At 39.3% G+C, this 273,495-nt stretch overlaps 6 protein-coding genes across 13 annotated transcripts; 2 read left to right on the forward strand and 4 right to left on the reverse strand.

Annotated features, from left to right (window-relative positions):
* Positions 1-10,371: 10,371 nt before the first annotated feature.
* Positions 10,372-13,823, reverse strand: rps25 (ribosomal protein S25). Its single transcript, XM_041800542.1, has 5 exons — positions 13,730-13,823; positions 13,109-13,198; positions 12,802-12,985; positions 10,514-10,612; positions 10,372-10,438 (listed from the first exon to the last, which is right to left on the reverse strand). The coding sequence occupies exons 1-4, from the start codon at positions 13,730-13,732 to the stop codon at positions 10,518-10,520; spliced, it is 372 nt and encodes a 123-aa protein (XP_041656476.1). The 5' UTR covers positions 13,733-13,823; the 3' UTR covers positions 10,372-10,438; positions 10,514-10,517.
* Positions 13,824-14,021: 198 nt separating this feature from the next.
* Positions 14,022-25,949, forward strand: trappc4 (trafficking protein particle complex subunit 4). The gene is made up of 5 exons (XM_041800530.1): positions 14,022-14,229; positions 16,164-16,338; positions 25,157-25,260; positions 25,458-25,584; positions 25,703-25,949. Exons 1-5 carry the CDS (start codon positions 14,055-14,057, stop codon positions 25,779-25,781), a joined length of 660 nt encoding a protein of 219 aa, XP_041656464.1. The 5' UTR covers positions 14,022-14,054; the 3' UTR covers positions 25,782-25,949.
* slc37a4a (solute carrier family 37 member 4a) lies at positions 25,842-39,464 on the reverse strand. The gene is made up of 9 exons (XM_041800501.1): positions 39,217-39,464; positions 38,885-39,117; positions 35,255-35,498; positions 31,807-31,965; positions 31,630-31,715; positions 29,177-29,290; positions 28,944-29,082; positions 28,534-28,713; positions 25,842-26,651 (listed from the first exon to the last, which is right to left on the reverse strand). Exons 1-8 carry the CDS (start codon positions 39,362-39,364, stop codon positions 28,547-28,549), a joined length of 1,290 nt encoding a protein of 429 aa, XP_041656435.1. The 5' UTR covers positions 39,365-39,464; the 3' UTR covers positions 25,842-26,651; positions 28,534-28,546.
* Positions 39,465-39,540: 76 nt separating this feature from the next.
* On the forward strand, positions 39,541-58,161 carry cfap45 (cilia and flagella associated protein 45). Of its 3 annotated transcripts, none has more exons than XM_041800498.1 (14): positions 39,541-39,666; positions 39,781-39,850; positions 45,759-45,906; positions 46,026-46,130; positions 51,751-51,857; positions 52,081-52,225; positions 52,309-52,500; positions 52,597-52,757; positions 52,883-53,012; positions 53,603-53,749; positions 53,929-54,042; positions 56,884-57,077; positions 57,198-57,422; positions 57,986-58,161. In XM_041800498.1, the coding sequence occupies exons 4-14, from the start codon at positions 46,029-46,031 to the stop codon at positions 58,050-58,052; spliced, it is 1,584 nt and encodes a 527-aa protein (XP_041656432.1). In that variant the 5' UTR covers positions 39,541-39,666; positions 39,781-39,850; positions 45,759-45,906; positions 46,026-46,028; the 3' UTR covers positions 58,053-58,161. The 3 variants fall into 3 exon arrangements, with proteins under 3 accessions (XP_041656432.1, XP_041656433.1, XP_041656434.1); XM_041800499.1 differs by having other exon boundaries at positions 52,309-52,479; positions 52,579-52,757; XM_041800500.1 differs by lacking the exons at positions 39,541-39,666; positions 39,781-39,850; positions 45,759-45,906 and having other exon boundaries at positions 46,055-46,191.
* LOC121518202 (clathrin heavy chain 1-like) lies at positions 58,137-165,123 on the reverse strand. 4 transcript variants are annotated; one of them, XM_041800462.1, is made up of 34 exons: positions 164,714-165,123; positions 141,909-142,116; positions 141,493-141,495; positions 126,870-127,138; positions 115,053-115,214; positions 114,782-114,895; positions 114,482-114,655; positions 108,600-108,797; positions 108,065-108,265; positions 102,645-102,797; positions 102,336-102,458; positions 101,898-102,035; positions 99,433-99,597; positions 99,083-99,263; positions 98,805-98,968; positions 98,556-98,681; positions 93,185-93,327; positions 89,710-89,944; positions 89,416-89,538; positions 89,130-89,275; positions 88,739-88,922; positions 88,399-88,591; positions 88,090-88,247; positions 81,938-82,102; positions 81,700-81,807; positions 81,427-81,594; positions 80,814-80,963; positions 80,566-80,697; positions 77,086-77,196; positions 76,706-76,876; positions 75,220-75,441; positions 73,369-73,389; positions 61,498-61,573; positions 58,137-59,732 (listed from the first exon to the last, which is right to left on the reverse strand). In XM_041800462.1, exons 1-34 carry the CDS (start codon positions 164,753-164,755, stop codon positions 59,605-59,607), a joined length of 5,055 nt encoding a protein of 1,684 aa, XP_041656396.1. In that variant the 5' UTR covers positions 164,756-165,123; the 3' UTR covers positions 58,137-59,604. The 4 variants fall into 4 exon arrangements, with proteins under 4 accessions (XP_041656396.1, XP_041656404.1, XP_041656412.1 ...); XM_041800470.1 differs by lacking the exon at positions 141,493-141,495 and having other exon boundaries at positions 164,714-165,122; XM_041800478.1 differs by lacking the exon at positions 73,369-73,389 and having other exon boundaries at positions 164,714-165,122.
* Positions 165,124-166,677: 1,554 nt separating this feature from the next.
* LOC121518278 (vasodilator-stimulated phosphoprotein-like) lies at positions 166,678-242,794 on the reverse strand. 3 transcript variants are annotated; one of them, XM_041800508.1, is made up of 14 exons: positions 242,336-242,794; positions 193,621-193,792; positions 185,321-185,501; positions 183,739-183,805; positions 180,194-180,300; positions 178,733-178,971; positions 177,627-177,754; positions 175,850-175,901; positions 172,533-172,560; positions 172,388-172,427; positions 172,098-172,154; positions 167,336-167,405; positions 167,088-167,145; positions 166,678-166,998 (listed from the first exon to the last, which is right to left on the reverse strand). In XM_041800508.1, exons 1-14 carry the CDS (start codon positions 242,338-242,340, stop codon positions 166,964-166,966), a joined length of 1,239 nt encoding a protein of 412 aa, XP_041656442.1. In that variant the 5' UTR covers positions 242,341-242,794; the 3' UTR covers positions 166,678-166,963. The 3 variants fall into 3 exon arrangements, with proteins under 3 accessions (XP_041656442.1, XP_041656436.1, XP_041656452.1); XM_041800502.1 differs by having other exon boundaries at positions 177,627-177,757; positions 242,336-242,793; XM_041800518.1 differs by lacking the exon at positions 242,336-242,794 and adding an exon at positions 198,966-199,085 and having other exon boundaries at positions 177,627-177,757.
* Between the last annotated feature and the right edge of the window lie 30,701 nt (positions 242,795-273,495).

Here is a 273,495-nt window from a genome sequence, read left to right on the forward strand (position 1 = left end):
TTCTGACTGCTGGTTTGTGAGTTTAGTTTTTATTAGTTCTGACTGCTGGTTTGTTAGTTTAGTTTAGTTTTTATTGGTTCTGACTGCTAGTTGGTGAGTTTAGTTTTTACTAGTTCTGACTGCTGTTTTGTGAGTTAAATTTTTATTAGTTCTGACTGATGGTTTGTGAGTTTAGTTCAGTTTTTATTGGTTCTGACTGCTGGTTTGTGAGTTTAGTTTAGTTTTTATTGGTTCTGACTGCTGGTTTGTGAGTTTAGTTTTTATTGGTTCTGACTGCTGGTTTGTGAGTTTAGTTTTTATTGGTTCTGACTGCTGGTTTGTGAGTTTAGTTTAGTTTTTTTTAGTTCTGACTGCTGGTTTGTGAGTTTAGTTTTTATTAGTTCTGACTGCTGGTTTGTTAGTTTAGTTTAGTTTTTATTGGTTCCGACTGCTGGTTTTTTGAGTTTAGTTTTTATTAGTTCTGACTGCTGGTTTGTGAGTTTAGTTTTTATTAGTTCTGACTGCTGGTTTGTTAGATTAGCTTAGTTTTTATTAGTTCTGACTGCTGGTTTGTGAGTTTGGTTTTTATTGGTTCTGACTGCTAGTTTGTGAGTTTAGTTTTTATTAGTTCTGACTGCTAGTTTGTGAGTTAAATTTTTATTAGTTCTGACTGCTGGTTTGTCAGGTTAGTTTTTATTGGTTCCGACTGCTGGTTTTTTGAGTTTAGTTTTTATTAGTTCTGACTGCTGGTTTGTGAGTTTAGTTTTTATTGGTTCTGACTGCTGGTTTGTGAGTTTAGTCTTTATTGGTTCTGACTGCTGGTTTGTGAGTTTAGTTTTTATTAGTTCTGACTGATGGTTTGTGAGTTTATATTTTATTGGTTCTGACCGCTGGTTTGTTAGTTTAGTTTAGTTTTTATTAGTTCTGACTGTTGGTTTGTGAGTTTAGTTTTTATTGGTTCTGACTGCTGGTTTGTGAGTTTAGTTTTTATTAGTTCTGATTGCTGGTTTGTGAGTTTAGTTTAGTTTTTATTAGTTCTGACTGCTGGTTTGTGAGTTTAATTTAGTTTTTATTAGTTCTGACTGCTGGTTTGTGAGTTTAGTTTTTATTAGTTCTGACTGCTGGTTTGTTAGTTTAGTTTAGTTTTTATTAGTTCTGACTGCTGGTTTGTGAGTTTAGTTTTTATTGGTTCTGACTGCTGGTTTGTGAGTTTAGTTTTTATTGGTTCTGACTGCTGGTTTGTGAGTTTAGTTTAGTTTTTATTAGTTCTGACTGCTGGTTTGTGAGTTTAGTTTTTATTAGTTCTGACTGCTGGTTTGTGAGTTTAGTTTAGTTTTTATTGGTTCTGACTGCTGGTTTGTGAGTTTAGTTTAGATTTTTTTAGTTCTGACTGCTGGTTTGTGAGTTTAGTTTTTATTAGTTCTGATTGCTGGTTTGTGAGTTTAGTTTTTATTAGTTCTGACTGCTGGTTTGTGAGTTTAGTTTTGTGTTTAGTTTAGTTTTGTTAGTTTTTATTGGTTCTGACTGCTGGTTTGTGAGTTTAGTTTTTATTAGTTCTGACTGCTGGTTTGTTAGTTTAGTTTAGTTTTTATTAGTTCTGACTGCTGGTTTGTTAGTTTAGTTTAGTTTTTATTAGTTCTGACTGCTGGTTTGTTAGTTTAGTTTAGTTTTTATTACTTCTGACTGCTGGTTTGTGAGTTTAGTTTAGTTTTTATTGGTTCTGACTGCTGGTTTGTGAGTATAGTTTTTATTGGTTCTGACTGCTGGTTTGTTAGTTTAGTTTTTATTGTTTGTGACTGCTGGTTTGTGAGTTTGGTTTTTAATAGTTCTGACTGCTGGTTTGTTAGTTTAGTTTAGTTTTTATTACTTCTGACTGCTGGTTTGTGAGTTTAGTTTTCAATAGTTCTGACTGCTGGTTTGTTAGTTTAGTTTAGTTTTTACTGGTTCTGACTGCTGGTTTGTTAGTTTAGTTTAGTTTTTACTGGTTCTGACTGCTGGTTTGTTAGTTTAGTTTAGTTTTTATTGGTTTTGACTGCTGGTTTGTGAGTTTAGTCCTTTATTAGTTCTGACTGCTGGTTTGTGAGTTTAGTTTTTAATAGTTCTGACTGCTGGTTTGTTAGTTTAGTTTTTATTGGTTCTGACTGCTGGTTTGTGAGATTAGTTTAGTTTTTATTAGTTTTGACTGCTGGTCTGTTAGTTTAGTTTAGTTTTTATTAGTTCTGACTGCTGGTTTGTGAGTTTAGTTTAGTTTTTATTAGTTTTGACTGCTGGTTTGTGAGTTTAGTTTAGTTTTTATTGGTTCTGACTGCTGGTTTATTAGTTTAGTTTAGTTTTTATTAATATTGACTGCTGGTTTGTTAGTTTAGTTTAGTTTTTATTGGTTCTGACTGCTGGTTTGTGAGTTTAGTTTTTATAGTTCTGACTGCTGGTTTGTGAGTTTAGTTTTTATTGGGTCTGACTGCTGGTTTGTTAGTTTAGTTTAGTTTTTACTGGTTCTGACTGCTGGTTTGTGAGTTTAGTTTTTACTGGTTCTGACTGCTGGTTTGTGAGTTTAGTTTTCAATAGTTCTGACTGCTGGTTTGTGAGTTTAGTTTAGTTTTTACTGGTTCTGACTGCTGGTTTGTTAGTTTAGTTTAGTTTTTACTGGTTCTGACTGCTGGTTTGTGAGTTTAGTTTAGTTTTTATTGGTTTTGACTGCTGGTTTGTGAGTTTAGTCCTTTATTAGTTCTGACTGCTGGTTTGTGAGTTTAGTTTTTAATAGTTCTGACTGCTGGTTTGTGAGTTTAGTTTTTATTGGTTCTGACTGCTGGTTTGTGAGTTAAGTGTTTATTAGTTCTTACTGGTGGTTTGTGAGTTTAGGTTATATTTTATTGGTTCTGTGTGCTGGTTTGTGAGTGTAGTTTTGTTTTTTTTGGTTCTGACTGCTAGTTGGTTTGAGTTTAGTTTTTATTGGTTCTGACTGCTGGTTTTTGAGTTTAGTTTTTATTAGTCCTGACTGATGGTTTGTGAGTTTATATTTTATTGGTTCTGACCGCTCGTTTGTTAGTTTAGTTTAGTTTTTATTGGTTCTGACTGCTGGTTTGTTAGTTTAGTCTTTATTGGTTCTGACTGCTGGTTTGTGAGTTTAGTTTAGTTTTTTTTAGTTCTGACTGCTGGTTTGTGAGTTTAATCTTTATTAGTTCTGACTGCTGGTTTGTGAGTTTAGTTTAGTTTTTATTGGTTCTGACTGCTGGTTTGTGAGTTTAGTTTTTATTAGTTCTGACTGCTGGTTTGTGAGTTTAGTTTTTATTAGTTCTGACTGCTGGTTTGTTAGTTTAGTTTAGTTTTTATTAGTTCTGACTGCTGGTTTGTGAGTTTAGTTTTTATTGGTTCTGACTGCTAGTTTGTGAGTTTAGTTTTTATTAGTTCTGACTGCTAGTTTGTTAGTTAAATTTTTATTAGTTCTGACTGCTGGTTTGTCAGTTTAGTTTTTATTAGTTCTGACTGCTGGTTTGTGAGTTTAGTTTTTATTAGTTCTGACTGCTGGTTTGTTAGTTTAGTTTAGTTTTTATTGGTTCTGACTGCTAGTTGGTGAGTTTAGTTTTTAATAGTTCTGACTGCTGGTTTGTGAGTTAAATTTTTATTAGTTCTGACTGCTGGTTTGTGAGTTTAGATTTTATTTGTTCTGACCGCTGGTTTGTTAGTTTACTTTAGTTTTTATTAGTTCTGACTGCTGGTTTGTGAGTTTAGATTAGTTTTTATTAGTTTTGACTGATGGTTTGTGAGTTTAGTTTAGTTTTTATTAGTTCTGACTGCTGGTTTGTTAGTTTAGTTTAGTTTTTATTAGTTCTGACTGCTGGTTTGTGAGTTTAGTTTTTATTAGTTCTGATTGCTGGTTTGTGAGTTTAGTTTAGTTTTTATTAGTTCTGACTGCTGGTTTGTTAGTTTAGTTTAGTTTTTATTAGTTCTGACTGCTGGTTTGTTAGTTTAGTTTAGTTTTTATTGGTTCCGACTGCTGGTTTGTGAGTTTAGTTTAGTTTTTATTAGTTCTGACTGCTGGTTTGTGAGTTTATTTGTTACTAGTTCTGACTGCTGGTTTGTGAGTTTAGTTTTTATTAGTTCTGACTGCTGGTTTGTGAGTTTAGTTTTTATTAGTTCTGACTGCTGGTTTGTGAGTTTAGTTTAGTTTTTATTAGTTCTGACTGCTGGTTTGTGAGTTTAGTTTTTATTAGTTCTGATTGCTGGTTTGTGAGTTTAGTTTAGTTTTTATTAGTTCTGACTGCTGGTTTGTTAGTTTAGTTTAGTTTTTATTAGTTCTGACTGCTGGTTTGTGAGTTTAGTTTTTATTGGTTCTGACTGCTGGTTTGTGAGTTTAGTTTTTATTGGTTCTGATTGCTGGTTTGTGAGATTAGTTTTGTGTTTAGTTTAGTTTTGTTAGTCTTTATTAGTTCTGACTGCTGGTTTGTGATTTACTCATTATTGGGTATAATTAGGTAAAATTGGATTCATTTCAGTTTTAATTAGTTGAGAAGCTACACTTTCCATGTCAGGTGGTATAACCAACATAAATCAAGCAAAAGTTGATTTTACAATAAAGTAATTCATGTTATTTAAAACGTGTCCACTTTCTAATAAGAATGTGAGCAACAACACATGTCTGATATTTTCCTGTTGAATTTAAAATCAGTTCTAAATGTCAGGTGGCAAAACTCCAGATGAATGAAGCCTGATACAGTTGCAAGAAAGAGTATGTGAACCCTTTGAGATTTCTTGGATTTCTGCATAAATTGGTCATAAATGTGTTCTGATCTTTATCTAATTCACAACAATAGACAAACACAGTCTGCTTAAACTAATACTGCACAAAAAATGATATGTTTCCATGTTTTTACTGAACAAAACATGTAAACATTCACAGTGCAGGGTGGAAAAAGTATGTCAACCACTAGGCTAATGACTGGTTGACCCTCCTTTGGCAGCAATAACCTCAACCAAACATTTCCTGTAGTTGCAGATCAGACCTGCACAACGGTCAGGAGGAATTTTGGACCATTCCTCTTTACAAAGTTTTTGAGGTCAGCAATATTCTTGGGATGTCTGGTGTGAATCGCTCTCTTGAGGTCATGCCCCAGCATCTCAACTGGGTTGAGGTCAGGACTCTGACTGGGCCACTCCAGAAGGCGTATTTTCTTCTGTTGAAGCCATTCTGTTGTTGATTTACTTCTATGCTTTGGGTCGTTGTCCTGTTGCATCACCCATCCTCTATGAGCTTCAGTTGGTGGACAGATGACCATTAAGTTTTCCTGTAAAATGTCTTGATAAAATTGGGAATTCATTTTTCCGTCGATGACAGCAATCCGTCCAGGCCCTGAGGCAGCAAAGCAGCCCCAAACCATGATGGCCCCTCCACCATATTTCACAGTTGGGATGAGGTTTTGATGTTGGTGTGCTGTGCCTTTTTTCCCACACAGTGTTGTGTGTTCCTTCCAAACAACTCAATTTTGGTTTCATCCATGGACAGAATATTTTGCCAGTAGTGCTGTGGAACATCCAGGTGCTCTTGTGTAAACTTCAAACATGCAGCAATGTTTTTTTTGGACAGCAGTGGATTCCTCCGTGGTGTCCTCCCATGAACTCCATTCTTGTTTAATGTTTTACTTATTGTTGGCATGTGCCAGAGATTTCTGTAAGTCTTTAGCTGACACTCTAGGATTCTTCTTCACCTCACTGAGCATTCTGCGCTGTGCTCCTGCAGCCATCTTTACAGGACGACCACGCCTAGGGAGAGTAGCAACAGTGCTGAACCTTCTCCATTTGTAGACAGTCCGTCTTACCATGGACACATGAACATCAAGGCTTTTAGAGATACTTTTGTAACCTTTTCCAGCTTCAGGCAAGTCAACAATTCTTGATTGTAGGTGAGAGCTCTTTTGTGCCAGGCAGGGTTCACATCAGGCAATGCTTCTTGAGAACAGCAAACTCAAAACTGGTTGTGTTTTTTTAGAGGGCATTGCAGCTTTAACCAACACATCCAATCTCATCACATTGATTGGACTCCAGGTTGGCTGACTCCTGGCTCCAATTAGCTCTTGGAGAAGTCATTAGCCTAGGGGTTCACATACTTTACCACCCTGCACTATGAATGTTTAAATGGTTTGATCAATAAAAACATGAAAACATATCATTTTTGCATGGTATTAGTTTAAGCAGACTGTGTTTGTCTATTGTTGTGACTTTGATGAAGATCAGAACACATTTGATGACCAATTTATGCAGAAATCCAAGAAATCTCAAAGGGTTCACATACTTTTTCTTGCGACTGTACGTCATTGACGCACCTACAGTCTTTAACATGGACTGCATCCTCTAACTTAGTTTACCTCAAGATTACAATAAAGTGTACGGTTCAAGGTTCAAGGTTCTTTATTAGTACCCAAAGGGTAAATCTGTTGTGCAGACAGGAGTATAGTGTCCAAGAGATAAAAAAAAAACAAGAGCACAATACAAGACACAATCCACAAAATACATTAAAAGCTGACGTTAAAAAGCTAAAACAAACATTGAAGGTTAAAACCAAGTCATTATAAAGTGCTCTAGATGACATCTATTCTAACATAATACTCTAGAAGTGCCAAAGTGCTTTTGAAGGCTCTCTAAAATAATATCAGGTCCTTTCTAGTTAAAGTGCATCATCTTGTGCTTATTTGGTTAAGTAGTGTAATAGCTGCAGGTACAAAAGTGTTCCTGTAGCGTTTTGTTCTCCCTTTAGGAGCAACAAAGCGCTAACATGAGCGAAGAAGTTGGAACTCTGAACTTCAAGGGTGAGAGCAGTCATAGAGAACAGAGCTGGCTTTACGCTGCAGCTGTGAGGAATACAGATCATATAGGTTGAGTTGTTGTTCACCTATCAGCTAGCTTGCCCACTTTATGATCTGGTTAAGAGCATTTTTGTTTTTAAAAGACAAGTTACCAAACCATGAAACAAGAGAAAAGGACAGGACAGATTCAATAAAAGCTTGATAGAATAAAATCAACAAAGTTTTTGTCAATGTTAAAATGAACAAGTTTCCTCAGACAAAAAGACGCTGGTGTGCTTTTTTGCAGACTGCCTCAGTTTCTCTCAAAGGTCAGTTTAGAGTAAATAACTGTTCCAGGATATTTGTAACTTTCCACACCTTCAACTGCCTGGTTTTTATCATAGTAGGCTGGTGATTTGGGGCATAGGCTCTAAAATCTACGATCATTTCTTTTGTCTTAGAGATATTAAGTTCTAAGAAAGATTTGTTGCACTGGGCAACAAACTCATCCACAATGGGAACGTGGCTGGACTCGTCGTACAACAAACTCACAATAACAGAGTCGTCGTATGCTATTGCTTTTGACATTTTCTTTGTAAGTCAAGACTCTTGGAATTAAGACTCTTGGAAAAACTGCAACAAAAACATTTTTCTTGTTTTCTGCAGGGTTCCGTCTCTGCAGCAAGCTGCCCATGTGCATCAACACAGTGGAAGGGGCCTCTTCCACCACAGCCTCAGACCTCAGCTAAGAAGTTCAAGACTGAAGACAAGGGTATCAGTCCTGAGTCTTCTCTGGGCGCTACATCAATAAACTCTGGCCCTCCCCATAGCAGAAAGAGACCCTTCAGCTCTAAGCCTGAAACTCAGAGCTAGAAACTAAAGCCTGACCTTGTAACTGAGACTCTCTCTATCTTATAAAAACATAACGCCGACTCAGTTTAAGTTTTGCTTGATTTGAGCCATACACATGCTTACACAAGAAGTGTTTTTTCACAGGTTGCTCCAACCTGTACGTCCCAGACCGTCCCTGATGACAAGCTGTGTGACCTGCCCTCCAACCTCTCCACACCTACAGTACCTTCAAAGCTCAAAATAACACTCAAGCTTCTGAGGGAAAGCGAAGAACTGCCCATACATTCTCTAATACTAATTTCTCCTCCCTTTCTTTTCTAACTAGCTCCATATACTGACATCCTGGTGCAGTTTTCATTGTGAGATTCATTGAAAAAGGAGCTGTATGGCTGTTATATCTTTCAGCCACTAGAGGGCAGTGAAGCCTTTCTGCTGACCTTCAACCCAAACTGCAGCAAGGGGCAAACACTGACTAACACTTGCTGACAGGAAACCTGATGCAGATTAGAGTTAAGGGAGCTTCTGTGCTCCCAGTTTTTGTTGTATTTTAGTGTAAAAAAATAGTAGTTTTACACCTTAAAGGGATACTTCAACATTTTGGCAAATTTGCCCATTGCCATAATTCCCATAGTCTTACTAATAGGTTAATTTCCTTTAGTTGTCGGTGCAAGCTATTTTTAGATTGGTGGGGTTGAGATAGGAGCTGCTCTGCCAACTCTATGGAGTCTTATGGTATCCCAGCTTTCCCTCATCAAACTCATCAAATACACAATCCAACAACTCCAAACGCTCTCGTGGACAAGTTGTGACCTGCACATTCACCACGCTATGAAATAATCATGGAACATTTTGAGACGGAGTTGTCATAAAGCTAAATGCAAAGCCTGAGCTACCAAGTAACTACGGCACTGCCACAGGGGTGCACTGTGTCGCTCTGCCCAGGGGTTTACTGGTGAATGTGCAGGTCACAACTTGTCCACGAGAGCGTTTTGGGAACTGTGAACTGTGCTTTACTCCTAGCATTGTGTAAGTATAGTGGGTCAGTCCCTCGCCTGCAGTCTAACTGGACTAATGAGTAGTGTTATTTTTAATTTTAGTCTCAGTCTTAGTCTTTAGATGAAATGTCTTTTGAGTTTTTTAGTTTTAGACTAGTTTTAGTCAACGAAAATTTAAAAACATTTTAGTCTTTCCTTTTAGTCCAAGCATTTATTCTCTTGCCTAAATCTGGTACCAAATCTTGGTAGTGTGATCTCTGGGAAGTTCTTCGCTTTCCCTCAGAAGCCTGGGATCCCCTGAGAGGCAGAATAGATACAGATGCTTTTTTTTAGACAGATTTACCCACAGTGGAAAAATATCATGGAATTTGAATGCCAGACGAAAAGTACATTACATTTTACATCTCGTAGGTGAGGGTAGGAACGTAGATCGACCGGTAAATCGAGAGCTTCACCTTTCAACTCAGCTCTTTCTTCACCACGACAGACCGATGCAGAGACGGCATCACTGCTGACGCCGCACCGATCCACCTGTCAATCTCCCGCTCCATTCTTCCTTTCTTACAATTTCCAATAAGGTTGGACCCAAAACTCTAGTCCCATTGTAACTCTGACTTAGTGTTTGGTTGTACACATCACTTTTTAAACCTAGACTGCATCGGACTCAGTCCTGAGCTGACCCTCACACACCAAACAACGTCACATGACTGTGTCTGTTCTGATACAACTCCTTAAGTTTTGCTTGTACAGAAGTGTCATTTAAAATACTCAGAATAATTCAGCGGCCTCCATCATCACCGTCATCCATGTTTGTATTCCCAGAGTCCAGTTCACGCCCCTAGAGCCAGCACAGCACTGTAAAGCAACATTCCCACCAAGCAGTCTGGTTCAGTTCAAATAAAAAAAATTAAAATAAATACCACTAGTTATTTCTTAAGTACATATCAGGCCTTTTGTTGATCATTTCTGAGTAGTGGATTATTGCTAACTAAACTGGGTTAGTTGCAGCGTCCCCCTTTGCCACATTTATTAGAATATTTATTGTGACAATACAGATCACTGGTTTGAATAATCCTGCCTCCATTCCTACAGTGAAGTTAAGCTCGATGTCGTTTTATTCAAAAGAACCATATCAAAAACGTAAATAAGTGTAATATAAACTCTGCTATGCACGAGTGTTAGCTCTGCCACAGTAAAAAACTCTTGGGTTCAGAGCATAAACAATTTGATATGAGAGGTTATCATGACTGTAGCCACTTTTGCATGTGGCGTGGTCTTGGACCCTCTAATGGATTAGGAATCTCTCCACCACAGTTTAGGGGCCCCGACAAAGCTAGAAACAGCCCTGCCTCCTATTCCAAAGGGAACATTCTTATTTGCAGCAGGTGAGCATTAATTGAATTGCCAGCATGTTTCTTTCATGCTGAATGAATTTCTCAGAATCATCTAATTTGAAGTGCACCTAGATGTGCTCCTGAACCTTCTGTGACTCTCAGACACTAGAAATATGCTGATAGTTACACAGTTAGCTTCTAGATGAGGAAACTAACCCTGGTAGCACTGTACATCCCTGTGCTGCTCTCTCTAAATTGTTCAGTCTTCTTCCTCTAATCCCTCTAAAACTGTAGCACAAGCTTAAGTGTGATGCCTACAATATTAAATATTTAGTATTACACACCCAACGATATTTACGTGTCAATAGCTCTGACTACACAAATAACCAAAACAGACAAACTTATATCTGACAATCAACAGAAGATGCAGAGAGGTTTTGTCTTTTCAGTTTTTATTCACTTTCCCATACAAACAGCTTTTCAAGAGAGCAAACTGGAGAACCTGCAAGACAAAAGCAAAAGGTCAGGGGAAAACTCCCAATGATGATGAATGTCTGTGTGAAGCATCCTGCTGTACCTGATTATGCTTTCTCTGCCGCCGTCTCCTCATCGCCTCCCTTGGTGTTGCGTGTGTAAATCAGCTGTGCTCTGTGTTTGGACACCAGTTTGATCATGCCTGAGAGAAAGAACAGTTAAATTCTTACCAGTCATTAAAGCTGGTTCAGTTTAAGTGTCTTAATGACAGAGCTAACATTCAACTGTGCTATTTGATGCTTATTTTATCAGGAGAGGATCACATGTCTAACCCAGAAAATGTGTGTACTTCCTGTACAGCGCCGAGAAGTTCAAGACAATGATCTGCTGTGATCTATCAACATATGCTGGCACTGTTACTATACGACAAATTACAGAATCTCACTATTTGTGGCGACAATTTAATTTTTAAATATTACCTACTAAGAGTAATGGTTACGGTCAGCTGTCCTGGATTTTACCAAACTCTTTAAAAACAAAGAACTGAACAGAGAAAAACTAATACCACAGCAAAAAACACAGGCATGGCACGTTAAACCTTTCTACAAAGTTAAGTTTACTTTTCCATCACCAGCTCATCCAGTCCAGGCAGTGCTGAGCTGCACTGATTATGGTCTAGCACAGTGGTTTTCAGCCTGTGACCCCCAAAATAAAGGCGGTAGAGACCGAGGAGTCCCACTGTACCTGAAGGTGGCTGAACACAGCCATGAACATTCTGGAATAGTCATGTGGAGACAAAGCCGCCCGTGAGGGGGGAAAAATGGGAGAGCTTTCTGGGGCCCAGCCAAACTGGGGGCCACCAAATTGATGGTCCATTGTAAAGTTAAGCTGTGGTATTTTATATTTTACCTAATTAATAACCACTCTTACTAAAATGACAGTTTTAATTCATTTGAGTAGTAAGTAGCCCTCTTAAAATGTAAATCCTTTAGTTAAAAACAGAATTACAATGTTAAAAATAGCTAAAATGGGTAAATAATGGCAAAAATTGTGGGTAATATGGTAAAATTGGATTTTAAAAATAACAGAAATAGGTTAGAAATGCTAAAAATTAGATAAAAGTGGCAAAAATAGGTGGAAATTTGGCGATAGGGGATGAAACTGACAAACTGGCAAAAAAATCAAAATGTGGCTTAAAAAGTGGTAAAAGGGGTTAATAGTGGCAATAATGTGTCAGCGCCAACAATAGGCTAGATTTGGTTTAAGAGTGGCAAAAAACTTTTTAAAACTGGAGGGCAAGAGCGATGAAAACAGGTTAAATTTGGGTAAAATTGTTAAGTGGCAATAGTGTAATTCAAACATGTTCTTAGTTTTTTTTAAGGCATCTGGAGACCCCCTCTCAGTGTCACGTGACCCCAACGGGGTACTGACCCCAGCGTTGAGAACCCCTGGTCTAGTGTACTAGTACATGCTTCTTTAAACTCAGACTATTTAAAGGGAGTCTATGGGCCCTTCCCCATCCATTCCCTCCATCCTGGGGAATATTCGGCCAGACTATGAGACAGTGACATTCTCTGTTGGACCAGGAGTCCCTGTATTACCCAACTATCTGCAACAGAGGTCATTATAATAAAACTGTTTTCCCAACTATTCTGGTGAACAGAACTTAAAACAGGAGACCAGTAAGTGTGTTCCTTTTTTCAACTGTCTGAAGATCTCCAGATTCCTTTGATATGACCCTCCATGTATGGACTGACTTGTGAAATCACTCTACAATGGGAATTGTTTAAAAATCAATAAAAATGTCTAACAAAAAGTTAAGGGCTCACAGTGGGCTCCCTTAAGTAACCACCTATACCTGATGGTACAGGGTGATATGATTTACACTGCCAACCCAAACAGACCAGAGGATTAGCTGTACTATGCCTTACTACCAATTAGGAAGTGTCAGGCTATACTGTCTCTGTCCCAGCCCTGGCATGAGCTCTCGTCACTACACCCCTAGTCAGTATTAATCCTTATACATTTGTGTTTTTGGGTTACTTTGAGGGATATATATTGTAAAACCAAAAGTGCAACAGTATTTAGGCCATACTGCATCACATTTACCTTACATTTTGTAAAGAGCCACACCAGGACAAGGCTAAGCCAGCCTAATTTTGGAAATAAACAACTAGCACTGAACAAAACATTCTCTTAAAATGTGAAGTTATGACTTCATTGTGATCAGCATTGATTAAAAAAAATAAGGGTGCCCATCAAGTTGGGCAAAAATCATGCAGCCCTGTTTACTAGACCACAGTTATCGCATACATTTGAACATACATCTGATTCAAATGTAACATAATTGATAAGTGTTGATCTTAATGTTAAATCTATACAGGCATTCACCTTTGGCCAGCAATTCTTGGAGGGCATTTCTTGCCAGGGAACCACGGATCTTCAGCCTCTCTGACACAACAGCAGGGGTGATGAGTTTGTAGTTGGGAACTTCTTTGTACAACTTGTCATAGGTGGCCTTGTCGAAGAGCACCAGGTTGTTGAGCTTATCCCTCACTTTTCCCTTGGACCACTTCTGCTCAAAGTCACAGACACATGTTAGGGCAAGTCTCGAACCACCGGACATTTTCTCATTCACAGCATTATCTATGAAATACCGATTCATAAAGATGATTAAATCACAATTTGATCTTTCTACCTTCTTCTTGGCTTTGCCTCCGGACTTATTGACTGGGTCCTTGTCCTTCTTGGACTTCCCAGTGTCCTTCTTCTTGTCTTGTTTAGGAGGCTGTAAATACACAAGTCACAGCTTTACACTCATATCAAGGCTGATGGATGAATATAACACTAGATCTCAAATCAAAAGACAGTTAGCAGGGTGCTTCAGGATAAAACCATAGCCGTCGGAGAGTCAGCAGCCTAAGATGAAATCAACGGGCCGGTATGGGATGGCCTTCCCAGTGAGAACAGCGTCTCTTATTCCAGTCATTACAAAGTGGACACTGAGATAACTTAAGTCTAAGTGACACAGGTAAATATTATAGGTAATATAAATATGTGCGGAATGAGGAAAAACACTTTTGTTACAGTCACTGTCAACATTACAATGCGGCACAAACGCATGGTCACATTAGCAGCTAAGCTAGGCTAGCCCGCAAACCCCTGACTGGTCAAAGTGGTTCATTGTCGCATTTTTAATCGCAGCGTGAGAAACATATGCCTCTACAACTCAGGAACTAAAGAAACGAGTTTTTAATAAGACTGCATACATTTGGTAACTACTAAAAGTTCCACAAAAAGGTTCAGTGACTACGCTCACCATGTTTCCTCGTCAAGATGTCCGAGCTGAAAGGAAGTTAGTCCGTGCAAGAGCGCCTTAGACAACCCGTACACCCGGAAATAGAAAAGGGGCTCAAGGGAAATTGAGTTTTTTTCAGCCTTTTAACGTTTAGACGGATAAGATATAAGATATTTTTCATTGACCAAATTGCCTCAAGACGCGGGGAACTATTAAATATAATTATTAAAATAAATAATAAATAAATAATTTAAAGGTCTAAGCATGACTTTTGTCTTGTGGTCGCTGTCGCGTCACGCTCACAGGTCACGTGACACTAGTGTCAGCTGAGCAAGGCGTTGCAAAAATGGTGATCTTCAGTGTGTATGTGGTCAACAAGGCTGGGGGCTTGATTTACCAATATGACAACTATATTCCGAGAGCCGAGGCCGAGAAAACATTTAGCTATCCTTTAGATTTAGTGCTCAAGCATCACGATGAAAAGGTGGTTGTTTCGTTTGGACAGCGAGACGGAATAAGAGGTAACGTCTGTGAGCTTGTTGTTAGCTTTTTCAGCTAATTTAGCTCTTAACATTGCCCTGGACTTAAACATAGTCGGACAGGATTAACCTCTGTAAGGTGGACACTTCATGCATGCATGTTATTTCTCTGTACAGACTCGTCAGCATGCTAGACAAGTGGTGGTCCATTAAAACGGCCTTTGTCTGAGGTAGAAGAATACTCAGACACCACCTAACAGTGACTTTACAAAGCTTCAGGGTTTAACACATGCAGGACTTGTTCAATAATTTATAGTAAAATAGCTGTTTGACCCAGACTCCAGGCCAAAAGGAGGCGGTAATGCACCGACCAGTTGTTTGTCTCCCGCCATGAAAAAGGTTCTAGAATAGTCAGTGGTGGGTGATACTGTAAATATCGCTCTGATACCAAATAATGCAGAGCCAGTATCGCTAATATCGATACACGATACTTATAACAGTAGCAGTATATGCTGTTCTTATCTAATTTAATATGCAGCTCATTTTGATCTGTTTTGTAGGCCACACCACAGGTGTCAAACCCAGGGCCCGGGGGCCAAATCTGGCCCGTGGTACAGTTGAATCCGGCCCCAAAGATCATACCATCCTTCTATTATAACTGGCCCAGCAGTCTGAGGTCTGCAGATTTCCTCCAGTATAAACGTGTAAACTAAACCTTTATGATTTCAAATATCGTTGTTAAATTATAAAAGAGGAAAAAGTCAAGAGTAAAAGAAGTTAGATAAAAAGTCAGGAAGGTGGGAAAAGAAATTAATGTTTTCATTTCATGTTTTCAATTTTGCATCTCATAATTCTTACTTAACTTTATGATTTTTACTTTTTTCATGTTTTGACCTTCAAGATTCACAATTCCGAATTCTAAGTCATATTTTTACCTTTTAAACTTGTGATTTTGACTTTCTATCTCATTAATTTGCCTTTTAAAAACATTAGTTTGCCTTTAAATTTCATGCTTTGACCTTTTGAACTAATAAGTTTGACTTTATCTCAGGCTTTGAGCATTTAAACTTATCATTTTTACTTTTTTTTCATCTCTGAATGATTTATTATCAGTGGTTTTTTAAATATTTATTTCATATTTTACTGATGGTGAAAATGACAGTTTATGTTCAAATGTTGACCTTGTTAGGCTCTTAGGTAATAGTCTGTCCCTCAGGATTTTTCAATGGAGCAAATCTGGCCCTGGACTCAATATGAGTTTGACACCCCTGGGCTACACTGATCCCTGTGTTTAAGCAGTTTTAGTAAGTGAATTATTCTGCGTTCTATTTAAGTTAAGTTTTGAACAAATGCTAAAATAATCTAAATTTTAAGAAAAGAGATTCAAATTAAATACAAAGATCTACTCACTAGTGATGACAAGGAATAGATTTATAAAGTTGGCTCACCAAATAAATTCAAATAACTTTCATTTGAGTCATATACAGATGGTTTGTCCCTCCTGGTATTTGTGAGTAACAGGTCTACCTGTGGTAGGATGGAAAATGCAAGAAGTGCAGATTAAACATGGGTCTAACATGATCTTCCTGGCTTTTATTATTATTGGTCTTTTTATTTGAGATGAAAATTTGTTAGAAGCCAGAAATGCCTACTTGCCTTTGCCTTTTGGTGGAAAGAGATACCACAAAGCTGCAGTTTATCTCTGCCATTCTTTCTGATTTGATGCAGAGATTAAGGGTCTGCATTACTGTGTCTGTTTGTGTATGTGCCAGTGAGTCTCTACAGTAGCAGCCCAGAGGCACAACAGGCAGGGTTTTTGTCAAACTACTCATTAAATATCAATACTTTTTAAAAGTGCTCTACACCAAATAAGTACTCTGTACACCATGCTGACCTTTTGGCTGTGCATCTTTTCTCTGCACAAATTCCCTTTACTCTGAACTGACAATGTTAACTTTCTTTTCTTTTCCCTCCAGTGGGTCATGCAGTGCTGTCCATCAACGGGGTTGACGTGGTTGGCAAAAACACGGCAGAAGGAAAAGACATCCTTGAATACTTAAAGGATCCCTCTAATTATCCAGTGTCGATTCGTTTTGGACGAGCACGTCTCAGCTCCAATGAGAAGCTGATGCTTGCATCTATGTTCCACTCGTAAGTAAAGATGTTGAGCCAGGTACAAGACACACCCAAATAGATAAATTCACTCTGCAGCACTGCCACCAACATAAATGGAGTAGACTTCGGCGTTACAGCTTAAAGTTGGCTTAGAACTTAGCTGAAGCCATCCACTGCATTCACAGCGGAAAGTCCATGGCTGTTTCATTTGACTTTGATTTAGCTGAAGCTAAAATTTAACACCATCCAGACCCTGATTACTGCAGAAATGAAATCTATCACACTTAAAATGTACCGCATGAAGGTTTTTCAGAAGCAGTATCAAACAAGCGCCACTTTACTAGGTACACACAATTCAAGCGGAAGGCCTGAATTCACTAAGAAAGTGATAAATAGCTTTATGCCATGCGATATCTCCTCTGATTAGAGCTACCCCTTGTCCAAATAGAGCTTACCCAAATAAAGCCTGGCCATGTCAAACTTGCTGCATGGTACTAAGCTTATTTGTTTATTTGTTAAACTTGTTAAAAGGATCCCCATTAGTTGCTACAGTGTAGCAACTAGTCTTCCTGGGGTCCATCAAACTCAACATTACAAGCTGTGTTCTGAGTTGTGGCTTTACAATGGCTGAAGAGTGCCATCATTTTTAGTAAATATTACCTGAGAATATACTCCATCTACAGTTTATGAAAGTGTTCATGGAAACTTTAGGAATAATATTTGTAATATAATTCAGAGTGAGCTGTGCAGTTACAGTAACATATAGTATCACATCACCTCCTCAGTTTTTACCTTTTTGTTTAATTTAAGCAGATCATTCCCACAGTAGTGATCTGAAAATTTTGGTTTGAAACAGGTAGTTTTACACCAAAACAATAAAACATTAATAATAAGACTACTGTCTTTGGTATTATTATGGTAAATGGACTTGAGCTTGTATAGTGCTTTTCTAGCCGTCTGACTTTTGCCCATCAGTATGTGCCCATCCCATTTTTACACATAGACATTTAGGGTGAATCCCATCTCTAGCCCTTAGCCCTACACCTTGGTTTTGTGCAGTCATGCCAGGTGAAGTGGTGTCCCAATTCTCGTTTGAATCCAGGGGTAGGGCTAAGGGCCAAGGGCTATATAGCCCTTAAAAGATTTTCCAGGGGAGCGCCGGTAGTCGAGTGGCTAAGGCGCATGCCATATACGCAGGCAACCCAGGTTCGAACCCGGCCCGTGGCACTATTTCCTGCATGTCTCTCCCCGCTCTCTCCCCTGTTTCCGACTCTATCCTATCAAATAAAGGCAAAAAGGCCAAAAATAAATCTTTAAAAAAAAAAAAAGATTTTCCAGGAACACACTTGAAACCGAGGGGTATGATGAATTTCCCCTACATGCACTGCGTTCACTTGTGAAGTGGCTCAACAGACTATGAAGGAGGCACATAAATGAAAAAATATTTTCGGCATAATGATTATAGAAAACACAACAGTTGTATTTTCTCATATATTCAATCTTTAGCCACTGAGGATTTAAGTTTATTGTGTTTTTGGTATCTACACATGTAAACAAGGGTTTTTAATAGTATAAATAAGTGGAGAAGATCAACGCAGTATGAACGAGATGGTCGAAGCTTTATAGTCACCTCTGATGGCGCAGCTGTTTATCGGCAATGTGTGATGATGAACTGCAATCAAGTGATGTCCCGTTTCTTAAGGGAATTTTTCCAACCCTACCCCTCACCACTTTGTTTCAAGTGGCAAGGAGAAGGGGCAGATGAAGGGGAAGGGGTAGAAATGGGATTCACCCTTACACTCCATTGATGAAGCAGGTGGAGCAAATTGGAGTTAAGTGTCTTGCCCAAGGACACATATACAGTCATGGACAAAAGTATTGGCACCCCTGGAATTTTTCCAGAAAATACACCATTTCTCCCAGAATTTGTTGCAATTACAGATGTTTTTGGTATAAACATGTTTATTGTGCATTGGAACAACACAAAAAATCAGAAGAAAAAGACAAAATTGACATAATTTTACACAAAACTCAAAAAATGGGCCAGACAAAATTATTGGCACCCTCAACTTAATATTTGGTTTCACACCCTTGGGAATAAATAACTGGAACCAATCGCTTCCTATAACCATCAACAAGTTTCTTACTCCTCTCAACTGAAATTTTGGACCACTCTTCTTCTGCAAACTGCTCCAGGTCTCTCAGATTTGAAGGGTGCTTCTTGCAACAGCAGTTCTGAGATCTGTCCATAGGTGTTCAATGGGATTTAGATCTGGACTCATTGCTGGCCACTTCAGAACTCTCCAGCTTTGTCTCCAACCATTTTTTGGTGCTTTTTGAGGTATGTTTGGGGTCATTGTCCTGCTGGAACACCCATGACCTCTGACACAGACCCAGCTTTCTGACACTAGGCCCTACATTGCGGCCCAAAATCTCTTGATAGTCTCCAGATTTCATGATTCTTTCCAAACAGTCAAGGCACCCAGTGCCAGAAGCAGCAAAACAACCCAAAACATCCTTGAAGCTCCACCATGTTTGACTGTAGGCCTCATTCTGTTTTCTGTAAACAGTAGAATGATGTGCTTTTCCAAAAAGCTCTACCTTAGTCTCAGCTGTCCTCAAAATGTTCTCCCAGAAGGATTGAGGCTTACTCAGGTACATTTTTGTAAACTCCAGTCTGGCTTTTTTATGTCTCTTTGTCAGCAGTAGGGTTCTCCTCGGTCTCCTGCCATAGCGCTTCATCTCATTCAGATGACCATATGGTCCCAGCTGACACCTTTGCACCCGGAGTCTGCAGGACAGCCTGAATTTGTGTGGAAGTTGACTGAGGATGTTTATCCACCGATAACAGGAAATTATTACGTCATACTTAACAGTCTGATATCATGACGATGAGTCCCGATAATATATATATTTACGTCAGCACAGCAGTGCTGGTGTTTGTTTTCTTTCTCAGGAGACTACACATTCCGAAACAGCAGTTGGCGCCGCAGTACACGACCCGCTGTTAAAGCACTGGCGAAGAAGAGGAAGCAGCAGCCCCTGTGCTAAAATGCTAACAACACGGTGTCGTTATTCAGTATTTACGGGGAGGATAACACGACCGTGTGTGTAGAATTTCCCCTGCAGAGGTTGCAAAGAGTACAAAGAAGTACTCAATGGATCTTATAAGTCACTTACAGTCATCATCCTAACAACGTTAAAACAAAGCGGCAGCAGCCACTAGCCTGAGCTTTAGGTGTCAGGACCGAGTCAGCGGAGCTCTGGTCCTAGGCAGGCATTGAAAACTGCAGAAAGTTTGCCAGAGCCAAAAGGTGCAACATTATAACAAAATCAGTCTGACAGTCTCCTGATCCATCGCTACTTTCATAGACGTATCCCTGCCTGCTCTGTTTGACGTGGTTTCATTCAGTTAGACCACGGTAGACTTTATATTCTTAACCTATTTCTGATATGACTTATGTCAGTGCATATTTTTAATCTTTATGTAAAACATCAGCTTGCTTTAATTCTGGCTTAAGAGAAAAAAAAAACCCAGACCCCCAAATATCTCCATTTGTTAAGCATAACAGCCTGTTATCTTTTGGTTGTATGGGGGAAAACCGTCTGTCAGTTGTTTGCTGTACTTGGTACACAAATGTTGAACTAAAAAAAGTTACCTATAATAACAGTTATAAAGTCAGTCTTTGTTTTTTAAAAAAACACGAGTGATATTAGTTAAAATTAGTTATAAATATCTTTGCTCACTACATATTAACCCCTTCTTACCCCCAGATGTGCATAAAAACATCAAATAAACTTATTTTGTTAAATCAACAATTGAAAAAAATTGAATTGGTTATTATCGGTTATCAGGAGTAGGAAATTAACGGTTATCGGTATCGGTTCAAAAAAATAGTTATCGTGCATCACTAAGTTTTTCTCTTCTGTCCACGTCCAGGGAGATTAGCCACAGCTCCATGGGTTATAAACTTCCTGATTATATTACACACAGTGGACAAAGGAATTTCAGGATCTCTGGAGATGGTTTTGAAACCATTGAGATTGTTCATATTTTTCTACAGTTTTGCTTCTTAAGTCCTCAGACAGTTCTGGGCTCTTCTTTCTCTTCTCCATGCTTGGTGTGACACACACAGACACACAACACAAAGGCTGAGTCAACTTTTAGACACTCTAACTGGCTTCAGGTGTGATTTCTAGATTTCCAGCATCTGTTACTGCCACAGGTGAGTTTGAATGAGCATCACATGGTGGAAATAAAATGATTTACCCACAGTTTTAAAAGGGGGACAATCATTTTGTCTGGCCCATTTTTTGAGTTTTGTGTAAAATTATGTCAATTTTGTCCTTTTTCTTCAGATTTTTTGTGTTGCTCCAAAGCACAAAAAGGAAATAAACGTGTATACCAAGAACATTTGTAATTTCAACAATTACCGGGAGAAATGGTGTATTTTCTGGAAAAATTCCAGGGGTGTCAATACTTTCGTCTATGACTGTACATGTGACGGCAGAAGTTGGGGATCAAACCCTCAGCCTTCAGATTTTGGGACAACCGACTCAACCTACTGATCCCCAGTCGCCCTGTTATTGTGTATTTTACATTTTGAATCAATTTGATAAAATCAAATTTCATCTACACCAATAGAAAATTTTTCTGTGTGTATTTTTCATGACTTCAAGGCTGTCTGACTTAATTGTGGATCAGTAGGTCGAGTCGGTTGACCAGCAGTCAGAAGGTTCGACCGCGAGCTCCTGTAGTCTCATGTTGATGTGTCTGTGGCCAAGACACTCAACCTCAGTTTGCGCCCACTGCTTCACCAGTGTCATAAATGTCCATGGATGCGTATGAATGGGATTAGCTAGTACTGATGGCCAATTCTCCATAGCAACCTCTGCCATCAGTGAAATGCTGTGAGTGTGTAGGTGTGACCTTTACTTAGATCTCCCTTAGTCACTACCGGAGTAGCAACTACTCTTCCTGGGGTCCACAAAGGAAAAAACTAAAAATTCCTGTAGATTTACAGTAATAAAATTCCAAACAGGAGAAACATACATGTTAAAATCATAATTAAAACATGAATTATTATGATAATACAGTTACAGTTACAATAGACAACAATCCATCCAAGATAAACCTGCTGGAAATCAAAAACACTTAAGTCTCATTGGCTGAAGTGTTGTCAGAATACATTTGAATGTGACCTTTCCTCTTACAACAGTGACTTCACACTGACACAGTCATATTGAAAAGAGCATTCTAGTATTGTGTTCAGATTTTCAGAATCTGATTCAGACTGGAGAGAGTCTTTGTCATTAGATGTTGTTTTAACCTCTTTTAAACTCATGTTTACAAGTTTACCCTGTGATGTCTGATGAAAGACTATTCCACACTTTCATACCTCTAAACATGCTGGTGGTTTATGTTGAGTGAAAGACGAAGCTTGCATTGTCATCATGACAGTACATTTGGTGTTTTATACAGTAAAATATTTCTGTATAAAGAAAGCAGGTTATTAATCCTCTCTTTCACCAGGGACCAGCCTAATGTTAAGTTCATTGTGCTGATGTTAGTTCTTCTGTCACACTGTAGTGCCAGATGACTAGAAAAGCACTATACAAGCCCAAGTCCATCTAAATTAGCAGATTTGAGTTTCTCTGTGTGAACTTTGCAAATTATGTATTAACAAACACTTTTCCATTACACGGCAGCCCAGCGCAGCAGGAGTTTTGCTTTTCCACCACAACTGAGCTACCTATCTGAGGGCGCGTCTAGAGCTGATGATGCAGTGTTCTGAGCCCTCCTCGATCTCTCTACACTGTCTGATCTGAATGACTTTACATCGTTTTACAGCAAAATCAAACTAGACTGACAGCGCTGCAAGCTGCTCTTTTTATTTTCTCTCTCCCTGTCTCTATATCAGCGACAATAATTCAGGCTTATCACCAAAGGAGAGAATTTTCCTGCTTTTAAGTTAAAGAACAGTCTCCTTATTATTGATTTGTGGGTCTCTAATGAACAGAAAATGAACACAGTCATATTTTTGGATTGGGCAGTTATTTACTAGCGCCAGTTAATGAATTAAAGACAGACTCCGTCATGGGCGAAATGTTATGAACATCTGCATTTTATGTTTTAAAAGTCTAGAATTCATTTGTCTGTAAGTAGGGGAAAGAGTCAAACTTTTGTTATTAGTAGGTGGAGAAAAATGTGTAATCCTGGATCTGCGCCTGGTCCTTCCTGATCTCACTCATCAGTGTGAGAAGACGTGCACAACTATCCAACCGTAGTGTGAGCACAGAAATCTCAAGTTTTGGTCTTGTGTCATAAATATTTAAGTCACAGAGTGAATGCTGACATTAGAACACTGCTGTTATGGACAGCTGGAGCAGAGGCAGGGGTAAAACATATCTCCCCCTCTCCCCTTGGGGTGAAAATTGATCATGGAGGGATTATCCCCCCATCAAATCGGACCCCGCGAAGCACTTTGACATCAGCATGGCGTGCTTGAAGGTGGGGCTGGCCTGCTTTGAGCGTGGCTCAGCGCGGCTCGGCGCACCCAAACTGGTGATGGAAATGCAAATCAGCACGGCTGGGTTTGGCTTGGCGCAGCAAAAAGCTGTGGTGGAAAAGCCCCATTACATTTAGGATGGCAAAATGAGCCCGTTTTTTTACCACTTAAAAGAATCATTTATGCAGGGTCTCTCTCCCAGCATGCAGCAGTCAGATTTTTTATTTTAACTGCTATACCATTATATATTAATCATCACTTCTTATGATTTAAATTTTTCATGTGGAAGAAGCTTCAAATGATACTCTAAATGCTCTTTTGTGTGAATTCACACACAGCAGAAAGCCTGTGTGTATAGAGAAAGTTGAAAACCAGCCTCATGATAGCAGATACACTTTACTGCCAAAAGTATTAGCTCACCTGCCTTGTCTCGTATATGAACTTCAGGGATATCCCATTCTTAATCCAGAGGGTTTAATACACACGTGGACAAAATTGTTGGTACCCCTCTGTTAATGAAAGAAAAACCCACAAAGGTCACACAAATAACTTGAATCTGACAAAAGTGATAATAAATAAAAATTCAATTAAAATTAACCAATGAAAAATCAGACATTGCTTTTGAACTGTGGTTCAACAGAATTATTTTAAAAAACAAACTCATGAAACAGGCCTGGACAAAAATGATGGTACCCTTAACTTAATATCTTGTTGCACAACCTTTTGAGGCAATCACTGCAATCAAAAGATTTCTGTAACTTTCAGTGAGTCTTCTGCACCTCTCAGCAGGTATTCTGGCCCACTCCTCATGAGCAAACTGCTCATGAGGAGTGACTGACTGACCATTCTTCCAGAAGCACATTTGTGAGGTCACACACTGATGTTGGACCAGAAGGCCTGGCTCTCAGTCTCCGCTCTAATTCATCCCAAAGGTGTTCTGTCATTTTTTGTTCAAAATTCGAACATTCATTCGAACCTGAGAGTAAAAGTTCATACCTGAACTGAAATGAGATGTTTGAAATCAAAATACACCCTCTACCAATGTATCATGCAGTCTAAAGTAGTTTGCCATTTGACCCAGCAGAGGGTGCCCTCAGAGAAACTTGTCCGTTTTATGCCCTCTTGACTTCCATTAAGATTCTGTTTGCTGTTTGCTATGCTATTTTACAATGGAAGGCCTTTGCAACCGTAGCAACGAATGGACAATTATGACACCAAAACATCTTAGAAGCGCTGTGAGGAAGTATTTCAAACATCACATTGTCATATTCTAAATTCGCTTGAAGTTGTTTTTTATAAAAGGTGACAGCCCTAGTTCCCACAAAGTTGGGAGCATGGAATTGTCCAGAATCTCTTGGTATGCTGAAGCATTCAGAGTTCCTTTGACTGGAACTAAGGGGCCAAGCCCAGCTCCTGAAAAACAACCCCACACCCATAATCCTCCCTCCACCAAACTTTACACTTGGCACAATGCAGTCAGACAAGTACTGTTCTCCTGGCAACTGCCAAACCCAGACTGGTCCATCAGATTGCCAGATGGAGAAGTGGCGTCTCCACTGCTCTAAAGTCCACGCTGGAATTCACTGAGCTCCTGAGAGCGAGCCATTCTTTCACAGATGTTTGTAGAAACAGTCTGCATGCCTAGGTGATGATTTTATACACCTGTGGACATGGAAGTGATTGGAACATCTGATTTAGATTATTTGGACGGGTGAGTGAATACTTTTGGCAATATAGTGTATCTGTGAGCTTGCCTGAAGAAGCCTCAGTATGTTGACCTCACTTGGTGATAAACTACTCCAGGAAAAGTTTTTTCCAACAAAACAAAAGAGCTTGCTCTAAGCTCCAGGGTTAAACTACCTTCTCTTCTCTGCAGCTATTGTGAAACATTAGTTGATCAGTCATGTGTTGCTCAATTTAAATTATTTTTTTCAAGTTTAAACAACACACTCTGTTTCCTTTCCTGTCTTCATTTTCAAATAGTTCCCAGTGCAGACGGCAGCATTGTGAAAATGTTGCTGTCTGCACTGTGCACAAGAGAGCGCAGGAAACACCAAATACACTGTAGCATGCATGCCAGGCCATCAGCTGAAACCGTAATATGCATGTATGTTTTCTGAAAGTCCACAAGGAGACAGAGAACGTTTTGAAAACGTTCAACACAGGAGCCTGTTTCCAAATTCTTCCATTATCAGGCACCCAAAACGCCATCCTTGTGTAGACAGCAGAAGTTTTAAGTTTCCACCTGAAAATGTTGTGTAACCAGGGCCTTAGCTTTGGTTTTATTCTGGTTTTATAGTGATTGTTCATTCCTGTATTAAACTTCCTGTTTTTCTTTGTCCCAGGCTTTTTGCTATTGGTTCACAGCTGTCTCCTGAAGTTGGTAGTTCAGGGATTGAAATGCTAGAAACGGATGTCTTCAAGCTGCACTGCTTCCAGACTCTCACAGGTCAGTGGAGTGTTCGACTTGATGCAGTCTGGTCACCTAAAGATTATAGAACTATAATATTTAATCCAAGTGGTCCATGGAAAATACTCCTGCACTCTAACATACAGGCCCATTTAAAAAATATAAACCTCCTAAAATGTCTCCTTAAATTTTTTGAGATGTGTATTTTTAAATAAATTCTTTGAACTGTATTTCAGGGATAAAGTTTATCGTGTTGGCTGACCCTCGGCAGTCCGGCATTGATGCTCTGTTGAGGAAGATTTATGAAGTTTATTCAGATTTTGCCCTCAAAAACCCTTTCTATTCTCTGGAAATGCCAATAAGGTAAAAAAGAAATTAATGATAGTTTGGCCTTCAATTGTCTGTTTTTCTGTTTCTAACCCTGATACTTAAAATACATCTCATCCAGTAGTCCCTGAATGTTAAGTTTTCTGTTTTGCAGGTGTGAACTCTTTGACCAGAATCTGAAGAGTGCTCTGGAGATCGCAGAGAAAGCTGGGAACTTTGGAGCTGGATCCTGATTTAAAGAAGAATTATTCAGCATCTATGATTTTCATACATGGAGAGCCTGAGATTAGAGCTGGTGAAGAAAAAAATGTTTAAATCATTTTTCAAACAGGGAATTCACACTGTGTAAATACATGTTGTGTAAATATGTGAGAATAAAATGACAGCCTGCATGAAACTGCTATTTTGGCTTCATTCATGTGGAATTATTGTATGATGTTACTTCAGTTTACAGAAATAAAATAATAACCTGTTTATAAAAGCCTCTGGCCACACTTTTACAAGACAAGGAGAATTTTCTAAGTGTTAAAAAGAATGTTTTTAAACATGGATATATGATCATGTTAATTTGTTAATTTTTCATGATTGAGTTTGTTTTATTCACGGTAAAACAATGTATAGAAACATTTATTCAGAACAGGATTTAAAAAACACCTCTCAGAGCTTTCAGTTATGACAATGTGTTGTGAGACCGACTGACAACATATATTAAAAAATCAAGTATGAAAAAACTGCAAATACAATGATTGCTCAGAGTGTCCAGTTTGCTCTGGGGTAAAGGAAGCTGTGAACAGTCAGGAGGGACTCATATGACTAACAGTCATTTATGTTACAAGTTTGTAAATGTTTGAGACTGTGAACTGTCTGGTGAATAGACTCCATGGTGATGTTTTTATGAACCTGAAGAGGCCAGCAGCAGGATAACCCCCCCCTCCCCCCATGGAGTCTAGGCACTGGTGGTTGAGTAGGATAAGATGAGAATGAGATTCCTGAAGAGCTTGACCTAGACACCAATGAGATGGCGATGAAGGAGCTGAACCTGGACATCGATGAGATGTAATGGAGGAGGAGGAGGGGGGCAGTGGTTCTACTGAAACTACCAACTGTGGAAGAGAGAGAACAGATTTTAAAATATGGCAGCTGCAGATAGAGGTAATGGCAGAAAGGGATTGGACCAGAGTTAAGATAAAAGTATTTTTACTTGAGTACGATACTCTGGTACTTTTTCCACCTCTGTTATATTAAACTGACATGCCACATGGATTTGTTTTACACATCCATCTGGAAAAACTCTAAAACACAGTGTCTAGGAAAGGGCAGAGCCTTTGAAAGAAGACTTTCCACAGGGTATGGTTGGATGAATGTTCTGTCACATCTTTACGAGCCAATCAGAGCAACAAAACACATGACGTGCCCGCTAGCAAGGCGCAGCCTTAACGAGGAGTAAGTACCATAGAGAACTGCTTAACGTGAACCATGGCGACTATAGACATGTCAGTACATGACTTCTGTTGTTTCTTAAAAAGAAAACAACTCACTGCTGTTCTTTGTCCTTTTAACAACAAAATGTCGTCAAGTTCAGATAAAACTGGCGCTTTAGCAGCATCCACGCTAATGTCTACACCGGCCTCTTGTTGCCGCTTGCTAACATCAGGACTGCACTGTGCCCTAAAATACTGCCCCTCGACGCTGATTGGTCCTGTCACTTTCTAACTGGACCCAAATGGCTCAGGATAGATTCGCCAGTGAGAAACACAGAAACAGGCAAATCCATCTGCTTTGCAAGGTTATGACTACATAGCAGCACATAGAGAATGATTCTGCATCTCATCCATAAACAGCTGGTGAATTTCCCTTCATTATAGAGGTGTGACTTCACCTGAAAAACCCTTTTCAGACGTCCATATTGTCATGTTATGAACAATAAGGAACGGTCATGTTTTTCTGCACAACCTGGCTACTGAGGCTAGGAAATTACTAGCAGTTTAGATTAAACTGCAATATGTCCTGCTGCAGTTTTCAAACAGCACAAGTTGCAGTATTTCTTTGACCTAAAGCAGAGATGTTCTGAACACTGGAGCATCAATTTATAGAATAGTTTGCAAAAAATAAGAAGACAAACTTTATTAATCCCTGAAGGAAAGTTTACACATACAGTATTACACACACATTGACTGAGTTACATGCAAACATGCCCTGACAGGACATGGACATGTACAAGTGCAGAGCGTTGACAGAGTGATGGCCTTGCTTTGTCACTGAAGTGCTGCCCAGGACTGTTGGGGGTTCAGTGCCGTGCAACAGTACTCAGGAAGTGAACTTGCGCCTCTCCAGCTACCGGGCCAAAGTCCAGATATAGTCTGACCAGAACTTGAACCGATGACCCCTTCAATAACTGATCTACTGCCGACCCCAAATCTTACTTTTCTCATTTTTGTAAATGTTTTTCTTCTTCAAAATAAGAAGTAAAAATCATCATTCCCCTCAATACAGCTATTCACATCTGCAATATGAAGCCATCTAATCACAGTTATTTTTTTTTTCAAATTGTGCAGCCCTAGCTTTCATGACAGTTGATACAAGGCTCTAAATTCTACTGTGATAAAGAAGATAAAAACAGATGTCATTCATACTGGTTCAAGCAGCATGTTATGCCATCCTAGTGTATTAGTATAAGTTCCTACAGAAGGAACGGTTTATGTTTGATCTAATATTGTGTTGTTTATAAAATGCTTGTTGAAAATACAACCAATGACTCAGAAAATGTCAGCACACTGGAAAGATAACTGCTATTAGATTATCTTCTTAGCAACTAGTCAGTACTTCAAGCAAACATTAAATCAAAGACTTTTTAGTTTCACTTAAGTAGATTTAACCTGAGTAAACGTACCTGAGTACCATACTCAGGTACTTTTTCCATCTCTGAATATTAATACTGACTGAAAGCATGAATGGAAAGGAAACAGTCTTCCTGCTTGAACTTACACAAAGCTCCATTTTAATCCGCCTTCTTTGGCACGTGACCCATCTTTGTTCGAATGTTACGGAGCAAAAAGAATCCAATAGTGGTAGCACCACATGAAATCTCTGCAACCCAGAAGGCCATTTCCCAGCCATGGTGCTTGGCAATGGTGCTGAATGGCAGCCCAGACATGAACCCCCCAACTGTGAAGACATGGATGGATTAAAGGGTTATTCCAAAGATTGAGCAAAAGGAAAAAGGTTTGTTATCCAAACTGGTGTCGTCTTAGGGCATGCATAACAATACACAGACTTCAAAAAGCCAAATAACACTATGTAGTCTGCTAACAGGGAAGCTTCAGTATGGTACTGACTTTTTAAAACAGCAAAATTACAAGTGTATGTGATGATACACAGATAATCAGCAAACTTACTGTTGGCCATCAGGGCCACGATTGCATGGGATGTTCCACAGTAGTTGGATGGGGCACTCTCATTGGCTATAACTCCGAACAATGCTATTGGTCCATAGGAGGAAAAACCAAAGGCAGTACCCAGGCTAAGTATCCACACCTGATACAAAAAGCCATGAGAATTACATGCAGTGTGCTCTGGTTAAGATCACCTGTTATTTATTTGAGTGGGATGTCAGAGGTGAAGGGAATACCGTTGAGCTGTCTGAGGTGACTGTGACTCTGAATAGGTACATGGACACAAACATCCCAACCATCATGCAGATCAGGATGAAATGGCGGGGATTGCCGTAAATCTTTTTGCCATGCTGTGCAAAATAAGAACAATAAGAATCTTGAAAAGTGTTTCTGCTTACAACAAACAGAACAATCCAAAATGACTATTATTTCATGTTATTTAAAACCTTACTTTTGTTTTTCCTGAAAAACCACATTGCCAGGACTACGTCCAATGAAATACAATCAAAAATATAAAAGGGAACACTTAAATAACATCCCGGATCTGGATGAATGAAATATTCCAGGTGATAATCTTTATTCATTACATAGTGGAATATGTTGAGAACGACATAACAGAAGAACGATCAATGGAAACCAGAATCATTAACCCATGGAGGACTGGATTCAGAATCATACTCAACATAAAAGTGGAAAATCTGATCACAGGCTGATCCAGTTTCTGTGAAATTCCTCAGGACAACTCAAAATGAGGCTCAGTAGTGTGTATGGCCACCACGTGCCTGTATGCACTCCCTACAACGTCTGGGCATGCTCCTGATGATCTCATCTCCTGAGGAATCTCCTCACAGACCTGGATCAGGGCATCAGTCCGCTCCTGGACAGTCTGTGGCATGGCGTGGTGGCGGTGGATGATGTTCCAGAGGTGTTCAATTAGTTTCAGGTCTAGGGACAGGCAAGCCAGTCCACAGCACCAATGCCTTCATCATGGACGAACTACTGACACACTCCAGCCACATGAGGCAGAGCATTGTCATGAAGAACCCGGTGCTGGTGCAGGGCCCACTGCACCAGCATGTGGTCTGACAGTGGGTCTGAGGTCTTGATAATTGCCTCTCCTGTCTGTCCCATTTACAGAACAGCAGGTGAAACTGATTCCCAATCAGTGCTGCTTCTTAACCTGAACAGGCTGATATCCTGGAAGTGTGATTGACTTGGAGTTACATTGGTATGATTATGTGTTCCCTCTATGTTTTTCAGCAGTGTTTAACATCTATTAAGGGTTTACAAAGAAACAAAACAAGTTTCTGATCAAAGAACAAAGGATGCCTTACAGACATAAAGCATGGAGAAGTGATGTTGGACATACAGGTGCATCTCAATCAATCAGAAGTTTTTTTATTTCAGTAATTCAACTAAAAAAGGTAAACCCAAATATTATATAGATGATATTTGTAATGCGTGTGGAGCACTCAGTTCTTGGTCTGGGCTCCTTTTGCATGAATTACTGCAGCACTGTGGCGTGGCATGGAGGCGATCAGCCTGTGGCACTGCTGAGGTGTTATGAAGCTCAGAGTGCTCTGATAGTGGCCTTCAGCTCTTCAGCCTTGTTGGCTCTGGTACCGCTCATCTTCCTCCTCACAGAACTCCATAGATCCTCTGAGGGGTTTAGGTCAGGCCAGTTTGCTGGAGCTACCAGGGTCCTTAAACCAGGTCCTGGTACCTTTGGCAGCGTGGGGCAGGAGCCAAATCCTGCTGACAAATAAAATCAGCATCTCCATAAAGCTGGTCAGCATGAAGGGCTCTAAAATGTCCTGGTAGGCTTGACACGAGGAGTGGGACAGTTGTAGTCCATGTCCTGGATCCGTCTGTGCATGGTGAATCTTGAAGCTCTGACACACGCTGCAGTCTGGTCCTTGTGGAGCTCCTCAAATGCTTGAACGGGCGTCATTGGCTGTGGTTATCCCTTTTCTTACCACATTTTTTCCTTCCATTCATCTTTCCGTGAACATGCTTGGATCTAACACTCTGTGAACAAGCAGCTTCTTTAGCAGTGACCCTCTGTGACTCTCTCCTTGTTCAGGGTGTCAGTGATCGTCTTCTGGACATTTGTCCAGTCTGCAGTCTTCCCCATGATTGTGTAGCTCCTGACCCAGACTGAGAGACCATTTAAAGGCTCAGGAAACCTTTGCAGGTTTGGAGTTCATCAGCTGATTAGAGTGTGACACCATGAGTCTCTAAGATTGAACTTTTTCCACAATATCCTAATTTTCTGAGACACTGAATTTAAGTTTTCATCAGCTGTAATCCATGAGGATCAAAATTAAAAGAAAAACACTTTAAATAAATCAGTCTTTGTATAATTAATCTACATAATAAATTATTTTACCTTTTTGAACTGAATTACTGAAATAAATCAACTTACTGGTGATAATCGTATTTATTGGCATTCACCTGTATATAATCACTGGTCATGAGGAGCGTGATGTAAAAATGATGTCTTAAGTCGTTGTTGTGTAGCTGAGGAGGTTGTGTAGCTTAGCTTAGGGAGTAAAAACTTTAAATTGACTTTAAAGATAGCGCATTAGCAGTGGAGTTAGCAAACAGCAGACACATGTAATAAAACAAGAGTGGTGATCTGATTAACAGTGTATTTTCCACCCCCTGTACAGGTGTGTACTGAACTTACTGTGGCCACAGCCTTATCAGAGATGTATCCTGCTGCCAGACTGCCCAACAAGCCTCCAACCTCAAGGGCACTCATGTATGAGCTACCTATGAAGAAAATACAGTGTTCACAAACAGAAACATGCATGAGAACTCTTTCTAAATAAATAGAAAGGTCTTTTGTGTCTGTCTGATGTACCCATGAGTGTAGACTGGCCCTTGTCTTGAATGAGGAACAGCTGGCCCCAGTCAGTGCAGGCTGTCTTCACCCCAAACACCACCAGGTAGGAGACAGAGAGCAGCCAAAGGTAGGGGGACAGCAGGAACTCTGACAGAGTGCTCTCATCACTGGGGGATCCTGAAGAGGGAGCGCACATTACATTCAGTCTTTGGCTGAATCTCAATCTCATTCCTAAACCCTGAGCCCTCAAAGACTTAACTGACTGCACCTGGAAAGAGATTGAGTGCATGAGGCTGCAAGGGCTCCAAGTGGTTTAGAAATGGGACAAGCCTTGGTTTTTTTTTGCTGACAGCATGGTATCATGTTACTCACTATCACAGCACTGAGAGTGTTGATTTTATGTTTATTACTTTCCTCGCAGAGATAAAAACAAGCGTTCCTCCATGGGTGAAAGCGGTTCTATATAATATACACTGCTGAAAAAAATGAAGGGAACACATGATCATCCTAATGTACTCCAGGCCAGTCACACTTCCAGGATATCAACCTGTCCAGGTAGGAAGCAGCCCTGATTGTGAATCTGCTGTCGTGCAAATGGGACAGACAACAGGTGGAAAGGAGAGGCAATTAGCAAGACAGCCTCTTTAAAGAAAAGGAATGGTTCTGCAGGTGGCTGATTTTTGGTTACTTTTGTATTCTTCCAGCACCCTCAGGTGGTATCTACAACCCAGCTCGTCCAGGATGAGGCAAGAAGGCTGTCTCCCAGGACACTGTTTCGTTTAGTGAGTGTGGAGGAGATACCAGGAGAAAGGCCAGTACACCAGGAGACCTGGAGGGGGCTGTAGGAGGGCAACAACCCAGCAGCAAGACGGCTATCTGCTACTTTGTGCATGGAGGAACAGGAGGATCACTGCCAGAGCCCTACAAAATGACCTGCAGCAGGCCACTAAAGTTCACGTTTCTGCTTAAACCGAAGACCACAAGTGGGGCCATTGCTCACAGCCCAGCGCCATGAAGCATGATTGGCATTTGCTAGAGAACTCCAGAAATGGCAGATTTGTCATTGGCGCCCTGTGCTCCGCACAGATGAGAGCAGGTTCACACTGAGCACGTGTGATAGACATATGAGAGAGTCTGGAGACGCTATGGAGAACGTTCTGCTGCCTGCATCATCCTTTCAGCATGACGTGAATCAGCTGGTCAACAGGACCTGGCGACGCTCAGACTGAAGGTGTGCAGAGAAGCAGTTCATTCACTACGTTAACCCTCGAGGCAAACAGAGGATACCAAAAGGGGAAATGAGGAGGACCCCAAGACTTTTCAAAATCTGTAAAGACTGAAGGTTGTGGAGGTTTGAGGTTCAGATCAGATCACTTTTATTGCTGAAAACTGGAGAATTTTCCGGCCACTATGTCTGCTATGTTTTCACAGGACTGCATCTGGAACACTAGCACAGGTGATCTAGAATAATTAAGGAGGGAAAATCCTCTTTAAACACTGGTATGTGGCTGCAGCAGCACACATGAAGACTGCAGGTACAGAGTCCACTGAGCTGATGACCTTTAGTCACAGCTCATGCTGTATAACACACATGCGTCTGTCAGACATGTAGCTTCTATATCTAACAAATATTAGGCCAAAGACAGTTGGAGTAACAAGGAGTTAACCCTCTGATATTATCATGGACTCTCTTCACTTTTTCAGTTGACTGCAAATGTTTTTGTTTGAAGAATGTTTTATTGGTACATGTTCATTTTTAATGAGTCTGAGTGCATTTTTACTACACGTCAAGGACAGAAAACACTCAGAAAACATGACTTTAAAGTATTTCTTTTACATTCTTGGAGCTAACTCTTTGAAATAAACTTCAGCTCTGATCAAACTTCCAAATACTCACACCTTTCAGGATGTTAACTCTTTAAATGCCGGTTTTAATTCAGGTTTTAACGTGGGCCATGCCTTCATACAGAAATGTAGACATTTTCTAATAATATGTAATGTGTACCAATAAAACATCAAACTGGCATTTTAATGATCAGAGGAGTTCATCTTGTTGGATAGATATTTGTCTCTCTCATATTTATATTCAACTAAAAAGAAACTCACATTCTGAGTAGATTTGAGCTCATAAACTCACCAGGAGGTTGCCACGTTTTGATCTGCGTTGGTAATCAGATCATACAGATCTTAGATCTGATTGAATTATTTTATGTCATGTTATTGTTTGTTTGTTTTTTATTGTTTTGTTTTTCTTTAGCTAACCTGCATTGCTGCCTAGACTAACTATTGTTATATCAGGGGGAGGTTCCTTGACAAGCCTTTTTGGCTTCTAACCTCCCCTACACGATGCTTTCTTTAATTATTTTGTGATTGTTCTTGTTTGTTTTATCATGTGCAAATAAATAAATAATGTGATGTCACTAGTGTGCCTTGCTGTTGCTATAGTAACCGCTGTTTTAGACTGGCAGTATGTTTTGCTGCTTGCAGCTGTTGCTGATAACAGCTTTTATACCAGACATGCTGCATGCTGGTTTTGTCTCCCTGCTGTCAAAGCTTTGTCATTCCTCCTAAGTTTGACCTCAATAACCCTCCTACAAGTGACTGGATTCAGTGTTAGTTTCCACTAACACTGAATCCAGTCACTTGTGGCGGGAGCTTTTCAAAATAAAAGCATGAAAGGGAGTTTCTCCAAAGAAATGCTAAAGTGGGCTTTTACTTTAAAAAGCACAAACCAGCAGTGTATTCATGCTGTGTTTATCTTTACATGCAACGGTTTTAACCTTGTGGAAACAGAAAGCTTCATAAAGAGTAGAAGTCTGGAGAACAACTTTATTAAACAGACGCGTTTTAGTTCTTGGCCATCATCTGGTTCATCAAGAAACAGATTTAAACATATTTTACCCATGTGGATGTAAATATTTGCTACAAACAGGTAAGTATAGCTCTGTATTTATCATTTTCCTGTCTAGTCTGACCGCTCTTGGTGCAAGGAAAATATAGAAGGTATCTAAAAACGTACAATTCTCTGTGCGTGAGACTTGCAGCATCTCTGGGATGCAGTGCTAACACTTGCTGCCAGTCTGAAACAGCGGTTACTATGGCAACGGTGAGGAGTGCTGCAGCACTGTGACATCCCAGTACCAGTGTGGACCAAAACATGGTGGCCTCCTGGTGAATTTATAAACTGAAATTACTCAAAATGTAGACATTTAGTGAGTTTTTTAGTTCAATATACATGTGAGAGATACAAATATCTATCCAACCAGATGAACTTGTTTGATCATTCAGGGTTCCTTTAAGGGTTAAAATCCTGAAATGTTGAAATATTAGGACATTTTGATCAGGGATGAAACAGATCAAACCTTTCACATGTACATTTCCTGTAAGACTGTGTGTAGAGTCAGCATTTTTGTTCTTGGTGCCATTAACAATAGAAAAGTAAAGTGAAAACATGATTGTGTCTCACCTCCTTTACTGTGTTTGGCTGCTGCCTCTATATTAGGCAGACCTACATCCTTGGGCTCATTCTTGATGAGGAGCAGACAGACGAAGGAGAATGCCACACAGATCATTCCAGACACTGACAGGATTGTCCTCCAGCTGTAGGTCTGGGCCAGGACTGTGGCAATGATGGGGCCCAGGCTGCCGGCCAGATTCATGCTGCAGGAGAGGACCGCCCAGTATGTCCCAAACTGAGATGGCTCGAACCACTGACAGGAGAGGAAACAAAGACATGGCTTTGATAGTTAAGAGGAAAACCATTCTTGACATAAATACTACGATGACTTCTAATTATAAGTGCAATGGTGGAAAAAGTACACAACTATTGTACTCAATAAAAAGTACAGTTTATGTGAATAAATCTGACTTCAGTAAAAGTACTGGTCTATAAATATACTCACCTAAAAGTAAAAAGTACAAAATCTAAAGTTTTGAACAAGATGATGCAAAGTGACAGGTAGGCTGCAGTGTTCCTAATTAAACGGAAGGCAGTGTTAGACAGGTGGACATCTTCATCAGCTGCATCTGTAATCATTAGAATCTATGGAAGGAGCAAATAAGCTATGAGAAAGTAACCTGACCACTAGATGGATTTGTTTCACACATCCATCTGGAAAACCTTCAGTACTAAGGGCAGAGGATTTGGAACAAAACTCGGAGTGTGATTGGATGAACTTTCTGTCTGTCACATCTTTACGGGCCAATCAGAGCAAAAAAACACGTGACGTAGCCGTGACTGAGATGAACAGCTACAGAGGAATAACGGTAACCATGGCGACTGTAGACATGTCAGTACATGACTTTTGTTGTTGAAAAGAAAACTGCTGTTCTTTGTTCTTCTTTTAACAAAGAAATGTCTTCAAGTTCTGATAAAACTGGCACTTTAGCAGCATCCACGCTAATCTGTTCCTCCATAACTGCACCGGCCTCTTGTTGCTGCTTGCTTACATCACGACTTCGCCGCACCTGAAAGTACTGCCCCTCGTCGCTGATTGACCCCCTTTCATGTTAAAAATGGTCAGTACAATTTTGCTTTTTATGACATTTTTTTTTTTTTTTTACAAAAAACCTGCTCATTGTCAAAGCAAAAAACAATAAAATAGAAATATGTCTGGCAAAATAAATGACTACAGAAATAATCATCCCCTGCATGTCAGTATTTAGTAGAGTCACCTTTGGCTCCAGTCTCAGCTCTGAGTCTGTGTGGATAGGTCTCAGTCAGACTCAAACATCTGGACTGGTCTGTGTGGATAGGTCTCAGTCAGACTCAAACATCTGGACTGGTCTGTGTGGATAGGTCTCAGTCAGACTCAAACATCTGGACTGGTCTGTGTGGATAGGTCGCAGTTAGACTCAAACATCTGGATTGGTCTGTGTGGATAGGTCTCAGTCAGACTCAAACATCTGGACTGGTCTGTGTGGATAGGTCTCAGTCAGACTCAAACATCTGGATTGGTCTGTGTGGATAGGTCTCAGTCAGACTCAAACATCTGGACTGGTCTGTGTGGATAGGTCACAGTCAGACTCAAACATCTGGACTGGTCTGTGTGGATAGGTCGCAGTCAGACTCAAACATCTGGACTGGTCTGTGTGGATAGGTCTGAGTCAGGATCAAACATCTGGATTGGTTTGTATGGATCGGTCTCAGTCAGGATCAAACATCTGGACTGGTCTGTGTGGATAGGTCTGAGTCAGGATCAAACATCTGGACTGGTCTGTGTGGATAGGTTTCAGTCAGGATCAAACATCTGGACTGGTCTGTGTGGATAGGTCTCAGTCAGGATCTAACATCTGGATTGGTTTGTATGGATCGGTCTCAGTCAGGATCAAACATCTGGACTGGTCTGTGTGGATAGGTCTCAGTCAGGATCAAACATCTGGACTGGTCTGTGTGGATAGGTCTCAGTCAGGATCAAACATCTGGACTGGTCTGTGTGGATAGGTCTCAGTCAGGATCAAACATCTGGACTGGTCTGTGTGGATAGGTCTCAGTCAGGATCAAACATCTGGACTGGTCTGTGTGGATAGGTCTCAGTCAGGATCAAACATCTGGACTGGTCTGTGTGGATAGGTCTCAGTCAGGATCAGACATCTGGACTGGTCTGTGTGGATAGGTCTCAGTCAGGATCAAACATCTGGACTGGTCTGTGTGGATAGGTCTCAGTCAGGATCAAACATCTGGACTCTGAGATTTCACACAAGTGTTGCTATACCGCTCAAGCTGCTCTCTGCAAAACTGTCTTGCTGGAAAATAAATCTTTTCCTGAGCTCTAGTTCTCTGCCAGACTGAAGAAGATTGTCCTCCAGGATTTTCCTATATTTTGCTGCATCCTCTGCCTTTACAAGCCTTCCAGGGTCAACTGCTGAGAAGCATCCCCACAGCATGATGCTGCCACCAATGTTCACAGTGGGGACGATGTGTTTGTGGTGATGTCAGTGTTTGGCGTCTTAACCATGGAGTCTCCCACAGTCCTTCTGGTGAACTCTAGTCCAGATTGAATCTGAGTTTTCTTCAACAGTGTCTTTCTCGTTGCCACTCTCCCATAAAGCTCTGACTGGTGAAGAACCCGGCCAACAGTTGTTGTCTGCAGAGTCTCTCCATCTCAGCTGCTGAAGCTTGGAACTCCTTCAGAGTAGTCATAGGTGTCTTAGTGTCCTCTCTCACTAGTCTCCTTCTTGCACGCCCGCTCAGTTTGTGAGGACGGTCTGATCTAGGCAGATTTACACATGTGACATATTCCCTCATTTCTTCACGATGGATTTAACTGAACTCTGGGGGATGTTCAGAGACTTGGAAATGTTTCTGTCTCCACCTCCTGACTTATACTTTTCAACAACCTTTTCTCTGAGGTGACTGGAGTGTTTTTTTTATCTTCATGGTGTAATGGAAGCCAGGAATACTAATTAACCAGTGACAGGACCTTCCAGACTCAGGTCACTGAGACACAGATTGACTGGACCTCTGTTGGATCAGGTCAGTCATTTTAAAGGGGGTGAATACTTATTCAGTCACTTATTTTACCTTACCTATTTTTATTTATTTGGCATTACTTGTAGAAATCTGTTTCCACTTTGACATTTAAGTTTTTTGTATTTTTTATGCCAAAAAAGAAAAAATAATATTGACAGTGATAAAATCGTTATAAAATCAATAAAGTGCCCAAAGAAGTGAATGCTTTTTATAAGTCCTGTATTTAGGTGGAGGCCTAAGACGGAGCTTTCTTTAACACAATCATCATAACATTAGTGTAGCAGTAATAGTGGAAGTAGAGACAGTTAGGAGACATTGTGTGAATCGTTTGAAGATGAATTTGGCCACATAGGCAGAAATAAATGTATGAAAATTAAATGTTTCACTTTAAGTTCCTCTAAATAAACCGACGGCGGCCCAGTCCCCCCTCCTCTCTGCTGTTTTGGTTTGCATACGTTTGTATTGAGCCTGTTTTATTTAAAGCGTTTGATTTCATCCTGTTTTCTAATCTTTTTAACATTGTATGTGTTCCTGATTAATGGTCAGTTTTGGTTCCTTTTTCGGAGTGATCTCCAGCTCAGTGTTAACACAAAGCATTTCTATGCTGGGTTGTGTTTTAGCTACCTTGCGCAGCACCCTGCCACATGGAGGCCAGCCGAGGCCCTGACCGAGGCCATTGAAAAACCAGAGGACAGAGAAGATAGCAACAGTGGAAGACCAAGAGAAGACCATGTTGATGCCTCCCACAGTGCACAAGCCAATGGAGAAGAGCCAGCGAGCACTGATCTGGTCTGAGAGAACGCCACTGATGAATTTACTCATGGCATAGGACAGAGACTGACTGCTGGTGATCATGCCTGAGAAAGGAGAGCAGGGGAAGACAAGACTATTCAGAGCAGCTGAAATGTGAGATTGTACCAAGGATACAGTAAAGAAATGAAAACAGTGTTTCATACCCAGGTCATCCTTATCCAACTCAATTTCCTGCATCAGAGAGGGCATGACAAATGAGAAGGTTTTTCTGTTAAAGTAGTAGAGTGTGTAGCCAACAAACATGGCCAGAAATATGGTGCCTCGGTAATATCCATAACTCGGCCTCGCCATGGCTGCAGATGCTCCGATGAAAGAGAATAAAAACCGAAAGAACAACTGCTCTCTGTCAGACCTCTTCTGTGAATGTGAACTTTGCTTCAGGATGTTCTGCACAGAAGCAGCTGTGTACATGAGGAGTTTCCAACCAGCAGGGAGGGTTAATGGTCAACTTTTCAGCCCCAAAGCTGATTTAATCTGTGTTGTCACCATGAGCTGCAGGTCAGCCAAACGGACTGAAAAACAAAGAATCCAGCAGCTTATTTCTGTTGGACCTTTAGTTCTCCAGGCATCGACTATGATCGTCTACTTGAACAGTAAGCTTATTGTCATTTAAACCGTTTCCTGTACGCTCTTCTGAAGCTGACATGGATGAAGCTCTCTGATTAGAGTTGTTAAAGTTTAACTGTGGAATCCAATATCCCCTACAGACCAGGAGGCTCCCTTTACCAAGCAGCGTTTGAACTGCGTTGATCCTAAACAGGAACACACAGGACAAAGGTAGGTCTCAGTATGTGCACAGAGTGGCAGAAGAAAACACTCTACAGGAAAGCACATCTGTGAGAAGAGTTTGGCACTAATGCAGACACTGTAATGCTGTTTTCACTCCCGTGGAACTGACTCAGGTTTAATAAATATTCCCCCTAGCTACTCTTACCTCCAAACTCTTACCTCCTAACTAAATAACTAAAACTAAAAGGCAAAAATGAACTGAAACTAAATAAACACTAAGCTCTACCAAAAAAAGAAAACTAAAACTAACTAAAATAAAATAAAAATAGAGACAAAATATCCTTAGATTTAGTCTTTGACACAACCAGACTGACCGATACCTACACACAAGGACAAAGTGTGAAAATTCCCTGATCTGATTGGTTAAGACTTCACTTCATAGCTTTATGTGTGGAGTTGTATTTAAACATTATCTTTAAAAACTAAGATGTTTGTTGTTGTTATGTTCACTCAGCCCTGACATGCATCTGAAAAAAGTCTAAAACTAACACTAAAATTAATGAAAACTAAACTAACAAACCAGCAGAAAAAACTCATTAAAACTAAACTTAACTTGAACACAGAATGTGAAAATGAAATAAAAATAAAAACTAATGAAAAATCTCAAACTATTATAACCTTGCTGGGGCCTGACACTAAAACCAAGTTTTAAAAAATGTAAGAATTGTCTCAAGCCAACGAGATCCAGTTTTATTTACTAGAAGAATTAAAACCTATATTTTTGTTTCATAATTTTGACTATTTCATTATTGTAAATGAAAAGGTTTTACAGTGGTACAAGTCTTTCTGAGCTGAGAAGTCTTCCCTTCGTTAAAAAGACAAACACTTTTTTCCAATCATTTGTAAGTCTAGCTAGTCTTATTTGCCTTGAATCATTTTTTCTGGGCACCGTTTTATTTAGAAACGGTCTGTTCTGTACTCTTTCTAACATGAACATTGGCTGAATCTGAATCCTACCGGCCCTCATCCTCACAGCAGCAGGCTGCCCTGAGAGTAAAACTCCTCTGGCTCAGATATGGCCTACATCTGGGACCTGAATGACAGCCCTGATCCAAGTGTGACAAAAGTTCCTGTACCAAAACAAAGCCAGACCTCAGCCAGGACTGAATGAAACAGTTCATATGGCTCATAGCTGGACCTCATATGGGAAACGCGTACGGGGCAGTGTTAATGTCCTTGACCAAAACTCTGACTAAAAATGTTTGTACAGCCTTTTTTCCATGACTACAACTAGACTGAGACTAACAAAAATAGATCTGTGATGACTAAAACTAGACTGAGACTAACAAAAATAGATCTGTGATGACTAAAACTAGACTGAGACTAACAAAAATAGATCTGTGATGACTAAAACTAGACTAAAACTAACAAAAATAGATCTGTGATGACTAAAACTAGACTAAAACTAACAAAAATAGATCTGTGATGACTAAAACTAGACTGAGACTAACAAAAATAGATCTGTGATGACTACAACTAGACTGAGACTAACAAAAATAGATCTGTGATGACTAAAACTAGACTAAAACTAACAAAAATAGATCTGTGATGACTACAACTAGACTGAGACTAACAAAAATAGATCTGTGATGACTACAACTAGACTGAGACTAACAAAAATAGATCTGTGATGACTACAACTAGACTGAGACTAACAAAAATAGATCTGTGATGACTACAACTAGACTGAGACTAACAAAAATAGATCTGTGATGACTACAACTAGACTGAAACTAACAAAAATAGATCTGTGATGACTACAACTAGACTGAGACTAACAAAAATAGATCTGTGATGACTACAACTAGACTGAGACTAACAAAAATAGATCTGTGATGACTACAACTAGACTGAGACTAACAAAAATAGATCTGTGATGACTACAACTAGACTGAGACTAACAAAAATAGATCTGTGATGACTAAAACTAGACTAAAACTAACAAAAATAGATCTGTGATGACTACAACTAGACTGAGACTAACAAAAATAGATCTGTGATGACTACAACTAGACTGAGACTAACAAAAATAGATCTGTGATGACTAAAACTAGACTGAGACTAACAAAAATAGATCTGTGATGACTAAAACTAGACTGAGACTAACAAAAATAGATCTGTGATGACTACAACTAGACTGAGACTAAAAAGGATAGAAATGACTAAAATTAAAAAGATTTCATTCAAAGACTAAAACTTAGACTAATATTAAAAATAGCTGCCTAAATTAACACTGGTATGGGGAGATTTGGTGAGGAAGTTTGGCCCTCAGACCAAACCCTCTGATAACATTCAGGAGTGAATGATGGGCCACATCTGGGCCAAAGCTTCAACTGTAGGTTTCAATAATTTTGTGGTTTTAAATGTGTTCACTTAATGCAAAACATGACTTCTTCAAAGTTAAATATTTCATTTTGACAAACAATCACTGTGCTTTTGTGTTTAAGTGTGTGTTCTTATGTGTAGTTTGAGTCTCTACAAAGAAGAACTTCTGTGACTTCTCAGACAGACAATAGTTGTCTCTGCCTTTACCTGGGCCAGCTCTGGCTCTGATAAATCTTTATCCAGATTTAAAGGCACATCATACCTGTGGGGGATATGATGTCATGTCCCCTGGTTACTTAGTTAAGTTGTCTTATTTTCTCCTCATGTTTCCCAGTCTTGTCATTTCCTGTTGTATTTTGTATGCTTACCTTGTGTCTCTGCCAGATCACTCCTTCCTGCCCATCCCTACCCAGAGGCGTGCACAGAGTTTTCAAGGGCTGGGGCGAAAAGAAAAAAAGGGTGACTACAGCGCGTTCACTTGCATATTGAATATGCTTCAATTCTAATTTATTTGTCACAGGCATTAAAAAGCACAATATACAGTCAATGCAGGGAAAAACATTTTATCTCATCACCTTCTCACCTCACAAAACCAAAAAATAAATAGAAGATGGAAAAAATGTCATCATAAAAAATAATAAGCAGTACTGTAGAGATAAAAATATGATAATAAAGATCGTATTAAGAGATCTTATTGGTTTAGGTTAGAAGTGGGCTTCTGCCTGCAGGACGCTCTGAGAGCTGACTGTGTGGGGGGTGGGTTCAGGTGCTTAAATATGAATACGTTACAGTGTATTATGCTCCAATGTAGAATATGAGTGTTAGTGTGTGTCTTCTTCGCTTGGAACCCTGACTCTGACATTCCTAAAACAGGCTGTAAGGGCCGTCGCTAGGACGGGGCTGGGGCTGTTCAGGGCCGTTGCTACGACTGAGATACAGGGGGGCTTAGCCCCTGGGGCTGTTCAGGGCCGTCGCTAGGACTGAAATACAGGGGGGCTTAGCCCCGAGGGTTGTTCAGGGCCGTCGCCAGGATTGAAATACAGGGGGGCTTAGCCCCGAGGGTTGTTCAGGGCCGTCGCCAGGATTGAAATACAGGGGGGCTTAGCCCCGAGGGTTGTTCAGGGCCGTCGCCAGGATTGAAATACAGGGGGGCTTAGCCCCGAGGGTTGTTCAGGGCCGTCGCCAGGATTGAAATACAGGGGGGCTTAGCCCCGAGGGCTGTTCAGGGCCGTCGCTAGGACTGAAATACAAGGGGGCTTAGCCCCTGGGGCTGTTCAGGGCCGTTGCTACGACTGAGATACAGGGGGAGCTTAGCTCCGAGGGTTGTTCAGGGCCGTCGCTAGGACTGAAATACAGGGGGGCTTATCCCCGAGGGTTGTTCAGGGCCGTCGCTAGGACTGAAATACAGGGGGGCTTATCCCCGAGGGTTGTTCAGGGCCATCGCTAGGACTGAGATACAGGGGGGCTTAGCCCCGAGGGTTGTTCAGGGCCATCGCTAGGACTGAAATACAGGGGGGCTTAGCCCCGAGGGTTGTTCAGGGCCATCACCAGGATTGAAATACGGGGGGGCTTAGCCCCGAAGGTTGCAGGTAATGCTTGGAATATAGCACACATCATTTTTTTAATCCGCACCTTAAAATGCTTAATTAATGAATAATTTATCAGAACTTGCAGAGCATTTATCAGGATTTATAATCTGGCTCAAACTCTTTTCCTTAGAAAGGAGACTGTCCTTGTCTGAGCCTTGAGGAGGGCTCCTTTTTCTTAATAACAGCCTGAGTGAGTCGGAAAAATATCCATTAATGCATTTAGTAAAACATACATGTGGTGTATAATATCTAAATATATATAGTTTCATCACTTTTTTATGGCTGTTCATGCTTTCCAGATAAAACGAGTTTATTTCTGCCTGCCACTGATATTTCTGTGTCTGAAGACAGTCTATACCAGTTGTACTCAACCTTATTTTCCCCGAGAGCCATATCGTCTAAAAATACTTTAGTGAGAGCCACATTTCAAAAACAGGGATGTAAGAAGATACATAGATCCATAGTTGAAATAAAATGAAACAGTGAGTTGTTGGATTATTGTGTTATTAAATGGGATGCAATAGGCCCCATGTAATGAGCATATATTATCTATGCCTAATGACATTTAAATTTTGGTTTCAGCTCTTAGATTCTTTGATTTATATGTCACACTGGGACATTTACTGTAGTTCTGTGGCTCTGTTAAACTTAAAAAAGATGTTTTCTATTTTTTTTCCACCCATTATTGATGCTTTTAACTAAAGGGGGAGGGGCCTCATACTGGTCTTGCCCTGGGCCTCCAAATGACTAAAACCGGCCCTGCCTCACACCTGCAGACACACCGTTCCACCCTGCCTCATTCCATAGCTTTGGTTTCCTATTTCTGCAGTTTTGACAGTATTTATTACCAGTATTACATTAAAGATCAAATAAAACACCCACATTTGGACAGTAAGTCATTTCTGATCTGTGTGTAACGCTCGGTGATGATGATGAGTGTGGAAGAGCATCGACAGGAAGTGACTGAAGAAGACTGTTACAACGAGGACAGACGAAGAAGACTGAAGAGACGACCACCAGCGGACCAAGGTTGTTGTAGTGAACTAAAACTAAATAACTAAAACTAAAATTCAAAAATCCTTTTGTCAACTAAAACTAAATAAAAACTAAGCTTTACCAAAAAAACAAAAACTAACTAAAACTGTATAGTGTGCTAACAAAACTAACTAAAATAAAATAAAAATGGAGACAAAATATCCTTAGTTTTAGTCTTTGACACAACCAGACTGACTGGCACCTAGACCAGAGTCTGGGAGTGTAAAATTCCGTGATCTGATTGGTTAAGACTTCCCATAATGGTAGTTTTATGTCTGGAAATGAATTCAAACATGATATTTAAAGAAATTAAAAGATAAGTGAAGAGTAGTCTGTTTGAATATGTTTATAAAAATGTGTGACTCTCACTCAGCCCCTTATCTGTCCATAAAAACTAAAACTTACACTAAAACTAATAAAAACTAAACTAAATAAGCATTTTTGCCAAATATAAACTAAACTATGAAACCAGCAGTCAAAACTAATAAAAACTAAACTGAAATCAAACACAGAAAGTGAAAACGAAATAAAAATAGAAACTAATGAAAAATCTAAAACTATTGTAACCTTGCAGCGGACTTCCTCCTCTCCCTCACACACACACATCGATGATAATAATACACGGATTAAAAAAAATAAAAGTTTTCATTTAGACTTGGCACTAAAGAGCCACAGGCGGCTGGAGAGCCATGGGCTGACTAGCTCTGCTCTATACATGCAGCAGAAAGTACCGCAATGGTGTGGCCATTCATTCGTCATCGTTTTTACTGCAATTATTGGGGGGGGGGGGGTCTTTTAGCGCGGCTTCTGCCCCCCCCTCAGTGCTTAAGGACGCCCTGTTAACGTTATTATTTCTGCTTTAATCAGCGCGTTTACAACTGAAGATGTGGGCGTGGTCGCTTAAAGGGAAGTGACGTTTATGGTCTGAGTGTTTCTGTTGTTGCTAGGTAGGAAACCGACAACAAACCCCTCCAAGTGTTCCACCAAGCAACCTGTAAAACTTTCAGCTCATCAGCCAGTGTTAGTGTCTGAAAGTGCTTCACTAAAGTGATCCTGAGACTCTGACAGCTTTGGAACCGGTAACCGAGGACTGAGGTGAGTCTGCCATGGAGCCTCCGCAGTACCTGCAGAAACTGGACACCCAGTCCTGTTTCAAAGACGTTTTATGAACGTTATTGAAAGTGTTCACGCTGTGTTTCTGTCTGTTGTTGAAGAGGATGGGATCCAGCCACAAGAGTTCAACCAGCAGCTCTCAGCGGTACCGGACCAGGGCCCCCTCCTCTCAGGTGGATGAGAGTTTGTTTGGGAGCCCAGCAGCGGTGAGTGAGGAAGACTACAGCCATGGCTTTACCAGGGCTGCAAAAGTACATGACTACTCAGGTAAAAGTAAAGTTACTCTGCTTAAAACTGACTGGAGTTAAAGTACTGCTCTATAAATCCACTCATGTAAAAGTGAAAAGGATTTAAACTGAACTGAGCAGCTACCTGGGAAAATAATCCAGTTGCAATATATATATAGCATAACAATCTAATTATTTTTAAGTTCCTCTTATGTAATTTTCAGTAAACACAAGCAAGAATCATTCTATCTTATAAGCAGCATTAGATTGGATAGATTAAATGATTATTTTTCCCCCAGGCATATATATTAGGATGGCAGAACATGATGCATGAATCAATAAGAATTACATACCATTCTTCATCTACTCTGGCTACAGCCCTTAATTAACTGATTTGTTAACTTACAGCCCTCTAAGCCAGTGGTTCTCAAAGTGGGGGTCAGGACCCCCAGGGGGGTTGCAAGGCAGTAAAGGGGGAAGCGGGAAGCTTTAAAAAAAAAAAAAAAAAAAAAAAAAAAAGAGTTAAGATCATACCTTTTGTATATTATTGTAAAAATGTTGTTCAAAGGGTTCAGTTTAAAATAAAACCTATTTATCAAGTGATATTGTGCTTAAATGTGGGTAAGTTATAAAAACTATCTAAAATGTGAGTTTTATACAGGATGCTTTGTGCAGCATCATGCACTTAAACCCCTCAAGGGAAGGTGGGGGTCCCCACTCTCTGACGCAGTTATTTTGGGGGTCACCGGCTGGAAGGTTTGGGACGCTCCTGCTCTAAACAATCATCCTTGACAACTAAGGCTGAATCTAACTGCAATTATTATGACTCATATGCAGAGTGAATTACAGTTTTAAAGGGAGTGATGATTTTATATTGGTCTCTTTAAAAAAAAAAAAAATTTACAAAATAAGAAAGTAGGATTTTTTGAATACTTTCAAAAAAATATGCTTTGGCAATTGAATGATTTGTAGAGGACATAATTGCAGTGTTAATATTGGCAGCCATTTTTAATTTTAGTTTTAGTCTTTAAGTGAAATGTATTTTAGTTTAATCACATTTAAGTCATTTCTATCCTTTTTAGTTTTAGTCTAGATTTAGTCCATAAAGTCCTCACATTTTAGTCTTTACTTTTAGTCCAAGCATTTATTCTCTTATCTAAATCTGGTACCAAATCATGGTAGTGTGTTCTCTGCCAAACCTGGGGTCCCTGCTTTCTACAGCTGAGAGGCAGAATAGATCCAGATGTGGTTTTTTTAGACAGATTTACCCACAGTGGAGAAATATCACAGATTTTGAATGTCTGACAAAAACTACATAACATTTTAGTCTAGTTTCAGTCATCTTGATGAAAACTAGACTTTGTCAGTTTTAGTCATCACAGATCTATTTTTGTTAGTCTCAGTCTAGTTGTAGTCATCACAGATCTATTTTTGTTAGTTTCAGTCTAGTTTTAGTCATCACAGATCTATTTTTGTTAGTCTCAGTCTAGTTTTAGTCATCACAGATCTATTTTTGTTAGTCTCAGTCTAGTTTTAGTCATCACAGATCTATTTTTGTTAGTCTCAGTCTAGTTGTAGTCATCACAGATCTATTTTTGTTAGTCTCAGTCTAGTTTTAGTCATCACAGATCTATTTTTGTTAGTTTCAGTCTAGTTGTAGTCATCACAGATCTATTTTTGTTAGTTTCAGTCTAGTTTTAGTCATCACAGATCTATTTTTGTTAGCTTCAGTCTAGTTGTAGTCATCACAGATCTATTTTTGTTAGTCTCAGTCTAGTTGTAGTCATCACTGATCTATTTTTGTTAGTCTCAGTCTAGTTGTAGTCATCACAGATCTGTTTTTGTTAGTCTCAGTCTAGTTGTAGTCATCACAGATCTACTTTGTTAGTCTCAGTCTAGTTGTAGTCATCACAGATCTACTTTGTTAGTCTCAGTCTAGTTGTAGTCATCACAGATCTATTTTTGTTAGTTTCAGTCTAGTTTTAGTCATCACAGATCTATTTTTGTTAGTCTCAGTCTAGTTGTAGTCATCACAGATCTATTTTTGTTAGTTTCAGTCTAGTTTTAGTCATCACAGATCTATTTTTGTTAGTCTCAGTCTAGTTGTAGTCATCACAGATCTATTTTTGTTAGTTTCAGTCTAGTTTTAGTCATCACAGATCTATTTTTGTTAGTCTCAGTCTAGTTGTAGTCATCACAGATCTATTTTTGTTAGTCTCAGTCTAGTTTTAGTCATCACAGATCTATTTTTGTTAGTTTCAGTCTAGTTTTAGTCATCACAGATCTATTTTTGTTAGTCTCAGTCTAGTTGTAGTCATCACAGATCTGTTTTTGTTAGTCTCAGTCTAGTTGTAGTCATCACTGATCTATTTTTGTTAGTCTCAGTCTAGTTGTAGTCATCACAGATCTGTTTTTGTTAGTCTCAGTCTAGTTGTAGTCATCACAGATCTATTTTTGTTAGTCTCAGTCTAGTTGTAGTCATCACAGATCTATTTTTGTTAGTTTCAGTCTTGTTTTAGTCATCACAGATCTATTTTTGTTAGTCTCAGTCTAGTTGTAGTCATCACAGATCTATTTTTGTTAGTCTCAGTCTAGTTTTAGTCATCACAGATCTATTTTTGTTAGTCTCAGTCTAGTTTTAGTCATCACAGATCTATTTTTGTTAGTCTCAGTCTAGTTTTAGTCATCACAGATCTATTTTTGTTAGTCTCAGTCTAGTTTTAGTCATCACAGATCTATTTTTGTTAGTTTCAGTCTAGTTGTAGTCATCACAGATCTATTTTTGTTAGTTTCAGTCTAGTTGTAGTCATCACAGATTTATTTTTGTTAGTCTCAGTCTAGTTGTAGTCATCACAGATCTATTTTTGTTAGTCTCAGTCTAGTTGTAGTCATCACAGATCTATTTTTGTTAGTCTCAGTCTAGTTGTAGTCATCACAGATCTATTTTTGTTAGTCTCAGTCTAGTTTTAGTCATCACAGAACTATTTTTGTTAGTCTCAGTCTAGTTTTAGTCATCACAGATCTATTTTTGTTAGTCTCAGTCTAGTTTTAGTCATCACAGATCTATTTTTGTTAGTCTCAGTCTAGTTTTAGTCATCACAGATCTATTTTTGTTAGTCTCAGTCTAGTTCTAGTCATCACAGATCTATTTTTGTTAGTTTCAGTCTAGTTTTAGTCATCACAGATCTATTTTTGTTAGTTTCAGTCTAGTTGTAGTCATCACAGATCTATTTTTGTTAGCTTCAGTCTAGTTGTAGTCATCACAGATCTATTTTTGTTAGTCTCAGTCTAGTTGTAGTCATCACAGATCTATTTTTGTTAGTCTCAGTCTAGTTGTAGTCATCACAGATCTATTTTTGTTAGTCTCAGTCTAGTTTTAGTCATCACAGATCTATTTTTGTTAGCTTCAGTCTAGTTGTAGTCATCACAGATCTATTTTTGTTAGTCTCAGTCTAGTTGTAGTCATCACAGATCTATTTTTGTTAGTTTCAGTCTAGTTTTAGTCATCACAGATCTATTTTTGTTAGCTTCAGTCTAGTTGTAGTCATCACAGATCTATTTTTGTTAGTCTCAGTCTAGTTTTAGTCATCACAGATCTATTTTTGTTAGTCTCAGTCTAGTTTTAGTCATCACAGATCTATTTTTGTTAGTTTCAGTCTAGTTTTAGTCATCACAGATCTATTTTTGTTAGTCTCAGTCTAGTTTTAGTCATCACAGATCTATTTTTGTTAGTCTCAGTCTAGTTTTAGTCATCACAGATCTATTTTTGTTAGTCTCAGTCTAGTTTTAGTCATCACAGATATATTTTTGTTAGTCTCAGTCTAGTTTTAGTCATCACAGATCTATTTTTGTTAGTCTCAGTCTAGTTTTAGTCATCACAGATCTATTTTTGTTAGTCTAGTTTTAGTCATCACAGATCTATTTTTGTTAGTCTAGTTCTAGTCATCACAGATCTATTTTTGTTAGTCTCAGTCTAGTTTTAGTCATCACAGATCTATTTTTGTTAGTCTCAGTCTAGTTCTAGTCATCACAGATCTATTTTTGTTAGTCTAGTTTTAGTCATCACAGATCTATTTTTGTTAGTCTCAGTCTAGTTTTAGTCATCACAGATCTATTTTTGTTAGTCTCAGTCTAGTTGTAGTCATCACAGATCTATTTTTGTTAGTCTCAGTCTAGTTGTAGTCATCACAGATCTATTTTTGTTAGTCTCAGTCTAGTTGTAGTCATCACAGATCTATTTTTGTTAGTCTCAGTCTAGTTGTAGTCATCACAGATCTATTTTTGTTAGTTTCAGTCTAGTTTTAGTCATCACAGATCTATTTTTGTTAGCTTCAGTCTAGTTGTAGTCATCACAGATCTATTTTTGTTAGTTTCAGTCTAGTTTTAGTCATCACAGATCTATTTTTGTTAGTCTCAGTCTAGTTTTAGTCATCACAGATCTATTTTTGTTAGTCTCAGTCTAGTTTTAGTCATCACAGATCTATTTTTGTTAGTCTCAGTCTAGTTTTAGTCATCACAGATCTATTTTTGTTAGTTTCAGTCTAGTTTTAGTCATCACAGATCTATTTTTGTTAGTCTCAGTCTAGTTGTAGTCATCACTGATCTATTTTTGTTAGTCTCAGTCTAGTTGTAGTCATCACTGATCTATTTTTGTTAGTCTCAGTCTAGTTGTAGTCATCACAGATCTATTTTTGTTAGTCTCAGTCTAGTTTTAGTCATCACAGATCTATTTTTGTTAGTCTCAGTCTAGTTGTAGTCATCACAGATCTATTTTTGTTAGTCTCAGTCTAGTTTTAGTCATCACAGATCTATTTTTGTTAGTCTCAGTCTAGTTGTAGTCATCACAGATCTATTTTTGTTAGTCTTAGTCTAGTTGTAGTCATCACAGATCTATTTTTGTTAGTTTCAGTCTAGTTTTAGTCATCACAGATCTATTTTTGTCAGTTTCAGTCTAGTTTTAGTCATCACAGATCTATTTTTGTCAGTCTCAGTCTAGTTTTAGTCATCACAGATCTATTTTTGTTAGTTTTAGTTTAATTTTAGTCATCACAGATTTGTTTTTGTTAGTTTTAGTTTAGTTTTTGTTATAAAAAAAGGCTGTCGATGAACATTTTTAGTCAGAGTTTTAGTCGTCAAAATTAACACTGCATAATTGCAGGGAAATTGCAGTCAGACTTATTGTGATTTAATCTAAATTTTGAGAAACTGTCCAGTCTTTGTGCAATAAAATTTAAACTTTCCTGTTTGTCACTAACAGCGTGAGAATGTTGGTTTTCAGATGAAGTCACTCCTCCAGGATAAAGTCAAATACTGATGATGGATGTGAATCATTCTCTCTGTGTAGTCGACACAGGAGGAAAAAAGTACAAGTTCTCCCAAAACAAACTGTATTACAGTAATTAGAGTGAATTAGAATTACTTTCCACCTCTGGGAATCACCATGATGCTGATATTTCTATTGACACGCTTTAGCCCTGTTTATGGCTATGATTTGATAAATCCAGTCCGTGCTGCAGATATGAACCACTATAGATATCAGAGTAAAACAGAAAGATCTGAGTGAGGTTATTAAATGTTGCTAAACACTTTGTCATCACAGTTGAACGTCCGTGAAAATTCAGCCAGCAGAGCCAAACACTGGCCCCAGCGGAGCCAAGAAGGTGATATTGTTCAGATCATAACCAAAGACCTCATTCGCAATCTCAGGTAAGTGAACACATAAACCCCGAAGAATATTGTTCAGAACGGCTATTTTTAACGGATAAAGATTCAAGCTGTTGAATTTAATTCAAAGTGATATTAAGCAAAATAAAAGAATGGGTGCAAAAAGCTTAATGAATAAGAATGAATGCAATAAAGCCCAAAACCCTCATGAGAATGTCATTCTGAAACCCAAAGGCTGATATTCCAGAAACTGTGATCTTTCTAGGATCCCAGTGAAGGATTCTTCAAGAGACGCCATCGTCCTATCTTCAGCTGAGTTTGAGCGGATTGCCTCAGTGTCCCGGGTTGTTACAAAGGAGCAGAGGGAGGGCCTGACACAGGCGTGTCAGAGGAAGAAAGAGGAGGAACTTGTAGGAGAAATAATTATTTAAAAAATCCTTGTCATTTTGCAGCAAGATTCTTTGTCCCTCACTTTTTAAACTCTTTCATCCAGAGAGCGACAGAGGAGAGGAAGCACTGGATCCTTGAAGCTGACCTCAGTCGCAGGAGAAAAAAGGGGCTGACTGAGCTGGAGCTAGAGTCTGAGGACCATGCACAGAGCCTCATAGAGCGGGCCAACGCCCACACCACCGAGCAAGAAGAAGAGATCAAAAGGCTCAACATGGTGAGAAGCAGCTGTGGACAGGTACCCTTGTTATGAACATTTTTGGCATCTGTCTCAACAATACTTGTGCGTGTGTGCGTGTGTGCGTGGTCTCATCAGCTGATTCTGGGTGCTCAGTGTCAAGCCACACGTGACGCCCAGATCAGAGAAAGGAAACAGATCCAGGCGGAGTTGTCACTAGAGGAGAAGCGTCTAGATGACATGATGGCAGTGGAGCGCCGCAAAGCTTTGGAGATGATGGAGCAGAGCGAAGAGCTACGCAAACAACAGAGAATGAAGTGACGGCAGTTCCACTGGAAATACAAAAATAGTTCATTTATTTAGATTTTATTAAAAGATGCCATTTCTTCCCATGACGCTGCTGTTCTGATTTAGCCATGTTTTTTCCTCTGTTTTATTACAGTGGTATGCAGCAAATTTACAACCAAATCCTGCAACGTCTTGAGGATAAGCAATTATTTCAGGAAACAAAAGAGCAGGAAAAATGGCAGATACGGGAAAACCAGGAGAAAATGTTTATGGAAGACCAACAGGTGCAGCTTCTTTATATTAAGCCTCATAGCATAAATGCATTAGTTACTGATCATCAACTGGCAGCCCGGGGTCCATATCAGGCCCACAAAGCTTCCTGTCTGGCCCCTAGAAGATCATTAAATTCAGAAGAATATAACTCAAGAGTGCATGTTTCTTGCTGCCAACTGCTCTGGTTGCCTGGCAACAAAACACAAAACATGCAGGAAAGTGGTTTAAAAGGGGTTAAAGTGTGGCAAATGGGCAAAAAATGGCAAAAATTGGTTTAGAAGTGGCAAAAATTAAAAATGTAATTTTTTTTAAAAATTGAAAGTCTGGCCCCCAGAGTTTCTGCCATGATTACATCTGGCTCTGTGTAATTGTACTTGATGACCCCTGGCATAAGTCATATTTTAAGATTTTTTGGAAAATAAGGCACAGCAAGTCAGCAGTGTTAGGAGAATAGAGGTAGGCAGATGTCACAATTTGGCCAAAAATGACATAAGCAATTATGCTAGGAGGCTAACGGTTCAGAGAATTTAATATATGCTCAAACTTCTGTGCATAGGCGCTTGAATTGAAGTCTGCTTCCTCTCTGACTGTCTGCCACCAGGCCCTGGAGAAGAAGAGGGAGGAGCAACGGCACCTGCAGAGGGAGATCATATCCATCAACGCTGAGACCATGCGGGCTAAGGAGCAGAGGAGAGAGGAGGAGAAGCTGGCTGACTTGAGAGATATGGAATACATCCAAAACAAGCTGGTTAGATAAAAAATACATTCTCTGACCCAACTTCTGACCTTAGGATCTGCAGAAACCACAGTTAGCCTTAAACTAGTGCAAGAAACTGATCTGATAAAGTTCTGTCAGTAACACTGTTCAAATTAGCTTTTTAATTCTAACTGTTCATCCAAGTGCGTCTTTTTTGTCCATTGAGGAAGGAACGGGAGGCAGAGTATGAAGCTGAGCAGAGACACATGAGGAAACAAAAGGAGCTGGAGATCACCAAGATGAGGGCCAAACAACAAAGAGCAAAAGACTACAAGGCCGAGCAGGTCAGGAAAAAACTGTCAGCCTACCACTCCTGTTGAATTTGACTAATCACCATACTGCGCAGACAGCTTATTATGAGCATCCACCTTTTTAAGACAAATTAACCCTTAAGAGTCCCTTTGATATCCTGATGCATTTGTCTCTAAGGATAAAAATATCAGCTGTGAAACTGCAGTAAAAATAGAATAGCAGCATTGATTTTGATGCACCATTATTTTTGGCTGGCCGCTAAAGTCAGCCCTGGCTCTTTCTGTACCTGAGTGACTGACTGAGTGATGCTACTTTCAGAGTCATACCATACGGAGTTGGGTTTGCTTGGACTGAAAGCGGTTGGTAATGGCTGCTTTCACTGCGGTAAATATCTCAGATACAGCTTTAGCTTTGCGTCCGCTTTACTAGAATTGGACCAAGTTTCTGTGGATAAAGAATAAAAACCACCCTAAAAGCTTTTCATGTTGGGAAAGATGTTTTCACTCTTCTGCTGACTGTCTTCAGCATGACTATGTGGGGGAAAGGTTTACTTGTGTGATGGTATAAAACGGCTGCTAGCGGAGCAATTAGCTTGGACTTAGCCACAGCGACACTTTTGTCAGAAATGGACAGCATTCCTTTATCAAAACAAACGCAGAGAGCAACACTGAAAGCTTTCTGTCACAGCAAAGGTGTTTTCGCTCGACCTGCTTCAGCCTGAGTGTTATAGTTATGGGGAAAGAGTTAGCTGTTGCGAGTGGTTGTTTACTAGGCCTGAGGCTGGAGCGATTGGCTCGGACTTAGCCATGGCGGTGGTTTTGTTTGCATACAATGGCAGGGAGCAACACTGAATGTCAGACAGACAGTAAAAGATGTTTTCGCTCTCCTCCCGGTCTTTTTCGGCATGGGTCTGCGATCATTACGGTGGGCCTGTCCGTAAGTCCAGGGCCTGCTGTAAGCTTGGATGTTGCTGTAAGAACATGGCTGTTTAATCAAAACTGGACCACATTTCTTGTTAAAACCAGAGCAGAAAGCCACACTGAAAGCTTGCCTTGGCAGAGAAGAGGTTTTTGCACGCCCCCTATAGTGATGTGTCCCCTCCCTGCACAATAGAGCACAGAATAAAGGAGGATATTCTCTCCTCACCGTTCTGCCAGAGCTTACACCGTTAGTGCTGTGGTTGACTCGGCGTGTGCATGTGTACAACTTTTAACCAATCAGATGCAATAAAAGAAAAGCTGGGGGGGGGGGGGGCTCCATTTCTGAGCTCTGCTCTGATTGGACCGTCATGAATGTTAGAGACAGAACATTCCTCCAATCACCTTCTGAAGATTTTCTGAAAAGTCCTGCCCTTCCCAAATGTTTTCTATGGGAGCTTTCCCAGATTTATGGACATAAGTCGATCTAGCGTGTCAAGTTAGCTGTTTCCTGCAGACAGGGCTTTATGTTTTAAACCCGCAGACATTAGGGACAGCACAGTTACACACCCCAAACACCAATCACTCTGCCAGAACACTCAGTCAGGCTTTTCAACAGGTATCCCAGGTAGCTGCTGTCAGCCACATACTCAGATTTAACCTAGTCTTGTTTCTACAGTGTCCTATTTAAAAAAATCTCAAACTTGAAGTCCTAACAACAAAAAATGTTCGCTCCCCAAAGAGCGTGGTAGAAATGAAATATATGAATATTTTTTACACTCCACACTTTCTTTAAAACGACTTCAGCCTGAAATATTCATATCAAATATTAATATTTATGGGGATTTTAACCCTTCAGGAGCCAGTTTGTTGACACAACTCTACTGTTTTTATATAAAAAAAGAACAAAAAAAAAGTAAAATAATTTCCAGTATGTAACATTATTATCAGGACCTGAGATGGGTCAATGATTGGCAGCAACACTGACTTTGATGCATCATTTATTTTTTTTACAGTGTCAGATCAAACCCCCCCTCCCCACTCACACACACACACACCCACACACACACACACGGTCCTGAAAAAAAAAAAGCCAGCTTCCTTAATTTAACTGTAAAAATATTATAAATTTTTTTTCAATGTGAACGAGTCAGTCCTTTAAAACTATTCAGCCTGAAATATACTTATCAGAAATTAATTATATTTGTAGTATTTTAGCCCTTTAAAGGCCAATATGTTTACACAAATCCAGTTTTTACTAGAAGATCGCAAAAACGCAAATAAAATCTACACACACACACACACACACACACACACACCATTATCTGACATCAGTAGCCACACACACTTACCATGTCAGTAGTCCTTCACTTACCATTAAGTGTGAGATTCTGTGGAATGCTTTGAATGGGAAATAGTAGCGCCATCTGGTGGATAAATATAAAAATAAAAAAAATTGAAATCTTAACATAGAGGAATGCATTTGTTTATGCTAAGACTGCACTGTGTTCTCAGCTGTTCATTTCTGGAAGCCCATTTGCCTAACAAACCCCCTCTAAAGACGTTTTACCTAGAATTCCATTTATCTGTGCGTTCGGAGAGACTTGACAATGGAAGCCTCTCACTCTGTGACCACCTACACCTGCAGGCCATGGTACCTCAGGGTAGAGGAGGTGCTGTTTCTGATTTCTGAATAAAACCCTGCACTGATCTACAATCTGGTATCATAACCTAACCTCAGGTGTTGGCTTACCTGGGTGATCGCTGTGGCTGGAAGCTCAGTCGTGAGCAGTACAGTAGACAGCTCTGTCTATTATCATACTGTATGAAGGTATTCAAATGTCTAGACACCTCATAATGTGCATTTCACAAAAAATGGTTCATTTCCAGGAATTCATGGAAATGAAAGAATTAGAATGTTTGTTTTCTTTGTGTATTTATGTGCACATTTGAAAGGATGAGATCCGCACTCGGAGGAACCAAGAAGTTACGGACAGAGAATGGAGGAGAAAAGAGAAAGAGCTGGCTGCTGAAAAAATACAAGAGGAGGCCATGCTGAAGATGGCTCGCTTGGAGCAAGTTCAATGCAAAGAACACTTCCTGTCCATTGAGGCTGGCCGGGAGAAAGCTGAGGTTGAGCGGATGCTAGAGTAAGAGAACGTGGTAGTGAAAATGCGCAGACATATTGACTTGAATATTTTTACATTTGTTTTTAAGCATTTTACAATACCTTTTTATTTATATCAGTTCTGACCTCCTTCCCTACAAAGGGCACAACAGAAAGCAATAATCAAACAGCAGGAAGAGGAGGAGAGGCAGCGTCAGAAAGCAAGGTGCCACGCTGAGGCGGTCCGTCAGCAGATAAAGGAGCTGGAGTTCTCAGCCGTAGCTAAACGCAGGGAAACGTTCAAGGAGGCTGAGAGTTTGGTTCAAGAAGCCCATCAGAGACGGGTGCGTCTGGATGAGATTAAAAGGAAGAAGCTTAAAGAGCTAAGGTAAGTATGGATGACGTTCATAGACCTTTATTAGAATATTTAGAATCAACAATGAGCATGCATGTCATTAAAGGGGACATATTTTACCCTTTAAAGACAAGTTTATATTGGTCCCAGAGGTCCTCAAAACATGCCTGTGAAGTTTGATGCTGAAAAAAACTCCAGTATAGGATTTTTGCATGTCTATAAACCCCTCTGTTTCAGCCCTGCTCAGAACGAGCTGTTTCTGTGTCTGCGGCTTTAAATGTTAGTGATCTGTCTGACTCCGCACCTGACCACACCCCTCTCAGGAAATGGATGTGCCATGCCTAATAAACTTTCTTCCATGTGGGGAGGGCCAACTGAACCTGGGGGCAGGGCTAACTCCCCACATGAAATCATGAGGGGAAAATCTGAGAATGGCTTGTTTCAGCACACATTTTCTGAAAGGTGGAAAAAGAGAGGGGAGGAGGGAATGGATTTTTCTGGTACTTGAGGGGATTGTGGACAGGCAAGGGGCACATATTTGTGTTAGAAAAACCTGAAAAGTGATTATTGCATATGTCCCCTTTGTGAATCCACAGGGCTACAGGACTCTCTGAAAAATACTGCAGCGAAGTGGAAAGAAAAGCCTGGGCCTGCTTACTCTGAATCACTCACAACTAAATAATATTAAGCAATCACATTTGACATGCTCTGATTACAAGGGAAGAATTTAAATAATACCTGAACACATTAAAATCAATAAAACTTTTATTGAACTCCATAAGGTGTTGTCTTAAATCTTGTTCATTGAAATTGAGCTCTGTTTACATTGAGACAGCTTCTTCCTTTCACACAGTGACAGCACAGACAATGGGGTACAATTGTAATTTTTATTATGTATATTATTTCCCTTTCTCTTTAGTCATATCCCTCTACTTATAATGACAGTTCCCTTTATTTCTAGTATGCATGACAACAAAAAGGAATTCAAGGTGGGTTAAGGTTAGGATGGTACTTAACACAGCCTGGAGCGTGTGAAAACGTTTTAAGTACATCAAGGTAAATACAGTCTCCTTTTCCAGATCATTCTGAAGAAAGAAGTAGATGTATTGAGACATAATTATTTCATCTTAACCATCTAAACACACAACATACAGGAGTGTTAGGGGTCTAGCTGTCATTAGGACACCAAAGGCTTCACAAGCTCGTCTTTTTCTGCCTCCTTGTTTGTTAGGACCGCTACGCTTTACAAGAGAGGACACGGGACAGTAAAGTGGGCAGAGGACGGAACGGTGGAGGTCTCCATCTAAAACTTTGCAATTTGTCATGTTCACATCTGTACACGCAAAAAAGGGGAAACACCACAACAGCCGGCATACACAGGCCTCAGTAAGAGAAGGGTTCAGATTAAATACGCACACATACAGTACAGTTAGAGTTAGAGGCCATGGGTGTGGCAGCCATGGGCCTGTCCTTGCACATACACAGATACAGTCTCACACAGCACAGCACAGAGGTCACCTAAATACATGAAGCTGATGAAGGAGAGCTAATATCTAGAAGGTTGGATTTGGGGTAGCCCAGTGCAGGCTGAGAGGGGTTCAAATTCTAGTTTAGACCATCAAGTCACACCCACACTTAAACACAAACACACCCGCATTTACAGAGTGGCATACCGGACCTCAGTATGTATTTAGAACTCCATAAAGCCTGAGCAGAATATACTATCATTACTTAGTGTTGATAACTATAGCCAATTTAAATGGCAATACATGTTGAAATATTATATTTAACTCCATCTTTTACTCAGACTATACAAAAATGAAATGTATTTTAGACAAACAGGATAATGAAAGGTGTTCACATGTTCATTAAAATTAAGAGCTAACGTCTTCACAAGTGCAGAATCCAAAGCTCCCCACCTTCTTCGAAGGTTTAAGTCCACTCTTGCACAAACCATAAATCAATAAAAAAGACAAACATCAACAAAACAAATTAAATTAAAAGTCATAAATATGGAATGTATTTTTCTTAAATAATGCAAATTAAAGTCCTCCAATGCAGTTAAACTTTCTCTTGTAACAGGACAAATCATAAACAAGAACTCCAGACCAGAGTAGTTTGACTGTGGCCCTCAACACCATGGGAAGCTGCTGACAAACACACAAACGGACATAGAAAGGTTTGTTCGGGGGGCTGAGTTGGGTCTGTTGGGTGTTCACATGCCGTAACCGAAGCTGGGCTGCTGTGGCTGAGCGTAACCTGGTGCTGTGTAGCCATAACCATAAGCCTGCTGAGGAGGAACCGCCACGTTGGGTCCTGCTGTGAGCATGAGCTGGGGTGTGCCTGAAACAGAAGTATACAAACCTCCCATCACTCTCACAGAGTCATTCTTTTATGTCAGTGGTTCTCAACCCTTTCAGCCTGTGACCCCCCAAAATAAAGGTGCCAGACACCGGGGATCCCCACTGTACCTGAGGGTGGCTGAACACAGCCATGCACATTCTAGAATAGTCATGTGCTGACAAGGCCGCCCATAAAGGGGGATAAATAGGAGAGCTTTCTGGTGCCCAGCCAAACATCATTTTTTAAATAATTTCTGTAGTAAAAAGCCTTCTTCTTTTTATTTAAAGATTTGTTTTCAGGCCTTTATTAGATGGAGGAGGACAGTGGATAGACTTGGAAACAGGGACAGGAGTGGGGGAGAGACAAGCAGCAAAGGGCCTCAGGCCGGATTCGAACCCGGGCTGCCTGCGTACATGGTGCATGCTTTGGCCACTCAACTACTGGCGTGCCACAAATAGCCTTGTCAAAAATGTAAATCCCCTTTGTTAAAAAATAATTAAAATGGTTTAAAAATTGCTACAATGGGTTAGTAATGGCAAAAACGGGGGAAAAGGTGGTGAAATTGGATTTTAGATGTAGCAGAAATGGGTTGAAGTGGCAAAAACGGGCATTAATCATGGTAAAAAGGAGTTAAAAAGTGGATGCTTTAAATTGGCAAAAATGGGTGGAAATTTAGTGATATTGGATAAAAAAAATTTATATAAACCAGCAAGAAAGGGTGGGGCGGCATGGCGACGCAGTGGTTAGCGCTGTTGCCTCACAGCAAGAAGGTTGCTGGTTCACTTCCTGAACAGGGCCTTTCTGTGTGGAGTTTGCATGTTCTCCCCGTGCATGCGTGGGTTCTCTCTGGGTACTCTGGCTTCCTCCCACCACAAAAAACATGCTCATTAGGTTAATTGATCACTCTAAATTGGCCGTAGGTGTGAATGTGAGCGTGCCTGGTTGTCTGTCTCTATGTGTGTCTGTCTCTATATGTCAGCCCTGCGATTGACTGGCGACCAGTCCAGGGTGTACCCCGCCTCTCGCCCAATGACAGCTGGGATAGGCTCCAGCCCACCCCCGACCCGGAACAGAATAAGGGGTATAGAAAATGGATGGATGGATGGAAAAAAGGGTTAACTGAGAAAAAAAAAACATAAGTGGTATAAAGGGGTTGATTGTAGCAGGTCAACAGAGGCAACATTAAAGGGATACTTCAACATTTTGGCAAACTCGCCCATTGCCATAATTCCTATAGTCTTAGTATAGGTCCGTTTCCTTTAGTTGACAGCAAGCAAGCTGTTTCTAGATCTGGGGGGACCGTTAAACCAGCTGCAGCAGCTAACGCTATGTAAGCAGACGGAATTTTTGCTTTCCCTCATCAAACTTATCAAATACACAATCCAATAACTCCAAAATGCTCTCGTGGACAAGCCGTGACCTGTACCGTGACCCTTTAAGCTTAAGTGGCAAGAATTGGTTCAGAAGTGGCAAAAATCGGCAGAAAAAAGGTGGTAGAAAGAGTTTAAAACTGACAACAATAGGTGGAAAAAATGTGTTATAATTGGTGGGAAAAACTGATGAAAAGGTGCTAAAATTTGACAAAATTGTTGTAAAATGACAACAGTGTAATTAAAAAAAAATTCTAAAAATTTTAGGGCATCTGGAGACCCCCTCCCATTGTCTGGTGTCCCCCAAGGGGGTCCCGACCCCAAGGTTGGGAACCACTGCTTTATGTAACCATCAACATAAATCTGCAGGCCATGGCTCTATCTGCTGTCTTTACCGTAAACAATGGGCTGAGACTCTGTCGCCTGCTCTTCCTGCTTCCTTAGGGACTCAGAGGCTTCCAGTTTGTCCACCTGTAGAAAACACAACAAAAGTAGTGTTGTTAGACTACAAGGACACTTAAGCAGGTGGGGCTCTTGAAGAGCAACAGCTGACATGCCAGACTGGCAAAAACTGACCTCTGTTTATTTCACTGGCTGACGGATGGGACCATTCCTGACAGGCGAAGATGAACACAGTCCAAATTTAAACTAAAGAAGGCAGCAAGGGGCAGGACTAGCTAATGCAGGGAGGTTCTCCGACTCGGGCCGGGAAATATTGCACTGGCTACTCTATCAAGCAGCTAACAAAGTATTAAAGGAATTTTACTTCCTAACCAAAAGCTATGGAGATAGGACAGGAGACATAGTAGACGTCTAACTGGCAATAATGGTCCCACCATCCAGCCACCCTCATCTTCTACACTATCATGATGTAAATGTTGAGTATGCAGAGAACTATTGGAATTTAGCATTTCTGAGTTTACCTGTAACAATGACATTAATGTTGGTAAGTAATGCCTCGTCATCTTCTTAGTGGAGGATCTGCCATCAGTGTCTGCATGTGTGAGATGGAGATAGACGTCTCTCAACCGGCTGCTTAGCTCCTTGGAAAGCAGCTTCTTAGTTTACGTATGCCAGTTTGAAGGGGGGAATGTGAACACAACTGTCCATCTGCCTATTCATGTGTGTGTGTGTGGGTGGGTGTGTGTGTGTGTGTGTGTGTGTGAGAGAGAGAGAGAGTGTCTCAAAAAATAAACTAGAGTTGTCTACTAGCTTGTCCCTCCAGTAACTGTAGTTATCACTCAACATCTTAATGTTTAAAAAACCTTCAGGATCTTAAGTGCATCTGTTTGGTAGTACATGTATGAATATATGAATATGAAGGTCTAATCAGCAAAAAGCAATGCATTTAATCGTTTAGACATGGTCCAAAAATCTGAAGTTAAACCGAGCATCAGCATGAGGCAAAAAGTGTATTAAAGTAGCTTTGAAGATAGCATGGTGTTTACACCAAACTCTGACCCTACCGTCTGAATGCCACAGCAGAAATCGAGACTCACCAGACAAGGCGACATGCTCCAACGTTCTTTTGTCCGTGGCGGTGAGCCCGTGTGAATTACTGCCTCAGTTTGCGGTTTGTAGCTGATGGGAGTTAGCTGTAGTTGATGGCTTAAGGTTTGATGTGTTGAGCGTTTAGCGATGCTTCTCTACACACATCATTTATAACAGGTGGGAGTTTATGCTATTCTCCTTAACCATTGCTAATTAACAAGGCATAGAGAGAACTGCCAGTTCTACTGGTCCATAAAACTCTTACTGGTTTAGTGCCTAAATATATTTCTGACCTGCTCACACTTTATAACCCAACCCCCAGGTGAGGGTCTTTTAGCCGTACCTAGAACCAGATCGAAGGCTGGTCAGAGGGCTTTAGTTATAGTGGTCTCTCTGGAACAAACTCCCTGCAGACCTGAGGTCTGTCACTACTGTGTCATTATTTAAAACAGAACTAAAAACTTATCTGTTCTCCAAAGCATGTGATTATTCTCTGTGTTTATGTGATCCTTGTGTGGTTGTAAGCCCTTTATCAGTAAAACCTTAGTTTAGGGTACAACTCTCACCTTTAATTAGTAGCATACACTCCTGACCAAAATTTTAAGACCACTTGAAAAATTGCAAGAAGTTGCATTTTGCACTGTTGGATCTTAAGAAGGTTCTAAGTAGAGCTTCAGAATGCAAAAAGAAGAAATGGAGTAAGACAAAAAAAAAAAGTGAGTAAGCAATTTATTGAAAACAAGAATGAAACTGAAAAAGGCTGTTCATAAGCTGATCAAAAGTTTAAGACCACGGCCTTTAAAAGCCAAAATCTGCACAAAAATGTAGATTCAATGTGATTTTCTGTCAGGTATTCACACTGTCATGACCTCCTGATGGCAAAGGCTAAAAACTTTGTCTTTGAACGTGCTCGGATTGTTGAGCTGCATAAGCAAGGCGTCTTACAGCTCACCATCGCTGCTGAGGCTGAATGCAGTAAGACAGTTATTTTGAATTTCTTGAAAGATCCTGAGGGTTATGGAACAAAAAAGTCAAGTGGTAGACCCAAAAAAATTTCACCGGTGGTGAACCAGAGGATCTGATTGGCTGTCCGTCAAGACACGGGGCGATCCCCGACCCATATCGTAAACAGTTTTGCACTTTATGCAACAACTTATACATTATGAGCCATTATTACATTATGAGTTGCTACATGGCATCTGTGAGGGAAGGGCTTTAAAAACAAAGATCATCTTCAAAGGCCTCGTCTCCTTCAACGCCACTAAATTGCCCGTGTGGACTTAGCAAGGAAGCACCACACATGGAAGGTGGAATAAAGTTTTATTCTCTGATGAGAAAATGTAACCTTAATGGTCCTGATGGCTTCAACGTTAATGGCATGACAAGGAGATCCCACTGGAGATGTTTTCTATGCGGCACAGTGGAGGGGGGGGGGCATCATGATCTGGGGTGCTCTTTCCTTCAATGGAACAATGGAGCTTCAGGTTGTTCAGGGGCCTCAAACGGCGGCTGGCTATGTGGAGATGTTGCAGCGGGCATCCCTCATGACTGAGGGCCCTCGCCTTTGTGGTAGTGACTGGGTTTTTCAACAGGACAACGCTGCAGCTCACAACGCCCGCCTGACAAAGGACTTCTTCAGAAGAATAACCTCACTCTTTTGGACCATCCTGCGTGTTCCCCTCATCAAAATCCAACTGAGAACATTTGGAGATGGATGGCAAGGGAAGTTTACAAAAATGGACATCAGTTCCAGACAGTGGATTCCCTTCGTGAAGCCATCTTCACCACTTGGAGCAACATTCCCACTAGCCTCCTGGAAACACTCACATCAAACATGCTGAAACGAATTTTTGAAGTGATCAACAAGAAGGTGGAGCTGCTCATTACTGAGTCCTTGTTGGAACTTTTATTTCTATTTTGAGGGGGGGTTTCTGTTTTTTTTGAGCTGTGGTCTTAAACTTTTTAATCAGCTGATGAACAGCCAAGTTCAGTTTCATTCTTTTTTTCAATAAATTGCTTACTCACATTTTTTTTGTCTTTCTCCATTTCTTCTTTTGGTATTCTGAAGCTCTACTTAGAACCCTCTTAAGATCCAACAGTGCAAAATGCAAATTCTTGCAATTTTTCAACTGGTCTTAAAATTTTAATCAGGAGTGTGCTTATTGCTTATTAGTCATTATTAAGACTTCATTAGTGCTTTATTCTACAAGACCATAATCTATTAGAGGCTGTTAACTAAAAGTTTTGCCCTAATAACCTCCTTATCACTGTATATTGACAGCATATTAGGAAGATGGTTTACATGTATTATGATCCCTCTGTGATTTACTTAGTGTGGCCCTTAAACACTTTTGATAGTTCTTCTCCCTTAATTCCTCTGAATAAATATGGACTACTATTAGGAAACAAGGCATACAATTTAAATTCTTAGTCATGTCTAAATGATTTCTAATGAAGCTTTGTAACTCAGAATACATGCCCCAAACTAAAGTGAGGGTCTACGTATGTTTCATAACATCTGGATTATTGTCAAGAGTGCTTATAGCCATGGTTATACACCATTAGAGGTGAGTTATACTGCATTATAAGGATAATACTCATGATGTGTTATAAAGCTTCATAGTATAGCCATGGTTATACACCATTAGAGGTGAGTTATACTGCATTATAAGGATAATACTCATGATGTGTTATAAAGCTTCATAGTATAGCCATGGTTATACACCATTAGAGGTGAGTTATACTGCATTATAAGGATAATACTTATGATGTGTTATAAAGCTTTACAGTGGTCAGCTTCAAGTGTTCCCAATTTTTCTGGTCAGGAACTGTAAATTTTGCTATTAAACTAAAACATTCCACGAGAAAATGCTCTATCAATTGCATTTGCACCCCTGCTTTTACTGCTTTTATTGTGTCCCCCTCTTTTTACAGCTATATCAGACTATTATCATTACCATGATTAACATCTTTTACTGTCTGGAATTTTAATTATGTATGCTGACTTATTCATCTCTACACATTTTAACTGCTTTTATTCTCCTCCTTACCTTTTGATTTATATGCCTTTACGCCTCTTCCTAATATTTTAAACACTTTTACGTTTCTGGTCCTTAGGTCTCTTTATGTAGTTGGTTCCTGTGTTGCCTGGACTGGTCTAGGTTATTCTGGGTTTTTATGCTTGGTCCTCACTTTTGTTACAAAATGTTTTCCTATCTGGGTTTTTATGATGTCCTCCTAAATACTCCTTCTATGTGCTTAGAATGTTCAGCTAGTTTTTGTGATGTTGGAGTTGCACTGTTGGCTTGTTGTTGGGGTTTTGTCTTTCTTGTGATGTTTTGCCATTTGTATTTGATGCTTTGTGACTGTGATTCTGCTTATTGTCAAAGCACTTTGTTAACCTCTATTTTCAAAGGTGCTATACAAATAAAGTTTATTATTATTATTATTATTTGTTGCATGCTACATTGGATTATTCAGTATAAAGAGAAGGCAACTATGGAAAAAATACAAGTTATTAAGAGTGAAACTACTAGTGAATCAGTGAAGACCTCACTTTAGTTTGGGGTACAAATTCTGAGTTACAAAGGTTTAATTAGGGCTTATCTGCCTTATTTTAAATGCCTTGTTTCATGAGAATAGACCGTACTTATTCAGAGGAATTAAGGGAGAAGTACTAGTGAAGTGGTATGACGACCTTATAAGGGCAACTCTATGCAAGGTAAATAAAGATCATTAGTAATAATGTGAAAGGATTTATTAATTTGTTATTAATATGCAGTAATAAGGAGGTTATTAAGGGAAACTCTTAGTCAATGTCCTATTAGCCATAGATTATGGTCTTGTAGAATAAGGTACTAATAAAGTCTTACTAACGGCTAATGAGCAGTTAGTATGCTACTAATTAGCATGCTGATAAGCACCTTATTAATGGTGAGAACTGTTTCTCTCTGTAAACCCAGAGATAATGGAGTGTGTAAATCCCACTGTAGATCAGCAGGCTCTGAAATACTCAGACTAGCATTAAAGCCACTAAAATCTCCTTTCTTATGCTCCACTTGTACGTAAGCAGATTGTCTTGACCATGTCTAAATTCATAGGTTGCTGCCATGTGATTGGCTGATTCTGCTTTAACAAGCAGTTGAACACTGGACAGAATATGTTTTCAAGAACAGCGAAAAGAACACTGTCTGAGAAAACGGTTACAAAAGACGGTTGAAAAATTGAGTTTGAACCGTCTCTCAAATATTAATGGGTTTTCCTTCATGGAAAAAAAACTCCTGTTTCTATTTTTGTTCCAAAAAGAGAGACGTGTTCTTGAGTATGATGCACAGTCTATGAATGTCTTTGCTTAGTGTGTATCAGAGATTCATCACAAACCAGATGTCTGACTCCCTGTACTTAATATTCCAAGTCAGTTAGACTGCTGTAAGCATGCACTGCCTTGTACATTGGTATATCTTAATTTATAAACCATTCTGGGCTAAGTTCTGAACCATCCGTCCTCTCTGGTAATCTTTGGGAATTATGGTTAGCTTTTTGGACCTTTTGCTTGGAGAAATACAGCAAACACCTAAAATCCTTAGTTAAATCATAAATCCAAACTTTGTGTATAAACTGTTGGAATGAGTGCATAATGTTATTCTGATCATTATCTCGTGTGTACTGTCAGTGTGAATGCTTCTGTTTTGTGTTGCCATGCTTGGACAGGTGTCCTGTGAACTAGAGATTTCTGATGCTAATGAAACTAACCTGATAAAGTTATGTAGATAAATGCTAATAAAATGATAGTGTATTTATGTGAAAATATTTGCAGTTACTAATGAACATTTGTTTATTAGGCATTTTCAGATGCTACGATGGAAAGTCTAATGTTAAGGCATGCCACCAGCCCTGACACAAAGTCAAATTTATCCCTGAGGTTCAAACAGCTGTTTGGAAAATAAGGCAGCCTTTAAGTTGAATTCACTCAGTAGTCTCTTTTCTCAGTGCTGTAGTTTTTGCTGATCAGTCCAGGGGCAGGGCAGGAAGTCCTGGATGAAAAACTAATAATGAACTATAGAGTTCAAAGAATGGGCTCGATGCATGAACTGCTTCCGCATTTGGCATTAGACCGCTCCCACACTCCCAGTTGGGAGAAGAGAAAGGCGTATGATGGCAAATTTGTTGCGGTTTACTCGCTATTTGCATGAGTTACCTGAGCTGACTGTCAATGACGAGTTAAATTTAGCTGAAGATGTACATTGCAGCACACAGCAACGATGTCCAGAGGTGCTTTTAACCTGTTTTTGAAACATAATTTTAATTGGATGCCAAGCGATGATGATAGAGTAAACACAAACAACAATCGAAACAAAAATACCCCCAACAAAACGGACAAATTAAGGCAGTATAGGAGGGTTTAGATTCCGTTTTGGCTTAGCATGTATCGTTGGGCGGAAGTTGTGAAACGGCCTTATTTTCTACCAGAAATACGCCACCCCCTGCCATGCATAGAGCCCATTAGGCGGCTAGTAAAGAGTGTCAGCTCATACCCTCAGATTTAAAATGTGCCATCTGGAAAGAAGCAGTTAAGGAGGATTGATGCTACAAGTACACGCTTTTCCAAGAACAATGTATAGTTTCAGTTCTCTACATACTCTAATGTAAACAACAGTCAGTCTAACTAGGCAGGCTGTGTAAAGAAAACATGGGTGTTTTTATAGAAGGAGGAGGGAGGGACATGCTGAAGCAGCTATTTTGTTACTTTAAAGTGTGCATGGAAAGAAAGTCAGAAAAACAGAGAGCAAGTGAATGGATTGTGATAGAGAAAATGGTTTTGTACAGCCAGTAACTAGAGGCAGGCACAGTCTATCAGCCAGGCCTGAATGCTGCTGCAGAACATGTGATGCATGCTTTGTTTAAAGGAAAATAAACCTAAGCTATAGATTGTTCAGTCCTTTCGTTACAGTAGCAAAGTCAGATATACACAATCAGCTACAACATGGAAACCACCATCCCAGCACTACGGGTTCTTGGGCCATAAGGCAAATAAATCAGGATCATTTTGTTGAAGGACTGTTAGTTGTGAGCATGGACTCTGATGGACACACTTCTTAGAATTGTTTGATTACACTGAGATCTGATGAATATCAAAACTTCAAACTCTTTGGTGTTCCTTCAACTATTTCTGAACAAAGGCTCTGCCTCCTGTTGCTTAGCTTTCCTACAGCTTTATGACTGAATTTCTATGTTATGGCTGATCCACATATACTGAAGTAAGAATACCCCCTTTTAAAAGCTGGCACCTCACAGTTTTAATGCTTTTACTGTCTGTATTTGTTGATATTATGAAGAAAAATGTGTATACAAACAAATATAATAATATTAGGTATCTTAAGGAATGCTTCCTTTATTTAAATAACGTCCCACTGGCTCACCTGTAGATATTTACCTTTACTTTGCTGCGTTCTCTTTTGTTTCACCTCTATCAAACCCCACTAGTATAGACCACTCTAAATCATCTCAACATTAAGAAATAAATAAGGTTTTTTTATGACACATTCAGATGATGACAAAATCATTAGCCCCCCTATGAAGATGTCCTTATTAAGTATTTCCAAAGTGCTGTTAAACAGAGCAAGGTTTTTTTTAACATCTTTTCCACACATCCTACTTTAATTTTGGATGCCAATGAATAATTTAGTTTCATTGTGCCAACTGAAATAATGAAAGCTTATTTCAGTTGGCACAATGAAACTAAATTATTTAGCAAAAAAAAAAAAACCCCAGGGTCTAAATGATAACCCCCCTGATGCTAATAGTCCAAGAGTGTCAAACTCAAGGCCCAGGGTCCAAATCTGGCCCGTAGTACAGCTGTATCTGGTCCGCTCGATCATATCATGTTTTTGGCATAACTGGCTCACTGATCCGCAGATTTCCAGTTTAAAAATGTAAACCTAACCCTGATGATTTAAAATATCCTTGTTCTGTCATAAAAATAAGAAAAGTTAAAATAATTAGATAAAAAGTCAGGAATGTGGGAAAATAAATTTCTGTTTTCATTTCATATTCTTGATTTTGCATCTCACAGTTATCAGGCACAGTTATGGTTTTGACTTCTTATTTCATATTTTGACATTTACAATCCACATTTTTGACTTTTTATCTTATTTTAAAATTATAAGTAATATTTCTACCTTTTAAACTCATGATTTTATTTTTTCTCACCTTTTGACCTCTTTAGCTCCTTACTCTGACATTTATCTCATGATTTGGCCTTTTGTATCCTCTATTTTAAATTCTAAGTAAGATTTCAACCTTTTGACCTTTAAAACTCATTAATTCAAATTTTCATCTCATGTTTTGACCCTTAAAAATCATGATTTAAATTTTGATTTCTTATATAGTTGCCTTTTTAAAAAATGATTTTGACTTTGAATGCCTTTTCATGAATAAGTTTGAATTTTCATCTCAGATTTTGAGCCTTTAAACTCACCATTTTCACTTTTTTAAAGTTAAAATCCTTTATCATCAGTGCTAAGGTTTTCCCCCATAATTCATTGCTGGTGAAAATGAGGTTGACAGTTTATAGTTAAATGTGGACCCTGCTTGGCTCTCAGGTTGGACCCAAATTCAGAATCCGGCCCCTGCTGTGATTAAGTTTGACATCCCTCTAATAGTCAGTAGTGTCTCCTTGTTGCTGGATTAGAGTCTGCAGTCGTTTGTTGTAGTTTTAGTCCCAGACTTGTCTCCTGAGGAACCCCAGCACATTCTTCTTTAGCCAATCTCTTAAGCTCCTCCAGATTTGATGGCCCTCTGGCATGAACCTTGGTCTTCAGTTCACATCACAGATTTTTCAACAGAATATAAGTCAGGTCTTTGATCAGGCTAGTCAGTAAAGTTCCCTCTGGTCTTCTGGAGGTACATTCCCCTCTGAAAGTATTGGAGGAATAAGGCAAACTCCTTTATTTTTGCTGTAGACTGAAAACATTTGGATTTGACATCAAAAGATGAATATGAGACGAGAGATCAACATTTCAGCTTTTATTTCTCATATTCATTGTTTGATGTCAAACCCAAATGTTTCAGTCTACAGCAAAAATAAAGGAATTGGCCTCATTGTTCCAATACTTTAAGAGGGGAATGTAGTTCTTCACCAGGATCCACAAATGTTTTTGGGTCATTGTGGTTTCTTCCAGCTTTACAAGTTCCAGTTCCACTTCTGCAGCATCCCCACAGCATAATAACACCACCGCCTTGTTCCAATGTGGGACGGGTTTCATTGGTGTTTGGGTCTTCCTCCAAACGTATCAATGGACAAAGAGCTCTAGTTTGGTCTCATCTGACCAAAGGACATGCTTCCAGGATCAGAATCTGTCTCTAGGTCTAAAGGTGTCTCTTCTGCAGAAGTGGACTTTTTCTTGTTCCATTCCTGTGCAGGGCTCTAGTGATGGTCTTCTTTGAGACTACAGTTCCTGACTTGGCTAAGTCCTTCTCTTGAGTCTTGCCAGTTGTTTGGGCTCTTTAGACACATCTCTCACTAGTTTTCTTAACAGGATCTTTGAATTCTTTCTCCTCCTCCCTCTGCTAGGCTTGTTCTGGACTGTGTCTCTTTGAATTTCTTGATTATACTTCTTAGTTCTTGACTCTTGGAAACACTGTGATAACTAGATCCTTCCTCTGCTTTGTGAGGATCAACAATTCTTTTCCTCAAGTCTAAACTAATTTCTTTGGTTTTGCCATGATGCTTTCTCCAGTGGCAGCTCAAACCCTTACTGAAGTTTCTAGACTGTGTAAATGTAAAGATAACCCTCAGTGTAACTTGACTTTCCAAGCCTGAGGAATACGAAGTTAAAGCACATTGTTGCACAACAGTGGTTTGTACTATGGGTCAACAAAAAGGTCCGTTTAGACCCTGGTAGTTTTGGTTTTATTTGTGAAATAATTTTGTTTCTGTGTGCAAAGTAAAATAATGTTAAACATCCAGTTTAAAACTAGAATGTTTGGAAAAGCTGTGTTAGAAATTCCTTACTGTGTTGAACAGCACTTGGGAAATAGTCTAGATCAGGGGTGTCAAACTCAGTCACAGCAGGGGCCAGACTCTGGATTCAGGTCTACCCTGAGGGCCTAACAGGGTCATCTTTTTAACCAGAACTGTCAACCTCATTTCACCAGTGATAAAATATGAAAACAAACACAGCACTGATGATAAATGATTTTGACATTTAAAAAGTTAAAAAGATCAGTTTAAAGGCTCACAATCTGAGAAAAGTACATTTATTGGTTCAAAAAGGTCAAAACATGAAATTGATATTAAAAATGTTTTTAAAGACAAATATATTACAAAGAAATTCCATATCATGAGTTTAAAGGTCAAAATATGAAATAAAACTTGTAATCATGAAATTAAAAATCAAAATATGTTTCAAAATTTTAAATTGTGAGTCTAAAAGGGCAAACTATGGGATTATGTAGTCAAAGTAAGGAGTTGAAAATATGAAAGAAAAATACAAAATAATTGGTTAAAAAGGTCAAAATATCACTTAAAAGTTAGAATTATGAATCTTAAAGCTCCAAATATTATATGAGAAGTCAAAATTATGAGTTGAAATGCTCAGAGTATGAAATTAAAAGTCAAAATCCTAAGTTTGAGTCCTGATTGTGAGATGCTGAATTGAAAATGTGAAATTAAAACACAAATTAATTTCTTTTCACACATTCCTGACTTCTTATCTAAATGTTTTTACTCCTTACTTTTTCAGATTTTATGACTTAACAAGGAAATCTTAAATCATCAGGATAAGTTCACATTTTTATACTTGAGGAAATCTGAAGACCTCAGACTGATGGGACAGTTAGAACACAAATATCAGATCATCCTGCGGGCCGGATTTAACTGTTCCATGGGCCTTATTTGGCCCCTGGGCCAGGTTTGACACCTGATGATTTACAAAAATGAATTTCACATAGTGGGGCTAATAATTTTGTCCTCATCTGTACCTTTAAACTCTCCTCACAAAGCCTTCAGGGTAAAAACGTGCATCCTTGAAATTACCTGAAACAAATTAGGACAACTGCAGTTGATCTGTGTAAGTATTCGGTTCAACAGGAGAAAGCCATATGAGAGAGGGACCCTCTCAGCAGATGATTTTGTTAGTTGTGCTCTTCACCCACCAATTCAGAGAGCTGACAGGCATGCTACTGTGGTCGGATGGCTCAGAATGTTTGAGGAGATCAACTCCTGTGAAGATAACACTGAATGAGGGTTTAAGTATTAGAAATACTGACTCTGAAGTCTCTCTGCTCTGTGGAGCTTTACATGTAGCTGGATAAGTAACTATGGCTGACAATCAACTGTTTAAACTCACAAAAAATACTCACTGAAAGCAAAACAATCAAGGCCTCGAGGGAATACTTGCTAGCTTCACTGTAGTTAGCATCATAGTTACTGTGTGGACATTCCAGAGACAATCTGCTGAGTAGACACAGAGCTGCAGGGTACAGATTAGACTCGCTTCTATGAATTCAATCATTTGCTTTTTTCCTGACTGTTTGAGAGCCATCTCTGACAGCAGCAGACCTAGCAGAACCTTGAAGGTGGATGTCAAGAGCCCTGCTCTGTAGTCTCCCAGGTTGGTAGGTGGTCTACTAGAGAGGTGAAGTTTACAATTAAAGCAGCAGGGACAGGGGAGTGGATTCATGCAGTTTCTACTCAGTTTACTGCACTAAACTACAGGCCACAGGATGAGGGAGAGAGGTCAAAAAGAATGATTAAGAATGGATTCAACTATCACCTTTTCCTTTATCGCATCGACCTGGAAAGGAAATTCAGAGAGGCAACTTCAGGACGGAAAAGTGGAGGTCTCCCAAATTAATCATTCACAAAGAGAGAGGAGAAAAATATTCAGGGTTGGATGTAAGTAACACTACAGATTTTTCACAGAAATGCAGACTTGAGATTATGGCGGTGGAGTGAGTTTTCCTCGAGGTTTGCTGATGAGCTGCGACGTTGAGTGTAGTCTGAGTCGGCCTTTAAACAAGCCTGTAATGTACGTGTGTGACCCAAATCCTCTGTGCATGAGACCACAGACAGTAGATTTAAAAAGGAAAGATCCATAAAGAAAAAACATTGCACCCACTAACAGTGCCAGGATAAGTGGGGAATTGGCTTTGGCTATGTGCCCTGGTTAGCACCAAAGAATTTGGACTTCCTATCAGCAGATGATCAGTCATAGCTGAGAAAAGACATTCTTTAAACTTAATGCTGCACCAATAAATATCTTATCAATTAATCAATCTGAAGATGCATAATTATTCTTAGGAGTTTAATCAGCGTTTCACACTGACACAGACTACAAACTCCTCTATGCAAAGTCACACACGCAGGATCTCTTATTATAATAGATAATAACAAATAAATAAAAAAGCCATTAGGAGATATTCAATTAGTGCAGATCAAGAGCAGACACAGAGATTAGTGACCAAAATGCACATCTGATCTGTTTTTATATGAGACAGCGTTCATCTGTTATCAGACACAACAGCGTTCCTTACACTTTTACAAGTAAATCTAATTTCATCAGAACCAATGCAATTTTTCTTTTTACTACACAGCTGAGTGTTCACTCCACTGTCCATATGAGCTTGCTCTCCCTTTCAACAAAATTATCAAATAAAAATCTACTAATCTACTTTTCCACTCTGTCTGACAACATAATAAAAAATCTCTGACTATTTTGACACCTTGATATAGGGTGGTGATCACTTTAGGCCACTCCCCCCCCCCCATTAGACAGATAAACATCACCTGATAATGCTTCATTCCAATAAGCAATCCAGTTTATAGAGCTTTGAGTTGGAAAATAGGCATAAAAATGAAGATAATATCAAAATACTCACTTGCCTAATAATTCCACACGCAGTGTATACATACGAACGGAGTTTCTCCAAAGAAATGTTTAAGTGGGCTTTTAGTTTGAAAAGTGCAAACTGGAAGTGCTTTCGTTCTGTGATTATCTTTACCTGAACTGTGTGGAAACAGAAAGCTTCATAAAGAGTAGATGTTTGGGGAACAACTTTATTAAACAGACGAATTTTTAGCTTGTGGCCTTCATCTGGTTCATCAGGAAACTGATTTCAAACATACTCTACTGATGTGGACGTAAATATTTGCTACAACAAGGTAAATATGGCTCTGTATTTATCATTTTCCTGTCTAGATGGACAGATAACTACTCATGGTGCAACAAAAAAAATAGAAGAGACCTCAAATTTTAAAATTCCCGTGTGTGAGACATTCAGCAGCTCTGAGATGCAGTTCTAACACTGGCTGCCAGTCTGAAACAGAGATTACTGCAGAGGAATGTCGAGGAGCGCTGCGGAACTGTGACGTCACACCGCCAGACCAAAACATGGCAGCCTCCTGGTGAGTTTATAAACTCAAATTACTCAAAATAAAGATATATACTGAGTTCAATATACATACGAGAGATGCAAATACCTATCCAACAAGATGAACTGGTCTGATCACACAGGGTTCTTTTCAATGAACTTACCTGCTCATAATAAATTTAATGTGCCCTTTCACAAAACCATTGCATTTGTTTTTACATACTTTATGAACTGGTTACCTCTGACTAACCCACCTTAGAGAGATACTCCCTCATGACCTGGATGAAGTATGGCATTGAGAAGTCCATGATGTTATGTCGCCATGCAGTCTCCAGCACCACATCAGGCCGCAGTAGGTCATAGCAGGTAAATAGGCAGGCTGCAAAACACTCTTTTTTATCTTCATTCAGAAACCAAGCCAGGAGCTCCTCTGCCAACTCAGTGTCCTTGGACTCTGATGCATACTGCATGGCATCCTGCAGGGACAAAATCACATTTAAAACTGAGTCATCAGACTGATAGCAATCTGAAATCCTCTCCCATACTGCAGTTCAGTCCAGTTTGGTCACTGGACACTCGGGCTTCAAGCTTTAACTTTCTGTTCCCCACACTGTCATTCAACAGCTGTCAATATGAACCTTTCCCAAGTCTGCATCTGTAGTCCAAAGCTAAAAAGGAGAAAAACCTACTTCATGCTTGGTTTCTCCCATGTAACCCTGTGCCAGAAGTTTGCCATTTAAAGCTGAATCTTGCTTCTTAGAGTTACTTATTGATGATGTCCTTCAGTGATAGTCAGGGCTCTGCTCATAGCTAACATTGAGTCTTTGTATCCTTGAAATGTGGTCCAGTTCTAATAAAACTGATGCTATGCTAAAGCTACATCCAAGGTAACCATCACACGGAGACAGCCATTGCAAACGGCTCTGAATACAACTAAACTGCCTGTAGCTACCATCTTGTTCTCCCATCTGCTTTGCACGGTTAACAGAGCATGGCGTCAGCGGTCCACTACGCTCCATGAACCACCATTACAGTGCAGATGTCTGCAGAGACAACTCTGTTGGCTGTTGGCTCTGAAAGTAGAGTCACTCATTCAGTCGCTCAGTCACTAAATCTGTCAGGCAGTCACATACAGACCCATGTGTCAGGCTGACCCCAGCAGTCACCCAAAAGTGAGTTCTTATAAATCTCACCAGCCACTAAAACACAGACCTTTCCCCTAATTAAAGGTCACGTATTATGCAAAATACAGTTTTTCAGGATTTCTAATAAAAATATGTGCCCCTTGACTGTCCACAATCTTGGACAATTTTGGTTGTTTCTAACCAGATTAATTAGATAGACTGTTTCACATATCCATTGCATGGGATGTGTTTCACATATCCATTTTGGAAACCTCCCCTACAAAGCGTTTGGGGGGGCAGGACTTTGGTCGGTGGTTGCCCATGAAATAGATATGTGAAACAGTCTATTTAGTGGTCAGGTTAATGCTTTTGAGTTGCCTAACTGAATTTTGGGTTTCATGAGCTGTAAGCCAAAATCATCAAAATTAAAAGAAATAAGCACTTGAAATATATCTGTCTGTATGTGGTGAATCTATAGTATATATGAGTTTCATTTTTGAACTGAATTACTGAAATAAGTCAACTATTTGATGATATTCTAATTTACTGAGATTCACCTGTACATTATATAACTACTATTTACACTGCTCTAAAAACTGGAGTATAAATTGTGCACCTTGTAAAGTCTGTCCTTCTTGCAGAGCTCAACACTTTGTTTCCAGCGGTTGTTGCCCTTGAAAAGATAGGCAGCAATCCTTCTAAACTCGATCAGTTCATGCTTCTCCAGTCCCTGGGCCAGTGAGATGTTGTCAAAGTTGTCATAGGCATCAATGGAAGTACGCAGTGCCTAGAATGAGAGATTTTCAGACACAATTAAAATTCAAACCATGAATAAAAACATTTATCAAAATGTTACATTTTGTAAAATTAAACATTAATTTAGGCTCAGATTAAAATAAGTAAGAAGTGCATCATTTTCTCCCTTAAACCAATATAAAGATATTACAAAAATGCCTACATGTTATGATTACAATGTTTGATAGTAAAAGATCTTACCGCATAGTCTTCTTCGTTGATGAAGAGGACATTGAGGGCCTCATTCACTGACTTGTTGTTGTGATTCTGGACCGACCTTAAGTAAGGTTTAACCAGAGGCAGCTGTTTCACCTAAATAAAAGATGGGGGAAAATAAATATGACTACCAGTTTCAATCAATCAATCTCTGTTTGTATGGCACTAATTCATAACCAGAGTTATCTCAAGACACCCTACAAAGAGGGCAGGTCTAGACCCTAAGGATCGCAGCAGTGGAGAACTCCAGATTGGGGGGTAAGAAGGGATTTCTGCATAGAGAAATGCAACCAAAAAGGCCATTCCTTGAGCTGTTTCCTACTATGCCAATTTTCAAAGTGTGAAAAATAAAAATATTTCTAAATCTTATGTTATTTTTGTGTCCTGAAAGTAGTGAAATTGTCAGGCAAAAAAACAAACAAAAAACAAAACCTTACATAGAAACAAGCAGCAGGCAGGAATTAAAAAAGCCTCCGTCGAAAGCCTGGATGAGCGGTGTCACACACCGCTCATTTATGTTCCTTTTTATGAAGCAGTCCAATTTGGTTCAGTACAGTTTTGCCATGGTTTGGTATGGTAGACCCTTTTTTTTACCAGATTTTCTCAGCTGATGTCTGTCCAGCCTCACTCGTGGTGACCGGAAATCCCTCTCCCCTAAGAGATCCAGATCATATGGATCAGCTCAGTAGATCTGGTTGTTCGGCTCCCAAACGGCTCTTCATTTGGTAGTTTGTGGTTATTTAATCCACATTTGAAAGCCAAAGGATGGAAGAAAGGAAATGGAACTCGGACAGGCTCACAACAAAGAGCCGTTTTGTAGAGCAGGCTTATTCGTAAATGGCACATCATTACTTGGGCAAGGGATTCCGCAAGCCTCTTAGCTCAGTACACAAATCCTTAAGACTCTAGTCTCCCTTCATCTGGCTAGACAAGCTGGTCACTAGAAGGTCTGCAAGAGTGAGGAATTTGCGACATTGATTGCCTCCATGGCAGGGAAATCAGTTAAACTGCTGAAAAAAACTTTCTGTAACGTATATGGTTGGTAATCAATATATGTAGAATTTTCTGATGAGAACTGCAGAGTACAGGTCCTTTAAAACTGTAAAATACTAACTTCCCCCTGTTCCCATTCATTTCTAACAACTGTTCCCCACTTCCTGCACCTCTTCAAACATTCGGGACTATGTGATTGCAAAAAACCTTATTCTACTGATTTAATTTTTGGTATGTGATTCCTGCAGGGCTTATATCCATCCATCTATCCATCTTCATCCACTTATCCGAGGTTGGGTCACAGAGATAACAGGCTAAGCAAGTCCACCCAGATGTCCCTTTAACCAGCGACACTTTCCTACTCCTGTTGGGGGATCCTGAGGCGTTCCCAGACCAGACATGATATGTAACCCCTCCAGCACATTCTGGGTCTTCCCCGAGGCCTCCTCACGGGCGGATGTGTCCGGAACACCTTCACGGGGAGGTGACCAGGAGCCATCCTGATCAGATGCCCCAACCAACTCAATTGGCTCCTTTTGATGCAAAGGGCAGCTGCTCCACTCCTCGCTCCCTCTGAATGTCTGGACTCCTCACACTATCTCTAATGTTGTTTACAAAACAACATTTTCAGGTGAAAACACAAGACTTTTGTAGCGTTTGGCTGTCCGTTTACACGAGGACGGCATTTTGGCACCTGAAAACAGAACAATTTGGAAACGGGCTCCAGAGTGGAAGTTTTTCAAAACGCCTCTGTCTCCGTCTCCGTGTAAACAGGGAAAACGTACATGCACACTACGCGGTCAGCTGTCAAGCTAAAGTGTCGCAGCACTCTGAAGCGAGCCGTGGCAGCTCGAGTCTGTTGTAGTTTACTGTGACTCTGCTTGTTAAGTCACAGACAGCTGGATTTATAAAAGGGGACACATTATTCTTCTTTAGAAGGCTATGGTACCAGTTTCTTTGGATAAAGCCATGTTATTGATTTTGGAAATGCTTACTTTTACCTTTTTTATCGATCATGATAATCACCATCATCATCATCGTAGTGAGGCAGAGAAATTTCACAGCTCATATAATACAAAAAATGCTTTGCTACAAATTCAGCTCCTACAGCCTTTAACTTCTCATGGATTTTCTCATAAAGCACAGCACTGCACATGAGAGCAGCTGGAGCCTTTTTTCAGAATGATATTTCTATTTTCCTATATATCTGCTTCTCGGAAATTATTTAGACTTTATCTTTTTTACCTCTGCCAAGGCGGGTATGTGATCGGCAGGGTTAGTTAGTTTGTTCGTTAGTTAGTTTGTTAGCAACATAACTCAAAAAGTTAAGGACGGATTTTGATGAAATTTTCAGGAAATGTCACAAATGGCATAAGGAAGAACTGATTCGATTTTGGGAGTGATCCGGATCACCAGTCTGGATCCAAGAATTTTTTAAAGGATTCTGTACTATTGGGAGATAGGGCTAATGGTGGAGGTCTGCGCTGTCCGAGTGCTTTTCTAGTTTCTTTAAGTTTTAATAACTAACTTCAGCCCGTAGACTCCCCTGTCTCCTCCACTGGCTACATATCAATGCACAGCTGATGGAGGACACAGAATTAAAGCTTCCATGTTAAGGTTAAAAAAGATTGTTGATCACTTCCAAGCAGCAGATAAGATTGAAAAAGGGGAAGTAGAAATATTCTGAAAAGGCTATCATTCTTTTGCTGTGCTAAAAGCAGGAAGTGCTGCACTTTTGGGGAAAATCCACGAGAAATCAAAGTCTTTAGGAGAAAAATTTGTCCCTGGAAAATCAAACAGTCATAACATGATTTTGTTATAATAAGACTGGCCTTACAATGCATTTTTGTGTTTATATGTGCTGTAAAATTTCGCTGCTACGCTACGATGGGAATGAAGAGTAGGATTTAGTGATAAATTACTCTCATGCACACGTGTATGATAAAAATGTTACATATTCTCAAAAACACATGAAAAACACTGTCCTTCTTGTAGAGACAGTTTTATTGTGCAGTAAATCACCTTGCTACAGCGTTTTTCTGTTTACTGCGTTCTCATGTAGATGTAGATTGTTTTCAAAATGTTGCCGTGTAAACGTGAAACTTTTTGGAAATGGAAACAGAAAATGGAAAACGAAGCAAAACAATGTTGTGTAAACAAGGCATAAGGCTGAGCCCAGCCACCCTCCAGAGGAAACTCATTTTGGCTGCTTGTATTCGTGACCTCATTCTTTCGGTCATTACCCAGAGTTCATGGCCATAGGGGAAGGTTGGGAAGTAGATCAACCAGTAAACTGAGAGCTTTGCCTCCTGGCTCAGCTCCCTGAGCTCCACCACGATGGTCCAGCACAACACCCACAGTACCACTGATGCTGAGGCAAACAATCTCAATGTTCCCTTTTACCAGGGGTAACGGATCCTCATAATGTCACAAAAAATTGTTATCAAATACAAATGATAAAGTAAGGTTTACCTTGCTAAAGAAATTGACAGCCCGTGTGTGGTCCAGTCTTGGAGAGAGGACAATGAGAAGGTCGTTCAGTAGCAATGGTTTGAACTCCAGATAAAACTGGACTGCCTTGTAGTAAAGCTCAACATTAGCCACCTTCAATAAGAAAACACTGAATTAAAAAATGCAATTACCACAGTAATGGATCAAAATGAGGCATGACACTTTTGATTAGAGAACCAGGGAACTGAATGACAACAAGCTTGTTATACCTTTGTAACAATGTCTTTGAACTGGCCCTCTTTCCAGGCATCTGCTGGGTGGTTCATCATGGTGATAATGGCATTGTCATACTCCTCGTACTTGTCGTAGAGAAAAACAAGCTCGGCCCAGAGGTGGGCCTGTTCAGCTGCCCTAAGAACCTAATGCACACACACACACACACACACACACACAGGTCAGCTGATCAAAATATGGTCAAATATATTCATCCTACAGATCTTGGGGTTCTTCCACACCTAAGCTAGTAGGTTCTGTTGAAAGTATCCAAGTCCGTTAGCTGAGCTGGTACAGTTTGTTTATGCTAATCAATCGATGAATCTTGTTGCATAGTGCTAATTAATAACCCTCTGCCCAAGCTTTTACTGGGGTTTGAGAGGACTAAAAGGAGGGAGGGGGGCGCAGGAAGAGGAGAGGTGGTGTGACTGATCTCAGATGCAGAGCAAACAGCTAGACTGAGACCACTTGAAAACACAAATGAAGCACACCAACAAAGCAAACGGACTCCATTCATCTCAACTGAACCAAAAAAGCTAGGTGTGAAAGAAAGACATAGATAAATCAAGAAAAATTATACTGCTTTATGGAATGGTTGAAATATGATACCTTTGGAATGTTGACTCGGGACCAGAAGAGCTCCAGGTGCTCTCTCATCTTCTGGGGTTTAAATTTGGAGTAAAGGATGGCCAACTCAGTGAACATACCCATGTGAGCACGCTCCAGACCCAGGGCGGCCTCCAGCATAGTGATCAGCTCTTCAAAGTAGCCACGGTCCTGAAAGGTGAAAACAAAATAGAAAGTTTAATATTAGCATTATTTTTTAGATGAGATCAAAGTAATACCAGTTAGGCCGCTTTTTTCACCACTAACCCCAGTTACCTGGTAGTAGTTGATGAGTTCCTCGAGTTCATCTGCATGGACTACAATATGCAGGCCACACATTTGGGCAAGGCGGAACTCTTTCCCATCCACACATGCAAAACACACCTAAGAGAGAGTTTAATCATGTGAATAGTTAGTATAGATGTGTGGCCAGTACACACAGTAAACAAAGAAAATTATGGTATTGCTTCTGCTGCTCTTTTAAGATAAATCCAACTGTATACTCTTTCCTCACCTCTTTCCAGGTGCGGGTACTGTTAGCCTTGCGAGCTCCATCCACAGCTGCCTGGTATTCTCCCAGGTGCACCAGAGTGGAGGCCAAACGCCCGAAGTTGGACACATTGTTGTACAGAAGTTTAGCTGCCTCGTACATCTTATCATCATAGCAGCGGTCACCAACCTGAAAGAAGAGCACTGTAAATAATCTGCAATCAACTGTAAACAGCTGTCAGATAACTGAGTGGGACCAAGGTTGTTATAGCTAACTACAACTAACTAAATAACTCAAATTAAATTCTAAAATCATTTTAGTTAACTTAAACTAAATTAAAACTAAGCTTTAAGAAAAAAAACTAAAACTAACTAAAACTGTATAGCGCTCCTACAAAACTAATTAAAATTAAAGCTGCAAGCAGCGATGACGGGCCCTTGCAACCCATGCACGTTGGGATGTGCTGCGACCACGGGTGTATGGCAACCATTGAGTGCCAGCAACAGAGCGTGCTGACCCATGGGGTATGTGGGTTTGCAACACTTACAGTTTAACAGAAACAGAAGGTGATCCCCCTCATTAATTTCCAGAGCTTGCCATTACTTTGGCAGTAAAACCAAATGAGCATGAGGCATGAGCCCTGAAAGTTTGGAAAGCAGCTCCAAAAAATGAACAAATCACTGGATTGTCAGCTCACAGCTCCTCTTTCTGCTCTGCTTGGCTCAGTTGCTCTCTCTCTCTTTCTCTTTTGCATGCTTGCAGCCTCACTCCCTCTTCCTCTTGTTCACGCTCGCTCCACAGGAGAAAAATGACTGAGTGGCTGAAAGCATTAACTGTTCTCAGATTGTTGCAATCATCAGTGTGGTAGATAGAGGGGAGAATACAGATGTGTACAAGTTTGTTTCATTATTATCCTCAATGCTTTGATATCTCCTCTCAGATTTTTTTTTACCATGTATTTATGGATAAACAGACAGATACAAACAGTACTTTACTGCAAATCAAGCACCCTCAGTATTTTATATTTCATGCCTGCGACACAAGCTGAGACTCCTCAGATTCCAACAGTATCCTTCTTGTCACTCTATGATCAAAACTCAAGGAGTATACAGCAGACAACCAGACCAAGCAAAAATCCCATTTGATAATCAGAACAATAAATTTCATCTTAAGTTTAAAGTTTTTATTTTATTAAAGGTTGTCCCAGTCAAATACATCCACCTGTAGTTGATACCCCAATGTCTTCCCATCACTTTGACCCTTCAGAGCCTCACAGTTACAAAAGCATGGTCTTTGCTGCCATCTGGTGTGTCAGTGAAGGTTTTGACCTTTATATTATACAATCCTGTAGCTGTAAAAAGAGGGTTTGGATTGACATGGTGACACGATTGAAACGCAGGATTCAGAATTGTCTATGCATACATGGAACTACTGACCACAGTCTAAAAGATCTTGACTACAGACACTTTATAATAAAACTAAATCTTTTATATTCAGACTGTTGCTCTCTCTAAATCATTCATTTTTGAAGATATTTTTCCAGTTCTTTTAGTTACCCCCATCTTTTTTTTCATGACTTTTAATGTTTTGCCACGGCAACAGATTTGTGAAATAAACAGATATAGATGCATAAAATACAGAGATACAGATACGTACATATTTGTTTCATTATTTTATTCAGTGCTTTTATATCTTATCTCATTTTAGCAATTTTCCTTATATTCATGGATAGACAGAAGTATACTTTTTAATGTGTTGTTTGCTGTTTGGACCCTGTCCTTAAATATGGTGCAGTGCTGTGTATCATCAAAAGATGGCAGCATAGCCTTAATTTTGGTTCCATTAAGACAGGACAGAGTTTTGAACAGTTCAACATGGAAAATGACAAAAATAAACTTGCTTTTGTTTTACAATTTGGGACCAAGAGATCCTGATATGACAGATATGCTGAAGCATTTTCAAACACCTAGGTAATATGAACTGCAGGGGCTGATTTTTTGAAATATTGTAGGGGGCGCCACTGAGCCAAATAGCCACACCCACCAATAATCATCCTATCAATCTTCTCATTTCCTAATTTGGTATTTTTCTGCCAAGTTTCATGGCTTCGTAAGTTTTGTAAGCCTAGGATAATTCTACTTCCTTTTCATGGGGAGGAAAAATTCTCCATGGCCACGCCCCTTTGAGTAATGAAAAATTTCTAATGAAATTTTCAACTTTGACATGTCTTCTTACAATATCCCTAACATGATGGTGTTTGGATGAATTCCTCATGAGGAATTTTGAAAATTGTGAAGTCTGCTATGTGCTGCTTTTCGACCACAAAAATCAAAATGGCGGACTTCCTGTTTGTTTTGCGGCATGAGTCAAAGAGGCCTTTTTGTAGAACTTAAAATGATGTATAAGCTCAAGAATTTTCAAAATCCTGGGTTAAACCTGCTGCAGGGGTTGAATTTTCAAAAAATTGTAGGGGGTGCCACTGAGCCTAAAAGCCACACCCACCAAAAATTATATTATCAATCATCTCATGTTGCTACTGAGTATTTTCCTGCCAAGTTTCATGGCTTTACAAGTTTTGTAAGCACTAGATAATTCTACTTCCTGTTACATGGCAAATGAAAAATTGTCACCGCCACACCATTTTAGGTAAGGACTCTTGATCTTCAAATTTCAATAATACCAACCTTGAGGGATGTCCCTGGGCTAATTTCAGCAGGATTTGGCCAATCTTGTAATAAATGGAAATTTTTTAGTGAGCACCAGCCACTTTTATCACATGATGAAGCATTTCAATTTAAGGGGCCGCCATGGCCACGCCTTTTGACTAATGAGAAAGCCCCGGTCAACTTTTGACCTAAGACATCTCTTCTTGCTCTCCACCAAAGATCAAGTAGTTTGGATGAACGCCCTAGGACAAGTTTGTTCAAATACAACTCCTAAAATATGGCTCGTTCTACAAAAAAATTCAAAATGGCCGACTTCCTGTTTGACTTACGATATGGGTCCAAGAGGATTTTTTCTGTGTCCTGACATGCCCACACGTTTCGAAATCCTAGGTCAAACCTGCTGGGGGGGCTGAATTTTTTAAATGTTCTAGGGGGTGCCATTGAGCCAATAGGCCACGCCCACCTAAAAACATCACATTAATTATCTCAGCATGCTAATGAGAATGTTTTTGTCAAATTTTGTTGCTCTACACATATCACAAGTCCCTGAGAACTCTACTTCCTGTTTCATCCAATGAAGCAAGTAGACTTCCTGTTGAGATTTCAGCATGGGTCCAAATAGCTTTTTTGTAGGTCTGATGATGACCTGATATGAACACCGACATTCATGAGCCTGGGTTAAACCAGCTGGGGGGGGGCCGAATTTTTGAAATGTTCTAGGGGGCGCCATTGAGCCAATAGGCCACACCTACTTATTAAATGAACATCAATTATCTTGGAATGCCAATGAGATTTTTTTTTGTCAATTTTCATTGCTCTAGGTGTCTTATAACCATTTGAAAAATCTACTTCCTCTTTCATGGCGAACAAAAAATCGCCATGGCCCCACCCTTTAACGTAGATCTTTGACCATTGTATATGTGTAAGGCCAACTCCTTGTGACAGCCTCAGTGAATTTTCAGAATGACCTGCCCAACCATGTAGGTTCTGCAACGTGAAATTCAGGAGTAATGACTTTCTGTTACCAGAGGGTGGCGCTGTACAATTTTTCAAAATTTCAAGTATGGATGTGTTCTGGCCTGGGCTGTTACCAAGCACATGAAATCTGTCTCAAATATGATCATGTATACTAGAGTTATGACTGTTTAAATATTTTTGATGAGACAAAATGGCGACTCTTGACCTTTGTCACCCCATAGAGGCCACGCCCTCTGACGAAAAGTCAATTTTATTTTTCACGAAGCTAAATGCACTTCCTAAGTCCCTCTTTACACAAATTTGAAGTGGATATCTTGGATAGTTTTTTAACTGTAGCTTGTACCATAAACCTTGACATTTCCTGTCACCACTAGGTGGCGCTTTGATCTGTATAAAATCTGACCATATGAATGGGTGCAGGCCATGACCGTCGATATATCTGAGCTATATGAGTCCAATCGGGCAATGCACGGCTGAGTAATAAACTACTTCCTGTTTACCAGAATCTTATGCAAATTTGAGGGCTCGCCACGGCCATACCTTTCGACTAATGAGAAAACCCCAAATAACTTTTCATCATCCATGTCTCATCTACCTCTTGGCCACAGTACAAGTCGATCGGATGAAATCCCTCAGCGGAGTTAACCCAGATATGACCCCTGGAAAAGGCCAAAAATACCCCAATTTTCGCTAATTTATTCAAAATGGCGGATTTCCTGTTGGAGTTAGAGTGTGGGCCCAAGAGGCTTTTTTGCAGATCTCCCCAAGCCACACCTGCACACAAAATTTGATTAATCTACGACAAAGTCAAAGGAGGACGCTCCAACTTTGAAAATTGGTAGGGGGCGCTATTTTTGCAATTCTGAATTTTCATGTTGGAGACCCAGAAAATATCAAAATTTTCGGGAGACCGGATGCACATGCAAAATTTCCCGCAAATTCAGATATGTTAAGGGCCTCAAAAGTCAACGTAATGACGGAAAATTACATGTCTTGAGCAAAAACAATTAGGTCCTCTCACCACTCGGTGCTCGGGCCCTAATTATGACATCATGTCCTTTCTTGTTTCATTATTATAATTCTTTAAATTGAATGCAGTGTTTGGAAATCTGAACATTAGACAAGAATGGACTAAAGTTGTGCAGATGTGGACGTTGCGTAAACGATAATGATCAGAAATCCTGTGGAGCAGACAAAAAGCTGAGGGCTCTACAGTGCAGCCTTTTAACAACTTTTTATTGGCTATGGACCTCAAACAGCTACACCTTGATATTAAACATATTCTCAAAACAGTGAGTGATATCTGAAGTGGCTTGGTTCCTAGTTGCTTCATGGAAGACGGGGCTTGTGCTCCACTGTTCCAGTAAAAAATGACATGAAGAGTAAACGCTGTGCTGCTGTGTTCTCAATGCTATTAAAAAATGCATAACCCCTGTGTGCAGGTGGCCTAGTGGTTAAAGTCGCGCCCCATGTACGCAGGCGGCCGGGGTTCAAATCTGGCCTGTGGCCCTTTCCTGCATGTCTCTCTCCGGCTCTCTCGTCCCTGTTTCTGATTCTATTCACTGTCCTCTCTGTCAACAAAGGCACAAAAAGGCCAAAATAAATCTTTAAAAAAACAACAAAAATGCATAACTTCAAAGATTGTTCTTTTTATGAAATATAATTTTAGAAAGGGGGCTTTCTCAATTGAATGCTACTAAAGTCATATTGAATAATATTTCTATTATTAAAGAGAAAATTAAAATGACAGACTGTAAAATGGTATTACAGAATCCTTATGGCCCTGTGGGTCAAAGAGAGCAGAAAAGTCTAGCCTAACCTCTGGGCCGGACTGACAGATCTACATCAGCTGAAGCCTTCTCTCTGGTCATCCTCTCTGGTAATTCAAATTTTTATTAAATTTTTTAACAACTTTAAACAACTTAAAACAATGCAGCACTCTGATACATGTACTGCACAAGACATAAAAAAGTGGCATCCATGCACAAAAAGAAAATGAAGCCTAGGACATGCATGATTATTTTGTCATCTACTGTATTTCAGTTCCACATGTTGCCAAAAATGACCCCATATCTCAGCAGTCTTCGCCCCCCGACTTTTGGGGAATTTGGTGAAGTCACATCATCACACGTGGTCCCTGGCAGATCAGCAAGTGTGTGGTCTCAGTGGCCTGACAATCTGGCTGAGTCGTCTGCTGTGTGCGCTCAGAAGATTTTAAGACGAAAAATCGTCTGAATTTGTCCTGATGTCAGTGGTCTCCCACGTTTTTTAAATTGTTTAGGAATCTAAAATGGTCGAGTGTGTGGCCAGCCTTAGCAATCATACACAAATAAAATAGAGCAATAATAAATAATGGCCTGTTTGTTTACTTAGGTGGTTATTACTATAGACTACCTGGGTGGGCTGCCCCATACTCGATGTGAGGGAAACACTCATGGATAGTCCATCTGATGTCAGATTTTCAGGTCAGAAAATTTGGAATCAAAGATCATTTTGAAGACCTGTATCCCTGAACAGTGTGGTTTAAGTTACCTGCTGAATGTGAGCATTATTGGGTCCATTGATAAACTCTTCCAGTTCAGCCAGGCGGTTGGTCTTCGCCAGGGCAAAGATCAACTCTGTTTCGACATAGGACTCACGGGCCTTTTTACGAGCCATCAGCAGAAACTTCACCAGGTCCTCCCAGTTTCCTGAACACACCAAACAACTTTGATAAACGCAGTGTTGCATAACACAATTTAATTTTTTTTCCCTACAAACTAAGTAAACAATAAATGGTTTGAAACAACCTCAATAACAAATCCACACACTAAATGAGTAAATAACATTATTTCATCTTACCGCCTTGGGCAGCAGCTTGTCCCACCTCCATATAAGCAGAGGGGTCATCAGCCTTGATGTAAGAGTCAATAGCTTCTTTGACCAGGCCCTTCTGGAGCTGGGCTTTGGCCAGCTGACTCCACACTGGAGGCTCATTGCAGCGCTCAGCAAACTCATAGGCTCTGTCCAGATTACCAATGTGCTCAATTAGAACCTGGACAAAATTAGACAACATTCAAGTCACAGTTTATTAAGACCAATAATTGAGGCTGCCATTAAAGTCTGGGGTTAAGAATGATTCCTTAAAATTATGCTGGGTATAAAAAATGTGCATCCACTTTTTAAGCATTAATTAGCTAACCTGCACAGCAGAGGTGTTGACATCAAATTTTCGAAAAATAGCAAAGGCTTCCTCAAACAGCTCATTGCTGATGGCGATGTTAGCAATGTCCGGGGCATCATAGTTGTCCAGGCGGTTGATGTACTCCATAACACGTGTGCGATCAGCTTTAATAGCTGTCAGAATAAGCAGATTCTGGAGGTTTCTGAAATGAAAAACAAAGGAGGACAGTCATAGCGAGGGAATTGTTTTCTATATGGCCATGAAATAAAATAGGAGTGATTTTATAGAGCTTCTCTTCAAAGGGTCCAATCAACTAACAGACGGCCATATGAAAGTTAACGTTTGAGACTACAAAAGCATTATTTACAAAACATATTTGGAATTAAAGATGACCTAAAATCTCTCTTACCTGTGCTCACTAAAGACAGAGTTATCCAGAACAATCTTTTCCAGAAGCTCAATGAGCTCGTTTGGGAGGTCGGCAGTCATGAAAGCCTTAACTGTGACAGACACCTCCTCAGGGTCCTGGGTCTCAGACAGTGCTGTCTGGACGACCTACAGCAGAGAGGGACAATGGACTTCAGCTGACATTGCAGGCAAACCCAGCTGTTTGTGTCAACAGCTGTATGACTGTATTATATATTAAATCATTAAGTGTGGAATAATCTGTTTAAAGCGACACCCAGGGCACTGACCTGGTCAATAAGTGGCCTTCTATAATTGTTGGTCTCCAGCAGCACAACTGCCCACAGCTCAGGGTTTTTGCGGCGTACAAGGTACCGGGAGAGACTCTTGAACAATGAGTTCTCATTGCATACCTGACACATATTACACAATTTTAGTTGAGAAGTGAGGATGTAAGAACATTAGAACAACAAAACAAGCAAACAAATGATTAAACATATTCTATTTTCATGAAACGCATAAAGAAAATGATCGAAACTCTGTTGACTTTTCTTCAACACAACATGATTTCAGCTCAAACTCACATGGATCAGTTCCTGATCACACTGTCCTCTTTCATAGGCCACACAGGCCAGATGAGGATCTCGCTTCTCACAGTACTTGCCAACCACACGGCTGTCATAGTAAGGGTTTTCCCTCAAGAAGCGTTCAGGGTTGTTGTTGCTGTCAATGTAGATCTTGGCCAGAGCATTGTGGGTAGCAGGTTCCTCACACCCTTCATGAATACGAGCCTCCAACCATGGCAGCAGCAGCTTTAATCTGGAGATAGAAACAGTCAGGAATTTTACAGAACATCAACAAGCCTTGAAGAAAATATACTGATCCACATTCAGGCACAAAGGGTGATTCTACACTAACAAATCATGAATTGTGATACAAATAGTGATCAGGGTGCTTTCAGATCGGGATCTTTGGAGAGGCTGATCTGAAACAGGGGTGTTCCCCTTGGTCTTTTTTGTTTGGTAGGGGTGGGATGAGATCTTCTACCACAAGGTCTTGCAAGACTGAAACATCACAAGATTTCTTGTCGAGGTGAAAAAAGTCTTACAGCTCCCATTAGTAGTCCATTTTAATGGGGACTGCCCACATGACTGCCACAGCACTTTCAGTCTACGTGGTAGCTAGTGAAGAAACAGCACCAGTGATCATGGCAAGGATTAAATATTCAATATTTCAGATTTAATACTTAGAAAAAGAAATTCAGTTTGTGTAGGTATGTGTATATAAGCATAAATACATATGAATATATATTTGACAAAGGAAATAAAATCTGTAATGAATTTCTAATTTTGATAATTGCAAATTAGTGAATTATGGAAAAGGGGTGGGATTAAATAAGTGTGTACTTCCTCCCACTCCTTATTGGATACATAAATCAAATTGTTACATGTGACACTTGCATGCACTGGAATTTTTATTTTTGTTTATGTGTTTTTTTAATTATGAGCATTATTTTCTTTCTTTGTATGACTACTTTGCACTTCTATCTAGACCTGTTTGAACCATCGCTTACACCCCCACCTCCTCGCTGCTTTGAGTCTGCACAATGAAGCTATAGTCACTAATAGTCGCCCAGTTTGATGTCTGACACACACACACACACACCCACACACACACCCACCCCCACACACCCCCCCACACACACACACACTCTACACAAGGTGTGTGTCCATTACTGCTGAAGCTTGTGTAAAAAAAAGGACCACGAAAACAATTTCAGGAGAAAATAACTTATCTGAAGATAACAGAAAACTTTGACAGATTTCTTTTAATCTTTAGAGTAGTGATGATTAGTGATGAGTAGTGATAATGACAGAGAAATTATGTTTAGCTAACCACCTCTACACCACGTTCCACATTATTAAGCAACTGACATTTTTCTCTCATTTTCCTAAATATTAATGCAAATGACAGTCAGAATAATTTTCAAGTCATCAGCCGTTACAACATAATTCAAATGTTTTTGAACAAACCTCATAATGATAACCATTATTTTTAAAATAATAACCTCAAAATGCACTGTTCCATATTATTAAGCATGGACAAGGAATGAAAACATTAGATATTTCATGAAAATTTAATCGTGATCATCGTACTGTGAAGACATTGGTGTCTGATTCAGAGCACAGATGGGTTCCTGCAGATAAAGGCAGTGCAGTGGGCCCAGAAATACATGAAGACTCATTTTCAAACAGTCTTGTTGACTGATGAGTGCCATGCAACCCTGGATGGTCCAGATGGAGGAGTAGTGGATGGTTGGTGGATGGCCACCATGTCCCAATGAGGCCGGGACATCAGCAAGGAGGGGGCGGAGTCATGTTTGGGCCGGAATCATGAGGAGAGAGCTGGTAGACCCCTTTAGGGTCCCTGAAGGTGTGCAAATGACCTCGGCAAAGTATCTAGAGTTTCTGACTGACCACTTTCTTCCATGGTACAAAAAGAAGAACAGTGCCTTCTGTATCAAAATTTTCTTCATGCATGACAATGCACCATCTCATGCTGTGAAGAATCCCTCTGTGTGATTGGCTGCTATGGGCATAAAAGGAGAGAAACTCATGGTGTGGCCCCCATCCTCCTCTGACCTCAACCCTACTGAGAACCTTTGGAGCATCCTCAAGCTAAAGATCTATGAGGGTGGGAGGCAGTTCACATCAAAACAGCAGCTCTGGGAGGATATTCTGACATCCTGCAAAGAAATTCAAGCAGAAACTCTGCAAAAACTCACAAGTTCAATGGATGCAAGAATAGTGAAGGTGATATCAAAGAAGGGCTCCTATGTTAACATGGAACTTGGCATGTTAAGATGTTTTTGATTGAAATAGCTTTGATTTCAGTAAATATGACCTCCTAATGCTGCAAACTCAACAAATGGCCATTTTCAGTTCTTTATAACCAATAAAATCTTTTAAAACTCTGTTTTGCATAATAATGTGGAACAGTGCATCTTGAGGTTTTTATTTTAAAAAAAAAATGGTTATCATTATGAAGTTTGTTCAAAAACATTTGAATTATGTGCTAACAGCTGATGATTTGAAAAATATTCTGTCATTAGCATTAATATTTAGGAAAATGAGAGAAAAATGTCATTTGCATAATAATGTGGAACACGGTGTGTTGTCATTATTATTTTGTTGCTGTTGTTGGAATTGTATTAATAAGACATGGCGTGATGAGGGTGTGACACACTTTTAACATGCATGCAGTTTTAAAATAAAATGCATGTTATAAGTCGTGGTATGATCATTCTTATATCAACTTTTCACAACGTTATTTCAGTTTCTAATGTCTGATTGACATGACTGGGATTGTCATAATTTTATCATGAGGAATTATACTGTATTTTATTGTTTTCCATATCAAAATTATGTTTAAAATTAACCCTTGTTATTTCTATAAGCCCTTTCCTCACGCAAACAAGATTATTAACAAAAAGTTAGCATGGGAAAAATCATCTAAGAAGTAGGCCTAATCCCCCAATCTATAACGGATGAGATTATTTTTACAGTATTACATTATAGACATATATCAAAACAGTAGTATTACAGCAATAACAGCAGATTTTTCAGACTTTAGAATTCTCTGGTTCTATTAAGTGTTCCCTTAGGATTGTTCATGAAAAAACATAAATCTGCTCAAAAGGAATATTTTGAGTGTGATTACCACACCAAAACTCAAGGCCTGAGACAACAGTATTTTTTGATGCTTGAAGTCAAGCCACAACTTATTTTGTTTGCAGGGTATCTGGAGTAACTTAGCGAATGTCCCACATTGAAAAGTATGACCAGTAAGCATGGCATTTGTTTAGCTATGCAGTGGGAGCAAGCTGGGACGTACTGGTGTAAAAACAGCCCTTCAGTGGCATGTGCTTGGGTCTGCTTTACAATACTGAAGCGATGTGAACACAAAGGACCCAAGGGAAAAAAATGCAACAGTCCATAATTTATCATCTGAATCAGAACAAAAAGGAACTAAAAGTGTGAAAGCCTTGGTCTTTTGTACCTATTTCTTTTCTCCACTTCTGCCACTAGTTCGTCCGTGGAGAACTGCCCTCTAACCACCATGATCAGGTTCTTAATCACATCCTCTGCACAATCCACATCCAAAAGTCCTCCAATGACAACAGGGAGACGGCTGGGGTTCACCTGGAATAACACAGTCACTTTGTTTTAGTTCTGTTGACAAACCATAAAACAAAAGTTGAATTTTCAATCAAGAGTGGCAGACATATGTACAGTACATGGGTAAAGAGTCAGGATGATATAGGATTGAGTTTGCAGTTATTCTGGATGTTTGATTTCACCAACAGTACATTTCCATGCAGCTGACGTTTAATGTTACACTGTAATATTCTCTGAATTCTATAACCATTGAGCTAATGCCATCAGGCTTAGCAAAAATCCCAGAAGTTTCTGGGAATGGACACCAGGTTCCTGGTTATTCTAGCAAAACTAGATGTTAGCTTTCAACCTAGTACACATTTTAGGAAGATTACAGCCTGTCCTGACTGTCGCAGGAATTCAGAACCTTTCAAAAACATTGTTTGTCTCTTTACCCCAAGTAGTGAGTCATGTGAACAACAACCACGGTCAAAAATCGCACACCTTTCCACTAGGGCTGGGTAATGAATCGAAAATTAGATTAAATCACAATATGGCCTGCTGCAATTTTCAAATGTTTCTTTGACCTGAAGTTTGAGTCAATTCCAGTTTTAAACTTTTTTTGCAGCAGAGATGTTATGCATGACATATAATGCAATCATTCAGGTGCCATTTTTTTTAGTAGTCTGCGAAAATCCTATCTTCTTCATTTTTGCACTTTTTTCTTATTAAATGTAAGAATGACACAAACCCTTCAATGCAGTAATTCATATTCAATTTGCAATACGAGTCAAAATAATCAGAATGCATAATTTTTTAAGAATTGTTCAGTCCTTGTTTAGGAATAAAAGAAACTTTAGGAATAATTGCACATCAAATCACAAATGCAATATTGGGGGGAAGAAAATCACAATAAGATCATTTTCCAAAATGTTTCAGCCCTAATTTCGACCTCCTGGTATGTATAACATTTACAGCATGTTTGATTTTTCTTTCTGCCTTTAGGACTTTTTTTCCAGCAGGTCAGTGAAGTTGACCAATGAGATCACAGAGTGCTCTTCAAGTGATAAAGTCACATAACAAACGAAGAACAACAAAGTTAGAAATGCAAGATGGAACTATGGCACAAAAGAAAGGTCAGTCAAGCTCTGACAACAACATCCCTGCCTTTATGATGAAACTGATAACAGACTGGAAAAGAGAGATGTTGGCAGAAAACAGCAGAAGTACTTTCCTACTTGGTGTAGGAAAGCCTTGTTAATATTAAGTGTTTAGTTTCACTCCAAGTTATGTTGTTACTGGCCCTTTAAGAGGAGCGGAGTTTAGCTGAGTTTTTTTCTGCTGCATGTCTGAGCAGTGTGTGTTGCACATCCATCGGCTGCGGAGCTGTGTGTGTTTCTCTCCTGTTGCATGGAAGATGTGTGTACATGGGAAATGTAAGCAGTGGCTGATTTATGTCATAACTAAAGTTATTGCATCATGGAAATTATTATTTTGTTTATATATGTAAATATTCCTCTGTTATAGTTTCTTCAGTTAGTTAAGTTGGTCGTTAGCTTGCGCATGCTGGCTAAACTAGCTATGCGCTCCTGATTTATATTGCTGTTAGCTTATGTTGATATTTCTGCTCTGTGATCTGATTTATGATCAAAGGCATTTATGTCCTGATTTATGCTGTTATCATTTCCTCTTGTTAATTGGATATGTTGTTTATTGTCTATGATCATTATATTTGCATTAAATGAATATCATGCTTCGTGTTATCACTTATGCAGTTTCATGTGTGTGTTAATAATTTATTAACACGCCATATACTGTTGCATTGTAATTACAGAACCACGTTCCTCCAAAGAACAGCCCATATAAATCCTGAACTGCCTCCGTGACTCTCTAACTGGACGCACTCCCATAGTGTCATCGGCTCTATTCAGTGCACCCTGTTGAGGCCCCAAACCTCTCTTTCACTTGGTCCATAACATCCTGGAGTAATGCCTGTTCAAATATTTGAATCTCAGTGCTAGAATACAGGTTAGTTTTGTAAGCACAGCCCTAAGCCCCATCTTGGCTTTACTTGCAGTTAACCAAAGATGCACAATCAATCTAAAGTGAGATTAAATCACAATATGTCCTGCTGGTATTTTCAAAGGTGAAATATATCTTTAACCAAAAATGGTTTTAAAATACCAGTTTAATATATATACAGTATATATATATATATATACACAGTTGAAACCAGAAGTTTACATACACTATATATAAAGGCACATAAACTTTTTTTCTCACCATCTAACATTAAATCAGATTAAACTTTTCCTGTTTTTGGTCAATCAGGATTACCAAAATTATTTCTATTTGCTAAATTCCAGAATAATGAGTGAGATAACTTTTTAGACAATTTTTAATTATTTTCTTGAGAGTCAGAAGTTTACATACACTACTACTATGCCTTTAAACAATTTGGGAAAGCCCAGATGATGATGTCATGTCTTTGGAAGCCTCTGATAGGTTTATTGACAACATTTGAGTTAATTAGAGGTACACCTGTGGATGTATTTTAAGGCACACCTGAAACACACTGCTTCTTTGTGTAACATCATGGGAAAATCAAAAGAAATCAGCCAAGATATCAGGAAGAGAATTGTGGACTTCCTCAAGTCTGGTTCATCCTTGGGTGCAATTTCCAGATGTCTGAAGGTGCCACGTTCATCTGTTCAAACAATTATACGCAAGTATAAACACCATGGGAATGTCCAGCCATCATACCGCTCAGGAAGGAGACGGGTCCCAGAGATGAACGTGCTTTGGCCCGAAAAGTGCATCTCAACCCAAGAACAAAAGCAAAAGACCTTGTGAAGATGCTGGCTGAAGCTGGTAAGAGTGTGTCATTATCAACAGTCAAACGAGTCCTGTACCAACATGGGCTGAAAGGCCACTCTCCCAGGAAGAAGCCATTACTCCAAAAGAAACATAAAAAAGCCAGATTACAGTTTGCAAATGCACACAGGGACAAAGACCTTAATTTTTGGAGACATGTTCTGTGGTCTGACCAAACTAAAATTGAACTTTTTGGCCATAATGATCATCGTTACATTTGGAGAAAAAAGGGGGAAGCTTGCAAGCCTGAGAACACCATCCCAACTGTGAAACATGGGGGTGGCAGCATCATGTTGTGGGGTTGTTTTGCTGCAGGAGGGACTGATGCACTTCACAAAATAGATGGCATCATGAGGAAAGAACATTATGTGGAAATACTGAAGCAACATCTCAAGACATCAGCCAGGAAGTTAAAGCTTGGGTGCAAATGGGTTTTCCAAATGGACAATGACCCTAAGCATACTGCCAAACTGGTAACAAAGTGGCTTAAGGATAACAAAGTCAATGTTTTGGAGTGGCCATCACAAAGCCCTGATCTCAATCCCACTGAAAATGTATGGGCAGAGCTGAAAAGGCATGTGCGAGCAAGGCGGCCTACAAACTTGGCTCAGTTACACCAGTTCTGCCAGGAGGAATGGGCCAAAATTCCTGCAAAGTATTGTGAGAAGCTTGTGGAAGCATGTCCAAAACGTTTGACCCAAGTCATACAGTTTAAAGGCAATGCTACCAAATACTAATGAAATGTATGTAAACTTCTGACTCTCAAGAAAATAATAAAAAAATGTCTAAAAAATTATCTTTCTCATTATTCTGGCATTTAGCAAATAGAAATAATTTTGGTAATCCTAATTGACCAAAAACAGGAAAAGTTTAATCTGATTTAATGTTAGACGATGAGAAAAAAGTTTATGTGCCTTTTTATATAGTGTATGTAAACTTCTGGTTTCAACTGTATATTATATATATATATTTTTTTTTTTCCTACTTTCCTTATTTTTGTATGTTTTTCTTGATCAAAATGAGAATAACATAAAAATTATCCTTTCCTTCAATACAACAATTCATATAGTATTTGCAATATCAGTCAAAATAATCATAATAAGGGGTGCAGACGGCCTAGCGCAGGGGTGTCAAACTCCAGATTCTGGATTCAGGTATAACCTGAGGGCTTAACAGGGTCACTTTTTTAACCAGAAACTGTCATTTAAAAAGTTAAAAAAGATAAGTTTAAAGGCTTACAACCTGAGAAAATAAAATTTATGCATTAAAAATGTCAAAACATGAAATTGAATTTAAAAAAATGTTTATTTAATGGCAAATATATTAGAAAGAAAGCTAAAATCATGAGTTTAAAAGTTAAACTATCTAATAAAATTTGTAATCATAAAATTAAAAGTCAAAAAATGATTCGAAATTTTATATTGTGAATCTAAAAGGTCAAACTATGGGATTATGAAGTCAATGTCTGGAATTGAAAATATGAGAGAAATACAAAATAATTGGTTAAAAGGTCAAAATATTCGAATTAGAATCATGAATAGAGCTCAAAATTTTAAATGAGAAGTCAAAATCATGAGTCGAAATGCTCAAAGTACGAGATAAAAAGTTTGAAAAGTTTGAGAAATATGAAATTAAAATACAAATTAATTTCTTTTCCCACATTCCTGACTTCTTATCTAAATATTTTTACTCCTTACTTCTTCATGTTTTGTGACTTAAGGATATCTTAAATCATCAGGATAAGTTCACATTTTTATACTTGAGGAAATCTGCAGACCTCAGACTTATGGGCCAGTTAGAACAGAAATATGAGATCATCTTGTGGGCCGAATTTAACTGTTCCACAGGCTGGATTTGGCCCCTGGGCCTTGAGTTTGACACCCCTGGCCTAGTGAGTAGGCCGTGCCTCATGTACACAGGTAGCCAGGGTTTGGATCTGGCACAGTAAGATATTTTTTTCATGTTCAGCCCTATGACTTAGAGTTTCCCAAAATAACATCATGATGAAGATTTGTAAAAAGTCAAAAGTCAAGCTTTCATATAGTCAGGGAGTTTACATATTCTCTTTCAGGACACAGCATCAAGCTGATTTTCACAAATTAGCATTGCTGCTCTATAATTGTTAGTTGGCTGCACTTTGGGGCAGATATCTGTTAATACAGACGACAAATTATTGATAGAAAACTATGAGCTGGTTAATCAGTGTGAGGATGATGTTCTGTTATTTGCCGCCCACACAGAATGTTTGTCCTGCACATACCACAGCCTGATGATTTATTATTAGTCATACAGCTTTACTAAAAATGTACTGAAAAGGGGAATCAGAACATGTCATTTTCAAAACTCTGTGTACAGGTTCTACATGTGAATAGAGATTTGGTTAGGCAGGAATACAGTACCTTCTGCACATAGATCTCGATGTACTTCTGCAGACTATTCCGGTAGAGGTACAGAACCAGATCGTGGACAAAATCAAAGCGGTCACATACAATGATCAAAGGCAACTGGTCAGTGAGCTTGGCTTCCTAAGAAAAAAGAGAACATGGAAATCTGCTAACAAATGTTGGCTCTTTGAAACAATGCCCTCGGTAACTGGAGTCAGGAAGGCAGGGTAATTATAATCTGTGTTGAGTCTGCACTGGTCTTACCTTCAGAAAGTTCTTCACACGTTCAGGGTCATAGCAGTTGCTCTCTCTGCAGATTCTCTCCACTTCTTTGATCTGGCCTGTCTTGCAGGCAGCCTGGATATATTTGAAGTGGACTTCTGGGTCTTGGCTAAAGTTCACAATAGATCCCAAAAAGTAGAACAAACCTGAAAGACAGTGAAACTTGAAGTCACCGGGAGATCCAACTACTAATAAAATCAGCTCTTTTCTCTAGATAGACATGGAAGGCAGACTGTGTAACACTTATGTTCCCATGTTACCCTCAAAGCTCTTGAATGACTCAAAAAGTTCAGTGAGGGACTGTGTAGAAAGTTGCTCATGATACTTGGAGGCGACCTGGACACAGATCTGCAGGTTCTGTCGGATGTTTGCCGAAAGCATTGCCCTCAGGCACTCTAGAGAGTCCTCCACAGACAAGGAGCCGAAGAAATTCACCAACCACTGTGGACAAAGCCCCCACATTGATTAAAGGCAAATAAAGTACAGAAATACCAATAGATGACCATGCATATGTGTATTTTCTAAATAAGAAGACCAAAAGATGATGGACATTTTATCAACTGACAGAAGGGTTAGTATTTTTTTGTGTGTTCCTTGGCATATGTAGTACCTCTGGGTTGAGAAGATGTGTGTGCACGACAGCACGCTTAATGTCATAGAGATCAGTATAATGCTCCAGTGCCCTCTGCAGGAGACCAGCCTTCTCACACAGCTGTGCAACATGAGCACGATCATAGTGGGTGAACATCTGATTTCCCAGGATAGCATCTGCAACCTGAAAGACATGAATAATGAGACACAACAGACAGACGCCTATCTGTTATTCTGTCCCTTCTGTGTTACTGTTCAAACATGCAAGATGCAAAAATCCAAGATGATGCATTCCATGATGAGGGATCCTCCCTATGATGAATAAAGGGCTTACTGAAAGTAATGAAAATAAAACTAATTTAAATGTTCAGGTGGTTAAACATCAGTATAGATAAGCCTACTTATACCGTACATATGATGTTTCATTTTGACCCAGTTTGTTCTTCTAAATGTTACTGCTCTTGGGGAGAGCAGACCTCCGCCATTAGCCCTATCTCCCAATAGTAAAGAATCCTTTAAAAAATTCCTGGATCCAGACGGTGATCCAGATCACTCCCAAAATCTAATCAGTTCTAATCACTGACAAAATATTTAATTCTTATGAAAAGCACTAAAGAGTCATACTGTTATGATACTCGTACAGACATTGTGTAAATCCTTATTTTTGTGCTGAATATATGCTTAAATTGATTCCGTGATGTTTTTAGCTGAGTTGATCTGTTGTCTTTACCAGGCACAATGGAGTTAGTTGTACATGGCTGTTTTCTGAAGAGGTGTGGTCAGACCCTAACCCTGAATTTCCATATATGGCGTGCGTGCCGCACATGAAGCACTGCGGGTCTGCTCTGACCGAAAGGCGAGCGACCTTGCCCACTGGAAGTGAGTCTAGAGCGCTGTGCAGCGGCGTGCAGGCCCTGATCAGCAAGAAGAGATCATGGGAGAACTGTGAGTTCACGCAGGAATAGCATGTCAACAGCGGACTATTTTACCTTTTGGAGTTAACTTATCATCCTTTCCAGTTTAAGTCCATGATATTATTGCTTCCTCCATTGAGTGAGTACATTAGGAAGTTAAAAGGTTAATGTTTGCTTAAAAGATCTGTGGTTTTATGCAAAATTCTTTGGCTAAATATACCCCAAATTTAACTTTCCTCGTCAATGGTGCCATTGTAGCTTCATGACCCACTGACCTCTCGGTGACCCTTCGCTCTCGCTGCAGGATGAGACGTAATGTTGGTAAAGCGATGATTTACGATCAGGAGTCTGTGCATTGTGTTTTATTTTGAAAGAACCGGATGTTCTACACTTGTGACTTCCATGGTTGGTGCTTTCTGAACGACAGTGAATTTACAAGGTTTGGCAGCGGCTGGCGCAGAAATAGACCTGCAGCATATCTGAAACGAAGCGGAGCGAAGTGCCGCTCCAGGCATGCGCCGCTGCCGGTCTAGAGCGCCGGCTATGGAAATGCTCTGATAGACTAGAGAGGGAACAAAGTGCTCCACAGCTTCAATTCACCAGCGTTCTGCGGCGTACACGCTGTATCTGGAAATTCGGGGTAAAGCTTGATCAAATAGTTAAAGATGGAAAACTACAAACAAATCTGAATAATAGGAATGTTCTTGAGAACTGTAGTTTGAAGGGTCTTCAAGCCAGCAGCTGAACCCTGCTCATCCGAGAGGCAGTCAGTGTCACATCACCACCGGTTTTGTAAAGTGAAGACATGATACAAAGAAATTTCAGAAATGCTTTGACTTTGTTAACACGAAACTTTGTAATGGGAAAAATGAAACATTTTCTGGGTCCAGTCAAAGAAAAAGTTAGACATGTAAGGATGAAAAACCTACGAGGATGTAAATTGTCCCGTGATCTTTCTGTCATCTTTACACCAGATTGAGTAGTAGTCACGATTTCATTGTCTGCTGAGCTTAAGGCTCATTATGCTCTGCCTGTGACACGGATACAGACGGACTGTTCTGTCTGTACTCTCAAAGCTCACAGATACAGACCAAACGTTGCAATACCACCACCACTCATAGGTCAGTGTTGAGCAATGCAGCCAACAGTTCAGCCCAGGAAAGCAAAACACAACAAAGAAGAATCATTTGAAAAAAGGGGGAACTTACTCGAGTTTTCAGAGAAAATTTCTCGGAATATTGAGTGGGTTATCAGAAAATACAAACGTATCGGTGATGTTAGCTCACCTGGGCAGAGGACAGATCAGCTTCAAAAGAGCTCCGTGAAAGACGGCATCCTCTAGTGGATTTGTTTTTTTTAATGTCCACTCAAACATAACAGATGCACGTCAGTGTGACGGCACAGACTGTTGTATTGACGGATCTATTTTCATATGTGCGTAGACCATAATGAGCCTTAATAATGGCAATGTAGGCATTCTGTTCTGTTCTGGGCAACTGTGTTCATTCTGGCATTTAAATTTATAGCCTGCCACTGAAACCTTATCTGGATTTGTGATTTTTTTATGTACCTGTGGTGCGTGGACTAAATTCATTTCCAGCAGACGTGTCTGGAGTTGACCTTCCGTAGGTCTGTTGTTCTTCAAGGCATCAAGTAAGAAAGATGTGCACTGCTGGATCAGGTTGTACTCCATGAACACATCAACAATCTAAGAACACAAAAGATGAATAATAAATGATCTTCAATCTCTCTTATAAAATAGAAGCTTTTATTTTCTAGGTAACCGGCTATTAGATAGCAATCATTGCACAGTCCTGCTTTTAAGTTATAAGTTCTGTGTCACAAGATGAGTCTTTTGAAACCAAAGCTGTCACTGATTCAGTTAGTGAAAAGCTACTTCGCCTTACTCTACTGTTAGGCTCTGTAAGCTGTACAAACAACCAGCTAGTGACTGAAGTATAGCTCTTGTTTGTAATGTAGAAATAAAGAGTGAAGGTTTGGTTTTCACCTGTGTAATGTCAGCAAGTGGCTCTTCATCCTGAACCAGCATCTGGGAAAACTGGAGACCCTGTTCTGGACTGATCCTCATTACGTTCCTCAACAAGAAAATCCAGTCTGGAGTGTAACCCACCTACAGGAAAACATAGCCACAATGAAACCACCTAGAAAAACGTAAACAACAGCTGAACAGAGATTTAAACAATCAACAATAGCTTTTTGATGCATCATATTCATTCATTTTCTCCTCTCTGTACCAAAATGTTTTTTTTTACTATCTAGTTTAACAAAGGAATGGAAAAGGTGCTTTTCCACAAACCTTCTTGGCATAGAGGACAATCTTCTGGAACTGTCCAGTCTCAGCAAAGCACTGAATAACCTTATTTGGAACGTTGGCTCTTAGGTAGACACTAAGGGCAAGAGTAGGATCCACAGACTTCACCAAGTCTCCAAGCTCCTCAGAACACTCCAGCTGGAAACACACACAAACACATATGCACACATAAATATATATACACCCTCTCACACTTTCAATTAAATCATACAAAGAAAAAGAAACAAATCTCTTTTCTTAATCATTTGTGCAGTAAAAAGCCTTCTTAAAAATGTAAATCCCTTCTGTTAAAGAAAGGAATAAAATGTTTTTAAAATAGCTAACATGGGTTAATAATGGCAAAAAAATGTCTGAAAAGGTGGTGAAGTTGGATTTTAAAAGTAGCAGAAATGGGTTAGAAGTGGCAAAAACTGGATAAAAATGGCAAAAAAGGTAAAAATGGGGTAAAGGGGCAAAAATGGGTAAAAAAAAGTGGTAAAAAGGAGATAAAATGTGGCTGAAGTGGGTTTAAATTGGCAAAAACGGGTGGAAATTTGGTGAAATGGGATGAAAAATTAATATAAACTAGCAAAAAAGGGTTAACTGAGAAGGAAAAATAGGTAGATATTGGCAGAAATTGGTTAAAAAAGCAAAATGGGCATATCAAATGGTGAAATGGGGTTAACATGGGAAAATTTGGGTGTAAAAACTGGTTAAAAGGGGTTAATAGTACCAATAATGAGTCAGCATAGGCAACATTAAGCTTAAGTGGCAAGAATTCGTTTAGAAGTGGCAAAAATAGGCAGAAAAAAGTGGTGGAAAGAGTTTAAAACTGACAAAAATAGGTGTAAAATGGTAAAAATGTGTTAAAACTGGTGGTGAAAAAATGGTGAAATAGGGTAAAAAAACTGACAAAATTGGTGTAGGTGGCAACAGTGTAATTCAAAAAATATTCTCAGTTTTTTTAGGGCAACTGGAGACCCCCTCTCAGTGCCTCACGACCCCCATGTGGGTCGCAACCCCAAGGCTGAGAACCACTGGATTAGAGCAAATGTAGAGCCACAAAAACTTTAAGATACCTGCCTACGTGAATCAACACTATTATGAACAGATAAAAACTCTTTAACATGACTATGATCAGAAACTAATTCACTGGGTATAAAATAATGTAGTCATGATGAGTGGTGGGCAGTTATTTGGTAATGATATCATCACTAACATAGTTGCGATACTCTTATTTGACTAGTTCATTACTAGTTTAAACACAGGCATTGTGTTGTAGTGAACTCAGGGGGAAAAAAAACTATGCCACAGATGGCTCAAACTACCAGACTAAGGGTGGGTATATAAAAGTAGCGATACAGAGTGATCTGTGACAGACAACTGCCTGGACAGAGCAATCTCCTCCTTCAGTCCGACACTTAAAAAAAGCAGACAGAAAACTGACTCAATGTCACCTGCTCATGTCACTGTGATACGTATAAAAGTAGAATAAAAGTGACAGAATTAGTGTTTGGTAGACTTTGTCTTTCTTCTAACAATGCTTCTTGGCAATAAATCAAGCCTGTTTACTACCCTTTCCCAAGGTGCCACATTTATAAGGAACATGCATTTGTGGGATGAGCAGTAGAGCTGAGGATGTGGGATGCACCCATGAAAAATTTGCCTGATCTTCAGCCTGGAGCTGATAATCTTGATGCTAAACTATTTAAGCCAATAAATTCAGTTATTTCCGATGGTAGAACATAATATCAATCAAAGTGTTTGTGAGAATAAGTGTCCAAAAGCATGGAAAATAGCAAAAATTGTGCCCATACCAAAAAACAAAAAAGTTGCAGTTTTTTGACACAGATAGCCGACCTATGACTTTATTAACATTTTTAAGTAAAATAATGGAGAGAATTGTCTATGAACAGGTTGAGTTTCATTTTTCCAATAATAATTTATTTAATGATATCCACATGCATACAGAGAAATACTCCACTGCCACAGATAGTAGATGATTGGCATAAGGACAGTGAACAGGATAATTGTTGGAGCAGTGTTTCTAGATTTTTCTGCAGCTTTTGATATTTTAGATCATGATTTATTACTGAAAAAATGAAAGCACCTGTATTCTCCTTCTGTGTAATTATGGGTTAAAGTTTTCTAAGTGATAGGAAGTCAATGGTGTAGTTTGATGGAAGTAAGTCCTTTTTTAAAAAAGTGAAACACGCTCAAACAAGCGGCTTTCGGCCGCTTCTGTATTCAGTTTTTACTAAAGACACCTTTGGTATTAAAAAATGTTCATATTTCGATTGAATGCTGATGAATCTACTATTTATCTGGCTGAATCAACCAATTGAGAAATTAAATGCACACTTAGCTTAAGAAATTATGTGGATAAAGTCAAACGACTAAGAGTTATGATATATAAAACATAATGAAATAAACAAATACACAGAGTGGTAAAACAAGAAATCCAAGCTTTGGTTCTGTCACATTTAGATTATTGTTTAGTTATAAGAAAACTTCAACTGGTCCAGAATAAAGCAGCACGTGTGGCTCTTTCTTATGGGTTGAGAACAAATGTCCTTAAATGCATGACAATCTTTCATGGTTGGAAGTGAGGAACAGATTAATGTACCTGTTAATGGTTTTTATGAGAAATGTGATCACAACAAGTGTTAAAAAGGCCAGCTATTTCCTTGTAAAATTCAGTTATGTTCAGGCATAACAGCGCCCCTTGGTGGACGTTTAATGCAGGTATAGTTATAGACAGCTGATTCAGGACCCAACTTTAATCAGGACCTTGAGAATAAAACTTCTGACTGCTCCTGAGGTTTTCACTGCCTGTTCACCTCTAATTTCAGTGTTATCTGTGCGTGCAGCTAAGCGTAAGTCATTTACTTTTAGTTTGTTTTAGATTTCTTTATGTTTTCTTAATTTCTGTTGCAGAAGAATTCTGGTAGCACATTGATAAATCATGCTAATTAGCATGCTGGCTTGTTCACATAAGCTTTAGAAGTTAAGTACTACTCTATATAATGGTAGTCTTTTGATTTGGATTGTACATCACAGATATTCCTTTGTATCTTCTCTACAGAACCACATGTAACCAACATTTAAAGGGAAAAGGAAGAAGTATGTAACTCTACTTTGTTCATTAAACAAGCTTGAGTGAAGGACAATTTCTTGTTCTTACCGGACATGCTGTAGTGGGTGCCAGACGGCCCCTGGGCAAACCTGATTCTACATCTTTGCAATTCAAAACAACAAGGAAACATTTTTATCTGCTATGAAAAAATGATCTTTTAGTGCAGAGATGCACAATTATGTGCCACGGCATTCAGTTGGATGTTATTTCACCTTACCGACATTTTAAACTGCTGGACCTCAAACAGTGATGTACAGAGCAATGAAAAAGTGGAACTCACTCCCAAACTATATAACACAACGGACAAATATCCCAAGTTTTAAAAGGAAACTTGAAGAGTATTATCTGAAGAAGAATTTCATTAACTTTTCTACGGTCACCAGAATCATTGCTAGAAGAAGTCAGGAGATACAAGCAGATTCAATAATGGCGCTTTGATTGTTGTTTACAGTGTATTTGTCTGATGTTGTTTATGTAACATGCGTTTATACATCTGTAGACGTACGCTTTTGTGTGTACACCGTGTTCCACATTATTATGCAAATGATATTTTTCTCTGATTTTCCTAAATATTAATGCAAATGACAGTCAGAATATTTTTCAAGTCAGCAGCCATTAGAGCATAATTCAAATGTTTTTGAACAAACTTCATAATGACAAAAATTATTTTTTTTTAAATAAAAACCTCAAAATGCACTGTTCCACATTATTAAGCACAAACAGCTTTTTAAAACATTTTATAGTTTGTAAAGAACTGAAAATGGTCATTTGTTGAAATTGCAGGATCAGGGGGTCATATTTACTGAAATCAAAGCTATTTCAATCAAAAACATCTTAACAGGCCAAGTTCCATGTTAACATAGGAGCCCTTCTTTGATATCACCTTCACTATTCTTGCATCCATTGAACTTGTGAGTTTTTGGAGAGTTTCTGCTAGAATTTTTTTTTGCAGGATGTCAGAATATCCTCCCAGAGCTGCTGTTTTGATGTGAACTGCCTCCCACCCTCATAGATCTTTAGCTTGAGGATGCTCCAAAGGTTCTCAGTAGGGTTAAAGGTCAGGGGAGGATGGGGGCCACACCATGAGTTTCTCTCCTTTTATGCCCATAGCAGCCAATCACACAGAGGGATTCTTTGCAGCATGGAATGGAGCATTGTCATGCTTGAAGAAAATTTTGCTACAGAAGGCACGATTCTCTTTTTGTACAATGAAAGAAAGTGGTCAGTCAGAAACTCTATATACTTTGCCGAGGTCATTTTCACAGCTTCAGGGACCCTAAAGGGGCCTTTCCTCTCTCCTCATGATTCCGGCCCAAACATGACTCCGCCCCCTCCTTGTTGATGTCCCGGCCTCATTGGGACATGGTGGCCATCCACCAACCATCCACTACTCCTCCATCTGGACCATCCAGGGTTGCACGGCACTCATCAGTCAACAAGACTGTTTGAAAATGAGTCTTCATGTATTTCTGGGCCCACTGCAACCGTTTCTGCTTGTGAGCATTGGTTAGGGGGGGCTGAATAGTAGGTTTATACACGACTGCAAGCCTCTGGAGGATCCTACACCTTGAGGTTGGTGGGACTCCAGAGTCACCAGCAGCTTCAAATACCTGTTTGCTGCTTTGTAACGGTATTTTAGCATCTGCTCTCTTAATCTGATGTATTTGTCCGTCAGAAACCTTCCTCATTATGTCTTTATCTGCCCAAACCCATCTGTGCTCTGAATCAGCCACAAATTTCTTCACAGTACGATGATCATGCTTAATTTTTCCTGAAATATCGAATGTTTTCATTCCTTGTCCAAGGCATTACACTATTTGACACTTTTCAGCAGCAGAGAGATCCTTTTTCTTTCCCATATTGCTGAAAACTGTGGCCTGCTTAATAATGTGGAACATGTGGAAAAGTGCATTTTGAGGTTTTTATTAAAAAAAAAAAAAAACTTATCATTATGAAGTTTGTTCAAAAACATTTGAATTATACTCTAACTGTTGATGACTTGAAAAATATTATGACTGTCATTTGAATTGATATTTAGAAAATCAGAGAAAAACATCGTTTGCATAATAATGTGGAATGCAGTGTAGTTAGGATATGGTCGATGCGATTGTACTTTGCCATTGTACTGTGTTATGAATACGTCTCTGTGTTTATATATGTTTCTATGTTTTATGTTTATCTGCTTGTATGTATTGTCACATTGGAACTGAGGGAACCCCAGGAAGAAAAGCTAATAGGGATCTAAATAAACTAAACTAAACTTCTCTGCCAATGCCAATCTGACACAAACCTTGTCTTCTTTCAACCATTTCTCGAGAAGCTGCTTGCGCCCCTGTTGGAGAACAGGTCTGCACAACTCCAGAGACTCAAACTTATTGAGCTGGCCTTGGTCTAGCAAGATGCCAAAGTACTGGAGCAAGGGTGATGTCTGGCCTGGTTGGGCTGGAACACTCTGGAATCGACGAATGGTGTCTGGGGTCCGCAGGATGCCCTTAAGAATAAAGATGAGTGAAAAGACAAAAGTAAATAAATAACTATAGAATTCTGGCTAAGAAAAACCACCACTGGAGAGTAATACTGTGTACATGAAACACATACAGGATATATGTGCAAACACTCACTAAATCACTAAAATACTCTTTCTTCAGTTAACAATCATCTTTAAACTCTTCAATATAACATCAGACACTGATTTTTGCACATAACTCTGCTGCTCTAAGCAACAGAAATCTGTTAGGGCAGATGTTTTGACAGTCTGGCTGATCTATGGATAAAGTCGTGTTGTCTGAAAATACTCAAAGTTTCTGTTGATGAACTGGCATTACCTTGGGAGCATTGGCTGCCACCTTGGCCGCTTCGGAATAATTTCCTGCTGCAAAAAGTGTGTTAAACTTGCGGGCAAACAGCTCCTCAGCACCAGCCAGATTGTTGCGGACAGCCATACGCAGAGCCAGGTCTGGGTTCTGGAGGACATTGGTTATGTAGGGAATGATGTTTTCCTCCTCCACACACACTGACAACACCTGTAATAACACATTTGAAGAATGTCAGAAACACTGCAATGAGGGGTATTAATCCTTAAAATAAAACAAAGTGGTGTCCTGCTGGTGGGTATTCAAATCTAACTGAATGTAACCAGTTTAATACCATTAAACCTTTTAATAATTTTCCTGTGGTAAATGGTTTTACTGTCACATGATTAAAAATCACAATCTATAAGAAGTGGTTCCAGAGAAGCGTACTGACAAGTCAACTAGACTTTTAGAATGAACATACATTAGCATAATAGCACACCTTACATCCTCAAAGCTTCTTAGTACAGTGTCCTAACAGCCTGCTTGTAATGAAGCATGGAAGCAGCATGAAAGCAATGTAACGTTCCATCACCCTGTTTCTATTTTTCTCTCTGTCACTTGACAGGAATTCACACAATAATAAAACATCACCTCACTCTTGTAAACTACATTTCTGATTAACAACTACTTTCTACTAAAGTCTTTCATAACTTTTTTTTACAGTCTTAAGAATGCATTGGTCCTACCAGGAATTGAAAATTTTACTAAACTTAACTACTAATTTTTTATAGAGCACCTTTCTTGCAGGTGCCCGCTCCCTCGCTGGCGGGATGGATGACTGTTTGTTGCTACAGGAGACTGACAAACAAAATTTCGTTGTATTTTTTACAATGCAATGATGATAAAATATCTATTTATCTTGTACTTAACTTTATTTCTAATGTTTTTGCCTTCAAACCGTAAAAATATTTCTGACAAATCCCAGAAACAAACACAGAAAGGACAGAATGTCGTGCTTAAAGTTACTGTATGATCTGATCATTTGTAAAATATCTTTTCTGCTGAAGCGAGTTCCCCAATTGACCATGCAGCACGCCATGCTGTCCTTTATTAAAAGCCATCACTCATCGATGATCTCTCCCCCCTTCCCCTGCTATGAACATAAACCAGATCATCAAATAGAGGGATTTCTCTGAGACCTGATCAATATGATTGGCATCATCAATATCATTTTATAACAGCAGCATGCAGTAGTGCAATCATGCGAGTCACTTATGAAAGACGGTGTGTGAATAAAAGCTGTATGGTAATCATAGACTGAAATAATTCTGAGAAGTATCTTAAAAAGATGGGCATAAGAATGGGCATAATGGGATAAGCAAAATGAATCAAAAGTGACTTCTCAGCTTAAACTCAGGTACTGGTGCTGTGTCAGAGAAAATCATAAAGTAACATAACTGGAAGAGTGCAAGCAAAGGAGAGCCATTGCTCCGGACCACAAAACAAACAAAAGACGTCCATACTCAGCTGAAATAAAACACGTGTAGGCCTACATAAATTACATTAATTCCATAATAAGTTTTCGGGCCTTTCATTTGGAGCAGCATAGGGCTTTGTTGGAGTGGAGCGGTACCAAAATTCGGCACCAAAATCTGTTTTGATTCGTCTTGGTAGGTATTAGACTGCATTGGTATTGGATTTTGCTACTCATCCCTAGGATGGAAAAGCACCGGAAGAGTCTAAAAGGAATATTTTCTTTGATGTCTTTCACTTTCATCATTGAACAGAGCTTGTCAGTTTGCTATGTAAAGTGGAAACAGAGCTGTATTTGATGGTGTCCATACCCATGTTAAGAACTTTGATTTGCATTAACAGGGATGCATAACCTTAACTTTATTAAAACCTTATTGATGCAAACATCACAATAATTCAAAATAAAAGAACAGAATGTGTAGGATGTGTTATTCTATGTAGACATAGAATAATAACGGATAAAAAGAGATTGTGTTACTCATCACTGGACAGCAATAGTTTTACTCTCAGAGGTGGAGAAATGCACGCATAAGGCACTTGAGACGCAGCGCTCACGCAGGCAGTCTGAAGAGAAAAGTTAGCCTGTCAGATTCATCGTCTGCAACCGAGAATGAGGCAGCTTACGTATTCCTTCCGTAATAGCCTCGAAATATCTTTTTACGCAAGGAAGTAGACTCTGATCACAGTAAAAACGACACTAAACTATGACCAAAAAGTACTAAATTAGTGTCTGTCTGCAAAAGATGCTGAATCAGAGTCTGATCAACTTTTCTGCACCCCTACCATATTACATCTGGTAAAATCTTTAAACAAGGATGTTAAAAAAAACGCACAAGGGCAGATTAATGGGAACTCATAGGCATGCCAGCCGCCACTGCTTCTCTCACCCTGGATGAGAAGAGAAACAGATTGAGCTGCAATGAGGCAGAGCACTGTATGTATTTATTATATCACTATATTAATGTTCTATGAATGTTTTACCTTTAATTGATTTTATAAATCAATCATGCTCAATATAATTTGGCTTTTTAGACAAAAAAAAAAGCCCCTCTTTAATGACAAAGTATAAACAGATTCCTTCAAAGTAACATCAATTAAACAAAAATATGTAAAGTAAAATAAGTGACTGCAAAAATATTCACCCCCTTAAAAGTGAGTGACCTAATCCAACAGAGGTCCAGCCAGCTGGTGCTAGTATGGGGCTTTTCCACTACGACTGTTGGCTGGGCCAGACCAAACAGCGCGGTGCTGATTTACTTTTCTATCACCAGTTTGGTCGAGTCAAGACGTGCAGTCTCAGTAAAGACACACACACAAAGTGACACAGAACATTTAATATTCTGATTGTTTCACAGCAGTAACGCTATAAATAACATGTCTTAAGCTCAACACGAAGATGCAGGATGTTTGCATCGAAGTAGCACTGAGGGTGTCTCTGCTGCTCCTCAAACACAAGTACTGAGCTCCTTTATCACCTCATTAAAATGTACATGCCAGAGTAAGGTGATGAAACAGACAGAGAGCAGAGGAGAGAAAAGACCATGTCTTCTGGTCATTAAGTCCCGATCAGAGGACTTTTTCCAACCTCAGTGGTTAAACACGGCATGCTGTCTAATGGATGCTTTGAAATACTCAGCATGGGCTGACAACTGTCAGAGATACAGGCTTACATTGAACAAGAATACAGTACACATACACACTAGGGATGGGAATTGATAAGATTTTATTGATACTGATGCCATTATCAATTCCTCTTATCAATTCCTTCCTGGGAATTTTCTTTTTGGAAAAAGTAGAGTACATTGATTTTCACTGTTAATGACTCACATTTTATTGAGTCTGTTTCTCTCTGAACACTGAACAGGATGTCTGCCAAATTCAGTGAGAGTCAATGACAAGCACACATTAATTACTGGCTATAATAATCAGTTTAGTTCAATAAAAATGTGAAACATCAAGTGTTTGGGAGGAGAATATGCTAAAATATACAAAAATTCTCTTTTTTTGTTGGAAATGTCTCACTTAAAACAAACTGCTCTCTGGATCTTCAATCTCTGAACTTGAATTAGATTAGTACACTGTAGCTCATTTTCTTTAAAGACAAACCTTAAAGTAAATATAAACCTAGTCTCTGGATCCTCAGACAGCTGAGTTCTTGCTCCAACATCCTCCAGTCAGAGCACTGTGATCAACACACCAGGTGACAGAGCGTAGCTGTGGCGGCTCCTAGACTGTGGAACAGTTTACCTCTTAACATTAGAACTGCTCAGTCTATTGAACATTTTAAATCCTTGCTCCAGACTCACTGGCTTTTAATACAAGCTGAGCTTGACATTTTAATAATGTCATCTTAATGCTCCTATTTCATTATGCTTTTATGAGTCATTATTGTGCTCTTATTGTTTATCTTAAAATATTTCTTTTAACCTATTGTTTAAGCCTGTAAAGCACTTTGGCTCAACTAAGGTTGTTTTTATGGGCTATATAAACAAACATTAATTGATGAAAAAATTAAGGCAAATTAGTCACATTTATGCCACTATTTCTACAACCGTCCATTGTACCTTTGTAAACTTGGTGAAAAAATGAGCTAAACATCTGATGCTTTTGGGTGCCGGTGTAGCTCAGCTGGTACAGCAGGCTTTAGTCCTAAATGTTCTTAGGATCGAGTCCTGGGGCCTCATTTATAAACGCTGCATACGCACAAAAGAAAGCGTACGCCACTCGTAAGCAACGTTTGGGATTTATAAAAAACAAACTTGACGGGAAAATGTGCGCACCTCCACGGCAGCTCTGACCCTGCCGTACGCACAAAATCTGGATAAATGGGAAAATGACCTCAACAGTAGAAGGATGAAATTAAAGACTGATGTGAAATTGATACATTTGTGTGAAATAATCAAATATTACACATTTCACAACACATAACATATATGAAGGATATATTTGCAAAAACGAAGAAAGAGGACAAATTTATATTGATGCCTGAGGGAGTGCGCGAACGCACGCATGCGCGCCCATGCACATAGCCTTTATTATTGAATCAATCATGTTCTGTCATTGTGAAACAAACCCTACATGTTATTATGACATCCATTCACATAAACAACAAGGCAGACAGTAACCGTGCTCCCAAAATGTGCCATACAAATAAAGTTTACACTTATAATAATTGTAATTAAAATGACAGGATCAATGACATGATCGCTTCTGGCGCATTTGGTGCATCCGTGTCCCCCTCTGCCTCCATCACCACACCGCTCAGGAGGGATTCCCCAACGATCCCCGCCAGCTTGTCGTCTGTGGGGATGAGCTCCAATGTGCCCTTTCCCCCACCTGTCACACAGACACTCTTTCTATGGACAGGGATGCGCCTTTTCGCCTCCACTTTTATGTCAGGTCATTTCTTTTTTACTTCAGCCACAGTCTGACCCTCTGAGGCAACGTTATTTACAGCATCAGCCACATGCTTCCGCTCTTTTGCCTTTCTGGCATTAGTGATGCCCAAACTGTGGCCACCAAATAAGACTCTGCCTGTGTCCACCTCTCCTATTAATACCACAACCTCGCATTGAGTGGAATTTCTTTTTTTGCTCGTTTTCCGTCTTGGTCCATCGTGAAACTGATGTCATTGAATATTCATCAAGGGCGTTCACCTGACCTTTTATAGGCACCATATGGGCGGGGCAAAGCGTTCCCTCACATGTGACAACTTTAGAGTTGATTGTGATCTATAAATGGAAACAGGTGTAGGACGTGCATGCTCTGTTATAAATCTGAAAGTTTTTGTGCGCACGCGTTTCCTGCGTTTCCAGAGTACGCCACCTGTAGTGATCTTTCCTATGCACAGTTTTATAAATGAGGCCCCTGGTCTTGGAACGTTTGGTGCATGTCTTCCCCCACTCTCTCTCCCATTATTTCCTGTCATCTCTCTTTTGCTGTCCTTTCAAATAAAGGCAAAATGCCCAAAAATATCAAAAGAACAAAAAACAAAGACATTTCATGGCCTTTGTTTTTCATTGTTTTATACATTTAAAATATTATCAGTAAGACAGCCTGCTTCTATCTCTCCTTCTACCTGCCTGTGTCCTGAGCACACACACACAAACACACACCCCCCCACACCCCTTCACACACACACATACACACACAGAAGATGTGCTGAAGTACACGGCATCCTGGCAACTCAGCGATTGATGTGTTAACTTCCCTGTTTGAAAGTTTACTCCTGTAGCTGTTTCAGAACCTGATTAAAAGTAACGATAATAGTCAGAAGCACATTCTTTTGTTACCATGGTGACTTTCTGTCAGGGGGTATTGTGAGAAGGCTCCTAACGAGTTTAACTGCGTTAGATATTTTGATGTGTCCTTTAGAGTACCTGTCCTTTTCTGTTGACTCCAATGATGCCAGCAGTTGGCTCGTGGGGGGCAGTGACAAAAATAGTCTCCCCACTGATCCTATTCATGTAGATACACGTTCCAGTCTCCAGGTCATACAGATGTATGTAGCCATATTTGGTGATGAGAAACACAACATCCTGCTTGGAGCTGATCTAGATTTAGAGAAAGAGATATCATTAGTCATTTGTTAGAGGGTCCTCAATTTGCACACCTTTCCCAGAATAAATATAGGCAGGCAACAAGCACAGACTTTATTTCTTGTAAAATTGTATCCGTACCTGCATGGCAACAGGGAAGTCGTTTTGTGCTTCCGGGGGAAAGAAAACATCTACAGCTTTCTTTGGAAACGGCTGATTCCCAGTTGGTGGAGTACCGACTTCAATGATATGCAGCTAAAGAGAGGACGACATTGAAATTTGAGGGGGAAAAAACTCACAAGAGAAAGCAAAGGTCTTAACGGTCTCTGGATTTTTTTTTTTAATCAGTTAATCAAATCTGACCTGCTTTTTTTTATTTTTGCAGTTTACAGATATTTAAAATAAGTCTTACTTTTCCTCCTGCCTGTCCTCGCACAGCGAAGCAGAAGAGGGTTGATTCTTCCGTGTTTCCTTCCATCTTGAACTGTGCAAAACCAGCAGCATGCCCTTCAATGGGCTGAGACACTTTTCTGTCGACTGAGTACAGCTGCATGGCCCCAACAACACGGTTTTGCTAAAGAGGAAAAAGAAACATGTCAGGCCACAACCAAAACTGCTTTTGTTCAAGAACCACATCAAGTTTTTTACACTGATTCTAATTCTTCATTACACCCAGCATTACAGGATTTGCAAAACTCAAAGAAACATGCTGCACTGTTCCCTAAATTTAACCTCTGATATGAATTCAAATTTATATCAATACACCACATAACTGACACTACTTAACTGGGGACAGTAAAGATGTAAACCTCTCATTTTGTATTATTCAATTTATTTCTTAATTACAGGCAGGGATAAAGAGTTTAAATAAACACTGTATAAATCTTTTACTGTGAACTGAACGCAGATATGAAATCCATGTACTGCTAAAATTTATATGTTAATACTTTTTTAACCAAACACACACACACACACACACACATATACAGTGCTTAAGAAATTTATTAGACCACCCGAACCCTAACCAAAGTAAGGTTTATGCCACAGCTGCCCTAAATTAACAGCATTGGTAATTACCAAAATCATTTTTATCTTTCTGCAATGGTTAATACACCAATATGTAGAAGCTCTTTAACCCAAATGATGTTTTTAATGCTAAAATAGAATTATTATTGTTATCCATGAATTTTCAAATTTACTGATCTACAAAAAAACTGAAAAAATATTAAAGCACATTAATATTTCTTGATTAATATGTCAAATTACAGTTATTTACTGTCATTCCTGAACAGAAAAATGAGTTTTAGCGGTTGAATGTAGACCATTAAGTCTTAATGTCTCATTTCAGTTAAAAAAAATCCCACCATGAAAAAGTAACAAGCATACAGGAAACAAAGACTGTGACACAAAATGTTCTGGTGGTCATAAGAGTAAATCAAAATTAGAGACAGCCATGTCAGATGATGCACTTCTGAAGATTTCTAGAAAAAAAGTTAATTCACAACAAATGTTTTGTTATCACCTTCAAACTGAACATCCATTTAAGACATGGTTCAAACATTACCCATTTTGTTGTCAATAATTGATTTCTTTTTAAATAAAGAAACAATTTGCCAAGACTGTATCTGCAGGACCTTGAAAAAATGGTAAATTGGAATCAGCCAATCAAGTATAAATCAGCACCTTTAACATACTTTTGATCATCTAAACTAAACTTTGACTCCCTGTTTGAATATATTTGGTAGGACTTACAGAAACAGACCATTATATTGATAGGTCCAGGTTATTCAATTGGAGGCCCTGGGGCCAGAACAGGCCCCCAAGGTCATTTATGGTGGCCCTTTAAAGATCCAGTATGTAGAATTTCCACCCCTAAAAATCTATATTCATTTAAAAATTAACCATTCCTATATTATATCATTTTAACTGAGGTCTTACAGTATCTCAGATATTTCCTAAATCTCCTTCTCTACACTACTAATGAGCATTGCTCCTTTAACAAACAACTCACTTGTACCAGCCAGGAAGATAGGCTATACAGCATAACAGATGGGTACAGCTTCTCCCCGGAAATTAGCAAATTTTTGGTTAAAATGGGCTACAAAATAATCAAATTAACGCATTCAATTTTTTTTAAAGTGTTATACCCAGAAAGCCTCTGTGTTTTGTCACCATGCAATGTCTCTCAGGCCCTTCTTATGGATGCTTCTTCAGGAAGTGGCCTTCATTCCAAAATAATTGAGCAGCCTGCCATGTCCATAACACCATCTGATTGGCTAAGACATCACACCTGTCATGTCCATAACACCATCTGATTGGCTAAGACATCACACCTGTCATGTCCATAACACCATCTGATTGGCTAAGACATCACACCTGTCATGACCATAACACCATCTGATTGGCTAAGACATCACACCTGTCATGTCCATAACACCATCTGATTGGCTAAGACATCACACCTGTCATGTCCATAACACCATCTGATTGGCTAAGACATCATACCTTTCATGTCTAAACACCATCTGATTGGCTAAGACATCACACCTGTCATGACCATAACACCATCTGATTGGCTAAGACATCACACCTGTCATGTCCATAACACCATCTGATTGGCTAAGACATCACACCTGTCATGACCATAACACCATCTGATTGGCTAAGACATCACACCTGTCATGTCCATAACACCATCTGATTGGCTAAGACATCACACCTGTCATGACCATAACACCATCTGATTGGCTAAGACATCACACCTGTCATGACCATAACACCATCTGATTGGCTAAGACATCACACCTGTCATGTCCAAACACCATCTGATTGGCTAAGACATCACACCTGTCATGTCTAAACACCATCTGATTGGCTAAGACATCACACCTGTCATGTCCATAACACCATCTGATTGGCTAAGACATCACACCTGTCATGTCTAAACACCATCTGATTGGCTAAGACATCACACCTGTCATGACCATAAAAACATCTGATTGGCTAAGACATCACACCTGTCATGACCATAAAACCATCTGATTAGCTAAGACATCACACCTGTCATGACCATAAAAACATCTGATTGGCTAAGACATCACACCTGTCATGACCATAACACCATCTGATTCACTAAGACATCACACCTGTCATGTCCAAACACCATCTGATTGGCTAAGACATCACACCTGTCATGTCCATAACACCATCTGATTGGCTAAGACATCACACCTGTCATGTCTAAACACCATCTGATTGGCTAAGACATCACACCTGTCATGTCCATAACACCATCTGATTGGCTAAGACATCACACCTGTCATGTCTAAACACCATCTGATTGGCTAAGACATCACACCTGTCATGACCATAAAAACATCTGATTGGCTAAGACATCACACCTGTCATGTCTAAACACCATCTGATTGGCTAAGACATCACACCTGTCATGACCATAAAAACATCTGATTGGCTAAGACATCACACCTGTCATGACCATAAAAACGTCTGATTGGCTAAGACATCACACCTGTCAGTCTAAACACCATCTGATTGGCTAAGACATCACACCTGTCATGACCATAACACCATCTGATTGGCTAAGACATCACACCTGTCATGTCTAAACACCATCTGATTGGCTAAGACATCACACCTGTCATGACCATAACATTATCTGATTGGCTAAGACATCACACCTGTCATGACCATAACATTATCTGATTGGCTAAGACATCACAAAAATTACAGCCAATCAACACTGCAGCCTGACATGTAGAGACAGACGGAGCAGGTAAGCAGGAAAGGAGTGGAGGTAATGCTGAGGTTCTTTGTCAAGTTAGAAACATTACAAACGTCTACACTTAAGTCCCAAACACACCACAAACCTGCACACAGTTTCTACAATGGCAAACCTGTCCAGTTTCACAGGGACACTACAGAAAAGTCCCAAACAGTGAACTTTGTTAAGGTCCTACCTAGGGTAGTAGTGGTATTTTTATTTGGCCCAAAACATCCCAGCTCAAGCTTTGGTGCACATATTCTCACAACCAATACATCTTAATTTTTCTACAGACTTTGGCCAGAATAGAGAAAAACAGCATTAACAGATGACAGGAATACCAATCAATCGAGGTTGCAGTAATGCTCGTAACTAGTAGCTAACCTCTAACACAACCAACGAGGTAAAGGAAAAAGCAGGCAAAATAAATCAGACAAGAAAAGTTAACTACAGGTGTAGTAGCAGAGCAACGGCGAGACCTGCTGGGAGTCTTTTTAAAAGCCATGTCAGGAATCAGACGTGAACAACAAGACTGAAGCCTAGCAAACTTGTAGAGGCCTGTTTTTGTAGTTTTGGGAGGAACTGATCAAAAAAAAAGGTGTAAACTAAGAGACTCATTATCCCAGGAGCCCTTGCAGGACACATTGTCCTCTCTGATAGGAAGAGGCTGCAGGGTGTCCACAGTGAGACAGCAGACAGGATATCTTTACTATGAACAGCTCTTTAGTTAAGCTTGTTATGTTTACAGCTGCTGTATAGCTTACGATGGCCTGCTGTGTTACATGAAGTTTCTGACTGCTGTTTAATAGATGTAACTGACATACAGTGAGATGAGACATGCTAAAGCAGTTATTAAATCAAAGTTACAAAGTAACATAGAAACACTGTGAGCGAGTCTGCCTGCACTCACACTTTAAATAACCACTGTATTCTCCTCACAGACACTCTGCACAGATCCTTGATCTTTGTTTTCTGTCATGGCAGCTGCTGTGCTGCGTCTCTGTGGCATATATAGTGCTGCAGGAATGAGTCCTGAAACGCGGAAAATAAATTGGCATTTTAGCACTTCTGGTTCCCTCATCTGAAAGTCTCTGGGGTTTTTGAATGAGTTTTTGGTTAAATGCCTGAAATAAGGACTCTGGTGAACACAAGCTCAAAAGAGTTTAACGTTTTATCCTACAACATAAAATACATCTGAAACGTGCCCCACCTTTGGATTGTGTATCTTTTCATGTCTTAATAAAGGTGGTTGCTAAGACAGCTAACAAGGACTACAGCGCTTGTCGGGAAGACTATACGTCATCATCCGAAGCGCGACAACAGAGCCTGCTGTTCACTTGTATCCGAGGGTGATGATGTTAAATTCAGTTGACCGTGTTGTAGTTCAATAGAACATGAAGTTAGCTTTTTACTTTCGACAGTTAGATTAATGAACCAGATATGATGCTTTTATTATCAATTTATCAATATCATCTTCATGAACAAAACGTGTAAGTTTCATGAACTTTATCAGACACAGAGCTTATTTTCAGCAGTAATCCAAAAACCCATTGATAATCCCATAGGCTCGACACCAAGGGAACCCATTCGACGCTAACTTCTGGGTTTGTCTACAAAATTACATCATGACCACACCACCTTATTGATCTCATGGGCAGTTTTCACCTCGATGAGTAAACTTGTGACGTTTTATTTTGCAAGATCTCCTACTTTCTATTGATCTGACTGGATAATTAATCAACCAATCGATTTCTCAATATGCATTGATTGTTAAACCCTTCTGTTTTCAAATACATACAGTCTTGTCACATTTGCTTTAACGAAATCCGATCATCTTTATTACAATGCCAATACTGATACAGGGCTAATAAAGTTAGCTAAATATTAGGGATGTGAATCTCTCCTTCTCAAGACGATTCGATTCACATCTCAATTCACAGACTCGATTCGATCCACTGACGATTCATTAAAATACAGAACGATTTGGTCCGATCTCCTTGTGACTTCCTCAGCATTATTAATCCCAGTAACAGTACAAACTAAATATCACATTTTCCCAAGAAGCACAAATTAAAAAAAATCTAAAGTCCCAAGGAGATTTGGATAGACAGAGCTCTGTGTGTCTGCTAGTACCGGACAACAAAGGGTTAAATAATATCGAAAACAGTCAAAACAGCTTTCTATACATTTTTTCCTTTCATAATTCCTCTTAATGGGAGTATTCGGTCTGCATGCCTCTAAAACATGGTTATTTCCTTTCTCTGTGTATCTGACCGTTCTTGATCTCATTCTTGAATTAAATCACAGGAGAACAGCTGATCTCCAGCTCAGTGAAGTCCTCTCTGTTTAATATCATATCAGTGGGCTCAGATGTATTGATTATATCACCAAATCAATCACTCCCAACAACACGTTACGGTTGTATAGCCTGTGAATAAAGGGGCTGTTGTGATAACTGAAGAGTCTTAACTCAGAAAAGTGTTTATGTTCGGGTCTGTTTGTGCAGTGTTTAGCATTAGCGTCTTAGCTAAACTTTAGCTCCACCATCTCAACAGGTGAGATTTATGAGCTGCCGTAGTTCTTTATCGCTTTTCTCCAAAGCGTCAGACAGGCAGACATTTCTGAAGTTATCCTTCTTTCATATAAGGTCCACGTGACTTTTTCCTTGCTACCTAGCTAGCACCTACAGCGAACAGAACTCTCATTTAAAGGTAAAAGGTCAATGCAGGTCGTATGAGATTACAGAAGATGAGCCAGAGCATGGCAGAATGGGCTATGAAAAGCAGCAGAGCCTCAGTGAACCGATCTCTAACATTAGAAGACCGATTCGTGCCGCAATTTTATCGATCCAGGGCTCCGCGGACCGATGCACTCGGACTGCTGACGTCAAGATCAATTAACCAATCCATATAGGATTATCTTTACACCACTACTAAATATGCTAGTGTACCAAGGTTATTATAGTTAACTAAAACTAACTAAATAACTAAAACTGACATTTGAAAATCATTTTAGTTAACTGAAACTAAATAAAAACTAAGCTTTACCAAAAAAAAAGAAGAAAAAAAAAAAGAAAACTAAAACTGTATAGTGTGCTTAAAAAACTAACTAAAATAAAAAATATCCTTAGTTTTAGTCTTTGACACAACCATACTGACTGGCACCTACACCCAGGTCTGCATGTTTGAATATGTTTTTAAAAATGTATGATGCTCACTCAGTCCTGACAGGTATCCGAAAAAACTTAAACACTAAAACTAATAAAAACTTAACTAAAATGAAGCATTTTTGCAAAATAAAAACCAAATTAAACTAACAAACCAGCAGGCAAAACTAAAAACAAATAAACTGAAAATGAACACTGAAAGTGAAAATGAAATAAAAATAGAAACTACTGAAAAGTACAAAACTATTATAACCTTGTTGTGTACTTAATCTGAAGTCATTTCTTCATAATTTCCTCTCACTCTTTTAAAGTAGAAGGCAGTGAAATGGATACTATCCCATATGAGGTATAACAGATGACGTCCTTACATGTTTTTAATCTCTGAATAACTCTAATAATAAATATCACCATCTCATTATAATGGATAATTCTGTTTTACAGAACTGTCATGAGTAGTCAGAATAATGAAGATACAATACAATGGCTCAACTTCTTTGTAAGGAGCTCCCCTCACAGTTTCCATGTCTTTACTGTGGCAAAAAGGTGCAACTCCTACTACTCACGGCTTGATTATTAACAAAATGCAAAGGCCTAAAGTTAAAGTAAAATCAGTTAACAGTTTAAAACAGAAAGGATACTTCCTCAGAAAAGTTACACCCCCCCCCCCCCGAATCTCATCCAGGAATGTGTGCACCCATAGCTCAGCATCTTGTGATCTTGTGTTGGCTCCACTGTAGACTCTGCTTTTTCCTGTTTCCTTGGCCAGGTTGTGGATGAAGACTATGAGATGCTGAACTTAATTTTTCCCTTTTCGAAGCAGCTGACATCAACTTTGTTTTGTCCTTGTAGTTGAAAAAACAAAGACATAGAGTGCTCCTTCTATGCCCCAGAGCAGTACTGTCACCAATTAACTTACTTATCTCTGGAATGTTCTGGGTGTTTCATCAACATTCCACAATCTTCTCAGATTTTTCTAACACCTGTGCCAACTTTTTTGAGTGCATTACAGGTATCAAATTAAGAAAATGAGTCCCAAAATACAATGTAGTTAAAGAATTTAAACATTAAATTCATTTTCTTTATGTTGTATTCGATTGAATAAAGGCTTGTAAGAACTTGAAAATCACTTCATTCTGTTTTTTCACATTAACAAAATGCCCTAAATGTTTTGGAATTGCAGTTTGTATTTTGGATAAGAAATTCCCACTGTGGGTGGGTAGTGTCCCATATTTAATACTCTTTAACCTTCTCCAAGTGTCCCCTGGCTATACTGTCTGCCACTGTGATGTGTCTACCAGGAGGATCTGATGACTGTAGTCATTTGTACCTGTCTGCATAGCCTTGCTTCCATCGCGTTCTGCTTGAAACAGCACACACAATCTCTTGGAGCTACTGTCACTACTATTTCTAAGTGCCTTATACCAACCAGCTAAAAGATACTGAAATATCTCTTTGAAAGTAAACTTTAATGTGTCAGAAAATAAGACTGTGATTGTTAGAAATAAACACTGTAAGAGAGGAAAATATCAGCCCTCTTATAATTTAACCGTGAGAATTCTAAACACTCATGGAAAGTGTCAAATTAAACCCAGTGGCCCTCGTTGATCAAACTTGTATGTAGCAGAAATATAGTAATGTCCACATACAGATCAGCATTTAACAATGTGAATATATAACCTCGGGTATGTACGTTTTTTAAGTCAGCGGGGGCTAGCTGTGCAGCAGAAGTCTGATGGTGTCATTTTAGCTGTGGCATTTAAAACTGATTTAACATTACAACCAACCTCTGACATTCATGTGAGCAATACTGCTCTTAAAATAATGTTGAGCTTTCAGCTTTATTCGCTTTATCTGATGAACCAGTGTTTCTTTATTTTATTTGGCTGGCTTCTTCCTGTTAATGTGCTTCTTCTTTTTGTATCCCCATCTTAAAAGCTGACTATGTTTTTTAAAACCCAAATGTAAAGAGTACGGTGATTACCAACCGTAAATCCCTCACTCATCACTGTTTATTGTATAAAAGTGCGGGATGGTCTTCTTTGTCCTCATAAACCAGTGGAGGTTGGCTCTGGAGCCACATGTGGCTCGTTTATGTTTTAATTCTAAATATTCTCCCAGAAAATCTAAAAAAAAAGTTAACTGTTTTGCCATTTTCACCATTTTTGCCACTTTTCACCCATTTCAGCTATCTTTTGCCATTAAATATCCCTTCCTTCCTTTTTTGGGCCATTTTGCAACTTCATTTTTTCCCAATTTTTACCACTTCTAGTCCATTTTTGTCACTTTTTTTAACAATTTTTTTTGCCACTTTTTGTCCAAATAAGCTACCTTTTGCAATTACATACCACTTCTTTCCTATATTTTTTGCCCTTTTTTGCCACTCTTGACTACTTTTTGCCCATTTTAGTCACTTTTCACTCATCTTTTTGCCACTTTTGGACCCTTTTTTGCCACCTGTAACTCATTTTTTAGTCATTTTTCACCCATTTTTGCAACTTTCTGACCATTTTTCCACTTTTCTACCCACTTTCGCCCCTTTTCACACATTTTTGCTGCTCTTTGACAATTTTTGCAGCCATTAACTTATTTTTTTTGCTACTTCATGCTATTTTTGCCACTTTTCACCACTTAGATTGTGGCTCTTGCAAAGGTATGTTTTAACAATTTGGCTCTTTGGTTGTGCAGGGCTGAGTAACACCCTGCACACAGACTAAAAAACTGGCATATTCTTATCTACAAGGCTATTCTCGGTCTTACTTTGACCTACGTCAGACAGAAGAGCTCTGGAACAACAATCTTTGGTCCCAGGATCTTTTCTTGCTGTTTATTCCAAATGTTAGAACAGAGCTTGGAAAAAAGTATGAAGTCTGCTGTTCCCTCTGCCTGGCATGTCATGCTTTAAGAGAAAGCTAAATCACTTGGGAGGGAGCTACAGCTGGCTGCAGATGTTTTGATCAGCTTACATGTGTGGTCCTTTCTGTATGTATTTGCTGTTGTATCTTTAAATGGATTTTGTCTATGCATCTGGTGCAATGCCTGCTGTGTATGACTGCTCTTTGTTTGTCTGTAACTTTGTTATATGTGCTGCTGCCCATCTTGGCAGGACAGTCTTGAAAAAGAGATTTTTAATTAATTAATGATTAAATGAAACAAAAATAAAACAATACAATCTGAACATAAAGCACTGTGATAAAACCACAGATGTATAGATATTTTAATAGTATCACCAGAGTTAACCGCATCAGTGATTGTATTTCACACGTGGAGTTTCTGACCCCAGGGATGGGAATCACTAGTGCCACACGATACAATATTATTTTGCAATACACAGTCTTGTGTGACAGATGTATCCAGTATCATATACTTCAGATCATATTAGCAATTAATTTCAATAAATCGATACTTGAAAGAAGATACACCATGATATATCACAGCGCAAAATATCGCAATACTATGCTGTATCGATTTTTTTGCCTCATCCCTACCCTTTATACCTCATTTTAGGCTACAAGACAACAAAAACAAACCTACCTCTTTACTTGTCTGACCTGGAAATTGACACCTTAGTAAGTGGGACAGGTTTCTTTGCTGTACTACTTATCTCTATGTCGTAAACTCTGGGGGCGAGGCTGGCTGAATAGAGAATATTAATATATTATTTAAATGCTGATCATTTTCAGCAGCTGCATTTATCAAGGGCTAGTCAGTCCTACATGTGATTAGCCAGATATGCACGTTTCATAAAGTCTGATAAATGAGGGCCCATGGGAGTTGAATTAACAGACACTTTTACTGTGCAAGCATTTGAGACAGATGTGTGCTTGTTCAGAGAAAACCTAATATCAACAGCTCTAGATCGAATTTATTGCAAAGCTCTCACTGCATGCATTTTACTTGTGAACTACAGTGAAATGCATTCTTATATCGAAGATTCTACACACAATGACAATAATTTGTGAAATTCATATGATTCTTACTTTTTCCACATGCAGTGTTTTATCCACTCTGAGGAAAGGCTGTCATAAGAAACACTAGTACGTCTGTCAAACTCAACCACAGCAGGGGCCGGATTCTGGATTCAGGTCTAACCTGAGGGCCTAACAGGGTCCCCTTTTTAACCAGAAACTGTCAACCTCATTTCAACAGTAACAAAATATGAAAAAACTTAGCACTCGTTTAATAAATTTAAAAAGTTAAAAAGATAAGATAAAAGGCTCAAAATCTGAGAAAAGAAAATGTGTCGGTTCAAAAGGTCAAAACATGAAACTGAAAAATTATGTTTTTAAAAGGCAAATATATTAGAAAGCCATGAGTTTAAAAGGTCAAAATATGATTCAAAGTTTTAAATTGTGAGTCTAACAGGTCAAACTATGGGATTATAAAATCAAAGTAAGCAGTTGAAAATATGAGATAAAATAAAAAATAATTACTTAAAAAGGTCAAAATATGACTAAAAACGTAAAATTATGAATCTAAAAACTTAAACTATAATACAAAAAGTTATGAGTTAAAATGCTCAATGTATAAAATTCAAAGTCAAAATCCTAAGTTTGAGTCCTAATAGTGAGATGCAAAATTGAAAATATGAAATTTAAACACAAATTAATTTCTTTTCCCACATTCCTGACTTTTTACCTAATTATTTGTACTGCTCATTTTTTCAGATTTTGTGACTTAAAGGGATAAATTAAATCATCAGGATAAGTTCACATTTTTATACTTGAGGAAATCTGCAGACCTCAGACTGTTAGAACAGAAATATCAGATCATCTTGCACGATGGATTTAACTTTTCCACGGGCCGGATTTGGCCCCCGGGTCTTGAGTTTGACAGCCCTGGTCTAAATAGTGAGTTGATTTTAAAGGCTCCCTGTTTGACCAGTTAGGCCTATATCATTAACATTTGCTCTGTCTTCATTTTTACAGAATCTTCAAAAACAAACTGTGGCGCTGCTGCTGGAAATGAACACACATTCTTAAAGCATTTTTTATAAACATGTACACATTTCACAGCAGATTTTTTAATGTTTGTAATTTCAGGGTATCCTGGCTGTTTTTAGACATCCTGGGATAGAGTATCACTGTATTACAGACTAAAGCTAATTCCCACTTAATCCTAAAATAAATGTTGAAAACACATTCCAAATTTGGGCATTTTTGTTTTTTTCTTTTTTTTCTTTTTTTTTTTTACCTGTGCAGAAATGCCAATGAGCAGCAACCACTTTAAAACACATTCCAAATTTGGGCATTTTTGTTTTTTTCTTTTTTTTCTTTTTTTTTTACCTGTGCAGAAATGCCAATGAGCAGCAACCACTTCTGTTTGGCGTCAGTGCGATAGTTGATTATTTGGCAGCCTGCCAGGCTCGAATGACGATCGAAAACTTTGATTGGCTGAGAGTCACCCTCCATGCTCCAATGATAAACTGCATTATCCGTGACCAGGGCAACAGTGTTGAGCGAGATCCACTTCCAGAAGCTCACGTCGTCTGTCATCGTATGAGCCTTCATTTTACTCTTCATCTCAATGTTAAAGATCTGCAGGGTCTTTGCCGCTGAAAGAATTCAGAGTCAAGGTTAACAGTGACTGACTGACACACACACACACACACATATATATTCATATACACACACACACACACACACATATATATTATATATATATATATATATATATATATATATATATATATATATATAAAACTTAGCACAAAAGTAAGGAAGTTTGTGTTTGGTAGATTATTTTTTTCTTCTTTCAGTGCTTCCTGCCAGTGAATCTTACACTGTTGGGAAGCCTGTTTTCTTCCCTTTTTAATGGTGCCATCTGTTGCACATCTGCCAATGCCAAATAGCTTATTCTGCTGTTGTTACAGACTCTTGTTTTAGGCTTCTGGTACTCCCAGGCACATGTAAGTACGGGCCCTGCTACATTGTTCAGTAGTATTGTAGTACTCAAGAAAGGTCTTTGTCTTGAGACCGGTCTAAGGACCACATATTCAGTGTCTTGGTCTTGTCTCAGACTCGAAAGCATTTTTACTCAGTCTTCTCCCGTCATCAAGACTGGTTGAGACCAGCACTGATCTGCTATTCTTTGACTTCATTAATGTGATAATAAGGAGAAGCACTTGCTAAAACAACAAATAGCTTCACCTGCAAATAACTCTGACATCAGTCAATCTTATTTCTGGTTAAAAATACCCCTGAACACTTACTTTAGGCTTCATTCACCTGACAAATCTAGAGAAACATCTCATTTTCAGATATTTAAAATTATTCCAGACTTGTCAGTGGCTTTTAAATACAGGGATTTATTTTTTTTAACAAGTATTTAGTTGAATAAATGTATTAAGATTTGAGATTTTTGCATGTTGTGCTTTGAAAGAGTTGCAGACACCTTGTTTTTATCTATCAAATTTATAAAAAAATAAATAAAAAAATAAAGTGCACTGTTAACTCAGGGCTCGACAGTGCAAGTGTTTGACTCGCATTTGCGCCTAAAAATAGGTGTGTGCGAACTGTAAAAAAATTATTATGACTAAAATGATCAAAGTATGTATACAACCCTGTCTAAACATAAAGTTTACCTGGTCTTCACACCTGAGTAAATTAACCCTCAAGATATCCTTTTTTTTGGAGATCGGTGCCATCCGTGATCAACTGTGTGCGTGCAGTGTCGGCTCTCTCTTTCTGTTTCACAGAAACTCTGATTACGTCTGTCCCGTATTTTCACCTGCTGTTCTGCATCCTCTCTTGTCAAACGTCACTTTCTACAATTGTTTAGTTTGCAGATTTATGATAAAACTCCATGAAATTGCCGCGCTCAGGGTCCAACATTAACGGTTGCCCGAATGCCCAGGGCAATTTCAAAAAGCCGACAGGCAAGCAAAAGTTTTAAGGACATGCCCGATTAGGCAAGCACGACTCTGAGCTTTTCTATTCATTAATTTCATTATTTTCCTCTCTCGTTTCTGTTACTACGGAGCCTCTGAGTAGCCAGATGCAGTGTGTCGCTGCCTCCATTGGCTGAGTGTGTCTGCTGACGTGCAGACAGCTGCACAGACTTTAACTACAAACCTTTATGAAGGTAAACACTGTCATCAGTAACGATTTATGGTAGGTCACATCAATAAATGTGTTACCCACATAAAGAAGACAGGCTTTCACTTCCAAATTTAAACGTTCATTATTTTCTGTTTGTTATTACCGTCGGACGCGCTCAAACGGAGGATCATGAGTAAGAGAAGAGCGCAGAGGAAGTCCGCCGGTGCTGCGTCTCTTCAGTTTGCTCATTCTTTGAGGTTTGCTGTTGTGTTTAATCTGAAGCTTCTCATTTCCTCATTTTTAACTTTTTCTCCAGCCACATCCTGCCGATGCTCTCTTCAGACAATTATGCCGATGCGCGTCATCAACGAGCATAACACACACGGATCACACGTGGAGATGACGTCATATCCAGTGAAATTTGTCCAAACGTGGGTGTTTTATTTGATCTTTAATGCACTAATGATCATAAATATCGTCAAAAGAGCAGAAATATAAAACCAAAGCTCCAGAATGAGGCAGGGTGAAACCATGTGTCTGGAGAGCTGCAGGTGTGAGGCAGGACTGGTTTCAGTCATTTGGAGGCCCAGGGCAAAGACCAGTATGAGGCCCCTCCCCCTTTAACTAAAGAATTAATAATGAGTGGAAAAATTTATAAAGTATCTCTTTTATGTTAATAAAGCCACAGAACTCCAGTAAATTCCCAAGTGTGAGATATAAATACCCAAATAGCCAACCATCATTCATCATTTATCATTTCTTTGAAAAGCATCTCAGAGCTCAAACTCAGCTCATTCTAATATCTTAAAAAAATCTTTAGGCCAGGTGGAACTTTTATAATGCTGGTGTTGGGCCAAAGACTGGTATCTCCAAAATAAGTCACTTTTCAGGGAATGGAAAGTTTATAATTTATAAAAATGGTTTAAATATGATTTATAAAAACAAATTAAAGTCATGAAAAATTGAGATCCAAGGTTTTAGCCTGATGTCAGTGATAAATAAAATAAATATCTGCTCATTATCAGTGACAGATTGGTTCTCCTGACTCTATACAGACATTGTATCCCACCCACACCTCATACCAGAGTCTGCTTAGAGTCGGCCTCATGACCATTTGAAGCACTGGGACAGAAGTGTACCTAGGTTAATTATTATTATTCAGAGGACCTGGAGAATGTTTAAGGATAGATGGAGCTCTTGTACCCATGATTACTGTCAGATAGCCTAAAAATTAGTAACATTAAAGACAAAATTCAATTGCAATACTTTTTCAAAACTTGATGATTTTACCTTTCTGTACATTTTGTATACAAATTCATTAAATAATTTTGCTTTTAAATGGATATTTGCATCACATTTATTATGGAAACATTATTTGATCAATTTTCATTGTGCCCCTAAATTTTTTTATGTGCTCCTAACTTTTTCAACTTAGGAGCACATGTGCTCCTTGGGATAAAAGCGTCTCAAGCCCTGTAACTGTTCAGCCTTGTCATGTTTTTTTTTTTTTTTTTTTTTTTTAATTTCATAGTCTTGGTCTTGTCTTGGTCTTGACCCCCAAAAGTCTTGGTCTTGGTACTCTCTGTTCTTGGGCAAGGCTCAGTCTTGGATAGTATGGTCTTGAGTACAACACTAGGGTCAGTAGGTGTCTGCTCCAAGATTGGCATGCCACGTCTGACTGACCCATGAGATAGAATCTGATGTTCTGCAAAACCAAGTTGTGGCCTTAATTATGAATGAACCCTAGTACCATCTCCAAAACTGAAGGCCAAGTTCTACATAACAAAGGATGTCAGAGATAGGCCACAAAGTGAGTGTCCCAAGGAGACAACACCCTAATAAGACTGTTTTCACACCCTGTGAGCACTTATGAACCGGAGGCTGTCTTCTACAGAGTTCCATTCAAGGTTTGCAGGAGGATATGGCAGACGGCTCTTTGCCTAGACAATCTGAAACATACTGCATGCAGCAAATCTCTGATCTCATAGGGCTACCAGGAAGCCTGCCATGACTGTCCTTCACTGTCAGGCTCATTTGCGCTGGTGTCAGCAACATGTGCCCTGAAACCTACATCTAGCGATGAGTCCAGATTCTGCCTATTGCTGTTGGATCATAGGGTGAAAGTAGTAGCATCTCCCGCACTAGAAAAACAAGGCTTGTCATCATTGCAGGCAATCTCAAAGCAAAGAGATATTGAGATGAGATTCTGCAACCAGTAACAATCCCATATCTCCAGTCTGGGACTGAACTCTGTCCTCCAAGATGACAACGCTGGCCCCCGCAAAGCGGGGTTTATCAAAGACAATCTCCAGAATTTGGGAGTGGAGAGGATGGAATGGCCTGCCAGCAGTTCTGGCACTTGTAGGATCAGCTTGGGTGTGCTGTTGGTGCCAGTGACCAACACAACCACACTGGCTGACTTGTGACGAATGCTGGTTGAATGAATGGGATGCCATTCCAAGATCAGGCTGGTGGCCAGTGTAAGAATGAGGTGCCAGGCTGTTGTTTTCAATAGGCGCGACCAACATACTCAGCTCTGCTGCTCATCCCACAAATGCATGTTCCTTACAAATGTGGCACCATTTAACATCCCTGGTTATCTGGAACTTGGCCTTTAAAAGGAAAATCAAAAGGCTTCCCAACGGTAAAGGTTTAAGTCAAGGAGCATTTACAACAAAGAAATAATCTACCTAACACAAATGACTTTACTTTTTGTGATATACATATAATAAATACATATAAACACACATACATATGTATGGGTCTATGTGTGTAAATATGCATCTATATCTATCTCTCTATATATATGTATGGGTCTATATGTGTATGTATGCATATATATACATATACACACACACACACACACACACACACACACACACACACATATATATATACACAAATAAATATTAGAGCTGGGCAATTAATCAAAAAATAATAAAAACCAACATTTAAAGCCTCTAACTGGCATAAACCTGCCTTGGCAATTATTTCAATTTTTTCCCCTTTTCTTGGAAAAATTTAACTTTTTACGAAAAACATTTTCATTTCAGCTGATGTGGGTTTTGATTTCAAATGTTACAATAAATAACCATAAATTGTTTATCTATATGTTCCATGCAGTTGTTTGTTTTAAGATTCCACAAATATTTACAGAAGAAAACGAGTCGGAGGTTGGGGGTGGAATAATTGTTCATTAATCGTAACCGAGGCAAAAAGTTCAATTAAATGTGATTTTGACTTTTGCCATAATCGCCCAGTCCTAATGAAAAATAAATTAATAAATATATATATATGTATATATATATAGTGTAACACAGACACACACACCTACACGCGCACACACAGAACACAGACCGTATATATTGGGGGAATATCTATAATGAACATACAAAACGCAATATACATTGGCAATAGAAAACATTTGGGCGTATGAGACTTCAGTTGCTGGAGAAATTCAGGGTTTGGTTTGAGTGGAAAAAAACCCATACAAAAAGCCAGTAGTGAACCAGTGTGAAAACAAGAGGCACAACCAGCAAAAAGGTAACCACATTTGTGTTTATCTGCATTCAGTTGGTTCTTGATAACGGTCTGTCGTTCAGTTTTGATGAGCACTCGGCCTTAAAGTTCTATATACAGTATGTTACTGGACATGACTGCCTGGATCAGGAGAGATTTTCAGAAATAACAGTAAAAAGACACCCACATTAATACATGTAATTTTTCAATCATGATTTTTCAATAAAACCAGATCAATGAGAGACCAAAGTGAGTTAGTCAAAATTAGTCTTTGCATCCTGTGTCCAGTCTTAATCACCCTACCATCTACTTCAGAAAAACACGGCAAGCATGTTGTTTAGGTTCTTAAGGGGTTTTGGATTCAGTATAATCCTACAACAATGGATGAGTGTTTCTGGGTGCGGTCTGAATGCAGATTAGCAACAGAAGACCACAAAGCACACAAACAGATATGGTGAAGGGTAAGATGCTGGAAAGATGCACTCACACACTTTTTTCCTCCTCCAGTTAAATCTTATTAGAGCATCTGAATAATAATGTCTTACAATCTACAGGATGAGGTATTATTGATGCAACAGAACACTGAGTGTTCCATATAGAATACATGTGAGCTGCTGAGTTCTGGAAAAATTCACTTGGGCAGAGTCTCAGCAAAAAGAAAGCAGCCCTTCAAAAGTGTGTAGGTGCCATGAAGATCGAATGGCCAAATGATTCAAGCCCAAACTTTTTGTCATTATTACACAAATTCAACATTGACTGTTACATTGAAAACATTCAAAATGTGTTGGCATGTCATTGTGGATATCTCTGTCTGTAACAGTCCCCTAAAGCAAGTACGTGTATGGAGGTGAGATAGGAACTCTGGTGTATGCTGGGTAATGCCATAAAAGTAAGAAGGAAATTACATAGAAAGTACAGTTAAAAATATCAAGAAAAAACTCCAGTTTTACCAATAAGTTAGATTAAGTAACATGCAGTTCTGACTGGATTTGGATGATAATACCTCAGATATAATTATGTGGTTTTTAGGAAATTATGCAACCATTTCATAAAAAGCAATTACTATGGGGTGCACAGATAGTCTAGCGGTCTAAGGCGCTACCCATGTACGCGGGCAGCGGTTCGAATCTGGCCTGTGGCCCTTAACCACATGTCTTTCCCCACTCACTCTCCCGTTTCAGACTCTGTCCACTGTCCTCCTCTATAGAATAAAGGCATGAAAACCCCAAAAATAAATCTTTAAAAATAATTAATAAATAAAAAAGCAACTGCTATAACCAAGCAATTAAAGATAACCATGTTAATTAGGAGGTGTTAATCAAGGCCTATATTTTGGTGCAGAGTTGCAGGAATGACGCACAAAATATTCACTTCCCACAAGTCTCACTCTCATAATGCAGGAAAACCCTGCATAAAATTATGAATTTAAGATTTCTACAGTACCCACATCATATCGCAAACGTTTGCAGAGTTGAGGAAAGGTGAATAGGCCGCAGCATAATGAGGAACATATCCACGCACTGGCTCACTTTCTCTCTCTCTACACACACATAAACACACACATGCAATTAGGCAGGTATTAGCAGAGGTGACTGTGTGACAAAGCAGTGTCTCCCTGGTAGATGGCAGCAAGAGAGCCAGTGCGCGGCCCATACATGTGTATTTGCTGACAATTACAGTACAGGACCAACCTTGGTCCTGTACTGCTCTAGCCCCGTGATAGCCATCTCCCAGGTCTGCACAAGGCCGATGCCCCATCTCTCCAGGTATCCTTCCAGCTGCTCCCTCCACAACACACATGGGAAAACGCACCAGGTGCCTGTAAAAGTGGAGCTGCTGTGTAACAAGCAGCGGCCTCTTCCTGTCACTGCACTCCTCCGAGTCAGCATTAGACACACAGTCTCGCCAACTATACCCAAAAATGCGCAGAAGAGAAGTTCTCACAAAGGATTTCAGTTGGCAACTCTATTTTATGCATAAATATCATTGCTCAGTGAATTGAGACACTCTGATTTACAAACCACAAATAAGTTTTAGAACTGTAGTTTGTTTAATATTTCTTCATTTAAACACCATACTGGTACTAATTTATCTCAATCAAAAATACAAGTAAATGGTAGTATTTTAAATGTTAATTTATAGATAATAATAAAAATGATAAAAAATACTTTTTTTGCTTAAAAGGGCTATTAAAGACATAAAGTTAAAATAATGAAAATAAACACTTGATAATAAAAACATTTAAAAATCTAAAAATTAACAAAACTAAAGAAATGCTGTGATTAATAATGATTAATCACAGCATAGTGATGTGATTAACTTGATTAATTTTTCTAATCAATTGACAACACTAGTATTGATATTTTAAAATGTTATATCAATATTTTAACTATTACTTATCTATGAATAATTTATTTTGTTGGTGCGGAAGTTTTGTGATTTAATTTCAACCTCCTAGTTGGCAGCTGGCATTTGACTCTTCCCTCTTGTGCTGTTTAGACAACAAGATCACATGATCCTTCCGGCCTGAGCGAGCCATTCACTTGTGCCTATTAAGCAACGCGGCTTCTACCTTTGCTTCTGCTGCTCATACTCATACTCAACATGACAAATCTGCAAGCTGGACAAAACAAATGGCTAGCATGAAACAAGCCTATTGAAGCTACCGCTGCTCTCTACTCATGTAATCATATTCTCACAGTCAATAATTTGTGTTATTTGTAAGCACCTGTGCTGTGATAATGATGATGACGGCTTCCATAATATGATAAGAACACTGTAGCCTGTCAAGTCATGCCCTCCTCACAACACAGTCCACCAGTCCTTAAAGCTGGACATGAGGACCAGCTTGTCTCCCATAGTCCCCCTCCACAAATCATGATCTGGACATTGCCAAATTACACTCCACAGTTCTCTGCCCCTGTTGCCTGCCCCATTATCCATACAGGTACTATAAAGTGTAGGAGCCAAGATGCATCCTTGTCTCACCCCAGAATCAACAGAGAAGAAGCCAGAGGAAGAGCCACCACAGTTCTCAGCACCCTCTGCACCAGAATATAGGGCAGACATCAGCTGGATGAGCAAGCGTGGGATCCCTCGGCACTCCAGAATCCCCTAGAGCAGGGGTCATCAACTATGTTTTCAAGAGAGCCAGCTTTTTTCTTGGCTGATGATGTGGGGAATCTGTGAAGATTCTTAGAGGGGAAAATGGCACTCTCAAAAAGCCTTATGTGGAAAATTGATGCAAAAAACTGCAACTTTTGTCAAGATAACAATGACAAGTATGTGTTTACCATGCTATATTACAGAAATATGGTGTACTTCTTGTCTGATAAGCCTCTTGGTTAACTGTTTTATATAAACTTGAAAAAAAGTTAAACAAAAGCGTGCCATATTTTTGCATGTTTAAATTTTCTGAATTTGAATCCCCTGGGGGGCCTGATGTGGCCCCGGGCCCAACAGTCGATGATCTCTGCTCTAGAGGGTATCTCTACTCACCGAGTTAAACAGGCAGCAAGCAACCCTCTACGGAATTCCTGAAAGCCCACAGTAAGACCCAAAGTGCCAGGGTGTGGTCTATCTTAACCCTCTTATGTATAAAGACTAGCTGTTTAGGCCATTGGTGTTGGAGCAGTGGATCACGGATCCTGTTCACCAATGTCAATACAAGGACCTTGCCCTACATTGAGAGAAGTGTAATACCCTGTAGCTGTTACACTCTCACACATCACTCTTTCCCTTCCAGATTGGAACAACAGTGCTCCTCTTCTAGCCTAGCTACACAAGAACTGAGCACTCCTAAATCCTGCAGTCGCTAAGCAGCTTCCAGCATCTGCCTATAAGTCCATGGTCAACCTCCTTCTTCATAACGCCACCATTGGAATACCAACTCTAGCACCGCAAATCAGATCTCTAGACCACAATTCAGCCATCCTCAAGGTCTAACTGCTTGCGAAGTCAAGGAGCACTGAGGAGCTTTCATCTCATCCACAGCTGTGGTAGCAAGAAGTCACCATAAACGACCAAGGCCCTGGGGACCGCATCTACGATCGAGTTGAGTCTGGTGTAGAACACTTCCTTTGCAGAGAGTTCTATCACCCCTGGCTTTACCTCTGATATCAATCTCTGATATCTGATATCAACATCCCCGCCAGTGTGCCAGAGCACCTCCCCTCAGACAAGGTAGTGACGGCAATCCCAAGCCAGCCAGCTCCCTCAACATTGCAGGTATGCAAGAGTCCCTCTGGAGTTCCTTCCAGGAACCAACTCAGAAATACTGCCTCAAGTTAGACCAAAAAAGAAGAAGAAAAAAAAAAAAAGCTAAAAACAGATTGACAACACCTTAGCACTACAACCAACATTCAACCTAGCTGATCTATGCTTGTTGCGCAGGGTTTTCTTCCTAATACAGCAGCGAGGGTCCAAAACTTTGCCCTGCTGCCCCTGCCTTTATGTGATGTGCAGCACATATACAGCTGCAGCGTCAGGAATACTACCTCTGTGCGTTTATGTGCAATGCAGTTTAAGGGTGTGGGGTCCAAAACTGAGCCCTGAAGCCCCGGAGGCAAGGGACACCAACCCCACTTCAGGTGCATTAGCGACTGCCAACAGTTGCCATCACAGTGTCACAGGCACTGATATTCACATGTGCATTCTAATAAGGTGACTTAATAAAACATATCTGGTGATAAAACAGGCGTCAGAGTAGAGGCTGTGACAGAGGGAGGAGCAGAGACACTGTCCACTACAACACAAACCAAATCCTGCACCTTCTTGCACATATATGTTTAGTTGTTAATGTGTTTCCAAGTTCTTTAGAGCAGTGGTTCTCAACCTGGGGGTTGCGAGACACTGAGAGGGGGTCACCAGATACCTTCCAAAAAACATAAAAAAAAAAAAGATTTCAAATTGTTTATTTCACTCATTTTTAGAAAAAAAATAAGCATAAGATTAGTAAAATGTAAAATAAAAACACGGTCATTTCATGGTATTTTTACAAAAATCCTTAAGATTTAAGTCTGCACATGACTACTCTTGAATGTGCACAACTGTGTTCAACTATGCTTCAACCAAACTCAGGTACAGTGGGGGTCCCTGGTCTCTGGCACCTTTATTTTGGGGGTAATGAGCTGAAAAGGTTGAGAACCCCTGCTCTAGAGCAGTGGTTTCCAAAGTGGAGGTGTAGACCCCCAGAGGAACGTGAAACCCTGATGCTTTAAAAAAAAAAGATAAATTCAAAATAATTCAAAAAATATATTTCATCCATTATTGTAAAAATATCCTTAAAATGAGTTCAATTTAAAATAAAAACAGCATTAATAAGTAAGATAAGTGTTTAAATATCAGTAATGTGTGCAAAAATACGCTAAAATGTAAATCTGTACATGATGCTTTGTGCAACATTGTACACTTTAACAACCTACGGAGATGGTGGGGTCTTTGAGCCCTTTTTTTTGGGAGTCACAGGCTAGCAAGGTTTGAGAACTCCTGCTCTACACCGCGTTCCACATTATTATGCAAACGACATTTTTCTCTGATTTTCTAAATATCAATTCAAATGACAGTCATAATATTTTTCAAGTCATCAACAGTTGGAGTATAATTCAAATGTTTTTGAACAAACTTCATAATGATAAGTTTTTGTTTTTTTTTTAATAAAAACCTCAAAATGCACTTTTCCACATGTTCCACATTATTAAGCAGGCCACAGGTTTCAGCAATATGGGAAAGAAAAAGGATCTCTCTGCTGCTGAAAAGTGTCAAATAGTGTAATGCCTTGGACAAGGAATGAAAACATTCGATATTTCAGGAAAAATTAAGCATGATCATCGTACTGTGAAGAAATTTGTGGCTGTTTCAGAGCACAGACGGGTTTGTGCAAAAAAAGACATAATGAGGAAGGTTTCTGATGGACAACTACATCAGATTAAGAGAGCAGATGCTAAAATACCATTACAAAGCAGCAAACAGGTATTTGAAGCTGCTGGTGCCTCTGGAGTCCCACCAACCTCAAGGTGTAGGATCCTCCAGAGGCTTGCAGTCGTGTATAAACCTACTATTCAGCCCCCCCTAACCAATGTTCACAAGCAGAAACGGTTGCAGTGGGCCCAGAAATACATGAAGACTCATTTTCAAACAGTCTTGTTGACTGATAAGTGCCGTGCAACCCCGGATGGTCCAGATGGAGGAGTAGTGGATGGTTGGTGGATGGCTACCATGTCCCAATGAGGCCGGGACGTCAACAAGGAGGGGGCGGAGTCATGTTTGGGCCGGAATCATGAGGAGAGAGCTGATAGGCCCCTTTAGGGTCCCTGAAGGTGTGAAAATGACCTCGGCAAAGTATAAAGAGTTTCTGACTGACCAATTTCTTCCATGGTACAAAAAGAAGAGCAGCGCCTTCTGTAGCAAAATTTTCTTCAAGCATGACAATGCTCCATCTCATGCTGCAAAGAATCCCTCTGTGTGATTGGCTGCTATGGGCATAAAAGGAGAGAAACTCAAGGTGTGGCCCCCATCCTCCCCTGACCTCAACCCTACTGAGAACCTTTGGAGCATCCCCAAGCTAAAGATCTATGAGGGTGGGAGGCAGTTCACATCAAAACAGCAGCTCTGGGAGGATATTCTGACATCCTGCAAAGAAATTCAAGCAGAAACTCTCCAAAAACTCACAAGTTCAATGGATGCAAGAATAGTGAAGGTGATATCAAAGAAGGGCTCCTATGTTAACATGGAACTTGTCCTGTTAAGATGTTTTTGATTGAAATAGCTTTGATTTCAGTAAATATGACCCCCTGATGCTGCAAGTCCTACAAATGACCATTTTCAGTTCTTTGACCCCCCATAAAATGTTTTAAAAAGCTGTTGTGCTTAATAATGTGGAACAGTGCATTTTGAGGTTTTTATTTTTTTTAAATAATTTTTGTCATTATGAAGTTTGTTCAAAAACATTTGAATTATGCTCTAATGGCTGATGACTTGAAAAATAAGTCATCAAATAATCATTTGCATTAATATTTAGGAAAATCAGAGAAAAATATCATTTGCATAATAATGTGGAACGCAGTGTAGAGTGTAATAAATGATCAATTAGGAATACCATCTTATTTCTTTCTGTCACTGCCTTGTTTGCAAGTACCGGCACTCTCACCCTCCCTACCTGATTGTCCACCTCTCTCTCTATCTCCCCAACTGTGCCACCAATTTAGATTTTGGTCAACTGAGAGGTCACTAAACCAATCAGTCTACTCTAATACTAACTATTAATAATACTTTTCAAATAAAAAAATGGGTTTTAAAAGGGGTATTGAGAGTTAATGTCTTATCTGTATTCACACTACAAATGTTTGCCTACAAGTCTGCCACATGCAAAATAACTTCTGGGATGTTCTCAGCACCAAGTCAGTCTACTCTATTCTGTCAGTGATTTAAACATAGCAATAGTGTCAGGGTGGAAGACATGTGGGCAGGATTTTCAATATCATTTTTAACTGCATTTTAAAACGCAGTTTGAGTTAGAAAATGGCCAGCTCCATATAAGATACAGTTGAAATCAGAAGTTTACATACACTATATAAAAAGGCACATAAACTTTTTTTTCTCACCGTCTAACATTAAATCAGATTAAACTTTTCCTATTTTTGGTCAATTAGGATTACCAAAATTATTTCTATTTGCTAAATGCCAGAATAATGAGAGAGATAATTTTTTAGACATTTTCTTGAGAGTGAAAAGTTTACATACATTATATTACATTAGTATTTGGTAGCATTGCCTTTAAACTGTATGACTTGGGTCAAACGTTTTGGATATGCTTCCACAAGCTTCTCACAATAGTTTGCAGGAATTTTGGCCCATTCCTCCTGGCAGAACTGGTGTAACTGAGCCAAGTTTGTAGGCCGCCTTGCTCGCACATGCCTTTTCAGCTCTGCCCATACATTTTCAATGGGATTGAGATCAGGGCTTTGTGATGGCCACTCCAAAACATTGACTTTGTTATCCTTAAGCCACTTTGTAACCAGTTTGGCAGTATGCTTAGGGTCATTGTCCATTTGGAAAACCCATTTGCGCCCAAGCTTTAACTTCCTGGCTGATGTCTTGAGATGTTGCTTCAGTATTTCCACATAATGTTCTTTCCCCATGATGCCATCTATTTTGTGAAGTGCACCAGTCCCTCCTGCAGCAAAACAACCCCACAACATGATGCTGCCGCCCCCATGTTTCACAGTTGGGATGGTGTTCTCAGGCTTGCAAGCTTCCCCCTTTTTTCTTCAAATGCAACGATGATCATTATGGCCAAAAAGTTCAATTTTAGATTGGTCAGACCACAGAACATGTCTCCAAAAATTAAGGTCTTTGTCCCTGTGTGCATTTGCAAACTGTAATCTGGCTTTTTTATGTTTCTTTTGGAGTAATGGCTTCTTCCTGGGAGAGTGGCCTTTCAGCCCATGTCGGTACAGGACTCGTTTGACTGTTGATAATGACACACTCTTACCAGCTTCAGCCAGCATCTTCACAAGGTCTTTTGCTTTTGTTCTTGGGTTGAGATGCACTTTTCAGACCAAAGCACGTTCATCTCTGGGACACAGAACCCGTCTCCTTCCTGAGCGGTATGATGGCTGGACATTCCCATGGTGTTTTTACTTGCGTATAAATGTTTGAACAGATGAACGTGGCACCTTCAGGCATCTGGAAATTGCACCCAAGGATGAACCAGACTTGTGCAAGTCCACAATTCTCTTCCTGATATCTTGGCTGATTTCTTTTGATTTTCCCATGATGTTACACAAAGAAGCAGTGTGTTTCAGGTGTGCCTTAAAATACATCCACAGGTGTGCCTCTAATTAACTCAAATGTTGTCAATAAACCTATCAGAGGCTTCCAAAGACATGACATCATCATCTGGGCTTTCCCAAATTGTTTAAAGGCATAGTAGTCTTAGTGTATGTAAACTTCTGACTTTGAAGAAAGTAATAAAAATTGTCTAAAAAAATCCTTTTCTCATTATTCTGGCATTTAGCAAATAGAAATAATTTTGGTAATCCTAACTGACCAAAAACAGGAAAAGTTTAATCTGATTTAATGTTAGATGGTGAGAAAAAAAAGTTTATGTGCCTTTTTATATAGTGTATGTAAACTTCTGGTTTCAACTGTATATTGTATGTACAGTTAACAAACACACACATAAATAGAAAAAGACAGTCTGTTTCACTGGCTTCTTATTTCTTACACGCTCTGCTTCTTTTATCATTAAATACAAGCATTCAGTTTAAATAGGCCAAATGCAGACATTTCAAGTTCAAGCATACAGATCAACACTTAAAAAACTCATGAAATGTAAAATTCAACTCACCGTCTGCAAACATAAGAAGCAGTAGGAAATGAAAAAAGAGCAAAAACAAGCAAAATAGACAAAGCATTCATGACAGCATGACATTTTACTACCACTGGTACTTAGGCTATTCTTCCCTCAAATATCATCTTTATATTCTAATTTGTTACTTGACGATTTAGTTATTTGTCCTTTTTGACAAACACATATGAACATAAAAAGGCAGACTCTGACAATTACATAGCTGACTGACAACACAAACAAAATTAATACAAATGACCCCATGTTTTTAAAAACCACCATAGCCAAGACTATGACCAGCCAATACTCTATAGTTCTCTATTTGCTTCCAGAACCACTGAACACTTCCCTCAAGGCTGCACATCAGGTTATCTGCTGATGACACCATATACAATATTCTCTGTAGTACAGCTTACCTTTCAGGGCAATTACTTTGCTGGCGGGATTCATGATGGCACTGTCTGCAGAGATGGGCCTGCGTATAGGGTTGTTGGGGTCCGCCATATCAATGATGACAACCTGGGCCTGCTCGCCCACTTTCTCCCTTATACAGATGAACTTATCAGACTCCATGGTTAGAGTACTGAATCCAATGTTGGCTGGGTTAATTCCCAGGTTCTGGAGCTGAAATATGAAAGCATAAGAACTATGCATTAAGGCAATCATTACATGACTTACTTCTCCTTAAGTTAAGTGAAAAATAGCAGTCAAAGCCCTAACTGTAAAAGAACAACACAAAAAACACAGATTTACCATCTCTGACTAAAACTTTGGAGTGTAATGGAAGCAGAGAATCAACTTCAAAGGTAATTGTAAAAGATTAAGACATTTCTCAACATGCAGACAAATACTATTGTGTATGGATTTGAAGACTTTCAATTTTTGTTTTAGAAACACTGAAAAAATACGCAAATGTACGAAATGAAGAACACAAACTCACTGATTCTGTACTACTCACAGTATCTCAGAAAAATAGATGTTTCTAGCTAGAGATACAGTCATGGCCAAAAGTATTGGCACCCATGGAATTTTTCTAGAAAATACATTATTTCTCACAGAAGTTGTTGCAATTACAAATGTTTTGGAATACACATGTTTATTGCCTTTATGTACATTGGAACAACACCAAAAATCTGAAGAAAAAAGACAAAATTGACATAATTTTACACAAAACTCAAAAATGGGAAGGACAAAATTATTGGCACACTCAACTTAATATTTGGTTGCACACCCTTGGGAAAAAATAACTGAAACCAATCAATTCCTATAACCATCAACAAGCTTCTTACACTTCTCAACTGGAATTTTGGACCACTCTTCTTCTGCAAACTGCTCCAGGTCTCTCAGATTTGAAGGGTGCTTCTTGCAAAAGCAGTTCTGAGATCTCTCCATAGGTGTTCAATGGGATTTAGATCTGGACTCATTGCTGGCCACTTCAAAACTCTCCAGCTTTGTCTCCAAACATTTCTTGGTGCTTTTTGAGGTATGTTTGGGGTCATTGTCCTGCTGGAACACCCATGACCTCTGACTCAGACCCAGCTTTCTGACACTAGGCCCTACATTGTGGCCCAAAATCTCTTGATAGTCTCCAGATTTCATGATTCCTTGCACACAGTCAAGGCACCCAGTGCCAGAGGCAGCAAAACAACCCAAAACATCCTTGAAGCTCCACCATGTTTGACTGTAGGTACTGTGTTCTTTTCTTTGTAGGCCTCATTCTGTTTTCTGTAAACAGTAGAATGACGTGCTTTTCCAAAAAGCTCTACCTTAGTCTCATCTGTCCACAAAATGTTCTCCCAGAAGGACTGAGGCTTACTCAGGTACATTTTTTGCAAACTCCAGTCTGGCATTTTTATGTCTCTTTGTCAGCAGTGGGGTTCTCCTCGGTCTCCTGCCATAGCGCTTCATCTCATTCAGATGACCACGTATGGTCCCAGCTGACACTTTTGCACCCTGAGTCTGCAGGACAGCCTGAATTTGTGTGGAAGTTGACTGAGGATGTTTATCCACCATTCCAACTATCCTGCGTTGCATTCTTTTGTCAGTTTTTCTCTTCCATCCACATCCAGGGAGATTAGCCACAGCTCCATGGTTATAAACTTCTTGATTATATTACACACAGTGGACAAAGGAATTTCAAGATCTCAGGAGATGGTCTTGAAACCTTGAGATTGTTCATATTTTTCCACAGTTTTGCTTCTTAAGTCCTCAGACAGTTGTGGGCTCTTCTATCTCTTCTCCATGCTTGGTGTGACACACACAGACACACAACACAAAGGCTGAGTCAACTTTTAGACATTCTAACTGGCTTCAGGTGTGATTTCTAGATTGTCAGCACCTGTTACTGCCACAGGTGAGTTTAAATGAGCATCACATGCTTGAATAAAATGATTTACCCACAGTTTTAAAAGGGGGGCAATAATTTTGTCTGGCCCATTTTTTGAGTTTTGTGTAAAATTATGTCAATTTTGGCTGTTTTCTTCTGTTTCTTTCTGTTGTTCCAATGCACATAGAGGAAATAAATATGTTTATACTAAAAACATTTGTAATTGCAACAATTTCTGTGAGAAATGGTGTGTTTTCTGGAAAAATTCCATGGGTGCCAAGACTTTTGTCCATGACTGTATGTGGTTGACTGTCAGCAGTAGTGAAGACAGTCTGGCTGCAAACAGGTCATTTCTGACAGCAACTCTCTGTCATCTGAAACGGTGCATATCTCAGAACGGGGAAACACTTAACATCCTGGTTTCTGTTTGTCCATGTGTATGTTGTCAGAAACTGGGATATGCCAGTATCACAGCTTTGAGAAACCTGGTTTTGGTACCTGGAGAACTCCAAAAGACTTGACTTGATTCAACTGTTAATTTTACTGCAGATACTCTGAAATGTTGGGGATGTGTGAGGGACAGCTGGTCCACTTCTGCCCAGACAGAGTGAGTGACATCCAGGCTGCGGTGTCTGCAGTGGATCTGTGTGATCTGGCTGGCTGTGCCTAAACTCGCTCATATTTAGATAAACAGTGAACTGAACATGTTGATTTTTCAGCCATTAATAAAATGTGAGCATAATTTACCGTGGGTAAAGCTCACATTACAAGTTTCAGAGAGTTCAGAGCTCTGTGAGCTAAAGTTGGATGAACAGCATTCAGTAAGCATCCTCTTAAGTCTGTCAAGCCCTGAAATGTAAACCATAATTTTCAACTGTTCTTTTCAAAATAAAAGCTATCTTACTTGTTTTTCTGAAGCTGTTTCCAGGTCCATTATTTTTGGTGAATGAATTTAGTTGGGTAGGGCTGCACGATAAATTGATACGAAATCGTAATCAGATTTTTTAGTTTGGATGATGTTAAAAATATGAACATCACAAAATCAGCTTTCCCTTTACCTAGGGTAATTACGGTACGGCTCTCTCTTACATATCCGGGCTGCGTGCTTACAACATAGAGGGTTTGACATTAACGGTTCCCCGAATGCCCGGGGCAACTTCAAAAAGCTGATGGGCAAGCACGACTCTGAGCTTTTCTATTCATTAATTTCATTATTTTCTTCTCTTGTTTCTGTTACTACAGAGCCCCTGAGTAGCCAGCATTGTTGCCAAGTCCGCTTATTTAAAGCGACTTTGGGCTTGTTTTTCTGTAAAGCTGCTTATAAATATTGGTAGTCGTAGGTTATGGATTTTTTGGGCTTGTTTCTAAAGTGTAGTTGCTTATTTGGGCTTGATCCCACCTCCTTAATAAGTTGTCAAGCAGATATTTTTGATGTGTTATTTAAACGTGGGATAGTTTGTCTTGACTGTTCCCTCTGTCCCTCCCCTTTCCCCATAGACAGGCTTTAACTTCCAAATTTAAACGTTATTTTCTGTATGATATTACCGTCGGATGCGCTCGACGGAGGAGTGTGTGTAAGAGAAGAGAGAAGAGGAAGTCCGCTGGTGCTGCGTCTCTTCAATAAGCTCATTCATTAAAGTGTGCTGCCGTGTTCAAACTGAAGCTTCCCATTTCCTTGTTTTAACTATTTCTCCAGCCACATCCTGCCGATGCTCTCTCACACCCCGAACTTATGACAATTATGCCCATGTGCGTCGTCAACGAGCAGCCTATAACACACACGGATCGCATGTGGAGATAACGTCATATCCAGTGAAATTTGTCCAAACGTGGGTGTTTTATTTGATCTTTAATGCACTAATGATCATAAATATCATCAAAAGAGCAGAAATATAAAACCAAAGCTCCAGAATGAGGCAGGGTGAAACGATGTGTCTGGAGAGCTGCAGGTGTGAGGCAGGACTGCTTTTAGTCATTTGGAGGCCCAGGGCAAAGACCAACACGAGGCCCCTCCCCCTTTAACTACAGGATTAATAATAAGTGGAAAAAAATTAAAAAGGAACTTTTTTATGTTAATAAAGCCACAGAACTCCAGTAAATGTTTTAAGTTTGGTGAAAGCGGGGTCACTTTATTAATCCCTAGGGGGATTTATCTGTCTTTGTTTAAGGTTTGCACTTTATATTTATTCAAATTGTTTGCCAATTTATGAAATAAAAAATTGAAATAATTTATTCTGTTGTCCTTAGTGGTTTTACCAAAAATCGTAATCGTAATCGAAAATCGAGATTTCAGAGAAAAAAAATCAAGATTTTGTTTTTAGCCAAAATCGTGCAGCCCTAGTTGCGGGACTGCTGAGGTCTGCCTCGGAGTCTCAGCTAAACTTTCTTATTGATTCATTTTTATATTTATTATTACCTCATATTCATAAGAATTGGAACATTGCTGAAATGAAATTAGTACCATAGCTCCAATGTGATGATGGCATTTAATGGTGTTACATCCAAAATAATTCACAGTGGTCTCTTTTATCTCAGATTTAAAAATAAAAATGAGGGTTTGTGTTGTAAAAGTGAACATCACAGGCACCTGTGCAGACAAGATTCAGTGATAAGAAACCGGGATACTTATATTTCTCATATTTACTGTTTTCTGAACTGGCCACCAGGCATCAGAGCTCTCAAAGAGCGGCCACACGATCCTCCACCAGTGGTGATTGTCTTGTCCCAAGATACAAAACTTCATTCTGTCAGTCTGCTCTTTCTGTAAAAGGGGCAAAACTTTGGAACTCTCTACCATGAATCTAAAGTTGGAGACCAATAGTAATGCTTTTAAAAAAGGACTTTAATATATATATATACACACACACACATCTTTACACTGTACAACTAAAATCCCAATGCATTTAATGTGTTGTTGAATGTGTGTTTATATTTAAAATAAGGTTGACGATGTCAGAGCCGTGTTGTAGAGCTCAGGATATTCCGACACCAACATCATGAGCTACTCCATTGTTTGCTTTGACCAGCGAAGCCTGCTATTTCCAGGTTCTCTCCCTCCTTCAATGTGATTGGCTGCTGCCAGAAAGTTCAACATGCTGAACTCCGAGCGTCAGGGCAAATCTGTGCACGTTCATGTGGGTGGCAACCATTTCTGGGTCCTACTGCTGTGGTTAAAACCGCTTCCCTCATTAAAATGACTGGAGGCTAGGGGTGGCACAAAAAATTGATACACTAAAATATCGCGATACTTCCTGGCATGATATTGTATCGATATTTAAAATGCAGTATCGATATTTAATTAATTAGCTAATTATTCACTTTGTTGGTGCGGTAGTTTGTGGTGTAATTTCACCCCCTGACTGCTAGTTGTCAGCAGGCATCGCTAGCTGGCAGTTGACTCTTGCCTCTTCTCTCTTGAGACAACAAGATCACACGAGACTTCCGGTCTGCGTAAGCCGGTTGCTTGTACCTACCCAGCAGAGCGACTTCTGCCGCATTCATAGTGGATGTGTAGACTTATTTTGGCTTCAAAAACATTAAAGACCGCACAAACTTAGACAGGAGTTAGACAGTCATTTGCAAGATATGCCACGCCAGAGTAAAATACTGAGACAACACAACGAATCTACTAGTTAGGCATCATCGCATTAGCGCTACAGCTAACGGCTAACGTCAATAAACAAGCCCGTTGAAGCTACCACATGTCTCTACTCATGCAACCATAATCACAGTCGTATTATTTGTAAGGACCTGTCCCATGTGGTGTCGTTAAGAATGACGACTTCGGTAACACAAGAAAGAAACACTGGCCCGTCACGTCATGCCCTCCGCAAAACACAGTCCATCAGTCTTAAAGGTACAATGTGTAGAATTTGGCTGCATTTCGCCGAACAGAAACGGTGTACATGGGATACAATGTTTATATATCTATGTGAAGTATGTTAAAATAAGTGCACAATCATCCCCTTTAAACTTTCGTTTTCTTTTTACAAAATTAGAAAAAGCTTTTTAAATTTACATTACCGCGGGTCGCCCTCACGGAGGCTGCCATATTGAACCGCCATGTTGTCTACGGCAACATTTTGGGGACAGAAAGAGCGAAACGCGATTTTTAAATACGAACCTGCCCGCCGGTCCTGAAAGCTACCTGGAAGGCGGGTGGAGAAGAAGACTGACCTATAATCTATAAAAATAATGGTTACAAAAATGAATGAATAAACCCTCACCTCGTCACTGCTGTAAATGATGTCCGGCTCACAATCCTTTTTGGTCTTCACAGGCTCTCGTCGCCTAGTGATGTGACGTTTTGGTAACAGATAGGCTCATTCTAAAATCTGAACGCTAGATGTCGCTAAAATGCCAAATTCTACACATTGTCCCTTTAAAGCTGGACGTGACGATCGGCTCGTCTCCCATAATCTCCCTCCGCAAACACATTATGTGATGACATAAAAAACTGATAAAATATGAAATATAAAGGATTGGAGTACATTCACTCTATAATAATTTATTCCCCTTTTCTTAAAAAAAAAAAATCACGGTAGCATTTTAATTCAGTGCAACAAATGGGGAAAATCCTCATCTTCAGACTGAACAAAGATACGTAAAATGCGAGATGATGCAGAACTATATATTTTTTAAATAGCTTAATTCTACATTGTTAAATTCAATATTAACTTAAAATTACATAATAAGTTATACATATATATACTACACATATATGTATAGACTTTATGCACTTCATGTTCAGTATTTAGCTCAGTCTGTGTCAAATTCTGTGAAATTGATACTAAACTGTTGTGAATAAACTGAGAAATCCTGCACTTGACCATTTTATAACTATTTTGTATTCTCTAGTTAGACATATTTTGTGATGTATCGTTATACACGTGTGATGTGTATTTTTCCTGGTATATTCTGAAGGCATCATTACCATTCATCTTTTTCACTGGTGTTTAAAAAGCTAACTAAAGATTGCAAAAATCAGCAATATTGTAGAATCACAATTTAAATCGAATCGGCACCTAAAAAATCATAAAAAATCGAATCGGGAGAAAAGTGAATCGTCCCAGCCCTACTGGAGGCGGTGAGTTGCCGCGTGGCGCTATGTAAAAGCCTGGTTATTCATATCCCTGTATACAACAGAAATACTGGTGGTTTCTGATTACTGCATCATAGCTGTGCAGCAGGGTTGAAATGGACTTTTTTGCCTACTTGCCACAGCTGCAGGTGGATTCAAAAATCTACAAGCCACTCACATTTTTTACCAAAAAACTCTGATTTTATGAGCAGCATAATGTAATGAGGTATAACGTAATCATCCAGGCATACAGTTTTCAAGTTATCGACTAGAGCCCGACCAATTGATGGGCGGACTGATTATAGCGTATCACAGATTGATCAACATCAGTCAATATGTAGCTATATATATATGGCCTGTGGTGGCCAATCCATGTGTGAAAATGATGTCTCATGCTCCCTGAACCACTCTTTCACAGTTTGAGTCTGATGAATCCTGGCATTGTCATCTTGGAATATGCCCGTGCCATTAGGGAAGAAAAAATCCATTGTTTAAGAAATGAGAAGTTACTCATTGCATCAGCTGGGGTTAAATAACTTGTTGCCAGCTGAAAGATAATCGCTCATGCAGTAATTATCCAATAGGAGGCTCATACCTATTTGCTTAGTTAAATCCAGGTGGCGACTTTTTTTTTTTTTGGCCAGGCAGTGTATTTTGGGTGTTATAAGAATTTGTGTTCATGTACAGTATATATCCTGTGTATATCAATGTTCTTATTTCATATATCGGCCGATATATTGGTTATCAGCCAATATATCAGATATTGGTCAACATATCGGATATTGGCCCCAAAAATCCCATATGGGTCAGGCTCTAATCATATTACTGAGTTTAAAAATCCCAGCTTTGACATGAGGAGGAGGCAGGATCCTCTGGTGAGTTAGGGCGTAGGTGTGTTCAGTTCTGCTCACAAAGTCAGGGAGAGAAGTAGAAAACTGGGAGTCCATTTATGCAGTTAACCGTCACAAAATGACTCTTGGGTTACTCTTATTTGTCAGTCCCAGTGGCAGGTAGGGTGGGAAAATTTGCCCAACACCACAAAATAATACCCACAATTGGCCAGTAGCTGGTGCTAATTTCCTACCCTGCTGTACAGATTTGTTGATGTTTATTTTACAACACAAACTCTTAAAGGGGACATATTTTACCCCTTTTAAGTCAAACTTATATCAGTCTCAGAGGTCCCCAAAACATGCCTGTGAAGTCTGTTGCTAAAAAAACACTCCAGTATTGGATTTTTGCATGTCTAAAAACCCCTCTGTTTCAGCCCTGCTCAGAACAAATTGTTTCTGTGGCTTTAAATGGTAATTAGCTGTCTGACTCCACCCCTGACCACACCCCTCTCAGGAAATGGATGTGGCACTGCTGATGTTACAATGTTACAGACACTTTTATCCAAAGTTTAGGACCTGACTGGGATTTGAACCATCAAGCTCCCAGGCCAAAGTCAGCAGGGTAACCCACTGAGCTATCCAGCATCTCAGCTGGTAGCTGAGAGGAAGATCAGGAGAGGAGGGGGGAACCTTCTTCCAAGCGGGGAGGGCCAACTAAAACTGGGGGCGGGGGCTTACTCCCCATGGGACATCATGAGGATAAAATCTGAGAACGGCTTGTTTCAGCACACATATTCTGAAAGGTGGAGAAGGAAAGGGTGGAAGGGAATGGATTTTTCTGGTATTTGAGGGGATTTTTGCATAATATGTCCCCTTTAACAACGCAACTTAACGCTACTGAATGCCAACATCATGTTCAAGATATAACATTCAACTCGTTCCAACAACCTTCCAAATCTTACTGATAGTGCGGCTCCGTCTAATTTCTGAAAGGCCCTCTGTGATGACAAACCCGAACATGTAGTTGACGCGTGTTTCCAGAATAAAACGCCACAGTCCGTGATCTTCCTTTTGATGACTTTACTGGAAGGTTTTGTAGCATAGCGAACAAACTTACTTTGAAGTAAACAAAACAAAACCTCAGTTAAACACTGTGTAAACACGGTCAAAAACTACTGTGCTCTCTGGGTTCCATAGCTGTACAAAAAACAAGTTGACAACGCATGCGTGTCACGTTACATGTCTCGTCCAATAGGAGAGCTGCAGTGATTATCAGCTACAAATAAACATTTAGAATAACATTATAGGACTGTTTAAAGTCTCTAAATTCTAATCAGGTAAGATCGAACAAAACATTCTGTAGTATACAAAAGGCTGCCCCTAATTGATTAGGTTAACTACATATCAATTACCAAACATAAACATAGAGACATTTTTCTTTTTCTTAATAGACTATAAATCCCTTTTTCGACTTTGCGTGCATTTTTAAGGTTCAAAACAAATAAATGTCTTTATCTTACTCTGTCTTCTTGATCCTCATGATGCCTCCTCCAAGAGAGATATCTTGGTAATGGGTCTCTCTAATGTGCTTGTCTTTGTCTGAACACAGACGCTGCGTACTGTCCCCTTTGAGTCTGGCATTGTCTTGACAATCTTTCCTACTAGCCAGGAGTTTCGTGGTGCAGAGGAGTCTATGATGAGAACAACATCACCCACGTTGAAATTCCTTCTTGTTGTGTTCCATTTTTGTCTTTCCTGTAAGAGGGGTAGGTACTCTTGTGTCCACCTGCGCCAAAACAGATCCGCCATGTATTGGATTTGTCTCCATCGGCGACGCACATAAAGATCATCCTTTGAGAAGACACCTGGTGGAATATTTGGCTGTGTCCTCATCAGTAGCAGATGGTTTGGGGTCAAAGCCTCCAAATCATTAGGGTCATTTGAGGGCGTTGTTATAGGCCTGTCATTTATGATACTTTCTACTTCACACAAGAGTGTCTGCAGTCCTTCATCATCCAATATCTGTTGTTTTAACAGGGAACTTAGCACTTTCCTGACTGTTCTTATTTGGCGCTCCCAGACACCTCCGTGGTGGGACGCTGCCGGAGTGTTAAATATCCATTTAACTCCTCTTTTCAGCATGGATTCTTTGATCTTGGATTGGTCCAGGTCTTTTAAGGCATCCCCTAGCTCCTTCTCAGCACCAACAAAGTTAGTGCCGTTGTCTGACCGGAGAACTGACACTTGTCCTCTTCTGCTTAAAAAGCGGCGCAGAGCGTTAATACATGAGCTGGTGTCAAGGGAATGGGCTACTTCTATGTGAACTGCTCTGCTGGTTAAGCATGTAAAAAGCACACCATATCTCTTCACTCTACCACGACCCCTACTGACTTCAAATGGGCCGAAGAAATCAACACAGGTGTTTGTGAAGGGTGGCTTATCTAGTAACAGTCGATCTTCTGGCAAATTAGCCATTTTTTGCACACCTGCCTTGGCATGTAATCTTCTGCATGTGCTACACTCTGAGGTTACTCTTTGTATTGCTGAGCAGGCTTTTGGCACCCAGAATTTCTGTCTCAGTTTTGCCAGAATGTAATTTCTGCCTGAGTGTCCTGTCTCTTCATGTATATGACGGAGGATGAGCTTGGTGATCCAGTCGTCCTTGTGCAAGATAGCTGGGTGTCTTGCATCCAGGGGCATTGCAGCTCGGCTTAAACGTCCTCCTACTCTGAGTACTCCATCTTTCAAATATGGATCCAACTTAAAGATATGACTATCTTTCCTCACCTGATCCTTACCTTCTTGCAGGACTTTGAGCTCTTCTGCATACTTCCCTTTCTGACACAAGCGAATTAACTCCAACTCTGCCTTGTCAAGATCTTCCGTTGTGAGAGCTTGTTTTTCAAAGCTTTGTTTGTACTTGAGCATCCTTAACCGGAGCAAGGACTCTGCTTTAGCGGGGTTGTTTTCACTGTTACAGATTTCTTCTTGAAGATCTTTTCTTTTCTGCTTCATTTTTAGCAGAATGTCTTTTAGACGCATCAGCCAAGCAGTAGCTTTCTTAAGTCTACCAGCTTGAAAAGTGGTGTACAAACTGAGTCATTGTATCCAACCTTTCATCTGTTTGTATCAGAGACACTTGGGCTGATCTTTTGACCTCTGCATCATCTTCTTCCAAGTGAATGGGTTGGTCTGGGCATACTGGCCATTCACCCTCTGGTCTTAACAGGAATTCAGGTCCCTGTATCCAGTTTTTACTCCGCAGCAGACTCTCAGCGCTTAATCCTCTTGAAGCCTGATCTGCAGGGTTGTCTGCTGTGCTCACGTACTTCCACTGCGATGGCTTTGTTGCTTCTTTAATGAGTGAAACTCTGTTAGCGACAAATGTTTTATATCGTGCAGCATCATATTGTTCAATATACTTTAGTACCGTGACACTATCTGTCCAGAAGATGGATTCATCAAGCTGTAGCTGGAGCTCACACTGAAGCATCCTGTCCATTTTTACCACTATTACAGCCGCTGTCAGTTCCATCCTGGGGATAGTGACCAGCTTGAGAGGTGCCACTCTTGACTTCCCAATCAGGAATGAAATGAACTTCTGGTCGTTTTCGTTGGTCAGCAGGAGGTATGACACAGTACCATAACTGCTGTTGCTGGCATCGGAAAAGTGGTGCAGCTGAGCAGTTTTGACGTCACCAAATCCTGCAGGCTTGATGCATCTGCTGACACAAAAGGATGACAGCTTTTGTAGATCTGCCAGCCACTTTTTCCATCTTTTTGCCTGTTCTTCAGACACTTCATCATCCCATGCTCTCTTCTCTTTGCAGAGTTCCCTCAGGAGAAGCTTGGCGGGTAGAATAAAAGGCGCCAGGAATCCAAGGGGGTCGTAGGCTGAACTTACAACAGACAAGATTCCTCTTCTTGTACATGGCTTTTGTTGTACTTCAATCTTGAACTGAAACGTGTCAGAGTTTGTGCACCATTGGACGCCTAGCGCTCTCTCTATGGGTAGCTGATCATTATCAAGATCGAGATCTTTAATCTCTGAAGCCCTGTCCTCTTCTGGGATTGACATGAGCAGTGCTCTGGAGTTGCTTGTCCACTTGCTTAGGTGAAATCCTCCACTGAGACACAGCACTCTCAAGTCCTTAGCGAGTGCAACAGCGTGCTTATCTGACGACATTGAACTCAAACAGTCATCGACATAAAAATTGTTTAAGACTGTCTCAACTGCTTCAGGCGTAGCCCACTCTTTTCCATCCTCAGCTGTCCTTCTTAGTGCATATGAGGCGCAGCTTGGAGAGGAAGTTGCTCTGAACAGGTGCACACACATTCTGTAGTCTGCTGGCTCCGAGCTCAGGTTGCCATCCGGCCACCATAAGAATCGCAGTAAATCTGAATCCTCTTCAGGCACTTTAACTTGGTAAAACATGGAGTTGATGTCTGCCATCATGCCCACTTTATCCTTCCTGAACCTTGTTAGAACTCCAATCAGACTGTTCGTGAGGTCAGGCCCTTGAAGGAGTTGGCTGTTTAATGATACTCCCTGAAATGATGCAGTACAATCAAAAACAACTCTTAGCTTTCTTTTCTTAGGATGGAATACTCCATGATGAGGGATAAACCATACTCTTCCGTCGCTGCGGTCTAGTTCCTTTGCTGGTACTCTGGTGGCGTACCCCTTGTTTAACAACTCTCTCATGAACCTATCATACTCCTCATGGAAGTCAGGATCCCTGTGAAACTTTTTCTTGAGGCTTGTAAGACGCTGCTCAGCTAGAGATCTGTTGTTAGGCATTTTCATGTTCTTGTTTTTCAATGGTAGTCCAATGCAGTAGTGACCATCAACTACCTGCATTGATCTTTTCACTGAGTCGAGGAACTGATGGTCTTCTTGTGACACCTCAGTCTTGTCGTAGTATCCTCTCTCTGGGAAGTCTGCATTGTACAACTGAGTCAACAAATTTTCAACACAAGACACGGAAATATGATTGACAGATTGACTCACAATGTCCTGGTTAACCATAGTAGAACCTCTGAGTGGACCATTGATAACCCATCCAAGAGAAGTCCTCACCGCATATGGCCTGTCACTTCTATTGTTTATCTGCCGAGGTTCCATGGCCTTATAGACGTCAGTGCCTATAAGCAAGCCAACTTCTGCTTCAATGTGCGAGATGCGAACTTCCTGCAGGTAAGGCCACCGGTCTACATCTCTTTGCAGTGGTATGTTGTCCCTTTTCACTGGTATACTTGGTTGAGTGAACACCTGTGGAAGATCAATGTAGTTCTCCTCTTCCAATCCACACACTACTAGGTCTGACAGGATGTGCATGCTCACCCTTTTTTCAGATCCTATTGTGGTGAGTAGGACCTCTGTCTTTCTTCCTCTCAGATTAAGCTGCTGCATAACCTCACTAGTGCAGAAGGTCGCTGTGCTTCCTTGGTCTAAAAATGCATAAACCTGCATAATTTGGTTACCTTTTTTGGACTTTATCTTCACTGGAACTATGGGGAGAACAATTTCCCTGTTACCTGCCCCAGTATCCCTGCTACTTTCATTCTCTGCCTCTACAAAGGCACTAGTCACCTTGCTAGTGATCCCTGTGTTCTTATTTTCATCCTTTTCTGGTGAGACTGGAGCATCTTTTGTGACATGCAAGATACTTGGGTGTTTTCCTGAACATTCCCTGCATTGCATCCTTTTGCGACAGTCCTTACTCAGATGGCCTTGTGTGAGACAGCCAAAGCAGAATCCTTTACTTATTAGAAATCTGATTCTGTCCTTGGGGGTCTGTTCCTTTATCTTCTCGCAGACCTCTAGGGCGTGGCTCTTTTTACAGTAAAGGCAGGGGCCTTGAAAAGCATCTGCTGATTTGTCTGGATTCTGCTGCTTCTGTTGGGGCTGTTGAGCACCACTTTGACCTCTGGCGAGAGGGACAACTGTAGCAAAGCTACTCTTGAGGCTACTTCTCTTGATGTTTATCCTTTGCTTCCCCTTTCCTTCTACACCGACATCCAAGATATCGCCAAACAGTGGATCATTAATAACCTTTGCTTGCCAGTTGATAAAATCCACCACATCAACAAGCTTGGCTCTTCTTCCCTGTCTTGCTTGTATCTCATATGCTTGATTTCTCCACCGCTCTTTTAGCTTAAAGGGTAGTTTTGAGATGACAGTCTTCATATTGCTTGGGTTGTCCATCTCGTCCATGAACTCCACATCATTCATGGTGTTTCTGCATCCTATCAGGAATAAAGCATATGCATGTAAAGCTTTCTTGTCTTCTGTTTTTATCTGTGGCCATTCAAGAGCTTTATTCATGAAGGCTGTGGCTATTCTCAACTCGTCTCCATAGTGCTGTTGGAGGAGTCTCCTAGCTTCTATGTAACCTTCATCTGGCCTCATGTGTTCACAGCTACAAACTAGGTCACGAGGTTCTCCACTTGTGAACTGCTGCAGGTATAGTAACCTGTCTTGTTGATTTGCAGTCTTACTCTCAATAGTTTGTTCAAATGCTCTTATGAAAGAATGGTAGCTAAGTGGGTCTCCAGAAAATATTGGGACATCTCTCATTGGAAGTTGTGACATGTGTTGCTGCCTTACTAGCATCTCTGTTATGTCATTTTGACGCTGCATTATTTCACAAATGCCATCAGAAGTGACTGCTGGCTGTAAACAGTCTGTAGGTGCTGCTAAACTGGCTGCTCTTTGAGTTGAAGCCCTGAGTGGGACGTTAGCGGTCTGAGCAGATTGCTGAATGCCAACAGCAGTTAAAGAACCCACTACTGTCTCATCTTTAACTTGACAGATGTCTTTTAATCCTGCTCGGAGCTTGCACTCTGACTCATAATATTCGGTCATTCCATCTTGGCCATCTTCATAATCTGCATAAACTTTTATTTTTGCATCTGCTGCAGCAATCTTGGCATTTAGCTCCAACTGTTCCTTGCGTGCCTTTAAGTGCACCTCTTCTTTCTCTATATCTTGTTTTTCCTTTAGGAAAGCAGCATGTGCTACCAGTTCTTCACGCTCTCCCTCAAGCTCGAAGCTGCCTCAAGGCGAACAGAGCTTGTGTTGGACACTTGTGATGAGCGACTGACCACTGAACCAGTTCTCCTTCCTTTGGATTTGCGGCTGTTGACCTCTGAAATGCTGTCACTTGGCCCTACATCATCATCACTCACAGTGTCATCATTGTTCTCTTCTTCAGGATATGTCATTATCCTTTCTATCCATTTCTCCGTTTCTTGTAAAAAGTTCTCAATTTGCACACATTTGGACTTAAACCAGATTTCCTGATCCTCTTTTATATCTTCTTCCTCAAGAAAAGGTAACAGTTCTGCATTAATCTCTCTAAATTGTCCATAAAACTTGTCACAGATAAACAACACTTCCTCTTTAATAACTTCAACATTGTCTCTGTTTTTCTTTAGGGTTTCAATCTCTTTCATTTTACGAGTAAGCCGGGATAACTTGCCTTTTCTCGCATTCTTAAGCCTGTTCAGTTTTCCCTCTACAGCCTTTGCTGTGGGCTTGGGCGTCCTCTTGTGGCCGTCTGCCTCACCTTCCATTATTTACGGTTGCACTCTTCTTTGCACAAAACTGTCCTCTTTTCTTAACAACGACAACTTCTTACTCTTCCACAATATTTCCGCAGAAACTTTAAAGAGCTTTAACTTGAAGTGAATTCTTAAAAGTGATCGCCGCAGCTTGATTGTGTGACGTTTCAGGCTCACCTGGGCGCATCTCCCATTTGCATGGCTGCAAACTGAATCCTCGTTACTCGTTTTGCGGCTTCTCCATATCCGTAAGGTGCATGAGGCTTGTTTTATCCAAGGTAAGTGAAGACTTTGTTTAGTAATTCTCTTCTCCTCGCGTCGAGGTGTCCATCTGTATGCATCGTTCTCACAATGAGCGTAGTTTTTGACTAATGATAGTGCGGCTCCGTCTAATTTCTGAAAGGCCCTCTGTGATGACAAACCCGAACATGTAGTTGACGCGTGTTTCCAGAATAAAACGCCACAGTCCGTGATCTTCCTTTTGATGACTTTACTGGAAGGTTTTGTAGCATAGCGAACAAACTTACTTTGAAGTAAACAAAACAAAACCTCAGTTAAACACTGTGTAAACACGGTCAAAAACTACTGTGCTCTCTGGGTTCCATAGCTGTACAAAAAACAAGTTGACAACGCATGCGTGTCACGTTACATGTCTCGTCCAATAGGAGAGCTGCAGCGATTATCAGCTACAAATAAACATTTAGAATAACATTATAGGACTGTTTAAAGTCTCTAAATTCTAATCAGGTAAGATCGAACAAAACATTCTGTAGTGTACAAATGGCTCTAACACTTACGAATGAAAATTATTAATCACTGAGAAAGTTTAGCCAAGACTCATAGAAAGAGCTCAGCAATCATGAAAGTGACTTCATTCACTAAATAACTGTCCCAGAAACCACTTCAGAATAAAAGCATTATGTGAAAACTCAGGCAGCTCTAGATTCTACTTTAAGAAAAACACTGGAGCTATGGAATCTACATTTTAGACCTGGGACGTGTTGATGGATTAAAGTAGGAACCTTAACAAGTGCTGTTTATCCGTCTTCAGCTCACAGAGCTCTAACTCTCTGTAACTCCAAACATGAGCGGTCATTCTTCATCTCCAACTCTTATGTTTCATCTATTTCTATTCGTTCAAACTTGTCATCTCTGCTGCTGGATCAGTGACAGAAGAAAATTTACTGCATGAAGACCAAGTGCGCCTTGAATAACAATTCAATAACAGGATTCAAACTGAGGTATATAAAAATGTGTATGTTTGGATGTTTACTCAATTTGAGAGCTCTACTTATGCATGAGCAGTGAGTAAATACAACACTAGATGCACTTATTTTGTTTGCAGGAGTCACCAAAACTAACAAAATTGAAGTTTCTGACTGTAATTTTAATGTTGATATCATCAGTCAGTTTGACCTCCAATCTTTTTTCACAAGCATCATTGAGGAGGTTATTAACTGTAATCTCTGGTCAGCCTTATATAGTCTTTTCACTTCTTAATTTCAGTTTCTAATGTTTGATTAACATGACCGGCATCATTATCATTAGAGTCAATGAGAATTCATTTATTGCATTACATCTCAATATTAAGTTTAAAGTTTAGGAGAAGGAAAAGGCTGTATCAAAAGATTGCTCACGGGATTATATGAGTCAATATGATAATTTTTCAAAAATTATTGATCAGAATTTTTGAACCCAGTCCTATGATATACTGCACTACCCCCTCCCCAGGGCTCTCACACAATACAGCTCTATCTTTGAGTCAGATGGACACACAACACTGGCTGGCGTACTTCAATCACATAAAAACTTTGGATTTTAGTTACAGAGGATAAAGTTTCCACGTATGTAGTCAATATCTTTGAAATGCTGTCCTTGTTATAACCATCTGTTTATTTATACAGTGCCATGAAAAAGTATTTCTGATTCCTGATATTTTTTTGCATATTTATCACACTTGAATGTTTGGGATCATCAAACCAATTTTTTACATTTACCAAAGTAAATGCAAAATGCAGTTTCTAAATGATGATTTTATTTAATAAGGGGAAAAAAAAAAATCCAAACCTATCTGGCCCCGTGTGAAAAATAGGGCTGCAGTAAAAGATTCTTTTTGTAGTCGAGTACTCTATCGATTCTTCTGGCGATTAATCGAGTACTCTAATAAAAAAGACTGCATTTTTTTAATCTGTCACTTTTGCTTTTTCAAGAGAAGTAGTACATGAGAAAAGAAGCCTGATCCCTTAAATGAACTTCTTCTATAATAAAAATTGATATTAAAAGGTTCTCTAAAGGAAATACATTTTACAAAGTGCAATAAAGTTCTGATGACAGTTTACATTTCTTAAAGTTACAAGAAAGGAAGTTAAATAATGACATTAGATTATGCCATATTTGGGGTTTTGGGGATCCTCTCCCAGCACATTTTTTGGGTGTCAACTCTTTATTTCTTTCATTGTAGTTTATTTTTATTTTCCAATTTGTCATTAAAGTAAAGGGACACTTGATCATTTGAACATCCTCTGGTTTATGCATGAATGTGATATGTCACATTATAACAAGAATAAAGCTCCATCGTTCACACTGAGGTCTGATGATGTCTGAACGGTCAACCTTTAGATTACAGGAATATGGTTGATTTTTTCAAAGAGTGTTCACTTTTAATCACTGATGCACGATAAGTATTTTTTTTTAACCGATACTGATAATTTCCTACTCCTGATGGCCGATAACCGGTGTATTTTTTTCAATTGTTGATTTAACAAAAGAAGTTTATTTGATGTTTTTATGCACATCTGGGGGTAAGAAGGGGTTAATATGTAATAAAAAAAGATATTTGTAACTAATTCTTACCAATATCACTCATGTTTTAAAAAAAAGAACTACTCTGACTTTTTAACTGTTATTATAGTTAGCTTTTTTTAGTTAAACATTTGTGTACCAAGTACAACATACACAAACAACTGACAGATGGTTTTCCCCCATAAAACCAAGTGATAACAGGCTGTTATGCTTAAAAAAATGGAGATATTTGGGTCTGGTTTTTTTTCTGTTTGTTTGTTTTATGTTTTTCGCTGCTTAAGCCAGAATTAAAGAGAGCTGATGTTTTACATAAAGATTAAAAATATGCACTGACATAAGTCATATCAGAGATAGGTTAAGAATGTAAAGTCCACCGTGGTCTAACTGAATGAAACCACGTCAAACAGAGCAGGCAGGCATAAGGAAAAAAGATCACACAACCTTATAATTGTTATGATCTTGTCTTTTTGTAAAACACTGCAATTGTATTTATGGTGTCTTATAAACCCATGAAGGGTTGGGCACTTTTTGTGCATGACATGTAAATGAAGAACAATCAATCAATCAATATACGTCTATGTAAGTAGCGATGGATCAGGAGACTGTCAGACTGATTTTGTTATTATAATGTTGCGCCTTTTGGCTCTGGCAAACTTTCTGCAGTTTTCAATGCCTGCTTAGGATCAGAGCTCTGCCTGGTATTAGCCATTGACTCGGTCCTAATGCCCACGGCTGAGGCTAGTGGCGAAACACAGCACGCCGCGCAACACACGGTGCGATGTCCAGGCTACAGCATGGCCGTATATGGATACATGACTGATTTCAGCGAAGCCTGGAGGCTGATAATTTGCCTTGAGGAATTTTTTGAATCGAATTACCCGGATAATTCGAGGAATCGTTTCAGCCCTGAAATACACTACCTGCCGCAGTAACAGTCCCCTATGTTCCATATGGAGGGCTGATACATATCAGAAATAACTGTTCAAGACAGTGTGTTTAAATAAGTTCAAGAAAAAAAAAAACAAGAAAAAAAAAAAGACCCAAAGTTTTCATCGTGATTATAAAGGGTTAAAGGAAAAGTCCAGCTTGGTGCTTTAGAGTGATCTGAGGGAATGAGGAAATAACAATGTTTGGTACTGAAAATGTTTGCTGTTTTAATGCATTTTAATACAAAATTTCCATAATATGTTCCTAACTTAAAGGTAGTCAGGGGTCCTCAATTTTAAACAGTTGTCCAACATTTACAACATTAAAAGTAAAACTGTAATGAAATGCAGGTTTCTGTTCATTTTGTTAAAAGAGATTTTTATCAAATGCACAGACCTGTCTGTAACTACATTTCAGAAACTGCTTTTTTGCTGTAACCGAGAGAATTTTTTTACCAAAAACCGCCTGATATCAGTCGTAGGCTCCTATACCAAATGAGGGGTGGGCGATATGGGGGAAAAAAAAATCGTATCACGATGTTTTTATGGCCAGATCACAATCTTGATTTCATCATGACTTTTTCATTACATTTTTAAGACAAATCTGTAAGTTATTGACCAGAAAAACAACCTTTTTCTCTGTATATTTTTTTCAAATACAATCAACAAGTCATGTTTTCCTCTTTTTTTCTGCAACAACCTGTTTGCCAATGCATTAAATCTAAATATATTTATATAAAATGAAAATATACACCCTGAATATGGAGGTCTTATCCCACAGTATATTTAAGTCCCAAACATTTATTTTCAAGAATTTGATCAATATTTGAGGCCCATGGTTTGGTTATGCTGTAGAGTAGTGACTGTATGCTTTTTTTTAATGCAATCTTGATTTTTATTTGAAAAATGCACATGCATACGTCAATTCACAGCGGTGAATTAGGCTGTGATGAGCGGTGACGTATATGTATCACACTACCTGCCTGCTGCTCACAATGAAGGAGAGAGGAGGAGGAAAGGCATGATTAGGTGCTGCAGCATATATAAATGCAGGCTGAAGAAATGCATGAAAATCAATGATTTTACTGTTTAAAACACTTTCTAATAATGGACAATCTATGGACCTCGTGGACATCGCCACCTCCCCCTTCAACGCTGGTGTTATAAAGTTTCACTCACGATTAAGTTACCTGTCAGGTGGAAAGGGCTGTAAATAAAACGGGAAAACAATGGAAAGCAAAACAATGTATGCTGTAACTGTTACAAAAACAGTAGGCTATCTGCCTCTGCCATGCTTTACTCTGCTGACTGCGGTATGCGCCATCTCTCTTCCCTGTTCCAACCTTGGCAGACGGAGGACGCCGTCTTAAGATCTCATCAAAAAATGTTATTAGCTTTGTAAAGATTGTGCAAATACATTTGTTATGCACATTAATGGTTCAGAAAACCAAGACACAGCTTCACAGCTAAGACAGTTAGAAAGAACTAAATCTTAAGTTTAACTTTCACTTGCAGCGTGAGTCTCCGCTGCATCAGGAGGCAGAAGGGGAGGGGGAGAGGGGGCAAAGAGTGAGAAGAAATAGAGCCGATTCCACAATAAAATAGCATTAGCAGATCACAGATAAATTCTATTTCTTCACGATCTGAGATCATCTTATCGCACATCCCTATACCAAATCGTACCGAAATAGTATCATGGCAGATTTTATGATATTGGCCAAACTTAATGTTGTCTAAAATGTCTATATCGACATTGTATCGTGAAGAAACATGTGATTTACACCCCTAACAGCAAACATTTCCATGGCTTGACTAAAGGTTGTTAGCTCATAGATTCAAAGAATGAGCAACATATGTCTGAATCATTTGTGCAGCAGCTCACCTTTTCTCCCTGTCCTCACCTAACTAGGGCCGTCAAAATATTAACATTTTAAATCACAATTCATTTCTACCTGTTCTAAATGTACCAGACAGGAGCATTTCTTAAGATTCAAATATCTTTATTAACACAAGTGGACAAAAAAGCTTTACTTATGATAATGTTTGTTCATGGCAACAACTCAACACAATGTACGCATAATGTCCAAAATATTCTCCAGATTACGCTCAAAGATACTGAATGCTCTAAAAATATGAGAGCATAGAATGGTAAACTCAAGCCCAGCAATCCACCAAAGATGGAGATACTGACCTTAATGTAACATTACTGAATAAAACCACAATGTAGTGTTCAAATTTAGACTTATAGAAGTTACTCCTCTGTCCTCAGCAGCTTTAAATGGAACAACAGATCTCATCTGGACATACAGAACATGGTCAGCTAAGTTTAAATCACCTAAAGATGATTCCCTGGACCCTTCACGCTTAAAGAGAATTTCAATCTCACATGGGGGAAATAAAGGCTCAGAAACACCAAGTTTCTGACTCAAAACAGAATGATGCAAAACATAGCTAATAAAGAGAGTTACAGGTTAGGTAGGTTTACAGTAATAATGTTATATCGTTTCTATGAAACCTAAAACATTTTATCATGAAAATACAAATTGCACTACATCAAAGGTTATCTATATAAATTGCATTTATTTTTTCAGCCATGTCGAATACTAATTACAAACTGTCTGGACTAATGATGAGATGGATTTCCGCCCCCCCATTCTTTTAATTCATGGCTCACATTAACATCTTACAATGAAACTGAATGAGAATTTTACGTTCGTCCTGGATTGTTAGTCTTGTGCGTATTCTAGTTTCTGAGTTTAGTGACCCTGATTGTTGTTAGATATCACAAAGTTAAAGTACAGATCATCTAGTCAGAAACTGTGGAGAAATTGTATCACTAGTGACTGAAAAGCTGCATTTACTTGTCAGAAAGAGTTGGGCTTGAATGAAAGCGAAGAGGGTCCCTTTAAAATGACCAAACAGAATGATTTAAAACACTTTAGAAGTCCTGACCATGAGCTTTACCAGGATATACACTAGTGAGAAAAAAGCAGTTTACTATGAGGGTGGTTCACTTCATGGTTCAGCTACCAAACAGTACAATCTACAGATATGGACATTCCCAACATTATTCTACATTTTTTCACCTGGAAGGCTTCCTAAATCTGGTCTGGCTCACGGACTTTGGGTCCAAACAGACAGCAGATGAACACGGCTTTGCAGCTGTAAGTCCATTTAAGAAGGATCAGTCACACGAAAACTGTTCAGGGGGCATGTGGACCAAAATCATGACCACATCTTCACAAAAACTTTGCCGTGATCCAGGTTGGCTTTTTTTCGTAGCTGTAATTACCGTCAGAAAACACACTTCCACCATCGTGACGCATACAACTACATCGATCATATGTGAAATCTGCTGTCACACTACGTGGGTTCATGTATGTTAATGGAATGTCGGTAAGGTTGTCGACAAGGCTCTAACGACCCTGGCCGACGTTGAAAGCCTGCTTGATAACGATGGGTCGACAAGGATAACACGCAAACTCGTGTAGCAATAGTGTCAGAGAAATGAATGAGCTGCTAGCCTGAGAGCTAGGTATTAGCTGTGGGCTAAACGGGGGAAGGGAGGTCATTCATTTGTTGGGGGTATTGACGTTAAACGTTAGCTTTGCTACCAAGCTGTCAAACAACTGTTATGCAGTCTGATAAGAAGGTTCATTTTCTCAAGTCCAGGACTTCGGATACATACCTGCAGGTGCTCCTGGAAGCGGATGGGTAGAATTTGAGCCATTGCGGCTTCTTTAAATTCCCACAATCCTGGTACTGTAGCCGCACCGCTAGCTGGCTAGGCAATAGCACCGCGCTAGCTAGCTACGACCTCCTCACTGTACGTGTAGGTCGAAACCAGTCAGTGAAAAACAGTTAGATAAAAAGCTGTTGTGACGTGTTGATAATCGCGTTTCCAAATCCTGTGCTCAGTAACGCGTTAAATACGTCCCAACCCTCTGCCTCCTCTTTGCACTGCATCGATGGATAGCAGTGATTACGGCTGATCCTGTGTCCAAAATCCGCAATGGCGGCGGGAACGGTACTGACGCTTTCCGGAAGCATCTATGGAACTCTGGAAGGACACTGACTCTATCATCTTGACATGATGGATATCAATAATTCCTTTTTTCAGTCAAAGGGAATAAATAATCCGTTGGTGTTGAACTCTTATTAGGTTCGGTGTGTACAATCATTTATCTAAAAGAAGATGTTTATTCAAATGCAGAGCAATTCCGTGACCAAAAATGAAATAACGGTTCTTACAACTCGTGAGAGAACATGACTTAAAGCTATAGAGTTGACCCTCGAAGCAACCATTTAATTTAGCACATACCAAACCATAAAATAAGTTGGTCCACACTGTCCGAGTTTTTGAAAGGTAGATTCTGTCATTAGCCACAAGCCATTTGTTTCATTCAAATTAAAAGGTCTGAATTAAATTAGAAAACAAAAATCTATCATTAAAATTATCTAGGGTAAGCAATATTCAACCAGATGCTTATAACAACTGTCTCATGTACATGATTCATTTTTATCTTTTACAAAAGTTTGCCACCAAGTCCCATGGTTCATATTCACTCATTTGGCCAAAAGTAAGTAACTTTTAAAACTGTACACAAAAGAGAACTCAAGACAAGATAGTGCATTTCAAGAAAAAGCTGTATTTCACTATAAAGGCATCTCCAATCCAGTGTCTATAAGCTGATTTCTCATAATTCAGTGTAAAAAGCCTAGACTCTATTAGAAAACAAAAGTTAAACAAAAAATAAATCATAAGAAAATCATAACTGAAAAAAGGAAAAAAAGTCCCCACTCACCAATAATTTCAATTAAAATAAAAACAATGTCCTTTTTTGAATACAATTCCCTAAAAACAAATTCTCCTTATTTATATATTCATTTATATATATATATATATATATTCATATATGTATATGTATTTATTCATTTATTCTCAAGGCAGTTGGTCATGGCCAAATAAACTGACCTCATCATGGCCATTTCTCATGATTCCCAGCAAGTATAAAAAAATAAGACAGAACTGAAGACAACTACAGGTTGCACTTCACTAACACCCAAACATTTCATTTTGAGTGAGTGGATAGTCTGTCAAGGCAGTGTGGCACAGAGGCACACTCCCTTTGGAACATGTGCAATGGAAGGAGAGCACATCCCAACACATCATTTAACATCAACACACTAAACCTTCACAGCATTCGGATTGTCCATCTGATTCCGTATGTTTGTCATCTTCTCCTCCTACTTCTCCATCTCGTAGCAGTGAAGACAGATTTTGAGCTATTGCTGGGAACTCAAGTCCATTTGTAGGAGATACACTGCAGTAGTCAAAGAGTTGGGGTCATTTGAGGTTTAACAGTTGTTTGCCATCTGAGAAGGAGTGATAAATAATCTCAGAGCCAACATCTTGAATGCCTGAATTTACATGGAAACTGAAGAATTCTCTTTCAATAATTGGTGTGTCTGATAGCAGATGGTAGAAAACAGGTGGCAGGGTCTCTGCAAGACAGATGAATATGATGAGTGTACCTGATCAAAAAACAAAAGAGCAACTGTGGCTAAGGTTATGTGCTATACTGTATATTGGTTCAGATAAACAGAACAGAGTGCAGAAGAGGACGGGATAAATGAATAGGAGGGATAGGATAAGTGTGATGACAACAGGTCAGTCAGTGAGATATGACTTTATGGTGACATGGTAAAATGAGTAGGTTCCCTGGGTAAATATTTACAGCACATGAAAATTCATGATGTACACATAAGCAGGTATGCTCACATGGGTTTAAGTGAAGACAGAAAGAGAAAAGAAAAAAAATGTGCAGCAGAATAAAATAATCCCTGGGCTACATGGGAGGGCTCTGTGGAGGATAGGTCCCATCAAACCTTGACCACATCAATCACATCCCTCTGATATGCTTTACAGTTAGCAAAACTATGTGCTTCTCTTTTGCAGCTCCTGAATAAAGGCTGTGGAAGGGAGATGAGAAACACAAAATGAGCACCCATTTACCATAACAAATTTGGGAATAAATTTAAGAGAGAACAAAGAAGATTACCTCCAATGATTTCCTCTTTGACTTTCTGTAGTTCTTTCCGCACCTCTTCCAGGATCTCCTGCAGAATTTTGATTTGCAAACAGTCAGATGAGATGGCACAATTTTTAACAAATGTGTAATGCACACTTAAATAGCCAGGGTTGTAATAGATGTAAACAAGCATGTCTACTCAGAGTTTCTTCCCCTACAAACCTATTTTATAAAAGGCATGAAAAGACTTGAAAATTATGGGATGATAAGAATTTTACCTGTTTCATTTTCTCTAAATCTGAGTCATCCACTCCTCCTGCATCATTACTGTGCCCTGCAGGCTTTGCCCTTTGGAAAAACATTAAACAGGAAATGCAATAAAACAAGGATTAGAGAAGAATATACACTATATATACAGTGCTTAACACATTTATTAGACCACCTGTCATAAAAATGAGAAAACAAATATTTTAGAAACCTTTCAAAAACTTGTTTAAAACTAAAAATGTTATTGCTATTTATTTGGCAAATAACAAACTGAAACAACTAAATAGTCCTTTTTCACACATAATAACCAAAAAACTTCATATTTTGTACGGCCTCTTTTGTCCTTGATAACATCTTGCATTCTTGCTGCCATTGTCCACACTCTCTTTTGTTACTGAGTTCCAAATAGTTTCTAGCTGTTCCCACAGACGTGCTTTAGATGAAAATTTTGTGCCATCAATCTTTGAATCTACTAAATCCCAAATTTGTTCAATAGGATTCAAATCCAGACTTTGACTTGGCCAGTCCATCAGTTCCAGTACTCCATAGTCTCTGCACAGCTTTGAAGTCTGTTTGGGGTCATTGTCTTGTTGGTATATGAACCCACGACCAATCAGATTCAGTCCAGAAGGGATTCCATGATGCACTTAGATGTTGTGGTAGACATTCTTGTTCATGATACCGTCCATTTTCACTCATTTGCTCAATAATGGCTTCTTAGCGGCTCTTCTTCCCTTTAAGCCTTGTTCCCTCAGTCGTCTGCTTATGGTCATTCTGGAGACTTTCTCAGACTCTGATCTAGAAGCATTCATCTCTGCCTGAAGATTAGCAGTGCTCTTCCTTCTGTCTCTAGCAGAGGTGGGAGAAAGTCATTGTTTTGCAAGTCTCAAGTAAGTCTCAAGTCTTTAATCCCAAGTCTCGAGCCAAGTATCAAGAAAAGACGTGCAAGTCCAAGTCAAGGCTCAAGTAAAGACAAGACAAGTCGAGTGAAGTCTGAAGTCATAGGCTTGAAATTTTCAAGTCCTTAGAAGTCATAAGCACTGTTTACCAAATAAAAAGCCATTTTAAACAATGTAACAATCTAGTAAATTTGACAAATACAATGAAAGCATTTTGAATTGTTTTATTTTTTTAAATAAAATCAGACCAGTGTGACAGAACTTAATCACACAGAAAAAGAGTGCTGACATAGCATTCAGGATATAATCAGTGCTAAGTGGTGCAACAACAAATGAACTTCTGAAGACGTTGTACAGTCATTTTAACTCATCTAATGTGAGTGTGTGTGTGTCTGTGTGGTAAGTGTGTGTCTATGTATAGGTGTGTGAGTGGATATATAGGGTTTGTGTGTGTTTGTAAGTGAACATGTTTGACTGTTTCAACATTAGGTTTAAGGTGTTATAACCAGTTCTTAACCTCAAGTTATGTGTTATGTGTTAAGTTATAAGACCTCAAGTTATGTGAACACAATGACTGCTTCCTAGTGAATAAACAAAAAAAGAGCTGATGAATCATGGGTGTCTGTTTGGGTATTAATATTTAATATTTTGACATTTACTGTAGTTCTGTGACTCTGTTAACTTAAAGTTATGCTTTTTATTTTTTCTCCTCTCATTATTATTGCTTTTAGCTAAAGGGGGAGGGTCCCCATATTGGTCTTTGCCCTGGGCCTCCAAATGGTTTAAACCAGCCCTGCCTCACACCTGCAGCTCCCCCTCACAGATTGTTCTGTCCTGCCAGTTTGTTGCTTTCATTTTTCTGTTTCTGCCCTTTTGACAGTATTTATCATTAGTATGTTTAAGATCAAATAAAACACCCACGTTTGGAAAAGTTTTACTCAATTTTACATTATTTCAAAATGTGATCTGTGTGTGTTTGGCTCGATGATGATGCGCATCGTAAAAGTCATCATCAAATACGAGTATGGGAGAGCATCAGCAGGGAGTGACTGAAGAAATGTGTTAAAACGAGGGCATTAGAAGCTCCACTTTGAACACAAGACAGCATACCTCTATGAATTAACTTTATGAAGAGATGCGCCACCAGCGGACTTCCTCTGTGCTCTTTTACGCATGTTGCTCCATCCAGCACGCATCCAACAGTAATAATATATAAGTGTTCATTTGAATTTGGCAGTTAAAGTCTGTCTTCTTTGTGTGGACTTTTACACTGCCTGGCCAAAAAAAAGTCGCCACCAAAAAAAGGTCACACTCTAATATTTGGTTGGACCGCCTTTAGCTTTGATTACAGCACGCATTCGCTGTGGCATTGTTTCGATAAACTTCTGTCACAAGATTTATTTCCATCCAGTGTTGCATTAATTTTAATATTGATGATGGGAGAGTCTGACCACTGCGCAAAGCCTTCTCCAGCACATCCCAAAGATTCTCAGTGGGGTTAAGGTCTGGACTCTGTGGTGGCCAATCTATGTGTGAAAATGATGTCTCATGCTCCCTGAACCACTCTTTCACTGTTTGAGCCCGATGAATCCTGGCATTGTCATCTTGGAATATGCCTGTGCCATTAGGGAAGAAAAAATCCATTGATGGATTAACCTGGTCATTCAGTATATTCAGGTAGTCAGCTGACCTCATTCTTTTGGCACATAATGTTGCTGAACCTAGACCTGACCAACTGCAGCAACCCTAGATCATAGCCCCGCCCCCACAGGCTTGTACAGTAGGCACTAGGCATGATGGGTGCATCACTTCACCTGCCTCTCTTCTCACCCTGAGGGTCAATCTGGACTCATCAGACCACATGACCTTCTTCCATTCCTCCAGAGTCCAATCTTTATGCTCCCTAGCAAACTGAAGCCTTTTTTTCCAGTTAGCCTTGCTGATTGGTGGTTTTGACCCTTCTTAAACAGACTAACATGTTTTCCACGACCACAGGATGTGTCTTTCGACATGGTTGTTTAAGAAATGAGAAGTTACTCATTGCATCAGCTGGGGTTAAATAACTTGTTGCCAGCTGAAAGATAATCGCCCATGCAGTAATTATCCAATAGGAGGCTCGTACCTATTTGCTTAGTTAGATCCAAGTGGCGACTTTTTTTTTTGGCCAGGCAGTGTATTTATAGAGGATTTCGGGGGGATTTTTGAAAGTAAGCCTTAAAAGAGCAGCAACTGATAAATGGTCACTAAAGAGCCACATGCGGCTCGAGAGCCGTGGGTTGATCATCACTGCATTAGTTTGAATGAGGGCACATTTTACTCAACACACTCACTGAAAATCTCAAGTATTTTCAAGTCATCAGACTAAAGTTCGAGTCAAGTCGAGTCAAGTTCGAGTTAAATCTTGAGGCGTCTGGCATCTGCTTCAGTTAACATTGGTTTCCTGCCTCTTCCTTGGCGCATTTTGTAAGTATCAGTCTCAACAATTGACTCCAAAGCATACTTGATCACACTGTAAGAACACTTTATGTCTTTCCCTGTTTGTCTCAGAGACCATCCAGCATCATGAAGTGCTTTAATGAGGACTCTTTCATTTTCAGTGAGCCCTCCACATTTTACAATTTTGAACAGGAATGAGGAATTTCAAACTGAATTCACCTTTTAATACCCAAATTTGAGCCGGCTCACTGGGCTTTTCTGAGAAGTCAGAAATGAATCAAGCATAAGATTCAACCACTAAAACAATTTTTTTCTGTTCAGGAATGCAAGTAAATAACTATAGTTTGACATATTAATCAAGAAATGTGCTTTACTATTTTTCAGTTTTTTTTGTAAATCAGTAAATTGTAAAATTCATGGTTAACAATAATAATTCTATTTTAGCATTAAAAATATCATTTGGGTTAAAGAGCTTGTACATATTGGTGTATTAACCATTGCAGAAACATCAAAAATGATTTTGGTAATTACCAATGCTGTTAATTTAGGGCAGCTATGGCATAAACCTTACTTTGGTTAGGGTGGTCTAATACATTTGTTAAGCACTGTAAATATATAAACACACACACACATACACACACACACATAGTGAACTTACTAAAAATGAAAAACAAAATACTACATTCATATACATATTAAGACCCTTTTAAAATGGTTTCTACACCTTGGTTAGAATCCACCATTGCTAAATTGAATGTTTGGAGCTTAGAGGAACTGTCTGCAGACAGAGCTCAGAGACAGGATTGTTAGAAGGCACAGATCTGGGGAAAGCCACAGAAAAAATTCTGCTGTAATGATTCCAAAGAGCACAGTGGTCTCCATAATTCTCAAACAGAAGACTACTGGTGCAAGCCGGACCCTTCGAAGCACTGGTCGCCCAGCCAAACTGAGCAACTGAGCGGGGGAGAGGGGCCTTAGTAAGAGAGGTAACCAAGAACCTGATGGTCACTCAGAATGATTTTAAGAGATCTTGTGTGGAGATGGGACAAAGTCCCAGAGGGACAAAAATCGCTGCAGCCCTCCACCAATCTAGGCTTATGGCAGAGTGCCTATATGGGATCCTCTCCTCAGGGAAAACACATGAAAGCTTGTTTGGCTTTTAGAAGTTAAGAAAATAACGGCAGCGGTTCTGAGACAACTGCCCAAAGAAGACCTACTGTACTGCTTTGATCAGTGGAAAACCCAAACGCAGCAGTGTGTTGATGCAGAAGGGGAGTATATTGAAGGAAAAAGACACTGAAAAATGTTTATGTTCTATAAAGTTGTATTACAGCATTAGTCTTAATTTTTAATTGCCATACCCTGTATCCATAAATATACCTGATGATGCTAAAAGGCCAGGAAAACTAACATGAGAAAATAGGAAATGCATGTATACCTGTGACCTTGGGATAGTGATGGGGCTGTGTCCATGCCCTTGGAAACAGAGTTATTCCTGTTGTTGAAACACAAAGACACCCGTCTCTTAGAAGGACAAATGGAGGGCATTCACATCATCACACTGGTCTTCATAGGGTTCATAAAAAAAAAAGGTTCATGCAAACACATGCACCAATGGGATCTACTTTTAGCACAAAGATAAATATGAGGCCTCAACCATCTGGAGGTTATAGAATTCCACATAAAAGATTAAATAACAAATACTTGAAAAACAGAATCCTTGTTTACCTGGTCATGGACGATTTCTCCCAAGGTCTTTTCAGAGTGTCTGACAAGGAGAATATATAAAACCAGGAGTGGTTTACCTTACATATCACTAAATTAAATTACCTGTATTGATTAAGATAGCATGGTACCAAAAAAATGGTCTCACCGTTTTGACCTTGAGGCTCAGACTCATCCTATAATAAAGGAGAAAAGTAAAAATTAACCATGCTCATCATTTCCTTTTTCATTCGCAGCGTCTCCTAGACTGTGTATGAATATCAATCGATGGATGGACAGAGGAGGAGCTTAAACTTTTTCAGGATCATGGTCACATTATAGTGTGCGGGGAGTTTAAAGCCAGGACAGGGCGAGAGCCAGACACTCTCAGCACACAGGGAGACAAACATCTACCAGGCAGAGGAAACATCCCCTCTCCAACATGTCCTCTCAGATACAACGACAACAGCTCAACAAACAAACATGGATCACAATGGCTGCAGCTCTGTCATTCACTGGGTCTGCAGATAGTCAATGGGAGGCTTTGAGGGGACTCGTACAATAGGTACACCTGCAGTTCACCTTTGGGAGACAGCAGATTAGATTATTTTATCGCCGACCTCAGTCTGGAATCTCTCAGAGCGTTCACAGTCAGACCACTAACCCCTCTATCAGACCACAGCAAAATCACAACTTACCGAAAAAGACCAATCCTGAACAAAAAAGCACAGACTTCAACAAAACTACACAGAAAGAAGAAAGCTACCAATGGAGAGAGGGAAGTATATAAAGTTATCAAAATGCTATAAGATACCATCAAGACCAGTCACTGTTAAATACGTTTCTTTAAAATAACTTTGGTCCTGTCACTGGAGGATGGTATTTGGCTGTTGGAAGCTGCAAAGTTATAGTAGCGGCCAAAGTGCTAACTAGCTAATGGTGCTAATGTGACGCTAACTGTTGTTTATGAGTTTAATGTGGGCGTATATTGTGTAACTGACTGCGTCTGTAAGGAAAAGCGCGCAGCTTCAATTTTGATACTTTGAACCACTTACACAAAGAAAAATAAGAGAACGTCTGTGTGCAGTCATTTCTAGGGTCTAATCATGTGTCCTCTCTCCCGATTAGCACAGACTTGTATGTATCGATGTATCACAGAATATCAGATTTATGCGTTTTGCTGCTGTTAATGCAGCAAAATAATGTTAAAGCAAATGTCCGGTAGTAGTTCTAAATGGCTGGAATTTTTGAGGACTGCTGGTTATTTTGACCGGGGACAAAAAAGTCTAATGAAAACGCTGATAACATATTAGACCTTACAGCCTCTTTTTCATCCTAAAGGCCTCAAACAGAAAATCAAAAAAAAAAAAAGAGACAAATGGTTTGACAGTGATTGTCAAAACATGAGAAAAATTTTAGAAAGCTAACAGAAAACACAGAGACCCAGACAACCAGACCCTCGGCTACAGTATAACATTGAAATAATAGAAAAATACAGTTCAGGGAAAACAACAGCAGCATGTTAGAGATCAACTCCATGCTATGGAAGAATCCATAGAAACAAAACTGGAAAACAACATGAGGTCCTGCCAGCCCAAAATGGACATGTCTAGGTAAATTACTTCTCCAGTCTCTTTACCGCGTAGAATTGAATGACAACGGCATCAGAGATGAGTTCTTTCTTCTCTTCACGAGCAACAAAAATAATTCATCAGGATGAACAACCAACAGAAGCTCCCAGATCTGCAGGGTGCAGATCAACACTGTGCAAATGTTGCAGCACATTATGTAAGCAGTTTTGACCAAAGAAAATCAATCTGCACACCTCCACCATGAACTAGACCTTATACATATGTAAATATTTTCTTTTTGAATGGAATTATTATTGTAGAATTTTTTTGAAGTCTGTCCACATCATCTCTACTGGAGTCAGGTCTGGACTCTGACTGGTCCACTCCAAAAGGTGGATTTCCTTTTTTTGAAGCCATGCTGCAGTAGATTTATGCACAAAGAAGCAGCTTCCTCTGTGGTTCCTGCCATGGACACCGTGCCTGTTTAATCTTTAGTGTATGGTAGACTCATGAACAGAGATGCTGATTGTTCCTTGATCCTTCCTTTAAGCCTTTAGCTGTTACTCTGGGGTTCTATTTTACCTCACTGATCATTCTGTGTTTGCTCTTAGGTCAACCTGTCTGGGTACACACTTCTAGGGAGAGTAGCCATGGTACTGTATCGTCTCCATTTGTGGACAGTTTGTCTAACTGTGGACTAGTGAATACCTGATGTCTTTGAGATGACTTTGAAACCCTTTCCAGTCTTATGCAGCTCAACAATTTTTGATGGAAAGTCTTCCGAGATGCTTCTTGTGAAGAGCAAACTTAAAAATTTTGAGTGTTTTTATAAGTCACAGTAGCTCTACACCTGACTCAAATCTTGTTTTATCAATATGACTTCAGGTGTGATAACTCCTGACTCCAATAAGCTCTTTTTGGAGTCAACAGCCTAAGGGTTCACTGGCTTTTTCCAGCAGCACTGTGAATGTTTAATGGTTGTCTTCAATTTAGACTTTTAATAGTAAAACTGTTTGTAAGGTATTAGGGTTAAGCACATTGTGTTTGCCTATACTTGTGAATTAAATGCAGATCAGATCCCATTTGATGGCCAGTGCAGAAAAGTAGATCGTTTCGATGGATTCACATACTTTTTCTTGTCATATTACATAAATATACAGCGTAGACATGGATATAGATTTGTATGCAGTACTGTGCATAAACTTCAGGCATGTTAGGTTCAAAAATTGAGGTTGGGGCGTGCAGATGGTTGAATGGTTGAGGCCCTACCCATGTATGCGGGCGGCCCAGTTCAAATCCGGCCTGTGGCCCTTTACCCCATGTCTCTCCCCACTCTCTTCCCTGTTTCTAAGTCTATCCACCGTCCTTCCTCTATCTAATAAAGGCATGAAAAGGCCCAAAAATAAATCTTAAAAAAAAAAAAAAAAAAAAATTAAGGCTGAAATAAGCCATAGATGTAAGCAAGGCAAGTAAGCTGCCAGAGGGCACCATTGGGTGAAGGAGGACTGACACTATCTCGGTCTTCCTCTGGGTGTCTTTGCATATTACCTGAGGCATGGAAAATTAATCTGCTGAAACAATAAAGTCCACATCTTTAGGGCAGAGTAAGGGCTGGTTGTGGTGAGTAAGCACAGCCTAAGTTACTGGGTGGGTAGTAGGGTTCCAAAGGACCTGAACATATCCAACGGTCTCTGAACATATTAGTATGGGTGAAAAGGCCCAGACAAAAGAGATGTCATCAGGGCTGACCACCAGCAACACACACATATGTGGACATGTTGAGCTTGTGTGTTTGCCTCTACGCACCCCCACCCCTGTGGACTGTGGCACGTTGGGCTCCATGATGAATCATTCATGCCCTACATGCCTAAGAATTATGCACTTTATGGTCTGTATTTAAAAAGCTGACACTTACATTATCTTGCGTCTTCACAGGTGGCTTCTCTCCTGTGTCTGCAGCTTTTCTCCTGGTGAAACAATGACTTAATATTAATGGAGAGTTTGGACCTTCTTCTAACTTCTACTTTTGTGGAGCATCCCATTTCACACCAGCAATGTCACAGGAAAGATAAATAGTACAAGTACATTGAAAGCAAAAGCCTAGTTAAGCATTTCTTTGAAGAAACTCCCTTACACTTAGTTTTTTTTTCAATGGTTCCAGACACATCTCCACCATACACTGAATCAAAAGGGAGATTTACTGAGATCAAATTTAAGAAGAAAGAGATAAAATGTAAGAAGAGTGGTGGCTTTAACAGCAGGGAGCCGCAGCCAACATGAAGTGCACTCACACCTGTGTGAAAGGACATTCGCAGCACATGCCCCCATGGTGCATGGGGGCCCTGAGCCATTATGAAGTCAGTTGGGGAAGAGACACCATCTTTCCATGCAAACTTAACTACTACGAGAGCTGACAGGAATGCACTGCATTCGCGACACTCACAAAATGCACCAGTGATCAGGGGAAACAAATCCACCTCCAAATGACTTCCAAACAAATGGTGTGTAAACAAACTCTGTAATTATGAACCTGATGTTACGACCATCAAAAAAAACCAGTTAAATCAGTCTGGGCTCTCAGCCGCTCTACGTTTTATCCATGCTTGGAACCGTCGAAGTATTTCTTTTTTACTTTTTGCTTTGCCTGTAATTCTGAATTTTTTACACTGATAGTCAAAATTTGGGTGGAATTGATGCACATGCTCTATTCCACATTCCAGTCCACTCAGTGTTATGTGTGCAAGAGGGGAAAAGACCTTTTTCTCAACTTCTCCCTGGGCCCTGGGTGCATATGGAGCCCTGGGCCTGTGATCATAATGCCCATTGGGTAATCTTGCCCAGGCTAATATTCTCTAATCATGAGCCCAATGCAAGCTAGCCCCTCTAAATATTTACAACAAAAACCCCATTAAATAAAGTGACATTTCCGCTTCTATAGTGTTTGTTTCTCCAAGTTGGTTTATGTATATTATCCATAGCAAAATAAACCAGACAGGCACTTTCTGAAAAACAGTGCTACCAAAAAACTAGTCAACAATTTACCACAAAACTACGGCAGAATATCCTTTTCTTTCTGTTATACCTGCCCTTATACTGGTAGTTAAGGTTTCCTATGGGCTTGACCATGAACAGCATCATAGAATTTTTATCATAATAGCATTTTCTACTTCTTTTTTTTCTACTTTTTTAAACATCGTACAAAAATTTGTACATAGCAACTGCATGTGTAGGAAGAAAGAGAAGTATTTTGGTTTGAGAGGCTGCATTTTTAAATGGCTGTCTGGTGGTAAAAAACAAAAACAAATATAGTATACACTAGATTTTTCAGCTGTTTCATCACATTTTGTTCCAAAAGCCATCCAGAGCAGTTCATGGCGTAACTTCTGTGTTGGTATTATAGTCGTGCTTCGTCATCAGGAGCTGTGCTGTCAGCATCTACCATTTGTGAGGAATTAAACTATTAAAAAACTTTTGAATCTCACTGAGGAAATCAATTATACATTCATTTAAACCAGCTGTAGTAACATGGAAATTTTCAAACTTCTGCAAATTGCAGACTATAATTTGCATTCTACTGAAAGGGCATTAATGAATATCAAACTATTTCAAATTGATAGCGAGCAATCAGATTAGTTTCACAAGTATGAAGAATGGCATATTTTATCTTGTGTTGAACTTATAATACCACCCACCTTCTTGCTAAGATGGCACTCATTTCACCCATCAGTCCCCCTCCTCCTCCTCCTCCTCCTCCAATGGACGAGTTGCTGCTGCGACTGGAGTCAGCTCTCCCTCCTGGAGCTGCAGAGCCTCCTTCTTCCTGCTGAGGGCAGCAAACACCAAAAACACCCAGGAGTTTAGAAGACATTCATGGTTAATGGTAAACACCTGCAGGGAGAAGACTGCTATGCAGAGTGGCCATCAGTATTAGCAATAACTCACTCGCATGCCACTGATGCAGCAGTGGGAGCAAATTGGGGTTAGTTGTCTTGCCCAGGGACACATGGACATGTAACTGTTCTTTCACATGAGGACACAATTATTAGCTCCCCCTATGAAAATGTCATTGATTTAAACTGATTTCTCCAGTGCTGTTAAACAGAGTGGAGAGAACACAGCTTTTTCAAACATCCCAGTTTTATTCTGGATGCTGAAATTATTTTACTTTGCACACAGAAATAAAAATATTGCACAAAAACAAAAACTACCGGGGTCAAAACTACTAGCCCCCTGGCTCTAATAGTCAGCAGTGTCTCCTTTTTGCTGGATAACGGCCCGCATTCATTTTGTTGTAGATTTAGTCTCAGACTCGTCTCCTGAGGAATCCCAGCCCATTCTTCTTTGGTGAATCTCTCCAGCACCTCCAGATTTGATGGTCTTCTGAAGGTTGTACTACACCAGGAGTGAGGGGTGTTTTGGGTCATTGTCGTGTTGGAAGAAAAAGCAAAGACCCAGACCCCGTCTTGTTGCTGGCTGCTTCAGTTTTCTTTCAGAATTATTACAGATGTCACTATGAAAAAACCATGATCAAAGGAAGATGGACCACAGACAGACTCTATTGCCTAGTGTGTTCTTGGTACGTTGCTTGACACAGCCGAAATATGGTAGGAACTTTGGTGATAGATAGGACCTCATGAATGTTTTTAATGGTTGATCCAGAGTGGACCCTCAGGACGATGCAGCAATAACTAAGCAAGCAGATACAACTCTTAATGTGAAATAGACAGTACATTACATACAAGGTACAATACAGTAGAAATCAACGTGAAACAAAGTGTGACTGTTTTTTTATCCTCACCTTTGATACCTTGCGGAGCTTAGCCCCTGCTAAGGCAGCTGCCAGCCCTCCACCACCAAGACCTCCCCCTCCTCCACCCCCGCCTCCAGCAGCGGGCAGGGGCGGTGCTGGGGGAGCTGAGGGAGGTGGTCCTGGTGGGGGAGGGACACCAGCAGCAGGAGGAGGGCAAGGGGGTGGGGGAGGTGCTGGTGGTGGAGCAGCACCTCCAGGGGGCAAAGGTGGAGCTGGGGGGATTGAAGCTGAAAAAAAGAAGTGAAAGGGGGCATTGGTTACCATCCCAGAGCAAGAAACAAGTCTACAAGCATATGTTATTCCACACTTACCGGCCTCTTTATTAGGTACACCTGTTCAATTGTTGTTAACATAATTAACTAATCAGCTAATCAATTCTTTTTAATAACAGCTGAAAAAAGAACTTTGATGTACTTACAAACATGTATCAACTAAAAATAAAGACAATGAGTCAGAGTTCTTCATTCAAAAATGTATTTTATAACACTTTATTGCTTCTACTATTAAACTTTCATTTCAAGCAATATCATTGTCTTGGCTTTTAACATAATTAGTGTTGCAGTAAGGTTGAGTGATGTTCTTTTAAAGCCTAATTATTGTAAGTTGGTGAGAGTTCACTCGACTGTCTAAATGTTTAAGTAGTGAAAGAGATGACGTGCATCACTCCCTCTGTAATGTGTTAACATAAGAGCTAGAAAATGTCAAAAAATGCCACCGTAATGTTCTACTATTGAGTTAGAAGTAAAAAGGGAAAGGTGTGGGGCTCTGTCTGCAGCACTGTTGTGTTACATTCATGTTAAAAGCCAGGACGACACGCCAGTGGACGACCAACGTTCTTTAGCTTAGAAAGTAAAAACGCATTGCCCATGTGCTCCCATGATATGTAAGGTCTGCTTTACATATTTTACAAGCAAGCTTCCTTTTTGAGCCGTTCAGAGTGAAATATTCCCAGGCTTTCGAAGTTTTAGTCAGTTTTTGAACATGACAGTGAGTTCACTGTGCTCTAATGATCTACACAGTCACCAGACCTCAGTCCAATAGAGCAGCTTTGGGATGTGGTGGAACGGGAGATCGGCATTATGGGTGTGCAGCCGACAAATCAGCAGCAACTGTGTGATGCTATCATGTCGATATGGACCAGAATCTCAGAGGAATGTTTCAAACCCTTGTTGAAACTATATCTTTAAAGAATTTAGGCAGTTCTGAAGGCAAAAGGGGGTCAAAGCCCGTACTAGCTAGGTGTACACAATGAAGTGGCTGGTGAGTGTATATTTATTGCTGTACAATGAATCATTAGACTTTCATAAAACATAGCTCATTAGAGACATAAAGCTTTTATTCCAAGTCTCTCACACACTTTCAACTGAGACTAGAAAAAGGCCAGGCAGCAAAAAAAGGGACTGTACTGTAGTTTAGTGCCATTGTCAACCAGCCAAGCTGTTTTCTAACCTGCAGCTGCTTGTCTTTCTTTGTCCAGTCTCTCTCTTTCCTGTCGCTCACGCTCCTGTCTCTCTCTTTCCTGTCGCTCCTGCTGTTCCAATCTCTGCTGCTCCAACCTGTGTACAAACACACACATTCCTCTCAGCAACAAACGCATGTAAACATGCTCAGGATGATTCGGTGAATAAATTTAGATAAAAATGAAGCTGAAAGTTCTAATATTTGATTTGGTTGCTATGATTAGACAACTAGAAATCCAGAGTGATGATATTGAATGACATTTTTTAACAACTCTGATTGGTGGTTTTGGAACTGTTTCAGCGAGCTTTAATAAGGATTTATATTTGACACAGCAACCTTGGTTAAATTAAAAGGCTTACATTTCAAAACTCCTGATTAGCCCATCACTGAAAAGTCAACACTGTACTGATTTCAAGAAGGCTCCCCCTCTCTGCTTTGACGTATCAAACTCTCAGAACAGTTATGTACAGTTCAGGGAAGCTACCATGAATACATGTAGTAGCCTTGAAATGTAGAGAACAGCTGATCTTGTTGGGTAAGGGGCCTAGAATGGGGAAGGGGGGGTGACCTCCATATATTTTTCCAGATTATTTTTCACACTGATGTAAAACTTTTAAAAGGGTATCATAGACCTGAAAGCATTAATGTAAATAATATTTATCAATAGCTAGAAACCGTATTTTGGCTTTAAAATGTTTGAAAGACTCTTAGAAACATGTGAAAATAACCTCAGGGGGAGAGGAAAAGTCTCTAGTTAACACTAGAACTGCCAATGGGTAATATTTACCCAAGGCTGGTCTTTAATTTGATCTTACTTGATGTCTTTACAACTTTAAAGACTGTCAGTATTTAACCTTTACTAAAATATTGTTTGGTAGCACCTGGTGTCACATAAATACATTTTTACCTAAACCCAAATTTTGTTCATGGACATTTATAGAACTGCCATGCAGGTCAAATTTACCCCATAAGAAAGCCTTGATTTTCTCACTGTTTTATTTCACAACAGCCATAAATAGATGCTGCAATGTAAATACCTTCTCTCTACTGCAGCAATGCCTAATCAATAGTCATAGATCAACCGTCAAAAAAGCAAAAAAGGAGCACCCTCCCAACACTAAACTAAAAGGTAGGTGCACGACCAAAAAGGTAAACTACAAACAGGAAGGTCAGCACTCAAAATGTCCTTTTAAATGTTTGTTAAAGCTAACAGGCAACAACAGACGCGTTTCGACTCGTAGGTCTTCTTCAGCATTTTAGACAAAGAGTGGAAGGGCACCTTAAATACAGGAAGTAACTCAAACAGTACAGGTACATCCTTCAAAATAAGACTCATAGTGTTAGCTGGGTAAGACACAACCACTCATTGAAACCTAGCACAAAGACACATATATATACTCAAGAATACAAATGAATGAAGTACAAAAATCCATCACCAAATGATTTATGTCAAAGGACTCCAGGCATGACTCTCCAAACCAAGTCAAACATTTGAAATGCAAAGAACTTTTTCATATTTCTATCTCGTACAAAATTCTATAAAGGTTCAATAGAAACACATTAAAGCTAATACATCTAATGACTTCATAGCTCCAGGAAAGGAGCTAGTTATCCAAGAGAAGAACAATTCTAATTTCAGTCTTGAGTAAGTATAGCTCCATCTAGTGGACAAAAGCCTGATATGATAATATAAAAATGGATCAATAGAAGCCAGAAATCATATCATGTATCCATCCTAAACTGGAGGGTCATGTGCCAGACAGCCTGTTAGTAAAACATTAGAAATACTGAAACACTTGACAAAAACAGTGTCGCTCAAGAAGTGAATGCAGGAAGGTCAGCATGAGGTGTTGATCTTCCTGTTTCTAATAGATCAACCTTCAACATGGATACAACAGGGGAAAAATACATTTACTATTGTTAAATCTCAGTGCTTTTAATGAAGAATACGGTGATGAGGAAGTTTGGGGTTTCTAGCCATCAGTCCAAAGCAATTTCTATGTGACAGATCATCTTCCAACAGTGATCTAGTTTGGTATCTGTTGTTAATAAGCTGTTCAGTGTCAGTGGTGAACTAACAGTCCTTGATCAGTGCTATTTATGAAAATCAAGGCACTTTAATGACAGGTAAATGTGACCTGTTGGCTGTTTTAGGTATATAGAGTTCTAATCAAACACCCTAACTGTGAAAGATCTATCATTTAGTCTGACTGAATATGAATGTTTGTGCCTTTATTCTATGAAGTAGGCATGGTTTTACTGAAATAAGCATCCATCCATCTCTTTCTATCTGAAGAAACAGACAAACAGAAGTAGAGGAGGTGAGAAGAGTCCCCAGGAACTAAAAAGGCTGCTGAAGAGAGCCAACATGTATATTCAACTCAGTCTTTCTGGCTTTACACGGTTGTGAGTACACATGAAATTCCACAAAACAATCCTTAAAGTGATGTTTTTGCACAAAAGAGAGAAAGAGAGTTACAACAGCTACTATGAGAACTAAAAGAACTTCTGAATGACTTGGATGGATTCATGAAAGCAGAAAATAGAACATGTTCTAAAACAGACAATAATACACCAAAATTTTACAGCCATTGTGCAAATGTGCTTGTCACAACATGAGATCATTTTCCATTTGAAGGTGGGGCAATTTTGGACAAGAGAAGGACTCGGTGTGCTAACAACAGTATGACAGAAGACTGCTTTGTACATTAAAACACACGTTCAGGTCCTTACTGGAGATTTCACAGCAGAAGAAGCAAAACACTCCTGTCAGCCAAAAAAACTTGTATCTGCATTTTTCACTATATTAATAATCTTTCATGAATCAGTACTATTGGTGAACATTTTCACCTGTCAGTGGATTTTTACAAGTTTTAATCCAAAAAGAAGAGGGAAAAGGTGACAATCACCATCCAATGTTAAGTCACTTGTGTTTTCTTCATCCCTTGTAAAGTAATGATTTTGGAGATATGAGGTTTTGGAAAAATGTATTTTTAAACTGAGTAATTTTCATTGTTATTAGTTATTTTTTCTTGAATTCAAGCACTTCTTCAAAACCATATTGTTTGACTGTTTGTGTTTATATTGCGTTTTAAAGATGCAGTCTTCAAGTCCATGTCCGTAAAAGCAAGTTTTACAATAAAAATAAATACATAAATAAATAAAAATTAAACAAAAAAAGAGTCCTCTAGTTGTCTAATTAAACCGTAACCTACAAGGACTGCTGGGTTTAGCACTGTCAGCTAATGCCATCAAATTCTTTACAGATGCCACGCTACAATAACCAAGGAAAGGCAGCTTGACTTGCTATTGGCTATAAATCAACTAGGACCAGTTTTGTTTAACCATTTTTCAAAGTCTCCAACAATGACCTACATATTAACACTACTTGGTTTAAACAAACTGTCCTTCATAAATAAATCCTCATCATTTTATTCAAAATACACTTTGCATTGCTATCAGAGTTATAAAATAACATGTTTATGATGTCTTTTCCGAATAAATACTTTCATAGAGTGAAATTCTGAAACTACCTTCGCTGCTGTTCAAGTTCTTCAGCTGTAGGTCCATTTGACACTGGGCGGGGGAGAGTTGCATAACCTGACAAACAAACAAAACAAAAAACAACCTTAATAATGCACTGGGGTTCCTTAGCATAACATAATATCGCCCCCAGTGCTACAACATAAAAGCACTCAATATTGGAACATCTTCAGGTGCACATTTTTTTTTCTATTTACAACCACAATGGGCTTGAAAGGAAAGAGCTACTGAAGTATCGACTTTCAGTTTTAATTTAAAGGGTTTAAAAATACAGCATTACCGTACAGGAAGTACGGTCATTCTGCTGGGTCCCTTCATTATCAGGAGCTTAGACAAATTTACATGATTGAAAACTGTAAGCGTTTTTAATACTTAGATGAAAACCCTGTCCAGTAACTGAAAAGTTTGTTCTATTAGGTTAAGCTCAGTTGACTGACTTGTCCGTTGAAGAATACTTCATTTTGTTTCCCTCAAAAACATCTGGGGTTGCTTTTGCACTATATTTCAGGTTATTATCCACCAGCACAGTAAGAGCCATCTTATCAGTTTTGCAGCATTTGGCTGATTGTGAACAGAGTGTAGCACTACACTCCCTAAAATTCATCTAGCTACTTCTGTCTACAGCCACATCATCCGTCAACACCAGTGGGCCTGTGCCATTATACATGCTATAACACAGCCTCCACCATTTTTGATAGATAATGTGGTTTATTTTGGATCAGTTTTTCTCTTCCCATCATTCTATAGCACAAGTTTATCTAAATGACATCTGTCAAAGGAACCTGATTCCAGACCTGAGTAGGCTTTTTTAACAGGTTCCTACACTCTAGCTTTGACGGTGGTACACTGACTGCCTTTACAGTATTCTTGTCTAGATGTTTTTTTTTCCTTTCCAAAGGATTCTGCAATTAGAGCTGAAACGATTCCTCGAATTATCCGAGTGACTCGAAAAAAAAAAACCCTCGATGCAAATTATCTGCCCGAGGCTTTGCTTAAATCAGTCCTGTATCCATATACGCCCATGCTGTAAGTTTGGACAGCACGCCGTGTGTTGCACGGCGTGCTGTGTTTCACACGGACGGCTGGTTATGTGGCCCAATGCACTTGTTTTCCCTCTTACTATAACGTAACATGCATGACACAAGGCGTGAAAATCATGAGGGAAGAGAAGTTGATGCAGTGATGTTTACAGGCACTCGTCCTGCGTTTTTACACATCCACCGGCCGTGGGTTCATGGCAAACATGACACTATGACACTTTTTATCTATCCAGGTCAACGTGACATTGGCTGCCATCTTACCAGACCACACTGTGATGTGGCATGGCAAAAGCCAAACAACTGTTCTGCATCAGCCTAAAAACTTTAGTCAGGAGGAGAGCTACCAGCACTGGAGAAGATTACAGGCATCAAAGTCTGACATTTTCATAATTTCATTTGTACTTATTCAAAAATCAGTCAAGCCTTTTTTCACTGTTATCTAACATCAAACAATTACAGGAATGTTTTCTCCATCAATGACCCCCATACAGCTGCAAATGCTGAGCTGGGAATCTGGTTAAAATGTATTTACCTGCATCTGACATAGAATTGAGCACCTCGAGGGCATGGGACATGCCATTGGCAAATAAGGCAGCATCCTCCTTGCTCCCGAAGTTGAGCCCCCATACCTGCCGAGCATCTCTCCACTGATGGAAGTTTGGTGTGGCCTGGTTATACTTGAGACCTTTAACAATTGGACAGTTGATAACAACCTGAAAGGAAAGGAGCAGATCATTAATGCGAGGATCATTTCCTGATACAGGATAGGCAAAAATAAGCCACAAGTTCAGCCTATTCCTTTGTTGGTTCCCGTCTATTTAATGACCTGGCCTGTAAATGTAATTAGGTCATGGTTTTCATTTCCTGTTTTACTCCTGTTCCTCATGCCTCATCTTAGTGTCAGCCTCACCCTGATTACCTTTAGTTGTGTCTTGTTATTCTGTGATTCTATATTTATTCCCAGTGTTCTCCCTCATGTTGCCAGTTTGTAGTGTTTCCCTCAAGTCTCTTTATTTTGCCACCTTGTCTTTTAGGTCTGATTTCTTTAAAACCCTGCCTTTTTGCCTGCTTCTCTTTTTTTTTACTTGTTAGCTGCCCTCTTTGTGTACTGACCATTTACCTGACTGTCTGGAAATGAATTTATTGTATTTCATTGTGTCATTTATGATCTGACAGTACAGCCATGCACAGCATAAAGCATGCAAGAGGTAATTTACAACTAGAATCTTTTTATTGCCGTTTATGTGTTCTGTGTGCACAGACAGACAGCCTTAACTAACAGCACACACGTGTCAGTAACACTTTGAATCGCACATCAATGGAAACTTGTTACAAACTTTAGTTTCCCCCAAATGAACACAGTGTTTTTATTTTGAAGGTGGAGAAATGGTAGCGTTGTGATTCTTTTTGTTTTTTTTTATAGGGCTGTTAACATTAACATTCATGATTAATCCTGAAACCATAACACATTAAAAAATAGTAACATAATTAAATCATATGACTAAGTTTGACCACAACTTGCTCCCGTAGTCCTCCAGCACGGATATTTAGGTGCCTGGGGGTGAAGAGCTGAGAGGGTCAGACACAGCCAGCAGGGATGAGTGAGGAGTCAAACCCAGGTCTGATTAATGGTAATTTTCTTTTTAAAAAGCTGGAGAAAGCGTAGAAAAGGAGCACCCTCCAAACAATAAAGTACTTAAGGCGTATAACAAAAAAAACTTACTAGGAAAAAGAGGTGTCAGCACTCAAAAAATGTCCTTTTAGGTAGTTTATTCAAGGCAGAATGTGGTACAATGGATGCATTTCGACTCGGTGTCAGCATTGTGAAGAAGATTGAGTTGAAACGCGTCTGTTGTACCACGTTCTGCCTTGTATAAACTACCTAAAAGGACATTATTTGAGTGCTGAGCAGACACCTCTTTTTTTCTTTTAAAAAGCATACTCCCTTCAGCTGCTTCAGGACAGGTTTTTTTTGTAATTGAAATTTTTATTAATTTTTAAACAATTTTAAACAACTTAAAACAGTGCAGCATTCTGAAACATGTACTGCACAAGACATTAAAAAGTGGCATCCATTCACAAACAGAAAATGAAGCCTAGGACATGTATGATTATTTTGTCACCTGCTCTAATTTCAGTTCCACGTTGCCAAAAATGACACCCTATCTCAGCAGTCTTCCCCCCAGCATTCCGTCCTCCAGGCATGTGTTCATACGATGAAATCTTTACCATTTCATCAGTCCATTCCTTTGCTGTGGGGAATCTTGGTTTTTTCAAGTTTTGTAATATGAGTCCTGCAGCTGTGTTAAACCCAGTCTTCACACAGCAGGGGCTGGACACTGGATTCAGGACTAACCTGAGGGCCTAACAGGTTCACCTTTTAAACCAGAAACTGTCAACCCCCTTTCACCGGTGATAAAATATGAGAAAAAAAACTTTAGCACTGATGATAAACGGTTTTGATATTAAAGAAGTTACAAAGATCAGTTTAAAGGCTCACAATCTGAGAAAAGTAAATGTCTTAGTTCGAAAAAAGTCAAAACATGAAATTGAAAAATAATGTTTTTTAAAGGCAAACATATCAGAAAGAAAGTCAAAATCATGAGTTTAAAAGGTCAAAATATGAAATAAAATTTGTAATCATGAAATAAAAAAATCTAAATTTGATTCAAAATTTTAAATTGTGAGTCTAAAAGGTCAAACTATGGGATTATGAAGTCAAAGTTTGGAGTTGAAAATATGAGATAAAATACAAAATAACTGCTTTAAACGGTCAAAATATCACTTAAAAACTAGAATTATGAATCTTAAAGCTCCAAGTATTATATCAGAAGTCAAAATTATGAGTTGAAATGCTCAAAGTATGAAATTAAAAGTCAAAATCCTAAGTTAGAGTCCTAACTGTGAGATGCTAAATTGAAAATATGAAATTAAAAGAAAGATTAATTTCTTTTCCCACATTCCTGACTTCTTATCTAAATATTTTTACTCCTTACTTTTTCAGATTTTGTGACTTAACAAGGAGATCTTAAATCATCAGGATAAGTTCACATTTTTATTCTTGAGGAAACCTGCAGACCTCAGACTGATGGGACAGTTAGAACACAAATATCAGATCATCTTGTGGGCCAGATTTGGCCCCCGGGCCTTGAGTTTGACACCTGTGTGTTACAGTTTAAAAACTATAGTTTAATGTTTCTTTATTTAAATACCATACTTCTTTTATCTCAAACTAAAATGCAAGTAAATGGTAGTTTTTTCAAATGTTTGATTTATAAATAATGATTTTTTATCATAAAGCACTTTCAATCTGCTGTACATTCTTACTTAGTACAATAAAAACCTTACTTTGCAATAAAAACCTTTAAAATCTAAAATCTACTTAAACTATAAGAAAAACATGCTGTGATTAATCACAGCATAGTGATGTGATTAACTTGATTGATTTTTTCTAATCGAGTAACAGCACTATATTTTTCAGGACATTTCGACATGTAAACACATGGATCTGTGACTCTATAGTCCTTTTTTCCTCTGTGAACATTCTAGATGAACCACAGAACTGTAACACCAGGAACACCAGGCTTCATGATGTCAAAGCTACTTTTATATTGCATCTGTTATCACCCACTCATCTCTAGTTCCTAGTCACGTGAGAAGCCCCTTCATTTGCTGGAGGTCTTCATCATGGGTCGTTTTCATTATTCATTGCATTTGCAATAACAGGGCTCTGTGTTTATTTGCAAATGAAGCTGTAAAGTGAGATTCCAATCAGAAACCATCACTGGATACACATTTGGAGACGCATAATCTCCAGGTGTAAACAGTTTTACTGTCCACTTGTGATTTGTTCAGCCAGGACAGATCGGAACAGCCCCAAAATGTTTCTGTGAGCTTAAGAAATTTAAGAAGAGGAGGGCCAATAAATTCAGCACACCCCTGCTCTTCCACTCTCCTAACATTTTGATATAAAGGTGATCAACTTCTGCTTTTGATGAAACTTCACTCTGGAATAATAGCTCAGTAAGTCACCAGGGGCTTTACTGCTGGAAAAATCCATGGTAGCATGAGTAATGAGTGACTTCTTCAAGGCTGCTGTGGCTCAGGAGGAAGGTTAGTGACTCAGTGGTAGAGTCGCTCTTGTCTAGACTGGAAGTTTGCTGGTTTGATTCCAGCCATCGTTAGGCAGGACACTGATCTCCAAATTGCTCCTGCTGTATCGTCAGTGACACATGAGTGAGTGTGTCAGGATGTGCTGACTTACCATATTGGCTTCTTGCTGTTTACTCTGCTGTATCAGTGTCCCAGTGTGAGCATTCACAGAGCAAGACAAACTGAGCAACCTGACTTGGGTCCCAGCATGAATTTTAAAGACATAATTTATTGCGTTTGTAGAAAAGACTAAGTGAAAGTACTTCTGGTTTTGAAGGGAGGACGATGTTTGCTTGTCCACGCCCTGATGAAGACCCTGTGTAGGTCAAAACCGATCGGCATTCTCTGTGATTTTATTCTTTTATAGGATATGCCCTGAGATATTAAAGGCTTTTTAACTTAATCCCAATTCTAATGAAGTTCAGATACTGTATGAAATTTAAATAAAACAGAATACAGGGATTCAAAAATTCTTTTTAACCACTATTCAATCTAACACAACACAAACACAAATTATGTAATGTTCAACAATAGCACATGGTTCTCCACTTTGTGGGTGTGGGCAAATCCAACAGTTTCAGAACAAGGTTCTTCAACTCACAACTGTGAGAAATGAAGACTTATCCATCACAGTCAAATAAAGAATATATATTATATACATACAGAATAGAATCATATAATCAAAAGGAAAGGTAACCTGGTACTTGAGAGAATTGTGGACGGGCCAGGGGCACATATTTTTATTAGAAAAGGCTGAAAAAGTGATTTTTGCATAATATGTCCCCTTTAAAGCATCTTTACCTACAGACAGTGGTGCTGCAGGTGGAAATGGACACATGCTCTCTTGGACTTTGCTCTAACAGCACGCTCATCACTTAGCACTTTTACATGGTGGTAATTAAAGCAATACCTTGCCTTTTTTCTAATATCCCAGGATATGTTATTACTGCTCAGTCCTCCACAGATGCTTATGGAGAGTTGTTTGAAGAAAATGTCACGTAGCATAGTGATAAAGGGGCTCCTGTCCCAACCTTTTTGGAACATGATGCAGGTATCAAATTCAGAATGTGTGTATAATCAAAAATAAATACATTTTTTTTCAGTTTGAACATAAATACCTCGTCTTTGTGCTGTAGTAAAACTTTTATAGACTGATGAGGCTTTTCTGTGTTCTGCTTTATTCACATTTGCAAAACATCCCAGCTTTGAAATTTGGGTTGTAAATAACAAACAATAGAAGATATCTCATTAAAATTTGCAGGCAAATTTGTGTGTGAGTGGAGAGATTCAATCATCCGTACAAATAGCTTGAGTACATCCTTTGATTGGATGGCTTTTTAGGGAGTGTGTCGAAGATATGAGGAAGTGTTGATGTTTATCTAAAACTTTGTTCAGAGCATTGATGACTGTCTGCTTAGGTCATGTTACATGGTGCTTTAACTTCCTTTTCATAGACACCTAGCAGTTGTACCTGGAAGCAAGACAGGAGGGTAAGCCTGCTCTGTTGAGCCTAAAGTCAGAGTTTTCCAAGTTAAAATACATCAGATACTTTATGTCTGAAATATCTTTCTAAAATAAGACTTATGGAGTGCATTTACACTGACTTCAGTATCCTGGTTATGAGCTACATCCCAGTTTTGATTATATTCAGGATATAATGTTGACATGCACACAGAAAACAACAGGGGTCTCATTTACAAAATATGAGTCCTTGTAGAAATAAAAAGGTTGAATATTAAAAAAAAAAACAAAAAAAAACCTAGGTATAGTGTTGGTGTCCCCCTTTCTTGTTAGGGCCCAAGCACCAACCTCTGTTCAAGGAACCCTATTCAAATGCAAGGAATTATTATTTCCTAAAATGCACCAGACTTTACCCAAAATTCAGCCCTAGTGGAAATTTTCATATTCTGGTATAACCATGAAAATCTATCACAAAATCGCCACTAGGGGGCTCCAAAAGTGAGATAGTGCCCTGGGTAAGACCTACATGCATGATAATTGGTACACATGTGTATCATGATTAAACTAACAAAAAATAACATTATGACCACCCTCTAGAATGTAAAAGAACCCGACTACAGACGCTGAAAGGTCAAATTTTGCAGTTTTCGCCAATGCACACATTTCACAATTTCATGAGCTTGTCGGAGGGCTTTTATCTGATTGACTCCAGATTTTTTTTGCATAAACTTCACTACCTGGAGATCTAAAGTTATCAAAACTGTGACTGGAGTTGCCACAAAAAATTCAGTCCCCATACACATTCTTCCTAGGCCTATGATTTTTGGTGTACATATAGATCATCATCAGACCTACAAAAAAATCTAGTGGACCCATGCCAAAATCCCAACAGGAAGTCCACTAGCTTCATGTGAATGTTAATTTCATGGTTCTGGTTTAGTGCCCCCTACTGTAAGATGCCAGTAACACATTGAAACTTGAATGTCGAATCTTTTATTTTACATTATAAATAGTTCTTACTTGATCACTTCTGCATATCAACATCCACCTTTGTCATACTGCCACCTACTGTTGAGGGGCAGTACTGCCTCCTGTAAATAACAGTGTTGATTTGGACAACAAATTTTCATTAATACATTTTAATTGCAGAGGTCTCTATACAAACTTTGATCAGATTGATGATTTTTGCATACAGTTAGAAATAAGTTTAAAGTGATAGCCCTTTCAGAAACATGGTTGAAACAAGAGAAAGGTACTGATTTTCACATGGATGGTTATGATTAGGGATGCACCGATCCCCTTTTTTTCTTTTCCGATCCGATTCTGATAAATATGTACCGATGCGGATACTGATGATATACAGTGCTTGACAAGTTTATCAGACCACCACCCAAAGTAAGGTTTCTGCCACAGCTGCTTTAAATTAACAGCATTGGTAATTACCAAAATCATTTTTTATGTTTCTGCAATGGTTAATACACCAATATGTAGAAGTTCTTTAACACAAATGATATTTTTAATGCTAAAATACAATAATTATTGTTATCCATGAATTTTACAATTTACTGCATGGCTGATAGTGAAAAAAAAATCCTGAGCCTGAACTTTTTCCCGGGTGGGGGATGGATACATAGGAAGGCCAAGAGTGACAAAAGTACTGGATCTGACTGCAATATAGTAAAAGTTAATGGTCGCTAAATGACGTAACCGCCTAATTTGCATAATCAGCAGTATGCATTTAATTGTAATGGACGCTGCAGGAGAGAGGAAAAACATCATGAGAGAGAGAAAAAAAGTGAGTTAAAAGACCTTTAATATGTGTAGAACTACAAATGAATGTGCTTCTGTTGATTCTTGTTTTTATAACGTCACAGTTCCAACCCTCCTCCTTTATCTGGGCTTGGGACAGGCAAAAATGACTCTAGAGATACTCTGGCAGAGTTACTTTAATGTTTATTTTTAGTTTATTATTCTATTGACTGTTCTATTTTTTTAGAAAGTTAGTTTTCTTATGTTTCGTTTAGTTTAAGACCTTATCGTCCACTTAAAAGCCTACACCAAATCCCAGTGAAACATTAACATTTTTGACCATACCACTTATAATATGTTTATATATATATCTATTATAAAGTCTTCATTAACAATCTTAAATTGACCAAAAAGAAATAATAGTAAAAACAGTCATGGGGCCTTCACAGCGCCGTTAATTTTCAGTCTGGACATGGAGGCGTGAGCACCTCCTGCTATGACTGCAGCTGAGGGGGACGCTGCCCGAGGATCGGGATGCCTGTGAGTGCTGTTGGACGGGGAGGGGCCGCACAGCAGCACCTGCAGAGCAACAATGATGCGTGCTTTCACGTCAGAGACTCCAAAAGTCTCCAGTAACACCAGAAAAAGTCACTAGATTTGCTAGAGGGGTCATCCAGCTCCACTTTTGTCCAAGTCTTTCTCTTGAGTTAATTCATTATTTCGTCTGGAGTTCAGGTGAACCCAGCCTTCGCTATCTCCTCTGCAAGCTCAGCATCTAACATGCTCATCCTTGTTCTACTCTCCAGCTCCACCTGGAAGTGTGTACAAGTCATACAGTTTTCAGAGATAAAAACCCACCTTCATCGTTACGCACTTATTCATCAATGCAAATTCAAATTCAAAGGTTTCATTTCTGCTGCAAATGCACATCAGATTTAAGTACTGGTTCTCAGTTTCATGATCATTTTATTAGTATCGATAAAAAAAACCCCAATAGCGGTCGGTCCGTAATATTAAGTGTCGACCTTCATCTGATAATGTTTGTAAATGTCACCATTACAGCAGCTGATGAAAACCCCAGTCCTTGTGACTGTTGCTTTTAGTTAATCATTATTACCTCCAAACGTACTCCCCAGCCACATATTTAATGAGAAACTAAACTAATTCAAACAGCCATGGATGCACATGAAACTGTGATCTTATTCTTTTTTATCATTTTACTGGTTTGAACATAGACCTAAAAAAGTTACTCAAATATCCTTCTCTTTAACCTTTTGTTGCAATTCTGTAAGGATAACTCCTGCTGAGATATACAACTGTAAGAGTCAAATATTAATAGACACTGTAGACACTCCAGTATGAAGTACAGTAACTTCTACATTTGTCTGCAATAAAGTTTGCAGAGGGAAGTTTTTGATATTTTATAGTGTAGTGTCAGACACAAAGGAAACAGTGAACTTGCAGAACTACCTGCTGGTCTGTCTGCATCTTGCGTCCCACTATCCTAAAGGCATTGGTGGAAGGATTGTGGTAGATCTGAACTCTGCTGAAGGCCTGGGGACCAGCACCTGCTGGCAGCCACTTCTTATTCCCATCATCGTAGATCATCACAGTTGCTCGAGCCTGGCAAATACTTGACTCACTGGAAGAGACAAAACACATTAATGTGAGATTAGTTTTACTAATATGCAGGCCACGCAAAGGTTGAATCTAGAAAAAAAGATTTTTCACACATCTTTTTCTAATTTCTATGATTTTACGCTGCCTGTGTTTTTTGCGGGATATCTACTGTAAACAAAATGAGCTCCTTTAAGCAAGCAATGCAAACACTGGTGCTCAATAAAATCACCAATCTAAAAACACGTCATAAGGAACGTGTGGCGAAACATATGAGCTTTAATCACAGAATCATGCAAGCAGAATACACAAGTTGCAACACATCCAGGAATGCCTGCATGCAAGCCAGGTAACAGAGTAAGAGATTGCTGCATGCGCTTAAGAAACAGACTTCAAATGATATAATATGACGCTACAGCTTTAAAAAAACAAAATCAGAAAATAAAAAGAGATCAATAAGTGTGGCATATAAAAAAATCAGTTGTATTAAGTGATAATTGTTACTAAATGTTGAGACAAACAATGATACAGAGGAATAAAAATAGCTGTCTGTAGCTTTAATACTTGTCTATTCCCCTTCCTCTCTGTATTTACCCCATGTATTCTCAACTTGGTCCCTTAATCCATCTCATTACCCCCTCTCCCTCCATCTGTCCTGCCAGTGATACAATCTGCTGCTTCCTGTTCAACTGCACCAAAGCCACAACCCACTTCCTGCTGCCAGCAATACCTAATAAGGTCTCCCTCAGCCTGAGCAATCCTTATCCACACACTCAAAGGTTCAAACATTTCCTGAAAGTAGAATATGTATGTACTGTGTGTGTGTGTGTGTGGGTGTGTGTGTGTGTGTGTGTATATATATATATATATATATATATATATATATATATTTACACACACAGTGCTTAACAAATTTATTAGACCATCACCCAAAGTAAGGTTTCTGCCACAGCTGCCCTAAATTAACAGCATTGGTAATTACCAAAATCATTTTTTTTATGTTTCTGCAATGGCTAATACACCAATATGTAGAGGCTCTTTAACCCAAATGATATTTTTAATGCTAAAATAGAATTATTATTGTTATCCATGAATTTTACAATTTACTGATTTACAAAAAAACTGAAAAATAGTAAAGCACATTGTTATTTCTTGATGAATATGTCAAATTATAGTTATTTACTGTCATTCCTGAACAGAAAAATTTGTTTTATTGGTTGAATGTTATGCTTGGTTCGTTTGTGACTTCTCAGAGAAGCCCAGTGAGCTGGCTCAAATTTGGGTGAATTCAGTTTGAAATTCCTCATTCCTGTTCAAAATGGTAAAACATGGAGATTTGACTGAAAATGAAAGAGTCCGCATTAAAGCACTTCTTGATGCTGGATGGTCTCTGAGACAGATATGACAGGTGGTCTAATAAATTTGTTAAGCACTGTACATACTTTCTATTTAACCTGAAAAATAACAACTCTTTTCAAAGAAACAATGATCTTTTTTTTTAATAATTTATGCAGTATGTAGCCTTCATAAAAATGGAAATCCCTTTTGTTAAAAAAATAATTTAAATGTAGGCCTGGGTGATATGGCCTAAAAATCATATCACAGCATTTTTCTTGCCTTTGACGATAACGGTACTATATCATGGTATTACAAAATTAAAAAGAGATAATGCTTTTTAATCCAAATTCAAGTGTTATTTAGGGGTGACCCGGAATAGTCAGTGATAAAACAATTTGATTCAGAGGAGTCTAATTTGACTATGAACCTCATAGTTGAATGTTGTTATGTAACCAAGATCATACCATTCTGACTACATGGGGCTGCCCATGGCTGCTAAGCCTGAGTTTCCATTAGCCGGCATTTGCCGGTCATTGGCCGGTAAAAAGGGCAGAAGTCTGGCAGATAAAAACATAACTGGTCTAGGGCTGCAACAAATGATTATTTTTTATGTCGACTAATCTAACGATTATTTTTATGGTTAGTTGACTAATTGTGGCTATTTGGCATACTATTTTGGATCCCCGTTTTACCTTGCCTTCTTATGCATGCACACCTGTGAAAACTTAATGGTTCAGCAAATTGACATGACATGTCAAGTTGCTACATCATCAAGGTTTGTTTTTCCTCTAATATAAAAGTACTGAACTGATAACTAAAGTAAACTTCACACTAAATAGCGTTACTGAAAAAACCGTTACCCTTGCAAATATCAAAGATGGTTTTCCGACTGATTAACCTACAGCACCAATGTTATAAGTAGGCTACTGGAATTAATCCTCGTGCCTTTCAGTTTCTGTGAATAATGTAAACAGTGGGAGCGATACTGTCCCCACCACTTCCTGTGGTGAACTGCAAGTACAGATGAGTCCTTACCGGCCGGTACTAGACTTTACCAATATAAAAAACAATAATACGACACGTCAACACTTGAATTCCTGCGTCGACAAATTTTTATAGTCGACACAAACCATTATGTCAATGAATTGTTACAGCCCTAAACTGGTCAAAATGTCCGGCAGAAAACATGCCAATGACCAGATAAGTAAATACTGAATACTGGCATATTATAATTGGTGTAACCTAGAAGAAATGTTGCGAGAATACGTTAATATAAACTAAAAGTTGCCTAATCTTACTGCATCTACTGTCCTGCGGTGCTGGGGTTGTTCACCTCCTCAGACAGCAAGCACATGGCTAATTATGAATGCACGATGACGTCAAAGCAAATCTCTCTGCACGTGCTCAGTACTGCTGGAGACTATGCAGGGAAAGTTTGACCAGAGCTTTCTCATAAAGCAGAATTTTAATCTCAGTGAGGTTTTCCTGGTTAACCAAAGGCTTAATATCATCAGCGGTATGGAGGGATTTTGAGTTAGTCATCGCTGCGAGTAATAAAGAGGCCGAAACAAAGGGAACTGTATAGCTTAGCGTCGTAAACACCAATGCAGCAGAGAGAGAGAGGCCTACGCCAAGCAGAGTTGTAGTGGACTTCGATAAACTACTTATGACCAATCCTCAGATAAAGTTGGATTGTAGTCAACACAGAATCACATCGTGCAAAACGGCATGGACCGCTTGGAGCTCATAATGAAGGCTCTGTCTCTCTTCCTCGTACGTAGCTGGTTGTTAAGGCTGGGATGTCCTGGCTAATTAGCAGAAGTAGTCTTGGATAAGCTGTTAATGAGAGGAGGACTGGACCGGACCGGACTATCTGCTGTGGAGCTTTTGTCTTTTCGGGACTAGTCCAAATAAACCAGGATGGTTGGATTTCCAGCTTTAGCAGAGGTTACAGTTATATCGTCATGAGGACTGATATTAGCAGCTAACAGACTCATTTTTCATTTGAAATGTAGAGTTCTAACGCAGTGTCCAGTTAACAGAGCACTGGGGAGTTATGTTTGGATGCTTCGTTGTTGTCACTGGAGGATGGTATTTGGCTGGTGGAAGCTGCAAAGTTATGGTAGTGGCCAAAGTGCTAACAGGCTAACGGTGCTAATGTGAAGCTAACTGTTGTTGTTTATGAGTTTAGCGTGGGCGTATATTGTGTAACTGACTGCGTCTGTAAGGAAAAGTGTGCAGCTTTCATTTTGATACTTTAAACCACTTACACAAAGAAAAATAAGAGAATGTCTGTGTGCAGTCATTTCTAGGGTCTTATCATGTGTACATGTCTACCAGTCTGTAATAACAGGGTAATAATTACTCAGGTTTACTGTTGGCTTGGTTTCTGCTGTCTCAGTTTTGGGTCAGGTCTGAAAATAAAAATGTGCCCACCTCCTGTTTAGCACAGACTTGTATGTATTGATGTATCACAGAATACCAGATTTATGCGTTTTGCTGCTGTTAATGCAGCAAAATAATGTTAAAGCAAATGTCCGGTAATTGTTCTAAATGGCTGGAATTCTTGAGGACTGACGGTCATTTTGATCAGGGACAAAAAAGTCTAGCGGAAACGCTGTTCTGACTATTAGTTGACTAAAGGCGAAATCTGATGAATCAGATTCGCTTATGAAAATCCTTAGTCAAAGACACTTCTCATGTTATTAACCCCCCTCTCCTCTTAAAACAAGCCTTTGATGGCATACTCAATTTATCTCTAAGTATAGGAACACAGAAAACATGTTTTGTTTCTTTTAAGTCTCTCTAGGTTTACTTCTAACTGCAATCCTTATTTCACATTTCATCTCTAACCTGATGAGTGTGTTAAACTGCTAATGAGTTGAACATGCTTCCCAGTGAAGGCGTTCACAATGAAAGCGTTTCAGAAAAATAGCAGCAGCGGACTTTTATTTTGAAGAGCTTGACGGAAGTATTGTGTTTAGCATTGGGTTAGCTTAGCTTTGGCTGCCGTACCGGAGAATACGGCAAGTTTACAGCAGCTTTTCTGACCTCATTTTACATCGCAGCCTGGATCTTTGACTCACTGTGGACTTAGAAAAGAAAGTCACAAGTTAAAATATACTTTTAAATGGTTGTTTATGCCATTGTAAGAGAAAGAGCTGCAGCGCTGGGCTCTGAGACCAGCCAAAGCAGTTCTTTGAGAGGAAAAAACACGTGTTTTTGCCTGCTAACTGTGCCTAGTTACAGCAGAAAAAGTCCTTGACATTCGGTTAGTTACCTGGCTACACGTAATGCTAGAGCTAAACGCGCTATTGACTAGACTCAGTCTGAGCTGTGTGTCACAACTCACTCTCTCCATCGACCACCTCTACGTAGCACCGTTTTTTTAGCCAGCTCCTCCTGCTCCGTGGTCTCTGTGCTTGAAGCCACTGTCACACTGAGGCAGATACGATGACATCATCAACAAGCGTTATCGCGATTGGCCGTAGAGTCCAAATCTCTACCGTTGGCCAAATTTATATCATTTATACCGTCTACCACATATACCACGCATCCCTAATTAAATGGGTTTAAAATTGCAAAAATTGGGTTAATAATGGCATAAAATGGTGGAAAAAGAAGTTAAATTGGATTTTAAAAGTGGGAGGAATGGGTTAGAGCTCACGTGGCACAGATCCGTTGTGCCTTTCTAATCATGTCTTCCAAGCATTCGTAGCTCTTACAGAACATTTTCTAGTGTGCCCGGAACTTGGCTGACTTTCCAGAGTCTCTGAGGACAGTGTTGTCCTATACAACAATACGTGACACAGTTTATAAAAACGGTGATAACTTTTGAACCGTAAGTCATAGAAACTTACTCTTTTTTTCCTCTGAAAGCTGACCGTTTCGTTGTTCGTCTCCTCTCTCTGTAGCTCTAAAAGATGCCGTTGTAGCGAGCCCAGAACTTTGGTGACTTTTTGGGATCTTTGGAGATGAAATCAACAGCGTTACGTCCAATAATAAGAATCTTTTTATCCATTTTTGATCATGTACTTCGACTTTCTTCAGTGAGAAGCCATATGTGTTTGACATGCAAATTATAGTGGGAGTTGTAGTCGACCAGTCTCTACTGCTTAGAGGAGTAGAGATGCAGGAGTAGAGAATAAACATGTCCACCATTATCTAATAAAAACTACACCTCTTTCCACATTATTATGCAAATGACATTGTTCTCTTATTTACCTAAATATTAATGCAAATGACAGAATATTTTTCAAGTCATCAGCCATTAGAGCATAATTCAAATGTTTTTGAACAAACTTCATAATGATAACTGCTATTTTTTTTTTTTATTAAAAACCTCAAAATGCACTATTCCACATTACTATGCACAACAGAGTTTTGAAAGATTTTATTGGTTGTAAAGAAATGAAAATGGTCATTTGTTGAATCTGCAGCATTTAGGAGGTCATATTTACTGAAATCAAAGCTATTTCAATCAAAAACATCTTAACAGGCCAAGTTCCATGTTAACATAGGAGCCCTTCTTTGATATCACCTTCACTATTCTTGCATCCATTGAACTTGTGAGTTTCTGGAGAGTTTCTGCTAGAATTTCTTTGCAGAATGTCAGAATATCCTCCCAGAGCTGCTGTTTTGATGTGAACTGCCTCCCACCCTCATAGATCTTTAGCTTTTGAGGATGCTCCAAAGGTTCTCAACAGGGTTGAGGTCAGGGGAGGATGGGGGCCACACCATGAGTTTCTTTCCTTAGCATGCCCATAGCAGCCAATGACACTAGGGATGGGCATTTGGAAGAAACCTGCCAACTTGAGCATCGTTATTGTTAACAATCAATTCACTGATTAATCTTATGTATGTATAAAAACAAACATACATGGGCATATATAACACAGTGTTTCCGCTAGACATTTTTGTCCCTGGTCAAAATGACCAGCAGTCTTCAAGAATTCCAGCCATTTAGAACAACTATCAGACATTTGCTTTAACATTATTTTGCTGCATTAACAGCAGCAAAACGCATAAATCTGATATTCTGTGATACATCAATACATACAAGTCTGTGCTAAACAGGAGAGAGGACACATTTTTATTTTCAGACCTGACCCAAAACTGAGACAGCAGAAACCAAGCCAACAGTAAACCTGAGTAATTATTACCCTGTTATTACAGACTGGTAGACATGTACACATGATTAGACCCTAGAAATGGCTGCACACCACATTCTCTTATTTTTCTTTGTGTAAGTGGTTACAGACGCAGTCAGTTACACAATATACGCCCACGTTAAACTCATAAACAACAACAGTTAGCTTCACATTAGCACCGTTAGTTGTTGTCCTCCATTGACAACAACGAAGCATTCAAACACAGCGCTCTCTTAACTGGACACTGGGTTAAAACTCCGCATTTCAACTAATAAATGAGTCTTACTGTTAGCTGCTAATATCAGTCCTCATGACGATATAACTGTAACCTCTGCTAAAGCTGGAAATCCAACCATCCTGGTTTATTTGGACTAGTCCTGAAAAGACAAAAGCTCCACAGCAGATAGTCCGGTCCGGTCCAGTCCTCCTCTTATTAACAGCTTATCCAAGACTACTTCTGCTACATATCCAGGACATCCTGAGCCTTAACAACCAGCTACGTACGAGGAGGAGAGATGGAGCCTTCGTTATCAGCTCCAGTGGTCTCTGTTGTTGTGTGTTGACTACAATCCAACTTTATCTCACTTTATCTCACTTAGATTAAAATTCTGCTTTCCGAGAATGTTGTGGACAAACTTTTCCAATATAGTCCCCAGCAGAACTGCGCATGCTTAGAGAGAGGGCTTGGGTTTTACGTCATCGTGCATACATAATTAGCCATGTGCTTGCCGTCTGAGGAGATAAACAACCCCAGCACCGCAGGACAGTAGATGTAGTAAGATTAGGCTACTTTTAGTTTATATTAACGCATTCTCGCAACATATCTTCTAGGTTACACAAAATATAATCTAAAAGTATTCAGTATTTACTTATCTGGTCATTGGCATGTTTTCTGCCGGACATTTTGACCGGTTATTTTTTTATCTGCCAGACTTCCCTATATAACAAAAACTGGTTACTAATGAGTGTGTTTCTCAATGATTCTCTAAACTGAAATAGTCCCACACCACACTTCGCTTCACTCTCTTAATTTAGCATTTCGGCAAATTGAGATAATGCATTGTGCTGCTCAAGTACTTCTTGTGTTTGCCCTCTCCCTCTCCCCTTAAGCTAAATCGCCCCCTGATGGGTGAGATGTTTCATTGCTTTTGTTAAAACCCACTCACATTGTCATGACGGTAGATATTGTTGTGCAGTGCAGAGTAAGACGTGTTTAGTCTCTTTATTAAATGCCAACATCAGATCGACTGAATTCTCCTTGATCGACCGAATTCTTAACGACCAATTAATAGATCATCAATTAATTGTTCCCATCCCTAAATGACACAGAGGTATTCTTTGCAGCATGAGATGGTTCATTGTCAAGCATGAAGATCATTTTGCTACAGAAGGAACTGTTCTTCTTTTTGTACCATGGAAGAAAGTGGTCAGTCAGAAACTCTAGATACTTTGCTGAGGTCATTTTCACACCTTCAGGAACCCTAAAGGGGCCGACCAGCTCTCTCCTCATGAATTCGGCCCAGAACATGACTCCGCTCCCTCCTTGCTGACGTCACAGCCTTGTTGGGACATGGTGGCCATCCACCAACCATCCACTACTCCTCCATCTGGACCATCCAGGGTTGCACGGCACTCATCAGTCAACAAGACTGTTTGAAAATGAGTCTTCATGTATTTCTGGGCCCACTGCAACCGTTTCTGCTTGTGAGCATTGGTTAGGGGGGGCTGAATAGTAGGTTTATACACGACTGCAAGCCTCTGGAGGATCCTACACCTTGAGGTTGGTGGGACTCCAGAGTCACCAGCAGCTTCAAATACCTGTTTGCTGCTTTGTAATGGTATTTTAGCATCTGCTCTCTTAATCTGATGTATTTGTCTGTCAGAAACCTTCCTCATTATGCCTTTAACTGCAGGAACCCGTCTGTGCTCTGAATCAGAAACATTTCAGTAGATATGACCTCCTAATGGCGCAAATTCAAAAAATGACCATTATCAGTTCTTTACAACCTAAAAAATCCTTTAAAACTCTGTTGTGCTTAAAAATGTGGAACAGTGCATCTTGAGGTTTTTATTTTTAAAAAAATAATGGTTATTATGTTTGTTTGTTAAAAAACATTTGAATTATGCTCTAAGGGCTGATGACTTGAAAAATATTCTGTCATTTGCATTAATATTTAGGAAAATAAGAGAAAAAGGTCGTTTGCATAACAATGTGGAAAGCGGTGTATTATACAGCGTTTTAACGTCGTCTAAGTTGCATCTTTGTGAAATAAACAAAGATAACATAAATATAAGAATTTGTGTTCATGTACAGTTTATATTCAGTGTACATCAATGTTCTTATTTCATATATCAGCCGTTAAATCAGTTATCGGCTTTTTTTAGCCCCCAGTATCAGTATCGGCATCAGCCCCAAAAATCCTATATTGGTCGGGCTCCAGTTAGAAGTGGCAAAAATGAGATCAAAATTAAAAAAGGCAAAAAACGTCATAAATAACGGTATAAGGGAGTTACAAAGTGGCTGAAAAGGCTTCAAATGGGTGGAAATTTGGTGGAATGGGATGAAAAATTGATATAAACTGGCAAAAAGTTTTAACTGAGAAAGAATAAATGGCAGATATTGGCAGAAATTTGTTAAATTGGCATATTAGTGAAATGGAATGATTTGGAATTTCCTCTTGTGGGACTAAAAAGGAATATCTTGTCTTATTGTAATCTTAATGTGGCTAAAATGGAAAAAATTGGGTGTAAAAAGTCATAAAATGGGGTTAAAAGTGGCAATAATGGGTCAACAGTGGCAACATAGCCTTAGGTGGCAAGAATTGGTTTACACTGTAAAAAAAGATACACCATAACTAATCAATAAAACTGAGGCAACAGATTGCAAACAATATGTTTATCTAGATCTAGATATATTTTTTGTGTTGACTGAACTTAACATTTTTAAGTAAACACAGATGAATAATACAGATAAGTTTAACTTAATAATTTTGTGTAGAAGGTGCTAATTTTTTTTAAGAAAAGCCAACTAAACCTAGCTTAACCAGACTCAAATGAATGGAGTTGAATTAACTCAATTTTATCAATTTTAGCAGTTGCACAAAAGAAATTTGCCTCAATTCCACATATGTTTTTTAAGTTGACTCAACTTATTATTTTGAAGTAATTCCAAATTAATTTATTTATAGTTCTAGCTCAACAAATTAGAGGTATATTTATCATCATAGGTAACTGCTTATCTTATAATGTTAAATAGTACTCAATGATAAAGGTTTTTTTATGTTATCATTTCACCCAAGGTGGATTAACTTACGCAATCATTTACAGCAGTGACTGCTGGCGATCTACTGAGCCAGTAGCTTGAGTTTCACCAATGTCACTCTGCCATTCAATAGTCATTAACATTTACAACAGTTAGATCGCCCCCTATAGGTGGGACCTCTTTAATTGAGAGGGCAACTTCACTCATGGTGCATTCTGTTTAATTATTTTATCTAACCTTTATTTAACCAGAAGAAAACCTCATTGAGATTAAAAATCTCTCTTTCAAGGGTGTCCTCACCAAGATAGCAGCAAACTGCGTGCATACAGGTTTAGTGCCCAAAGGCATTCTGGGAAAACTGCAGATTTGTCATAACTCAAATAATTTGAGTAATAACCAAGTGTTGGCTACGTCTTGATATCTATGGCTATAACCTTATAAAAACAGCTATATGTGTTCAAAAAATACTTAGAACAGAAACTCATTTAACTTCCTGACACAAGCTTCACCACCAAAAACAGTAAATCCCAAACAGGTGGGTAACTGCAGCGCTGTAAATGTCCTTGGAAAAGTGTAAATCCCAACCAGGAAAGAACAAAATGGCAGTTTCTCCCTGCACATGCTCAGACAGGGTAGTATGTGGTTCTCATTTGAACACAATTTTTTTATGTTCCTGGTACACATTTAAATCAACTAGCCTGAACACATTTTTAAGATTACTTTTACATAATTAAAATCACTTTAGTTTAACACATTTTTTTTACATTATTTTAACACATTTCAAACCAACTTATTTGAACAAAGTTTTATTATGTTACTTTTACACAATTAAAATCAATTCATTTGAAATGGAGACAGCACATTTTGAAATTAGTCAAAAAATATAAGCAGGATTAAATTGTACATTCAAATTAGTGAAACAAACTTAATAATTATATGTTATGAATACTAAGAGTCAAAATCTGTTTTTACAGTGTAGAAGTGGCAAAAACAGAAAGAAAATATGCAAATATAAGTTTTTAACTGGCCTAAAAGTATTAAAATTGGTGGGTGAAAATGATGAAAATGGGTTAACATTTAGCTACATTTGTGTAAAGTGGCAAAAGTGTAATTTAAAAAATATTCTTAGTTTTTTTAGGGAATCTGGAGACCCCTTCTCAGGGTCTCGCGACCCCAAAGGGGGTCCCGATCCCAAGGTTGGGAATCACTGACCTGGAGAGCACCTACCTCTAGTGTAACACCTGTGTAAAAGTAAAAAGACCAATAAGCTCATTTCTAAGAGTATCAAACCGATTTGTGTTACCTTTACTGGTCCAAGGCTCCATGGATCAATGCACTCATTCCTTTTACTTAAAGCTTTGGTATCTGATTCATTCTATGTGCTGAACTCAATCAACTGGGTGTACCATACATATACTATAAAACACTCAAAGCCATTTTGTGACTGGACAGTGTTTGGTACTGGATCAAAGGGGGACTTAACACCAGCACTCACACTGGTACTAGCTTTGGATGGGGTGGAGCCTGCCAAGTGAACAATGACTTGGGAGGCTTTCTCTTTGACAAAAATGGGTCTTGGGGTTTGAGTCATTAACCTTTAAAAAACTCTACTAAAGGGTTTTCTCGACACAACAGACAACTTCAGCAAAGGAAATGATCATTACAGTGCTGTGCACATTGCAAATGATTTTTTAAACCCCTCTCACAACTGAACCCAGACTGTCTTTACTTGCTGCTTCTACAGTTGGGAGTTCAGTACAGAGTGAGATTTCATCTATCTGTTATTAGACTGCAAGGGAGGGGTTAACAGGAAATCACAGAGTGCAGCCTGGAAAAATGCTCTCTTGGAGATGTCTGTATATGGCTGTGATCTGAGAGCTATTCCCCAAATGTGCTGGCAAGTACAGTCAGGCCCAGTGGATCTGAGCCTTCTGCCCCACTCCTTCATTTACCTGACCCTCCCACAACCTTCCTTTGCAACTTTTCTCTGCTTTCCTTAACAGTCTCCCTCAGTCATGTCATTTAAGAGCAGTACCTGCTGGAACTTGCTTCTTGTTGGAATTCATGCTCTGTGTAATGGATTACATACACTCCTAAAACTAAAATCTAAGGAGGAATATCCATCTAACATCTGGTCACAAATATCTACTTATCTTGAGCCACATTTGGTAGAAAGGTCTAGATAAACATTTCCCAACAGCATATAAACACCAGAAACAAGGCTCCAGTTATTCTATTAAGAAGATATCTGCCTATTTTTCCAAGCTTATTTTAACTGTAGTATTGACCTGAGTGTCAAGACAACAGGTAAAACAGAACAATGGTACAACGTGGTGTACTCTCAAAGTTAGTCTTGAGATTTTATCTAAAGACACTCACCAAGAGCAGCCCAAGTACAGCAAAAAATATACAAAACCTTTATCCTCTGAATCACAGGTACAAAAGAACCCTAAACAAAGAGTTAGGTATTATTTGGGTTTTGTCCTGATGCGGGTTCCTAGGAAATACTTTTAAAATGGTTCCAGTGCCTTTACAGTGGCTCAAAGGGGAGTAAACAAACACTTTAGGTAACTTCAACTACCACCTTCAGATTTGTGCCGTGCTCACAGAGATTTCTCCAGATTCTCTGAATCTTTTAATGATATTATTAAGGGTGGGAATCACTAGTGCACTGTTAAAAAGACAACGACAATCTATTCACCAGAGTTTGTATTCTTAATTGTGTTAACATGAAAATTAAAATAGCTATTCTTTAAATGTTCCATGCAGCCCATTTTTTATCTAAACTGAATAAACCGAGTGACTGAAGAGCTTGCTAGCATTGTCTAGATATTAGCTTAAGTTAGCCGTTAAGCTTCAGGCAGTGAAAAGGAATAAGTTATGGCCATGGCAGCAGGTATGACTTTTGTGACAATTATCAGTAGGTTTTAAGTTTTTTCTACAGGTTTTCAGTTTTGTTTTGTTGTTGTTCTTTTTTTTTTTTTTTTTGCGTAGCTTGGTCGAATAGTAACTAGCTAGCAAGCTAAAGAAAATGCCAACTCATAGCCTGGCTAACTGAAATGTTAACCCAGGGTACATTTCTGTACCTTTGTGTCTGTGTGACAGAAAATGTCCTCTCAGTACACTTCTGTACCTCTAAAGTCCCGACAGTTTATAACGACCGTTGGTTAGTTGGTGTACAGTAACTGAGAGCTTTGACTTATTATTGTGTTAGATTGTAGAGAACTGATGAGTAAAGGGCTTCACATGTTATTTAAAATATCCCCTTTCATGTTGTTACTGTTTTAAATCGGTTGTTAAAAGTTTCTTACGTCTTGGCGCGCCAGTAGTCGAGTGATTAAGGCGCATGCCATATACGCAGGCGACCCGGGTTCGAATCAGGCCCGTGGCACTATTTCCTGCATGTCTCTCCCCGCTCTCTCCTGTTTCCGACTCTATCCACTGTCCTATCAAAATAAAGGCAAAAAGGCCAAAAATAAATCTTTTTAAAAAAAAAGTTTCTTACGTCTTAAAATCTGGATCGTTTGTGACGGTATTTTACGTAGTTGTGATGACGTCATCGCAGTGGTATCCCTGTTTACTGAGGTGTATGCAGACAGGTGAGCTGACTCTGCCCTTTGCTAAAAACTACACCAGTGTGGTAGAAGGCTGATAAAATGTAACGCTTCTTTGCTGCATTACTGGTTCAGTTGTTAAATATGTGGGTCTTATCGAAGTGTTTTGTCGACCATCGGACCATTAGCAGGCTATCAGTTGGCGTGTTTGTTACTTGTAGGCTAATGTCACTAATATGAGTGAAGCTCCCATGTGTTTCCCTCTCCATCTCCCACAGGAGAGTGTGTCAGAAGAAAAGGACCCGGTGCCGTTTGTCTTTTAATTTACTGCCATTCCGTGCTCATGCAGTGTTTGTTTATTGGTCGCAGATTCTTTTTAATATTATTAACCGTAGCATTTGCACGGACTGATGTTACGATGTAAATAGCGACCGTGTTAATCAGTGACTTTCAGCCAAATGGATGTTAATAACAGAAACTTTCCCCATGAATTCGCTCTGTTAACCCTTTCTCACCCAGTTCATATCAGAAGAGTGCTTTCTTGGTGTACTGTAGGCTAAATGTACCGGTTGGGACAGATTTAGTCGTTAACATCAGCTGAAAGTCCGTAAAGCAAGTAAGTCACTGGTTAACACGGTCACCAGTTACACCACAACAGCAGCTACAAATGCAAGCTGCCATGTCCCATGTTTTTGATTTATTGGCCAGATCAACAGTGTTCCAGTCGTTAAAGTCTGTTAGGTGTTTAGTTAATCAAGAAAAAATATTACTCATACCAGTACATGGCAGTTTTCCCCTACGTTTACGAAAGAAGTGATAAATTAACCTTTAAAGTGTGTTGTAAAAATGACAGTTCTCTCTCCCTTTCTGTGTGATCATTCTTGTAGGTCATGGAGAAGATGGCAAATAACAGTCTGGCATCACAAAACACTTGGTGTTACAACTCTTTTACTGGTTCATTCAAGAAGCAATCCAAGTTCAGGCCAACAGTATTTGTAGGACAGTATGACCAGATCCTGGGGAATTCTTCAAGAAGCCTCTGGCTTGAGAAGGATAACGTTTGTAATGCAAAAAAATCCTTATGTGTGTGGAAAGATATGGTCTATATTTTATATATATTGAAAGATATCATTTCATCTTAATAGAAGGTGGATTTATTGTTGTTTTAACTACTAATTAAAATATGTAAGTATTCAAACCCTGAATTTACACCACACAATTAAACTACTCCACTGCAAGTACATGTCTATTTAAAAAAAAAATTACTGATGTAGGGGTAAGATCAGCAAAACACTGAAAAGTACATGTACACATTAGTTATAATGGTTCCTAGTGTATTTGTAAAAATGATATTCTAGAGCATCATACTGTGTTATTAATCTTCATTCTTAACTGATGTTATAGAAAGTAAAAAATTCACATACTTTTAGCTCTTTTTATACACTGCTGGGTCACTTTACCCACAGCAATGCATCATATTTTATAGGATCAATATAACTATATATGGGTATCTTTTGATATTGTGATTTCAAAACATCATGAATAACTTATTGTATATATTTATTTTATCATTTGATAATGAATGTTTATTTTGCTTTATTATGTTGTTTTAGATACCTTGAACTCTTGACAAAGTGGAAGGAAGTGAAAAGAAATTTGGGTACCAAACACCAAGAGTTTCCTGGTGCTGCAAGAACTTGTTGCAGATCTGTGCCAGGGGTGAGTGGATTGATATAGCTGCATGTATTTATTAGAAATGTTTTTTGCACAATTACATATAACTGTATGTTTCTGGGACAAGGCTAAAGCCCAAAACACCAACACCAGACCACTGCATTGTGTTATGACATATAACATGCATATGATATGACACACCTCAATTGCCATGCCATCAATTGTACACTTCAACAACAGTAACTGAAAGTGGTTCTCTCAGGTAAACACTTTGCCAGCTGCAGCCGGCTGCACCGGGAATAGAGCAGTGGCTTAAAATGCTCCGGTGCTGATAGAAAGTAATGGGACGGTCGTTTGGATGTGGGTTTGACAGTGCCAGTGTGTTTTGGGCTTTGGGTTGTCAGTGGTTATTTCATAGATTCATCTATTGATTTCTAATTAGTCAGTTTATCATGTGGTTAGTTGGCATTAAATAATTACCATAACATCCAACATTGATCTTAAAACAAAACCTCCAACATAAAAATAACAAAGAATTGAAATTATGTCAGTGATACAAATGTCCTTGTGATGAATATAGATTATTACCATAATAATCATAAAAAAATGTTCTTGTAATCTTTCACTTTAAAATGATAAAAAAAATTGCAACAAGATAAGTTTTGCCTTTTTAAATCCTGGCCAAATCAGTTGCATTTGTATCTTTTCTAAATAAAAATTCCAGGGCAAATAACATAGTATTTCAGCCTCTGATAATAGCAGTCTAATTGGAGTCAGCATTTGGTGATTGTGATTATTTATTTGTTAATTCTAGCAGGTGCTGCATCCTCTATTGAGAAGCATTTGTATGATCTACATATGGGATACCAGAAGATGAAACCAGTCCTCTCCATGGTCAAAGGCTAGATGCAGCAGACCTTTGCATGGTGGCAAAAGGAGATCCCGGATGGCATGACAATTGATGATGTACTGAGGAAATGCCCTTTCCTAAGTCTGGCTTCACATGTAAGTGTCACTAGTTGTGGTACTTCAGTCTGCTTCCATCTGTTCAAAGCACACAGTCTGTGTTAATGTAAGCAACCTTAGCACTTTTAACAGTACAAGATAATGCTGCAAGGAAAGCAAGAAAGATGTTTCTGAAATGATCTGGTTCCTTCTCTCTTTGTTAAGATGATGTGGAAAAGAAGTTATGAATCTTCCCTCTATCACTTCTTTCAGTTTTAAGGAGAGGTTGATGTAATCCATCCATTTGCTGTGAACCTGTGCCAGTGCCAGTGAGAGGGCTGCAACCACAAACATCTGAACCTGATCAAGCTGAGGATGAAAATCTCCAATGGCCAAAAGTACTCTATGGCAACCAAACACTGGGATTTGGTCTACCAGGTATTTTGCTGTTTAATTTTTGATGTAAGTAAATAATTCAAGCATATTGATAATATGGTCTGTTTGTGTATTTAATAATAGTCCTGAAATTATATTTAAGTTTTTCATACATGCTGATACAACAAGTAGCTCAACAGTCTTCCAGTTATTTATTGGGAATCCTCAGAGGTGTTGCAGAGTCTGAATGTCTCAAAGGACCTTTTTTTGTTGTTTCTTACAGATATTAACCTCTGTGCTGTGTTAGTCCTGCTGCCCCATATCTGGGTTAGGGTTAGGGTTATTTCGTGATAATAATTCTATATTATCACAATACTTATGCCCTGATTCTTTATGATTGTGATTTTAAACATTTTGCAAAACACAGGGTTAGGGATTTGTGGTATATGTGGTAGACAGTATAAATGATATAAATTTGGCCTACGGTAGAGATTTGGACTCTACCGACCAATCGCGATAACGCTTGTTGATGATGTCATCGTATCTGCCTCAGTGTGACAATGGCTTCAAGCACAGAGACCACGGAGCAGGAGGAGCTGGCTAAAAAAACGGTGCTACGTAAAGGTGGTTGATGGAGAGAGTGAGTTTTGACACACAGCTCAGACTGAGTCTAGTCAATAGCACGTTTAGCTCTAGCATTACGTGTAGCCAGGTAACTAACTGAATGTCAAGGACTTTTTCTGCTGTAACTAGGCACAGTTAGCAGGCAAAAACATGCGTTTTTTCCTCTCAAAGTCTGACGGCTCTACCGCAGCAAAGTCAATGTGCTGTCTCTGTCAGCCTGCCTGGGGCTGTAACACAAGCTAAGTGCTGCTTTGGATGGTCTCAAAGCCTAGCGCTGCAGCTCTTTCTCTTACAATGGCATAAACAACCATTTAAAAGTATATTTTAACTTGTGACTTTCTTTTCTAATTCCACAGTGTGTCAAAGATCAGGCTGTGATGTTAAATGAGGTCAGAAAAGCTGCTGTAAACTAGCCGTATTCTCCAAACGGCAGCCAAAGCTAAGCTAACTCAATGCTAAACACAATACTTCCGTCAAGCTCTTCAAAATAAAAGTCCGCTGCTGCTATTTTTCTGAAACGCTTTCATTGTGAACGCCTTCACTGGGAAGCGTGTTCAACTCATTAGCAGTTTAACACACCTCATCAGGCTAGTACAGTGGCAAAGAGGTCTCACACAAATGCAATTTCAAAATGCTTTGCAAAAACAAAAACACAATGACATTTGAGAAAAACAGAAAAAACAAAAGTTCACAACACAAATACAAAAACAACAATACAAACACTCAGCGCCGCGCATGGATACATAAACTCGGCACAGCACGGAGGCAAACAGATTCCACAACAGCACAAAAATACAACAACTTGGCGCAGCAGATGCAAATAAAAAGTCACAACGGAAGTGGGGCCGTTATTAGGGATGGACCCGCTAACCTGCTATTGGCTCTGTTAGCAATAAAGATACATACAACACCACTGCTCAAAATAATTTTTTGGACTGACAGTATGTAATTTGTAGTGTTTTTTGTCATGATTTTTAATAACTGTAACCTCCTGTACAGTTTAATATGTATGTAAACAACTATCTTAATCAAACTGATCGAGTTCATTAATTCGTCTGACAGCTTACGTCATGCATATCGGACCCCAAACGTAGCTGTCCGTGCTGTTTGCCGGTTAAAATTACTTCTAAAACTTATCGATTACAAAATAAAATGTGCAAGAAGTGGAGCTGACTAACGAACAGTGTTTACTTACTTTAATTACTCGATCTAAGCGTGTCTTCAGTTAGTTTGCGTTGTGGTACGTATCTTTATTGCTTACAGAGCCGATAGCAGGTTAGCAGGTCAGTCCCTAATAACGGCCCCACTTCCGTTGTGACTTTTTATTTGCATCTGCTGCGCCAAGTTGTTGTATTTTTGTGCTGTTGTGGAATCTGTTTGCCTCCGTGCTGTGCCGAGTTTATGTATCCATGCGCGGCGCTGAGTGTTTGTATCCATGCGCTGCCGCAAGTTTGTGTTGTGAACTTTTGTTTTTCTGTTTTTCTCAAATGTTGTGTTTTTTCTTTTTGCAAAGCATTTTGAATTTGCATTCGTGTGAGACCTCTTGGCCACCGTAGATTAGAGATAAAATGTGAAACAGGGAGTGAAGTTAGACAGCAGTAAACCTAGAGAGACTTAAAAAAAAGATAAAACATGTTTTCTGTGTTCCTATACTGGGAGATAAATTGAGTATGCCATTAAAGGCTTGTTTTATGGGGAGAAGAGGGTTAATAACACTTGAATTTGGATTAAAAAGCATTATCTCTTTTTAATTTTGTAATACCGTGATATAATATCGTCAAAAGCAAGAAAAATACTGTGATATGATTTTTAGGCCGTATCGCCCAGGCCTACACAGGGTAGTGCGATACTATGTGTGTGATATTTTGCTATCTATACCATTTTTTCAACTGTTTAACTGATTAGCATTAGCCTTGCCTTCATTTTATCGTATTACTGCAGTATCTTATTTTCATGGGGTACTCCTTGCAAACCTCAAGTGTCATATGTCAGTGTTGTTGGTGCCCTGCTTGCATTCCTAATGTCCTTTCCCTGATGCAGCCATACTGGTTGTACTAATTTTCTCCAGCTGTATAACCGTCACCTCTGCTGACTTCAGGGCACAACAGCAACACCAAGTGGACAGAAAAGCAACTGACTCTATTTATCCAGTATCATAGACATCAGTTCATATTAGCAATTAATCTGAAAAAAAGAAAAAAAGAAAAATGATACTTGGTGGAAGATATGTTACGAAATCAACCTTGCAAAGCAGATGGATTGGCCCGTTTCTGTGTTTCTCACTGGTGGATCCATCTTGCAAAGCTCCCATTTGAACTGTTTGGGTCCAGTTAGAAAGTGACAGGACCAATCAGCGATGAGGGGCAGTACTTTCAGACGTGGCGGAGTCATGAAATAAGCAAGCAGCAACAAGAGGTGGGTGCAATTACGGCGGAAGACATTAGCGTGGATGCTACATTGGCATGTACTGGTGTGCTGAAATGTCTACAGTCGTCATGGTTCGTGTTATGCTGTTCTATATGGAGTTTACTCCTTTGGTAGGGGTGCAGCTTGATAGCAGCTATGTCACGCATTTTGTTGCTCTGATTGGCCCGTAAAGATATGACAGACAGAACGTTCATCCAATCACCCTTCAAGTGTTTTTTCAAAGGCTCTGCCTTTTCCCAAACGCTGTCTGTGAGTGGTTTTCCACATGGATGTGTGAAACAAATCCATCTGGTGTGCCAGGTCAATACGAAATATCACCGCGCAAATTATCGGGATTCTATGCTGTACTGGTTTTTCCTCACCCCTAGATATTATGCACTGTAGATGGTGGGATATTCAAAGTCTTAGCAATTTTACCTTGACAATCATTTTTCTGGATTTGTTCCACAATTTTTGGACATTTTGTCACAGATTGGTGAATCTCTGCCCATCTTTCCTCCATGAGACCCTGCCTCTCTAAAATGCTCATTTAATACCCAGTCATGTTACTGACCTGTTGCCACTTAACCTAATTAATTGCAAATGCTTCTCCAGCTGTTAGTACCACTTACTTTTCCAGCCTTTTGTTGCCCTGTCCCTACTTTTTGGAGATGTGTTGCTGCCATTAAAATTTAAAATGAGCTAATATTTTTATAAGATCGTAACATGTCTCAGTTTTAACATCTGACATGTTGTTTATGTTTTACTGTGAATAAAATATAGGTTTATGAGATGTGCAAATCATTGCATTGATTTTACTTTCAGATTTTACACAGTGCTCCAACTTTTGTAGAACCAGGGTTGTATGCAAATACAAATTTTCAATCAATAAATCTCTTTTTAATTTTATATCTCCCAATTCATAAATAAACAGGTTGAAAGTATTCTTTGTAATGTTTTAGTAGACCTATGCCAGACAGTGCAATATGGGAAAACTGATGACAGCGTAAAGGGGAAAATTACTGTCAATAGCTTCTGACTGACCTGAAATACAGCTTTAATTCCTGGTAGCATCAACAAACAGGAAAATATGGGCTAAATAATCATGATAACTACTGAATTACTGAATGAAACATTTCAATTTTCCTCATATTTTTGCACAGACCTTAATATATTGTGAAATTTATTAACTCTTATTTTCCTTGGTCGTGTGCTAACTCTACTCCCTCATTAGTTCTCTAAATGCATAAACTACTCTGAGCTTGTTCTTAAAAAAGCGTTCAAGTGTATGCAGTTATTCTTACACATATTCTCTCATCTTTAAAATAGCAAAGACATTTAGAGCTGAAAATTCCCTTACAATGGAAGGAATGAGAAGACAGCTTTGTTTGAACAATGTCCTATCCTTTGTCAAAGTCATTTGTGTCAAAATTTTGTGGGTAAGCTGAAGACAAATTTCACCATCTTATATTTGTTGAGTCACCTGAGTGTTTTCCTGCTTCTGAGGCCATATACGGTGGTGTGTGTGTGTGTGTGTGTGTGTGTGGGGGTCATGTGTGGCATACTCAAAGTCCATATTTGGAACCATCATGCTCCTGCTCCCTAACTGGAGCTAGATCCCTTACTTACTTGGGCTAAGAAGGAAACCAAGAAAGATGGTCTTTCCCAGACCTGAAGAGAAAGACTTGACTGTGACTCATCAGTCCTTGTGGCACCCCTTTTTAAACCCACCTTCAGTGAAGGGTGGGCGTGGGAGATATGGAATTCTGTCACAGCACAATTTTTACGGCCAGATCATGGTCTTAATTTTATCACTAATTTCTTCATTCCATTTTTAAGACAAATGTGTTAGTTAATGACCAGTAAAAACCTAATCCAGGTCAAGTCTTTCTAGTTTTTTTCTTTTTTCTTCTACAAAAATCTGTTGGTCGATGCATGAAGTGTTTTTTGTTTTTTTTTTGAAAAATGTTTTTATTAAGTTTTGTAGCATAATCCACAATAAATGTACAAACATTATATTGTAAATTGTTTTCCTTTTTACATTAACAAACATTCTAACAAAAGAAAACATTCAACACCCACCCTCTTTCAACATCACATTAGATACTCTCTTTCAAATACCAATTTGCAAGCAAAGAAATAAAAATATCTGTACTTGCATACACACACACATATTTGCCTTATATAAACCATAACATAAATCCTGCTCCATTCTCTCCGGGAAATTTCACCTTGATTCTCCAGCTATCCTACTCTCAGTCTCCTTCCTGCAGAAACTCTCCTATATCCCCGATTTTCATAAATTTCTCAAATGGTTTCCATATTTCATTATAAATCTCAAGCTTATTTTTCAGGATATATGTTATTCTCTCCATTGACATACAATTTACCATACTTTTAATCCAAGCACCTAAAGTTGGTGCAGCGGTTTTCTTCCAATTGATAGCAATCATTCGTTTTGCCTGAAGTATAGAAAAGTCTACAAACCTACATTCTTTACCCTTTAACTTGAGATTTGATGGATATAGATGCAACAGCATCATTTTAGGTTCTAATGGAATATTTACAGATAAAATGATCTTTATTTTATCTATGACTTCCCTCCAAAATGTTTGGATTTCCACACAATCCCAAATGCAATGTATAAATGTTCCTTGGAAATCTCTGCATTTGAAAAAGGTATCAGGTATATTATTATTATATTTATGTAACTTAACAGGAGTTATATAAGTCTGCATTAGCCAATTATATTGAAGAATTTTTAAATTGGTATTGGCAGTTTTTGTTTGAGCTTTTTCACATATCTTGTTCCATTCAGTATTTGTAATGTTCACATTCAGGTTTGACTTCCATGTCTCAAGTTTGGGTACTGAGGATTCATTCGAACCAGACATAAGCCAGCTGTATATTAATGAGATCAAACCCTTGGTTTTGCAGTCCTTGATCATAAATTCTTCTAGGGCAGAAAGAGCTGGAATTGCCAATGATTGATTTTGCATAGAATATATGAAACTTCTCAATTGTAAGTATTTAAAGAAATGTTTCCTTGGGATATCATATGTTACAGATATATCCTCAAATGTCATTAAAACATTTTCTTTAAAAAGGTCAGACACTTTACTCAGTCCTTTTCTTGCCCATGTTTGGAATCCACCATCTTGCCTGCCTGGCTTGAATAAACTGTTCCCCCAAATTGGACTGAACTGAGACAGAGAATCACAAATACCCATGTATTTCCTAACGTCATACCATACATTTATCATATTGAGCACGATAGGATGAGTAGTATCAGCTCTTAGTTGTTTCAACTTTGCTGAATACATATACAAGTGTAATGGTATCTGAGTGGAACATGCTTCTATATCCATCCAAGCCAGAATGTTTTCTTTACAAAAATAAAACATTATCATTCTCAGCTGTTCTGCCTGATAGTAGATGTAAAGGTTTGGACACTTCAACCCTCCACCATCAAATGGGAGATATAACAAGGACAGACGAATCCTAGGACATTTCTTATTCCATATAAACTTTGTGACGAGTGTTGTAAATTTTTCAAATATTCCTTCAGGTGGCGCCAGAGGGATATTTTGAAATAGATATAAAAATTTGGGTAATATATTCATTTTCAATACATTAATTCGCCCAATAAGGGATATTGGCAGAGGCATCCACCTGTCTATAGATTTAATTGTAGAGTCCATTAGATCTTCATAATTTGCTGATACTATTTTTTCCATCTGAGGGGATATTTTAATTCCCAAATAAGTAAAGCTGTTTGACATTTTAAAAGTAAACATGTAATGTCCAGGACCTTGTCTCTCATCTTCATTAAGCAACATAAGTAAGGATTTAGTTGTATTTACTTTATAACCAGAAATTTTACCAAATTTTCCTATTAACTCTAGAAGTGCCGGAATAGAGATGCTTAAATGTTTTAAAAACAAGATTACGTCATCCGCAAATAGAGCTATCCTGTGATCTCTGTTACCAATTTTTATTCCATTAATTTGCTTGCTGCCTCTCACTGCCAGTGCTAGTGGTTCTATAGCTAAAATAAATAGAAGAGGTGACAAAGGTGATCCTTGAGGACAACCTCGTGTAATATTAAAAGGCTCTGGTACAACTTCGTTTGTTAACACCTCAGCCATAGGGTTAAAATGTAATAATCTGACCCAATTACAGAAAGTATTCCCAAATCCAAAACGGTTTATAACCTCAAAAAGATAGGGCCATTCGACCCTATCAAAGGCTTTTTCTGCGTCCAGTGTTAAGAGTCCTGTGTCTTTTTCCCCTTTTCGATTATAAATGATATTAAGAACACGCCTTACGTTATGAAACCCTTGTCTTCCTTCTATGAACCCATTTTGATCGTCCAACACAATACTTGGTAGCACACCTTCCAACCTCCTTTCCAGAATTTTACTGAGAATTTTTGTATCTGTGTTTATTAAGCTTATTGGACGCATGTTTTCACATTTATTATTAATTTTGCCGGGTTTTGGAAGCAATATAATTAAAGACACTCTCAGTGTTTCTGGGAGACAGCCATTAACAAAAGATTCTAAGTACATCTCGGAAGGAGGCATTATCAGTTTATCCTTAAAATGTTTATATAAATCAATGGGAATGCCATCCGGACCTGCTGTTTTTCCAGCCTTCAATGCAGCTATTGCCTCTGATACCTCAACAATGCTTAGCTGTTTGTCTAAATTTCTTTTATTTTCCTCTGAAATTTTTGGAATGTTAAGTTCATCTAAAAAGTTGTCCTGGAGATTATTCCTATTGTTATATTCAGACGTGTATAATTTTGTATAAAAGTCTCTGAACTTGTCATTAATTTCCAAAGGATCAGTGATATATTTACCATTGTTACCCTCTAAAGTATTTATTGCTCTCTCTGATTGTTGTTGTTTTATGCGCCACGCAAGTAGCCTTCCTGGTTTTTCACCCTGATCGTAATAATTCTGTTTCAGCCTAATTAGATTTGCAGCTGCTTTTTCAGATGTCAAGTTATTGTATTTAGTTCTCATTATTAGTAGTTGTCTTGATTCTTCTTGAGTATTCTGTCCTTGCTGAAAAATTTTGTTCTCAAGCGTTCTAATTTCCATTTCTAAGCTTTTAAGTTCTTTGTGTGATTCTTTGGTTCTTCTGCTAGTATAACTAATAATCTGCCCTCTAAGAAATGCCTTAAAGGCTTCCCATCTAATTGTGGCAGAAGTTTGAGATAAATTAATCTCAAAATAGGTATCAATTTGCTCACCTAAGAACTTTAAAAAATTGATGTCCTTCATCCATTTTATGTGAAATCTCCATTTTGTGGATTTACGAATCAACTTTGGGTCCACGAAGGTCATAGAAACCACAGCATGATCTGAAATAACTATGCTGTTAGTGGCAGCCTTTGATAGTAGAAAGAAGTTCTGCTGACACCAAGAAGAAATCTATCCTTGAGTAACCCCTGTGGGTGCCGGAATAACAGGAATATTCCTTCTTTAAAGGATTTAGATGTCTCCATACATCAATAAGATTTAATTCTTTAATGAAATAATGTAAAGTTTTCCTAGATTTTGTATGAGTAATATCAATGCCACTAGATCTATCTTTTTTTGGGTCCAAAACGCAATTAAAATCTCCTGCAATGATGTGTTTACCTGGCATTGTGGAAATTCTTAAAAATAAATTGTTGTAAAACTTATCATTATCATTGTTAGGTCCATATGTTTATTAAATTGAGCTGTGTGTTAAACAGGTAATCTTGAACTATTAAAAATCTGCCATTGGAGTCTTCTATGATATTGCTTATTTGTATTGGAATAGATTTGTGAATTAAAATCAATACACCCCTTGAATTTGTTGAATAAGAAGATGAGAAGACCTGTCCCAACCACCTTTATTTGATTTTTAAAGTTTCACTGGTTAACAGGTGCGTTTCTTGTAAGAACACAATCCTAGCATTTAACTGCTTTATCCTATTCATAACCTGTTTTAGTTTAACAAATTTTTGAAGGCCTCAACAATTCCATGAGACACAATTAACTAAAGTATCTGACATTTTTTCCTTTGTATTTGTATATCAATATTCCCCTTCTTTCCTCAGAAATACAATCCTTCATGCTTGAAAGTCTTTTATGGAGAACAGGATAAGAAGTAAAAAAAAAAAAAAAAAATGAAAGAAAAAGAGTATCATAATAAACAGAGATATTTCCGCAAACCTATTCTGAACATGCCCGCCTTGAACACACGGGTAACCCCTATCCCTTGTTACACCACTTCCTTCTAACATCAGGAACAGGTCCACATCACAGTGAGGAACCATTCTACGACACACTTCTTTCCACTCCTGCTCACAAAGCGTATTATTCACAACACAATCCACAGTTTTCCCAAAGATTTGACTTAAACATGGAGTCATTACAACTAACTAAAATTCTTTTGTTCCTTTGAGTAAATTCAACTTTTGCCTTTCTTGAACCTGGCTCACTCAAAGTGTCTTATATCCTGTCTAAATACAATTAAAAAAAAGAGAAGAACAAGTCATTTTAGTTAACAGATCAATTAATAAATTTAGTTGCTTATTTTTTATGTAATAGTTTTTTAGTAAAGATAAAAGTTTTCATAACTCTGAGAAAGAAGGGAGAAAAAAAAATCACTTTATCCTATTAGTCTTCGGTTGTCACCTCTCCCATCCCCTCGAGGTATCTTTCCACGTCTGCAGGTGTGTCAAAGACCGTCTTGCGGTCTCCGATGGTCATCAGCAGCCTGGCAGGAAAGATGATTCGGTGTTTGAGAATCCCCTTGTCTCGCAGCTTCTTTCTCACTCCGTCGTATTGTCTCTGCTGTTTGTAAACATCAGCTGACAAGTCCGGGAGGAATCTCACCTTGTTGTTCTTGAATATCACCTCTTTCTTCGCTCTCGCAGCTCTGAGGATACTTTCTGTGTCCTTGTAATTAAGGCATTTCACGATAACTGCTCGGGGGGCGGCGCCGGGTCTAAGGCCAGCTATCCGATGTGCTCTTTCCAAGTTGGGGGCCCGAATATTCAGGGTGTCTGCGATCCATGTCTCCATGAAAGCGCGGGGGTCAGAGCCTTCTTCTCCCTCTGGTATTCCCAAAATCCGCACGTTGTTGCGCCGACTCCTGCATTCTAAATCTTCCACCTTATTGACGAGACTATTTGCCCTTTTCTCAAGTTTTTTAATAAGGTCTTGTAGTTTGTTTATGTCGTCTTCGGCTGAAGATATGCGCTGTTCTGCTTCGGTGATGCGTCCGCTGCATTCTTTCATGTCCGATTGAACTTCATTTATTGCTGTCATTACGCCATCCATTTGAGTATGGAATTCTTGTTTAAAGTTCTGTATAGCTTTTATGATGTCCATGTTCGATGGGTTTTCCTTGATGTCTGGGTTTTCAGTAGTACCTGCATCTCTCTTGTCCGCCATGTCTCCGTCCTCGTGGTCAGGCTCCGACACGTTTCCTTCTGTAAAATAGTCTTCGAGAGTTTTGAGTTTGTCCTTGCCTTGTTTCCTTGGCATTACGTTTATGCGTCTGGTTGTACAGGCTATGGTACCTTTTGTGTTGTTTAGGATTAGTTTTTAAGCATTAAATTTAGAAGTAGCTTTGGAGCAGGAGTAAACACGTCCACCTAGTACGCCGCCATAACCGGAACTGTATGAAGTGTTTTAAATATTTACTTATCATAGCTGGCACCATCAGGTAAGGTGGTCTAAATAAATACATGGATCTCAATAATTATACAGTTTAAACATTTTTAATAAAGATTAATATCCAGACCTTGGAGACATCACTGCCTCTCTCCTTAAAAAAGATGCCGACACTAAAATGTTTCAGCGTGGTTTTGTTATCCTGACAGACAAACCTCATGTATACAGGTGGAAAGGCTTGCCAATAACTCCAGTGTCAGCTGTAATGGTGCAAAGGATCAGGACACAACTATCTCTGCTAACCACAGTGTGGGTCTCCTCCATGATCTACCTTGCCAACAGTTTAGGACTCTGTCTTTTTAAAAAGTTAGCAAACGTTGTGCAGAAAATGCAAATAAGCTATTTGTACAAACTCCATATAGGCCAGTTAGAGTTCTTTCAAAGGCCTCAATCTTAAAGGGGACATCTGCAAAAATCACTTTTTCAGGCTTTTCTGGCCTGTCCACAATCCCCTCAAGTACCAGAAAAATCCATTCCCTCTCCCCCTCTCTTTCTCCACCTTTCAGAAAATGTGTGCAGAAACAAGCCCTTCCCAGATTTTACACCTAGTGACCTCACATGGGGAGTAAGCACCACCCCCAGGTTTGGTTAGCCCTCCCTCACTTGGAGGAAGGTTCCACCCTCCTCACTGATCCTGTCAGCTACCAGCTGAGATGCTGGATAGTTCAGTGGGTTACCCTGCTGACTACGGTCTGAGAGACTGATGGTTCAAATCTCAGTCAGGTCTTAAACTGAAAGTGTCTGTAACATTAGGAGAATCCATTTCCTGAGAGGGGTGTGGTCAGGGGTGGAGTCAGACAGCTAATTATCATTACAGACACAGAAACAGCTTGTCCTGAGCAGGGCTGAAACAGAGGAGTTTTTAGATATGCAGAAATCCAATACTGGAGTGTTTATTTCAGCAACAAACTTTCAGCTGATTCTATGATAAATCAGCTTTAACAGATCATACATTCCTGTCTGTTTCTCGCTTCTTTAGCACACAAGGGAGTGTAATCAGTGGAATGACAGAGGGTTCAGCCTTTTCTGCTTTAAATGTCATTCATGAAATAAAGTATATTCCCTTTCACTGATATTTTAGGTCCTGTTGTATTATTAAAGAGCCAATATGCACCTGCGTTCAATGCTCAGGTTGGATATGAGCCAGACAGATGGACAGAGGATGGAGAGAGAGAGACAAGGAGCAGACAGTACAGTTATGATTTGAACAATACAGCATCACACTACATGAATAGTTTTTTGAGAGTAAAGGTAGGTTACAAAATTACATTGTACCATTTTAAAAAATAAAAAACAAATACAACTTATAAAAACTATTGCCAGGAATATCACTTGCATGGCCTCTACCAGAACTGTTCTTCAAATAAAGCCTCTGTGCATCAACCACTGCCATCCGGCCAGATAAGTGAAGGACTTTAGGACCTAAAAGATACAAATATTTCAGATGGTTGACGGCATCAGATAGAGTATATACTAACTGGCATCCATTACACTCCATTAAGGAGTGAAGCCCTGAGGAACCAAATGCATCTTTGAAACCATTAGGAATGCTGACCTTGCAATACATGGCATTTCAGCCCACACCAAGCTCCGTCTAATGACTCATCAGCATCGAAGATTTCTCTTTGTTCACATCTAACTTAAGATTCAAGTGTCTAAACATGTTTAAAAATTCCTGAATTTTGGCATGTGCATCAGGTCTGGTGAAAAATTTGTTATTTTATGAGACTCCACTAAGGACATTGGGAATTGCCTCGATAGTGTGCCCTTACAGTTTTCAAAGTTAGAGCCCCTTCCTATGACTCTGTCATAGATCTTAGAAATTTTGTGTACTGATGTAGCTCAGGGAGATCTACAAAACAGCCTCTCGGGTCCCCCTATCTCCAACAGGAAATCTGTCATTCTGAATGAATTAGCAGAATCTGGTAGAGTAATATAAGGATTAACTTGTCCAAGGGTGTATTTACCCAGTCAAGCTGAATTTTGGTATACTGGTAGAGGAGACCTAAATAATCAAAAGTTCATGAGCTTATTGTATTTGTGAATACATGAAACTTGGTAGAAAAAATGCCCAGAGGAAACTGAGATGAATGATGAGAATTTTGCTGGTGGGCATGGCTAAATGACTCAGTGGCACCTTACAATATCAAAACAAAACAAACAACCCCCCAAAAAAACTAGCCCCTGCAGCACATTGGTGTAAAATGAGAAGAGCCCTGGAGGATTAAAAGTTAGCAAAAAATGTTGTACCATGTTGTAAAATGACTATATCGCAAACATTTGAGCAATGTTCCCTCTAATTTTCAAAACTCCTGAGCAGACATTGGACTCCCCTGAGCGCCTACTTCATCAACTATGGGCAACATCTGACACATACGCTACATCCACATGGCAGCGCCATGGCATCACCTCTCCAACCCCACATATCACTGACAAGTGACTACAACTATAATGACTAACAATCGCTGTTCAAGTCATGAATTTCACCATTTATTCATTCACAAGCCACTCTCAGTTTTAGCTAGCCACAATTTTGATGTCTGGAAATCCTGTTTTTTTTAAAATGAAGGTTTACATTTTAAGGATTTACAATCCTTTGAAATGTAAACGTCAACTGTGATTCTAACTTAAAAGCACTTGTCCTCAGGTGAAAGCAGACATTAACAAAGTTTGTAGTTTCATATAAAAAGGCAGAAATCTAGAACGTCTTAGATGAGATAAAACTCTAGCTCTGTTTCCTTGCTTTATCAACCTCATCAGAGTAAGGTCTCCTGAAGGACTTCTACCTGCACAAATTTACCAGCACAGTATATGAAATGTGTCATACTGTTCGAAACATCAGGGTTTAAATCATTTTATAATAGGTCCATTATAGGAGATCAACTCTCTCCTGGTCTCACTGTAGATCATTTTGGCCAGCTTCATTTTTTAAAGCACCTTGTTTAAAATAGACATCCATTTAATGTTACAAAAATTATAGATAACTGTTTATTAAAATAATTAATTATTTGAATGTGTAACATTAAGTTAACTTGTGGGAAAGATGTCATCAGTTGTTTTAACTGCCCTGCTGATCAGTTATCAGCAGGGCAGTTAAAACACGACTGCAAGCCTCTGGAGGATCCTACACCTTGATGTTGGTGGGACTCCAGAGGCACCGGCAGATTCAAATACCTGCTTGCTGCTTTGTAATGGTATTTTAGCAACTGCTCTCTTAATCTGATGTATTTGTCCATCAGAAACCTTCCTCATTATGCCTTTATACGATACAATACAATACAAGAACTTTATCTATCTCCAAAGGGAAATTCAATCATCTGGGAGTCTCATCTGTTTTTGGTAGAATTATACAGTCTAATTGCTGATGGTATGAAAGATTTTCTAAATCTTTCCGTCCTGCAGTGCAGGGATAGGAGCCGTCCACCACCGCTGTTTCTTTGCTCGCTGAGGGAGATATGAAGTGGATGATCCATGTTTCTCAAAATGGCCTCCACCTTGCTCAGTCCACCTCATCCTCCAATGAGTTCAGCTTGATTCTGACCACAGAGCCAGCTTTCTTCACCAGTTTGTTCAGACGCCTTGCATCCTTGTGTTTTACACTGCCTCCCCAGCAGACTGCAGCATAAAGCAGAACACCTGCCACCACAGACTGATAAAACATCTGCAGCATCTTACTGCAGATGTCTATTGATCGGAGTCTTCTGAGGCAAAAGAGGCGGCTCTGCCCCTTTATGTAGATGAAGTCTACGTTTATCTGCATGAACCTATCTGTGCTCTGAATCAGACACTAATGTCTTCTATGTTAACATGGAACTTGGCCTGTTAAGATGTTTTTGATTGAAATAGCTTTGATTTCAGTAAATATGACCTCCTAATGCTGAAAATTCAACAAATGACCATTTTCAGTTCTTTACAAACAATAATATGTTTTAAAACTCTGTTTTGCATAATAATGTGGAACAGTGGATTTTAAGGTTTTTATTTTTAAAAAGTAATGGTTATCATTATGAAGTTTGTTCAAAAACATTTGAATTATGCTCTAACAGCTGATGAAAAATATTCTGTCATTTGCATTAATATTTAGGAAAGTGAGAGAAAAATGTCATTTTCATAATAATGTGGAAAGCGGTGTATTTCATGATATATGTATTTTTGATTTATTAGTAAAATATTGAATGAAGTCCTTTTCAAAATAAAACTGCTAAATTTGACTTTATATTGATTTTTATCTTTTCTGCAAACAATTTTATATAAAATCCAATAGAACAAACTATTTTTATCACCAAACTGGTGTCATTTGGGGCTGCATTAAACGTTATACAGCTACTGTGAACACATTTCAAAATATCACTATATATATTGTGTATCGGGATATAGCAAAAATATATCAGGATGTCAATTTTAGGCCATATCACCTAGCCCTAGCACAAACTTCTAAACTCCCAGTTGTCACCAAAAATAAAGGAATGGGCTTCACTGTTCCAATACTTTTGGAGGGGAGTGAAGGTAAGGCAAAATAACCTCCAGCTGCATGTCCTTCATAATTGAAAGGACATTTGTTTTCAACCCAGAAGAAAGAGCCTCACGTGCTGCTTTTTTCTGGACCAGTCAAGTTTTCTTTTATTTCCTAGTGAAGTATTGGACCAAGCTATTGAACAATAATCTAAATGTGACAGAATCAACTTGCTTTACCTTTACTTTTTGTGTCATATTTTACACATCTTTTGACCATGGAAAAAGAGTTTCCAAGTTACTTCTCTCTATTGAGCCTTTTCCCTGATTATAGTTTATCTATCATAACTCCTAGTAATAACTATTAACTTTGTCCACTGGTTTAATTGTCTTATTTCTAATACTCAGATCAAGCTTTGGATTTAATCACCGTGAATAACTTGTTCTGATTACCATAGTTGTAGTTTTAAATACATTTAAAATAAGTTTATTATTGTCTTTGCAGTCAACAGCTGATTGAATTTCTTCTTTCTTTGCTAAATGTGCATGTAAGTTCTCAATTGTTGATTCAGCCTGATAAATGGTAGAATCATCAGCATAAATTTCCATATGAGCATTTTGAAAACAGGTACGTCTCAGAAAATTGGAATATCATGAAAAAGTTCAATATTTTTTGTCACTCATGTCAGAAAGTCAAACCCATTATATTATATGGAGTCATTACACATAGAGGGAAATATTTCAAGCCTTTATTTCTTGAAATCTTGATGATTATGGCTTACAGATAATGAAAACACAAAATTCAGTGTCTCAGAAAATGAGAATATTGTGAAAAAGCTGAATATTGTAAAGTCATGGTGTCACACCCTAATCAGCTGATGAACTCCAAACACCTGCAAAGGTTTCCTGAGCCTTTAAATGGTCTCTCAGTCTGGGTCAGCAGCTACACAATCATGGGGAAGACTGCAGACTGGACAGATGTCCAGAAGACAGTCACTGACACCCTCCACAAGGAGGGTAAGGTCAAAGGTCATTGCTAAAGAAGCTGCTTGTTCACAGAGTGCTGTATCCAAGCATATTCATAGAAAGTTGAGTGGAAGGAAAAAGTGTGGCAGGAAAAGGTGGACCAGCATGAGGGAGAACCGCAGCCTGGAGAGGACTGTCAAGAAAAATCCATTCAAGAATTTGGGGAGATCCACGACACACAGACCAGTCCTAGACATGGACTACAGACCAGTCCTAGACATGGACTACAGACCAGTCCTAGACATGGACTACAGACCAATCCTAGACATGGACTACAGACCTACAGACCAATCCTTGACATGGACTACAGACCAATCCTTGACATGGACTACAGACCAGTCCTAGACATGGACTACAGACCAGTCCTAGACATGGACTACAGACCAATCCTAGACATGGACTACAGACCAATCCTTGACATGGACTACAGACCAGTCCTAGACATGGACTACAGACCAGTCCTAGACATGGACTACAGACCAATCCTAGACATGGACCACAGACCAATCCTCGACATGGACTACAGACCAGTCCTAGACATGGACTACAGACCAGTCCTAGACATGGACTACAGACCAGTCCTAGACATGGACTACAGACCAATCCTAGACATGGACCACAGACCAATCCCTGACATGGACTACAGACCAGTCCTAGACATGGACTACAGACCAATCCTAGACATGGACTACAGACCTACAGACCAATCCTTGACATGGACTACAGACCAATCCTAGACATGGACCACAGACCAATCCTCGACATGGACTACAGACCAGTCCTAGACATGGACTACAGACCAGTCCTAGACATGGACTACAGACCAATCCTAGACATGGACTACACATGTGGCATTCCTCATGTCAATCCACTCCTGAACCAGAGACAACGTCAGAAGCGTCTTACCTGGGCTGTGGAGAAAAAGCACTGGACTGTTGTGGTCTCAGTGGTCTAAAGTCCTCTTCAGATGAAAGTACATTTTGCATGTCATTTAGAAATCCAGGTCCCAGAGTCTGGAGGGAGAGTGGAGAGGCCCAGAATCCACGTTGCTTGAAGTCCAGTGTGAAGTCTCCACAGTCAGTGATGATTTGGGCTGCCATGGCATCTGCTGGTGTTGGTCCACTGTGTTTTCTGAAGTCCACAGTCAACGCAGCCATCTACCAGGACATTTTAGAGACCTTCATGCTTCCTTCTGCTGACAAGCTTTATGGAGATGCTGATTTCATTTTCCAGCAGGACTTGGCACCTGCCCACACTGCCAAAGGTACCAAAAGCTGCTTCAATGACCATGGTGTTACTGAGCTTGATTCTGACCTGAACCCCATAGAGAATCTATGGAAGATGAGAGACACCAGACCCAACAATGCAGATGACCTGAAGGCTGCTATCAAAGCAACCTGGGCTTCATTACACCTGAGCAGTGCCACAGGCTGATTGCCTCCATGCCACGCTGCATTGATGCAGTAATTCATGCAAAAGGAGGCCCAACCAAGTACTGAAGGCATAGAAATGAACATACTTTTCAGAAGCCTGACATTTCTGTTTAAAATATCATTTTTAATCGATCTTATGGAATATTCTAATTTTCTGAGACACTGAGTTTTGGGTTTTCATTATCTGTAAGCCATAATCATCAACATTTCAAGAATAAAAGGCTTGAAATATTTCACTCTATGTGTAATGAGTCTATATAATAAATGGGTTTCACTTTCTGAAATGAGTGACAAAAAATAATTAACTTTTTCAAGATATTCTAATTTTTTTTAGATGTACTTTAACCAAAGGAAAGTCATTTGTTAAAACTGAAAACAGAAGCAGCCCAAGGAAGGTTGTTTGAGATGTGTTTCATCTTTAGAAAAAAAAAACAACTCACTTCCATTAAAGTACACCATTGACTTCCTATCACTTAGAAAACTTTAACCCATAATAACACAGAAGGAGGAAACTCGTAGTGCTTTAACTTTTTTCAGTAAAAAACTTCATGATCTGAAATATCAAAGGCTGCTGAAAAATCTAGAAATAAAACAGCAACTTTTCTGTTCAATGTCCTCATACCAGCCATCTACTATCTGTGGCAGTAGAGTATTTCTCTCTGTATGCACGCTGATATCAATAAATAGATTATTGTTGGAAAATAACATTGAACCTGTTCATAGGCAGTTGTCTCCATCATATTACTAAAAATGCTTTTAAACATAAAGGTTGGCTATTTGCTTCAGAAAACTGCAACTTTTTTTTTTTTTGGACTGGCACAATTTTGCTTATTTTCCATGCTGCAGACACTTACTTTCACTAAAACTCTGATTATTTGTGCTATCATCAGAAATAACTGAAGGTATTGGCTTAAGTAACTCAGCATCAAGATCAGTGAGTTATTCTTGCAGGTCATCACCAACAATTCAGCTTTTGCCACGCTGATGTTTTTTAATTCCCTTCCATAATTTGATCAATTAATCTTGTTCCAAAATTACTGTTGTTGTGCTGAACCATGTTTTTGAAGTTTTTTTGTCACAAAAAATATTTAGATGATTGGCATTGTCTAAAGGTTTAGTTAAAAACTCTCCTCCTATCTTTAAATAAGATTGTGCTGACTTAAAACTCCCCTTTAATAAATAATTCAACATACTCCATAGTTGTTTACTGTCATGTCTCACTGTATGCATTACATTTTAGAATATTGTCTCTTTTTCTTCTTATTTACTTTTGAGACAAAATTCTTTAATTAGGGTAAACTTGCTGGTCTGATTTGAGATTTCATTATCCAGCTACTAACTTTGCTTTCTCCCTTTCTCTCATATGTAAGTTCTTTATCCACCATATTGTTGACTATGAACTTCTTTGAAGGTGTATGAAAATCTATAATCTCCATGAATAGGAGAGCATGAATAGGCCTCCTACTGTAGGCACAATGTTCATATATCATACTTTCATCTTCAATGATACAGAGCAGTGATAGCACTGATTGATTAGTATTGTGACAAGGTGTGTAACAATCAGTCTAATTGCTGAGTAAGCATACAAATAGTGCAGTTACACTTGTGCATAATGCTGCACAATGGATGCTCTGGCACTACTGGAAGATCACGTAAATGGTAGGATCAGGATGTAGAGACTTCAGGGACCACGAAGATTTCCTGGCCAATGATGATGACTAGCTAATAAGCTGATTTAGATTCCCTAGAGCAGTGCTCTTGGATCTATGTGCTGAACTGGGCCCAGTGTTCGACAGAACCACCCACTGGAACCGTGCCATCCTGGTGTATACAGGTGCTGACCACTCTGGGGTGTCTGGCAACCGACTCCTTCCAACGGGAATTTGCCGACAGGTCTGTGTTTGATGTGATTAACAAATATAATTTTACATTTTCTGTCTAAAGCCCCCTTTGGGTCTCATATAATACAGTTAAATTCTGTCCTTAGGTCTGGGATATTGCAGCCATCCCTCAGCACACTAATGCAAGCTGTTTTGGATGGCATTATAAACATGACCAGTTGATACAGGTTTCCTTACACTGTGGGTGAACAGGCCAACATTAAAAGGCAATTTGCAGCAATGTCCGGTTTCCCAAATGTAATCGGCGCAATTGACTGCACTCACCTTGCTACAAGGGCTCCGAGTGTAAACGAATTTGTCTATGTGAACCGAAAAACATGTGCATACAATCAATGTACAAATGATTTGTACCTCAAACATGGTTTTGACAAATTTAGTGGCACGGTGGCCTGGGTCAACACGTGACTCATTCATCCTGAAGCAGTGTAGGGAACAGACTGCAGATCGCTCTGTGGCACTCACACTATTTACAGCAGTGACCACGTGCTGCCACTCGCTTGTTTTTCTTTTATTAGTGATGCCACTACTGTGACCACCAAATAAAATCATTTTTCTGGCCTCCACCTCACCCACAAGCACCTCTATTTCGGTCTCCATGAAACTCCCTTTCGTTGTCATCTCTGCCATGATTGAGCGTAAATGCTGTCGATCAGCGGCTTATTTATATACAAAAACATTCATGAGGTGCTTTGCATTGACCATTCATGGTAAAATGTGGGTGTGTAGAGGGCGGGATGTGAGATGAAACCACCTGCGCAATCTTCCAGGTGGACTGTGATTTATAAAGGGAAAAGTTCTCGGAAGTGTGTGCACACACAGTTTTATAAATCAGATTTTTTTTTGGCACACACCATTTTCAGCTTTTGGGCGTACGTATACTTTTAGTATGGATCCTAACCAATGTTTTATAAACGAGGCCCCAGAACCTGATTTTTCTGTTCACATGTGACTTGTATCTGATTTTTTCTGACAGTGTGAACAGTACAAGTCCCACTGAATCTGACCTTGATGAATCAGAATCAAGCCACTTTTGAATGATTTTGAATCAGATACGTATCTAAACTTTTGGAAGCTGACTGCAGTGTGAACAGGCAAACAAAAAAAATCTGATCTGAGAAAAGATCAGAGCTTCGCATTAAGGTCTGCAGTGTCAAAGTAGTCTTTCTGACACCTACTATTGAAGGGGGCAAATTATGCAAAAATCACTTTTTCAGGTTTTTCTAACAAAAATATGTGCCCCTGGCCTGTCCACAATCCCCTCAAGTACCAGAAAAATCCATTCCCTTCCACCCTCTCCTTCTCCACCTTTCAGAAAATGTGTGCTAAAACAGGCCATTCTCAGATTCTCCCCTTATGACTCATGTGGGGAGTTGGCCCCACCCCCAGGTTTGGTCCGCCCTCCCTGCTTTGAAGAAAGTTTCCCCCTCCTCTCCTGATCTTCCTCTCAGCTACCAGCTGAGATGCTGGATAGCCCAGTGGGTTACTCTGTTGACTTTGGTCTGAAAGGTTAATGGTTCAAATCCCAGTCAGGTCCTAAACTTTGGATTAAAGTGTCTATAATATTGTAACATCAGGAGTGCCACATCCATTTCCTGAGAGGGGTGTGGTCAAGGGTGGAGTCAGATAGCTCAGATTATCATTTAAAGCCACAGACACAGAAACAGCTGGTTCTGAGCAGGGCTGAAACAGAGGAGTTTTTAGACAAAATCAATACTGGAGTGTTTTTCAGCAACAAACTTCACAGGCATGTTTGGGGACCTCTGAGACCGATATAAACTTGTCTTAAAAGGGTAAAATATGTCCCCTTCAAATTGTGGTCACTGTATCCCACAGCCATAGACACAGCATCAGCGCCGACCTCAGGTGTGTTATATATGATCAATACAAGTCGCTTCTCGTATACCATTACTATTTCTAGACACATTCTCGTAGGCTTGTTTATTGTTTGTTTCTTACCTATTTTAGTTTAATTTCCTCCTAATCTCTCCTTTACTCCCTGTCAACCTCATTTTATTTCCTTGCCCCCTGGCTGTTTTTAATCGTTACTGTCTCCCTCACTTCATTACTTTTTTGTCTCTTTTACTTCCCTTTTGTTTACCTCTGTTATAATATGTATCAATTTTACTGCTTTTACAGTTTTACAGCTCGTTTCACCTTGCTTTACTGTCTGTTTTTGCCCTCTTATTTACATTTTACTGCTTTTTCCCGTTTATCTCCTGTTTTGTTTTTACTCCTCCTTGTTTCTCTTTTAATTTCTCATGTTTTAATTCTGGTCCTCTCAGTCTCAGCCTGTGTAGCAGGGTTCCTGCACTGCCTGGGTTCCTATTGTTTTATGGTACTTGATGTCTGTGTCTTGCCTGCATCCTGATGATGTTCATGATGTCTTAGTTGTGTAGAATGGCTTCATGTCTGCACTCTGATTGATATCTGTGATATCACATGACGTCTAGGTTTTGATGTATATTGATCTTGATGAATTATTATCTCATCCATATTTTTCTTTAGTTTCTTTAAATGTGTGGATTCTGCTGATGTTGTCTGCATGTCACGTTCTGTCTTCTTATCTTTTCTTTGGGTTGTTGCTCTGTTCTTCTGCTTGCTTCTGCACTTGTCAAAGCACTTTGTAAACCCATGTTTTTACACGTCCTATACAAATAAAGTTATTATTATTATATTATCATTATAACTTGTGATAATCAACAAGATGCACATACAGTATATTCATGAGTTTCATTCTCAGTATACAACTAGTGGCATTCCAGTAATTATTTAAATAACCCTAAAATAGACCATGGTAGCATACGTTGGCACTGGGGGGTCTATAACAGAAAACTTGTAGTTTGTAAATATCTGGTGACATTAACTCCCAACCGGATTTTAACCCAAATGTGATTTTGTATGTAACATGAGCATTCCTGTTGTTTCTGTAAATGCTGTCTCCTGCTATTATCACAGAGAAACCATGACTTGAATGCTACAAATCTGATGTGATACTCGTCACTGACCACACACCGCTGGCAGAGCCACTGTGCTACATCCGGCATTGAGGCCATGCGTGGTTTTGTTCACCGTGAAAGAGGAAGCAGGCTTTTTTCAGGGGCTGAAAAAAATTGCAAGGCCATGAAATTGGAAAAAAATGCCTAGTGGCAAATTAAGATGAAAAATATGCATTTTCTTCGGGGTGTGGCAAAGTGACCTGTAGGCAACCCCTGAAAATTTAAGCAATTCAACCCCACAGCAAGTTTAAAATAGGATTATGAACTTCAGTGAACTTCATATGCAGCAAATCCAGACCCATATAAAGGCTTCTTTGACCATGTCACCAACTCAACAGGAAACCCTCAATTTTGAATTTTTGTTCTAAAAAATTGCAGCCTTTTTTAAGGCTCCTTGTACAACGAATCTGTTCAATGATATTCATCTTGATCTGAACAAAATTATGTTTACAGCTACAATAAGCCTTGGTAACAAGAAGTAATTCACCTGCTATATAAAAAAATCAAAGAGCATGGCTTTGGCTATTTGCAATAATCAGTGAGGGCGCAGGAAAACTGTACTTCAAAGCTCCAGGGGCGACTGTGTCTCAGTAGGTAGAATGAGCCATCGGCCAACTACGCTCGATCCAGAGCTGCCACAGCCACACGATGATGTGTTCACTTAACCCCAGTTATCTCCCACTGCTGCATTTGACTGGGATCAACTAAGAGGTCATTTCCACCTCCTGCTCCAGTGCACAGCTAGCCAACTGAGAGGAGACTGGGGCTTCGTGTAGTCCTGTACTCAATTAAGAAGCTAGCTGCCCTTTAACAGCTTTTCCCCTCAATGTGTCCTAAAAACACTTTAAATGAAAACTCTGATTAGCTATTAAACAAATAAACCTTACAGGTTAACTGAGTGATTGTGAACAAGCAGATTCTACAGCTGCCTCACGTTTATGAACAAGATCTCACTTCCATACCCACTCCTTTTTTCCCTAGTTTTTGTCCTTTTTAAATGCACAGTAATAATCCACATCTCTAAAACGAGAGACTTCCCATCGCAACAGATGAGCTGGACAGACAGTGGCTCAGGGTTTACCAGGATGAACCAGGGTTTACCACTAAACTGGACCAGATATGAGCATTGTCTGATCACGCTTCTCAAGACTTTACATTAGAGCTGGGCAATTAATCAAAAAATAATCGAAACCAACATTTAGAGCCTCTAACCAACGTAAACCTGCCATGTCAATTATTTCAATTTTTTTCCCCTTTTCTTGGAAAAATTTGACTTTTTACTAAAAACATTTATATTTCAGTGTTTTGATTTCAAATGTTTCAATAAATAACAATAAATTGTTAATCTGTGCCTGTTCCTTTCAGTTGTTTGTTTTAAAATTAAACAAATATTTACAGAACAAACACAGTCAGAGGTTGAGGATGGAATAATCATTCACTAATCAATGTAAAAAGTTCAATTAATCGTGATTTGGATTTTTGCCATAATTGCCCAGCCCTAATTTACATGGACACTTTGAAACATTCAGCGTGGTTGTGTGGCATAATCGCTGTGAAACGGTCAGAATGTGACACGGTCTGTATCACTTCTTGTGCCCCTCTACCTGTATTACCCAGTCCCGCATTGCTCCGCTCCGTTTCCCCCACCAGACGGACTCTGGACAATTCCATGCTCCCAACTTTGTGGGAACAGTTTGGGGATGGCCCCTTCCTGTTCCAACATGACTGTGCACCAGTGCACAAAGCAAGGTCCATAAAGACATGGAGGAGAGAGTTTGGTGAGGATCAACTTGACTGGCCTGCACAGAGTCCTGACCTCAACCCCACAGAACACCTTTGGGATGAATTAGAGCGGAGACTGAGAGCCAGGCCTTCTCATCCAACATCAGTGTGTGACCTCACAAATGCGCCTCTGGAAGAATGGTCAAAAATTCCCATAAACACACTCCTAAACCTTGTGGAAAGCCTTCCCAGAAGAGTTGAAGCTGTTATGGCTGCGAAGGATGGACCCACGTCAGATTAAACCCTATGGATTAAGAATGGGATGTCACTGAAGTTCATATACGAGTCAAGGCGGGAGAGCGAATACTTTTGGCAATACAGTGTACCTCACTAATTATCTTTTCTTTTGTGTCCTGAGATTTGGGGGATTATCTTTGTGAAGCTCAGAGGTCTGCATGTTGCAGAGATGTGTGGTTTGACATGAAACAGGAAGTAGGGGCTTATATACTTACCAAACTTGGCAGACATGAGCTCTTTGGAGAAAAAAAATCTGATGTTTTGACAGGACGTGAGGCTCAGTGGTACCCCTACAGCATTCCAAAAATTCAGCTCCCTCGGCATGATAAACTAGGGTTAGAGGCATATGACCTATTTTGTAAGACCAATGGGGAGTCAGCTACTTTTATTTTTTGTTTAAAAAATGTTATACAAGGCATTTTCAGGCCTCCTTATGTGATGAAGTGCTCCAATGGAGCGAATCCGACCCAATTAAAATTCTGTGTGGTGCCTGAAGAGACTGTGTGGAAAGACAATTATACAGAACTTAAAGGTTGTGGCCACCAATATTTTCCACAGGTTTGTGGAAAATTTGCATTCCAGTATTCGGGTGCTGTATGTACTGGACCACAAGTGCAGTCATGAAAAATCAGCATTCCCAGCATGCTTGTTAAATTGTACATTACAGAACAGAATGGCCATGCTGCTATCAAAGCAACACCAGTACGACTATTTTCTATACATAAACGCAAGTGCTGCTTAATGAAACAATGCTACTGCTCTGAGGATATGACAAACAGTAGAGAGAAAGTTAAAAATGCAAAGATCACTGTCACAGCAGACACAAGCTAAGACTAAAAATAATCAATAATAGGCTCATGGAAAAGTGTCTGTAGAAAGTGGATAGGTCCCGTTCAGCATTGCTTTTAGGCATAAAGGGCTTCTGGGCTAAGCACAGAAACTTGTTCAATTGGCAAAAGAGAGATAAGTGGGCCCTTTACAACTGAGTGTGTGTATGCACACACTGTATGAGTAATTCTAGAGTCTGAGGCACTGTTGTCTGATAGGACAGGTCTTAGTCACAGAGACCCAGTCAGCGAGTCATGATTGGAAGTTTGAAGTCACATTACAGCCAGCGATGCACATTTAACAGACTTTACTATTTAACTTTGAAGAAGATCATACCAAGCAGCACAGTGCCAGCACGGTGCCAGGCCATGACACATGAGCTTCTATGTGACGATGTGTATGTGCACATTTCTCATTTGCCAAATTGGCCTTACATCTTTAGTGTGATTTCTGTCATCTCTTTTAAAGCATCTGCAGTGTATATTCCTAGTATGGATGCATATGAATGTGTTAACCTTAACACGCATTAATACTGAGGGTCTCTCTCCATAGCCCCCTTTGCCATCAGTGTGTGAGTGAGAAGTACATGGGTAGGTGTCACCAGCGGTGTAAAGGTGATTTGAGTAGTCAGCTGACTAGAAAAGTGCAATATAAGCTCAAGCCCATTTACCATCTATTATTATTATTATACCATTTAAGCTACCTCATACTATTTTGTGTGAGCATCATGCTGACACACTCACATTTACATCTCTTGCAGTCTTCAATTATTTGCCATTGATTTTCTAAGAGTCTTTGAAATGCATATATCTGGTATGGATGGATGTCTACTTATGGCTTCTGCAGACCTTAGACCTTATGTCAAAATCTAGTTTTCCAGGAAAAAAAAAATCACTGAAAACTGCTACGTTATGTCTTTTTGGTTCCCACTAGGGATACATTGATTATCATCAATGCCTTTAAGTGGCATCTAGCTGACTAACAGTATCTGCATTTTATTTCACTGATGATTGATAAAAGTAATCAACTCAGAGGCGTGCTACTTTGGCTCGACTGCAGGGTGTGTCTTCCTCTGGCTTTGTTTTTCCTCTACACAGTCTCACCTGATAACCTCCTCCTATCTGGCTAGCTTGATATTAAACAACCAGCAGCCAACCAACAGTGAGGCCTGGGTGACACTGATGGAGCGAGTGTATGCCACCTCTGTTTCCTGCTACTGTGTTGCTCTGCTGTTTCTTATGTTGGCTGTCACCAGAGCAGTTGGCAGCAAGAAAGACTGAAGAAAGTTATATCTTGGACTTGTAGTGTTTTCCACAATTAAGTTGACAACATATGTTGAAAACTGTGGAAATAAAGAAGATGGATGGTCCAGGATAGGGGTGCGTGGTATAGGCAGTAGATGCTATAAATGATATAAATGTTGCCTATGGTAGAGATTTGGACTCTACCTACCAATCACGATAACGCTTGTTAATGACGTCATTGTATCTGCCTCAGTGTGAGTTAGCAAGCAAAAACACCTGTTTTTTCCTCTCAAAATCTAACGGCTGTACCGCAACAAAGTCAGCGTGCTGTCTCTGTCAGCCTTCCCTTGGGCTGTAACACAAGCTAAGTGCTGCTTTGGCTGGTTGCAGAGGCCAGCGCTGCAGCTCTTCCTCTTACAACGGCATAAACAACTGTTTAAAAGTCTATTTTAACTTATGACTTTCTTTTCTAAGTCCACAGTGAGTCAGAGATCCAGGCTGTGATGTTAAATGAGGTCAGAAAAGCTGCTGTAAACTATCCGTATTCTCTGAACGGCAGCCAAAGCTAAGATAACTCAATGCTAAACACAATACTTCTGTCAAGCTCTTCAAAATAAAAGTCTGCGGCTGTTATTTTTCTGAAACGATTTTATTGTGAACGCCTCCACAATAAATGTGTTCAAGTCATTAGCAGCTTAACACATCGAATCAGGTTAGAGATGAAATGTGAAACAGGGAGTGCAGTTAGACAGAAGTAAACCTAGAGAGACTTAAAAAAAAATATATAATATGTTTTCTGTGTTCCTATACTGGGTGATAAATTGAGAATGCCACCAAAGGCTTGTTTTAAGGGGAGAAGGGGGTTAATAACACTTGAGTTTGGATTAAAAAGCATTATCTCTTTTTAATTTTGTGATTTTGTGATTAATACCGTGATATAATACCGTATCGTCAAAGGCAAGAAAAATACCCTGATATGATTTTTAGGCCATATCACCCAGGCCTAGTCCAGGACATCTTTGAGAGAAAGAACGGAAAATTTCCATCAAGAAAAACCCAAAAATGGTAAAAAAGAAGACCTCAGTCTCAACTACAACTCCTGACTAGCTTAAAAGCTAACAACAACTGCCAGTAACACTGGAACACTGCCTGATCAACAGGAGACTACTGAATGCTACCTGCTGAGGTAGCATAGGGTGGCATGTACGAACGCAGCAGCACGGCGCTCCATCACTATCAGCAAAACAATGCCCTACACTTACACCAGAACTGACAGCATGTCCACGGAGTTTACATCTTTCCTGATGGAGATTATCAGGAGAACGGGGCGCTCCAAGACTTAAAGGAGGACGCGGAGCAGCACGACACCTACTGCCAGGTGGGGATAAGGCAGAGATGGCATTGGAAGCGGGCCAAACAAGTTTGGCTGCAGGCTAGGCTAAGAGCTGCCCCACACAAACCTGTCATACTGAGCATCTTTCTCCTGGGTGCCTGCTCCCTCGCCAACAGGATGGATGACGTGAGGCTGCGGATCTCTAACCACCGCTTGGATGATTCTGTTTGCTGCTACAGAGGAGACTGCCAAAGGTAATTTTGTTGTGTTTTTACAATGCAAGGACAACATCTCTCTATCTCTCTATCCTTATCTTGTCTGTCTGCCGAATGATATCTATTTCTCAGCTCTCCCTCACACCGTCTTTACTAACATCCTGAGCACAACTCTATCTGAAGTAATGAGTTCTAGAGGATCAACACAACAGCCCAACAGGTAAAAAGGGTAGGCTTAGGAGCTGAGCAGAGACTCTGTTGTGTGGTGCTGACGAGGAAATACAGCAGTTATTTCTGAAGTTGGAAATATTATGATCCTCCACACTGAAGTTCCAAAGACACTACAGTCCTCTGTGCAGATTCTATAATGGCAAGCCTGTTCAGTTTACAGTTACACCACAGAAAATGACCAAATAGTGAACTCTTGGGGTTTGAAATTATGTATTGAACCACAGCTAATGTTTCTTAAAGTTAGACTAGCGCCAGGGCAGCAAGGACTTGTCTAAGACTGCAAATCTAACATTGATTATCTGCTTCAGACTGCTATGTCCCATTTGAGTGAATGGGAGAGACTGTGCGCTTGTGTGTGTTGGTGCGCTAAGCGCACATCTACGTGTGTGTGTGTGTGTGGGGGGTGTATGTGTGTGTTGGCGCACGAAGCGTGCATGTGTGTGTGTGTGTTGTCTTGTCTTTGGTCAATAAAAATTTGAATCCACAGTCCTTTCTCAATAAAATTTTAAATGTGTTCAAATGGAGCTGGAAATGATAAAATTCATCTCTTCTGCACCTGCTCTCATCAAGACCTTGACAGGAACTGCATGTCTGTATAAAATTCAATTAAAGGACTCTATATCACAGGAAGGGTCAACACCACCAGGTATATCAAGAAGACAGCTGAAGCTCAGGTGCCAGATGATCAGCAGTCATTTAATCAGGCCACACATGACTGAAGTCTCCTGTCATGTACAGTGTTTCTCAGCAATTTCACCGTATCATTGTCCAGCTACATGCTGCTTCAGCCTGGACTTGGACATGACCTTGTCATGACAAGTTGGGTCTATTGTCATAATTGACCTTGCGATGAAACCGGCACGCCCCCCCGAGCCCCTCTCGCGATTTCCACTTTTGAAATTGCCTTTAATATAAGACTATGATACAGCATTTCAAAGTTGTCTAAGTTGCATTTTTTTGAAATAAACAATGATAAATGCAACTGTTAATTCACATATCCACTATTATGTAATAAAAGACTATTATACATATCAATATAAATATAATATATATCATATCAGTGTTCTTATTTCATATATCGGTTGATATATCGGTTATCGGCCAATATATCGGACATCGGCCGATATATTGGATATCGGCTTTTTTTTGGCCAACAATATCGGCACCGGCCCCAAAAATCCCATATCAGTCGGGCTCTAAAAAAATCTTACTCTCAAAAGTTTTAAAAAGTATCGGAATATTACGATTGGTTTAATTTAACATCTAAAAAGGAACACACATGTTGAACTTCTGAAAATAATTGGTTGGGACTTCTTTTGCACAAATTACTACATTACTGAAGTCTGTCAAAGAGGCAATCAGCCTGGGGCACTGCTGAGGTGTTTTTAAAGCAGTTAGCTTGAATACTGAATATAGGGCGTTTTGTGCAGAGAAGGATGATGGATACCAGACCCTACAATACATATGAACTGACAGCCATCATCAAAGCCATGTAAGCTTCTATAACACCTCTGCAGTGCTACGGGCCGACTGCCTTCATGCCATACTGAATTAAGGCAGTATATTGGACATTTTCTATTATCTTAAGGCACTGATTTTGTTTTCATGATCTGTAAACTGTAATCAACAAGACTAACACAAAAAGAATTAGAGATATTGCACTTTGTGTGTGTTTCTTATTTTGAACTACAGAAAAAAAGGAACTTTTAATTGCTATTCTAGTTTTTGGAGAGGCATCTATAGTCCCAAAAACAATATTCAGAAAGAAAACAAGGGAAATAATATTAACAGTGAAATTAAAATAAATAACATTAAAAAACTATTACTACATACATATGTGGAACTGTGGAACTTCACTAAATTTCAGTAAGCAGCCCAGCATCTTCTACTTTGTTCATGAGGAGATCAGTAATGATACATCTGTCTCTTGACTGTTGCATAGCCATCCTAAATTTAGGATGCTTTATGGAACCACTTTGTCAACTGGGTCAAATTATTGTACTTTTGACCAAGTGACTGCATTACTGTGTCAACACTCACATACCATGGGCACATATGACAATGAACATGAGTGGAGCTGCATTCCAGTCTCTGCCTACTATACAAAGTGATAAAGGCTGTAAAAGACTAAAAAGGAGGGCTAACAGGAGCAGTTTTCCAGATAAGATAGGGCCTGTCGTCATCAAAGAGGAATTAAAAACTGAATATAATGCTGGGACACACCACTTACAGGGACATATAAAACCAGGATACTGAGGAAAAAAGTTCTGCACTCATTAAGGTTATTTTGAGTGATGCCAAGAATTTCTACAGAAAGAAACTGGATTATTTTAGACAATGTTAAATGATCCTTTTCAACATATTCCATGCACAGTGGCATAGTGTGTTGCCATAATGATGTGTACCTAGGTACATCCCACTTTTTAACCGCTTATTTTAGGTATGTCAAAATGAAAATAGATATGTGCCTTTACCACCAGTTCTTTTCACTCTTCTGTTTTGCTGGCTTGCCTTGATTTTATTATGTGTCTTAGAACTTTCCACAATGTTGATGCCTCCATTGACTGGGCAAGTTAAATGAATTGTAGTAACTATGGGATCTGACGCAGCTCTTCTGGTTGCTGTTCTTATCAGTGTTATCATGCTAAAATATGTGAATAACAGAAACAAACCTGGGGCCAACCCACACCCAAGGCTGAGATTTGTTTTTGGAAAGGACAGTGCAATAGGTTTAACATTATAAAAACTAGCCACAGAGGCAATTAACCCCTTGTATCACTGTATAAGTGTACTCTGCTGTACTGCATGGTACACAGTTTAACCAGCATCTCAGTAGCAAAACAAGTTGATTCTGTTGCTTTGAGAGGGATATATGATTAGAATAAATTGTAAAACAGACCTACAAAGTCAGTCCAGGAAAGCCCCATCCTTCAAAACTAGACTGCCAACAGTGCAGGCTATGACAAGATGTGGAATTTGTGGGCATGAGTTTTTGGCAAAGTAATTTTGCTCAATGTGCAAGTCCCAGTTGGAGTAAATCATAGAAAAGGTAGACTTTACATGGCGTTTTGGGTCACATACCATGAGATACACTGCATCTGGCAAGGTGGCCACCCTGTTGTCCAGCATGCTGCAGGGTGGCCAAGTTGAAGTACTGTTAAAGGAACCTCCTTTGTTTAGAAAATAACATGCTGAAGAGACTGCAGTGTCAGTGATTTCATTTCATCTTTGAAACGTTAACTTCAGACCCAAACTACCAACCTTTGGTTCATTATTTTTAGCTTTATATTAGTATTGTTACTCTCATTACTATTCATGTTTGCATTACAGGCCGAATGGGTTTGGCTTAGGCACATTAAAACAATGTCTGGCTGCTTGAAACAAAACAAGCGAGTTCATATGGATTGTTTGGGGGCAGATTTAGTGTTTTTGTTGTCTGACCTGCTCAACAACCCCAAGTCGAGAATATTTTCTCGGGAGGTCACACTTGAAGGGGTCGATCCTGGATTCAACAACGACCTCGCAAACGCAAATATCCTACTTCCTGGCACAGGAGACATCAAGTTTTTTTACTAGGAAATTTCACAAAAACTTCGTTGACCACCATGTATAAACCCGTGAATGAATCATCGGCAAAACAGAACCAAGTTCTGCTGGGGATTGTTTCGGTACACACGTAAAATAGTTGTAAACAACTGCGGCGGGGATTAAACTGCTCCGTAGAACTCCAACAAACATTACTGGGACACAACTCATCAGTCGTTCTGTGAGACGAGGCCGACACACAAAATGTAGCCTGAAAACACAATGAAGATGAAGGGATTTGCGCTGCTTAACTCACCTCATTGTTCGGCCAAAGTAGAGATCGTATCGTCGTAGTCAAGTTTGACTAACTTCTGTGCTGATGTCCTGCTTTAAAAGTCAAAGTCGTTGAATCAAAACGGACCGATTTTCCGCCAAAAACCACACGAACGCCCGAAAACGGGGAGACACCAGTGTAAGTAGCACACCTCGCCGATTTCCTGGTTGTAGTGGAGCGGTAGAGGAGGGGGAGGAGAGTCAAAGAACAGATACAGTAGCGGGGAGAGCTTGTCAACTCCAATCACTATTCCCCATTGGTGCCTACCGGACTAGCGCTAGACTGTAAGCCGAGAACAGGCAACGCAAGCGGAAGCGATCCAAAATAAATGCTTTTATTCTCACTGTCTGGTTCGAAATCAAGCCGAATGTCTGCTCAACTCTTTCCTCTATTCACACAGTCGGTCGGTTGGTGTGGTGTAGGCTAAATCCATTGGAGTTTGGCCCTGCGCGCCAGCTTCAAAGTGGGCTCAGTCCCATGATGCGTTCACGGTCGTATCTAAAATGTCCGAATTCTAGAACTTCGGGTGTGAGTACTGCCCCAACAACGGTCTAGGGCGGTGACACTCGACGCGTGGCTCTTGAGCCACATGTGTCTCTTTTGTAAATATTTGTGGCTCTTTTATGTCCTAATTTGAAATATTATTCCCCAAGAAAACATTTATAACAGGAAGGAACGACCTCAGGAACTATCCATTACATGTCACATTAATCAGTTTGAATCCCCACGTAAATACAATTGGCTTTAATTTTCAACCTTTATTTTTTATCTGTATATTTCCATTACCCTTATTTGCTTTTTTGCCTTTTTTTCTTTTTTTTTTTTTGCCACTTTAAATCCATTTTTACTGCTTTAAGCCTACTTTTGCCATCTCTTTTTGCCCATTTTTACCACTTCTATCCCATTTTTTGCCACCAGTTTTTTTTGCCTCTTTTATCCTACTTTTTGCTATTTGCATTTTTTCACCCTTTTACCATTTTTTTGCCACTTTTCCCCACCTTTAAGCAGCGATTTTCCATTGAACAGGGCTGCCAACTTTCCAGAAAAGAGTGAGATTTTAAAGAGAACTGCATGCGCAGCGCTTGCCAAATTCTTGTTGGAGTGTGCCAGCGCATACAGCTGTTTATTTATTCATTTATTAATTTATTTAGCTTATCTATTAAAAAACAAAACAAAACAAAACAAATACCAACCTAACACAAAGAGAGCATGACAGAGGGCACAACGTGGCTCATTTTGTGCATAATGTACTATTGTGTTGATTGAAGATGGGAGTCTGAGACAAACTTCATTTTGACAGCTAAGTGTGTCTTGTTTATTAGCTAAAAGCCTTGTTCTAGTGCAGGCTACACACATGTATACGGAGTAAACCCATTAATTACTTTAAAGTCTCTAGTATTTTTCTTAATCGCTTCTGATGCCATCATGCAGATTTTTGCTGCATTTTGTTTCTAGGACTCCTTAATTGTTGATCTGGTGAGAATTTAAAGGTAGGTCAGTCACCCAACCTTCCTATGAACTATGGAGGAGTCACATTTCTACACAAAAATAAAAATAAAAAAATAAATATATTACACAAAAAATACTAAGATGATTCCGTTAAGGAAAATAACTGGGATGAAAAGGAGAAATAAAATAAAAATAATCATAACAATTTAAGGGAAAGGAGAATAAAGGATCAGAGAGGGATTATCTGGTGGTAAAGTCTGTAAGGAGTTAAAAAACGTCAGGTACAGTTTCCATTTTTCTAAAAATATCTCTGTATTGCCAAAATGTCTCTGTATATTGCCAGAAGTATTCACTCACCCATCCAAATAATGTAAATCAGGTGTTCCAAACATTTCCATGTCCACAGGTGTATAAAATCATCACCTAGGCATGCGGACTGTTTCTACAAACATTAGTGAAAGAATGGCTCGCTCTCAGGAGCTCAGTGAATTCCAGCGTGGTACTGTGATAGGGTGCCACCTGTGCAACAAGTCCAGTGGTGAAATTTCCTGGCTCCTAAATATTCCACAGTCAACTGTCAGTGGTATTATAACAAAGTGGAAGCCACTGGGAACGACAGAAACTCAGCCACCAAGTGGTAGGCCACGTAAAATGATGGAGTGGGGTCAGCAGATGCTGAGGTCATAGTGCACAGAGATCGCCAACTTTCTGCAGAGTCAATGGCTACAGACCTCCAAACTTCATGTGGCCCTCAGATTAGCTCAAGAACAGTGGTAGAGAGCTTCATGAATAGGTTTCCATGGCCGAGCAGCTGCATCCAAGCCATACATCACCAAGTGCAATATAAAGCGTGGGATGCAGTGGTGTAAAGCACACCGCCACTGGACTTAAGAGCAGTGGAGATGTGTTCTCTGGAGTGACCAATCGCGCTTCTCCATCTGGCAATCTGATGGACCAGTCTGGGTTTGGTGGTTGCCAGGAGAACGGTACTAGTCTGACTGCATTGTGCCAAGTGTAAAGTTTGGTGGAGGGGGGATTATGGTGTGGGTTTGTTCTTCAGGAGCTGGGCTTGGCCCCTTAGTTCCAGTCAAAGGAACTCTGAATGCTTCAGCATACCAAGAGATTCTGGACAATTCCATGCTCCCAACTTTGTGGGAACAGTTTGGGGATGTCCCCTTCCTGTTCCAACATGACTGTGCACCAGTGCACAAAGCAAGGTCCATAAAGACATGGAGGAGAGAGTTTGGTGTGGATCAACTTGACTGGTCTGCACAGAGTCCTCACCTCAACCCCATAGAACACCTTTGGGATGAATTAGAGCGGAGACTGAGAGCCAGGCCTTCTGGTCCAACATCAAATGCGCCTCTGGAGTAATGGTCAAAAATTCCCATAAACACACTCCTAAACCTTGTGGGAAGGGGTATTATGCCTTTCCACCATCTCTCTGATACCCATGTAGTAGCTCCACATGGTTTACAGCTCAAAAAACTCCTCATGTTTCTCACACTGGCGTCCTGAAAAACCCTTATTTTAACCTCGGTCTGAGACGTTTTGTTTTCGCTGCTGTCTCTTTAACCCCCCATGGACCTACTTTCTTCCAATTGGCCGATTTTCTGGAGGCTGGCCGGGGGCAGGACTCAATGTTTTGTGCCTGCCCCCTCCAATGTGGCTATGTTTATGTACTTGTAAACTTAGAATGAACCGGTCCGGCTGAGTTAAATATGGCAAATTTTGATATATGTCTGTACGTGTTAGACCCGGAGTCTGATCCGGATAGTTTGGTGAGAGAGGGGGAAGAAAACCAGCAGCAGCGAAGGATAGAGCAGGACGTATCTGTTTGGTAAGTGTTTAATTACTGTGTTACTAAATGGCTTTGATAATGGTGGACTTATCCCTCGCCGCATTTAGCAGTGTATTTATTCATCTCTGTTCATCTTGTGGGGGCAGTCTGTTCCTCTTTGCCGGCAGCATGGACGAACCAGTCAGGAGATCCTATTGTGATGACCTCATCAGTTCGCTCCATCGAAATCTCGTCTCGGGAAGATCTCAGAGAGATTCCCAACAAATCGTTTTCATCAGTTTACTCTTTAACTCCAAATTTCTGCCACATACATTTATCTTGCGGTTTGAAAATTTGCATACGTGAAGTATGGACACCCAACATTGTGACTTTATATTTATGTTTTAAAAATCGGAAAAGTATAATACCCCCTCTTTAAGTTCATATGCAAGTCAAGGCAGGTGAGGGAATACTTTTGGCAATATAGTTTAGATGGGACTGAACTAGACTTCCAATGTAGTAGAAGTTTTCGTTTGCTAACAGTGATGTAAAAGCTAAAACAGTCAGTGATTAGAGGTGAAATAGACTGTGTTACTGAGGTGTACTAAATATTGCAATAAAAGGAGAGTTTCTAATATTCATGCCTATCATTTTGGACAAAGTCCCAAAATGATTCTGCCAGAATTTTGCCAGCTTTTAACACCAGTAGAACATGCGACTTCAGTTGCATAGAGATAAATGGCATCTGTCACACTTCTCCTCCACTGCGGAGAACATTTCAGACAGCCTAGTTTTAGAAAAGTGAACCCTATTTAGGACTCTATATTGTATAAGCCCAAGTCGAGCACAGAGAGCTCTTGTGGGTCCTTTTAACAGCCATCCTCTGGCAAATCTGAGCTATATTCATTTAACACAGCCAAAATAGCTTTAAATAAACAACAGAGTGGCACAAAATGTCCCTAGGATCTCTAAAGGGTTAAAGAAAGAAATTAACAATTAAGGCTCAAACACAAAGAGACCAAAAGAGGTCTCAAAACAAAAACAACTGAAAATCTGAAATGAAATCCAAGCTTTGATTAAATTAATAAATGCAATCAGTGAATAAATAAAATCAATGAAAGGAAAGGAGCTGTAGGCTCAGAGGACCAAAAGAAGAGTGAGCCTCATTGGGCCATTGGACCAGCCACCACCTGAAATAAGACTACCTCACCAGAGTAAACGAACTACTGAGAAAAAGAAGCCAGAAGAAAATAGGACATGAGGACAGAAGATTTTTCATCTTATAATGCTCTGAACGCACACACAAGACGACTCAGCCGTACCATCAGCCCACTGAAAACACACACCTGCCGACCAACGACCTGGTGTGATCACGTGACTGCAGAAGATAAACAAAAATGGGTGTGTGTTTGATTTCAGTTTAGTATTTATCAGTTTTGACTGCTGGTTTCTAAATTTAGTTTAGTTTCTATTTTGCACAAAATGCTTTGTTTTAGTTTAGTTTTTATTAGTTTAAGTGTTAGTTTTAGTTTTTTTATGGATAGATGTTGGGGCTGAGTGAGTGTCATACATTTTTAAAACATTAAAAAAGGCTACGCTTCATTTATCATTTATTTATATAATGATGATGTTTGAATACAACTCCAGACATAAAACTACCACTATGTGAAGTCTTAACCAATCAGATCAGGTCGTTTTACACTCCCCAGAATTGGGTGTCGGAGCCAGTCAGTCTGGTTGTGTCAAAGACTAAAACTAAGGATATATTGTCTCCATTTTTATTTCATTTTAGTTAGTTTTGTAACTGCACTATACAGTTTTAGTTAGTTTTTGTTTTTTGGTAAAGCTTAGTTTTAATTTAGTTTCAGTCAACTAAAATGATTTTTGAATTTTAGTTTTAGCTATTTAGTTAGTTTTAGTTCACTAAAACAACCTTGGTCCCTCCACAGTAAGCTGTCCAGAAGTGTGTTACAGCTGGAGCAAAGACATAGAACAAGGGAAAGAATCAGGACGAAATCCTGGCTGGAAGGAAAGAGCAGTTGTGTTTATGTTTGTATGCCATGAAAGTACATCTACGATACACCTGGCTGGTGACGCTACCCGGTCTGCCCACTCTCATTGGTTGTTGTGGGAATTCTGTTGGATGCAGGGTCATCCCCAAGGTCTCAAAGGGAGGCAAATCAGGCCTTAAATCCAGCTTAAAATCCCGTGGTGTGTGGCCCACCTAATGAATCAAACAAACAGGAAAATGATAATGAATGAATGAATTATGAATGATGATGAGTATAAAGGTAGTTGTTGTTGTTTTTTTACAGTCCATGCAGCCTTTCCTGCTCCTTTTAATGACTGGAAAAAATAATAGAGGCTGGGTAAGAGATTGTAACAAAGTTTTGACACACATAGGCTATTGTCTTCAGTTCACAGTAACAGGAGAGGTTCATATCTAACATTTCTACACTAACAGGAGGAGATCTTAACTTTCTCTCTGCTTCTCTGTCTGATCAGCTGTAGATACACGCAGCTGAATTACATGACTTATTAGCTTATTAGTCATAGACAGCTGCTAGAGATGGAAAAAAGGTTCATGTATATATAGAGAGAAAAGAAAAAAGGCTTTCTGCTGTCTATTATCTGCTCTGGTTAACAGTCTGTATAGGACACATGAAGCAAACACCTGTAGAACGCCAAGAGCACAACACTGCATTTGTGTGAGCTTTAGAACTAAAAATCCACTGTGTATTTACATCACCGCAGCCATGCAGCACTCTTATGTTTTCCTTTAGAAATGTCGTTAAATTTGAGAACATAAACTTTTGCTGATCCTGTTTGGATGGACTGCACCAAACACTGACGGCAGGGGTCAATCACAATTAATCAGAGCATTTCTACTCATAGTTTCAGTCATCAAAATTAACCCAAAAATGGTATCAAAAATGTGAAACTGCTGAGAAACATTCACTGCAGCCAGATTCTGGAGCCTCTCCACTCATTGCTAATTATCAGTAACTGCTAGCTTCATGGAGCTAGCTATTTAGCTGACTAAAAAGACCAATAACTACATTATAGCCCAGCCTATATGATAGTAAACCTTATCACTTACCCATAGGGAACCAGTCCTGCAACATGGCAGTAACTTCACTAGCTAGGTAGAACTTCTGTATTTTTGAAGCAGCTGCCATCTTGGAAAGCTTATAAACTGACCTAAGTCACACTCTTGACTCTCTTCTTTATACTAAAGGCGTAGGATCACATGATCTGAGGATGCTGGTGTTTTACCAAAGGTGGCCAGCATCATGAAGAGCTGACTGAGGCAAAAAAAAAAAAAAAAAGATCTTTGTTAAAAAAAAAAAAAAATAACAGACCATTATTTTAGGAAGGTGATGGTCTGTGCCATGGCTCTCTCTGCTCCTCCCTTGAATCTAAATGGATAAAACAGGCACAACATGGCATACAGCGCAGTAATCAATTAAGCTTAATTAAAGCCAAGTGAATAGAAATGTGATTGACCATCAAACACTAGATACTATCACCACACACCATGCATGATGGAGGATGAGGAAGACCTTGGAAGAGACTAGATGGAGGAGACCTTTGGGAGAAAGAGAGCCGGGACTCATGGGATCAGAAATCAGTGCTGAAGAGCGCCAAAGCAGGGGCCCTATATGAACTTTCAGTATCAGGATTTATAGGACACTCATTCTTTGGATCCAAAATCTGCTGGGAATGATGAGTCCGTCCAACAGAGGAGCCATCAATAAAATCAAATTTAACTCATAGAAGAAGTCCACATACAGCGACTTGCAAAAGTATTCACACCCCTTGAACTTTTCCACATTTTTCATGTTACAACCACAGACATAAATGTATTTTATTGGGATTTTGCATGATAGAAGAACAAAGTAGCACATAATTGTGAAGTGGAGGGATTAATTTTACATGGCCTCAACATTTTTAACAAATGAAAATCTGAAAAGTGTGGTGATCAAAGTCTTCAGCTCCCTGGAGTCTGATACCTATGAATAAAATCAAGTGCAACAAGCTGCCTTCAGAAGTCTCCTAAATAGTAAGTAAAGTCCACCTGTGTGTAATCTAATATCAATCCAAATACAGCTGTTCTGTAAAGGCCTCAAACATATGTTAGAGAACACCAGTGAACAAACAGCGACATGAAGACCAAGGAACACACAAAGCAGTTCAGCGAGAAAGCTGTGGAGAAGTTTAAAGTTATAAAAAATATCCTAAGCTTTGAACATCTCACATAGCTCTGTTCAATCCATCATCCCAAAATGGAAATAGCACCGCATAACTACAAACCTACCGAGGAATTGGCTGTCCACCTAAACTTACAGGCTGGGCACGGGGAGGATTGATCAAAGAAGCAACAAAGAGGCTCATGGGAACTCTGGAGGAGCTGCAAAGACCAACAGCTCAGGTGGGAGAACCTGTCCAATAGATAACTATTAGTCCTGCACTCCACAAATCTGGCTTTTATGGATGAGTAGCAAGAAGAAAGCCATCATTGAACAAAAGCTATGAGGAGCCTCGTTTGCCAAAAGCAATGTGGGGGACACAACAAACATGTGGGGAACACACCAAACATGTGGGGGACATACCAAACATGTAGGGAAACCACCAAACATGTAGGAGGGGGACACACCAAACATGTGGGGGACACACAAAACGTGGGGGATACACCAAACATATGGGGGACACACCAAACATGTGGGGGACACACCAAACCTGTGGGGGATGCACCAAATATGAGGGGGACACACCAAACTTGGGGGACAAACCAAAAATGTGGGGGAAACACCAAACATGTGAGGGACATACCAAACATGTGGGGGACAAACCAAACTTGTGGGGGAGACACCAAACATGTAGGGGACACATCAAACATGTGATGGACACACGAAACATGTGGGGAACACACTAAACATGTGGGGGACACACCAAATGTGTGGGGGGCATACCAAAAGTGGGGGACACACCAAACAGGTGGGGGACACAGCAAAAGTGGGGGACACACCAAACCTGTGGGGGAAACACCAAACATGTACAAAACACACCGAAAGTTGGGCCTCACCAAACATGTGGGGGACACGGCAAAGATGCAGGGGACACACAACCAATGGGAGGGACACACTGTACATGGAGGGGACACACCAAACATGTAGGGGACATACCAAATGCGGGGGACACACCAAAAATGTGGGGGACACATCAAACATGTAGGGGATACACCAAATATGTGGGGGACACACCAAACATGTGGGGGACACACCAAACATGTAGGGGACACACCAAACATGTAGGTGACACACCAAATGGTGAGGACACACCAAACATGTTGGGGACTTACTGTTATTTTGAAGTCAGGTAGTTGAGTTGTTACCGTAGCATATTCGAGAAGGGAAATCTTACATCAGATTGCCTTGTTAGTGTGCCAGAAATATTGTTTGGTTCTCCAACTACCACTGTGAGGTGGAATGAGTGTGTGGAAACAGGGGATTTCTTAAATATCTCAACTTAAAGTTGTGCAATTTGTTTCCTTATCATTTCATTTCAAAGTCAGGCAGTTGAGTTGTTACTGTAGCTGATTTGAAAAGGCTTTTGTTTTGAAATCTCACATCAGATTGCATTGTTCCTGTGCCAGAAGTATTGTGTGGTTCTTCAACTACCACTGTGAGGTGGAATGAGTGTGTGGAAACAGGGGGTTTCTGAAATATTTCAATTTAAAGTTGGGCAAATTTGTTGATTAGTAATGCATTTTAAATTTAAGCCGTTGAGTTCTTACTGTAGCATATTTGAGGAGTATTTTATTTTGAAATCTTTTATCAGATTGCCTCGGGACTGTGCCAGAAATATTGTTTGGGTCTTCAACTACCACTGTGAGGTGGAAGGAGTGTGTGGAAACAGGGGGTTTCTTAAATATTACAATTGAAAGTTGGGCAAATTTCTTCCTTAGTATTTCATTGTACAATTTGGCAGTTGAGTTGTTACTGTAGCATGTTTGAGAAGGGTTTTATTTTGAAATCTCCCATCAGATTGCCTCGGAACTGTACCAGAAATATTGTTTGGGTGTTCAACTACCACTGTGAGGTGGAATGAGTGTGTGGAAACAGGGGGTTTCTTAAATATTTCAATTGAAAGTTGGGCAAATTTGTTCCTTAGTATTGCATTTTAAAGTTAGGCAGTTGAGTTGTTACTGTAACATATTTGAGGAGGCTGTTATTTTGAAATCTTCAATCAAATTGCCTCGTGACTGTGCCAGAAATATTGTTTGGGTGTTCAACTACCACTGTGAGGTGGACGTAGTGTGTGGAAACGGGGGGTTTCTTAAATATTACAATCGAAAGTTGGGCAAATTTGTTCCTTAGAATTTCATTGTACAATTTGGCAGTTGAGTTGTTACTGTAGCATGTTTGAGAAGGGTTTTATTTTGAAATCTTCAATCAGAATGCCTTGGGACTGTGCCAGAAATATTGTTTGGGTCTTCAACTACCACTGTGAGGTGGAATGAGTGTGTGGAAACGGGGGGTTTCTTAAATATTTCAATTGAAAGTTGGGCAAATTTGTTCCTTAGTATTGCATTTGAAATTTAAGCCGTTGAGTTGTTACTGTAGCATATTTGAGGAGGCTGTTATTTTGAAATCTTCCATCAAATTGCCTCGTGACTGTGCCAGAAATATTGTTTGGGTGTTCAACTACCACTGTGAGGTGGAATGAGTGTGTTGAAACAGGGGATTCCTTAAATATTTCAATTGAAAGTTGGGCATGTGTTTCCTTAGTTTTGCATTTTAAAGTTCGGCACTTGACTTGTTACTGTAGCATATTTGAGGAGGCATTTATTTTGAAATCTTCCATCAGATTTCCTCAGGACTGTGCCAGAAATATTGTTTGGGTCTTCAGCTACCACTGTGAGGTGGAATGAGTGTGTGGAAACAGGGGGTTTCTTAAATATTACAATTGAAAGTTGGGCAAATTTGTTACTTAGTATTGCATTTTAAAGTTAGGCAGTTGAGTTGTTACTGTAGATTGTGTGAGAAGGGTTTTATTTTGAAATCTCCCATCAGATTGCCTTGGGACTGTGCCAGAAATATTGTTTGGGTCGTCAACTACCACTGTGAGGTGGAATGAGTGTGTGGAAACAGGGGGTTTCTTAAATATTTCAATTGAAAGTTGGGCAAATTAGTTCCTTAGTATTGCATTTTAAAGTTAGGCAGTTGAGTTGTTAGTTTAGCATATTTGATGAGGATGTTATTTTGAAATCTTCAATCAGATAACCTGGGGACTGTGCCAGAAATACTGTTTGGGTCTTCAACTACCACTGTGAGGTGGAATGAGTGTGTGGAAACAGGGGGTGTCTTAAATATTTTAATTTCAAGTTGGGCATTTGTTTTCTTAGTTTTGCATTTTAACGTTCGGCACTTGAGTTGTTACTGTAGCATATTTGAGGAGGCTTTTATTGTGAAATCTTCCATCAGATTTCCTCAAGACTGTGCCAGAAATATTGTTTGGGTCTTCAGCTACCACTGTGAGGTGGAATGAGTGTGTGGAAACAGGGGGTTTCTTAAATATTACAATTGAAAGTTGGGCAAATTTGTTCCTTAGTACTGCATTTTTAAGTTAGGCAGTTGAGTTGTTACTGTAACATATTTGATGAGGCTGTTATTTTGAAATCTTACATCAGATTGCCTTGGGACTGTGCCAGAAATATTGCTTGGGTCTTCAACTACCACTGTGAGGTGAAATGAGTGTGTGGAAACAGGGGTATTCTTAAATATTTCAATTGAAAGTTGGGCAAATTTGTTCCTTAGTATTGCATTTGAAATTTAAGCCATTGAATTGTTACTGTAGCATATTTGAGGAGGCTGTTATTTTGAAATCTTCAATCAAATTGCCTCGTGACTGTGCCAGAAATATTGTTTGGGTGTTCAACTACCACTGTGAGGTGGAATGAGTGTGTGGAAATAGGGGGTTTCTGAAATATTTCAATTGAAAGTTGGGCATGTGTTTCCTTTGTTTTGCATTTTAAAGTTACACACTTGACTTGTTACTGTAGCATATTTGAGGAGGCTTTTATTTTGAAATCTTCCATCAGATTGCCTCGGGACTGTGCCAGAAATATTGTTTGGGTCTTCAGCTACCACTGTGAGGTGGAATGAGTGTGTGGAAACAGGGGGTTTCTTAAAAATTACAATCGAAAGTTGGGCAAATTTCTTCCTTAGTATTTCATTGTACAATTTGGCAGTTGAGTTGTTACTGTAGATTGTGTGAGAAGGGTTTTATTTTGAAATCTCCCATCAGATTGCCTTGGGACTGTGCCAGAAATATTGTTTGGGTGTTCAACTACCACTGTGAGGTGGAATGAGTGTGTGGAAACAGGGGGTTTCTTAAATATTACAATTGAAAGTTGGGCAAATTTGTTCCTTAGTATTGCATTTTAAAGTTAGGCAGTTGAGTTGTTCCTGTAGCATATTTAAGGAGGCTGTTATTTTGAAATCTTCGATCAGATTGCCTTGGGACTGTGCCAGAAATAATGTTTGGGTCTTCAACTACCACTGTGAGGTGGAATGAGTGTGTGGAAACAGGGGGTGTCTTAAATATTTTAATTTCAAGTTGGGCATTTGTTTTCTTAGTTTTGCATTTTAACGTTCGGCACTTGACTTGTTACTGTAGCATATTTGAGGAGGCTTTTATTGTGAAATCTTCCATTAGATATCCTCAGGACTGTGCCAGAAAGATTGTTTGGGTCTTCAGCTACCACTGTGAGGTGGAATATGTGTGTGGAAACAGGGGGTTTCTTAAAAATTGCAATTGAAAGTTGGGCAAATTTGTTCCTTAGTATTTCATTGTACAATTTGGCAGTTGAGTTGTTACTGTAGCATGTTTGAGAAGGGTGTTATTTTGAAATCTCCCATCAGATTGCCTTGGGACTGTGCCAGAAATATTGTTTGGGTGTTCAACTACCACTGTGAGGTGGAATGAGTGTGTGAAAACAGGTGTTTCTTCAGTATTTCAATTGAAAGTTGGGCAAATTTGTTACTTAGTATTGCATTTTAAAGTTAGGCAGTTGAGTTGTTAGTTTAGCATATTTGATGAGGCTGTTATTTTGAAATCTTCAATCAGATTGCCTTGGGACTGTGCCAGAAATACTGTTTGGGTCTTCAACTACCACTGTGAGGTGGAATGAGTGTGTGGAAACAGGGGGTGTCTTAAATATTTCAATTTCAAGTTGGGCATTTGTTTCCTTAGTTTTGCATTTTAACGTTCGGCACTTGACTTGTTACTGTAGCATATTTGAGGAGGCTTTTATTTTGAAATCATACATCAGATTGCCTCGGGACTGTGCCAGAAATATTGTTTGGGTGTTCAACTACCACTGTGAGGTGGAATGAGTGTGTGAAAAACAGGGGGTACCTGAAATAGTTCAATTGAAAGTTGGGTAAATTTGTTCCTTAGTATTGCATTTTAAAATTGGGCAGGTGAGATCTTACTGTACCATATATGAGGAGGCTTTTATTTTGAAATCTTCCATCAAAATTCCTCAGGACAGTGCCAGAAATATTGTTTGGGTGTTCAACTACTACTGTGAGGTGGAATGAGTGTGTGGAAACAGGGGGTGTCTTAAATATTTCAATTGAAAGTTGGGCAAATTTGTTCCTTAGTATTGCGTTTTAAAATTGGGCAGGTGAGATCTTAATGTAGCATATTTGAGGAGGCTGTTTTTTTCTAAGTCTTCCATCAGATTTCCTCGGGACTGTGCCAGAAATATTGTTTGGGTCTTCAACTACCACTGTGAGGTGGAATGAGTGTGTGGAAACAGGGGATTTCTGAAATATTACAATTGAAAATCCGGCAAATTTGTTCCTTAGTATTGCATTTTACAAATTGGCAGTTGAGTTGTTACTGTAGCATATTTAAGAGAGCTTTTATTTTGAAATCTTCCATCACAATGCCTTGGTTCTGTGCCACAAATATTGTTTGGGTCTTCAACTACCACTGTGAGTTGGAATGAGTGTGTGGAAACAGGGGATTAATTAAATATTTCAATTTAAAGAAGGGAGATTGTTTCCTTAGTATTGCATTTTAAAGTTAGGCAGTTGATATTTTACTGTAGCATATTTGAGGAGGCTTTGATTTTGAAATCTTCCATCAGATTACCTCGGGACTGTGCCAGAATTATTGTTTGGGTCTTCAACTACCACCGTGAGGTGGAATGAGTGTGTGGAAACAGGGGGTTTCTTAAATATTTCAGTTGAATTTTGGGTATTTTTTCCTTAGTATTGCATTTTAAAGTTCAGCAGGTGAGTTGTTACTGTAGCATATTTGAGAAGGCTTTTATTTTGAAATCTTTTATCAGATTGCCTCGGGACTGTGCCAGAAATTTTGTTTGGGTCTTCAGCTACCACTGTGAGGTGGAATGAATGTGTGGAAACAGGGGGTTTCTTAAATATTTCAATTGAAAGTTGGGCATTTTCCCTTAGCATTTCATTTTAAAGTGAGGCACTTTAGTTGCTACTGTATGCTACAGAAGCATACATTTGAAATCTTCCATCAGATCTCCTCGGGACTGTGCCAGAGATATTGTTTGGGTCTTCAAATACTACTGTGAGGTAGAATGAGTGTGTGGAAACAGGGGGTTTCTTAAATATTTCAGTTGAATTTTGGGTATTATTTCCTTAGTATTGCATTTTAAAGTTCAGCAGGTGAGTTGTTACTGTAGCATATTTGAGAAGGCTTTTATTTTGAAATCTTTTATCAGATTGCCTCGGGACTGTGCCAGAAATTTTGTTTGGGTCTTCAGCTACCACTGTGAGGTGGAATGAGTGTGTGGAAACAGGGGGTTTCTTAAATATTTCAATTGAAAGTTGGGCATTTTCCCTTAGCATTTCATTTTAAAGTGAGGCACTTTAGTTGCTACTGTATGCTACAGAAGCATACATTTGAAATCTTCCATCAGATCTCCTCGGGACTGTGCCAGAAATATTGTTTGGGTGTTCAACTACCACTGTGAGGTGGAATGAGTGTGTGAAAACAGGTGTTTCTTCAGTATTTCAATTGAAAGTTGGGCAGATTTCTTCCTTAGTATTGGATTTAAAAGTTAGGCACTTGACTTTTTACTGTAGCATATTTGAGGAGGCTTATATTTTGAAATCTTCCATCAGATTGCCTCGGGACTGTGCCAGAAATATTGTTTGGGTGTTCAACTACCACTGTGAGGTGGAATGAGTGTGTGAAAAACAGGGGGTACCTGAAATAGTTCAATTGAAAGTTGGGTAAATTTGTTCCTTAGTATTGCATTTTAAAATTGGGCAGGTGAGATCTTACTGTACCATATATGAGGAGGCTTTTATTTTGAAATCTTCCATCAAAATTCCTCAGGACAGTGCCAGAAATATTGTTTGGGTGTTCAACTACTACTGTGAGGTGGAATGAGTGTGTGGAAACAGGGGGTGTCTTAAATATTTCAATTGAAAGTTGGGCAAATTTGTTCCTTAGTATTGCGTTTTAAAATTGGGCAGGTGAGATCTTAATGTAGCATATTTGAGGAGGCTGTTTTTTTCTAAGTCTTCCATCAGATTTCCTCGGGACTGTGCCAGAAATATTGTTTGGGTCTTCAACTACCACTGTGAGGTGGAATGAGTGTGTGGAAACAGGGGATTTCTGAAATATTACAATTGAAAATCCGGCAAATTTGTTCCTTAGTATTGCATTTTACAAATTGGCAGTTGAGTTGTTACTGTAGCATATTTAAGAGAGCTTTTATTTTGAAATCTTCCATCACAATGCCTTGGTTCTGTGCCACAAATATTGTTTGGGTCTTCAACTACCACTGTGAGTTGGAATGAGTGTGTGGAAACAGGGGATTAATTAAATATTTCAATTTAAAGAAGGGAGATTGTTTCCTTAGTATTGCATTTTAAAGTTAGGCAGTTGATATTTTACTGTAGCATATTTGAGGAGGCTTTGATTTTGAAATCTTCCATCAGATTACCTCGGGACTGTGCCAGAATTATTGTTTGGGTCTTCAACTACCACCGTGAGGTGGAATGAGTGTGTGGAAACAGGGGGTTTCTTAAATATTTCAGTTGAATTTTGGGTATTTTTTCCTTAGTATTGCATTTTAAAGTTCAGCAGGTGAGTTGTTACTGTAGCATATTTGAGAAGGCTTTTATTTTGAAATCTTTTATCAGATTGCCTCGGGACTGTGCCAGAAATTTTGTTTGGGTCTTCAGCTACCACTGTGAGGTGGAATGAATGTGTGGAAACAGGGGGTTTCTTAAATATTTCAATTGAAAGTTGGGCATTTTCCCTTAGCATTTCATTTTAAAGTGAGGCACTTTAGTTGCTACTGTATGCTACAGAAGCATACATTTGAAATCTTCCATCAGATCTCCTCGGGACTGTGCCAGAGATATTGTTTGGGTCTTCAAATACTACTGTGAGGTAGAATGAGTGTGTGGAAACAGGGGGTTTCTTAAATATTTCAGTTGAATTTTGGGTATTATTTCCTTAGTATTGCATTTTAAAGTTCAGCAGGTGAGTTGTTACTGTAGCATATTTGAGAAGGCTTTTATTTTGAAATCTTTTATCAGATTGCCTCGGGACTGTGCCAGAAATTTTGTTTGGGTCTTCAGCTACCACTGTGAGGTGGAATGAGTGTGTGGAAACAGGGGGTTTCTTAAATATTTCAATTGAAAGTTGGGCATTTTCCCTTAGCATTTCATTTTAAAGTGAGGCACTTTAGTTGCTACTGTATGCTACAGAAGCATACATTTGAAATCTTCCATCAGATCTCCTCGGGACTGTGCCAGAGATATTGTTTGGGTCTTCAAATACTACTGTGAGGTAGAATGAGTGTATGGAAACAGGGGGTTTCTTAAATATTTCAATTTAAATTTGGGCAAATTATTTCTTTAGTATCGCATTTAAAAGTTAGGCAGTTGAGTTGTTACTGCAGCATATTTGAGAAGGCTTTAATTTTGAAATTTTTCATCAGATTGCCTCGGGACTGTGCCAGAAATATTGTTTGGGTCTTCAACTACCACTGTGAGGAGGAATGTGTGGAAACAGGGGGTGTCTTAAATCTCTCAATTTAAAGATGGGAAATTTTTGTTTCCTTATTATTTCATTTCAACATCAGGCAGTTATGTTGTTCCTGAAGCTGATTTGAGAAGGCTTTTATTTAGAAGTCTTACATCAGATTGCCTTGGGACTGTGCAAGAAAAAAAATGTTTGGGTCGTCAACTACCACTGTGAGGTGGAATGAGTGTTTGGAAATAGGTTTTTTTTTTAAATATCTCAATTTAAAGTTAGGCAATGGTTGATCTAATTATTTCATTACAGAGTCAGGCAGTTGACTTTTTACTGAAGCTGATTTGAGAAGGCTTTTATTTTGAAATCTTCCATCAAATTTCCTTGTTACTGTGCCACAAATATTGTTTGGGTCTCCAACTACCACTGTGAGGTGGAATTAGTGTGTGGAAACAGGGGGGTTCCTAAATATTTCAATTTAAATTTTGGCAATGTTTTTCCTTATTATTTCATTTTGAAGTCACATATTTGAGTTTTTACTGAAGCTGATTTTAGAAGGCTTTTTTTTATTTTTGAAAACTTACACCAGATTGCCTTGTTACTGTGCCAGAAATATTGTTTGGGTCGTCAACTACCACTGTGAGGTGAAATGAGTGTGTGGAAACAGGGGGTTTCTTAAATATTTCAATTTACATTTGGGCAGTTTTTTTCCCTATTTCAATTTAACGTCAGGCAGTTGAGTTGTTACTGAAGCTGATTTGAGAAGGCTTTTGTATTGAAATCTTACATCAGATTGCCTTGTGACTGTGCCACAAATATAGTTTGGGTCTCCAACTACCACTGTGAGGAGGAATGAGTGTGTGGAAAAAGGGGGTCTCTTAAGTATTTCATTTTAACGTTAGGCAATGTTTTTCCGTCTTATTTCATTTTGAAGTCACATATTTGAGTTTTTACTGAAGCTGATTTGAGAAGGCTTTTGTTTTGAAATCTTACATCAGATTGCCTTGTTACTGTGTCACAAATATAGGTTGGGTCTCCAACTACCACTGTGAGGTGGAATGAGTGTGTGGAAAAAGGGGGTTTCCTAAATATTTCAATTTAAAGTTGTCCTTGTTTGTTCCTTATTTCATTTTGAAGTCAGGCAGTTGAGTTGTTACTGTTGCTGATTTGAGAAGGCTTTTATTTTGAAATCTGTCATCAGATGGCCTTGTGACTGTGCCACAAATATAGTTTGGGTCTCCAACTACCACTGTGAGGAGGAATGAGTGTATGGAAAAAGGGGGTTTCCTAAATATTTCAATTTACAGGTGCACTTTTTTTTTCCTTATTTCATTTTGAAGTCAGGCAGTTGAGTTGTTACTGTTGCTGATTTGAGAAGGCTTTTGTTTTGAAATCTTACATCAGATTGCCTTGTTACTGTGCCACAAATATTGTTTGGGTCTCCAACTACCACTGTGAGGTGGAATGAGTGTGTGAAAACAGGGGGTTTCTTAAGTATTTTAATTTGAAGTTGGGCAATGTTTTTCTTTATTTCATTTTGAAGTCAGGTAGTTGAGTTGTTACTGTTGCTGATTTGAGAAGGCTTTTATTTTTAAAATCTTACATTAGATTGCCTTCTTACTGTGCCACAAACATTGTTTGGGTCGTCAACTACCACTGTGAGGTGGAATGAGTGTGTGGAAACAGGGGGTTTCTTAAAAAGTTATTCTGAAATCTTACATCAGATTGCCTTGTTAATGCCCCACATATACTATGTTGGTCTCCAACTATCACTCTAAGGGGGAGTGAGTGTGTGGTAACAGGCAGTTTCTTAAGTATTTCAATTTAAATTTTGGCAATTTTTTCCCAAATATTTTGTTTTAAAGTTAGGCCGTTGAGTTGTTACTGAAGCATATTTGAGAAGACTTATATTTTGAAATTCTACACCAGATTGCCTTGCTCCTGCGCCAGATATATTGTTTGGGCCTCAAACTATCACTCTACGGTGGAATGAATGTGTGGTAACATGAGGTTTCCTAAATATTTCAATTTAAAGTTTGGCAATTATGTTTCTTGATTATCTTCATTTTAAATTTAAGCAGTTGTGCAATGACTATAGCATATTTGAGAAGGCTTTTATTTTGAAATCTTACATCAGATTGCTTTTTACTGTTCCAGATATATTGTGGGGGTCTCCAACTACCACTGTGAGGTGGAATGAGTGTGTGGTAACAGAGGGGACTTCAATATTTCAATTTAAAGTTTGCCAGTTGCACGATGATTATGGCAAATTTGAGAAGGCTTTTATTTTGAAATATTACACCAGATTGCCTTGTTACTGCACCAGATGTATTGTGGGGATCTTCCACTACCACTGTGAAGTGGATTGAGTGTTTGGTAACTGGGGGTGTCTTAAATATTACAATTGAAATTTGGGCACTTTTTTCTGTATTATTTCATTTTAAATTTAGGCACTTTTAGTTGTTACTGTAGCATTTTTGAGAAGGCTTTTGTCTTGAAATCTTACATCAGATTGCCTCGTTACTGCACCAGATATATTGTGGGGGTCTTCCACTACCACTGTGAGGTGGAATGAATGTGTGGGAACAGGAGGTTTCTTAAATATTTCAATTCAAAGATGGGCATTTTTTCCATATTTTTTCGTTTAAAAATTAGGCAGTTGAGTTGTTACTGTAGCATGTTTGAGAAGGCTTTTATTTTGAAACCTTACACCAGATTACCTTGTTCCTGTGCCAGATATATGTGGGGGTCTCCAACTATCACTCTAAGCTGGAATGAGTGTGTGGGAACGGGTTTTTTTTTAAACATTTCAATTTTAAGTTTGCTCGTTGCACAATGAATATGGCAAATTTTAGAAGGCTTTTTTTTTATTTTTGAAATCTTACACCAGATTGCCTTGTTACTGCACCAGATATATTGTTGGGGTCTCCAACTATCACTCTAAGGTGGAATGAATGTGTGGTGACAGTTGTTCTTTTTTAAATATGTCTATTTAAATTTGGGCAAATATTTTACTTTATTATTTCATTTTAATGTTGGGCAGTTGTGCAATCACTGTAGCATATCTGACACGGCTTTTATTTTAAAATCCTACACTAGATTGCCTTGTTACTCCACCAGATATATTGTGCGGGTCTCCAACTATCACAGGTCGAATGAGTATGTGGTAACAGGGGGTTTCTTAAATATTTCAATTTAAAGTTGGGCAATTATTTTTCCTAATTACTTCATTTTAAAGTTAGGCAGTTGAGTTGTTACTGTTACTGATTTGTAAAGGCTTTTATTTTGAAATCTTACATCACATTGCCTTGTTACTGTGCCAGTTATTTTGTGGGGGTCTCCAACTATCACTCCAAGGTGGAATGAGTCTGTGGTAATGTGTGAGTATTAAAATAAATTGGTGATCTGTTAAGTCAGGGGTGGGCTAATATATTTTTCTTTCTTTTTATATTTTTATGAAGAAAAGTGTCCTTTTTCTCACTTGAACCCCTGCCCCTTAAAATGTCTGTGCACGTCCCTGACCAGGGCACACCTGCAGCGTCTGCCACAGGTACGGATGTTCAACCCGGTCAAAAGCCTTTTCTGTGTCCAGAGAAATCAGACCAAGTTCACTGCCCAAAGCACCAGAGAGGTCCAAAACATTCCAAATTAGAGCGATGTTGTCAGTTATCAACCTCCTGGGTACACAGTAAGTCTGGTCTACATGGATGACATGCTCTATCACTTTTCTTAGTCTAGTTGCCAACAATTTAGACAAGAGTTTATAATCAGTACACAACAAAGAAACAGGACGCCAGTTCTTAATGTCCTGTAGGTCTCCTTTCTTAGGGAAGAGAGTGAGGACAGCCCTCCTACAGCTCAGAGGCAGCTGTCCTTTACTCAGACTGTCTGAGAACACAACACATCAGTACGAATAACAGGCCAGAAGGCTTTATAAAAGTCAGCAGGGAGGCCGTCCATCCCAGCAGCCTTCCCGCTCTGCAGGCTCTGCAGGACCTCCTGCAGCTCCTGAGCAGAGAGCTGGGCCTCCAGATCAGCGTTGTCCTCCTCAGAGACCTGAGGAGGACCCTAATAGAAGGACTGAGCCACCTCAGGGTTCGCCTGGAACTCTGTCCTATAGAGGTTCTCATAAAAACCAACAGCACACTGCCAAATGTGAGCTGACTCCTGCAGCAGCTGCCCAGTGTCAGACCTGAGGGAGTGAATCAGCCTCCTCTGACCATTCTTATGCTCTAGACTGAAGAAAAAGTGAGAGGGAGCATCCATCCTTTCAACATTCTGAAAACGTGATCTAATAAGTGCACCCTGAGCAGAGATACCCAGCAGGTCAGACAGAGCTGATTTTTGACTTTTGAGAACCTGAATTCTGTTCTCAATCTCCTGTGGAGTCTGCTAAATCCTGCAGCTCCACTTCTCTCTCCATGTCTTTTGTGACATTTACATGGACATGAGTGTCCCGGTTATGAGTCATATCCCGGTTTTTAAGATATTCGGAATACTGTGTTTACATGCGCACAGAGAAACCTGGTTATTCTTATTCCCGTATATAGGAGAAAAACTAGTATCCTGGTCAGCGTATCCGTGCAGGTGCCTGTGAAGTTATTTTACAACACCAGGCGAGGTAAGTTTGTAATTTGAGGAAATTGTTGGTTATTTTGGGTTTAACACAGTTAAACGCCAGCATCATGTTGCAGAAATAGTCTCTGTAAAAGTGTAATAATTATAAATGTCCACTCGAAATCAACAATTAGTCTGAACTTTACTGATGGCTTTGCAGACAGCGAGGATGAGAACACACCCTTTTTTAGGCAGGCAGCATGTATACACATTAAACATGCTCAGGGAAAACATCCTGCTTTTCGGCAGTCCTGCTTTACGGCAGTGCCGTAACTACTCAGATTCAGAGGCTTGTATACAGCTTAATACATATATAACTGACTGCATATACGACATCTCCCCTTTCCAAATGTTCCTATTTTCTTTCTTTTAACTCCAACAAAATGTGTTAACATTTCCTTTTTTCAGGGACACAACTGAAAAGCATTTAAACTTCTTTCTTCATAAGCAAGCTAAATTACTGCATTCCTAATCGACTTGGAACAATTAAACATTATTAAACAAGCCCCAAAACAAAATAAAGCTGCCAATACACATATCATTCTTGTCTTGGTAAATTCACAGGGTATTCAGTTTTCTTTCAATAACTCCATAATATTGCAACAGCAAGTCAGAAAACAAAACTAAGAGGTTATCTTCTATTTCCTTCTCTCCCTAGTAAGTCTCTCACTTTGCACTCACAAGTCCATCTTAACCAGGGGTCTGATCAGTCTACCAGACCTAGTGAAATGTCCTTCCCGTTGTAGCTGGTGAACTGATGCAGGGAGTCGGTGTCGCAGTAGTAGTGACAGGCAAAGGTTCAAGCTGCTGTGAAGAAACTTCTTCTGGCATTCAAGGCGGTGTGTCAGTAGTCAGCGCGGGAACATGCTGCAGGTGACGACGGTTGTGCCTCAGTGTTGCACCCTGGTCAGTCTCTATGACATAAGAACGTGGCGTAGTACTGTCACCAGTGATGACGGCAGACATTCTCCACGATTTTTCATGGTCCAGCTTTGTGAGAACAGGATCCCCAGGCTTTAGCAAAGGTAGGGATTTTGCTCCATGTCGACGATTAAAGTAGAGGGCGTGTTTCCTCTTTTCCTGTGCATCCTTGCTCCTGACAGCTTGCATGTTTGGCCATCCTGGATGCAGGTTTGTCTCTAATGTTGGAAGAGTTGTTTTAATCTTTCGTGAGTTTATCCTGACTTTTATCCTGACTTTGCCTGAATACACACTTTTCCTTGTTTAGCTTTAGGCCGGCTGATTCGATCCTCTCCAACACCTTGCTTAGGCACTGGTCATGTTGCTCTGCTGTATCTCCATAGCAGAGAATATCATCCATGTAGACAGCGACTCCATCAAGGCCTTCCAGGGTTTCAGCCATTTTGCGCTGAAAGATCTCTGGAGTGCTAGTAATGCCGAATGGGAGATGCTTGAAGGCATGTCTTCCAAAGGGTGTTATGAAAGTGGTTAATTTTCTGCTTTCGGGATGGAGAGGTATCTGCCAAAAGCCAGATGCAGCGTCTAGTGATGTGAACATGGTTGCACCGCTCAACTTTGCAGTAATCTCCTCTGCAGTTGGAAGAACGTATCTCTCTCTCTTTACAGCCTCGTTTAGCTTCTTCAGGTCCACACATATGCGCACTTTGCCATTTTTTCTAGGAACAGGCACCATGGGTGCACGCCAGTCCGTGGGCTCTGTCACCTTTTCAACAACATCATTCTTCTCCATGCATTGTAGTTCGTCCTTCACCTTTTGCATGAGAGGCAGTGGGACCCTGCGCGCTGTGTGCACTGCATAAGGCACTGCATCCTCTTTTAGCCTGATTTTTACCGGGTCTCTCTTGAGAGTGCCATGCTCACCAAATGCATTGTGGACCTCTTCAATGCGTTTCACTAGTCCCATTTCACAAGCTGCCTCACGACCTAGCAGGTTGTTAGCTGTCCTGCTGTGGATGACATACACTGGAAATGAATACTTTTTCTGTTTGTATGTGGTGCTTGCTTCAAACCTGCCCAGGCATACTAAGTCACCCCCTGGACTAGTCATTGGAGGAATGCCTGACTGCTCCAGTCTTCTCTTTGGGATTAACATGTTAAATGTCTCTTCAGCCATAATAGTTGAATCTGCACCTGTATCAATTTTAAATTTAACTGGTGTTGCCCCAATATGTATTTTTACAGTCCATTTATCATTGTCTCTGTTTTTGTTTGTGACTGCACCTAGGAAGTATGGGGTCTGTGTCTGTGGCAGTGAGTCTCTCTCTCTCTGTCACTTCTCTGATTATTTTGCTGTGGCATTTTCTCTCCCAGTGACCCACCTTTTTACACTTGTTGCATGTAGATCTCAAAGCTGGGCACTTTTCTTGACCTTTATGTTTCATTTTTCCACATCTTCCGTATTTTGGCTCTCCTTGCTCCCCCTTTTCCTTCGTTTTATTTTTCCACTGTGGCTTTCCTTTATGTGCGGATCTGCTGCGGGAGACCTCCTGCACAATCGCACAGGCTTGCCCCTGCTGGTTGATTTGCAGTGCCACCTCCTCTGACTGGCGGACTGTCTGTATAGTGTGGGCTAATGTAAGGTCTGGTGTTAACTGCAGCTTACGTGACACTTCCTTGTCAATAACTCCCACTACTATGCGGTCACGAATGTGCTCCTCTCTACTTGTCCCAAAGTCACAATGTTCTGATAATTCATAAAGGGCTCTGATAAACACTTCAACTTTCTCACCGGGCCGCTGCAGTCTCTGATAGAAACAGGCGCGCTCGTGAATTACATTCCTTTTTGGATAGAAGTACTCGTCGTATTTTCCTAACACCACGTCGTACTTTGTCTGATCCGCTGCCTCCGTAAAAGTGAATGATTTGAAGATGTTTTCAGCCTCTGGGCCCATCGCATACATTAACAAACTGACCTGAACTTCGCCGTCCTCTTTGCTCAGTTTAGTCGCCAGTCTGAACCGTTGGAATCTTTTTTTTCTAGTCATTCCATTCACTCGGGCGGTCGAAGGAAAAACTCTCCGGTGGATTAAACTTTGCCATCCTTCTGAAGCGTTACGTCCGTCAACGACTTCTGACACCATGTAAAAGTGTAATAATTATAAATGTCCACTCGAAATCAACGTTTAGTCTGAACTTTACTGATGGCTTTGCAGACAGCAGAGAATGAGAACACACCCTTTTTTAGGCAGGCAGCATGTATACACATTAAACGTGCTCAGGGAAAACATCCTGCTTTTCAGCAGTCCTGCTTTACGGCAGTGCCGTAACTACTCAGATTCAGAGGCTTGTATACAGCTTAATGCATATATAACTGACTGCATATATGACAGCATCCACCTCGTCCAACAACGGGGGTAAACAGAAAAAATCTTGTTTATATTAAGATTACTTCCTTACAGGTTATAAAGCATCTGCAGATAAAGAGAGACTGAGAGGATGGCAAGCAGTGAAAGGGAAATCTCAAATAAATAAGCTTAATATAACTTGATATTTAAAATTATTCCCGCTATTAGGCTATTAGAATTGTTATTGTTAAACACCATGAAAGTTTGGCAAAGACGCCAAGAAAGCATGAAGCATCTTGCAGTTGACTGACTTCACTAAATACTGTCCCTGTAACCACTTCAAAATAAAAGCCTTTTATCAAATGGGGGCAGCTCAGAGTGGGTCTTGAAAAAGGTTATGTTTTTATTTTGAAAAGTACACTGGAAAAGTCATTGTTTCTAAATGTCAGGACTGGGAGGAGTGACAGACTGTGCAGGATTCTTACCAAGTGCCGTCTTTCCATCTTCATCTCACAGAGCTCTAATTCCCGCTAACTCATGGCGTTAGCGGTCATTCTCTTATTTCTACAGTAAAATACACTCACGTTTCATTCATGGCTGAAATATTAAACTGTTTAGTTCACGTTTTATCTAAATATGAGCGCGTTTTGACACAAAACTGCCGGTAGTTCACAGGCTGATCCGCTGCAGACACAGTGGCTCAGCTGTCACTCTCTGGTCAAAGATCAGCTGATCCTCCACCACGCAGTATTTACAGCAGCCTAAATCTGAAGTTAAATTAAGTTAAATCAAAGCTGCGCCTGCACAGGTAGTCTACAACTGTGAGAAAAAGGGATACTGCACATGGCACAGTATCCTGTTTTCTTTTGGAGTTCTCCACGTAGCAAAACCGGGTTTCTCAAATATAAATATCCTGTTTTCTGAAGAGGTATACATGCACAAAGAGAAATCGGGATACTCAAAAAACCCGACAGAAACCGGGATACTCAAGTCCATGTTAACACAGTCATTGAGAGTGTACTGTAGGCAAAGCTGTTTGATTTGGACCTTACCCACATCCCACTACTGCCGTAAGGAGCTGCAGTCTAGCTTAGTCTGTCTGTGGTTACTCCAAAAAAACCTGAATGCATTCTTAAAAACATTATCACACAACAAGGCACTGTTAAAATGCCAGTAAGCACTTTTACATTTGATGTTCTTAATAAAGATGGAATACTGGAGCAGAGCATGGTCTTTACCTACTGGACTAATGTCACAAGCTTTAAATACATGATGATCAAAACTAGGGGTGTAACGGTATTTCTATTCCTCCTTCACCGTCACGCTATGGCTGTCACGGCACCTAGTAATACGACGAATATGTCTGATTGAGTATTTTAAAAAAGCAGAGTTCTCACTTCAATCCAGGTGGTGGCAATGAGCCTAAAAGCTGCCAGCAACCGTCATTACAGAAGAAGGAGCAGTTACAAAAACAAACAAAGAAGAGTGATGGCGCGTGTGGAGGATTTTTTGGAGGCTACGGTGTAGGGGTCTGCATCGATGCAGAAGGCTACCCGTAGCTATGCCGTCGCTGCAACGCAGAAGCATAAACAGGCTTTAGAATCACCTGCGTCATTTAAATCACCTGTATATTAATGGTGTTCTGGCTCTGAGAATCATATTAACTTAACCTTCAACTCTCAGCCTCAGACGAGTGAGAGAGGGTCTCTGCAGCTGTGTCATAGGTAATCCTCAGATTTCACATGGCTCTAACCTCTTTATCCTCCAAGATGGGCTGTGAAAAGTTCTCCCAAACTTTGTAGTAAGTCCCATTGGTTGAAAAAGTAATCCAGTGCTGAAGTCTGTGTTGAAATCGGCAAAAAAGACGCTAACTTGCATACTTAAGCTAACTTGCTGTTGTGTGATAATGCATTCAAGTTAGCTGGGAAATTTTAATGTTTAAAGAATGGGTAAATATATCATATATCAATGAAAATAACCTAGTTGTTCAAAAATGTATTTATTTATTAGTTTTTTTTTTTCAACTGCATAAACACTAAAATCAAAAGTATTACACAATTATCAAAACCATACACCCAAGGAGCTAAACATCGGCTCAGATTTGCACCATTATAAACACAATATCAGCCTCACACTTTTTGCAAAACAATACACACAGTGATTTGCAAAACACTAAACATACAGAAGTATATCATGATGTCACCTCCTTGCAATTCCAAAGCACTGACTGTCAAATTACCACACCAATGAGTTATTGGTTAAACATAGCCATCAGGTGCGCAAACACATGATTGCTTAATTGTAGACACACCAATAGGGTTTAAGCACTATAAAAATGCAGCAGGTGAGTTCACCTGTCTTCAACCAAAATGGATGGAGTCAAAGGAAGAAGAGTGAGGGTTAGAGGGGGAATCTACGGAGGAGGAGAAGGAGGAACAGGAAGAGGAAGACCTGAAGCAAGAAGAGAACATGCTCAAAGAAGAAGAGGACCAAATTCATCAAAAAAATCTAAACCCAATCAAGGTTTTCTTGGCATGACAGTGGAGGGTTCAGATCTCCGGCCCCAGGTTTAGGTACCCCTCATTCAGGCCATGGAGGAGGCCTGTGTCCAAATCGATGCTGCAGCTGTGCAAGGATGGATTCGACATTCAAGATGGTTCTTCCATGTTGTCTTGCCAATGAGGATATTGGCTGTAATGCTGATTACAGTTTTTTCCAATTGCTAACACACTAAAATGACATGCATTGCACAATTATTTAAACTGACACACAGAGAGCAAAACCTCTTCTTAAGTCTCCAAAACTCTAAACACATTTTCTGCTTTACACACATTTTGCAATTCAAAATAGCACTTTATAAATGCACTGAACACAACAATCTGGCATAAAGTCACGTTTGCCATTTCCAAACACTGCCATTCATAATGACACTACATGAGCTTAATTGGCCAATATATGTGTCACCTGGCTGAATACCTCAATGGTTATTTGTTAGCACCTCAATCAGGAAGTAAGCACTATAAAAAGACCAAAGGTGAGCACCTTTTTTTTTTTTTTTTTTACAACAATGGAAGACATTGCAGAGAGAGGAAGAGCAAGAAGGAGTGTGAGGAAGAGTGAGAGGTAGGGGTAGAGCTAGTAGAGGAGTTCATGGCCAAAGAAGACAACAACTTTCAAATGAAATCAGAGCAACCTTAGTTGGCTTGTGCAGGCTATGGAAGAGGCATGTGATGAAATTGATGTGGGTGCAATTTTTCTTGCCTCTTTTTTTAATATATATTTTTTTTCTGCACATTTTTACTGCAATTTGTTTTTCAAGTTACTGCTTTTTATTAGCATATTTTTGTTCACTCCAATGTAAATATATCTGCTGTGCATATGTTGCACAGACTTGTTTGGTGAAAAATAGAAAAATAAATGTTTCAACAGCATGTGTGTTTATCTGCAAATATTTCTGTGCATGTGAACAATCTGAAGAATTTTCTACAGTTTAAACTTTTTTAGTATTATGGCAAAGCCTATGAAAGATGACAGTGCTTTTCATTATGCCCAACAGTGTGTAGCTGGTTAGACAGAAATCTGGTGATATGAATGAAGTCTGTGCCATTTGGTGCAAAAGTTTGATTTTGATAATGCTATATGTAGTTTTGGTTTCAGTACTTCATTTTGCAGGATATACGAGGTGTTTTGCTGTTTGGGTCTGTGGTTTTGTGAATTGTGTTAAGTATTTTGATAAAACCAGCCTAGTTTGCAAAATTGTGTTTTAGCAATTGGAAAAAACTGTAAATTCTCTGGCCAGATCCAGCTAGGTGAAGAGATAAAGTCTAGTATTTTCTGTTCTGTATTTTTTTTTTCTTTTTACTGTAAATGTAACCTGTGCTGGATGCAGTATTTTATGTTTGTCTGATATCTACTGAGGTTATAGTGTTATGCACATTACTGTAGTAGCATGAACATGGGGCATGTTTTGTTGTGATTCTCTGTGCTGACATGTTGACTGATTTGGGTATATGGAGAGAAATAAATTATCTTTTCATCAGTCTGCTACATTGGTCTTGTGTCATGTTTGGTGAATTTATTGTATATTTGCACTTTTTCTGTGTGCTTCACTTACAGTCCTCTAATCACTGAGAAGTAGAATTGCTAAAAGTGTTTTAGGTTAGCAACAGCAGTGTGTAACTGGTTCAAACAGAATTAAGTCATATGAAACATGTGTGTTACATATGGTAACAAAATATGTTTTTTATATATAAGTGTGCCGTTTTTACAAAAATGTTTCATTTTGCAAAGGATCTGAGGTGTTCTGCTAATTGTGTGTGTGGTTGTGTAAATTGTGTGTAGTGTTTTGACAAAATGAGCCCTGTTTTCAAAATCGTGTTTAAGCAATTGAAAAAAACTGTAATACTTTTAATTATTGAAGAACTTTTAGAGGGAGGCCACAGCATTATTTGTCATTTAAATGTAATTTATTCAGCCTATTTATTTTAATACAATTTAATTTAAAAATTAAAATTAAATTTTATTTATCCTCTCCAAACATACCAAAAACATACCAAACCGTGACTTCAAAACCGAGGTACGTTCCGAACCAAATTTTTCTGTACCGTTACACCCCTACTCAAAACTATACACCCGATCAAGTCTGGCTAAAGATAACACATTATCTTTACAGTGAGACCAGGTATACTGCTGCTGGTTCTTATGGAAATACCTCCACACAAAGTTCAAAGTGTTCAATTATCTTAAAGAGACAGCTCCTAGAAGCAGCGTGAGGCTCCGGATGATTCCTGTCTAGAACAGGGTTTTCAGTACAGTTGAAGTCTGTCAGTTCTCTTCACTGCTACAGTTACTGAGAACATTAGTTTTTTCTCAGGTATGTTTATTGAATTTTGTTGTTTTCCTTTAACAAATGACAAGGAAAGACCAAAAACAAAACAGCTCAGTAAGAAAATTGGAAGATACAATCATTGCAGGCAAGAGTAATAAACATATAAAGTGCACAAAATACAAATAAGATAAGATAAACCGACAGTACAGTTCAGTTCACATGGGCAACACTGTTGAAGCAACAGTGGAATTTGAGAAACAAAGGTATGGAGTCCATGTTTTCAAAAAGCATCCTTTTGTAGAATGAAGCAAACAGGTCAGGTATTCTAAAGGAAAACAATCCATATCCTATGCCAGTTTGCCTTGGAAGGTGGTTTATGGCTTATCCATGACAAGAAAGTGTTCTTCCTTGCAGCATATGTGAGGATATTATACAGTCTGCTAGAGCAGGTACCCCTAAGTGCATCTTGGCTTGGGTATCCCAACAGTAAAGAAAGAGGATTCATATCCAAAACCATACCAAACATTTTTTCCATATCTTGCAGAATGTCTATCCAGTATTCCTGAATTTTAGGACAGAGCCACACACAGTGAGCAAAGGTTCCAACAGAGATTTTACATTTCAGACACATAGGTGAGGTGAGGCCATTTTATGGCCTGTTTGTCCTCAATGGAGGATTTTGAACTGGAGCAATCTAGCACGTTTACACACTGATATCTTTTTAGTACGGTTCCACATTACTTCCCATTTATCTCCATCAATATAAACCCTTAATTCCCTCTGCCACATCTGTGCAACACTTTGCGAAATCAATACATCAATTTGGCTCAAAATGTTGTAAAAACAGGTGACAGATTTCCAGGTTGGGCATTGAAGCAATAACCGCTCTATTGTGATATTTAGCATTAATATGGAAAGAAAATTTTTTTGTTTGTTTTTCTTGTTATGAAATCTCTAATTTGTAACTATCTGATAAAATGACATCTAGGAAGCTTATATTTGACATGAATTTGTTGAAAGGATAACAAGGATGTTCCTTCAAATAGATCATACATTTTTCTTATTCCTAGTGATGTCCAGGTGCTATACCCATTATCAATCATACCTGTTTGAATCCAGGGTTAGCTCCAATCAGGATTAATAGAGGGTTCAAGTTAGACCTTTTCTCAAGTTTTTGTGTCATGAACCATGCTTTTAAAGTATTAGAGATTATAGGGTTGTCATTGCATAGAACTTTGGCTGATTTTAAATTGTTACACGCTCAAAAAAATGATTTTCGACTGTCATAGGTATTAGTTGAACAAATTTAATTGGTTTTACTCAATTTAACATATTTCTAACCTTTAGTTATTCTAATTAGATAAAAACCAATGTGATTCTTTCTAAGTTTGAGTGAATTCAAATGAATTACATAAAACCAATGAGATTTGTTTACATAACAGTTAGGTCAGTAGGTGGCAGTATGCATCAGTAATGTTGTATTGTGGTCTGCAGGTAAGACCAAAGAACAAGAATAGTTGTTGTTTCTTTGGAGGAATGTTGACTCCTTGTTTGGAATTTTTGGCTCAATCCCAAATACACACTACCCCTTCACTACCGAGTGTCACTCCAAATGAAGTCACACTCATAGCTGTGGAGGGCACTTTAATTGAAGGGGGAGGGTATAAATATGACGGGCAGGAATGGGAGGCCCTCTTCATTTCACAGGAAAACGGAAGACCTCGTCACCATGGCAACAGAAAGACGCCCCCCCATGTATGGCTGTTACACTGTGGCACAGATTGCGACTCGCTAGGATCGCTGCCGCTTGCTGAAGACGCAAGCGTCTTCAGCATTTGTTTGCTTTGTTGCATCAGCAAGAGGTAAGTGCTGCTCCGCTGTGTATTTCATTAACTTGATATATTTGATGGTACATAACTCCGCGAGATCCTTCTACATTTAACGGCAGCTACATTATACTGACTCCCACCAGTCACACAAAAACCGCAATATGCACGTAGATTACCTAATTATTATCTTGTCAGAAGCCATTACAATGACAGGAGCTACATTATACTAAAAATAATTTTAACCCCTTGACGCCTGAATTTACTTTCCATTAAATAACAAAAATAATTGTATGTGCTTTTGACTTCAAAGTGATGTTAAATTGCTGAGATTG

Source organism: Cheilinus undulatus, linkage group 2 (genome assembly GCF_018320785.1).
Source record: "Cheilinus undulatus linkage group 2, ASM1832078v1, whole genome shotgun sequence".
NCBI classification, from domain to species: Eukaryota; Metazoa; Chordata; class Actinopteri; order Labriformes; family Labridae; genus Cheilinus; species Cheilinus undulatus.

Excerpts from the sequence above, each read along its gene's own strand:
- rps25 (XM_041800542.1), bottom strand. Across the intron at positions 12,986-13,108 it reads GAGGCAAAGCCAAGAAGAAG|AAGTGGTCCAAGGGAAAAGT; the intron begins GTAGAAAGATCA and ends GACTTTGAGCAG. Across the intron at positions 10,613-12,801 it reads CCAAGAATTGCTGGCCAAAG|GCATGATCAAACTGGTGTCC; the intron begins GTGAATGCCTGT and ends TCTTTCTCTCAG.
- trappc4 (XM_041800530.1), top strand. The coding sequence starts at position 14,055 with ATGGTGATCTTCAGTGTGTATGTGGTCAACAAGGCTGGGGGCTTGATT. Across the intron at positions 14,230-16,163 it reads ACAGCGAGACGGAATAAGAG|TGGGTCATGCAGTGCTGTCC; the intron begins GTAACGTCTGTG and ends TTTTCCCTCCAG. Across the intron at positions 25,585-25,702 it reads TCTCTGGAAATGCCAATAAG|GTGTGAACTCTTTGACCAGA; the intron begins GTAAAAAAGAAA and ends TCTGTTTTGCAG.
- slc37a4a (XM_041800501.1), bottom strand. The coding sequence starts at position 39,364 with ATGGCGAGGCCGAGTTATGGATATTACCGAGGCACCATATTTCTGGCC. Across the intron at positions 39,118-39,216 it reads GTTGGATAAGGATGACCTGG|GCATGATCACCAGCAGTCAG; the intron begins GTATGAAACACT and ends CTCCTTTCTCAG. Across the intron at positions 31,716-31,806 it reads GGGCCAGTCTACACTCATGG|GTAGCTCATACATGAGTGCC; the intron begins GTACATCAGACA and ends TTTTCTTCATAG.
- cfap45 (XM_041800498.1), top strand. The coding sequence starts at position 46,029 with ATGGGATCCAGCCACAAGAGTTCAACCAGCAGCTCTCAGCGGTACCGG. Across the intron at positions 51,858-52,080 it reads GACCTCATTCGCAATCTCAG|GATCCCAGTGAAGGATTCTT; the intron begins GTAAGTGAACAC and ends TGATCTTTCTAG. Across the intron at positions 52,501-52,596 it reads TGAGAAGCAGCTGTGGACAG|TGTCAAGCCACACGTGACGC; the intron begins GTACCCTTGTTA and ends CTGGGTGCTCAG.
- LOC121518202 (XM_041800462.1), bottom strand. The coding sequence starts at position 164,755 with ATGGCTCAAATTCTACCCATCCGCTTCCAGGAGCACCTGCAG. Across the intron at positions 102,798-108,064 it reads AATGGTTGAAAGAAGACAAG|CTGGAGTGTTCTGAGGAGCT; the intron begins GTTTGTGTCAGA and ends GTGTGTTTCCAG. Across the intron at positions 88,592-88,738 it reads TCAACACCTCTGCTGTGCAG|GTTCTAATTGAGCACATTGG; the intron begins GTTAGCTAATTA and ends AATTTTGTCCAG.
- LOC121518278 (XM_041800502.1), bottom strand. Across the intron at positions 180,301-183,738 it reads GAACTTGAACAGCAGCGAAG|GTTGGAGCAGCAGAGATTGG; the intron begins GTAGTTTCAGAA and ends GTTTGTACACAG. Across the intron at positions 172,561-175,849 it reads CTGTGAAGACGCAAGATAAT|GATGAGTCTGAGCCTCAAGG; the intron begins GTAAGTGTCAGC and ends CCTTTATTATAG.